The sequence below is a fragment of the Xenopus laevis genome, chromosome 2L (assembly GCF_017654675.1).
Source record: "Xenopus laevis strain J_2021 chromosome 2L, Xenopus_laevis_v10.1, whole genome shotgun sequence".
In the NCBI taxonomy this organism is placed as follows: Eukaryota; Metazoa; Chordata; class Amphibia; order Anura; family Pipidae; genus Xenopus; species Xenopus laevis.
This window is the reverse complement of record NC_054373.1, coordinates 138,929,395-139,217,752: the sequence shown is the minus strand read 5'-3', so window position 1 is coordinate 139,217,752 and position 288,358 is coordinate 138,929,395. Positions and strand designations below refer to the sequence as shown.

General features: G+C 37.7%; 3 protein-coding genes and 1 long non-coding RNA gene across 12 annotated transcripts; 1 reads left to right on the top strand and 3 right to left on the bottom strand.

The window, feature by feature from the left end:
- Nucleotides 1-16,980: 16,980 nt before the first annotated feature.
- On the bottom strand, nucleotides 16,981-27,296 carry tnfsf11.L (TNF superfamily member 11 L homeolog). The gene is made up of 5 exons (XM_041582469.1): nucleotides 27,056-27,296; nucleotides 21,662-21,808; nucleotides 20,836-20,881; nucleotides 20,371-20,454; nucleotides 16,981-18,876 (listed from the first exon to the last, which is right to left on the bottom strand). Exons 1-5 carry the CDS (start codon nucleotides 27,218-27,220, stop codon nucleotides 18,446-18,448), a joined length of 873 nt encoding a protein of 290 aa, XP_041438403.1. The 5' UTR covers nucleotides 27,221-27,296; the 3' UTR covers nucleotides 16,981-18,445.
- A 34,081-nt stretch (nucleotides 27,297-61,377) lies between these two features.
- akap11.L (A-kinase anchoring protein 11 L homeolog) lies at nucleotides 61,378-94,756 on the bottom strand. 2 transcript variants are annotated; one of them, XM_018247309.2, is made up of 12 exons: nucleotides 94,520-94,755; nucleotides 85,644-85,744; nucleotides 78,631-78,741; nucleotides 77,701-77,742; nucleotides 77,235-77,357; nucleotides 74,552-74,810; nucleotides 69,837-74,133; nucleotides 69,304-69,459; nucleotides 66,386-66,469; nucleotides 64,558-64,604; nucleotides 63,570-63,730; nucleotides 61,378-62,189 (listed from the first exon to the last, which is right to left on the bottom strand). In XM_018247309.2, exons 2-12 carry the CDS (start codon nucleotides 85,704-85,706, stop codon nucleotides 62,055-62,057), a joined length of 5,478 nt encoding a protein of 1,825 aa, XP_018102798.1. In that variant the 5' UTR covers nucleotides 85,707-85,744; nucleotides 94,520-94,755; the 3' UTR covers nucleotides 61,378-62,054. The 2 variants fall into 2 exon arrangements, with proteins under 2 accessions (XP_018102798.1, XP_018102799.1); XM_018247310.2 differs by lacking the exon at nucleotides 66,386-66,469 and having other exon boundaries at nucleotides 94,520-94,756.
- Nucleotides 94,757-101,146: 6,390 nt separating this feature from the next.
- LOC108708517 lies at nucleotides 101,147-103,111 on the top strand. Its single transcript, XR_001934483.2, has 2 exons — nucleotides 101,147-101,207; nucleotides 101,635-103,111. It is a non-coding gene; the product is annotated as an uncharacterized LOC108708517 (long non-coding RNA).
- Nucleotides 103,112-116,196: 13,085 nt separating this feature from the next.
- Nucleotides 116,197-274,137, bottom strand: LOC108707541 (diacylglycerol kinase eta). Of its 8 annotated transcripts, none has more exons than XM_041582467.1 (31): nucleotides 273,575-274,137; nucleotides 251,039-251,191; nucleotides 191,352-191,462; nucleotides 178,621-178,701; nucleotides 171,152-171,256; nucleotides 170,263-170,395; nucleotides 165,939-166,045; nucleotides 164,876-165,001; nucleotides 164,213-164,315; nucleotides 162,654-162,816; nucleotides 162,355-162,463; nucleotides 160,852-160,991; nucleotides 159,787-159,874; nucleotides 157,566-157,657; nucleotides 157,269-157,368; nucleotides 155,951-156,230; nucleotides 146,708-146,839; nucleotides 146,301-146,435; nucleotides 145,777-145,894; nucleotides 145,570-145,680; nucleotides 144,981-145,077; nucleotides 144,018-144,125; nucleotides 142,362-142,475; nucleotides 140,163-140,297; nucleotides 135,410-135,576; nucleotides 134,908-135,013; nucleotides 134,657-134,749; nucleotides 132,774-132,890; nucleotides 131,565-131,673; nucleotides 126,201-126,331; nucleotides 116,197-117,299 (listed from the first exon to the last, which is right to left on the bottom strand). In XM_041582467.1, exons 1-31 carry the CDS (start codon nucleotides 273,626-273,628, stop codon nucleotides 117,210-117,212), a joined length of 3,708 nt encoding a protein of 1,235 aa, XP_041438401.1. In that variant the 5' UTR covers nucleotides 273,629-274,137; the 3' UTR covers nucleotides 116,197-117,209. The 8 variants fall into 8 exon arrangements, 6 of the variants coding, with proteins under 6 accessions (XP_041438401.1, XP_041438402.1, XP_041438398.1 ...); XM_041582468.1 differs by having other exon boundaries at nucleotides 251,039-251,188; nucleotides 273,575-274,136; XM_041582464.1 differs by lacking the exon at nucleotides 273,575-274,137 and having other exon boundaries at nucleotides 144,981-145,074; nucleotides 251,039-251,541.
- Nucleotides 274,138-288,358: the final 14,221 nt, after the last annotated feature.

Below are 288,358 nucleotides of genomic sequence, written 5' to 3'. Positions count from 1 at the left end.
TTCTCTCTCAAAACACAGCTTGGAATGATAGTAATACCACACATCTGACTGGATACGTCAACGAAAAATGGCAAATTTAGCCACCTACAATTCTATGACACCATTGTGTCACCATTGGTTGTTCACCTTTGAGTTAACTTTTAGTATGATGCAGAGAGAGAGAGATTCTCAGATAATTTACAATTGGTATTCATTTTGTATTATTAATTTTGGTTTTTGAGTTATTTAGTTTTTTATTCAGCAGCTCTTCAATTAGCATTTTCAGCAATCCGGTAGCTCGGGTACAGATTAACCTAGCAACCATGCACTGATTTTAATAAGAGACTGGAATATGAAAAGGAGAGGCCTGAATAGAAAGATGAGTAATAAAAAGTAGCAATAACTATACATTTGTAGTCTTACAGAGCATTTGTTTTTTAGCAGGGATCAGCAACGCCCATTTGAAAGCTAGAAGAAGTCAGAAGAAAAAGGCCAATAACTATAAAACTATAAAAAAAAATTATGAAAACTAATTGAAAAGTTTGGGTAAATGGCCTGGGGAAACCTTCTGCAGTTGACTGTTAAACAACACCTGGAAAAGATGATTACCATCATCATACAGTGGAACAATAACCTTGACATTGGGGGTGGTAGGGGCATTACTTTAGGTCGTTTTGGTGATAGCTATCCACCCAGTAGCTGCAAGGGATAGGTGCCCCACTATATTTCTTACTTGTTATTTTCTTGCGAGACCATAGAATGGTCAGTCCCTGGAAGCAAATAATGCAAATGTATTTGTACAAATGTGATAGATAGGGGCCAAAGGCTCCATACAGGCAACTTGAACTTAGCTGCAGAAAAAGCTTACTCCATCATAATGTATCTTTCCAAAATTTGGAATTTCATACCTTAAGAAAACTACAAAATCATGTCAAAATTGAATGAACCCAATAGGATTGTTTTTCCTCCAATAAGGATTTGTTATATCTTAGTTTGGATCAAGTACAAGTTAGTGTTTTATTATTACAGACAAAAAGGAAATCATTTTATATACATTTGTAGTATTTGGATAAAATGGAGTCTAAAGGAGATGACCTTTCCATAACTTGGAGCTATCTGGATAACAGATTTCCAGATAACAGACCCCATACCTGTATAAATAGTTAGATTAAAAATATATAAATGCAGTACATCAAGCTCATTTCCATCCAGCAGCTACATTAAAGCTTTTGCAAGTTGATCCAAAGGGAAAAAACAGCAAGCCATCTGTTAGTTTAGCCCAGCCTAGGGAGGATTAGTTTTTCACCCCAAAAATACATGCTACTTAAGTAAAAGCTATATCCAACCAGTTGTTAAACTTAGCAATGTACCACTCATTGGCATATCCTTTAGTAGCAACTCTATAATCAAATTGCTGTAAATAAATTTAAGATGAAAATCCTCTAATTTTATTTAAATATTATTGCATGCAAACATTTTATTATTTGCATGCTGCCATCTGTTCTAGTGATCTCGGTGCATATGTCTTTTTTCACAGATGGGTGCCCAGACATTTACTGCATACTCATTGTGTGGTCTAATCAATGATTTATTTATAGACAGACATATGTTGGTATACTTTGAATAAAATAACATCTTTATGCACAATAATAATAATAATCTGTTGGTTTCTCAAAATATTGTATTGCCCTAAGTGCTACAACAAACCTTATAATTTTCATTTTTCTATTACAGAATCCTCCTCAGAACTCAACAGATGTGTTAAAACACAGATTATCTTAAGCATCAAGGCCTGAATTAAATGGTAGACCTTTAGGTTGTCTTTTCAAGGGACAGGCTCAGGACCTTGATGCATAGTCTAAATTGTCATTGGACATCAAAGGACAGAGGAATTTAAGGAGAGGTTTTGTGCGACAAAAAAAAGTTATTATGATTAAAGTTTTTACAATTGTTCTTTATATTTTGGTAACATAGTAAGTATGGTCCATCAAGTTCAACATTTTATATCTATATATAACCCGCATAAGTGCTAGCTTATTCAGAGGGAGGCAAAACCCCCATCTAAAGCCTCTCCAATTTGCCTCAGAGGGGGAAAAATTCCTTTCTGACTCCAATGTGGTAAAAGGACCAGTCCCTGGATCAACTTGTACTATGAGTTATCTTTCGTAAACCCTGTATTACCTCACGTGCTAAAAAGCCATCCAATCCCTTATTAAAGCTATCTAATGTATTAGCCATCACTGTAAAGAATCCTTTCTGAATATTTACTGACAGAACCTCCTTTTTTCTAACCAGAATGGGTGCCCTTTTGTCAGATGGAAAGACCTACTGGTAAATAAAACGTTAGTGAGATTATTATATGATTCCATTATATATTTATACATAGTTATCATATCACCCCTTAAGCGCCTCTTCTCCTGCGTGAACATCCCCAATTTGGCCAGTCTTTCCTAATTGCTGAGACTTTCCATACCTTTTATTAGCTCAGTTGCCTTCAATTTAGTAATATCCAGATTGAGTGCTGGAGACCAAAACAGTACGGCATATTCTAGATAGGGCCTTTCCAGTGCTCTGTACAGTGGGACAATGACCTCAAATTTATGCCCCTTTTAATACAGCTCAAGACTTTATTTGCTCTTGATGCTGCTGACTGGCATTGCTTGTTGCAGCCAAGTTTATTAAGATGGCCATAGATGCAAAGATCTGATCGTATGAATCGAGGATTCGTACAATTTTTGGACCGTGTGTGGAGAGTCCCAACATTTTTCGTCCGGCAGAGATTGTTCGTTTGGTCGATCGGACAGGTTAAAAGGTTTCTGTCGGCTGCCGATAATATCTCTGCATGTATTGCCGATCATACGATTTTCAGAGGGAGACTGTCACTAGCTTTGGTTGGACATAACTTTAATACGATTGCTGTCAGGGGCAGAACATCGGCTGATCTGTTCTTTTGTACTTTATTTGATCGGAATGTTTATTGGCAGGTCGGGAGAAGGGGAAGCCGATCGTACGTTGATTTGTACGATCCGATCGTGGCCAGCTTTATCTATAAGGACTCCAATGTCCTTTTCCATTATGGATTTACATAGTGCTGTCCCATTAATTTATTTATCAAAGGTTGAGTTTGTGAGGTTTGTGAGTTTTTTTCTACCTCGAATAAACTCACAACTTTGCTTATTTAGAACTCGAATGTAAAAAACTTTAATGCATGCAATCATTGAGAAAAACTGGAATCAAGTTATCGATGAAAAAAAACTTGAGTAGCTCGAATTGAACCAGTTTTCAAGTGCAAACCACTGGAAAAAAAAAATAAAATCATAAAGGCTAAAAACATCTTTAAATGGTTTAAGGGACCTCTGCCATTGACTTCTACATGGCCTCTACAGGTTTTAGCTGGAATATTTTCAGATTCTAGCTTTTTTGCAGCTTCAGGGCATATCATTTTTATCCTGAAATATTAAAGTTTTTACTGAAACTACCCTCTAAAAACTCAATATTTCAGGAAAAACAAAACTAGACCATTGATAAATAACCCCCTATGTATATAATTGCCTTGCATATTTTTACAACCCTGGTATGACTTTTATTGACATTGAATTTCATCTGCCACTTAGCCGCCTTGATTGCCAGTTTGTAAAGTTCCTGCTGCAAGGATGCTACATCATGGATGGAATTAATTGGCTTGTATAGTTTTGTGCAAACACTGATACATTACTTACAATACTCAGCCCTAAGTCAGTGGTGTTTGTATTGCTATACTTTTGGTAGATGTAAAAGTAAAAATAAAATCCCATGCAGGCTTGTAAAGGATGAAAGACCAGAAATAACAACAATATTGCTTTGAAAACTTTAAACAACAGAATCAATAAAAAGTCCTGTTGTATGTGTATATATGTGCACTGGGGTTATTTGAAGGGATTGAACTTAATGGACTTGATATCTTTATCATAGTCATAGTTCGCAAAAAGCACATAAACTGCCAGTCCATGGGGATATTTTAAGTTTTAATCTAAATAATAGTGTTTTAAGTTCTAGGTATCATGGGTGATCCCAGCATATGTGCCCACAGAGGCAAGTGTTGGAGATGTCTGTATGATACAAACAAGTAAATGTAATAGCATTCTGTTGCTTCCATGTTTCATGGCAGGCCACCAATTACTAGATTTGCTAGGTGATTTATTGTCCTTAACTACAGACAGCTCCAGTTTTACTTTATCTGATGTGGTCTTGCTTTGAGAGGATATTCTTTCAAGGTTTTAATGCTTGTACAGGTTACATTGATCCAGGGTCAATTCTATTGTTTTCCTTTGTGTGCTATAAGCTTTAGGCTGAACAGATAAGGGACATAACTGCTGCCAGTTAGAGTATAAGGCTAAGGCCACACTAGGCGATAGCGCCGCGATTTGACTCGCGACGACTTTTCGCCGCGACTTTTAAGCCGCAATCGCTGGGGAAACTTTTGCGCTGGCGTCTATGGGGAATCGCGAAAAATCGCCAGCGTAAAAACACACGCGGCGATCTTTTCTCTACTGTCGCTCGAAATTGCCTCGCTAGGCGATTTCGAGCGACAATAGAAAAAAGATCGCCGCGTGTGTTTTTACGCTGGCGATTTTTCGCGATTCCCCATAGACGCCAGCGCAAAAGTTTCCCCAGCGATTGCGGCTTAAAAGTCGCGGCGAAAAGTCGCCGCGAGTCAAATCGCGGCGCTATCACCTAGTGTGGCCTTAGCCTAAGAACATGGTAGCCCAAGCAGTAGATTCTCATACATTCGCAATGTAAACATTCAACAGTAAACTGCAATAAAACAACAAAATATAATATATTTGATATGGATTATAAGTTCCTCATATGACTTCTTAACATATTTTAGTTGATTCAGTAACATTAACTTATATTTGTATTTTAGTAAACTGCATTAAGACTTTTTTGGCATAGGAATCTGATTCTTTTAAACCAGTGACTTAATGCTTCATCCTGAATATATTATTTTAGCCCTTGGGTTGTATGCTCACAGTGACCCAGGGGAATGTGTGGGAGGTAAGGTTGTGGTTCTTCAATTGCATTCCCTTGTGCTTAAGCCAAAACACCCAAACCTCGAGACTGAAAAAGTACAGTAACTGCGGTCTGGAGGTCTACGTCAGCCAGACATTAATGACTTGGAAATTCATCCTAATCCAGAGACACAACATGCATAATCTGGGAGAAGAAGTAAAGGAGTGAGGATATTAAAAGTCACCTTGGAGTTCCATAATCTGTATAAACGCACCAGTTATTTGGTCTCTTGCCTTTATATGATCATGGAACTCCTCTCTGACTTGAATTTTACAACAGGGAGTGCATTATTCATCATATAATTGATTTCAACTGAGTCTCATTCAAGTCATCTGCTATTCTCCTACTAATCTGGCATTCCGACCACTGCCTGGTTCCTAGGCTAACTAGGACTCCAGATTTTGAATTTCAAACCAGGGAGCCTCCTAATTCTAAAACATAACAGACATGCTTTGAATAGAAAAATGGATTTGCATTGAACGAATTTTAAAAATCTGTTGCTTCCATTTTGGTTGCATATATTATTTCTGTTTAATATATAGTTTATTCTGGCAAAGGATTTATATATGTATAAAAAATTACAAATTGCTGTGCACCTAAAATGCATTTGTTTATTTGTCTGCGATTGGTTATACTAAGAAAACATTGTGTTTCCTGATGTGATGTAACACAGATATTTCTCTATTTCATTATGGTGCAACAATAGCATATAAACCAATGATGGACAACCTTTGGCTCTCTACATGGGGAAAGCTATATAACAAACAATGGGATGGAGAGATGGGGAGGGCCCAAAAAATAAAAATAGGTTGTAAAAAGAAGTGTAAATGGAGAAAAGGGAGGACTATGGACTTGAGATACACTAATAGCCCGGTAAGTAGTTAATTAAAAAAAAATAGTTGATTCAAAAAGTAGTTAATGCATACAGGGAGCGTGGAATAGAGACTGTCCAGTTCCTATACTCATACGACTCAAGTATTGTCAGTCTCAGATATATAAGTAAGAAAACAAATAGCCTTGGTACTGTGAGACCAGGCCATCAAGTGCAGCAAGTTTACTAAACCACAAACATTTGTTTTCTTGGTAATGTCTTCAGTTGACAGATCAATTACTCTGAAGAAGTTTAATTATATTTCATACTGAAAATAACATTTGTGGCACTTTCTTGCAAAGATCATGCCAGCTAGTAATATTTGGACTTCCCCATGGTTTATTATTCAGAGAAACTGAATTCAATGGTTCTAGGATTTTAGGTCACTTGTCCCCACTCTGTTATAAAAACAAAACTCTTCGAAAGGTCTTGTAAATACAGACAAGCAAGAATTCCTGCCAAAGGCTGTAGGAAAAAACTGACTTGCATTGTGCACATTATTAATGTCAGGATTCATATGAATGTAACTTTAGAAACCATTGTTTACAACTTTGTGGTTAAATGTCACTTGTTTTGTGCTTATGGTAGACAAGAAGTTTGTAACGGAGTGCAGAACATTATATTGTTTCATTTTCATTAGAAATGAAAATTACATTGTACAATGTAGTTATCAGCTTTCAAAATATTTACAGTATATTTAAGTTCAGTAAAGCATATACAATATTATTCAAAATAATTGTGGTTTATACAATATTTTCTTATGTTTATGGAACGCAAAGTTCTATACACTACAAAGTTTTTATTGGGGATGGGGGGGGTAAAGATTTAGTGCTCCAGTTGATTCATTGTGGCAGATAAAGGACGAAGTGGCTAATGCTAGCAGCAATTCGCCAGCGTTGCCATAAGCAGGGATATCGCCTATTCACTAACAGATGCAGGCGTCAATTCGTTAGCTAGCATCTGTTCACACTCTATTGCCAGGTGACTTTTCGCTCTGGTAAAAGGTTGTTACTCCACAAATTATTGAATAATTCCACTTACATAACATGATGCTCAATGCCAAACAAATTAAACAAAATATACAGTATATCTCTCATAACATACAGAAATATATCAGAAGTGTTTTTATTGCATGTATAAAAATCCAACTGGAAACCCTATGTCTCCCAAGCAAACCAATACCAATATTTCAGGTATGTGAAAAATATATTAAATAGAGGTTTCTGACTTGTCCAAAAGTCCCGATAATACTGAAATCTCATTGCACTGCATGTGTAAAAGTATGTGTATAAGTATGTGACACTGTATTTATTACATCATCAATACTTGTAATGCTTACAAGTTGACATGGCAACACACAGGCGCATGTTTGGTACGTGCCGCATTTCATTTTTTCACCAATAGCTTGCTACGGAAGTTGACGTGATAGAAGTTTACTCACTTCTGTTTAATTTTACGCCTATAGACAGTCACATTGGTTGACTTGATGTCAGTAGAATTGACGCAGTGAAAGTGACATCACTAAGATCTGGCAGAAATACACAGATATACGTAAGAATCCCCTTGATAAAGAACATAGTTTCAACGTTTTAGTATTTTGCCCAATGTGTCTGCTTTGCTTATTATATATGCTTCTCTTTGTGCAGCACTGAGAGAGGCTATGGCGTGTATATTGTAGTGTTTGAAATAGGTGGTTTTGCACTTTTTTTGCAATAAAATACATGACCCCATCTTTGTACTTTTGTCTCTGGGTTTTGTATTTATCCTTAATTTCGGTTTGTGCTCTTCTAGTCTTTTTTTTTTTTAACCCTGCTATACATATTTAAAATAAACATTGCTTTGAGCTAAAAGTACTGTGAGTGCGCTCCGTTTATATATTTTACTCATATTGTTGCATGGCAAGATTGTGTGGCCAGTCTCTTTTCATTAATGACAATCTACTTGAATTGCAGATTTGGTGTGACCTGACCATTTAGCCTTATCAGCCAACCAGAAATGTAGGTATGAATGATAAGTTCTTATCCAGATGAGTTGCCTATATATCATAGTATATTATTATAATAATATATTATTATACTAATTATTGATTTGGTTCCCCCGAGTTTCCTCCCAAACTCCAGTAACATACAGGCAGGTTAATTGGCTCCTGATGAAATTGACCTTATTGAATTTGAATGTGATAGCGACCTTTTACTGTAAGCTCCCCTAGAGAAGCAACTGATTTGAATGATGTATAGTCTCTGTAAATTGCTAAGGAACAGTTTCATTGCCTAAGGATAGTTTATCAATCCAGTTACAAAGGTATTGTGCTAATGGTCTACCTAACACATGCACAGTGAAACTTTATTCTAAAACTAGTGTCTTGTCGGGATAGTGGGCAGGCAGCTTTTTACCTTAGCTACACTTACAACAGCTATCAGCCTTACCCCAAAAATAAAAGACAGCCAGAATAAACAGATGACTGATACTAAACACCAATGGAGGTTAAACGTTGTCATGTTTAGAGGAAGCATGATCCTTAGAGAGTAAAACATTCACTATCTACAGGTATGGGACCTGTTATCCAGAATGCTTGGGACCTTGGGTTTTTTGGATAAGAAATCTCTGTAAATTGGATCTCCATAACTTAAGTCTACTAAAAAATAATTTAAACATTAAATAAACTCAATAGGATTGCTCTGCCTCTAATACGGATTAATTATATCTTAGCTTATTATAATATAACAGGAACCGGGCAGTTCCTGTTTTAAACTTATTTAATAAACATGAAGGGGCCGATTCACTAAGGGTCGAATATCGAGGGTTAATTAACCCTCGATATTCGACTAGGAATTGAAATCCTTCGACTTCGAATATCGAAGTCGAAGGATTTAGCGCAGATAGTTCGATCGAACGATCGAAGGATTATTCCTTCGATCGAACAATTAAATCCTTTGAATCGTTCGAAGGACCAACCTATATATCCTTCGATCAAAAAAAGTTAGCCAAGCCTATGGGGACCTTCCCCATAGGCTAACATTGACTTCGGTAGCTTTTAGATGGCGAACTAGGGGGGTCAAAGTTTTTTTTAAAGAGACAGTACTTCTACTATCGAATGGTCAAATAGTCGAATGATTTCGTAGTCGAAGTAGCCCATTCGATGGTCGAAGTAGCCCCTATAAAACTTCGAAGTTCGAACCCTTCACTCGAAGTTAGTGAATCGGCCCCGAAGTTTTAATTGAAAAATCCTGGTGTGCACCTTTCTCAATGGAATATGGATAACGCAGCTTTTTTAGGGTAGCACCCAGGTATGTGATCTGTTTTTTTGAATCACTAATGGATGGTGTGCGCTAGGACTTTGAATCTCTCTCTCTCTCCTCTCTCTCTCTCTCTCTCTCTCTCTCTCTCTCTATATATATATATCTATATATATATCTATATACACAGAACATAGAAAAACATAAACATGAAATATTAATAAACTTAGACTTAGAGAAAGTGTTTGACAGGATATACCACACTCACCTTCTCAGATTACTTGAATTCCAACACTTTGGTCATCAATTACTGAAACTTTTCCATAATCTATACACCTCCCCATCAGCCTTTCTCACAGTGAACAATATAAATCAGACAAGTTTCCTATAAGAAAAGGCACCAGACCAGGATGCCCTCTGTCCCCCCTCTTCTTTAACATAGCATTAGATCTGTTATTGCGAGACCTGGCCCAAAATCACACATTCCAAGGCCTCACTATAGGACAAACACAATTCAAAGTAATAGCGTTTGCAGACGACAGTTTGCTTTTCATAAACAAACCAAATCGTGATATCCCCATAATAATGGAAATAGAAATAATGGAAATAGATACATCACTTTCTCAGGTCTAAAAATAAACTACAATAAATCAGGAGCCATTAAATTAAATTAAAACACACCACTCATACAGACTGGACACAAAATATCCCTTTCAAAAAAGTACAAAACCATATCACTTAGCTAGGCGTTAAATTTGCGAACCACTACACAGATACTTATAAATTAAACATAAGCCAAACCATATCCAGTATCCAGAATGACTTAGCGAATTGGAAGGTGATAAGCTTATCATTTCTAGAAGAGCATACTTTATCAAAATGGTATACTTTCCCAAACGCCTATATAAAATCCAGATGTTACCTTACTATCTAAAACAATCGGATCAGAAATTAATAAAAAAAAATTTAAGACATTTCATCTGGGGGGGTAAACAACCTCGGATTGCACAATTTAAACTCCAATATCCATAAATTCCAAATGGAGCCATAAATGTTCCAACCATTTGAGAATACAACAAAGCATCTTTTCTACACCACACTGGAGATTGGCTCTATGACACCAACACCTATCCTATAGCAACACAGAACTAGAATATTGCATCAGGGATATACTTACCAAACATCTAAATGTTATGTCACACTCAGAAGCCTCAGTCAAATTCCCTTCCCTTTGTAATCAACATTTTTAATATCTACAAGCTTCTCACTATGCAAGAGATATTCTTCATAGGATGACAGGACAGTGAGGTTGTGGAATGCACTGCCGGGTGATGTTGTGATGGCTGATTCAGTTAATGCCTTTAAGAATGGCTTGGATGATTTTTTGGACAGACATAATATTAAAGGCTATTGTGATACTAAACTCTATAGTTAGTATAGGTATGGGTATATAGAATTTTAATTAAAAGTAGGGAGGGGTGTGTGTATGGATGCTGGGTTTTCATTTGGAGGGGTTGAACTTGATGGACTTTGTCTTTTTTCAACCCAATTTAACTATGTAACTATGTAACAGATCAGGATATCTCTAATCCTCTAAACCATATATGGAAAGGAGTCAACACTTTACACTCCACATCTCACATTTATAAACTTATTAGGACAACTCCAGACCCATCAACAAATGAAACCCCCTTTGGGAAGTGGTCAGACACCACATTAACTATCACTACACCTGACATTATTAAAATTCATTCCCACTCTATGAAAATAATATCATCCAGTCAATACCAGATCATGGCCTTACAATTGTTACATAAATCATATCTGACCCCTCTAAGGAGATTTAAAATGGGCATACTGCCCACTTCAACATGCTTAAGATGCTCAGAAATGGAAGCCTCACTGTTACATTGTATATGGTCTTGCCCAATCATTAACACATTTTGGCTATAAATATACAAATATTGGCAGTCATTGACCATACAAACATTTGAACCCAATATAGAATGGGCTACATTTAGCAATATTAAAGGGACACAATGAGTATCCAAAGCCAACACAGCATTAGCAGAAAGATTGGCAGCAGCAACCAGAAAAGTCATATTGCTAGAATGGCTCTCCTATCTCACCATCTATAAACCTAGTTAAGAATAAACTGCATTTTTTGTTCCATATGGACTGGTTGGAAGCATCTTTAAATAAAGTTACTTTAAATAAATAAACTCCACATTTTTAAGCCTCCCTTATGATAGACAACTCAGTTTCCACCTTCCGCTAAACCCCATGGTACGACTTAGAATGCCTTCGAGGCACAAACCCATTACTCCTAACCACAACAAACCCAATCTGATGACGACAATAGCTGCCTACCAGAGTCCACCAACATATGGGTTATTATAGATACTCTACATATCTGCTTCCAGGGCAAATAATGGGCTTGTTTAACTTTAATTTTAAGTTAGCTATTTTGTTTGTGTTGTTGTTAAAAAAAAAAAGTAATCTCCAGCACTTATCCTACTCAGGTGTGATGGTGTATATGAAGATACCTGTATTAGTAGGGTTTTAAGCCATCTTTTAAAATACTAGGAAACATTAGCACTGCTTCATTTATCTGTTGCGGCCATGAAATCTAATCCAAGGACTGTAATGTATAAAATATCCACCACTGGCTAAGGCATTGTGACAGTGCTACCTTTCTTATTCTCCATTTGAATCTACTATTTCTTTTGCTCTACTATTATTGCAGCATTGTACCTTTTTTTTTTTTTTTTTACAAAGAGCAGTAGTACAACCTCACAAAAAGAAAAAAACAGGAAAATACACATTTGAATAAATGTTTCCATGGTTTAAAATGATCGAAAACAACAATGCTAGAAGGCGTAGAAGTTACTGGCCTAGAAGTTAAGTGACCAGAATTTGTTGTGACCTTGGACAAGTAACTAAATTTTCCTGGTGTGTCAGCATTCTTAAAGGTATAATGTCATCGGAAAAACATGTTTTTTTTCAAAACACATCAGTTAATAGTGCTACCCCAGCAGAATTCTGCACTAAAATCCATTTCTCAAAAGAGCAAACAGATTTTTTTTTATATTCAATTTTGAAATCTGACATGGGGCTAGACATTTTGTCAATTTCCCAGCTGCCCCCAGTCATGTGACTTGTGCCTGTACTTTAGGAGAGAAATGCTTTCTGGCAGGCTGCTATTTTTCCTTCTCAATGTAACTGAATGTGTCTCAGTGGGACATGGGTTTTTACTATTGAATGCTGTTCTTAGATCTTCCAGGGAGCTGTTATCTTGTGTTAGGGAGCTGTTATCTGGTTACCTTCCCATTGTTCTTTTGTTTGGCTGCTGTGGGGGGGAAGGGAGGGGGGTGATATCACTCCAACTTGCAGTACAGCAGTAAAGAGTGATTGAAGTTTATAAGAACACAAGTCACATGACCTGGGGCAGCTGGGAAATTGACAATATGTCTTGCCCCATGGCACATTTCAAAACTGAATATAAAAAAAAATCTGTTTGCTCTTTTGAGAAATGGATTTTAGTGCAGAATTCTGCTGGGGTAGCACTATTAACTGATGTGTTTTGAAAAAAAAAAAAAACCATGTTTTTCCGATGACATTATACCTTTAAGAATGCTGACACACCAGGAAAATTTAGTTACTTGTCCAAGGTCAAGGTCTGCTGGAGCAGAACTATTAACGGATTCATTTTGAAAATTTTTTTTTCCCAGAACAGTATCTTTAAGTGCACCTATAATGGCTGCCTTTGCTTGCTGTAAAGCACTTTGATCCCAAGGGAGAAAAGTGCAATATAAATTATTAATTTTACTTATTTTTCTTTTGGGTAGTTTGGAGAGCGAGTAAGTACTTTAATTTTGATTTACAGGTAACATGCTATTTTTTAGAATGATAAATTGGAGAAATATTCATAATAATGAAATGTAATAAAATTTGTATGAGCTCCAAAGAAGTTAGTTGATATAAAAAAATCTGCTGTGTATCCATGGGAATGGGTCTATAGAGCACATATTTACATTGTATTCTACACAGCTTATCTGTTATCTGCAATGGTTTTAATTCTGACAAGAAAATAAACATGGGTCAAATGCCATTCGTGGCACTCAAAAGGAACTATGTAATTAGAACCTCTCGAAAAAAAAAAAAAATAGGAAATTTGTTGCCAGGAAATAGTTTATTTTTAGGCACTGGATGAACAGATACCATCGTTGAATGTATAATATACATTTTCACTTTATGATCTAACTGGCAATTTAACAATAGCTTCAGCAATAGCCACAGAAACCATGTCTAGTTTTTTTCTTCTTGTCTTTGTCCCTAGTCTGTGAGGTTTAACATTTGTTCTGTTTCATCTTGATAAACAAAAAAAATGACAATAAGACAAATTAACGAAATATATTATTTTTATTATAAAAAAATTGTATCAGCTGCTAGTACCAAAAATATGTACAAAGTGCACAAAGTTTAAATATCTGTACATGTAAAAAGGAACACAATATACAATATAACGTCATTAAATATTTTATGTGAAATGTTCTTGGCAAAGCCAGTTTTAACATAGTACTGTACATGCATAATATAAAAGAGAAGTTTACTAACCAAAATAAAAAAAGGAAAAAAATCAATAATGGACCAGAATAGTAATTCTCATGGTAATACTAAAGGACTATAGATTTTTTTTTTTTTTTTTTAAATTACAGCACACAAACAACATGTTTTAGTTTCATACAAAAAAAGAGATGCGCCTTACAAAACATGCACATCAAGGGGAAGAATGAATGTTACCAATGAAAGCTTCCAATGCCACCTACAATACCAGTGAATTAACTAGAACATAATTATTGTGTCATATAGGGCAACTGAACAGTTGACAAGCAGATCACCACTATGGGGCAGATTTATCAGTGGTCGAATTTCGAGTTTATGGGAGTTTCTAAAAACTCCCATAAAAATTTGAAATTTGAAAAAAATACAAAACCTATTAAAAAAATCTGAATTTTTTAAATTCGGGTGAATAGGAGTTGATCAAATTCGATTCGAGTTTTTTCCAAAAAAAAAAAAAAATTTGATTCCACCAAAAGACTCCAAATTGATTGTAGGAGGTCCCCCATAGGCTAAAACACCAATTGGGCATTTTTTAGATGGCAAATAGTCGAATTCTTAAAAGGACAGTACATGATAAATTTCAATTTTTTTTTCAACTTGAATCAAATTTGGACTATTCTCTAAGTGAATTACACTAAAATAAACTTGAAATTCTACTTTTTAATTCAACCCTTGCTAAATCTGCCCCTTTATGTGGCTTCAGTAGGCACTTTTACATTTGAAAGCATTAGGAGCGATGACAGGCTGGAGGGCATTGGTGAAAAAAAACATTCTAGGAGCCATAAGCCTTCCAACACTAAATATGCAGTTCGCATACATACAACTTTGTAAGTGTAATGTGCTGAAAAAAATGCATTTATTATATAAAAAAAAAAAAGTATACGAGTCTTCATCTGACATGATATAGCTTATACAAAGAAAATATGTTGAGGTGTAACATTGTAATGATCTGCAAAATGAATAAGCACCAGTAAATTACGGAGCACGACTGGCTTAACGAATGAGAAAAAATATTCCAATTGTCAAGTATAACCAATTTCTCATTTTAAAGGTGGCTATACATGGGCCGATAAAAGCTGGCTACTCAGTCCCTCAAGACTAAGTCTGAAGCTTATTAGCCCATGTATGGGGCCCTCCCAATGGTCTTACCAATAGGATAGAAAATCATTTCAGGTAAGGACTGTATTGGTGCACAGGTGCCGTCTTCTCCTAACAGATCCATCATGGCCAAAACATTGGGCCAAATTGGTATGATCCAATCTTTTGGCCCCCAGGCCAAAGACCATATCGTCCTAATGTGGCACAGTGTGTTGGTGGCCTAATTGGGTAAAGATCACCTCGCCAAATGAGCAGATCATATAGTGTAAGCTTACCTTAAAGGAGAAGGAAACCCCCAGGGCGCTAAACCCCTCCCCCCCTCCCTCCTCCCCCCTGGCCTACCTGTCCCCCTGGGCAAATGCCCCTAACTTTTTACTCACCCCTCTGCGCAGGTCCTGTCCACGGAGTACGCAGTCGCCATCTTCTCCCACGCGCGTCTTCTTCCTGCTCTGATCGGCGTTTTCTGGCGCATGCGCAGTAGGAACAGGTACCGGTACGGCTCTACTGCGCATGCGCCGAATGTCACGAAGTTTTCCGATTTCACTTCGTGACATTCGGCGCATGCGCAGTAGAGCCGTACCGGTACCTGTTCCTACTGCGCATGCGCCAGAAAACGCAGATCAGAGCAGGAAGAAGACGCGCGTGGGAGAAGATGGCGACTGCGTACTCCGTGGACAGGACCTGCGCAGAGGGGTGAGTAAAAAGTTAGGGGCATTTGCCCAGGGGGACAGGTAGGCCAGGGGGAGGAGGGAGGGGGGGCAGCACAGGGGAGGGGGGGAGGGGTTTAGCGCCCTGGGGGTTTCCTTCTCCTTTAAGGAGAGAATAAGATCAATAATAACCACAGATCTATAGGATTGAATTGTTAATAAAATGTACTAAAAAAGGGCTCTTGTGTAAAGGAAAAAGATACATATTGACATATAAATAATGAATAGGTTCTACTGTCACATAGGGACAGATTTATCAAAAATGTGAGCTCAGAGCTTAATAAATACTCACCCATGCTCTATTCATTCCTTTGGGATTTTTATAATTGTATTTATCAATTGGTCGAAAGCTAGAACTCACCATTTGATAAATAAGGTTCTAAAAATCCCTTACGAATAAATAGAGCATGGGTGAGTTTTTATTTATTTAGCTCTAAACCCGCTTTTGATAAATCGGGCCAATATAAATTAAAATTAATTAAGCGAAATGAGCATTTACATGCCTTCCCAGCTCATGTAAATTTGAGGCCAAACTGTTATATTATATTCTTTTAGTCTAACATTAACTGGGATTTTTTTTTTTAGTATACTACAACAATCTGGGGGGGGGGGGGGTTGGCTTTTTGGTGAATTCATAAAGAAAAACGCAAAGATGGAATACAGTTATATATAAATGTAACAGACATTGTGCACCATCTGGGGGAGGGGGAAGGGTGTGCCCATATGCTCCAATAAAGGTGGTTCCTTCTGTGCAAAATTAGAGATTCAACTATTCAACTATATACATATTTATTCAAAATGCAATGTACTGAAATACAAACATAAAATTGTAGACACTTTTTAGGCAACCTTAAAGGAACAGTTCAGTGTTAAAATAAAAATTGGGTAAATAGATAGGCTGCAAAAATAAAAAATGTTTCTAATATAGTTAGTTAACCAAAAATGTAATATATAAAGGCTGGAGTGAACAAATGTCTAATAAAACAGCCAGAATCCAACTTCCTGCTTTTCAGCTCTATAACTCTGAGCTAGTCAGCGACTTGAAGGGGGGCCACATGGGACATATCTGTTCAGTGAGTTTGCAATTGATCCTCAGTATTCAGCTCAGATTCAAAAGCAACATGACCCATGTGCCCCCCCCCCTCAAGTCTCTGATTGGTTACTGCCTGGTAGTCAGGGTAACCAGTCAGTGTAAACCAAGAGAGCTGAAAAGCAGGAAGTAGTGTTCTGACTGACATGTTATACATCAAATCACTCCAGCCTTTATACATTACATTTTTGGCTAACTAACTATATTAGAAACATGTTTTATTTTGCACAGCCTATCTATTTACCCAGTTTTTATTTTTACACTGAACAATTCCTTTAAGAACTCTAGCCCAGCTAATCACCCTGACTTAAGTGCAGACAATGGGCAGGTTAAAAAACAACTGAGGCAGGGTGCCCTTAAAGGACAGCCATTTAGATAGGAAATTCATGCCAGCATGAATAAATAAAGCTTTATATAGAAAATATAAAGAGTAGTACCATTCTGTATTATCTAACAGGGTTCTCGGCACAGAATGTAGAAAATATAAGTGAATTTAAGGAAGCTTTCAGTTGACTCCTAAGTGACTGACCCTTATGCCACTAGATGTAAGTGAATTTACGATTAGAATGACTCCATAAATTCAATATGTATAGAAGCACAGACTGAGTACTTTGGGTGGAAATTCCTATTTCCTATATGAACAATTCTACTATGGAAGTTTCTTTTTTTCATGGAGCAACCACTCTCACAGATCACACAGGGTATGTTATGAATGAAAAATAGAGTGTGGGGCAGAATGATTGCTTCATATAATAAAAAGAAGAAAAGAAAAAAATCCATAGATTCTATACTTAGCTTTGAATTTATAACATGGTGCAGTCATTTTGAATTACAAATACTGTGCTTCCACTTAAATACATATTGCCCTAAGAGGGAGACATATTGCATAAAGGCATCATATATCTTAGGACCAACCTGAATTTGAAGCTGCACAAAGAACGCATAACATTACATAAATAAAGCTGTTAAATAAAATAGTTGTGGCAAAACCACAATTCTTCAAGGCACTTATACTAGCCGTTTTAAAGCCTATATTTTTAAACATTTTAAGCTTAAAATGAAAACAAATATTTCAATGGTTGCTATGGCTAACTGGTGCAAATTTGCACTAGTTTGAATAAGATCCAATTTGATTAAACAATTTCTTCTCATATAGACAGATATGGGATCCGTTATCAGGAAAAACATCATCAAGGAAGCTCTGAATTACGGGAAGGCCATCTCCCATAGACTCCATTGTAAATAATCAAAATAATGACTTTTTAAAAAAATGATTTCCTTTTTCTCTGTAATAATAAAACATTACCTTGTTCTTGATTCCACCTGAGATATAATTATTCCTTATTGGTGGCAAAACAAAACTGTTGGGTTTAATTAATATTAAAATTATTTTTAGTAGACTTAAGGTATGGAGATCCAAATACGGAAAGATCCCTTATCCAGAAAACCCCTGATCAGCATTCTGGATTACAGGTCCCATAACTGTACATGGAAGACGTATGAAATTAAATAAATTGAATAGCTGTACATGCTTCAAATGTAATTCTTTTGTTAATTAAATAAAACAACCAATAAAAAAATTGAATAAAACTATTTGAATTTTTCTCATCTGACCAGAGAGGATAAATTAAAACAACAGTGTTAGCAAACCTTTACAATCAGTAAGGCAAATAATACTATTATACTTTTATCAGTCTGTGACTGTCACTCTTTCAGTAAATGAACTAAGAGGAGAACATCACAGTTTCATTCAGATCCCTTTAGTCCTGCATCAGGAATTTGAAAATAATTAAATGTCCAGGCTAAGGATTTTGAAAGCCCCAAAATATGTAGCTTCTTGTGCTGGGTCCAACAGTTCTAAATAGGAAGCTTGGATGAATATCTGATCACCAGCATGTAACTTAAAAACCCCTCCTTTATATACAGAATAAAAGTGATAGACTGAATTATTTGACCAAATGGCAGTTTTCCCTCCCTTCATTAGCGTTTCATAAGGCCTCCTGTTCTTGTTTGCTTTACAGATGTACATCATAAGCTGCAGAGCCTTGTCTCGGTATTCTTTTCCTTTATGTATATGGTGTCTAAAGCACAGATTTGCATATACAAAGTAATAGCCATCTTGTAAGATTTCCAGCTTTCCGTTATGGTACTTTAGGTTTCTCAGATTTGCCCAACCTTCTCTGATATTCCAGAAAGTAAGGTTCACCTTTGACTGTTCACCTTAATAAAGTAAAAGAGATTGAGTCACAACATGTAGAATATACTTGGTTTGAACTATTATTATTTCAAAGAACAGTATATACATTTATCAGTTACCAAGTACAGCCAACAATGCTGCAATTACATGGGTAAGCAAACAAATATGGCACAAAGTAGCCTGAAGAACCAAGGAAAATGGACCGTTACCCTTGTTTACCCTGAAAAAAATGTAACTGCTGGAAATCCATCAGGATGCCCTTATGTTTCTGACTTACACCAGGGCAAGAATATTGTTGTTTTTAGCAATATTAAGCATGTTGTCACATGCAGGTTCCTTTCCTTCAAAACAAAAAAACTTCTATAGCATTAAAACATCTAAAATAACTAGTTTTGCGCCTTGTAGGAACTATTTTGTGTTTTGTAAAATTCTCATAGAGCTACCTTTTGCTCGAGACCTGAATCGGTTCCTTTGATTTTTATGTAAATCTATTACAGTCACAATACAGTTTCTGAGATTCTGATGGATTTCATGTGCCTTGGAAAACATAACATTCATAAGTTTCTGCTCTTGGTTATTTTCCATCCAAATCAATATTTAAAGCCAAAAATATTTGCAAAGACTTTATAACGTTGCTGCATCTTTACATTTCCATACTTAAAATTGAATTAGCTCAAAACCCAAAGATCTTTCTCTTCCCATATGATATTCCCATCTGCTTGAAGACTTCCCTTGATCCTTACACCATATTTTTAATCCTTAATATTGGTTTCATCTTTAAAAACCCAAATAAAATGTATCCTTCATATTCAAACTGTATAGCACTGTTAGCAAAATACAGAACCATGAGGAGAGTATGGCTAGCAAGAGATATAAGCAGTATAGAAAGTGTTAGAAGGCATTCGAGCAGTATGAATGTGCAGTGTGCATGGTTTTTATCATAGTGCTTGATAGTTTATTTTGTGGAAAATTTTGAAAACAATTTAAAAATACTATTTTCAACTTGAGATTATTATGAACTTAAAGAGTTAAGAGAAGACAAAGAGGAGGAGAAAAAACCCATATGAGAAATGCTTTGACACAGCAAGTGGTTGTGGATTCAATATTTATCTGGGATGGAAAAAGGAATTCAGCATGCAAAAATTACATATTTAAAGAAAAATACAAAAAAGAAACCATGTGTTTCTGGCAAGACATCTTATGGTTTGGTTAAAATCATGTAACAAACTTAAACACGTGATGTTGCTGGGGGCACTTTGTACACGAAAAAACCTTAAAACTGGGTGGTCAACTGATTGCAAGTCAACAAAATCACATTTTCTTTGGAAACAAAGTAAAGCAAATGCAAGGAAACACTTGAGAATAATACTTCAGCTGTGAGAAAGTTTTTAAATACAGTAATTTCTATACTGCATTCAGACTGTACATGCAAAGCTTAGGCACCAGAAGTATTCAGATATATTACATGCCGTGGCATTGCATAAACTTATTAAATCTAGTGATTAATATAAACTTACTGTTACTAGGCGTAATATTCCCAACAGTAAGATGAGCAACTGGCCAGCTGTTGTTCCTCGACCCATACCATGCCTCAGTTCTAGCTGAAAATGAATTAAAATGTCAGTTTAATACCTTTATAATGGTGTTCTATACTGTGTTCATTTATGATTATTACTTACTTTATCCTCCTATACAAGTTCTATATGGTCCCATAAAACCACATGTATCTACATTTTTCGATTTATAAACTGAATCTGATTACGGTATTATTCACTCTGCCAGAGTTCTGGAGTGTTATATTGGTTCTATTAATGCATTACATATTAATTTACATGGCAGCTGTACACAATTGTGTTGGCATTTTACAGATCCTCTGTAAGTCCTACACATAGTAAGTTTAGTTATTGGTAGTTCATTGACAAAAAACACAAGTGAAAAATGTATGTAGCATTTCTTGGTAACACAATTTTCTTCTTACTTACCATTTCCCACTTGGAACTGTTTGCCAGAAAGAAATTCTTGCAGTTCCTATAGTAAAAATGACAGTGATATATTAAACTATAATTATATATATTCAATATAATATAGTTAAAGAAACAGAGAAACATAAAGTACAGGCACCTCTGCCCCCTCCTTGGCCTCCTGCCCGTTTACACATGTAACACAGCTACCAGCCTATCTTCCTCATGACAGGTGGAGAGCAGGGCAGGTCACCTAATAAAATCATGCAGTCTTGTGGTTCTGGCATTTATGAGGACTGCATGTTGTAATAACGAAGATCCGGAGAGAACCATTTCAGCAGTTTTCTTCGTTATGGGATAAAAGTATTGCCTTTTTGCAACTCAATCAATGAACGATATAGACTGAAAGAACGGAACGTTATGACGTAGAACTGCTGACAGAGCTTCTCTTTCACACATGTAACCACAATGACACGGCTTACCACAAAAATCTTGTCATCTCTATGAACCAAATAACCTAGATTTTAGGAGTCATACCTGTGCTATGTAATAGTACAACTATTAACATTAATAAAAGAGGTACCATTCTGATCCAAATGTGGATTTGTTTGTCATGTATTAATGACAGATAATGAACTGGCAACATCCATTTATGGCTATTTGTCAAAAAGAAGCAACAGTGCTCAAATAAATTAACACAAATGATATAAATCTATGGAAGAAATTGTGTTTTGGTATGAGTATGGGAACACAGCTCTCACCAAGACACTCTGTAATGGGCATCAGTTTTATTTGCCTGTTATTTATTATATATTCATATATCGTGTTGTGTAAAAAAAAAGATTACCTTTTCAACTGCTGTGTTGAATGCCTGCTTTATTCCTTCACATAACATGAAGTCATCTTGCGTAGAAGAATCTTTTGCATGTCCATGTTCTCTCTTCTTTGCAATTGCTTTCCAGCAATTGAGTTCAGGCATTCGGCTTAGGTCCCCCTAAAAGTACAAGGTTCAAGACTTTGAAGCGGATTTATCAAACATGGAATTCCTGCTAAAATTCCCTACTGGTCAAACTTTTGTCACATTAAATTTTTTCCCGACATTCTGAAACTAGCAACCAGTCAGTGTTAAAGGAGACCTAAACGCTAAAAATGAATATGGCTAAAAATGCCATATTTTATATAATGACCTTATTGCACCAGCCTAAAGTTTTAGCTTCTCAATAGCAGCAACGATCCAGGATTTCAAACTTGTCACAAGGGGTCACCATCTTGGAAACAGTCTCCTTTAAAGGAGAACTAAAGCCTAACTAAGGAAGTAGGATAGAATATTTTTTTTGGGCTTCTGTACCGGCCCAAACCATTTAGCAGTAAAGATCGGTGTCCCCAAAGATGCCCCAGTAGTTCCGCATCTTCTTTTCTGCCGATTCACTGCACATGCTCTGTGCTGCCGTCAGTTACTGATCTTAGGGACCCACTCACAATTTACAGTACACATAGAATATAAATGTCACAGTATAAGGCTGAGTAATTAATACAGATAATTACTACATGGCAGCACAGAAACCAGTGCAACTAGCATCAGAATTTAATAATCAGTCCTGTAGCATCAGCTTATATTACAGGCCAACCTCATTTTCTGCTTGATAATTTGCGACAACCCCTAAGCTTAGCTTCTCAACAGCTGCTCAGAGCCCACTGAGCATGTGATTTTCAGACACTTTCCAAGATGGTGACCCCCTGTGACAAGTTTGAAGTCCTGAATCATTGCTGCTATTGACAAGCTGAAACTTTAGGCTGGTGCAATAAGTTCACTACAAAATATGGCACTCACTATACATTGTTTTTATTTAAAATACTCACTGCAATTCAAATACATTTATTATATTTTTTTTTTCCAGGTTCATCTAAACTCTGAAACTGCCCAGTGTCAGCTTCTGAGTAAGGTCTGTTCTGTTTTATTTATAGCACATGGTTTACAATTATCATTTTGTCTGTGTTAATATCTTTGCCATTATCACCCAAAATTCCACATACAGCGTAAATATTCCTACTATCACTTCTCCAAATGTTATAATAATAATAAAGGGAGAAATAAAGAAGCAACCAAGCACTATACGGTGCCCAGTGGTTTTTTTTTAACTGTTATTTTTGTGTTTGAAATGAGGAGCATCATTTATCTGCCTTTAAAAATGCAAACTTAATTTACCACTTCCTTCTCATGCACACAGAGGAAACCAGCCTGAAGATGTAAATACAACTTTCCCCTGTGGGAGACTGGCTTGTCTTAAAGATACTCACATTTTAATTCACCCTGCAAAATACGATGGCAATTCATTTGAAACCACTCATTTCAATGGTTTTCTAAAGGTATAACACTAACCACATAATTGTATTTTTACATCAACTATATCAGTTATATATTGGAGTGAGGGAGTCATCCTATTACTCAACTGATTCTGCGTCTGGCTGTTGACTTCTAAACAGGAGTAAACAATGACCACTGCTTAGTAACATTATTCATTTATGCTTTTAAGTAAAGTACCCTTGATTGATACATTTTCTGAAGAAGAGAAGCATTAGCCCCAGGTAGAAGGTAAGCGACTAGAATCACTGAGGGTCAACGAACACCTTGGCACCCTCAGTGATTCTAACGTTGCTTCTTTTTAATGCATAATGAAAAGTTGTCTTTTAACATTTACATATTTGAGATTACCCAACAAGCTAAAAGGCAGTATTATTTTCACTCAGCACACTACAATAGAAAGGACACCCATTTCTAATCAATTTGAAGGTAAACGCAAACAAATCTAAGACTTTTCGCAGTTCCTCAGATCCCAGGGCTGGTTTTCTTGTGGTTTAACATAAACAAGTATAATTGTTGCCAGCAAAATCTTACAAAATGTCACCAATCTTCCAACTTGTTTGTGGTTGTTCAGTGTAGACTTGCTGCTGTAAGAACTGGGAACAACTGTTGCCTCATACCCATATTTGCTGAGAACTTTTCTTACATCACCAAGGTTTTAAGAAAGAGAGGTCAAATGTCCCAATCATAAAGCACTTTATATAGCAACAAATTTAGTAAAGAAAATAGTGTTTAACACATAAAAAGTTTCCATAAATAACTAGCAATTCAGATCAAGCGCAAGTGAACCATGAACCCAGCAGCTCTATACACAAACTTGGTCTATCTCTGGGCTTATGTCAATTAAAAATAGTAAAGTTTCTCTATTAAAGTGATGATTCACCTTTAAGTTAACTTTTAATGTTATAGAATGGCCTATTCTACGCAATTATTTATTTTTAATAGTAATACTTTTTTTAAAATTAATTGCCTTCTTCTGACTCTTTCCAGCTTTCAAATGGGGGTCACTGACCCCATCTAAAAACAAATGTTTTATTACTTATGTTTCTATTCAGGCCTCTCCTTTTCATATTCCAGTCTCTTATTTCAATCAATGTATGGTTGCAAGGGTAATTTGGACTCTAGCAACTACATTTTTTGCATTTTATGAGATGCTCACACCCTGGTCAGTACTTATTTATACTGGAAAAAGTGTAATTTAACCTTGCATTTGATATCATATTTGTAAATCCGGGTACTCCATTCTTATTGTGATAACAGTTGTGTGTATTTACCCACCCACCCTCCATTCCACTCCCTTCTTTCTTTCTGTACCCACTCCTTATTAGACTAAAAATGTTCAATAAAAATCCATGATTCAAGAGAAAATGTAAATTAATACAGAATGAGGATATAGAACAGAAATGTAAATTTAAAAATGAGACACAATCACTCTCCGGTGATATTGGTGATTATAGATTTCTTTGTGTATGCAATTTGCTACTTTACATTATAGCATTGCCACTGTATATCCTTACAAAAAATCCCAGTTATTTTAGTATTTATTTTATTTATCATTTGATTATCAACATAAGAGAGCAATTAGCTTTGATCAGTCTGAGGAGGTAGCAAATCTCTGATTAGATGCCATGAATGACTGCACTGGTACAGATAAAAACAACAAGATATCTTGAAATTATACAGAATATGCGACAGTGCAGACTAACATCACTTAACAGATTACATCTGCTGAGTGTGCACTGGCTTGTCCTGTCCCTGCACTATGCTGTCCTGTCTTGCAGGAGTTGCATGTTTTTGCATTTGCACTTTATGTCTGTTGTCCGGTACTTCTATGTTGTGTGTAGCACCATGGTCCTAGAGGAACATTGTTTTGTTTCAATGTGTACTGTACAAACGTATATGGATGACCTGACTTGCATCCTTTAGATCCTACTCGGACACCTATGGTCCCAGCTTAACTGTAGCTGGATCCAAAAACTTAAAACTTCCTATATTACAGACTGAATGTGTACATGGGGGGGGGGGTGCCAAGTAAATTATAACAGTTTTAGGGCAGAGACACATGGGCAGATTCGGGGAGATTAGTCCCCTGGCGACAAATCTCCTCTTCTTCGGGGTGATCAATCTTCCCCAACTGCCTTCCCGTCGGCTAGAATAAAAATTGCTGGCTGGATGCCACTCTGAGCACTTCGTTTTCCGACGTTGCTCATATTTGCCTCGCTGGGTGACTAATCTCCCCTAATCTGCCTGTGTGTCCCTGCCCTTAGGAGTATGTCACACCATACATAATGTACTTTTTAAATGATATTTGTCAGGGATTCTTAGGGGCCTATTTATCATGCTGTGTAAAACAGTGAAGAAAAACATTACCGGTGATGTTGCCCATAGCAACCAATCAGATATTTGCTTTTGTTTTGTAACGCGTGGATGACTGTTAAATTCTAATTGTTGATTGGTTGCTCTGTGCAACATCATTGGTGCTGTCTTTCTCCAATGAGTAATGTATCTCCATTTAATTCTTGCTGTCTGTCATAGGAAATCTCATGGTAGTAATGGAGATTATGGGAACCCACCCTCAACAGCATCGGAACCATTTTTTGGTCCTAACACATAGGTTAAGACTGATTTTCTTAAATAATTGCCCAATTATGACAGTAATTGTATTTAAACTGCATTCCCTTGCTTCATTACATTTTACAGTACCTCTGTGGGTGTCTTATTTGTTAATACATATAAACAAGGCTACCATTATGCTTTTATCTAGCCATATACCTACCATAATGATGGTAAACACGGCGAAAGTTACCTTTCCCTACTACACAATATGACCGGCACTAGAGCAGACACCACTTTCTCTGTACCACACAGGCTGTGGCTATCTGAGCTTATATCTGAGCATACCAGAAAAAGCAGTGAGCTCCCCCAGTCACGGGAACCCATCACACTGAAAAACATCTGGTTAAGCTGATTTTCTAAAGACTGCAAAAAAGTGGGTGCCAATGTTTTCAACTCACACACACACAGGTATGCACATAGAAAGCAAAGTTGAAAGGAAAGGGCTGATAGAAGAAAGGTGTGTGGTCATGAGCTGAGAAGCCAAATAGGGGTTCAGAGAAAACCTGAGGAAGTAGAAACTTACACACCCTACGGTTACAGGGAGAGCATTGAAATAATTGTGTGGATACATATTTGCAACAACCCTAAGCCAAAGCTAACCACATCTTAAGAGATCCTGAGCAGATCATTCATGTCAAGCAGTGCTAGCAGGCTGGCATCATGCCCTTACAACATGTGGCATAGCCCTGGCATGTGTGCAGCGGAAATACCTCACTGAGGCAATTTTGGGCGACTATTGAAAAGGCATCGCTGCGTGTGCATTAGCGCAGGCGACTTTGCGCTGTAGCCTATGGGGGAAAACACCGAGGCAGTTCGGGGAGATAGTCATGCAAAAGATGAAGCGTTTAGTCGCCAGGCGACAAAATCTCCTGTGTGGCCTTACCCTAAAACCAATAAAAAAATGAAAGTTGCTTGGAATGTCAGTTTCTTCATTTGCCAAAAGGTTATTTTAAGGTTAACGTCTCCTTTAAATGATCATTGAGACTGATCCTCTTTGATTTGTATTATTATTGTTCTTGGCCAATTTTCCTCGGCACAACAGCAATTTTGCATGGTAATATAATACAAGTTAGCTGCATCCCATACAATCACTTGACATTTCTTTGCACTGTTTGCGCTACAAAGTCTAATCGCAGTGTATTTATAGCCAAGCTCTTACACACAGGCATTGCTGAAGGAAGGAAAGCATTATTCAAGCGAGAACATAGAAACAAATAATCAGCCCTTCCCTGTCCCGCTCGAACGCCCGTTGTCCTGACTTACCTGCGCTTTAAAGTACAGGAACAGCCCAAGAGTGCAAACAACTTGCGCCACTGCCAAGGTGAACAGCGCGACCAACACAGACCTTGACACAGGACGGGACCGATCTGCGCTCTCCGGAGTCACCTGTATCTCCGCGGCACCACGCAGGTACCCACCGGGGCTCATCCCCGCACCGGAGCACTGAGAGAGCAGGTGTCCCACGCCGATTGCCAACACTTACAATGGCACCTTGCGCCTCAGTGACAGGCAGCCACTGCTCTGCTGGGACTAATAAAGCCTGCGTGGGGAGGGGCCAGTTCGCTTAACCAATAGGAACGAGGAACAGCTTAAGCCTGTCCCGTAGGCGGGAGAATGTAGAAAACCCGGTGCACCTCAGTCAGAGTGGTCTTTTGTACAATGGCAGAGACAGCCCTCCTCCTATATTCTTCACAGGTAACAACGCAGTGTTGAAAAGTAAATTAATGAAGGCAGTGAATGCAATTTTTGGTTTAGAAGTTCACTGATTAACTCTTTGTAATACAGTAGAAACTCCATTTTAAATCCCCTGATTTTAAGTTTTCTCTCTTTGTTGTTTTGTGGTCCCATCTGTATATTATGCTTAATACATTTACCTGATTTTACATTTTCCTGGATTTTACAGCATTTATTTCTGGCCCCCTAAAAAACATAAAACAGGGGGTTCTACTGTACATGCCATCTACATGTCAGTTAGTGCTCTCCACACAGACATGCAAAACATGCCATCTACATGTAAGTTATACGTGCTCTCCACACAGACATGCAAAACATGCCATCTACATGTAAGTTATACGTGCTCTCCACACAGACATGCAAAATATGCTATCTACATGTAAGTTATACGTGCTCTCCACACAGACATGCAAAACATGCTATCTACATGTAAGTTATACGTGCTCTCCACACAGACATGCAAAACATGCCATCTACATGTAAGTTATACGTGCTCTCCACACAGACATGCAAAATATGCTATCTACATGTAAGTTATACGTGCTCTCCACACAGACATGCAAAACATGCTATCTACATGTAAGTTATACGTGCTCTCCACACAGACATGCAAAACATGCTATCTACATGTAAGTTATACGTGCTCTCCACACAGACATGCAAAACATGGCAGCTACATGTAAGTTATACGTGCTCGCCACACAGACATGCAAAACATGGCAGCTACATGTAAGTTATACGTGCTCTCCACACAGACATGCAAAACATGCCATCTACATGTAAGTTATACGTGCTCTCCACACAGACATGCAAAACATGGCAGCTACATGTAAGTTATACGTGCTCGCCACACAGACATGCAAAACATGGCAGCTACAGAGAGACGATACATACCCGCCGCAGGGAGACTTATTGCTGGCCGAAATGGACAGAACTGAAGAAAAGGCATTTCTAGACTTATCAGTGGACTAACTATGGTTTTAGCAGTGCTGTACATTTTTACAATACAGAACAGCACAGACAGGTTGGGCAAGAAGTATAATAATAAAACAGATAATAAGTGCCACATAGTAACAGACACAGGGGCATATTTACTAAAGGAGGAATGTTGTATTTTGGCGTATTTTTATCAAGAATGCACACTGGCGTAAATTCACATCTATGCTTCAATTTAAGAGCCAGGGTCGGACTGGGGGGGCCCATGGGGGCTGCTGTCTAAGAGGCCCCCCTCCGACCCCCCAGCCCATACTGCAAAGCCCACTCTAGGCCCCCCATCCTTAGCGCACACAAACCCCAGCCCCCCCGTGCGTTTTCACTTTTATCTTGCGCAACCAGGCCAGGAGGAGGAGGTTCCGTGCAGTGGTGAAAGGGAGAGGTTCTGGGTCAGGTCCAGTCCAAGAGCACATTTTTGCCAGGAAAAACTTCTCCAGGTTCAGGCTGGCAACCAGCTATTATAAAGATACAGCATCCAATTTGCATCTCATTTTCTACCTCTCCTCCATGCTAATTTCCAACATACATCATTTGTTTGAACTGTAAATTCTCTAGCAAGTTTTCTACAAATTGTATAACTCAAAAACCATAAATTTGAAAATGAATTGCAGATTGTCTTAGAATATCACTGTCTACATCAGGGGTATCCCATGAGCCACATTTAATTGTAAAAAGAGTTGGGGGCTACACAAGCATAAAGGTTCCTGGAGTGCCAAATAAGGACTCTGATTGGCTATTTGATAGCCCCTATGTAGACTGGCAGTCTAAAAGAGGCTCTGTTTGGCAGTACATCTGGTTGTATGCAACCACAACTTGCCTCTAAGCCAATAATTCAAAAATATGCACCTGCTTTGAGGCAACAGGGAGCAACAACTAAGCATCACGTTGCTTGTAAGCCTCTGGTTGGGGATCACTGGTCTACATTACACTAAACGTTTATTTATCTCTTTAGCAAGGATAGACACACAGGAGGCAAATGCAATGTGATTATAAAAGTGATTAGGGAGATGTAACATGTTTTAATATATAATTTGCCGACTAAAATGACAACTTTTTCAGTTAAAAGTTTCATATACACTCAGGTCTGCCATGAGTGGGTTACAAAGGTAGTCTACTCAGAGACCCTGTGGTAGAGGGGGCCCAAGAGATGGAAAAGTCCAATTTACAGGCCATGAAGTAGAAGGACTGTGGGATGGGAGATGGTTGGACATATTATAGGCTCATTCTAGATTTAGTGGGCTAGAAAAGGGGAGGGCATCAAATGAGTGGGCTGGTTGAGTAGATTTGGGCATGCAGTTTAGTCTGGCCATTTTATAATAGGGCCCTGTAAGAAATGAAAAGATAATGATTATGTGTATATTTCACCAGTATTAGAATTAGTGATTAAATACTTTTCTGTCAAAATTATACCGCTTTACGCAAACTTTTAGAACTGATAGTCTTCAAGTCGATAAAAGTACCTTGAGAATATTTTGCAATCCTGCTAGCATAAACTATGTCTGCCACCCATGTGTTCTTTATTTAATATAGCCACCAAACAACTGTACTAAAAGGTACTTACAGTATTTGGTATATATTTGTCCTCATAACACTTCACGGTACCTTCATGGCAATTCATGTTATTAGGAATTTAAGTATTAATTGACATGTTTGCTTTACAATTATGATAATCCCCTATTAGGACTCATTCTTGTCACCAAAGGGTCTGCACATATAGACTGTAGGGGTCATTTACAAAGTGCAGAGAAGGTGCAAAGTACAAAAAATTTTTGAAAATTGGAAGTAAGATGAAACAAGTAGAGGTAATTAGCAAATAGACTGCATCTAGATTGCTAAAACTAAAAAAAGAGAAACATATTGTCATTAAGCTACCACAATAAAAAGTTAGCAAAGCAGGAAACTGAAGAAATGAGTTCTAAGTAGAGCAAGAAAGAACAAAATAGAGCAAATTCTTTTAATACATGAAAGATGCATCTCACATCAGAAAGTACAGATTTAGCCCACTACAAATTAATTCAGTCAAAACACAACAGGCTAAGGAAACTATTGCCATTTTTCTAAATAAATAAATATATATATCAGTAACTTCAACAAATATTTGTATAATACAAGACAGTACAAACGTGACTAACCCACACTGGTTGGAATACACCCCCTCAAACCAAGTAGATTATTTTGTTCAGATACAGAATGTCAGTACTGTCATGTGATCAATCAAGGGAGTTTTATGTGATGCTATGTTACAGTATTCTGTATCTAGTACAACTGGACTTTCTGAAAAATATTTAACCACTCATCCAAGTGACTTCTTCTTGAACTGAAGTTGTGAAACATTTTTCAAGAAAAAAGCCCAGAAAGTCCAGTTGCTTTAGACTTACTAGATACTGTATATAATGAGCTGGGTGAATGGACATTTTCATAAACCACAGTATTTTATATTTTACTACCATGTGCACCAATACATACGCATTTAACTGTGACTAGCTCTTAAGTTTTGTAGTTGGCAAGTACAATGAAACCTCAATTTTAAGTATCCTGATTTTAAGAAGTTTAAGGTTTTTTTTTGGTCCCACCAATTTTTTTAAAAATGTCTGTTTGTCCTGGATTTAGTTTTTTCTTGTTAGGATATATTATCCAGAATGCTCAGGCCATCTTATTGTAATATCATCTACTTTAAGTCTGCTTAAAAAAATATATATACATTTAAACATTAAATAAACCCAAAAAGATTGCTTTGCCACCAATATAGATCTGTGCAGCTTAGTTACACTCAAGTAAAAGACACTGTTTTATTTATACCATGAAAAAGGAAATCATGGCCTTGTATTGTTGGCATATTTATTTATTCAAATTCTAAAAATAAATATACTGCAAAATGCAGAATAGTTTTACTCAACTTTACTTAATTTTATACCATTGTGTGAGCTCAAGCTACCACAAAATTTTGTTTTTATGTGACTTTAATCAACAGTCCAAATTAATAGTTTAGTATTTTCATGAAAATAGTTAATACAGTTTCTAGATTCAATATATAGTGAATAAAGTACCCCCTCTTGTAAAATATAAGGATATTATAAGTTACAGAGTAGCCGAGTGTTTTTATACAGGTCATGGAACTCCGAGGTGACTTCTAATATCCTCATATTTTGCAACAAGTGGTACTTTATTTATTATAATATACAAATTTCAGTAAGTCGTGACAGAAATGACATTATAACCAATGACATCACTAAGCATAGTTTATATAGTGAATAAAGTACCCCCTCTTGTAAATTATAAGGATATTATAAGTTACCAAGGAGTTTCATGACCATATAAAAGCATGAGGCCGAAGGCCGAGTATTTTTATACAGGTCATGGAACTCAGAGGTAACTTCTAATATCCTCATATTTTGCAACTGGGGGTACTTTATTTATTATAATACACAAATTTCAGTGAGTTATGTGACAGAAATGACATCAGAACTGATGGCATCAGAACTCACCGTTTATAAGGATATAATTTACAAGATAATCATAGCTTTTGTGTATTATAAGGATATCATTTACAGAATATTCATGGCACATGTATTATATAGTGAAAAAAGTACCCCCTCTTGTAAATTATAAGGATATTATAAGTTACCAAGGAGTTTCATGACCATATAAAAGTATGAGGCCGAAGGCTGAGTATTTTTATACAGGTCATGGAACTTCGAGGTATCTTCTACTATCCTCATATTTTGTAATTGGGGGTACTTTATTATAATATACAAATTTCAGTGAGTCATGTGACAGAAATTACATCAGAACTCACCGTTTATAACTGATGACATCAGAACTCACTGTTTATAAGGATATAATTTATAAGATATTCATAGCTTTTGTGTATTATATAGTGAATAAAGTACCCCCTCTTGTAAAATATAAGGATATTATAAGTTACCGAGGAGTTTCATGACCATATAAAAACACGAGGCCGAAGGCCGAGTGTTTTTATACAGGTCATGGAACTCCGAGGTAACTTCTAATATCCTCATATTTTACAACTGGGGGTACTTTATTTATTATAATACACAAATTTCAGTGAGTCATGTGACAGAAATGACATCAGAACTCACCGTTTATAACTGATGACATCAGAACTCACCGATTATAAGGATATAATTTACAGGATATTCATGGCTTTTGTGTATTATATAGTGAATAAAGTACCCCCTCTTGTAAAATATAAGGATATTATAAGTTACCGAGGAGTTTCATGACCATATAAAAACACGAGGCCGAAGGCCGAGTGTTTTTATACAGGTCATGGAACTCCGAGGTAACTTCTAATATCCTCATATTTTACAACTGGGGGTACTTTATTTATTATAATACACAAATTTTAGTGAGTCATGTGACAGAAATGACATCAGAACTCACCGTTTATAACTGATGACATCAGAACTCACCGATTATAAGGATATAATTTACAGGATATTCATGGCTTTTGTGTATTATATAGTGAATAAAGTACCCCCTCTTGTAAAATATAAGGATATTATAAGTTACCGAGGAGTTTCATGACCATATAAAAACACGAGGCCGAAGGCCGAGTGTTTTTATACAGGTCATGGAACTCCGAGGTAACTTCTAATATCCTCATATTTTACAACTGGGGGTACTTTATTTATTATAATACACAAATTTTAGTGAGTCATGTGACAGAAATGACATCACTACTCACCGTTTATAACTGATGACATCACTACTCACCGTTTATAAGGATATAATTTACAGGATATTCATGGCTTTTGTGTATTATAACAAAATAAACGTATTTCTAACTGATTTTCTAATTCAGTAACAGTTTTCCCCTAAGCTACTATGATGTATTTTATAAGGCATTTTTTTCCCTCATCAAATCGATTATGGCTATTTTTGAGGCTTATTACAATTATACTTGAAGTGAACTTTTAATAAGCGTAGTACAATACCCAAATCAAATATTTCATATTCGAATTTCTTTAAATTTACATCATTTTCCCATGTTTGCAGGTATTGTTATAAAATAAACTAATATTTGAACCACAATGGTACACATAATGAACACATTTTTTGAATGGTTCCTTAACATGGAAAAGTTTAATTCTTGTAACCCTGAACAAACTAGGTCAAGTAAACAGAGGCTGTCCCGGCTATAATTACGGATGTCTCATGTAAAAATGTGGCTCACCCTCTTAGGCTGACATGAAAGTAAGATAAAATAAATCTGTCCTTTTCCACTGGTTGACTTCTAAAAGCCTAATTAGGACAGTTAAATGAATGCAGTGAATGCACATCAATCCACATACTTATTGCTGAGATGGATAATTATTTTTGTTTTGGGAAGAAAGGTTACCACATTTTATCTTCTGATATATGCAGTAAATGTTAGGTGCTGGGATCACAAGCTAGATTGTTAAAGGAGAACTAAACCTTAAAAATTGGTATGGCTAGAAATGCTGTTTTTTATATACTGAACTTAGGGCACCTGCCTAAACATTCTACATTTCTATAACAGTTATGATCCAAGTTGTCAAAGGAGCTTACCATCTTTGGAGGCACAGATCTTCAATACCAAAGGGCTGTGGTCACCTTGGGATGGTAGAGAACCCCAAAACTCCCATAATAGTGCTTTATAGAGATGCACTTAAACACAAGTTCAGTTTCTGATTTAGCTGCATCTCAGCCTTAATTTCCTGGTCACATATGTAGAATAAGAAGATATCCATATTGCTTTTGTATCAACTGTCAAATAAACAGAAGGGTACCTGATGCACCTTAATATTATTGGATTGAGCTAAAAAAAGAGAAATTACAGTTGCAATGTAACTAACAGTTATTCGTCTCCATCCAACACGTGTTTCAGTTCTGTTGTTTTCAGATTGTTCACCAGAAATAAAGACTTTTTTAGCTACTTTCTATTTTTATCTGTGGTTGTTTTTCTAATACCAAAGATTAAAGTTTAATTTTTCACCTTAGTTCTTTCTAAAGCAAGTCTGGGAAGGGGGGGGGGGTCACCGACTCTGTAAGCTGTTCTAAATGATACATTAATTGATACATCTATTATCTTTGGCCCTGCTGAGTAGGCTCCCTGAGTTTCATTAAAGGCAGCTATTATAATGGATACAATAGTTGCTAATGTTCCAGAAATGTATCAACTAATGTAGCAAATTTTAACGGTTCAGAATCTGCACTTGAATTCCTGAGCTGCCAGACTGAAACACCAGAGACAGAAACATTACTGTTTAAACTTCTTTTTAGAAAAAAGTCTTTATTTCTGGTGAAAAATCAAAAAACAACTGAACTGAAATAAGTGTTTGGAAGTTAATCCAGCCATAAGATAGAATGGCTATAACAATGGCCCTGGTTGTTTTTTTTTTGGGGGGGGGGGTTGCTGGAAGTTTTTTTAAACTTCTCTTGGGGTATAAAAGATGACTGAGCTCAAAATATATGTCAATATTTGCACCTTTCCCCCTTTCATGTTCATGTTATTAGGTTCTTGTCAATCTGTAAAATGTCTAACTGCCCAGTGTTTGCAATGAAAATGTTCCTTATATTATCCAAAAACAATGTTATGGTATACTTGCATGTAGCCTAACACAGAATTGATTGTACGTTATACAAATATGCACCATTCAAATCTGTTGCAATCTATTCTGAATATATCACAGACAAGACTCCTTTGGACTATGTGTCTGAACATCTTAGGGCTTGTTAAATGAGGTAAACATAATAGCCTCTGATAACCTAGGCAAGGCAACCCCTCTTACTTTCTTCAACTTTGTAAAATGTTTTGTCCACTTCTAACATCAATAAACAAACAAATAACGATGACAATTTTATTTTGTAGGGGACTCATGTTCCTGCCTTGCCATTTTTCACATTCACACATGTTTTTTCACAAGCTTGTTTAGTACTGCATACATTAGAAAGCATGTGTCTAAACACAATTACTGAAACATGGAAGCATATGCCTGCACCACAGCATACAATAAAGGACAGAAGATTGCATGAACCAAATTAGGAGCAAGCACTCACAAAAACCCATTCCACATGTCTTTCAAAAAGCTTAAAGGTATTAATTATACACACATTAACTTGTATTATTTTTCCCCTATGCCTAGAAACTGAGTTTGAACTTGAAGTCAATAAATTATTGGACCTTTCCCACCACCTTACAAACACACAGTGACTGTCCGCCAGAACTGTGCAAAGCAATAATTAAAAAAACGAAAAAGAGTAGCAGCCCGTTGTTGAATGCTTGATATCTAAAGCTAAAGCCTCCCAGAAAACAGAACATTTTGGAAGATACCATGTAAATTGGTGTTTTTATCTGATGATAAGGCACAAATCTAGAAAAAAGCTTTACAGAATCCTGAAAGGCTAGACATCTGGCAGAGCAAAACATTAGGATATAGATCATTTGCTTTGCAAGTAAGAGGAAAGTAGCTTGCCGAATCACAAGAATACAAAGGGGATTGTGGGAGCACTCTAGGACTAAAGTAAAGTATAATAGCACTGCAACTGATCTGAATGAAGTGACTTCAAACAGAAAAACAGAACTTGATCAATTTAATTTCCTTGCAAAGAATACATTTCTGGTATAACATGGAGTCATGTATCATAGAAGCATGAATTATGAATCCCAACCCCTGCAAAAACAAAAAAAGCCTGAAATAGGCAAATAATTCTTTGGAATTACATTACATTACAGGCCTTTCCATGTAGTATATGCTGTTATAACAATCTGGTATATTTCCAAACAAATGAGCCCTTTAAAAAACTGATGATCACCAAGCCCAGATTTGTGGGAAGGCCACAAAGGCCAGGGCCTAGGGCAGCAGCATTTTAGGGATGGCATGCCCCCAGCTGTATCCTCATTGATTAGTGGTGGCAGGAGATTTATAGTTGTTTAAAATTACCACACACCAATCCCCAGTGCTCGTGACCCGACTAAGAAAATTTGCACATGTGTATGTGTGAAAGGGAGTCGACAGGGATGACAAGCGGCAGCATGCCTAGGGGTGCTCGCTATGTAAATCCAGCCCGGATGATCACTAGAAATAATGCTTTTCTATAAATCTAACATATGAATAACTGGCCTGAAGTTATCAGAATAAAGAGAGCCTCTAGTCAACACATAAAATTCAAACATCATATCATCCTAGCTTGACAGTGGTGGTGCTCTTTCCTTGGGCAAGTTGTCCCAAAACCCAAAACTTACCCCAAGTTCTCAGTCATGGCTCACAATTCTACCTATAACAACTGCCTTTCACTACGGGGGGAGCCGTCTGCTATTCGGATGCTGCCAGGTCTTAAAGTGAGAGCACCAAGGGGAGAGTTCTGAGCAGACAAGGGAACTGAACATGTACGGAAAGGACAGAGACCATGGAGATTGGTCAAGTGACAAGATGGGTCGATAACAATCAGGCAGAGCAGTACAAAATCAAGAGTCCGGAACGTAGTCGAGGTCACAGGCCAGGGTCAAAACCAACAGTAGCGCAATACAGAAACAGGATCCAAGAGAATGGTCAATAAATGGGCAGAAGTCAGGACAGGCAGCAAACTAGGGAAGGTTTAGGAACAGGCTAGGTCAGAAACAGATAAGAGAGACTAGAAAACTCACCCAGGAACTATTAGAAATAGACCTACGTTGGGCAACGAACAAATAACTGAATGTTCTCATATTGTTAAGCACAACTGATAACCAAAAAGTTTCTCTTAGTTCTCATCCAAATAAATGCCCCATTAAAAAATGTGTCTGTCTCTGCCTTCATACACGGTTAACTGAACCCGTTTTCACTAGAGCCAGATTAGGTAACAGTTTTTTATTGCTTCTATTTTGGAGGTTTACCATATTAACCCTAATGCAGATTTTTAGCATCAGTCACCGGAGCTTTATTCTTGAGCCTTACCCCGTACGAGTGCTCTGACGTTTATCTCCTATCTTCTCCTGGGACCATGTCTTTCAGCCAGCAGGTATGGGGAGTCCACAGACCCGGCTACAGATCTTGGCCAGCAAAGGTGTCCACAGCAAGGGTTTGGGCAGGTTTCCTTTAGACAAAAACTTTGAAGTCGATGGACATGTATATTTGTTAACTTATTATATTACTAATGTACTATAATAATAAAAGTGTCCTATCAGTATCCCAAAGGGCTGTTCTGGTTTCCATAAGTCTTTGACTCAACCTTCATAGTTAAATTAAAAAATGTATACTTTTCCACCACACCAGAAGTAGAGCCTATGGTGTTGTCCCACTACTGTCATCTTAAATGCTATTTAGGGATACTATTGACATAAGACAATGTGAAAACCTTGCCACCGTTAATGAGATACTGACACCAGAAATTAAACATTTTGAATATACTGTATCATATAATTTGGGTGGACTGGAGAAGTTTTGGCACTGAAGAAAAAACTTTGATACCAATGCTGTACATGCTTCTAACGTTGTCAGTGCTTTCACTCTTTCCTCAGAAAAAACATGAGGGAGCTCTTGATGGGAGCATTTTCAGCACACAGCTGGCTGCTGCAACACCTGCTCTTTGCTATTTGTTGCTATCTGTGCCTCTCAATGCAGCTATACTGAACTGCAGAACAGAGTGAATCCGCTTCTCTCCACTTGCCTAAAAAATGCAAATGGAGAACAGCAGAGCCAACACTCTATGTTACCAGGCCCTTAGTGATTTTACATAGTTACATAGTTATCTATTTTATATACTTAAAGGGATACTGTCATACTGTCCAAACACATCAGTTAATAGTGCTGCTCCATATCTCCAAAGAGCCAACAGTTTTTTTTATATTTATTTTGAAATCTGACAAGGGGCTAGACATATGATCAGTTTCCCGGCTGCCCCCAATCATGTGACTTGATCTCTGATAAACTTCAGTCACTTCTTACTGCAAGCTGGAGTGATATCACCCCCTCCCTTTCCACCCAGCAGCCTAACAACAGAACAATGGGAAGGTAACAAGACAGCAGTTCCCTAACAGCTACCTGATAGATATAAGAACAGCCCTCAATAGTAAAATCAAAGCTCCATTCAGTTACATTGAGTAGGAGAAACAACAGCCTGCCAGAAAGCAGTTCCATCCTAAGGTGCTGGCTCTTTCTGAAAGCACATGACCAGGCAAAATGATCTGAGATGGCTGCCTACAAACCAAAAAAATACAAAAATGCTGGTTCATTAATTAAATTTTATATTATAAATAAAAACTACATTATAAAAATCATGACTGAATCCATTTAAATGATCACCCTTAGTGGTTGTTACAGCCATTACTACTTGACAAAATTTTCCTGTCAGATGTCTTATGTAACCCAAGAAATATTGTTCCAAAACTGTAAGAAAAGAGTTTACTCTATCAAGTGGATGGTTTCTTTTATACAGTATATATGGCCAGGATTATTACTTTTATTGAGTATTGTATACTTACTGGGTAATAGAAAGGATAGGCTAAAATGACAAAATGCATTTGTGCTGAGGTGTGCTTTCATGCTGGCAACAGATCACTTTTACTTGAACATGAAGTAAATTAGGTCACATTAAGCAGAAAGGCATCCGGGGGATTTCCTCAGTTTCAGGTAAATAAACAATACCTTATGGCATATGGCAGGTCTTGAAACAATCTTCCTTTGGTCAAGGGATTCAGGCCATTACCTCACTGGTTTCAGAATCTCATATCTGCGTAAGCATGTGGTTTGGAAATGTTCATTCAGAGTGGAAGTGGGTGGAAGTGGTAAGAACCTACTTTCTGAAAAAAAACATGCACTTTTATCAGAATAATACTGAAGGTTCTGATTTTTTTGGCAGATGTGGTTGAACAATATTAGAGTAAAAAAATTCCTGTATCTTTAGATAAGATGAAAATAAATTATACCTGGATCAATTTCAATTAGTTTAAATTGCAATTGTTTTTGTAACATAAAGGCATTTTTTTAAAATCATTAAGAGTGCAATGGGATTCATTTTGCAGAAACCCATTTTCCAGAAGGCTCTGAAATACAGGAATACTATTATATTGGATTGGTTTTACATGCCCAGTATTAACGTTCCTTTCATAAGTATTATGCATATTCATTGGTCATGACAAATAATGTTTGAGTGTTATGCCCCAGAGAAAGCTTATTGATCTTACTGTCCATTTGTGGGCAACCCTTTACAATGCTATACACTTTTGTTATTTTAGTTTGGGGTATGCAGTGGTTTTCAGGATTATTCAGTTCAAGTACCTGTCTGTGGAAACATTCATATAGGGCCCGTCTTAGCTCAAACATGATGATAGATATAGGAAAACACCACCACAGACAGTTTCAATAATATCTATGACAGCAAATACATGTTCACTATAAATCTTGCTATAATTAGTGAATAAGTACTTCCAGAAGTACAAAGAACAAATAGGCATTCCACCTATATCTGTCACTGACCATTAGGCTGGAGCTTCCCGAGTAAGATTCTGGATAATTATTCCCATTTAGAGAATGTATCCATTCTGTACCAAAACAAATGTAGAAGTAGAGTACCTAGATACTGCTCTCCATTATTAACTCAGGCTTCTGAATACCATTTTTATTAATTTAATGCAATTGGGCTAAGAAGGGTTCTGTATTTTGACTCTCTGGAACTCTTTGCACTGCAAGATATACACCTCCCTAACCTGCCATACTGTAAACCTTGGGGTTTATTTTTCCCAAGCTATGCTTAGCCTGTACTCTAGTACATAAAAGCACATACATCCCCATTGTTTAACTCTCTGTTTCATGTAGTATATTGCTATATAGTCATAACATATTTTATGCTTTTTAAAATCTAATGAATAGAAGAAACCAGTCTATTGTATTACGCTATTAACTCTGTTACCTTGCAGACAGCCAGTTGTGTTTTGCCAATCATCTGTACTGCGCTAAATATACTTAATTATATACTAAGCTATTTAATGACCAATTTACATTGTAGATAAGGTTGGAAAAAGGCATATGTCTGTCAAGTTTAAAATTTTAATAAGCTGCAGATCATGTACTGGCATGAAAACTCCTATCAGCCCCTGAGGTAGACTATATAGAATAAAGAAAGCCCCTTGTTTGCGGTCAGTGGAACATCCAGACTGGAAAACTGCATATAAGAATAAATTGTATTATAGCACTAACAAAGTTAGATTAGAGTTTATATAGAATAAGGAGATGTCCCTGTTCCAGGTCAGAGCAATGGCTAGACTGGTGATCTTCATGTAAGAATACATCTATACATCTGTCCTAGAGGCCTGCAGGCCTCATTTGCCAAGAATGGTAAAGTACTAAGTGCAGAAAATACACACAGTTCATGTTCAGTCCCCCCCCCGACTTTGACTGCAGATGTACCCACTGAAAGCCAATTAAAAACTTTGTGCATGGAACTAGAGACAAATCATGCAACACTAGAGGCACAAAACTCATACCTGCTTGTAAGAGGCATGCAATGTGCATCTATTTTAATTTGGACACAATGCCCTTATTTTGATATTATTTAGTGGGTTCAAAAAAAGGATTGTATGGAGGCATATTGTCTAATGTCCGTACTTACAGCTTGGTCAGTAACAGGAGTAAAATGTAGGACTGCCTTGTGCCTCAGCATGCTTCTCTTAGAGACTCAATATCAAGCATCATTATACAAATTTTAGGTTGTAGACAAGAAGAATAGGTACACAATGAAAAAAATACTAAAAATAGAAATTATCAAAGCAAATTAGCAAAATTCCATACATGTTCTTTTTTTATGTTTGGTGCATTTTTTCTTTAAAGAGTATACAACGAAACTCATAGGTAAGTTGTTTGTGAAGATTCTCATAGGTAAGTTTAAAATGAAATACAAATATGAGTAAGCAACACAAATGACTATGATCTTATAGGAAATGATGGCCATTTGAACAGGTCTTCAGTTTAACCTTGCTGACCTCATGACCACTATGCATTCACTGTAAAACTCAATTTAAAGGAAATTTCATTAAAAAAAAAAAAAAAACCTTTCACATAAAAACAAAGCAATTAACAGCTTGTGGGAGACAGCCATTCTTCTGAAGAGGAAATATCGAAATGTTTGTGGTGATGTGGGCGAACGCTGTGCTATATGTGTGATTAGTTTATCAGTCATCAGATTTGAGTTCTAAGAAGGTTTCTGTTAAACTAGCAGAGTAATGCTGTAAATCGGAAGATTCCCCCGATTCAGAAATGGCAAAGGAAAGGGAAATTTTACTTTCTTCATTTTCTTGTCATTTTCATATTAATAATTTCCAACTAACTAACCCTGTTTATCTCCAGTTTGCCCAACAAAGCATGTAAACACAGCTAGAATAAATGTACCTATGCATAAAATTACATTTTAGAAAAGGTAAAAACATGAGTGACAACTCCACTTCTTTCTGAGGGCTGCATTGGTGGGACTAGCGGTGGGCAGCAGAGGCACCTGCATATGGGGAAATCATTTTTAGGAAATAGGGGTGGTGCAATTCCAGAAAATGTTTATTGTAAGTTACATTCGTACCTTAATAATATTTTAATACTCTATTCTTGGCCTCGAATACCATTACTGCACCTGGACACCCCTTTCTGGGGAGCGAAGCAGTACATTCTTAGAGTGCAGAGGCACTTTTTGTTTGTTGAAAGCAGTTTGTTGGAAGACATCCAATGGCATTTTAGGAAAAAAGAATAAGACCAGTCAAGGCATTTTCTGGTCCCCAGGAATATATCTATACAGCTACAGTATGGTGAAATATATCCAAAATCAGTGGTGTAACTAGATGTTACAGGGCCCCATTGAAAATTCAGTTCATTGGTAAATTGACCTACTCTAACAAAATATATTGAAATTATGTATTACAAATTGTGCACTGCCCAAACCTTTTTTACTTTTTGCCCAACAATTTGTGTCTCTCCATGTTAACCACCCACTATTGTGTCTCATACCACATGACACTTGTGTTTCTATTGTGGTGTTTTGTGTCGTCTAGTAAATACAGATGCTGAAATACATGGCCCACAGTAATGGCAAACATACCTTTCACCAGTTTATTAAAATGAAAATATTAGAGCTCTAGGATAGATGGCTACTTGCAAATATCAAACTAAAAGATGCCCTGACATACCCTTGCAGAGCAACTCATATGTAATATTCCATTTCTGTGAAACTCATGTGTAACTAAATGTAAGGCTTCTCATGCCCAAAAGTGACATTAAAATTGAAGTGATTGTTTTCTCTACATTACAGAACATGGGCATCATGGCTGAAAAGTAGGTTATTTCAGCCAGAGTTGCTGGTGACTCTCTGTCAGACTTCCATGCCAATGTGGATAATGAAATCTATATATATATATATATATATATATATATATATATATATATATATATATATATATATATATATATATATATATATATATGTTGTACCTTGTCCGTCATCCAAACCAAGCTGCATGAATACATATTGGTGGCAAAACAGTCTGGGTTAATTTAATGTTTAAATGATTTTTAGCATACTTCAGGTATGGATATCCAATTTACAAAAAACACCCCTTATCCAGAAAACCTCAGACCCCAAGCTTCCCAAATAATAGATCCTATGTCTGTACTTTAGTTTGGCCTTATCATTTACTGCTTCTGGGGACTAACTAGGCTCACTGGGTATAGCGTTTACTGTACCTACAAACAGTGTTGGACTGGGATGCCAGGGGCCCACCAAAAAGCCTTAGACCTTGGGCCCACCAGAAAACCTTAGACAGTGGACCTTTCCAAACTATTATTTCTACCCTACTCACTCAACCTCTTTATTCTCATAGTCTTTTATATACTTACAATATTCTCCCATTATTAAGCATTTTTCACCATAAAGAAATTGGGAATGACCATGAAATAAGCCAAATGTTTAGAAACAAGAGGGTCCCACTAACACCTGGGCCCACCGGGAGTTTTCCTGGTATCCCGGTGGGCCAGTCTGACACTGCCTACAAATACTAGGACTTGTACTGTTCATTGGCACTATTACACGTGCACATTCTTTGTCATATTTTTGTTTTTTTGCTTATTTTAGCATTACAGAGCTTTGCTAAAAATGTTCAATTAAAAATCAAGTTATAACAATAAATAAATGATAGAAGATGCCACTGGACACATATCTGTCTGTTGGATGAGTGAAGTAGAGCTCTCGGTGCACCATCTCTCTCTGAATGAAGTATTTTGTGCATCTCTGCTGCCTTCTGAAGCCTACTGACTGAAGGGTAAAATGGCAATTGTTTCCTTTGGAAAATACATCTCTCTCACCTACTATTTCATCTTCTTATTAAAGGAGAAGGAAAGGTAAATTACAAATAAAGTTTCTACAAAGTGGAATTGTTGCACTATATGTTTTTCCATGTTTCTGCAATCCCAGATCGTTGTAAACATTTTTGTCAAATACATAGAATAAAAACGCCATTCCTCTCGGTATCTCAATACTCTCTAAAAGTGCTCGCACATGCAAAGTATAAATTTTGTAAGCCCTGCGCATGCGTAACAGAGCCTTTACTTCCCCCATGCGATTAGCACCCGGAGATGCAGCAGAGAGACACGCAGCAGAGAGATGCCTTGTTTGTGCCTTGAGCTGTATGTGTGATGCGATCATGGGGGAGGACTCAATTTAGCGCATTTCCAACAGGGAGACAAAGGACGTGATGTGCACGCTGCCAACATGGCGGCCGCAAAGACTGTAAAGTGGGAAAACTTCAACTCCGTGGTATGAGTGCGGTTCAGGAGGGTGGAGCCCAAGCAACAATTACAAATAGGTTTTGAAAATTACCTTTCCTTCTCCTTTAAGCTGTGATGATGCCCCACTTATATTTAATGCCAGGAAACTACACTTATAAAAGGAAGATGATACTGTTTCCATGCACTATTTTAACCGTTTCAGGAGAGGTGCACTGGGAAATAATAACTTTGTAAATCCAAACAAATATTTGACTATTTTACCTGATTCTATGGTCATTAGAGGACATTGTATAACAGGAGTCTGTGAACGATGTGCTGCTTGCTGTATATGTGAAATCAGTGTCACACAGGGGCAGATTTATCAAGGGTCGAATTTCGAAGTAGAAAATGCTTCGAAATTCGACCATCGAAGTCGAAGTATTTTTATATCGAATTTGGCCATTTGCGGTCGAAGTAAAATCGTTCGATCGAACGATTTTTCTTCGACTTCAAAAAACGTAGAAAAATGCTCTAGAAGGTCCCCATAGGCTAACATAGCACTTCAGCAGGTTTAATTTGGCGAAGTATTGATGTCAAGGTTTTTTAAAGAGACAGTACTTCGATTATCGAATGGTCGAATAGTCAAAGTATTTGAGTCGAAGTCGTAGTAGCCTAGTCGATGGCGAAGTATCCAAAAAAATTACTTTGAATTTACTTCGACCCTTGATAAATCTGCCCCTAAGTGTTCCCTAATGACACTATCTGAAATCAGTGTCATTAGGAAACACTTGATTCCCATTGACTTGTAAATTGTATTATCAGTGGCAGGAAAAGGGTTAAACTACAGATCTGATGAGCAACAACATAGAATCTTTTGTGCAAACATAGCTAGAACATAAAAGCTCCCAAAAGTATTAGGGGGTCACAAGTGGGTTACTTTATGCATATGACTTTCTTGTTATCAGTGTGCTCATTCCTAATTACAGCAATAAACCCACACAGTGGAAACAACAGAGTTGCAGTTTAACATCACATTGGACTTTCCTGATATATATACAGTATAGAGAGAGAATATCTAAAAATTGTTGCACAGTTACAACCTGTTCTTCCTAAAGGGAGCCTATGTTGGTGTGCTTTAAAATTCCATTAAAACCATGTTCCAAAAAAAAGTGTATTTCAGAGTATATTATAGTGATACTTCCCTGTGCCTACAGCGTTTCCTGAAGTAGAAAACTCTTATGAAGCTGCTGCCCCCTTGTGGGTAGTTTGTTTAGTAGAAAAACAGAAGCCAGTTGCTGCGTGTCTAGTTTTTTGCTTGTAGATGAGAACTAGACACACAATGGCACTTCAATGGTGCAAAAAAACAGCTCTCTTTATATGTTCACCTATGTGATTGGCAGGACTTTCCAGATTGTCCCAAATTCATTAAAAGTTAATATTTAAAAAATATTTTAGGTGTAATTTTAATGTGTCTTACAAACTAGATATACGCAGTGAGAGCTTGTTAATATGATGCCAGATCTGACTTTATGGTGTTATTATCACTTAAACATTTTTTTAGAATAGACTTACTGTTTGGGTCATTTCCCCCCAAAGGGTTTGATTTTCTAAACACTCATAAATGTGCTTTTGCTGTGATGCATAACAAATTACAGGAAAAAAACCACAAACTGTTTTCATGATCATGAATGTTGACTGTGATTTTTTAAAAATTAAAAGAAAAAATAAAAGTTACTTCACTGCCGAAACACCATAGAGATTAATGGAGAGTGTACCTTCAGCATTCAAGCACATTTATAACTGAGATTTTATGCTAGTCCCATTTTTGCAGATTGCTAAAGAATGAATATATGAATGAAATATGTGATTTGTGTTTTTTACCACTACAATTCAATTGTAATTATAATTGTGCATATGTGGGGTTTTTTTCAAAATCTTGTTCTTCTAAATTATGTGCAAAATAGGAATACATGGTGGTGGGCAGATGATGGAAGCCAGTGTTGACCACTCCCTGTTTTTAAACCACACCCTTTTTAAGACACATGTTACCCACAAGAACTTTTAAGAACCATCTCCACATTAATGGTGGTAGCACTATTACTATACTAGTAACAAACCCCCAGAACAAACTCTTTTCTGCCTGAGGTCCCACAGGTAGCAAAGGGCAGGCAGAGTGTGGCTCACACAGGGAGAATATAGCAGACAGAGTATGGCACACACAGAGAGCATAGGGCAGGAAGAGTATGACACACACAGGGAGCATAGGGCAGGCAGAGTATGGCACACACAAGGAGCATAGGGCAGGAAGAGTATGGCAAACACAGGGAGCATAGAGCAGGAAGAGTATGGCACACACATGGAGCATAAGGCTGGAAGAGTATGGCACACACAGGGAGCATAGGGCAGGAGGAGTATGGCACACACGAGGAGCATATGGCAGGAAGAGCATGGCACACACAGGGAGCATAGGGCAGGCATAGAGCAGGAAGAGTATGGCACACACAAGGAGCATAGGGCAGGAAGAGTATGGCACACACAGGGAGCATAGGGCAGGAAGAGTATGACACACACAGGGAGCATAGGGCAGGCAGAGTATGGCACACACAAGGAGCATAGGGCAGGAAGAGTATGGCAAACAGAGGGAGCATAGGGCAGGCAGAGTATGGCACACACAAGGAGCATAGGGCAGGAAGAGTATGGCACACACATGGAGCATAAGGCTGGAAGAGTATGGCACACACAGGGAGCATAGGGCAGGAGGAGTATGGCACACACGAGGAGCATAGGGCAGGAAGAGTACGGCACACACAGGGAGCATAGGGCAGGCATAGAGCAGGAAGAGTATGGCACACACAAGGAGCATAGGGCAGGAAGAGTATGGCACACACAGGGAGCATAGGGGCATAGGGGAAGAGTATGGCAAACACAGGGAGCATAGGGCAGGAAGAGTATGGCACACACATGGAGCATAGGGCAGGAAGAGTATGGCACACCCTCTTGCATTGATTACTGTTGAACTCTGGACATCCTACATACAGAGCAGTTTGCAAGTTTTTGCACTCGGAGTGCACACAGTTGTTCATATTGGCGTTATGATTAAATTTAATGGGGCAAAAAGAAAAATGTAAAAACACTTAAAGTAATTCAGAATGTTAAGACCTATTAAAAATATTAACATGGACAATATAAGTTACAAGCACTCTAAGCATCTTTTATAAATTATTCCCAGCTTGTTAAAACAGTATAACTAAGGTAGCAACATTGAATGCATGCCAGGCATCTTGGTGTAATTGTAGGATGAGGGAATCTGACACACCATGGAATTCAGGATAGACCTTGTCCCCTTAGTGTTATGCAAAAACATACAGTATTTTATTAGTCATCATCCAGCTTGCAAATTCACTAATTGTGTAGTCTGTAGACTATATAATACAGGTATGAAATGTGCTATCTAAAAACCCATTTCCAGAAAGCTCTGAATTACAAGTAGGCCATCTACTATAGACTCCATTTTAATCAAATAATTCAGTTTTTTTTTAAAAAAATTATTTCCTTTTTCACTGTAATAATAAAACAGTACCTTGTACTTGATCCAAACTAAGATATAATGAATCCTCACTGGAAGCAAAATCAGGGTTTATTTAATGTTTATATGATTTTCTAGTAGACAAAATGTGTAAAGATCCAAATTACAGAAAGATCCATTATCTGGATCTGGAGCATTCTGGATAATTGGTCCCATACCTATACCAGAAAAAGTCCAAATCTAGGTAAGCAGTGGGAGCACTCACCGATCACTGGCTCAGCTTGTGCTGCACATCCGACCGTGGTCCCATCGGTAAAAGTACAACGTCCAATTCATGCATAGATGGAGCACCAAGATGGCCAAAAATCGATTAAAAACTTTGATTTTTATTTCATCATGTTAAAACAATCAACAGACAGCATGCCCTTGCAATCCCCTGGGCCATGTGCTCAACGCGTTTCGTGACAACCCGTCACTTCCTCAGGAGCTCCTGAGGAAGTGACGGGTTGTCACGAAACGCGTTGAGCACATGGCCCAGGGGATTGCAAGGGCATGCTGTCTGTTGATTGTTTTAACATGATGAAATAAAAATCAAAGTTTTTAATCGATTTTTGGCCATCTTGGTGCTCCATCTATGCATGAATTGGACGCTATACCAGAAAAACAACCACTGAGACATGAGACAAATGCTAGGTCAGGAACAGGCCAAGGTCAGAACCAGAAAATCACAAGAATTCAGGAACCCGGTACCGAGGAACAAGCAAGCTTGACTTACAACGGGGGAAAGTGCAGAGCGAGGGTTTTTATAGCCACACTGATGGAAAACTATGAGCACCTGTGGCCACATTGACCACTGGTGAATTCACAATGCCTGCCTGGAAACCGAAGGTGACCTAAGCATAAACTGCCTGAATGGGCAGTGACAAGTAGGCTGCACAGAAGACAGCAGGTCACCAGTTCAAATCCAGGTAGGATGTGACAACAACTACTTAAGTTTTCAAAGCCAGTATACCAAAGGCGGCAATACATTGACAGATATCAGGCATTATTTTGGTCTCATTTGATCAACCTGTCCTTGTATAGGACCAAAGCAAATCTTTCCTTATCTATATTTGATAGAACCCATTTGATAACTATTGGGCCAGATGGAAAGTATGGTTAGCTTAGAACTGCAGTGGGTCACACCATGCGTATATTCTACTGTCTACGGGTCTATAAACAGCCCTCAGCAGATCTTTCTCACAATTCAAGCACTGGTATTTGATTTTCAGTGGGACAATCATGGTCCAAATAAAGTTGCATTTACAGACCACTTCAGAGCTCCCATATGCATTCTGTCCATATGCAGTTGCACACCAGCAATAGTACTAATCTTAGACAGCAGCCAAAAGTGATTCATAATTTTTACCCCTTCAATAAGGGGTAATGTCATTGAGGCTTGACATTCCTCCTAATTTAAATCCCATATGAAGTATTTATCTTGAATTATAGAAGTTACATCCAATCCATTGAGCTCTGAATATTTGAAGCAAAGAGACAAAAACAAGCTTTCCACTGACAACTTTGATAAGTCACAACTGAAATTGCCTAGTTTTCATTTTCCAGTACAGCCATAATTTGTTTAGTACATGGACTTTTTACAGTTAAATGGTTGTTGTACGCAAAGTAAAAACTGGTAAACATTACGCCACAAGAAAGGTTATATTAAAACGATAAGCTTAGCAAAATTTTAAATTGATATGTCACTTTCCCTACCGGAATTCATAATAGCATGTCATCAAAAAGTTAGCATGAAGTATGGGTATAGTATGTATATGTATTTGTATAACGCTCTTCCGAAAATATTGTGTGGGCTGCTAGTCACTTCAGTACGATGAGTCAGTGAACAGTAATGCCTCACCTCATACACAACTTTCACTGCTTCTTCCTTCTTCAGTAATTTGCTTATCAGCCTATGATGAGAGAATCCTCCACTGAGAATGGATGAGCAGTCTTTTTTATTCATCAATCAGTTTCTGCACATTACATTTCATTTAATCATTGATCATAATGTTGGGGAAATTCAGTTCCCAGAGAACACTTGAGGTGAAAGACAAAGTTGGAGCAAATGTAATAATTTTATTGCATACACTACACAAACTCTAAAATTTGTAATCGCTATCCTACTGTTGTGTGAGGGGTAAAGGGTTCACAAAATATTTGCTACATTTGCGCTAAGGCAACATTTTTGCAATGTAAACATTTATTCATATTGCAACCAATTTTTCCGTTATCAACCTATATTACATTCTCCAAAAGAGTTCTGAGAACCTTAAACAAAGGAATGGAAGTTTTTATAGACTTGTAAAAAGGGAGTTATTGGTGGGAGAGCATAGACATATTGCTCCACAATACATAAAAACAAAGAACTGCTCTTACTGTCAAGCAGGTGATCTGCCCTCAAGGCCAGGGTGTTAGTGACCAAGGCTAGCTTGGGAACACAATCCATCCAAGTTGGGGGGGGGGGCTCCTGTGGGAATCTGAATACACAGAATATTATTCTCTCTTAATAACATACTGGATGTGAGTTTGTACTTCATTAACATGAACATCTGCTACATCTAAAGAAACTGCAACATACAACCACTGGTTTCTATTGGGAATGACTGAAAGCTATGCCCAGCAAAACAAATGTGGGCTTCTTAGCTTTTAAAACACACCAAAATTTCTTTTGCAGAGAGAGATCATGGTGTACAATTCACATTTACTATACAAATGTAACATTTAAACAAGCCAATTAGCAAAAAGACTAAAGGGGTCATTTACCTATGTGAAGGCCTTGTGCAAAGTCGGGTGTATTTTTTGTACACTTTGATACTAATTTTCTCAGACTTGCCATGGGTCTCTGCTCTCCACTTTGGAGTCTGGCAGCGTGGTATTCAAGAGAGGCGGGAGTGGAGAATTTTTTTTTATCCAGTGCTGCCTGAATGAGGCACTAAGGGGTGCGCTCTTGCACCCATTAGTTCTTTTGCATTTCTTTTCCAGGTCTTTGTAAATAGCCTGTTCTTGAGTTGCATCTTGGAAAAAGCAGCAATACTTTGAAAACTTCAATGAAGGTTATTGCCAAGCAACTTCTACCTTTAGTTGGCTAAATGAGTGGGAAGCCTTAATAGTATACATTGTATGGATTTTATTACTAATTTGTTAAATCTATTTTTTGTTTTAATTTGAAAGTGTGTAATACATTCACTACAATACATATTTAAGGGGAAAAAATTAATATGAATATACTACTACTGAGTAACATAGCAGGAAACCTAAGTGGGGAGTGGGTGTTACACAATAACCAACTCACTGCTAAACTAATGGAAACTGATGAATGAGGCATGTTCAATAAAAATATCCCACCAGTTGCAGTAGAATTCCAGTATTTTATTAAGTCTTTAAGATTTGCAACTGGGGAACCTAACCACAGAACTCCTATGACTAATCATAGAAACTATTGCAAAGATCAGTAAAATCCACCCGTTAAATTACACAACTTCCATTTCAATCAATATATTGCCAGCTGGTAACCAACCACAGCAGGTTTAGCATTATGCACAGTCTATGTAAAATAGAATTATTATCCTATTGCACAATCATTTTTCAAAGAAACTACCACCTTAAAGAATATAAATGAGGTTGTGAAGTATATTATAATAATCTGATGTAAGACATGTTTGGAGCTCCACACCTGGAAATGTAAAGCCTTCATATTTCATATGTCTGAAATATTTAGCTTGAGGATTGCCCACCTACATGTATATTTCAGTCATAGTCATTACAACTTCATAAGTATTAAGAGATGGGTGATGATGTCACAGTTAGAAATGGGTATAAATAAACAGTATACAAATAAAGAAGAAGCACTAAAGAGTAGCACTCAGATCTGTAAAAGGAGTAAAGCTGGCCATAGATGTTGAGATTTTTAAAAGATCCGATCATCATTGTGAGACCGCGATTATCTTGGAACGATCGTCCATCAACTAAAAATACCAATTTGCCAGGAAAACAAAGGGGAGCTGCCTGCTTGGCCCTGCAAACATAGACAGATTGCACTGGGACCGACAAAGATTTTTTTTTAACCTGGCCGATCAATTTCCTGACAGATGTCGGGCGAAAAATCGTAAGATGTTCGATCGTTCGAATCCCACTAACCGCACGATAATTTCGAAGGGTTGGTCGGACTTCGCTAAAATTGGTTGTTCGGCAAGAGAAATCTTTGCATCTATGGGGACCTTAAGTGTCGGACTGGGGGCCTACCACAATCCCCCAGCCCCCCGCCACAGACGCAATGCCCCCTCCAGCCCCCCTGCTTGATTAGCAACCATCCTCCGGCTCCCCGTGCCTATCTTCTTTCTCTTGCGACCGTGCCAGGGACAGAGGTCGGAAGCCGCGCCAAAGGCTTCACGCAGGGATCGGGTTTGGGCTGGGTGCCAACTGGGTCCAACCCTGAAAAGAAGAGCCAAACAAATGTTTTGCAGTTGGTGAACACACCATAGCTCACACCCTAACCCCAATAAATAATTGATAGCAGAAGATGCACGTATAACTAAAATCTGGTATGATAACATCATGAGAAGGGGCCATTGGGGATACTGGCCGCAATCATAACAAAGTTCTTTAGTGGATACAATCTTGGTTGGTTAACCCATACAACTGGAAATCACAATACAGGTAATTTACTTATGGAGGAGCAGGGTACAAAGTGCGAATAACAGACACATTGATCTAATACTTGCAGTAGAAACAGAGATAGGTGTTTTTTCTCATATCCCTTGTTACCATTTCTATACACAATTTTTAATTTTGAATCCTAAATATTTTTACGACATGCACTGAATAGCAGCTTTCCTTTTAATGAGTCTATAAGCTTTAAGTACAAAGCATTGCACAGTGTGTGACCCATAGACACATCTGTATGTGACCAGAACAGTACAGTTGGCAGAATGCCCATTCCACAAAGAAACTGGCCTCCAATTCGCCCATCACTACTGGTGTGTACAGGAGAGTTCTAGATAGTTGTCAGGCAACCAGCTTATGTATTTTTTAGGTATTGGTCTTGTTCCCGAGAAAAAATGCTTTTTACTACAACAATAGTAAGGAGAGTTTAACACTTAAATTGGCAGCCATAGGCCAATTTTGGGCCTGATATCGATAGGGAGGACCCATCTGGAGCCCCCAAACATGAGCAGATAAGCTGCCACATATGCGTGATGAGTGATATCCCTGCAGTGTTCTTTTGGTGTGCTACCACCATTAATGTGGTAGCACACATATATTGAAAGTTCTTGTGGTAACATGGGTGTGGCTTAAAACCAGGGAGTGGTCCTCACTGGCTTCCATTACCAGACCTCCACCATGTAGGACAGAAAAATTCTGGCCCTCTGTACCACAGAAGTTGGACAGCACTGCTGTAAATGATTAATGAGAAAATAAACTCTACAAATGATTCCTATTACACTTGTATCTTACAGTCCCATCACTGTATTTCATTACAAGGTAAACTGGTTGAGGCAGGAGAGGAAACCATACTGTGCAAAGTGAAACTAGCTGGCAGTTAGGAATAATTGTCCGTTCTTGGTACTGCTATGTCAGCTTTGCAAATTTTTTCTTGCCCTTTATGCAAATGAAAAGTCATTCAGCATATGGAATCTTGCAAGTCAGTATCTGTTGTGATTATACCAGGAAAAAAGAGCTGCAGACAATAATGATAACATCAAGGTGCGTATCCTGTGCTGTTTCCATTTTGTGGCCAACCAACTTCATCAGCAATGTCTGAAAGGACTCCCTAGCACATTATTACTGTGCAAATAAAGGACTCACAGTCATACACTGAAAGTGAACAATATAAATGTGGGTTGAATCATAGTCATAGTCTTTTTCCTGTCAGAAATAATGAAAGTGAGTCACTCCGAAAGGATGATATATCTGCTCTAAAATCAATGAAACAGTTTTGATTTTTATATAGAAAACAAACAAAAAAACATATTGTTAATGTTTCATAAACAAACCCTTTTGTAACTTAATTCAGTCTATATTCTGTGTTATTATATTCTTCCTTAAAAGGAAACTATAACAAAAAATCTAATTTAAATGTTCTAAAAACAATCAATTAATAATTATGTACTGTTCTGAAAAAATCAAGTTTATCTTCACTATTGCTCCCTCTGCGTCTGTTTCTCTCCATTCTCTCTTCATGCAGGAGTTAGGAGTCTGATTTTTATTGACAGATAGATCTACTATATCTTTGGGGTGGTTCCCATTCCTAGTAGATTTACAGTTAGGTCCATAAATATTTGGACAGTCAACTTTTTTTCTAATTTTGGTTCTGTAAATTACCACAATGAATTCTAAATGAAACAACTCAGATGCAGTTGAACTGTAGACTTTCAGCTTTAATTCAGTTGGTTGAACAAAAAGATTGCATAAAAATGTGAGGAACTAAAGCCTTATTTAACACAATCACAATTTCAGGGGTTCAAAAGTAATTGGACTCAAAGGCTATTTCATGGGCAGATGTGGGCAATTCCTTTGTTATGTCATTATCAATGAAGCAGATAAAAGCCCTGGAGTTGATTTGAGGAGGGGGGTGCTTGTATGTGGAGGATTTTGAAGATTTTTTGTCTGTCCAAATATTTATGGACCTAACTGTATTATATCTAACTCAAATAATTGATTCCAGCTCAAACAGAATCTAACTTGCTTTGGCACAAATTCTACATGTAGAGAAACAGGATTTGTGGAGATTAAAAGAGTGAGCTCTAATACATCTTCTAGGCAAAAAGAGTCCCCCTAATATATTAGAAACAGTGTTGTATATTAGGTATAGTGTCCTGTATAAATCTCAAAGGGAGGACCAGAGCACCATTCTTGATGAAAGAATGCAGGCAACGGATGCTTTGGACAGAGAATCATCTCAGTCAAATCAGAGTTGTACACATCAAAGGGTCCGAGAATGTTCAAGCAGGCAAACTCAGCAGGCAGACAATGAAGCAGTGCAAATGGGAACTCAGTTCTCAAGTTTTTCAGGAGATCAATCAGAAATGGGGAGTTCCATCAATATAAATACAAAAAAGGGGGGGGTTGTGGGTGCACACCTAAGGCTAAATTTTAATACATTTAGATACAATGAAAGTGGGGTTTACCTTGACGTGGTATGGTGGCTTAACAATTTTTTGATCATAATTTTGTAACAAAAAAACCCTGTTTTTAAAATACATGCACTTTCATATTTATTGAATTACTTATACAGGGCATCAGGGAATGTGCATTGATTGACTGGCCGGATCAGTAGCACTTCCATTGTATCTAAATGTATTAAAATTTTGCCTTAGGTGTGCACCCACAACCCCACCTTTTTTGAGTTCCATCAATGGCTTCCAGATCCAACAGGAAAGTCCCGTGGTTTTGTTCTCTAATGAAGTCAGACAATCTGGATTTTGTAGATGCAATGACTGTACCATGGAAGTTTTGTCTCTGTTACATATTCTCTCTTCTTCCCATGATTCCCAGGGTTCTTCAGAAAATCAGGCAATACAAGCCAGTCGTTATTTTAATTTAATTGTCTGATTTTGGCCAAGAATAGCTTTGTTTATCGACCTAATTTTCCTTCTTTTGGAAACTACCCTCAAGACCAGACCTTCCTGTTCAGGGGCACATGCAACACCTGTATTCAACAAAATAATGTCTAGCAGGTTGGAATTGTTGACCTCTTCTGTATTTTAGAAAATCATCTACTGTACCTCTAAAATTTATGGTAGAGTGTTTTCCAACAATGGGCTACGGAAAATAATCTTATAACCCAAGAGGTGTTCAGTGTCTCTCAAATTTTACAGTTCCTACAGGACAGGAATTAGCTTAGTTGTTATAGTTACTGCTGTATATACAGTCATGTGAAACAGTTTGGGAACCCCCTCAACCTGCATAATAATTTACTCCACTTTCAACAAAAAAGAACAGTGGTATGTCTTTCATTTCCCAGGAGTACTAAGGTGGTTTCTGAAACAGTATTCAGTTGTATGAAATTAAATCAAATGTGAAAAACTGGCTGTGCAAAAATTTGGGTACCCTTGTAATTTTGCTAATGTATTTAAGATGGCCAATTGCAAGTTGTGCTTCTGTTTGACTCTCCTCTGAAGAGTTATAGCATGGGATCCTCAAAATAGCTCTCAAAAGATCTGAAAACAAAGTTTGTTCTGTATCATGGTTTAGGGGAAGGCTAAAAAAAAAAAGCTATCTCAGAGGTTTAAACTGTCAGTTTAAACTGTAAGGAATGTAATCAGGAAATGGAAGGCCACAGGCACAGTTGCTGTAAAACCCAGGTCTAGCAGGCCAAGAAAAATACAGGAGTGGCATATGCAGAGGATTGTGAGAATGATTACAGACAACCCAAAAATCACCTCCAAAGACCTGCAAGAGCATCTTGCTGCAGATGGTGTATCTGTATATTGTTCTATAATTCAGCGCAATTTGTACAAAGAACATCTGTATGGCAGGGTGTTGAGAAAGAAGCCCTTTCTGCACTCACGCTACAAACAGAGTCACTTGTTGTATGCAAAAGCTCATTTAGACAAGCCACAGTCATTTTGGAACACAGTGCTTTGGACTTATGAGACAAAAATTGAGTTATTTGGTCATAACAATAAGAAGAACACGGCATTCCAAGAAAAACACCTGCTACCTACTGTCAGATTTGGTGGAGGCTCCATCATGCTGTGGGTCTGTGGGGCTGTGTGGCTAGTTCAGTGACTGGGGCCCTTGTTAAAGTCAAGGGTCGGATGAATTCAACCCAATATCAATAAATTCTTCAGGATAATGTTCAAGCATCAGTCACAAAGTTGAAGTTACGCAGGGGTTGGATATTCCAACAAGACAATGACCCTAAACAGACTTCGAAATCTACAAAGGCATTTATGCAGAGGGAGAAGTACAATATGTTGGAATGGCCGTCACAGTCCCCTGAACTGGAGAGATTTTATATGGACGGATGTTCAAAAATACCACCATCCAGAATCCATTCATCAAATGCGGCGTCTAGAGGCTGTTACATTTGCAAAAGGAGGCTCAACTAAGTATTGATGTAATATCTCTGTTGGGGTGCCCAAATGTATGCACCTGTCTTATTTTGTTATGATGCATATTGCATATTTTCTGTTAATCCAATAAACTTTATGTCACTGCTGAAATACTACTGTTTCGTTAAGGCATGTTATATATTAAAAGGAAGGTGCTACTTTGAAAGTTCAGCCAATGAAAAAACAAAATTCCAAAGAGAGAGAGAGAGGTAGATATATAAATCCATATATGGACAGCACCACCTTCCAGCTTCCCCTGTGCACGGAGAAGCAGTGCATATGTAGAGAAAGAAAACACCAGCACCAGGGGTCTTTTTGCATAAAAAAAGATGTATATTGTGTTGCATGTAAAACCGACGTTTCAGTCTCTCTGAAAATACATACAAAGTAAACCCTTGAATAACCACCTCCCACATAGTGTGAACGTGTCAGTGATATCACATGTGCAATTTTAGCTCGTATGGCTGGAAATCAACCATCTTAAATATTGTTGCCTTTATATGGACAATATAAAAAAAAGTGCCATTTGGACATATAAATATCTTAAGAATGCCCTAATGCAAATTGACAACATGGACAATTTGTTTTTCATATGGCATGGCACGCCAGGAGAACTGGCATTATTTGTTGAGGAGCTTAATGCACTGCCCACCTCTGTGAAATTAACAGTACACCATGACCATGAGATTATTAATTACCTGGATATTACAGTATATAAGGATAGAGCATACAAAAAGTTCCAAACTAAAATTTATCAAAAAGAGACGGATAGGAATACAATACTTCAATACAACAGTAGTCACCCAAAATATCTGGTGAACTCACACAATCACACAATCACAAATGCTTTGAGTGGTTAGGATTACCAGTGATCCGAATGATGGATAAAGCACTGCGTATCTTGACAGCGCTATATAAATAAATGATGATGATGATGGATGATATGTCCACACGATTTGAGGAGAGGGGATATCCCTCGAGTGTAACAAAGCAAGCTAAACAGTGGGCATTGAGCCTGGACAGAAATACAGTATTGCGGGAGAAGCAAGATACAGTTAGTGCAAAGGGCACTTTGCTGAGCTCCTTGAATGGAGTGCAAAGTATTGTGCCTTTCTCTGAATGTCGGGTTGCTGGTGTTCAGCAGTACTGCTTTCAGAGGTCAGCATGTATTTGTCCCCTGTAATGTCTCTTAGTTTTCTTGTCTTTCAGGCACACAGGGTAAGGAGAACAAAGGGGCCCAAGGTAAAGGAGAACCCTGTACTTACTACCCTTCTATGTCAGATGTTAAGTATAATACTACCTTGCACTTAAGCATTGCAGCCTGCACAGATCATTGCCCCAAGTGCAACTATTAAGTGCATGGGATCTAACAGGTGTAATGTTGTGCACTAGCATTAAAAACATGAAAAGGCGGCGGAATAAAATGCAGGTTTATTGCTACAGACTAGCCAATGCTTAAGGGAGCTATTCCCGAAACGTGTCAGGCGTACTAGTCTGCAGCAATAAATTTACAACCCTGCTGCCTTTTCGTGTTTTTAATGCAATTGGTGCAGTGGGGACACTGCTGGCTGAGCAAATACACTAATTAGAAGCCACTTTGGAATGGAATACCAGCGGAGAGGGGGCTTGGAGCGGTCTTTTTGAATCTGCACAGCGAACTAATGTTGTGCACTGCCACCTGGGGCAATGGTAAATCTTAATCCTACAATTTTACAGTCGGGTAAGTAATACATTTCTGTGGAATGTGGGATACATACCTGTTGAAAACTGGAAGGGGAAACCATACCACTAAGGCAGAGGTCCCCAACGATTCTTACCCATGAACAACATTTAGGTCTAAAAAGAGTTGGGGAGCAACGCAAGCATGAAAAATATTCCTTGGTAGTGCAAAATAAGTGCTGACGGGCCATTTGGTAGCCCTTGTGTGAACTGGCAGCCTATATGAGGCTCTGTTTGGCAGTACATCTGATTTTTATGCAAACAAAACTTGCCTCCAAACCAGGAATTTAAAAATAAGCACCTGCTTTGAGGGAACTGGGAGCAACATTTAAGGGGTTGGAGAGCAACATGCCTTACACTGCCTTAGCTGCCATAATCAGTGATCTATAAGAACAGTTTCAGCTGAACTCCATTGTGCTCCACAGAGTTCATACCCTATTTTCGACCAATAAAGTTTACCTATACTCACGGGCAGTCTATCATGCCTTGCAATGTCAAATCTTTGTCAAATCACCCACAATTCTTAATCATCAATACAAAAGCCTGCTGCCATATTGAGGCTGCAGTCATCATTTCCTGCCTATTGCTCCTTTTTTGGCACTTGCCTTTTGACACTTTTAAATAATGAGCAATGAGTGTGAGTAAAAATATAATTTCCTGCAATGATTATACAGGAACTCTGGAAAATGCATTGGAATGCAAAATCCCTGCATCCTGTCTGGCAGGAGAGCAAAGACTTCCACCTGTAACATAAATACATTCCTGTCTGTGTTCAGGGCAGCATATGGGTGCTTTCTTGGAACCCTGAGCTTGTGTGTGATTTATGCCTAGGTAATGTTATATCCTGTCATGCTAACTGTAATGCCATATCTGTAATATACATGCTACTCATCTGCTCAGGTTGCAGTATGTAGGGAAATGTGTGATGAATCGAGTTAAATCTATGGCTAAACCGGGTATTGGCTCTGCTTAACTCTTAGGGTGTATCAAAGGGGCTGTTTACACTTTTTTCAGTTGTTTTCAGATAGTTCATCAGAAATAAAGACATTTTTCAATTAATTTCTATTTGTGACATTTTTCTAATATTGGCATATAAAGTTTAAATTTTCACCTTTTTGTGTCTTTCTGCTCTGGGAGGGGGGTCACCGACTCTGCAACAGTGTAACTGTTTGAAATGACTCATTAGTTGATACATTTCTTATCTTTGATTCAGCCAACCATTCTTTTCAAGGAACTTTTTCGCTTTCTAAGTTAGGAAATTGTGAGATGCTATATGTTTTATGCTATATGTTGTAGTATTCTAAATCATATGTTTGCTTACAGATATGATCAATTACATTGCCTCTATTTGTTGCTTTATATGCCTCCAAAAACAGAAGGAAGTTATAAAAGTGTTCTTGATTGCCATCCATTTAATTCATCTGGTTCTGCATGTTAAGATCTTTAAAGTAATGATTAATCAATAGGTAAAATTTCTATAGCATAATGTGTAGGTTTGAGCTTTAGATATAACTCAACGTGGCTTGTGATATGATCTGATAATACATTACCTATATATATATACACACTTAAGTAATAGCTCTGGGGAAAAGGTTTTCCCAAAGCAAAATCAGCATCAGTTTTGGCATGTTATCATGAACATGCAAAATGAATGTTTATTGTCTCCCTGGTCTGTTTATTTGTCTGTGATTGGTAGGTGCAGTAGTTCCCAATTTTCATTCTTGCACCATAAACCCTCCTATTGTATTATAATTCCCTTACAAGAAAGCACAATGCTCAACAGCTTGGTTATAACACACCGATGAGAGTATCGGTTGCTTATACAGAAGGCCACTCACCTGCGAGTAGTCAAAAATTGCTATAAAAAAAATTCAGTAGCACAGCAATTAGTTGTAAGGTGCAACAGGTGTTTTATTTAGCCCATTTACATATAGTTACATGTTCAACCCCTCCAAATGAAAACCCAGCATCCATACACACACCCCTCCCTACTTTCACATAAATTCTATATACCCATATCTATACTAACTATAGAGTTTAGTGATCCACTTTATGGGTAAAAAGGTCCCCTGCCATTTGTCTATAACGTCCTCTAATGTACTTGTAAAGTGTAATCATGTCCCCTCGCAAGCGACTTTTTTCCAGAGAAAACAACCCCAACCTTGACAGTCTACCCTCATAATTTAAGTCTTCCGTCCCTCTAACCAATTTAGTTGCACGTCTCTGCACTCTCTCCAGCTCATTTATAAGGACTGGAGTCCAAAACTGCACTGCATACTCCAGATGAAGCCACACCAGGGACCTATAAAGAGGCGTAGTATGATGAAAGGCAACATTTTGACCCCCCAGACCAAGAAATTTCCTTACAAGGACCCAGTTTGTGGCATGGCCATTTAAAAGTAGCCAGTTATGACATACCACAACCCCCCTCAAGTTTTCTAATAGTGGATTATGCAGAAAGATCTGAATTATGGAAAGGTCATCTCCCATAGACTCCATTTTATCCAAATAATCCAAATGTTTAAAAATAATTTCCTTTTTCTCTAGAATAATAATAAAACAGTACCTTGTATTTGATCTAATCTAAGATATAGTGAATCCTTATTGGAAGCAAACCAGCCTATTTAATGTTTATTTAATGTTTAAATGATTTTCTAGTAGACTTAAGGTATAAAGATATAAATTATGGAAAGATCCATTATCAGGGAAACCCCAGGTCCCGAGCATCCTGGATAACAGGTCCCATACATAATATATAATACTTACTAGACTATAAAAAGTGTTTTAATGAAAAAAGGGGAGGACGATTAATTAAGATTTCAAATTTACAGTAAATTTTATTAATATGTACATTTTGTAAAAGTACAAGCAAAACTATAGCAAATATAGGTCACTAATTTCATACAATATCAATATTTTACAGACACATTTGGTGCAAAGTACAGTAAGTAGGACAAAGAAAGGGTTTAGAAATCATTTGTAATAACCATGATTTTTTTTCCTTACTTCTTGTAAAATGTAGCGACACTTTCACAAACAACAACACTATTTTCCCCCAAATAAAAAACTACGGTTAGATATGCAAATTAAATAACGTGAATCATAGTCATGAAAGGAATATTGCAATCTATTGGAACAAAGAGCTATGAATGTGGGAGTGCAAAAAAGCTACTGAATGTATGTAAATCTCACCTACAGAGTCTTCTGTTTCTTGATAGTGATATGCATCCTAGAAAACGGTCACTTAGCGGATAAAAGTGCTAGTTTATATTTTTGGTTAATACCAAGAACACACATTTACTTGTATTGTCTTGGTACTCACCACACAGATATGTATTCAAAATAAATACACGGACACAATATTTCACAATGCAAGCTACATTATATTAATTGCCTATTTAAATACTGCGAGTTATAGAGCCATTGGCAGATTTTTTTACTTCACATTTCTTACGTCTTATAAAATCGTATAAAGTGCCTTTTTTTTTTTACGAATGATCCAAAAGCCACCCAAACAAAGGTTTATGAAAACTGGGTAGCTTTTCAGTGATTTCACAATAATGAACAACAGCTTGTAAGAGATCACCAACAGTCCAGGCTTTTTCTGCCAGCCTTCTGGAAACCTAAAAAGAGAAAGCAGTACAGTATTGACCGTCATGAAAATGCCAATCAGATACAGTCTGTAAATTAAGGCATAAACTAAAAACATTTCCTCAGTCCTCATCAACCACTTCATTGCCTTCATTTGAGTTCAGTACAGGACAAAATAAATATTGTATTTTGAGAGTGGAACCCCTGCAATCTCGTGGTTTGTGGTTAAATAAAAAAAGACAAAGTGGCAACAGGAAACTCTGAATGAGGGAATAATACGGTTTGTTACCGCACCCTAATGCCATGCGTAGCAACCAAATTTAAGCTTTATTAATAAGGCAGATTTTTTTTCCTATTGCGGTATCTCAAGTGGTTCTTATGGTTTCAACTCCACCTTTTACAAAAATAGTTTTTTTTCTACCAAACTGCATATTCTAAAATGTCAAAGTAAATTGGGCAATTAAATGTCCTGATGTTTGTGTAAACTATTTTAAGCCACATATTTCCAGATGTGGGAAAATATAAGAAGCTAAAATATTTTTTGTAATCGCCATTGTTTTTGCACAGAGTGTCCCTTATTAGGAACAGTGCTAAACATTTCCATTTTTCTTCTTTATACAGGCATATAGCTATTGCCAATGAATTTAGCACACCCAGCATTAACAAAAGTTACAGGGTTTCATTAAGGCAACCATCTCAGTTCATGTGTTTTCAGAAACAGCCAACACTTTAGGATGGAACTGCTTTCTGGCAGGCTGTTGTTTCTCCTACTCAATGTAACTGAATGTGTCGCACTGGGACCTGGATTTTACTATTGATTGCTGATTGCTTAGATATACCAGGCAGCTGTTATCTTGTGTTAGGGAGCTGTTATCTGGTTACCTCCCTATTGTTCTGTTGTTAGGCTGCTGGGGGGGGGGAAGGGGGCAGTAAAGAGTGATTGAAGTTTATCAGAGCACAAGCCACATGACTGGGGGCAGCTGGAAAATTGACAATATGTCTAGCCCTATGACAGATTTCAAAATTAAATATAAAAAAATCTGTTTGCTCTTTTGAGAAACGGATTCAGTGTAGAATTCTGCTGGAGCAGCACTATTAATGGATGCGTTTTGAAAAAACTTTTTTTCCCATGACAGTATCCCTTTAAACCTGGAAGTTTAGCAACAGAAGGAGCACTTCCAATACAAACGTACCAGAAATACAGCACAGCACTCAGCAGATCAGTCGTATTACAAACAATAAAATTCCAACATCTTGATCACAAACTGTCATCTTCATCAGCTCTAACGTCTCAACCACAGTTTGTGATCGAAATTTTGGTTGAAATCATTTTGATGAGTGCGCTGTTGTGTTTCAAGAAAAATGACACTTGCACACTAACACACACAACCAAAACAACCTTAAGCACTTACAGCCAAAAGTTCTCTTTTGTCACCTTCCACAAAGTACAGCTCAGAGACGCCAACCTCTGAAGCAACAATCCACTGTAATGTTGTCCTCAGCTGCGACTCAATTATATATGGTCCCATATCAACATTTCTAATCAGTAAAGTCTTGCAGAGATGTTCTGGGGCTGGGAAAAAATTAGGAGATCAATAGTTAGTATTTCTCAAATAAGTCTGCATCTGAAATGCCAACGTTGCAAACCAAATACTTCTAATAATAAATAAATTAGCTTCTATTTTAGGCCAAACTGCTAGAAAAGTTACAAAATGTAAGAAATTGAAATCCTCCTCTAAGTTATTCCTCCCTCTATTTTCATAAGCAAAAAGGTATGTTTAGATGTACATGAAAATAATATATTGAATAAAACATAGTAATATACTATTTCAGTAGTATGTGCCATTGGGTAATCATAAATAGAAAATTGTCATTTAAAAAAAAAATAAGGGCCGCCCCCTGGGATCCTATGATTCACGGTGCACACAAACATACCAAACATGTTAGGTCACATGAGCCAATTAACAGACAGAGTTCTGTCTTTTGCTTCCACACTACTTCCTGTTCAGATTGAGTTGTAGTATTTCTGGTCAGGTGATCTCTGAGGCAGCACACAGACCATCACAAAATGGTAGTTCAAGGGAAAAGATGTAAAGGCCGATATTTACTTAAATGTATATACCAATTTGGTAAGAATCTTTAATATGACACTTAATATGATATAAACTCTGTTGCTTAAATATTCATTTTGGGGGTAAAGTTTTCCTTTAACTGTCATGTATGTATCCCAGACTATGATTGCGAGACACTATGGTGCCGATTTCTTTAACAATCAAATGTTAAAATCAGGTCTGTCGTTAAAAAGACAGGAGTTCTCTATCTCTAATGTGTTTTTTTGCATACTTTACTAAAATAAATGATACAGTTCAGCATGGAAGGACAGCATATGGTTGCGGTTACCTTTTGCAGCTGCTTCATGATTTTCATCTTTGTCTTCTGCACCATCACTTTGTTACATATAAATAATTTAAAGGGAAAAAAAGTAATTTAGATTAGACAAAATACCCTTAAAATTAGGGATGCACCGAATCCACTATTGTGGATTCGGCCGAACCCCCGAATGCTTTGTGAAAGATTTGGCTGAATACCGAACCGAATTTGCATATACAAATTAGGGGTGGGAAGGGGAAAACATTTTTTACTTCCTTGTTTAGGGACAAAAATTCACAAGATTTCCCTCCCCGCCCCTAGTTTGCACATGCACATGAAGATTTGCTCAGCCGGGCAGAAGGATTCGGCTGAATCCGATTCCTGCTGAAAAAGGCTGAATCCTGGATTCGGTGAATCCCTACTTAATATTAACTTCTGAAATTGAATTCATGATTTTGAAAGAGATTATCATGCACACCTTTATAAAGAGGAGAAAGCAAACCAGCACTGAATGTGTATAGAGTGCAAAAGGGATTTTGCAGTGGATGACACCATATTAAACTTAATATGCCTCTGATTTTCCCTTGTAGATCTTCTGTTAATATTATGCAAGTCATAATGTAACATCTTTGTAAGACTTGCCATGCAAACATTGCCTTAGCCTCTATTCATTGCTACACATCAACATGAGAAGTTTATTCAGCATCTCATTCAGAAGGACTTTCAGGGAGAATCAGGCCTTTCACCAAAATTCAGTCACATGCCACCAAATACAAAACAAGTCATTGAGCTTTAAAAGTAGGCAGACGTATGTCTTACTGTGGTAACCAATAAATGAATAAATAACGACCTTTATCTCATTAATGCTCCAGGATAGGAAATAAGTATGGTTCTGTACTTTATCTAACAATACATTCACCATCTCGGAACAGTGTGCGTGCTTGATATACAGAAGCTGCAATTCTTTAAAGCCTAAGGAAAATGCCGCCCTTACTCATTATAGCCTTGCCTAATATTTAGTAGCTACAAAGAAATCAGAGCAGCAGTGTGAAATGTATTACAGTGTAGCTTCCTAGGTGGTGAACCTGAGCTATAAAAAGAACTGCTTCACACTTCATTGATATATAAAGAACTGGCAGTTTTCAGTTACTGGTCTTTCTTTATTGCAGAGCTGAGATTTCAAGATTATATTCAGCCCAGTTTTTCTGAAATACAAGCCTGGTTAATACAATACCATATCCAGGTTTCAATATGCAGAAACAGCCCCTTAATTCATATATCATTGCCAATTATGGAGAAATAGGAAATATATACATGCAAATTTGATCAACTATGTGTACTGGTTACAGGAGATAGATCTCTCACCGAGGATTTTGTTTAAAAGCTTTAGTTTGATTCATTTATAATGAATACAGCATGGTTGAAAGGCAGATCAAGCAAGTATAATCAAAGTACAAGAGACACTTGTATACCACAGGCTCTCCAAGGCAGTCTTTAGAACCCAGTAGTAATGCAGGCAAGCAAACGAATTGTTCTGCAATTGACACTAATTAGCAGAGAATGGTGAGGGCAAATCATGGGCACATCTAAAACTGCAATTCCCATGCTTGTGATATTTCAGCTGATAGAAGTATTTGGCTTTGTCACTTAAATACTTCTTGAGGGACACTTAGTTAACAGGTGCAGAGACCTCTATACTAACTTCTCAGCTTTCAGTACAAAGGGTTCTAAAGGGAAACTCAGAGAGCCTATGCCTTCACTATTTTTAAAATAAGAACGATGCATGTTAACAGAAATGCTTACTTTGGCTTGCCATGACTTAGTCGCATGCACTAATAAAATCAGTAGCTAGACCAACCTGTCTGATGGTGGAAAGGAAATATTCTCTTCATACATGTCTCCTTCCAAGCCAAGACTGCTCCAGCTACTGCTGTTACCATTACTACCAGAAAACAATATTGCAAAACAACAGCTGAAATAACACTTTATAATAATACAATTTAACCAGATTTGGTCTAAACCTATTATGACTGTTATTTACCTGTAGCATGTCTATCTTTAGATCAGTGGTCCCCAACCAATGGCTCCAAAACAACATGTTGCTCACCAACACCTTGAATGGTACTCCCAGTGGCTTCAAATCAGGTGCTTATTTTTTAATTCCTGGCCTGGAGGCAAGTTTTTGGTTGCATAAAAACCAGGTTTATGGCCAAACAGAGCTTCTAGTAAGCTGCCAATCCCTTTAGGGCTAACACATTGCCAATCACAGAACACACCAATCGTTAAGGTGGCACACTCTTAGAATCTACTTCAAAGAAATCGCACTTCAAACGTCTCTGAGGAAGTGCAGTGACAAGAAACGCGTCAGACCTCATGGCGCTGTTTTTTCAGTGTATCAAGATGTTTGAATAAAGAGAGTTATTTTACTTACAATTTGAGAAAAAGCGATTCCTTTGAAGTGGATTCTAAGAGTGTGCCGCCTTAATGATTGGTGTGTTCAGCAAAAACGTTCCCCTTAGTGACGGACTCAGGACGGCAGCCAGGGCCGCCATTAGAAATCATGGTGCCTCGTACAACAATATTTTTGGGGCCCCCTGGGCCCCGCCCACCCTGGTGACCAAGCCCTGCCCAGATCACAGTTAAAAGACCACACAGACATCAGCGCTTAAACAGTAACCCCCCCCCCACACAAGTTATAAAAAGCTATTGATGGTGAGGGCACCCTTATCAGTTTAAAAAAAAAAAAAAACATTGGCACCAAGGCCCCCCATAAAAGTTTTTTTTTTTTTTTAAAAAAAGCACTGATGCCAGGGCCCCCCTTACAAGTAAAACAAATTGGGGCCCCAAAAAATATTTTTTTTAAAAAACATTGGTGGCAGGGGCCTATAGAATATTAAAATAATACATTGGTGGCCAGGGGATTAAAAAAAACAAAACACAAATTGGTGTTCAGTAGAATTGAACTCATGGCTTCAGGACTTGTTGCCTTCGGGTCTATTCGCCGCTTCGGGACTTCGGCTGTTTGGCTTTTCGGCACTTCTGCATTTTCGGCTGTTCAGGCTGGCCGCAGATCTTCAGCGCTCGCAAGGGGGGCCCGGCTCTGCACTGCCGGGCCCCCCTTGATGCCCGGGCCCAGGACACTTGTCCCCCCCTAATGGCGGCCCTGGCGGCAGCACCTGGGTCACAGCGAAGTCTGGGTAAGATTTTCTAAGAGATATACATATATATCCTATGTGTGCGGGGAGTTTGAACCGCTCGAGTATATTAGCGAGAGGTCTGGGGCTGGATGCACCCAGGCCATAAAGTTAGAGCGGAAGCATGAAAATGTATATTAATTGACTAAGTATTAGAATAGCTACTACGGACTGGAGATTGTGAAAAAGAACCCCCGGTGTAACGCTGGATACGTGTATAGACATTGCCAATCACAGCCCATATTTGGCATCCCCAGGAACTTTTTTCGTGCTTGTGTTGCTCCCCAACTCTTTTTGTAATTTGAATGTTGCTCTCGGATGAAAAACGTTGGAAATCCCTGCCTTAGACCATATGTTTAAAAGACATTAAAAAAAATAATCAAGATACGGTGATGATTAGGAATGGATAGAAGAGAAAACCTTTCAAAAAGCAAAATACTATCCATATTCAGATGATGTTTGCGTTAAAGGTAAACTATTGTGAAAATGAAAATATAATATAAGCTTCATCATACTGAAATAACAAATTTTCTAAATCTTATCAAAATTCTGACCTGTTTCTGAACTACTCTTCAATATTCCCCTCTCAGCATCTGTCTCACTTCATTCTCTTTTCATGTTGAGAATCTGATTTTGAATGATCTAATACAACCTTTGAGGGACTCATTTTGCCTAAAAGCTCACTCTTTCAAAATCACCAGAAAAAAAAATCTGACACCCAACTCCTGCATGAAGAAAAATCAATACTAAGAGGGGGATAGTGGAAATAAACGTGATTATTTCAGAAACAGTTCAGCATTTTTAATTGGTTCAATTAGAAAAGGTCTTATTTCAGTGTGATCAAGTCAAATTTTTATTTTTGCAATAATTCCTGTTTAACATCATCAGCTGGAACAGAGAGAAACTTTTCAAATGCAATAATGCAGTGACATGCAAGGTAGTTCAAAAGAATGTAATGAAACCATGCTTAACCACAAAGTAAAAAATACATATAAAACGTAGGAAGAGTGTAAGAACCAATCAGTGATGGCATTATGTGGTGGAAGGATGTTAAGACTAATTTAAAGCAAATGCCATACTACCATAGTTTAACAGTAACATTACATGTTTCTGTTTTTGTTAATTTTGGTAATAAGGTCTAATTGGTAATAAGGTTTAATTTAGCCAGCATCTGATTTGTTCTGCAAGCAATAAGAAAATGTTATGCTTGACACTTCCTATAACTATATATAAATATATATATGCGATGTGCAATAAAAGAAGGTAGTCTCTCAAATGTTCTTCCCTGATTAGCATTCTCTAAAAGAGATTTTCTAAAAAACGAAGACCAGTTGCAAATTGTCTCACAATATCACTCTCTAAATCATACTAAAATGAAAGTATATCATTATTAATATAACAGGGTAAGATAGGCTTCAAATTGCATAAATGCCTCAACCATGGGGGCTGTTAGGTTCTTAAGATGTCTATCATTAGAATTTTTTTCACTAAAGTTGTAAGATGCATCAGGCAGAAAGAAATCTTAGTGTTCAGTTTGTAGGTATTCCCTTTGTATAATATATACAATATGATATGATATTACCTGTCACTGAGGTGCAGGAAACTGCTGCTCTCATCTTGATGCTCATCTTCAAAACTCAGATTGGACCAGCTGCCATTACTGTCATCCCCAACACTGACACTTGTCTGCTGGCTAGTAACAGAGTCTGCTGACTGGAAGCCATCTTTGCCATCAGAACTACATTCAATTTGTAATAAAAAAAGAAATAAGTAAGCTCAAAATAATAGATTTACAAACACCTAATAGATTAAAAAGGCATTATCAAGGCTAAAAACAGTCAGGTACATTTAGATTTGAAAAACTTTCAAGTACTTACATACGGAAAGGATTAAATCCACCTTTGCATGTGCAAAGAAATAGGGTTCAGAGCATTACTGGTCATTTAAATAATAGCTTACGGTACTCTATAATTCAGACTTAAATGTCAATGATACATTGTTTGTAGTCATTCTATTTTGTCAGCTGTAATCTCACAGATGTATGGAAGTAAAATACAGCACAAATAAGCAATATAAAAGAAATAATTTCCCAGTAGGTAAAGAGATTTCTCCTACCTTTGGTTAACAACATGTCCGATGTTCTTCATAGCATACATCATTATTTCTGTGGTGAGACTATCTGCAAAGCTGCTCCCATCTTGTCCAATACCACTATCGGCAGCTAAACTTGTGTTGCTCAGCTCACGCTCTGCTTTTTCTATAGCAGCACTAGCAATTTTTTCTGCAAATATTGCCCTCTTATCAAAATCAATGTGAATTTTAGGTATATTATGATGAAAAATTCTTGATTTATGACCATTGTTATGTTTAGACCTTGAACATTGTTTCGTTCTCCTGGAGACATCAGGCCCCAAGAGAAAATGACAAGACAACGGAGTATGTCCTTGTTCTTTTGCACTGCAAACCCTACAAATGGGTCCATATGAATGCATTGGCTTCCCAGTATGTGACACTTTATCATTGTTTTTCCTGTGTTCAAATGTTTGAAGTCTTGCTGTTTCCAAGGTAAATTCTATGGTACTATCAACAACTTTACATGCATATTGCTCAATAGCTTGACGGACACCTACTTTAAGACTTTCATCATTCAGGCTGCCAGTGCTATGATATAATTTATTTGTCTGTGAATATGGAAGGAGACTCTTGGAAACATTTCTTCTGACAAGGTCACCAGTTGCCTCATCAGTTTTTGATTTTGTATACAGACATGAATCAGTCAGTGATTTGGGAAGAGACACGGCTGATATTTTTAGTTTTCTCCTTACATCACAAGTTATTGTATTTGCAAGAGTTTCTGCAAAACGTAGCAGGCCTGTGAACTCTGGTCTACGGGAATCTTTGCCATGTCCAGAAGATTCCTCACCAAAGGAATGATTTGGAATGCTCTTCCTTCTTTGCTTTTCCCGCTCTTGGTGCTGTGTCATGCTTAAAAGCCTGAGAATTTCCTGCATGCTGTTAGCTTCCGAGTTTCTTCTGGGAGCTGGTTTCCTATTGCATTTGAGTTTAATTGTTTTCGAAGCTTGTTGTAAGCCAGACTTAACAGCTCTATAAACTAATCTGCCGGCATACTGATCAATTATTAACTCGTTGTTCCCTCCTTCCATTTTTAGAACGCGTATAATATGGTCGGCATACTCCTCAGTCACACTTTCACAGCTTGGGTATTTGGAGGTCAGACCAGCAGCAATATTGTTATGAGGGAGAGAAAGAGTGGAAGGATCAGATTCTTTAAAATTCATACTTGTACAAATACACCCTTTTTCTTTTGGTCTGCAGTCTCTAGGGTGTTTTCTACAATGACAGCAATCAACATCACAAACTGATTTCACCTTTGTATTCTGTTTCTTGACCACAACTTTCTTTGCATCATTAAGGACTTCTCCAGCTATAATACCTGCGTATTTGCAAAGCATCGCCAGCGTTTCCTCAGAAACATTCCTCATGTATGCTGGGTATCCCCATTTATCACTCAAGTCCGGTAAAAGAGACCTGTTTTTTGCAGAAGATCTGTGAACGGATTTATCATCTAAAACATCTGCAGCCATTTCAGTGGCTACAGATAAGATATTTGTTGACAAATAGTCAGCATACTGAGATGTATCTTCAGAAACCTCAATATCTTCATAAAAGTCTTCAGAATTACCATCACTGCTAGAAGTTTCAACTTCTTCTGAAAGTGACCGCATGACTTTAAGCAGAAAATCTTCTTTCTTCATGCTATCATGTTCAGAATCACTCAAACGGGGTGTAGATGGCGGAGTAGCTGGATAAAACTCTTTTGCCAGTTGCCCTTTAAGTTCCTTACAAAGCTTTTTCATACTCCTTTCTGGGCTTAATTCATAAGAAGCTAAAGGAGTGGGGGGAGGTGTATCAGGTACTGTTGTCATACTGGAATCCCGCTGACTTGTTTTGTCTTCACTAAAATCATCACCACAACTACACATGACTGAGGAGAAATTATTGATGTGAGAAAGACAAGTCTGAAGGCCAAAAATGGAAGAGTATGAAGTATCTCTACTTTGCACATTTCTTTCGGAACTTCTAACTTCTGAAACATCTGAATTCCCCACACATATACTTTTAGAAAATGCACCTTTTTGAGATGCAGATGCATTTTGGGGAAGGTTATACTTCGTAAATAAAAGCTGCTGCTCTGCATTTTTTTGTAGACTTGTACATATTTCAGTGTCCTCCGAAGCATGGCTGTCTTTATCTGCTGAAGCATCAACAAAGTCAGATTTGAGTTTTGGAGGCATACATCTGTCTGAAATTGTGCAACTACTCTCACCTATCGAATGGTGTAAAATACACTTTGCCAGGCCATCTGCAAAATTCAGTTTTGATTGCTCTTTATCGAGAAAGATATTCTGTGAAGGAACAACTTTTTTGGCTGATGATATTACATCATATGCTTCATTTACCATCATATCTACCATTGACACAGAAAAGGCCTTCACATTCTCATTATCTTCCTTTAGCTTCTTAAACGGTAAGTTTTGCTTCTCTTGTTGACTATTGGAAATACTGTAGCCAAAAAGAGGCAGTGTTGTTTTTGTGGTTGGAATTTCATGCCCATATTTTGTGGAAAGACTGTAACAATCTACAGTATTGCTATTCATATCATGATGAACTGACACAGCTGCACAATCCTCATTTGAGATTTTATAGAAAGTTAGTGCTTTGGCAGCAACAGGAACTGGGACTGAACTTATAAGTCCGGATGTAAACAGCAACGCATGTTGTACTGTATAATCACTATCCGTGTCATGCTCTGATTGGATCCTGCTTGGTAAATTAGGGAATGTTCCAGACCTTTGCGTAGATTGCATCATACTTTCTGAGTTTACGTACTTAAGAGTGTCCATGGAAACACTAATAGCTGCTTGGGTGGTGAAGGTCACATTAACCTGGGACAATTCAATAAATGCCTCCTGGATCACAGATTCTGACAGATCTTTTGCATAGGAACTTACAATGGCATTGTCATAATCAAACGTCTGCCAGGGTGCAGCAACAGGAGTTGGAGGATGTGAAAACTGGCAAACTTCCATAATCCCCTCAAAAACAAGCTCCTCTGCAAGATCAGTAGCGAACCGTGTAACTGCATTGGTAACCATTTGTTTCTTTATATAACGAAGCTCTTGTAACGCACTTGTAATAACCTCACTGACCATTAAGTTTGCTAAACTATTAATGGCTTGTTTCTTAATTGAAAATGCTTGCATCCTCCTAATTTCATAGAAAGCCATTTGAAACACATACGACGTTAACCTGGCAGCCAACTGGCAGAGGGCACTTGTGCAAGACGAAACACCCCTTTGCAAATCTTTAAATGCACCTCCTAAGCTTTTTTCAACTAATTCAGAAGCAAATTTCTGAATGCCACCCTTTTTTTGCTTTGACTTCAGTTTACGCTCCGATTCTTTGTTATAGGATTTGCGTTTAAGTCTTGTGCTTTTTTCCACTCCTTTTTTTGATAATTCATCGTTGATAGGAGGTTTAGTATTTAGCACTGAATCAAACAGCTGAAAGCATACACAGTTTGCATAATCACTGTAAACCCTGTCTTTCTCTGAAGCATGCTCATTGCCTTCCAGGGTATATAAGCACTCCGCGTGTGTGGAAATACCGAGTGGGCTAAAAGCAGAAGATCTGATGGGATTAAATAAAGTGGCAGAATCTTCCACAGTTGCTTTCACAGGACGGTGGGAATCTGACACCTTACTTATGTTATTATATGGAGATTCAGGTTTCCTTGGAGTCGGTTTTTTAACATTTGCTGACAAGATAATACTATCAGCCTTAAATTTCTGAGGATTCATAGAAACACATTTTCGTTTTTTAGGTGGACTGGCTAGAGCATTTTTTTGTGCAGGTTTCTCGTTGCTTTCAAGCGATGACTCGGTTTCATCGAATTGATCAAAACTATCAAAAAATTCACTGAGCTCCGAGTCGGAGTCTTCTATGTCATCTTTCACAACAGGAATCTTTGGCAAATTAAGTTTAGCTCTCAGACTTTTCTGATATCCTTCCTCATCTAAAAATATAATAGGACTGGGGCTTGAACACTCCGATTCTGAAGACTCAGCAGAAGGGGGCGTGAACACTGTTTTGTCTTGGACAGAAAAGCTCATTTGCTTCCACGAATCACAGACTGATGATGTGACTGTATTTTTAACAGATGCTGATAAATCTGGAAATCCCATGAGTCCCATTAAAGTTGCCGACTTTAAGGATGATCTTCTGCGCAGGGAGCTAAATATAATTTTTGAACCTCTGATGTCTTTACAATGAGTTGGCTGCGTTTGGGATGCAGCATCACGTTGACTTCTCATTATTTCATGGTCTCTTTCTACAACAAAAGCAAGAGTACAGAATCGGTCACTGAGACATTCATTAAAAAAGTACTGTTTAAAAAAATTCTCTCTCTCAGACACAGAAGAAATAATTGGCTTTGCCTTGGTGCAAACAGGGTTATAAAGACAGCCCAGCATTTTCATCTCTGACTAAAATCTTCTACACTACATTTAAGAAAATCCCAATATGAGCATGCGTTTATGCAGGGTTGGTTATAGAAAATCAGTCAGTTTTTAGTACACAGGTTTCCAGATAACAGGTCCCCTACCTGTGCGCCATAAAATGCAAATCAAAAGCAAACATTATAATGCTTTAAAATAAAATACTTAAGAACACAAGCACAACATTAACGACCAATATCTAGAGATTAAGCCAGTGTTCAGCACCTATATTTTCCAGGTCATTGTGGTTACCTTGGTTTCCACTTGTAACTAAATCCTCTTCATCCAGATGTTCAAAGGCGGTTACAAAATCATCCTCAATTGAAGAAACAGACTGATTTGTATCATCTTCCTCACTGTGCGAAGCTTTTCTGAGCGGGTCACTTAAATGATGATCCACTGTATACTTTATTCCAGTTGTGTATTTGCTCATCAGATTAAATAGGGAATCCCTTTTTAAATACGGGATAGTGGGAGATGACATGACACACATTGTTCCAGAAAAACAACCCTTGAAATTAAAAAAAAAGAAAGGTGAAATTTAGGTTCAGCCTTCCAATGGTAAATGCAGGGTTTAAAAGTTATTTTGATTCCCGGTTATATATTAATTAGAAAGTGTACCTGTAATCTCGGAATCACAGATTGATGACATGACGGTATGTTTAATAGATGCTGATAAATCTGAAAGATTTTTGTACCATTTTTTTTCCTGGTGACAAAGCCCAAATGTCACAGTTTTATTAGAGAAAGGAGTTGCGAAGAGTATAATAATATAGCAGTACTGGGAGGCACTGGAGCAAATATATCTCCCACTAACATTAATGGGGTTGTCCCTGGTCTAAGGTTGTGTAATATAATTATTGTTTATGCCAAAGTATTTGTTTGAAATCAAGGGGATGTCCTAATGGATAGTCAAAACATAACATATTCAGTAAATAGAGAGAACCTTTATAAATAGGCTTTGTTTAAACATCTACCACAAACTTTATTCAAAGCTGCACAACTGTTTGACTACTAAATGCCTGAGAAGCAAAGAGCAGGACATTCCTTGTCTTATGGTTCCAACATGATTATGTGTCGCAGACCTGTAAATATATTTGTACTTAAGTGCTGGGCCTCACATACTGATAAATAAGCCCTGGTGAATGCAATTTGTATTAGAGGGATTACTGTTTACTATTCCTGTGCTGCGACTATATATACAAAAGTCCAAACCACAATTAAGAGAACTATTTTACACTCCAATGGAGTTTGTGACAAAAAAAACATGGATCATTTAGTAAAACTGCAAAAGCTAAGCGAGTTTCTAAGGAACTTTGCTACTGTCTACGTGTGGCTACACCTTCCCTATACCGATTTATAACGGACAATTTTTCACAGTGAATTTGGGGAAATTTTACTTCTGTACAGCTTTTTACACTGGTGTGTGTGTGTGTGTGTGTTTACTGATCTCTGGCTATACCTTAAAGGAACAGTAACACCAAAAAATGAAAGTGTTTTAAAGGAATGACAATATAATGTACTGTTGCCCTGCACTGGTATAACTATTGTCTTTGTTTCAGAAACACTACTATAGTTTATATCAACAAGCTGCTGTGTAGCCATGGGGGCAGCCATTCAAGCACAGTATACACAGTACTCAGCGCATAAGTACTGAATAACCCCATTCTATACTACAGAGCTTATCTGTTATCTGCTGTGTATCCTGTGCCTTTTCTCCTTTTTCAGCTTTGAATGTCTGCCTCCATGGCTACACAGCAGCTTGTTTATGTAAACTATAATAGAGTTTCTGAAGCAAAAACACCAGTTATACCAGTGTAGTGCAACAAGTACATTATATTTGTATTACTTTAAAGGAGAAGGAAAGGTTAAAACTAAGTACGCCTTATCAGAAAGGTCCATCTAAATATACCAGTAAACCCCCAAAGTAGTGCTGCTTGAAGTCCCCTGTCAAAAGAAACACTGCATTTCTTTTTTTTCTATTGTGTACACATGGGCTTCTGTATCAGACTTCCTGCCTTCAGCTTAAACCTCATTGCCCTGGGCAAGAGCATGCTCAGTTTGCTCCTCTCCCCCCCCCCCTTCTCTACTGTAATCTGAGCCCAGAGCAGGGAGAGACTCAGGCAGGAAGTGATGTCACACCACATTAATACTGCAGCTCCTATCCTAAACAAACAGAGAGTTTCTAGAGCTTTTTACTCAGGTCTGGTAAAACATTCTACAGAATAAATATAGCATTCTAGCTTGCACTATTGCAGTTAATCTATTGGCAATAAAATGCCTCTGTAGCTTTCCTTCTCCTTTAATACACTCATTTTTTTGGTGTTACTGTTCCTTTAAGCAGGGGAGGGTGAATATGCAGGAAAGCAGGAGATGCCTGAAATACCTTAATGGCAGTTGGAGACAGGAATCCCTTGCATAAGGGCTTGTAATTGTTAACAGACTAGCTTGTCTAGGAGATTGCGTTGGTGAGATCTAGCTGTTTCTGTGTTATGCCAACTAGGAACAGTTAGTGTGGGGTTAGCAATCCCCAGGCCACATCCACCACATGGAAATTGTATGATCTACTTTGACTCCCAGTGTACCAAGTGAAAAGTTCCATCTTTACCTATATCTGTTAGAAATGTGATTCTCCCAATTAAGAAATACTGTCGCCCAGAATTCTTTTTTTAATCTTAGATGATAGTCTTTCCTTTCCCATTCCCGTGAAGGCCCATGCTAAGGCATAGTTGCATGCATCAGTGCTCTACCTGAAGAGCAGCAAATGTTCAGAGGAATTTCATATGCCCCTCCTTCCAGGGTGTGTCAACCTTTTCTATACACATTCTGGGTTGTGGTAATTCAGATCAGACATACACGGATGCATCATAATACAATAAGCACTTTAATGTTCATAGACAGAACAATGTGTAGAACGACTGTCAGGGATGATTACCTGGGTTGCAGAAGATGTACCTTCTTTGCCATCCTTTAGCAGAATAACTTCACAGTCATTTAAAGTGCAGAGATGAAGTGATCTGAGCAGTTCTGGCAGATCCCAGTGTAATGCTTCAACATCCTACAAGCAAAAACATCACAAGTCTCAGTTGTGGTTTCCGATATCATCTACATTACAGGAACAGCTCGTTTTAGTGGTACTTCTTTTTAGCAGGCAGGTCATTCATACTTCATGCCAATTCATTTTATCAGACTGGCTCCACAGCTTTCTGCTTTCACGGTTCACTAAACCAAACCTTAATATGACATTTGTGCATGTTACATTGGCCCAGAATTTACACCAGTTTCCTAGTCCCATTAAGGCTACCCACATTGTTTTCTTCCAGGATGTTACCCAGAATTTAACATTTAAATTCACTCATTTAAAATGAATGATAAAAAAATGATTAGTTAAAAATTCTTACCCGAAGAGGCTCGGATCCTTCAGAAAGTCCAAGAAATGTAAGCTGGAAAGTATAAATATGTGTAATTAAAGGGCAACTGATGGTGGTTACATTATACAGAACAACAGGAAACCAAGGGTCAAATTAACAAATATTTGAGATCGTATTTTTTTCCTTGATAAAAAAAATGATATTGCAATTATATTATGTGACTGTTTTTCAAACTCAAATACACGTAGGGGCAGATGTATTAAGGGTCGAATATCGAGGGTTAATTAACCCTCGATATTCGACCAGCGAATTAAAATCCTTCGACTTCAAAGGAATATCGACTTCGAAGGATTTTGTGCAATTCGTTCGAATTCGAAGGATTTTAATCCATCGATCGAAGGATTATCCTTTGATCAGAAAAAACTTGGAAAGCCTATGGGGAAGGTCCAACATTTTTTTGGACTACTTTGGTAGCTTTTAGGTGGTGAACTAGGGGGTCGAAGTTTTTTCTTAAAGAGACAGTACTTCGACTATCAAATGGTCGAATGATTTTTAGTTCGAATCGTTCGATTCGAAGTCAAAGATCGTAGTCGAAGGTCGAAGTAGCCAATTCGATGGTCGAAGTAGCCAAAAACAACGTTCGAAAATAGAACTATTTTTCCTCACTCGAACTTAGTGAATGGGCCCCCGTAAAGTATTTAATGCAAAAGTTACCAAAAATTTGAATGAAAGGCTTAGACCACCTAAAACATGTCAACATTCTACTGCCTCGTCAAAATGAAAAATGCCATTTTCAGGTATTTTTATTACATAAACTAGTAATCGCGGTAAAATCTTGCACCAGTTTAGTTGCAGTTTTATTCTGTAATTGTATTTTTTAAAACGCAAACTCAAAAACTGATAAATTGCCCTCTCATAAGGTCAGATGGGAGGAAGGATGAAAAATAATAAACGACAAACCTCCACAACATTTTCTTTCTTGATGCCTTTTAATCCCTCTGTAATTCTGCACAGTTGTTTCTTGCTTTCCAACACCGACTTCAGTGAGATCAGAAAAGCATCACTTATATTCTGTAAATAAAAACAGTTGTAAAAGTCACGCAAAGTTTTCAATTATTAAATACATGCAATGCTACAAAATGTATTAGAATAAAATTCTGATGGGTGTGGTTTTTCCCTATTTCTGGGTTGTTTAGCCATTGGGTTCCAAGTAATAGTGCTGGACCCCTTTGGACCCCATTCTTCCCCCATATGATCATGGGGGAAGAATATAGAAAAAGGACATGAAGTAATGGAACTAAAATACAAGAAATAATTTGCAAGCAGATTCATTCACATTTGTACACAGTGTTTACAAAGGTTTATAGTATGGGGCAAATTTATTAAGGTTCAAATTGGAAATTTGAATTTTCGAGTTGGATTTTTGGTTAAAACTCACAAATTTGAGGTGGGACTAATCCAAACTTGAATTTGAATTCAAGATTCATCATACCTGGACCCTGGGAACAATTCGAATTTGCCACCTAAACCCTGCCGAGTTAATGTAGAAATCAATGGGAGAGGTCCAGTGACCCATTTGAAGATGTTAATAGCCTTCATGACATTCGGGACAAAAAATTTAGTCAAATTCGATTTGACTTTTTGGGTTGGTAATATTCATTCAAGTTTTAGATATTCGAGTTTTTTTTTCTTAAATAAGGTATTATTTGAATTTCGAGGTCATTTGAATTAAAAAAAAAAAAAACCTCTAACATTCGACCTTTGATAAAACTGCCCATTTGGGTGTGTTAAATATACAAAACCCTGAAACAGAAATTCTGTAATTCAATATTTCCATTTGACCAATACAGTGGGGAAAAAGAAGGTGAATCATTTTCCTATTCCTAACGTAGCCCCAAAGATTTAATTATTATTTTAAAATGAATGCTCACTCTTTTTTGGGCTATTTTTCAGATTCCTGTGCAGCCTTGTGAGATTTGTGCCATAGGAAACACTTGAATTAAACTGTACAATGCAGTAGAAAACTTTTTGATGAAAAAGCCACCGAGGGAAAGGGGAAAACTCCTTAATAGAATTCCTGATTGTCAGGAAAAGGTTAGTAAACATGATAAAATTTGAACTGATCAGAAAATGGCAAGAACTTTAAGAAGTCTTCCCTTAGTATTAGCTGTAAATAAGAAAACCTGAGAATATGAGAGAAAGAGAAAATATTCCATTCTAAAAGAATATATAATAATCTAAATGGGTGTTATGGATCTTTCATAAAAGATCTCGGTGTCAATATAATTCTTCATTTGCAAATGGCAAACTGTTTTGACTGCTGCTGAATAGTGGTTCTCACATTACCCTGTCTGCTTGTTACCACTACAAAGACACTAGCACTACTGAATCCCCTGACTAGTTAACAGCACAAGAACATGTCGATGTATATTTTAGATACAATGACCTTTAAGTCCTTATATATATTGCAAAATTAACATATGCCACTAAATATTGAGGGGGAGATTTACTCAAACTTTGGTTTCCTGTTTTTATTTCACAAATCTTATTTCTTCGATAAACATTGTTTTTTTATTTCTCTAAAACTCTAAATATTTGAGATTTTGTAAGTGTAAAAACCGCAAAAGATATAATACAAAAATTCTCCAAGTAAAAGCTGTCGAAGTCCCATCAGAGTCAATAGGATCTGAGCTGATCCTATTGGAATGAATTTTTTGAGGTTTTAGAGAAATTGGCATTTTCTTTTCAGATTGTTCAGCGTTTTTTTTCATTCTGGCTTTTTTATATATCTCTTAACTTTCATGGCATTCATGGTTTTAGAGAAATAAGGGGGGAGGCAATTAAAAATCTCAAGTAATGTTTAAAATGGCATTTTGTGAATGTTTATCGGCGCTCGCAATGTAAAATAATTCACTGGCAAATATTACATCACTAAGCAAAGGTTTAGAGTTTCGATAAATATTTAGTCGCAAAATACACTTTGAGATTGTGAAATTTTATTACATACACGGTGCATGTTCACAAAAGCCATCTTGTCGTAATTGGTCAAAAACGGCGCAAACTTAGTTGCTATTATTCACAATCGTCTTTGCAAATTTTTTTTGCGCTAGCGAAACATATTATATCCCCCCAATGGAGAATAACCATGGTTTAAAGCTCTAATACCACTACAATTCCACTTTTGATAAAATGGGCATCCACGTATCCAACAAATAACAAAAAATAAATATAGTTAAAAATCATCTGGTAATTGTATATACTAATGCACATAGTGTGAGGAAAAACACACATGAACACAACTGTCAGTTCAAAGTGAAGGCCACTTTTCTAATGCACTGGTTCCCAAATTGTGGGGCTGATTCCCCTTGGGTGGTCTTAGAGAATAATATGTTTCAAGACAACAGATTTCATACCTGTACTGCAATTCATGGTCTTACTAATAAAGAATAACCATTTGGATTGAGATCAGAGACAGGCAATATGATTTTCTGCAAGGTTGGGTTCTTGGAAGACTTTCTGACAGTTAATGACTGAAGGGATTGTCCCAGCTAATGGCTTTGTACTGTTTCTGACACAAGTTGTTCTTGAAACAGAGACTAAACTACATGATATCATAATGAATTTAGCACGTGCTTCCCGGAAGGTGGGGGTTTTTGTCAAAGGACATATTATAAAAAGGCAGTTTCTCAGAAATGTGTGCCATACAGAGTCATATCTGTTGAAACTGAGAGAATACCATAAAGTCTAGACAGACAGCAAGATAGTCTGAATTCCAAAATGGGGGCTTCTCCAGTGAATATATGGAGGAAAATCTAGAAGACTTCTTTCCTATTGATGAAGCATCAGAAAGTTGAGTCACACAGCACGATTTACAAGCATTGATGCTGTTTATTAAAGGACCAGTAACATCAAAAAATGAAATTGTTTTAAAGTAATAAAAATATAATTCAGTGTTGCCCTGCACTGGTAAAACTGCTGTGTTTGCTTCATAAACATTACTATTGTTTATATAAATAAGCTGCTGTGTAGCCATGGGGGCAGCTATCCAAAGGAGAAAAGGCTCAAGATACACAGCAGATAGCAGATAAGCTCTGTAGAACATAATGTTATCTGTTATCCATTACTTATCCTGTGCCATATAGCCGTTTTTCAATTTCCGCCATTGCTACTCAGCAGCTTGTTTATATGAACTATAATAGTGTTTCTGAAGCAACCACATCAGTTTTACCAGTGCAGGGCAACACTACATGGTATTTCCATTACTTTAAAACACTTTCAGTTTTTGGTGTTACTGTTCCTTTAACAGTCTGACACTGGCTGCAAAGCTTAATATGAAAATGTTAATTAAAAATGAAAGAGAACATGTCTTTCCTTATCAAATTTGCTTATTAGTTTGAAAATGAATATCCATACTAGGAATACCCAGCTGTGCAAAATGATTCAGATCCCTATATCTATTCATTCACTTTGTGGTGTACACTATTACAGTTTATTCACCTTATACCTATTACTGCTCCCAGGCCAATAATCTGATCAATCTAAATGAACCCAGCATGCAAATGGCCAAATCAGGTACAGATCCTCTCGCATGGCAACCTTGTCAAATGAGCGTACCATAATGGGGCATTTTCCACCTACCGGTATATATACTACTTTTGTCAAGAAACACATCAAAACCATGCTGCCACCAGCACTGGACACCTTACAGTTTGCATACCATCAAAATCGCTCAACAGACGATGCAATAGCCACCACCCTCCATCTGGCCCTCTCTCATCTGGACAAAAAAAGACACCTAAGTTCGAATGCTGTTCATAGACTTCAGTTCAGCATTCAACACTATCATTCTTCAGCATCTGATAGAAAAGCTGAGCCTGCTTGGACTGAACACCTTCCTCTGCAGTTGGATTCTAGACTTCCTGACCGACAGACCTCAGTCAGTCAGGATTGGAAACATCATCTCCAGAACCACCACACTGAGCACCGGAGCCCCTTAAGGCTGGGTGCTTAGTCCTCTACTGTTCACTCTGCTGACGCATGATTGTGCAGCCGCGCACAGCACAAATCACATCATAAAGTTTGCTGATGACACGACCGTGGTGGGTCTCATCAGCAATAATGACGAGTCACCATACAGAGAGGAGGTGCAGTGGTTAACAGACTGGTGCAGGGCCAACAACCTGTCTCTCAATGTGGACAAAACAAAGGAGATGGTTGTTGACTTTAGGAAGACTAGGAGTGACCACCTGTCACTGTACATCGACGGCTCTAATGTGGAGATCGTCAAAAGCACCAAATTCCTTGGTGTCCATCTGGTGGGGAACCTCACCTGGTCCCACAACACCAGCTATTTAGCCAAGAAAGCCCAAAAGCGCCTCTACTTCCTGCGCAAGCTGAGGAAATCCCATCTCCCACCATCCATACAAAAAACCTTCTACAGATGGACTATTGAGAGCAACTGAGCAGCTGTATCACTGTCTGGGCTGGGAACTGCACTGTCATGGAGCACAAGACCCTACAGAGGATAGTGAAGACAGCAGAGAAGATCATAGGTGTCTCTCTTCCTTCCATCACGGACATTCACACAACTCGCTGCATCCATAAAAGCCACCAGCATTGCGGCTGATCCAACACACCCCTCACACTCACTGTTCACACTCCTGCCATCTGGAAAAAGGTACCGAAGCATTAGGGCCCTCACTACCAGACTGTGTAACAGTTTCATCCCCCAAGCCATAAGGCTCCTGAATACTCAGGGACTGGACAGATCTCTCCCACACACACACACTCCATCTGACCTTACTATATACCACAACGTTACACAGCCACTGTATGCCATTGTATAAATAAATAGCCATTGGATACAATTGTTCTCTATGAACACATCTGCACTTTATCATGTTCTTTATAATGTTCTTACTACTATCATATCACAATGATACACCCATCATGTCTGACGTTTAGCATTATTTACTTAACTTATTACATCTGCTGAGTGTGCACTGTATTGTCCTGTCCCTGCACTATGCTGTCCTGTCTTGCAGTTGTATATTTTTGCACTTGCACTTTTGTCTGTTGTCTGGTACATCTATGTTGTGTTGTGTAGCACCATGGTCCTAGAGGAACGTTGTTTCGTTTCACTGTGTACTGTACAAACGTATATGGATGAAATGACAATAAACTCACTCTTGACTCTTGAGCAAAAAATCAAACAATATATACAGATCAATAAATATACATACATATAAATGTGTACTGAATATGTCCTGTTTATTCTTTTAGTTTAAAAAAAATACTTTTACTTCTTTCTAATAATAGTAATCATACTTGCTATGTTATTATTAATTAGCTGAGTTAAACTACTGAAAATGGCCTCTGTATAAACAACCTCTGCCTTTAGCCTTTGTTATGTCTGTTTTTGCTAAAATTTAAGTAGAAGTCCATTTAGTAGGGGGCTTAGCCGTATATTGTGAATCTAATTATCTACTCCCAAGGACAAAACATGGAGGAGCTTCAAGAAATAACAAAAACATAGATTTGTTTTGATTAAAGCAATAGGAAACATATATACAGCATAAGGTCTATTAATTGAACTCATTAATTGTGCTCAGGGTGTATGACCAGCTATAGTTTCGAATCACAGAGCTCTCCGCCAGCTATCAGTACCTGCATAGTGGATTTTACTATTGAATTGGGATTGCAAAAGGTTGTATTTTATTTTTTTACTAATCAGCAACAGCATTGGCCAATAATAATGTATTATAAGAGGCTTTAGAAATATATATCTATTTCCTGAGAAAATTGCTATAGAGATTGTAAAATGCTTTCATGGTGTGTCTAGCCTTTCCAGATAAAGGAATGTATTCACATGTTTAATAATACACAACACTGCTATTTAATGTGGTATAAATCTGTCTCAGACTCCTAAAACTATGTAGCACAAACCAAAACTGGCTTCTACTATACTGTTTCCAGAGTCAGAACCAGGAGTGAGTCCAGATAACAGAAACAGATAAATACTGAAATCAATAGCAATTACATTTACAAATAGCTTTAAACCCATTTAAACATTTTGAGTTCACATTCATATTGGAAAGTTGCTGAAAAATACATTTTCATTCTGCAGAACATATTCTTTTGGGTCACTTTAAGTGATTAGGGAGATGAATGGCTTCTTACAAAACTTAATGGAGTTTGTAGAATGTAGATAATTTGCAGTTGTAAGTAAACCAATCTGGGATACTCCCATAGTGACATTTTCTTTAACTAATCTTGCTTTAACATCTTGCTTTATAAAGAGACTATTAGTGCCAGCTTGGGTGCATACTCTTCAGGGATTCCACTCCAAATTAATTTATCTGCAAGGATTACGCTTGTTTTAGAGTCCTGCAGCAGGTCGCAAAAAAAGCGGGCACCCTGCGGAATGAGGGGAGGATTTTCAGGTGCGGGTATACCTGAGGGTCGAGGGTCTCATCTAAATGTCTTATCTTATGTAATATTGTCTATATTATACTCCTTTTAAAGTTTTACGAAAATAGTTGTGGTCCCTGCCCACTTTTGATGACATCACTTCCGGTTTGCAGCACCGTCAATTCCTGTTTGATGGTGGTCGGCGGGTTGCGGGTCATGGATAAGGCAGTTGCGGGTCGGCTAGCGGATCAAAGTGGCTAAATATGCGAGTTGTGGTTCGGGACGGGGCTGCGGATTCGGGTCTTAGAAATTGGTTCCGCGCAGGACTCTAGCTTGTTTATTAAACCATTTCTCCCTTCCCCCCCACTTGGTTTTAAATAAGAAAGTTTAATTATGTTGTTTCATAAGACTTTGCAAGGCTGAGCAGAATTCTACAAGTGTACCATATATATATCTATTTAAATGTTTTTTTTGTTATTGTCTGATATCTCAGCTTGCATTTGTTCATTTACATCTGATTAGCTCAGAGTACTGAAACTATACTTGCGAGAGAAACAACTTACTTCCTTTCTCACGGATAATTTCGGCTTTGTTTGGCATCCCTGTTTCCTCGTGCAAGTGGCCATTATGAAATGTCTTCAGATATCTGTAAGCATCGGAGGATCTGCAAAAAAAAAAAAAAAAAAGACAAAACATATTACTTTCTATTTCCACTTGTACAAACGGAAGTTTAACTGTATTCCCAAGAAAGCATAATGTTACTTCTGGTTAACATGGACTAATGTTGCCCCAGCACATAAACCCAAAACAGCTAGTCAGAATTGAGACGTTCAGAAGTCAGAAATATCTCTACAAATGTAGTTTCTATTTCTTTAATTAACACGGATGCCAAAATCAAGGCCAAAAGTCATGGTCATGAGACATTTTAACAAAATCCTTCTCCCATTCAAATGGAACAACACGTCCCCAGAGTAGCGTGGGAAAATCGCTTCTGGCAAGATCTGGTTAATAAAGAGTTACAAATCCTGAAGCTCAATTCGGAAGTCAGAGGCACCTAATCCAAGTTGGACCATGTGTGGGCTTCATATAAATCTTACCCTTCTCCTTACTGTGATAGGACACACATACCTCTATGGATTATTCTTGTCAAATTCTGCATTTGTACTGACTCTTAGGGGGTTTGTTACTAAAATACATTTTTTCTATTTTTTTTTAATAACGAATGCTCAACCAAACTCCCATCCATGATTTTAGCTTATTTATTATTAAAATAACTTGAAAAAGTCTGGTCGGGAAAAAACTCGATAAAATCGAGAGAAATACTCAACTGAGTCTGACTTTTCTCTCTAATCGCTCAATTTTTTCGGGTTATTGCTTGAAAACCCCATCTTTTTCGGATTATCCTACTAAACGCAGAGCTGACCACGAGATCTTCAAAGTGGGATAGGGACATCTGCCATTGGCTTATACATGCCGAAGTGACCAACTGCATCTCAGGAAATGTTATTACTTATTGTACGACAATCTCGTGTAAATGATTTAGGCAATGGCTTGCATATAGGGGCAGCACTTGTAACTGGATATATAGGCAGCTATAAAACACCACGTGTTACTGCCCCAGGGCTAGTGCTGTTATAGTTAGATTCCTTAGTTAAGATTGTAAATTAATATGTCCTAATTATGATATCAGTTAAATGCCACTAGTTTTGCCCAGTGTTTCAAGGAGATGGTGCACAGGATCCTTTCCAAGTTCTCCAAATACAAAATGCATGCAGTATAACAAGAGCTACTGACGTTATAAAAAGTAGTAGTAATGACCAACAGATGGCGCTGTGTGATATTGCAGTCACTGTTATTCTATCATATAACCAACAGAGGGCGCACTGTTATTCTTTCATATAACCAACAGAGGGCATTGTGGGATATTGCAGTCTCTCCCCAAGTGAACAGTTGGTATAGGAATGATTAAAAGTGACTGCAATCTCAGCTACTCGGGTCGGGTACCGCTGACCCGTGTATAAGCCGAGGTAGACTTTTTCAGCACATTTTGGATGCTGAAAAACTCGGCTTATACTCGGGTATATATGGTAGTAGAACAGTCACTCCCAACCTTACACAATGTTTTAAAAGTATGATAACCTTATTTCACTTGGGGTCACCTAACATTGAGAAACAGTGAGCCATTTAATATCAGATTTGTTTCCTATAGGAAAACAACTGCCTGCAGATGTCAGGGGCAGATATTACTATGTATCATCATCTCTTGCCAGCTATTCCCTTAAGTGCAAAATAGCACCAGAGCTACTATCGACAACAGATAGTCTGCAGTTAGTTTCCATTAGTGTGCTGCAAAAATAAAAGTATTTGATTGGCCACTAGAATGTTCATAAAAGTTGCAATATTTACAGAAATGGTCCTAGATTCCATTTTTTGCATTTAAATTCTGGATAAAGGGGGATTAGCTTTTTTTTTAGCCATCTACAGACAGGACAATGAAAGTAAACATTCAATTGGTTGCCATCGGTTACTGCCCAGGTGCACCCAGTGTTTATAAATGAGCCCCACGAAGGGGAGAGTAAGTATAGCAAGGCAAAAATTACCGGCACACAGGACACAATGCAAGTGGGGGAAACCCCTGCCTGTTTATTGAATTGTAACGTATAGAATAAGTATAAATCAAGTATAGAACAATGAAGCATGTGGGAAAAAATACAGTGCAAATAACATGTAATTACATGCCAAAATAGGTCGATATTGAATAAAAGTCTCAGATCAGCAGTGATTTTGGGTTGTCTGGATGATACGGATTTCAGTAATCAAACACTTCCTTCTGCATCTCTGATTTTTGTTTCTTAAAGGGGTTGTTCACCTTTGAGATAACTTTTAGTATGTAGAGACTGATGTTCTGAGACAATTTGTAAATGGTTTTCATTTTTTATTATTTGTGGTTTTTGAGTTATTTAGCTTTGTATTCAGCAGCTCTCCAGTTTGCAATTTCAACAAGCTGGTTGCTAGAGTCCAAATAACCATAGCAACCATGCATTGATTTGAATAAGAGACTGGAATATGAATAGGAGAGGCCTGAATAGAAAGACAAGACATACAGAGCATTTGTTTTTAGATGGGGTCAGTGGCCCCCATTTAAAAGCCGGAAAGATTCAGAAGAAAAAGGCAAATTATTCAAAAACTGTAAAAAATTAATAATGAAGATGACTTGAAAAGTTACTTTAAATTAGCCAGTCTATAACTTACTAAAAGTTAACTTAAAGGTGAACCACCCCTTTAAAGGGGGCAAATCACCTTTACTAATAATAATGACTTTTTACAATTGTTCCGGTTTTTTTTCTTCTTTTAATTATAGGTTTAATTATCTGTTTAGAAACTCAGGTCATTAGTTGTGGTGTACTACTGAAAACTACAGGGGTCATTTCCGAATGGTAGATTAGGAGTGCCCAAAAGTGCAGAACTTTGTGCCCCAGAGATAGCACAACGCAGGCAATAAGGAAGCAAGAGCTGCACGTCTTGTCTGATGAAGTGGATAGAAGTTTAAAGGAGAAGGAAAGTTACTGAAGCAGTTTATTGCCAATAGATTAGCTACAATAGTGCAAGCTATAACACTATATTTATTCTACAAATGCTTTACCATACATGTGTAAACAGCTCTAGAAACTCTGTTTGTTTAGCATAGCAGCTGCCATATTAGCTTAGTGTGATATCACTTCCTGCCTATGTCTCTCCCTGCTCACTCATAGCTCTGGGCTCAGATTACAGCAGGGAGGATAGGAGGGAGGGCGAGAGGGAGGGAGGAGCAAACTGAGCATGCTCAAGCCCTGGAGGTTTATGCTGAAAACAGGAAGTCTGATACAGAAGCCCATGTATAAACTATAGAAAACTAGAGAGGGATAAGAACAGCATGTGCATAGTGTAGAGGTTAGAAGGGAGGAAAAAAGAATGGGGCAAAAAAGTAGATGGGAAAATATAAAATGAAGAATGAACAGGGATTGAACAGATTACATGGAAAGTTAAAATAAAAATAAAGACAAGTCGCTGGAGGGGAGAGTTGAGGAGAAGAGAAAATGAAAAGTAATAAAAAAAGACAGAAAGATGATGGAAGAAAAACATGAAGAAAGTGGAATTCAAAGTTTAAATTAAGAAAAATTATGGATATATGTATTGAAAAACAAGAACAACTGCTTCAAAATAATAATTTGGCAAAAATAACTCACCAGCAGATAAATATTTTTAACATGTATTTATAAACATTAACATTATTTATGCCAACTTATTATTTTGAGGCGGTTGTCCTTGTTTTTCTGCTGTGGGTACAATAACCAATAACCTACCCAAAAGAGCTAAAAGATTGTAAAGTGTGTATATTTGTCATATAGTAGAATTTATATGCCACTGTCTACCAATGCATGACAACAATATGGCCTTACTGATTAATATTAATCAATTAAGCACAGCTGAAACCGGCTGAGAACACTGACTGACTAATGTATCTTAGGATCTGCTAAATATAAAATGATTTATTTGTTTCCCCTTTAATATGGACAGCACTGTGCTTAGAGAATGTTATCTAAATAACCGGTTGAACTGCTGTGATACTGAATAATTGTGCACAGAGTTCAGTGCCAAAAACATTCTGGTAAAAACCTGGTGAACTGAATCTAATATGATGCACTGCACTTGCAGTCGAAAATAACCTTTGTGTTTATTAGGAATAGCCACAGAAGGACGTTTCTGGATTTTGGGAACGTGTGTATGTTTGCTTGATAATGTTGTGAGTGTTTGGAACAGTCGTGGAGGCCTATTTATTAAAGGTTCGATTTTAGTGGTTTTAGAGGTTTTTGAAAACATGACTAAATTTACTTTCTCTAAAACTATAAATGTCATGACATTTATTAAAAAATCCAAATTAAAAAAAAAAAGTATGAACGGAAAATTTTGCTGAACAATCAAAAAAAAATACAAATACCTCTAAAAATTCAAATTTTTTGGACAATTCCTAACAAAAAAAATCCAAAAACCTCTGAAAGTCTGAAATGTTTTAAAAAAGTCCAATAGGATCAGCGCAGCTGCCATTGACTATAGGACCTTGACAACTTGCACCTGGCAAAGTTTTGTATTAGAGGTTTTCGGTGTTTTTACATTTAATAAATCTCAAATTTTTAGAGCTTTTTTTTTAAAATTTGAAAAATCATGAATTTTCAGGGATGTGTAGAAAATAAAATCAAAATGCGATTGTTAGTAAATGGGCCCCATAGTGTTTTTTCAAGGGTATGACATGGAATTCAGTATGACTGATGTGCTAGATGAGATTATTTTATGATACCATATCTCATATATTATGAATACAGCAGTGTGCTTAGTAATTCCCATTAGTTCCCTTTTCATGAGATTTGGTATTTTAGCATCTAATAACAAAGCAGAGCTGTCAACCTTCCCTATTTTATCCGGAGTTTCCAGATTTGGGTCTCCGTCATTTTCAAGGGGGTTATTTACTAAACTCTGAATGCAAAAGTCTTTTAGGAAAGGTCTGCGAATGTGTGTGACATCCCTGCCTACAACACTTCCAGGTATGTTCCAGGTATGTAATGTTCACCGTGTTCTGCAGTTTGGTATACAGGTATGGGACCTGCTATCCGGAATGCTCAGGACCTGAAGTTTTACGTTTAAAGGATCTTTCTGTAATTTGGATCTTTATACCCTAAGGGACATATTTATCAAGGGTCAATTTTAGCATTTATGGGAGTTTATAAAAAAACGACCAATCGAAATTTATTAAAAAAAATAAATTTGGGTAAATAGGATCGACCCGCAAACTCAAATTGAATTAGATTCGAGTTTTTTTTTTAAATTTGATTTTCAAAAGTCCACCAAACGACTCCTGAAGGAGGTCCCGCATAGGCTAAAACACCAGTTCAGCAGGTTTTAGATAGCGAATATTTGACTTTAAATTCTTAAAGGGACATGATAAATTTCAAAACTTAAATTAAATTTGGACTATTTCCTAGTCAAATTACATTAAAATAAACTCGAAATTCGAATTTTCAATTCAACCCTTTATAAATCAGCCCCTAAGTCTATTTTAAACATAAAATAGACCCAATAGGCTGGTTTTTCCTCCAATAAGGATTAATTATATCTTAGTTTGGATCAAGTACAAGGTACTGCTTAATTATTACAGAGAAAAAGGAAATCATTTTTTAAAATGTGGATTATTTGGATAAAATGGAATCTATGGGAGATGGCCATCACATAATTCGGAGCTTTCTGGATAATGGGTTTCCAGATAATGGATCCCATTCCTGTAATTACTGTAGTTCTTTTTTGGCTCTGCACTGGGAGTGTAGCCGATTGCATATAAAACTTCATTCACACCTATATATTGTTGTACCCATATGTGAAGAGATTTTTAAAATTCAGAAAGCAATGCTTTAATTCCATTAAAAAAAAATATGACAGGTATGAGATCCCTTATCTGGACACCTGTTAATTTGAAAGCTCTAAATTCTGGGAGGCCATTCTAAGCAAATAATACTAATAATTTCCTTTTTCTCCATAGCTTGTACCTGATGGTAGCTAAGCTGCATGAAGCCATATATATATAACCTATATACCAACCAAAAGGCTGCCATTGTACATGGGTTAAAGCATCACAGGCAGCCAGTATAACATATACAATTACAACATCCAAATATATGAACAATGTTACAATCCCATACGTGTGAATATGAGGAATAAATATTTAATTACAAGCAAAGACAGTACAAAACATCAAAACATATGTGGAGGAGAGTCCCTCCAAGTCAGTCATCTGGTTTTTTGTTTATAATACATGAGATATAGCCTGTAAATGATATCCTTAAAAACGGTGCTTAGTAATGTCATCGTTTATAATTGGAGCTTAGTGATGTGATTTCTGTCACATGACTCACTGACACTTTATTATGTATTATAATAAATAAAGTACCCCCTGTTTGAAAATATGAGGATATTAGAAGTCACCTCGGGTTCCATGACCTGTATAAAGACACTCAGCATTCGGCCTCGTACTTTTACATGGTCATGGAATTAGGGTTGCCACCTTTTAGCCCCGTGGGGGCGGGACTTGGAGGGGCAGGACCATGATGTTGGGGGCGTGGCTATGATTGCAGTGTCAATCGTAGAGAATCCTGCCCAGTTTTCCTAATTTTGACCCGGCAGTGCTTCAAATTACCGGGCTGTCTGGGTCAAAACTGGACAGATGGCAACCCTACATGGAACTCCTCTGTAACTTATAATATCCTTATATTTTACAATAGGGGGTACTTTATTCACTATATAATGTTAATCGCCTCAAAGGTGAATCTGTGTGTGAGGCCTGTAAAATGAATTAAACTTTCATTGTAATCGTCATTGAAAGCTTCAAATAAGTGATGAATGCAGGTCAGCAATTACTAATAGAAGGCAATAAACCACAAACCAGGTACAAGCTTAGCAATATATTTATTTTTCAATCATCACAATTTAATTATTTTTCCTACATTTAAGGGCATATGTAATAATAGATCCTAAGTTTGCCTGGGTACAGAAAGCCATAGCAACCAATCAACAGGTTAAAAACAAACATGTTCTAGGTTGCCAAGTGTTACTGACCCTGGGCAATATTTAATTTTATTAAATATGGAGTTACTAGAGACAAACACCTGCACTCTGCCCTACAGGTCACTTCTCTACAGACTGCACTTTTATTTCTCTGTGCTTGATGCTTCCTTTGGTTTCTCTCCTCGCTCAGCAAACAGCCCAGAGCGAGCAATGACAAGCGAGCCAACTCAAAGCAATGACAAGTCACTAGAAGTCAGTAGGGTAAATGGGCTGGGGAGGGTAAAGGCATCATCTCTGCACTTTTCTGTAATAGTGTCTACATGTCTATTTTGCTCCTAAAAATAAAGCTGGTTGTGGTTTATCAACCAATGGATTTCGGCTACTTCTGAATTACAATCCCCAGAATGCCTAGGGTTAACCATCCAGCCTGGATAGCTAAGAACACGCCTTCCATGGTCACTCCATTAATGTAGGTGACAAAGCCTAAGAGGCCAATTTACTAATACTAGTGACTGCAGTCACGACCCGCTCCGATTATGTCATGGGCCAGCCCCCATTATGTCATGAGCCCCACCCCCATTATGTCATGGCCCCGCCCCCTGCCCAGAATTAGACAGGCCAAAAGGAGCAACTGAAGTGCACCAAAGCTGAGGGCAGTTCCAGTAAGACTACATGTCTGGAGATGTACAAGTAAAAAAGCTTTTAGTATGTTATTTATGTTATATGGCCAATTCTAAGCAACTTTTCAATTGGTCTTCATTATTTTTTTTATATAGTTTTTGAATTATTTGCCTTCTTCGGACTCTTCCCAACTTTCAAATGGGGGTCACTGACCTCTCTGTATGGCAACACATTTGTTGTTGTTGTTGCTACTTTTGTTGTCCTCTTTCTATTCAGGCCCTCTAAAAATATGCAACTATTCAATTGGCCTTCGTTCTTTATATAATTATTAACTTATAATTTTTGCATCATTTTCCTTCCGACTCTTTCCAGCTTTCAAATAGGGGTCAATGACCCCATTAAAAAAAACAAAAACAAATGTTCTTTAAAGGGGTGGTTCACCATTAAAGTCATTTTTATTATGTTATAGAACATCCAATTCTAGGCAACTTTTCAATTGCTTTTCATTATTTATTTTTTTATAGTTTTTATAGTTAGTTGTCTTTTCTTATTCAAATGAATGCATGGTTGCTGGGGTAATTTGGGCCCTGGTTACCAGATTGCTTAAAATGCAAAATAAAGAGGTGCTGAATAAAAAGCTAAATAACTCAAAAACCTTCAATAATAAAAAATGAAAACCAGGTGAAGCACCCCTTGAAGTCTCTGGTGCAGGGTTACCAGATGAGGCTTATAAGAAATCCATGCTGCGGGGCATTTGTATTGAATGGCCGAGCGGCCCTTGTAGCTGCATTTTGCAGACATGTCTGTGGGTTTTTCCCCACTGTGGGAAGTGATCAGATTCATGTAGAGATCATGAAGTTCCCCATTAGAATATGGAGTCGTAGCTGCAAGTGCAGTGACAGAGACTGGAGCTTGTATTCATTGTATGTTTTATCTTCCCCTGTGACACAGCTCAGTAGCATTACATAAACACGCCCACTGGGGGCCACAAGTAAACAGGGGCCACACTGCCTGTGTCTACATACAACTAGCAGGAATGGCAGGATTGTGGATACTAATCACAGCATTGCACATGTCAACATTAACATACTACAACTCCCAGCAGCCTCTGTGTCGAAAGGGGGAGGGAAGGATAGAGAGAATCCAGCCAGAGCAGCAATAGAAAGTCTACAGTGCTGCGATTGGTGTGAGTGACAGGAGAGCAGCTGATGACAGCCATTATCATTACCTGTTATCCGGTCACACGCAGGCCCCCGACACTGCACAGGGCAGAGAAGCGCTGCAGCAGCCGCGGCCCCGTAGATGAGTTATCCCTGCAGCAGTCTCATTGCCATAAACCAAGCGGCAGCATCACTGACAGGATCCGGGCCCCAGACCCCGAGAAGCTTAGCTGGGCAGCGAAGGGAGTGTTGTGCTGCTGACGTGACCTCGTGCGTCATCTGACTGCGCTTCCTTGGCGGCGCGTTGGTTGGCAACACAGGAATGGTTGGCGCAAACGTCAACAGCTGGCGAGTGCGTGTAGCTGAGATTTAAAGCCACAGGGTTTGTTTTATTTGCTGCCTGATGAACAATCCTGATCTGTGGCTCCATGAGCTTTAAAGGACACAATAGACTGAACTGGGAAAATAATACTGCTATGGTTGAAAGAAAATAGGAGCTAATCCCATGTTGTGAAATAGGATATTATAAATCACTGGGGAGTTCCCTGGTCAGATAGAGGGCCCAGTGCTTTTATACAGGTCATGGGCCTCTGTGGTGACTTCTAACATCCTCCTGTTATACAAGGGCAGCGTTATTTCTTATAATACACAATTCTCAGTGAGCACTATTTAGAAGGCAATCATTTACTCGCTATTCATGGCTCCTGTGCAATATATGGTGAATAAAGTAACCCATATTGTAAAATATAAGGATATTATGAGTCACCCAGAATTCCACGACCATATAACACGAGGCTAGGGTTGCCACCCGCCCGGTAAAACACCTGCCAAGGCCGGGGCCGGTATTACAAAGTTACCAGTAATGTAGCTGCCAGTAAATTTTTTAATACTCTTAAAAAGACCCCTCGGCCTGCCCCCAATCCCCTGGAACTTAATTTTTGTTCTGCTTCTTGAAATGTCTGTGGCGCTGCCCCGCCCCCTTTTACATCATGGCCCACCCCTTTTGACGTCACAACCCGCCCCTTTGTGTTCCCGCCACCCACCAGCCGGTAAAAAGTTTACGAATAGGTGGCAACCCTACACGAGGCCAAGGGTCAAATTGTTTTTATAAAGGTCACTGAACTTAGAGGTGATTTCTAAAATCCTAATATTTTATAATACACAAGTTTAAGTGAGTCACATGACAGAAATGACATCGCTATGCCAGACCTCCTAACATTGTGGAAATAAAAAGAGGGATAGAAAAAAAAATATTTGCTGCGCGTAGCGTGGCAATTTTTTTTCACCATGCCCATTTTTGTGGCCACACCTCCTAGTTACCATGTTCATTTGACAAAATTTGGCTGGTTATGAAAGTTTGAACATATTTTTGTAGTTTTTTTCAGTTTTGTTAATGAATGTGAATTACCCTTTAAGGGCAGAAACACATGTGAGGCAACTTCGGGCGACTTCGGAAAAAAAATTGATCCGAGTGCTATCTCGCCGGCCATTTAGATTCTAGCCGGTGGGGAGGCAGTTCGGGGAGATTAGTCGCCTTAAGAAGAAGATTTGTCGCCGGGTAACTAAGGGGAAAATTCACTAACCTGCGGAAATTCGCCAGCAACAGCTTCACTCACATCGCCACACTTCGGCAGCAGAAAATTCACCTGGACATCGCTAATTCACTAAAATGCGACGTTGTGTCCCGGGCGCCAAACGATGGTGAAGTTTCGCTAGCAGTAATTCGGCAAGCAAATCGAAGTTACGCTAGCGTTGGCTAATTTGCATACCGCAGGAAGTTAAATTTCAATGGATGTATATGTTGCAGCAAATACATTACACTACACAAGCCCGGGAAACCTTAATAAATAAAATAGAGTTGTTATATTGGCCTACACATGAGCCCAGTGTATAGTTTATGTTTCATATGTAAGGAAGTGTAGGGGGGGGGGGGAAATTACGCTATTTTGCAGCCTATTATCCTGAAAAAAGGAAAAGTCGCCAGCGTTTTTTGAAACTTTCCAATTTTTTTTGAGGAACTCCTATCTACTCTATTGTACTTCGCCTGGTCTGAGGTGGCAAAGGCAAGTCTGGCGCAAGAAGTAATGTTCAGTAAAATCCACATCTTTATTAATTAAAAATTAGTCTGGCGTTAGAGTGTGAAGTAGTGCTACAATCTATCGCCTCCTCAAGCTAATTTACGCCTGCGCCCGTTAGTAAATCGGCAAAGTCCCGATATGACGTCATGCTGTTGAATTTTCGCTTAATCTCCCCGAATCTTCTTGTGTCTCTGTCCTAAGCTGTGAGTCTAACTTTTCCCAAGGGACCTCCTTATCTAAATTGTTACAATTACTTATTTGCTTATCTCAAAACTGTTACAAAGTATCTTATTTGCACCCGGTGACTGTGCTGGGCTCTCTGCCAAAAGCCAATTAAGTTAAAAGCTTTGTCTCTTTTTCTGGCTGTCCAGTGCAGAGAAAGTCAGGACATTTCAGTACAAACGCAGGACTGCAGGTTAAGCTGTCAAAAGCGGGACTGTCCCACTGAAAAGGGGACAGTTGGGAGGTATGCTATGCACCAAGTATAACAGTATATTCATAAATGCTGAAGATACACTGCCCATTGAATGCTTTTAGGTGTATCATTTGATTCTTTATTTTTGAGGTTTAAAGGGATACTGTCATGGAAAATTTTTTCAAAATGAATCAGTTAATAGTGCTGCTCCAGCAGAATTCTGCACATTTTTTCAAAAGAACAAACAGATTTTTTTATATTCAATTTTGAAATCTGACATGGGGCTAGACATATTTCCCTAATTTTTTTCCATAATTTCCCAGCTGCCCCAAGTCATGTGACTTGTGCTATGATAAACTTCAATCACTCTTTACTGCTGTACTGCAAGTTAGAGTGATATCACCCCCTCCCTTTTCCCCCCCAGCAGCCAAACAAAAGAACAATGGGAAGGTAACCAGATAACAGCTCCCTAACACAAGATAACAGCTGCCTGGTAGATCTAAGAACAACACTCAATAGTAAAAACCCATGTCTTACTGAGACACATTCAGTTACATTGAGAAGGAAAAACAGCAGTCTGCCAGAAAGCATTTCTCTCCTAAAGTGCAGGCACAAGTCACATGACCAGGGGCAGCTGGGAAATTGACAAAATGTCTAGCCCCATGTCAGATTTCAAAATTGAATATAAAAAATCTGTTTGCTCTTTTGAGAAATGGATTTCAGTGCAGAATTAACTTTATTTAGATCTGCTACTATAGCCTCTGTCACATGAGGGGTGGGTGTGTCCTAACGGTCCCTGCCAGAAGCACAGTAAGAGGGGGACAGCCAATCAGAGGCCTGTAGTCACACAAGCAAAGACAGGCTTCAGTTGCACAGCCTGGGAAAGGAGGCAGTGGGAACCCAAACCATGACTCTTTTAGCACGTCTCCTTTAAACCATGTAGTTTAATTAGCCAATGGAGAATGGAGCTATTTTTTTGTGTGGAGGTTACCAATGCCAGACTTTTCATTGTAGAACTGATAATTATATAGGAATATACAGCAGTTGTTTTTTGCAGGGAATCTTTATTATTCCCTGCCTGTGATTTAGCCTTAACCCAAATTAAGCCAGGAGACCAATGAGGCACCTGCTGTGGGTTCAGCGAAGGACAGGGATACACAAATTAATTTAATGTTTAAAGGAGAACTAAATCTCCTTTATGTTTTGGGCATCTGTACCGGCCCAAGGCAACCACAGCCCTTTAGCAGTAAAGATCTGTCTCCATAGATGCCCCAGTAGTTCCCCATCTTCTTTTCTGCTGATTCACTGCACATGCTCTGTGTTGCTGTCACTTACTGAGCTTAGGGACCACTCACAATATACTGTACACATAGGGGCAAATTCACTATGCGTCGAAAATGCGATAGTGTCGACTTCGCCAGGCGTAGTTTCACCAGGGCTGCGCAAATTCACGAAGTTTCGAAGTTGCGGACAGGTTACCGAACGGTTGCGAAGTTGCGCTAGCAATAGTACGATAAGCAGTCCGAAGTTATGCTAGAGATGCCTAATAAGCATACGGCGTGCAGTTAAAAGTACAATGGCCGTATATGCTGCAGCAACTACATTACACTACACAAGGCCAGGAAACCTTAATAAAATAAAATAGAGTTGTTATAATGCCCTACATGTGTGCCCAGTGTATAGTTTAGGTGCCAAATGTAAAGGGGAAGGAAGGTACCCCAAAAAAAATTTACGATCTTTTTCAGCCTATCACCCAGTAAAAAGTAAAAACTGCAGCGTTTTTTGGGACCGATATAAAAATTTTCAAGAAGCTTAGCTTCTCAACAGCTGCTCAGAGCCCACTGAGCATGTGAGTGTCACAGACACTTTCCAAGATGGTGACCCCCTGTGACAAGTTTGAAGTCCTGGATCATGGCTGCTATTGACAAGCTGAAACTTTAGGCTGGTGCAATAAGTTCATTATATAAAATATGAAATTTTTAGCCTAATTAGTTCTCCTTTAAGCATTAGGGGACAGTGATCCTCAGCTTGTTCCTTGGTTATTTGTGGCCTGTGTAGATATCAGTCAATATGTGTGTGAGAATTTACTGAGCCCCAATTAAGTCTTGTATAATCATTCCTCTCCTGTATTACTGCTGGGGTGAAGTGACTATAATGAGAGAGAGAGAGAGAGAAAATCCCTGTATAAAGTAAATAAATCAACATTATTTTAGATCCTACTAAAGAATGGGTTTGGGGGAGCAGACAGGCGCATGTGAATTGGAGTGTCATTGAATGAATTAAAAGGTTTTGTATTCCTGAGATTCTGAGAGTAATAGTTTGAAATATTTTATTTGGTTTTCACAATAAACCATAAAAATCAATATGATAATAAATAGTATGCAGAATAATAAGATTAATACAATGTCATATTATACAGAATGTATAATTTAGAATAATAAAGAATAATAATAGAGTAAATTTACTCAGTATATGATCCTGATTACTTGATGTATTACTTTTCAGATACATTTCTTGTACTGTGAATATTCACGCCCTGTCCTTGAGTATAGAATAGATATATTGGGGAAAATTTGCAAAAGTGGAGGAGTAAAAGTGGTGTTAAAACCGGTATACCTCCAACGTTTGAAAAATAGAAAGAGGGACAAAAAGACCTGGCATGTGTAGTACTGCACGTCTATTTTATGGCCACATCTCCTAATTACCATGTCCACTTTATAATAGTTATCAGGTAATGGAAAGTTTTAGGGTCAGGTTGTATGTGATGTAATTACAGTGTATTATGTAATACAGTTTTGCTGACTAAGATGAATTGCCTTTGAAGCTGCAAGTCCCAGTTTCCCCAAGAGACCGGCTTATCCCAAATCGTTACAATTGTATCTAAGTGCAGCTGCCAAGTGGGCTCTCTGCCAAAAGGCTCTTATTTAATTACATTTCAGAAACTTTGTATCTTTTTCTGGCTGTTCAGTGCAGGAGATCAAAGAGAAACTCGGGACAGTGGGTTGACCTGTCAAAATTGGGACTGTCCCGTGAAAAATGGAACAGTTGGGAGGTATGAACAGGTGTAATACAATCTCCATATTCCCAAACAGAAATCTGCCAAAATACAGACTCAACCACCACTATTCATTTTTTGGTGAAAGACATTTTTGTACACAGTTTTGTGAATATGTTAAAAGTGTCAAAAACAAGAAAATAAAATTTTTAACGATATTTTCAAAATGGAGTAAAGCTCAGTTTAACACTTCCCCCATCTTTTCAGCTTTACGTTGCTTCCTCCAATCTCTATTCACCCCTATTTCAGTGGCAATATAGGGGACTCATTTACAGATTCATGGGGAGATTGACCGCTTTAGGAAGAGCAAAAGGCTAATGTCTGTAAATGTCGTATGAGGCAAACGTTAGCCTTTTGAGGGAATATACTGTATGGATTTTTATTTAAAGGTGAAGTAAAGCCACCCTGGCAAATTTGTTTTTGTACCAGTACTTAGCCCGCTCCCCATCATGCCCTGAACTGCCCAGCACTTTTAGCTGTGTCCCTCCTGTTTCCAGCATCCATCTTGCTGATCAGTGAGCAGGTTTCATACATGCTGGAAGCTATAAATAAGTGTAGTTCATCTATTAGTTACCAAACAGCAGTTATGGCACCTAGTTTGACTCGGGGATAGACCCTATAGATAGCGTTTTGGTATAAATTTGTCTCTATTTTACCATACCTTCTATGTGGTGTTACTGTCCCTTTAAGCTGCTACACAGGAATGAATTGGGAACCAACTGGTTGATATTAAGGGGCATATTTATTATGCTGTGTAAAACAAAATTTGCTGAAGAAATGGTGTAAAAAGCTGTGGAAAACAAATTGTAAGAAATTGCCATCTTGATTTTGTTATTTCATATGAAAGCTGTTGTTCAGGGAACTTACATGAAGCCCTGATTATCATAACAAAGGTTTTCCTGTGACTACTAAGGCCTATGTCTGCTGTGGGGACCATAAAATTGATTTTGTATGCGAGAAAACTTGCTCAACAGGATGCAGGCAAGTTGGGGGTTTATCACAGCATCTTGGCAGTTGGGAGGGTTTCTGTGGGGGCAGGTGAGAACCCAGGATAAAAGAACGCTGGACAAATGTGAGGGAGCTGGGCAGCTGAGAGGAGGCAGCTAGAGAGCTGGAGAAGCCAGAGGAGCCTGGGACAAGACATGTGAGAAATGAAGACCAGAGGGGAAGACAGAGATGAAGCTGAACTCTATTCCCCTGCCTTTTTGGTAACAACAATGTAGACTTGTGTAATGCATAACTGTAAATATTGTAATTATTGTTTAGTCTAAGTGTAATCAGTAATGTAGAACAATCAATTGATTTATTTTACAATATATCCCTTTAATATACGCTCATTGGTGTGGATTCATTGTCTGCTTGCTCAAAAGAACCAAAACCCTAGTAAGTGGGTTGAGGTATATTGATATTATTATTGATGATATAATATACTATAGAAACTTACAAAATGGCGAATTTACCAAGGTTTTATGTTTTATTTTACACCATGCAAACGCCAGATTTAGCCTACGTTATTTTACATTGCTTCTGGCGGAAGTCAAAAATTTGATTCTGTCTTTTAAAAAGCAAAGCCTGGGGGATGTGTGGTGTATTATCCCACCGTTTTTTACACAGCATAATAAATATGGCTCTAAGATTTGTTCCCTACAGTGCACACTCAATAGGCCGTGGGAATAATGAAGAAAGAGGTCCCAGCTGCAGGTCAGATAGTGAACTACCCACACAGCAAGTGGATTTTAGCATTTCAATTCAATCCAGTCAGTTGGCAAGCACAGAGACCAACCCAACTGACCAACCCCATTTCTATGTGTGCAGCCAACTTTCTTTTTTTGTCAAGTGGAGTTCAGCAGGACAGTGAGGCGGAGGGATCCATGAGGAACGTGCAAGAACATCAGCCGGACCTTTATTCATGTTGCTTGGCCTGGTTCTTCCATCTGACTCCACTATTGCTGTGGTTGTCAAAACATTTTCAGTTTTCAAGCCCCCAGTGCAGGTCCAACATTTGTCCAGGGCCCCTCAGCTCATGAAACGGATAAACATAAAGGAATATCTGTAGCCCTAGGGGTTCCAGCCACACAGCTTTGGAAACCACTGCTCTATCATAAGGGAACGGGGGAAAAGGGAGAGAGAAGTGTGCGTCTGGATTTGAAACCACTATTATTAAACAGTATTTGTATGTAATATATATGTTTTCATTATTACTTATCTTTCCTATTCATAGTCTCTTATTGTGTTCTGTCAGTCAGCCTGGTTGTTAGGGTAAATAGGACCCTAGCTACCAGAGAGCGGCTGAGATTCCAAAAGAGGGGGCTTGTGCGCCCACTGGGCATATAGCTCTTTACTATACTATTGATAGGCCACAGTTCATTGCTTTGCAGTGTGTATATTTTGCTAGCCAATACCTCACTACCACTGATTTCAAGTGAGTCATGTGATCATAGGGCAGCCGTTACTTCCTGTCAGAGTGGCAGCCATTTTCTACCTTGTTCAATTGTTCAAAAAGTTAAATTGTTCGAAAAAAATAAAATAACCGAAGACCAACTTCAACTTGTCTCACCATCAGGATCCCATTAAATTAAACTGAAAGATGAACGACCCCTTGAGCTGGATCGGTGAAAGGGAAGCCAATAATATTGCGCTACTTTTACACTTTGCTTTAACCTGTATTAAAGAAAAATGGGGGTCAAATCATTGTTCAGAAGTGAGAACACAAATAAATGAGACTTGTGGGTACAGTGAATGCATTTTGTTTATTTGAGAAGGAAGATCTCAACTGAGTGCCGAAACAAACACAGGCATCTCAATTGTGTACGACAAATTTCCACCGTTGCTCTGAGCAGAATATACAAAAATACACATCTCCGTGACCTCCATACAATAATAAATATGTCATGATGCATCCAACAATAAAAGGCACAGAAAACTGGTCACTTAGTAGTCATAAAAATTACTAAACGGCATTAACAAAGCCACCCAATGTCTGTACAGGGAATTGTAACATCATATTCCAAAATTGAAAACACACAAAACTGTTTTTGTTTTAAAATAGTATGCAATAAATACCGTAAAATTGTATATATTAAAAATAAAAACTGTGCCATTGTAAACATTATGTAAACAAACAAAACTCACGTTATTTTTTTGTTTTATACATTATTTTAGGTTAAGTAAAGCCAAAAAAAAGTTACAACCTCCGTTACTGTTGAATATACAGTATCAATGGCAATGTTTGCCTGGCAGTCGTGTAGATAAAACGTATCCCGAGGCTGAAACCTGGTGTGTGAAATACACGGAGTAACTGTAAAAATACAAAGGTTTTTGAAGCCGCCAAGTATCGTCCCACACAATATTTCATGTGTTAAGGTGACAGAGAGGAAAGAGGTAATACTTGAGGATGACAATAATTGCTATGTACAGCATTTGGGGAGAAAAGAAGTGTGTAACAATCACATGGAGTAAAGGAAAGAAATTGCACATGTTCAGAGAAAATATTTTAGGGCAGCTTTTCCCTATGTTCTACAGCTGCTCCTGGCCTCCTATTACAGGCTAATTGGACACAGCTAATGTAAGATTAATGTAATGTTATCAGTGCAAAAGAAGAATGTCCTCGCCGTAGTATTTCAGCTGTTTTCTTTCAATGACAAAAACCTTGTTTAAAAATTGGACCAGACCAAAGAAAAGAGAGAGAGCGAGAGAGAGAGAGAGAGAGAGAGAGAGAGAGAGAGAGAGAGAGAGAGAGAGAGAGAGAGAGAGAGACACTATAGGCCAAGGGGCTCAATGGGCACAATTCAAAGCACCGGTGACTTTAGTTCTTAAAGGGATTCTGTCATCGAAAAAAAGTTTTCACATTAACTGCATCAGTTAATAGTGCTCCTTTAGCAGAATCCTGAATTGAAATCCATTTTTCAAAAGAGCATACAGTTTTTTTTATATTTCATTTTGAAATCTGACATGGAGCTAGACATGTTGTTAGTATCCCAGGTACCCTCAGCCATGTGACTTGTGCTCTGATAAACTTCAGTCTCTCTTTACTGCTGCACTGCAAATTGCAGTGCTATCACCACCTCCCTCCCCTCCCCAGAAGCATATCAACAGAACAATGGAAAGGTAACAAAATAACAACTCCGACACCTGCATTGCTAAAGATGCTCCCATGCCCCACCTCGTGTCAGATATGAGAACATCAGTAAAAATCCAACTCAGACTAACCCAAGCCATGACTCCTTCAGTTACATTGAGTAGGAGAAACAATAGCCTGTCAGAAAGCAGTTCCGTAGTGCAGCATCTGTCCTTATACATTGTCTGTTACATTTCATGGGAAGCAATTATGATCAGTTTGGGAGGCTTTCCTTGTCAGGGACTGTAGTGTCTGTGAATGAAAACTTATTCTTATAAAATAGATTTACCTATAAGGAAGGTGATATTAGATTTCTTGCATCTTGCTCAGCAACAGAGAAGTCTGGGTGCAATTACATTTAGGAAACGCTATGCTACATTTTGCTTCTTTTTTCTAAAGTGCCAGATGTTTTCTTGCATATATATATATCTCTCGGCATAAAAAATAAATAAAAAAAAGCACCCTAAATATATTCTCCAGGTTTCTGTTGAATCAGCACATTGTTGGCTTTCTTTGTGCTGTGCTGAGTTAGTGGCAGCATGTGAGGCTGAGTGCAGTGGAGGAGGAGGAAGAATATGAATAAAAATAACTATCTGGCTGATTTATGGTTTTAAGTTAAAAAATTCAAAAGGCCGTCTTCTGTATTCAAAACACTAAGTACTGTGCAATCTGAGAGTTTGAAAACAACAGTTGTAGAAGCCGAGATAGCTATAAAGAATAACGCTTGTCCAATGTAAACGTTTTAGTTTAAACAATATATATATTTTCTATATAATTATATATCTTATGTGGCCCAAAGACCTGTATAAGACAAATGAGGCCACAGAGGTTCACACAGGGAATGGGGGCACTAAAAGTAATTTACATGACATATTCCCAAGACTTTGAGGCAGCTCCAGGCTGGCAGTATTCCTTTCAGTATAAGCCCATTACAACAGCGAAACAACTATAAAATAGAAGAGAAACACAATGAGGTTGGTTTTACACCTTAAAGGGAAACTGTACCCCTAAACATTGCCGGTATCTATGCAATTAAATCACAACAGCTTATAGTTAAAACACTGTTTCATGCAAATAAAAGCTTTTCGTGAAAACTATACTTTTCTAGTAGTATGTGCAATTGGATGATCCCAGATTGAAAAACGATTTTGTAATCTATGGACTCCATCCTATGCCTTGTACAAGTCACTGTGCTCTCACACAACCTAAGGACACGCACACATGCTTGGTTACATGAGCCAATGAATGGACAGAGCCATGTCTGCCACACTGATACAGTTATAGCTCCTTTACTTCCTGTCAGGTGACTGAGCACACAGACCAACACCAAATGGTGGCTCATGGGAAAAGATGGAAAAGGGAAATATTCAGTATATTTGCTTTAATGAGAACTAAAGCCTATAAAGAATATGGCTATAAATTAGGGATGCAACTAATCCACTATTTGGGATTCAGCCGAATCCTTGATGAAAGATTCGGCTGAATACTGAACCAAATCCTAATTTACATATGCAAATTAGGGTCAGGAAAGGAAAACAATTATTTTGTGATGAAAAGTCACGTGATTTCCCTACCCGACCCTAATTTACATATGCAAATTAGGATTCAGTTTGGCCAGGCACAAGGATTCGCTCGAACCCGAATCCTGCTGAAAAAGGCAGAATCTTGGCCAAATCCTGGATTTGGTGCACACGGCTTACAACTGTAATGATACAGGCCATCTTATTTGTCAGCAGGAACCTCTGAACTTTTTAGGCCATCTACTGAGTGTCAGCGGCACTGCACATGCTCAGTGGGTTTTGGCTGCTGTTGAGATGCTAAACTTGGGGGTAATCGTTGCCAAACGTTAGCAGAAAATGAGGTTATATTTGTTCCTGAAGCTGATGCTACAATTATTAGTGTTAATAATCAATAATCTAATGCAGAATCAATGTTATTTAACATGAATTTAAATGAAATATAAATCACCAAGAATTGTATTCTAATAATGCACTTATTGTTACTTTTTATTCCAATGACCCCTTGTTTGTTACTACTAATTTATTGTTTTGTTGTACAGTGCTTTGCCCTCAAGGAGCGCTTTACAAATAAAAATATACATACATACATACCATGAAGACCACTCTATATGCTGTGAGGTAGCAGAAAAGATGGGAAGTTAAAATATATATATATATCTAAGCAGTAAGAATGTATGTGCAGCGAGTAGACTTGAGACCTGGTGTTACTGACTTACATTATATCACTTCAATCTTTTTACCTATAGTGGAGGAAATGTCTGTGTTTTTCTATGAAATGTAAAACTGTGCACTGGAGTTTGTAAGCTCTGTGTCTCTTTACACGTGCTATTGTGTATTTATACTCACTTATTGCAGCAATTGTCCTCGTTTGTAATGTTACTGTATTGTGAATATGTAGAGTGCTGCATATACAGTAGTGCTATACACAAACACACACACACATATATATATATATATATATATATATATATATATATATATATATATATATATATATATATATATATATATATATATATATATATATATACATAAATAAATAGGAATAAAAGCTCCATGCCAGAATGATTCAACATTCCACAGCACAGAAAAAGATTTAGAGAATAACCTTTGGAAGTAGAACTTCCTTTGATCACAACTATACAAACAACTGATTGTTAAAACACTATTTATATACTTGCCCATGCCACACTTACTAAGCAAAGACGAGGCAAAATTGTTAATAAAATTATGGGAAACCCCAGCGAGCACAGTACAAAAATGTTAGTGTGCATTTAAATATCTTAAAAGCCCAGTATCATTACAATATTGGGGACTTTGGTGCAAGGAAAGCATGTTTTACATAAACCAGATATCACTGGCACGCCATTGCAAATGAATACATTTTAAGTAGAGACGCACCAAATGCAGTTTTTGGATTCAACCAAATTGTTTACAAAAGATGCAGATGAAAATCCTAATTTGCATATTAAAATTTGAGAACCCCCCCTTCCCAAAAAACATGGCTTCAGTAGTTGCAACACTGATTTATAAAAGTTAAGTTAAAAGTTTTGAATCCGAGTCTTTACTACAATTTGATTTTTTTTTTTGAGCTAAAACTCACAAATTCAAATTCGTTTCCAAAATTCCAATTGTAGATATTCTAAAATGTATTTTAAATATATTATTAAGCACAAAAAAAACCTGATTTGAAAAATTGGGCATCTAAAAGCTTCCACACGACTCTTGATTTAGTTCTGCTCTGTCTGATTGGCATCGACTTGGCCTGTCCATTGACCAAGTTTCTTGTTCCCTGTTCTTCCTGCACATGTTTGGATCCCTTGTTTGCCCAGAACTCTCTCTCTATAAGGGCTGAACTCCACGGCTCCAAGGAGCGATCCTTTGCCATGCGATGACACGTATACAATGTGTTGGATGTCCAGAAGATAAAGTAAATGAATGAGAAATTGCAAGTAAAAACTACATATATCCAACTGTCGGATGAAGATTCTGCACACTGTGTCTTCATCCAATAGTCGGATATATGTAGTTTTTACTTGTGATTTCTTATTATTTTCTGGACATCCGACACGTCACATACATGTCATCGCATGGCGACGTATCGCTCCTTGGAGTCGTGGAGTTCAGCCCTAAGACATGGAGGCATCCGAGTAGCAGAGGGCTCCTCTCTAAGAGAAAGGCCGCTGTTATAGTCAGAAGCATGAGCCAAGACCGGGACCTTGGGGTTTCTAATACCTTACGTGTCACAAACCCCATACGTAACCGTATGTTGAACTATGGCACCAACTGTATATGTTATACTTTCTTTACATGTAAATATCCAGATCACATTTGTATGTAGATGTGTTCTTGGGTAGGGTGACAACACACAATCATACATCGCAACTCAATGCACTTGCAGGCCATGCACAGAAAATAATTGGGTGGATATATATGGAAGTTAGACAGTTTGCTTTACAAGCCCTAAGAGAGTCGCCATACCTTTACCTATCTAGGCACATATATAAATGGGTAGAACCTTGGTTATTAAGGATAAAAATAAAGTTAACCTACCCTAGCCATGGGCCATTTGTCTGTGTCCAGTGCATATATAAATTCAGTTTTATGTGCAAGTTCAAAATGTTTAATATTAAAGCTCTGATTAGAAAATTGGGATTTGCTATTAACAAATTAACAGTAGATATTTTCTATTAACAGTACCCAGCCATTTATCACTATTGATACTGTACAGTGTTAAATAGAGGCTGAAGTGACTGCAAATCACATGCTGGAGAAGCAGACACAGCTGGTACAATTATGCACTTTTTCGTTTACTAACTTATCTATGTTTCTATGCAGATTTACTAGACTTTCATTGTATTTGTTTCATACTCAATTATCTTTGCCAAATGTATTTAAATCTTAACTTTTGATATGAATTCTGACATAACTCTTAAGTTATGCATTTTAAGAAGATTGTTGTTTCTGCCAAAGCTTCTAGAGGAATCATGTAGGGTTAGTGAGGGAGGTTTTACAGGGATTAACTAGTCAAGAAACTATTCAAAGCACAGATTGGATGGATGATTCTGGAAGATGCACTATGAGTTTTCTTTAACTAAATCAAATATTGTACGAAATGTTGGGGGCATAATAGCAAAACAGGCACAGGGGATTCATGTAATATGCCAAAAATCAAAAGGAATCTACCTACATTTGGAATTCCTTGTCAATATTTAGGGGCTGATTCACTAAGGGTCGAATATCGAGGGTTAATTAACCCTCGATATTCGACTAGGAATTAAAATCCTTCGACTTCGAATATCGAAGTCGAAGGATTTAGTGCAGATAGTTTGATCGAACGATCGAAGGAAAATTCCTTCGATCAAAAAAAGTTAGCCAAGCCTATGAGGACCTTCCCTATAGGCTAACATTGACTTTGGTAGCTTTTAAATGGCGAACTAGGGGGTCGAAGTTTTTTTTAAAGAGACAGTACTTCGACTATCGAATGGTCGAATAGTCGAACGATTTTTAGTTTGAATCCTTTGATTCGAAGTCGTAGTCGAAGGTCGAAGTAGCCCAAAAAAAACTTCGAAATTCAAAGTTTTTTACCTTCGAATCCTTCACTCGAAGTTAGTGAATCGGCCCCTTAAAGTATAGTATATTAAAAGTCAGTAGCCCTTTTGTCTAAGTACAGGCTAAATAATATGTCTAATCACAAAACAGAGAGGCTGGATAGGAGTTACCTGCATAGTCTTTTGCTTGAATTTGAGTATTGGGAGAAACTATTTAAATCCAGGCAGCCATTCCAGGACAAGCATGTCATGTTCATCTCAGAGCTGCCATACTTTGTGTACACAGGGCTCCACTCTTCCCTTACTATGTTAAAGGAGTAGATTAAGCCCATCTTGAGAATTGGTAACGGATAACAAATAAAGTACAAACAAAAAAAAAATATTCAGCAGTCCATTTCTTTAAGTGCTTTCAGGTTTAAAGGTTAGTGGAATGGATGATATAATAACTGAAGGACATACTAAAATATGTTTCTTGTTGCTGGTTCTTGGTGTTAAATTGAGGCAGGATGCCAACTGTACTTCTATAAAATAACAAGGAAATGTTATTTGATTCAAATATAGGCTCAGGTAAAATGTTTAAGACAGAGAAGTTGTAGTAGAGGTCAGATCTTGTCTCGGGAACAAGGTGATTCCTAGTCCAATATGGAAATAAGTATAAAAAAATGGGTCAGTTTTTGCGAGAGAGGTGCCGTTAACACAGATTTTGGCTTGAGATTCAGTCAATTAAACAGGAGATGTTCAAATGATACTTTATGAAGCTATCTGTAAGTACTGGTTTGGGGATGCTTAATGAAAAGTCTCTTGATAGACATGTTATTCCATTGTAATTGGACTGGTTTGACCTGGTAGCTGACATATCTTCCTTGATTGGATGGTCATGCAATTTCATGATATTCACTGGGAGACCTTTTCTTGGTGTTTTGTCCAGGGAGTGATGGAATCCATTTGTAATAGTTCCTGAGGAGGTTGCAGAAAATAAACTTTGAGCTGCTCAAAGACAACCTGTTTTACAATATAGAAGGATTCCAGGAATCAGTAGATGTGCACATTCCACCTTGTGGTCTTCGTTCCATGTTTAAATGTCTTATTGGAGATGGACTACTTTTTGTTTGTGACAATCCCTTTCTGATTCATTGCCATCTCTTACAGTAATGGCCTCATTCATTTAACACGCTAAATAATTCATTCTTTGGCCAAGTTCTATTATTTGTTTTTAGTGAGAGCACTTACTTTGTGAAGTTTATCACAGGAGGTAGGAGTCGGAGTCTAGTTGGAGATTCATATGATGGTGGAGTTCTGCAACAACTGAGTTTCTCATAGAGGATGAAGTGATATGTGTAATTAAAAAAAGCATCAATACTAGGGATGCAAAGAATCCAGGATTCAGTTCAGGATTCTAACTTTTTCAGCAGGATTCACCTTCGGTAACATCCAAGTCCCTGGTTGAACTGAATCCTTAAAATCATTTGACTTTTTATCACACGTACAAGGAAGTTGAATTTTTTTAACTGCATGTGCAGCTAGTTCTCTTTAACAGATATTTGCATATGCAAACTAGTCTTCAGATTCCATTCTGGATTTGGCTGAATTCCAAAATAGTGGATTCCTTAATCAGCATAGCCAAGAATAGAGGAAGTCTCTGGTTCCAACAGGGGTTGGCCTTTTCCAGATTTCCCCATTTAGAAAGTAAGGAGTAATATCAGGGAGGGTACAGTGTTTATGTTCTGAGAGTATGTTCACCAATAATGGCAGACAATGCTACGGCCAGTAAAGAACTGGTTCATTCTACCAGTGAGCCATAGATTGTATGTAACTAGCCATAGATAGTAAATAACTAGCACAGAACTAACAGTTTTAGTAAGGCAGTAAATCAGCAGTCACAATGTATAATGTTATGAAGGTCAGGTTGTTACTAATGTTGTGTAAGCTGTAAGGGATAGAATGGTATCCAGATCCTGGACTCACAGATGCAGTGATGACCACTTCATGTGATCCTGTAAAGGTTGGTGGATGCAAAGGGCATGTGGCAAGTTCTGGCAGAATCACTTCTGGAGGTCACTTGAAAAGGCAGGGGATTGAATAGAGACTTTGTGGTTTCCGAGCAGGTGAGTATGTCCCTTGTTTTATTGTGTGGATCCATAGCTTAAGTTACAAGATCAGTGCTCTTTCATGGTGTCAACTCTTCTGAGCGCCGGCGCATGCGTCTCATATATGGAATTTAGGCAAAAACTTGCCGTTAGTGCAAACGCTGCAGTATTATAAATAGGTGGATATCACTTTACAACAAACTTTACACACTTTGTTAGGTATAAACTTAGATACATTTTTATAAACATGGCCCTTAGTTTAAAGGTTGCAAAACCAATTGGCAACAATTAAATAAATACATTTTCTGTTAATAATTGGGTAAGTGGGTAACCAAACATCTATGCAAAACAGTGGGGATAAAATGACGAGGGGGAGTGGTAGATTTTCTTATTAAAGGTTGTATTTACAAATACAAGATATGATTAAGCTTACACAACAAACTATCATTTAGTAGAAAAAGCAATTTTCCATTCATTGCACATGGATGTGCTGAGTAGTCTCTTTACAATGGCTATAATGAATGGTTACAGATAGATTTCAACTAGAATTCAATTGAATTCATCAGTACGGCTGAATTATTGTCACCCCAAACTTTCCTTAAAACCCGCATGTATAAATCGCTGCCCAATGGTTTGTATGAAAAAAAGTTTTTGATTAGTAAAACAAAACTGGCACCATTGCTAAATACAAACTGAAAGACTCAGGGAACTGGACTTTAACAAATATGAGAACATTCTCTTGCAGACCAACTGCTGGGAAATTGTAAGAACTCGTATCCCAAGTGTAATACATTTGAGAAGCTTTAGCTCAAACAACATCCTTCTGTTGCCCTCTGGTGGATAATACATTATTCTAATATACAGTTAGTATAACATCAAGGGGCCTATTAATTATTCTAATATACAGTTAGTATAACATCAAGGGGCCTATTTATCATCCTGTGTAAAAAGTGGAATGAACCATTACTGGTGATGTTGCCCAGAGCAACCAATCAGCAATTTTATTTCAACAGAACAGAAAACAAAGATCTTATTGATCTTTGTTTTCAACATCCCTGGTAATGCTTCACTCCACTATTTCCACAGCATGAAAATAGACTCCCAAATCTTTAAATTCTTGGGTGAAGTCACAGTTGCAACACATTCTCCTCTGCTATATCCTTTATAATGCAAATTGAAATTAAATGATCGGCTACAAATGTCAGAGAGCAGTGCAAAGTGCGGAAAAAAAAAGCCACAAGCCACCATGTTTTTTTTTGTATTGTTACCCTGTCCCCACCACGTGCACCTGCAGATTAAATAAAATACAGTATAGCCTGCACTCAGCAGCACTGTATTTGGGGATGGCTGGGGTACTGTAGATACATGGGGTAGATACATTGGTGTCCCCCATCCCGCCCGCTGTGCAGCCCCTAACTTACACACAATTCATACAATGAAGTAGAGAGAGCAAATGGTGAGAGTGCAAAGGAACCCTGTCCTTACTTAGCAAGGTGCACACTGCATTTTTAACCAACATATATTATGCATGCAAAAATGCTAACTGCCAGTAAAGTAATTGTATGTTTTGCGTGTAATTTGCCTAGCCATGGCATGATTAAAGTCCTTGGTCCAACTTGTTTGAACTAAATAACTGTCCTTATATTTGCTCTGGAGTTCTATATCCCCCACCTTAAACTCTCTGCTCCACATTATGCTTCTTTTTCATTAAAACACTCAAGTGCTCCTTTTCCTACAATATGACCTTTGTTCATGCACCTACTCTGAGTGCATCCCCATCAGCATATGGTCACTGATCAGCAATCACCAATGAATCACAAGAAATATCCTTAGTCCAAAAACAAAACACCCAAAAGAGAGTAATGTAGAGAGCTTGCTGCTTAATATATAAACATCCACTTGCTATTTAACTCTGTGTGAGGAAATGTTTGGACCAAGTTACAGTGAGCTGTATAGTATGGCAAGTTAATAAGACAAAAGCTACGATTTTGATACGATTATGATACGATTATTATACGATTTTGATTGCAGAACATTCTGTGATACTGATTGGATTGTCAGTAACACACATCACACTGACTTCACACATGTCACTATGGGGATGCCACCTAGGATACCATGGACCCCTGTGCAGAACCTTGTAGCAGAGGAATTGAATGTTATTTAACTCTGTATGGGAGGAATTACAAATTTACCTTGTAAGATGCAAAAACAAACAAACAAAAAATCGCCCAAGAGAACAAAACCATCAGTTGAAAAACAAATAGTCCACCTCAAGCAGCTTGCTTGTCAGAAAAAAACTCTACAACAGATTGCATTTTTTGGACACAGTATTATTTGAGAACAATAGCTAAAGAAGAAAGCAATCACCTACTGATACAAAGAGGCTCTTGCTGTATCTACATACGGAACTTTAGAAACAATATTACTTACACAACTAAGATCAAATTTCTATATAAATAAGTGAGGTACAGCTACAACATGATATAGAAAAAACAGGCAGATCAACTGCATCTCATCAGTTCTTATTAGACACAGGCCCGGATTTGTGGAAAGGCCACCAAGACCCGGGCCTAAGGCGGCAGGATTTTAGGGGGGCGGCATGCTGCCCAACCACACCCACATTGGTTCAGAAACACTGGGGATACGCAGGAGATACAATCATTTTTTAAATTCCCATGCGCCAATCCCCATTGCTCCGGTCCAGATGATGACAATTTGCACGAATAAAGGGGAGGGGACAGGGGCGATGAACAGCTGTGGGCCTAGGGGCACCCACTATGTAAATCCAGCCCTGATTAGAAGATACAATATTAAGGTAGTGCACTTGTTCGGCTGTGTGAAAAGATATGCCACAAACGTGTGCTGCTCATTAACACTGTATGCAGATCATACTTCTTAGCATATAAATATTGCACATTGCGCTCTCCTGCTTTACCAGAAAACAGGGAATATCTATTAAGCAACAGGGAACATTCTGTCACATCATTCTATCTCTCTCTCTCGGATGTATACAGATACTAAACTACCTCAGTGCAGTCTTCATTAATGCCAAACAATAATGGCTTCAAGTGGAGAAATACTCTAATGGAAACCTAGACTTAAAGGGGAAAATATGTCATAAGATGCCAACATTCCTTGAACTTTTTCACAGAGCATATTTGCATGGTAGAAAAAGAAAGACGCTAAAATGGCTGAATGCAGAAGGTTATTCATGTTGAACGCAGGGCGGGAGGCTTCAGTGTGGTTATGGGGTCATCATAGAAAGTATTATGTACAAGGCACAGGGTCAGACTGAGCCCCCGCCGGCCCAGATCCGCTCCCCAATCAGCCAGAACTAAATCAAAAATATGTGCAGGGCAGTGCACCCGCCGTTCACACATGCGTGCCGGCTTTTGCGCATGGGGGCCCCCCGAGGTTCGGAAACCCGGTGGGCCCCAAATGCACCAGTCCAACCCTGACAAGGCTCCACTAAAGTTCCTCCAGAATCAATACACAAGCAGGCCAATGACACTGCCAATGAAAACGTAGCTATATACCGAAGCCTAGCTTGCTGCTTAATTACTTCCTGTAATCAGGGGTCTTCCTGGAAGCCTCACACTCTGGGGCGTATTTATTTAACATTAGAGACAAACATCACCGTTGTTGTTGCCCATAGCAGCCAATCAGATCTTTCCTTTCGGTTTCTAACTTGAAGGGGGCTGTTCAAACCATCACTGCTGACTGGTTGCTATGGGTAACTTCATCGGTCAAGTTTGTCTCCAATGTTAATAAATTCACCCCTTTGTAAGTAATGTAGACACAGGTCTATGTGTTCTAAAACATATCCACACTTACACCACCTATAAAGGATTTGTATTTGGCAGGATCTGGATATTTTCTTTTTCTATACAGAGTTCATTTGATTGACTGCAGTCAACATGAAGTGTAAGGGGGGTTATTTACTAAAATCAGACTTTATCTCATTTTTTAAATAAAAGAAAGCTCGACCAAACTCCCACCCACGATTTTACCTTACTTATCATTAAAATAACTCTAATAAATCGGATCACAGAAAGACTCCATAAAATCGAGTGAAAACCTGAATCATACGATTTCTTTGGATTTTTCTCCCGAATCGTTCAATTTTTTGGGGTTATCGCCCCAAAAATCAGTTAGTGGGCTAAACCCACAGCAGACTATATCTTCAAACTGGGATTGGAACATCTGCCATTGATTTATACATGACCTCAACAGATTGGAGATGCTGAGTTTTCGGATTTGGGCTTTTTTCAGCATCAGGTATAATAAATTCCCACAAAAAATTTGAGCTTTTGCTCCAAAATGCCAAACCAGAAAAAAAAAATATCAAGTTTTAGTAAATAACCCCCTAAATGTGGTGAAATACTTGAGAAACATTTGGAAATCATGTCCATTAGATTAACTGCACCTGCAATACTGTTATCCCTGTACAATGTGATAAATTCCCTGGGGGTTTTGTAATGATATGGCAATGGTTGATCCTACATTTTCTGTGGATATGAAGAGATGTGCAATGTTTTAAAAGACCAGCGACAATTTTGAGAACAGTAAACATCGTTCTTAGCATTTCGATAAGCTCTAGCCAATACAGCTTTTGTACTGTTGAGTATTGCACTACTCATTGCACATGTATTGGAAATCAATGAGTTTTTCAAATAAAAAGAAAGCACTTAAAGCACATTAAAGTTACAACACTTTTTAGTGATGTAGAAGATTTGGAAATGTACTATGGTTCAATATGTATCAATACATAGAAAGTATTTTAGCATCTTCTACTGGCCTTTTGATTTACTGTGTCCAACAGAAAGCGAAATAAATATAACAGGTATCTATTATATGATAATATATGATTATATGTCAACAGTCTTTCAAGAACCCCAATGACAGGCTGGGATATAGCCTTTTGTCCCTGTAGAACGTGACCGCTCTGCCTCCCTAACATGGCAGCTTATTAATAATTAAGACTTAAAAACTGTAAAATATCCACAATAAAGACTAACCATAAGGCATTAGGAAGTGTAAAATCCCAATGGAACATTGAGTAGGTATTTTGTGAGGTAACCACCTTTGGAAAATAAAACTTTTTAAGAAGCACTGATCCCAGGTATAGGTGAATAAAAGTCACTAGCTATAATAAATATGTATACATTTCACTCATGGTTTTCTGACTATACATGGCACATCAGTTACATGGTCACACCCACAGACCCCTTGCCACGGAACATATTCATGCAAAATAAAAAATGTACAATAGAAAATAGAAAAGTGCCTTTAAGCAACAGAGCCACTTCAGTAGTAATAAATTAACCTTATTAAAATCGATACAAAAGTTGTTCAAGTGTTCTTTTGTTTCTGCCGATGAGTATATTAGGATATGTCATGCAACTGAAATACGATTTAGCAGGCACTCCATGCAATAAAGACTGCATGGTTTTGTACAAAGCTTGTTTCATACTCCTTGGCCAGTGAGTGAATGGTACCTGAGGCAACATGAACCAAGACCACAATGGAAAGCCTTGATTTTATCAGTATTTTGACCTTCACTCTCTCTAGGCTACAAAGGCCTGGTACTAGCTCCAATCCCTTAACCATGCAATGATATGTTGTCTGGCTGCACTTAAGACTTTTATGCTATTCCAATACCTATTAAGCACCAAATGCTTTCTGCTTAGTCACATACCATTAGAAATATTTCAAGTTAAGCAGATCTAGACCACATCAAACCATTATATAGGTTTTGTTTCCAGCCTAAACCCTGCAAATGCTTAAGGTAAGCTTACGAACATCAGCCTTGTCATCATTCAGCTGCACATCAGTGCTTCCATATAACAGTAAACAAAAGGACAGCAACGTGCCCCAAAGAGCATTGGTATTTGGCAAAGCCTTGAGCTTTGCAGGGATTTCACCAGAACCTTTACATGTCCGATAAAGATGTATTTTTGCTGAGCTCCTTAATTCCCTGCAGAATTCGCTTCATATGACCCACTTTCAATATCCCCAGATCCTGTAAGAAAGAGAGAAGGATTATTTTAAAGAATGATGGCGTTTTTAAACATTACTTCTTTGGGCTTACACACACAAACCAATCACAGAAATGGTATATTAGCTGGAAAAAGCACATCATAAAGAGGTAAGCTGGGTACAAATAAATTCATTTTTAAGACAATTTGGCCCATTAGTTCTCTTTTTAGTGGACATGCCAATCAATCACTGGGGATTATACGGCGGCACAATACAGAGAAGAAAGAAAGACAAATATTAGCAAACTGGGCAGTTGTAAGGAATTGTTCAGTGTAAACACAAAAACGGAGTAAATTTATAGGCTGTACAAAATAAAAAATATTTCCAGCATACAGTTATGAGATCGGTTATCCATAAACCCATAGAAAGCTCCAAACTATGGAAAGGACGTCTCCCATAGACACCATTATAAGTAAATAATTCCAGTTTTTAAAATGTATTTAATTTTTCTCTGTTATAATAAAACAGTACCTCGTTAATTGATCACAATTTGGATACAGTGTAACTCATTTTTATTTGATGCAAAACAATCCGATCGGGTTTACTTATGGTTTTAAAGGAGAAGGAAAGCTTAAAACTAAGTAAGCCTTATCAGAAAGGTCCATCTAAATATACCTGTAAACCTCCAAAGTAATGTTGCTCTGAGTCGCCTGTCAAAAGAAATACTGCATTTCTTTCCTTCTATTGTGTACTCATGGGCTTCTGTATCTGACTTCCTGCCTTCAGCTTAAACCTCATTGCCCTGGGCAAGAGCATGCTCAGTTTGCGCCTCTCCCCCCACCCCTCCCTTCTCTACTGTAATCTGAGCCCAGAGCAGGGAGAGACTCAGGCAGGAAGTGATGTCACACCACATTAATACTGCAGCTCCTATTCTAAACAAACAGAGAGTTTCTAGAGCTTTTTACTCAGGTATGGTAAAACATTCTACAGAATAAATATAGCATTCTAGCTTGCACTATTGCAGCTAATCTATTGGCAATAAAATGCCTCTGTAGCTTTCCTTCTCCTTTAAGAATTTTTAGGAGACCTAACTTCCCTTTTACCCAGGTCCCAAGCATTCTGGATAACAGGTCCCATACCTGTAGTTAGTTAGCCAAAAATGGAAAATATAAAGGCTAGAGTAGACTAGATGTGTAATATAATAACCAGAGCCCAACTTTCTGCTTTGCAATTCTCTGATTGGTAAACAGTCCGTAACCAATCAGTGACTTAAGAGGGGAGGGGGGCATATGGGAATTAACTCTTTAGTTAGTTTGCTATTGAATTTGACCTGCATGCTAAGGATCAAAAGCAAATAAACTGAACCATTAAAGTCCCATGTGGCCTTAGTCGCTGACTAAGAGGTTAGAGAGCTGCAAAGCAGGAAGTAGTGTTCTGGTTATTATGTTACATATCCTGTCACTCCAGCCTTTATACATTACATTTTTGGCTAACTAACTATATCATAAACATTTTTTTTTTCATCTTGCACATCTATTAACCCAGTTTTTACACTGGACTGTTCCTTTAAAGACATGCATGTGTTCTAAAATCTGATCTGGTAGAATAGACTGCAGCATGACAGTCATCTCGTGTTTGGCCAACTTTACATGCAAAAGAATTTTATCCTAAACACTGCATGCTGGCCGACACGGAGTTGCCTTAACAGGTAGTGGGGTTATACTGATTGAAGAGCTTTGGTGCCAGAGTTATGCAGTTCATCAAATAACATTATTTCTACTTAGAAGTAAATACAGGACTACGGCAGTGTTTCTGGATGTGCAATAAATCATATATTTAAAAAACCAATCATGGCACTTACACAAAGCCACTAGACCTGTTATACAACTGCTCAGATAGTGTTGAACTAGACAACGTTTAATTTTAATGCTGTTTTAAATAGCAAGTAATGTTAAGTGTGTAGTGAGCAGGGACTTTTTAATTTTAAAACGTTTTTGATAAAAATGATTATTGCAGCAAACCCCCCTAAAAATCACCTCTCTCGTGGGCCTGAAAACAACTTTTGATCCAGAATAATGGAGATAGCAGAATATAAACCACTTTACATGCAGCAACCCAACATAATCATGAGAAAATGCACAATACAGATTTGATCAGGCAGTTTGGCTGATTTTGGAAATCTTGCCCGACACTTTCTGCTGTTCCACTGGTACGTGTCTTTGCTGGTGCATGGTCACTGTTACTGTGTATGGCTGCCTAAAAAGACTCCCAAGCAACTGAACACCTCCTACATTTAGAAACACAGCTGCTTGTAAATATGATCCAATTTCAGTTGGACCAGATCAGTGTGAAGGAGTGTATCAGCCTAGGAAGGCTAGGAAAAGGACAGGAATAATATGAATAGGATAGAATGTCTAGAAACAGAATAGGAAGTCTAGGAGGAGGAAAGAAAGCAGTGGCGTAACTACAGAAGAACAACTACTAGGTGGATGCCTGGTGCACAAAGGCGGAGGCTCGGCCACCTATATAAAACTTAAAAGTGATCCTACTGCTAAGTTTAAAGATGAAATTAATATTTTGCTTAATGATGCAGTACTTGAGGGGATCATAACTGATGAAATTGCTCAATTTCTTAAGACACAATCTCCAAGGGTACCACACATATATTTTCTTACCAAAATTCATAAAGGCCATGAGAATCCCCGGGGCGCCCAATTGTGTCTAACGTGGGGTCTATTTGGCAGCTATTTATATTGATACCTATTTGCAGGATATTTTACCAAAACTGGGACCATGTTTAACCAATACCACCAAATTTTTGAATAGGTTGGAAGGGATAACAGTACCCGGTGAGGATTTCTTTCTTTGTTTACTGGATGTGAACGACCTCTTCACATTTATACCACATGAGGAGGGCATTGATTGTGTACGGTCTTACTTATCTCAGGGTTACCCACACATATGGTGAATTTTATCTGTACATTGTTGGAATGTGTACTCATTAAGAACTATTTTCAATACAAAAACTATTTACAGTTACAATACAAAAAAACACAAAAAATATTTACAGTTACAGGGTTGTGCCATGGAGGCAAACATGGCTCCTGCGTATGATAACATATTTATGGATTATTTTGAAAAAAAAAAAATTATTTTCAAATGTTGAATTTGCAGACCACATACACTTATTTATGAGATGTGGATGATCCCTTTTTTCTTTGGACTGGCAATTTTGATAAATTACAACATTTTGTAACACATCTAAACAATGTACACAGTACCATTAAATTCACAATCAAAGAACATTCGAGCGAGTTACACTTCCTAGATGTGAACATTAGACGTACAGGAGATGCATTTGTAACATCCCTTTACACTAAACCTACCGATAAGAACAATTTGGTACGACAAACAAACTTTCACCCCCCTGGTTTATTTAAGGGTCTACCTAGGAGTCAGCTACTAAGGGTTAAGTGCACCACTTCAAATGAGGATTTATTTGAACTGGAATCTACAAGTTTTATACAGAAATTTGTAGAAAAAGGGTACAAGTAAAGTGAGCCGTTATCTATTAAAGAGGAGGTCTCAGGAGGCTAGTCAGAAAAGTGACGGCTGGGAAAAAAACCACACGTATACCTTTTGTTTCTACGTTTGATACAAATTCTTAAGTGTGTAAGAAAGTGATTTTGAAATACTGGGGAATACTTCAAGCTGACCCCAAAGTAGGCCACTTATGTCAGCTACCTCCCCTGTTTGCTTATCGGTGGGGTAGAAATATTGGGGATTTAATTAAACTCAGACAATTACCTTAAACTGATCCACATCACGTGGTTAATAAAAAGGGTACTTTTCCTTGTAGAAAATGCGGACACTGTAATGGGATCATAACAGGTGAAGTCGAGATGCACCCAATGGAATAATGTTGGATCAATGATTGGACAATCTACACTGCAAACTTTTACTTTTTTTAAAAGGTAATCAAGCTCTTAATTGAGGGCGTTTCCCCTCTCGAATTTGCACTTCACATTATGACATGTTTAATTGGATTATTATTGGTCTATTTATACGCATTACTTTGTATGTTCTGTATGCTTGACAAAGGGGTCTGCCCCGAAACGTTGCACTGCACTCCCTAATAAACACTTGAAGTGTTTCAGCAGACCAGTGCAACGGATCAGAAGAAATTCACTGGCACACAGGTACTGCTAGCAGGGTAAACCTTTGCTGATTTATTGAACAATTTGCAGCATGCAACATTTCGGGGTAACCCCCTTTATCAAGCATCTCCATAGTTGGGGTGGGGCCCTGGCCGCAGGGTTGGCTTTCTCTTTAGCATTAAAATCCCCCTGGCCGCGAGCATGTGACATGGGTAGATATGCATGCCAAGACCCTTTAAAAATTTTTATTGGGGGGGGGAGTGCGCCCTTGATATGCCACGGAAAGGAAGGCTAGGAACAGGATAGGATGCCTAATGTGTCCTATATAGGTTACGAAGATGGCACTAAAATTGTGCAATTTCTTAGTCTTGAGAAAATGCAAGTGTTGGCTGTATGTGCAAGGATAAATGTCTTTATTTGGATAACTGATGTTTATGAATAGAAGAACAGCAAGATCTATTGTTAACCACAAATTGCTTTGGTTTAGCTTTAAAACTGCCATTTCTGTTTAATAGCCCCTTAACAAAACAGTGCTGGGAGTCTGTGGTCTCCATGTTAAAATGGGGCCCCATGAGAAAGATGTCTCCGAGGGGCAGGGAGTGAGATTCAAAACCACTTCCACCTCCTTCAATTCGGCTCTCCAGTCAAGCAGGGAACTGTTATTGTAACATTATAACTTGATATACTTGGTTCTTCCCATATGACTTAAAGGGGAGGTAAATACTGGTAAGAGTGTGTGCCCCAATAGATAGTAAGCCGTTAGATACATTATACAAAGTTTGCTTTAGCATGATGTTGCACATGACTTGTTATTAAGCAGATACAAGCTGATATCATGATATCACTGTTTAAGTGCAGCTTATTGTTCATAGTTCTTGCAGGAACAGTAACACCAAAAAATTAAGTATTTAAGTAATTAAATGTTAATGTACTGTTGCCCTGCACTGGTAAAACTGGTGTGTTTGCTTCAGAAACTCTACTATAGTTTATATAAACAAGCTGCTGTATAACAATGAGGGCAGCCATTCTGAAGCACATAACTCTAACCAATGCAGGCCAACAGTACTACTTTAAACTGCTTTTTTTTTTAGTTTTAGTTTAAGCCAGGGGTGCCCAAAAGGTAGATCGGGTTCTACCAGTAGACCTTTATTTAGCTGGTGATAAGTAGATTTCAAGACCGTCAACAAACAGCTTGTCTTAATCACCCCCCTATTTCATGATTTTTATGTTAAGGTTACATAAGAAATCGTTGTTTGTTAAATATAGCAATATAAATTCTCTGATCAATCAATATAATATTTTAAGTAATATTTTCCATGGAACAGAATGCTAACAATGCTTTTATGGACGTAGCTCATAATGGGACATCACTAAAAGTAGACGTTGCCTTAGTAAAGTATGGGCACTCCTGGTTTAAGCAAACTGTTGCAATATATGGAGTCTTAATTGTTGCCAGTTTATTATTACCTAGATCTTTACATTTTGAAATATCTTCAGTTTATTTGTGCCAACATTACATAAAAGGAGAGCTCTATTCTACTTTATCATTTTATTGTAAGCTTACATTTCCCATGGTTGGGGTTAGTCACCTTCCAAACACCTTTTTCAGGTCAGTTGGTTTCAGATTATTCAACAGAAATAAAGACTTTTTTCCCAACTACTTTTCATTTTTTACCGTTTTTCCAAAATCGAAATGTAAAGTTGAATGTTTGTGTCTCTGGTGTTTCAGTCTGGCAGCTCAGTAATTCAGGTGCAGACTCTGAACTGTTACAATTTGCTATATTAGTTGATACATTTGTCTGCAGCTAGTGATGGGCGAATTTATTCACCAGGCGTGAATTCGCGTCAAATATCTGCGTTTCGCTGCCGGCGAATAAATCCGCTAAATTGCCGCAAAAGTTTGCAGACGAAAATTCACTGCATCCAAATATCTTACACCGGCAACAATTCTAGGCGCCCATTGACTTTAATGGGCATCAGAATTGTCGCCGGCGTCAAAATTCGCGTTTCACAAATTTTTCGCCATTTCGCGGGAAATTCTCAAATTTTTCGGGGAACCAAAACCGGAGAAATTCGCCCATCACTATCCGCAGCATCTCTGGAGTATTAACAACTATTGTATCAATTCTAACAGTTGCCTGTAATGAAACCCAGAGATTCTGCTCAGCAGGGACAAAGATAAGAAATGTATCAACTAAATGTATCAATTTAGAACGGTTTACAGAGTAGACGACCCCCTCCTCCCAGAGCTGTTTTAGAAAGACAAAACAAGGTGAAAGATGAAACTTTACACTTCAATATTCGAAAAACAAAGAAAATAGAAAGTGATTGGAAAAGGTCTTTATTTCTGGTGATCTGAAACCAACTGAACTGAAAAAAGTGTTGGAAGATGAACAACCCCTTTAACTTTCCCGTAGATTTAAAAACCTAAAGTCTATTAAAAGAGTAAGTGGACACACTGATTGCCAGAATAGTCAGGGTACCTTCTCAAATGATTTGGAACAGTCCGAAAACGGATGCTTGTTTTATTACGTACAGTATAAATCTTTGGCTCTCTTATAACAAAATAATGTATGGAGCAGTTTCCAAAAGCCAACACTTGTTTTTAATGCTAGCTGTTAATATCTTGGGGACAGTGATTAAAAATTTGTAATACGTGATGTCACACATTTGTCTTGCGATTTTATGAAAGATTTCATCAACAGTAAAAGCCTCATAATAGACTTAAGAAACATTAAATGTCTAATGAAGAATATTACATTGCAACGCAAATTTTTATTCTTATGTGTGTGCAAATTTGTTCTCTTTGAGAATTTTATTACATTTCCCCCATTAGTGTTCTAGTTCCCTCAACTTAACATTTTAAAAGGGAAGATGACACAATTTAGGTGTAAAACGCACTACATTTATTACAAAATGGCTGAATGGCACAAATATATGAGATATTCAGACTGTTGCCTAGGGGTAAGTACAGTTACACTTGACCTTTCTTGGCAAATTTATTGTTTTTCCTCCACTACAAATTAGTGTTTTATTTTTTTAAGACTATCACAACATGTTCTGCTTGCTGTAACTATTCAATTGTCTCTGCAGGGGGGCCTGGAGGTATGGGGGCCCCATGAGGCCCTAATTCATATACAATTTCAATAAATATTAATTTTGGGGGGCTTAAAAATAATTTGCTGTGGGGCCCAGTTATATCTAGTTTTGCCACTGAATCAGATACTGACTACATACAGTGCCGGATTAGACCACTGGGGTGCCAAGTAATGATTCCACCATTCAGCTGCAGTCTTTTACATAGCAATGCTCCCTGCCCCCAAAGAAGTCAGACATGGGCAAGTCGGGTATATAAGGAACTGCAGCAACAAAGTCAGGCTGTGTCTGAGCCTGGGGTTGAGGGGGATGTTGTATGTGTACAGTGATTGGTCAGTTGGTGGGGACCCAATCTAATGCTGAACCCTTAACCTCTCAAACTCAACCATAAGCATTATACACATGCATTTTTTACAATTTACATACATTTTCTATTTTTCTATTTTAGATAGATAGAGATATTTGCATTTTTAAACTACCAGTTTGGCACTATTAGCTTGGTATTTTTAATACCAAGCTGTTGGCTTAACTTAGAGTCAGTAACCCTAAGGTTAACTGAATACAGGAAGTGCATAGGCAGCTCGGGTCACTGAAACTCTTGCCTTCAAAGAAAGTCTAAAACTGCTAATATCTCAGAAACAGCTAAAAATAAAACATTGATGTAAATTGTAAAAATGCTCAGCGAAGCACCCTAAAGTTTACATCAGTTAACCCTAAAGTTTATATCAGTTAATTTTTTTTTATTTAGATGCCCCAAACTATAAATAAGTATCTGATGATAGTTTTTTAATTAGATACAATTTACCTAATTAAATCTAAGTATTCACTCTTAAAGGTGATCTCTATCTACAAATACCAATAATACATGCCACACCTTACTTCCGTGCACTAATAAAATTGTAATCGCAACAGTAAGACATAACTAAATAAGTAAACATTACATACTTTATATATATATATGTATATATATATATATATATATATATATGTGTATATATATATATATATATATATATATATATATATATATATATATATATATATATATATATGGCCCGCACTCACATTAGAGCAAAGCCAGAGGTGCACGATCAATTCTTAATCATGTATGGAAAAGCAGGATCAGCACTCTCTGTTATTTGTTACTGTGATTTATTTCACATAAAATGCCATTTTGTGTGAAATAAATAACAGAGAGTGCTGATCCTGCTTTATATATATATATATATATATATATATATATATATATATATATATATATATATATATATATATATATATATATATATATATAAATTTATAAAAAAAAATTATGTATATATTATGAGTTAACAACATTAAACATTTAAGCAGCAACCTTCCACACTGATCCCATTTCTCAGGCTGATGTCATAGAATTTTTATTGTAATATGTCAAAGACACAGGATTTGTATGAATTAGTTAAAGGTTGGTTAACCATACAATTGTATTAAAAGCTGTGTCCCTACTGGAAATATTGCTGATATTGTAGGCTGCAATTGCAGTAAAACACACAAGGAGTGCAGGCCACAGAATAGTGCATATTAGTCTCTGGGAAGTTTGTAATTGAAGCCAAGCTACAAGCACAGAACAAGAAGGGGAAAGGAAAAAGGTTACAATACCACCAAAAGAAAAATTGTAAAGAGAGGAAAAAGTAGCACAAAGGAAATACCTTAAGATCCCGCCTTTCCAGGTGCAATAGCTCTGAGCCACGGATATCATGACGGATGAAGATTTCTCTGTACTCTCCCAAACTGAGAAGATCCAGCCAAACTGCCACTTCATCTGTGCCCCATTTTTGAACTACCAAAGTTAAGAGCAAAACCCCCTTAATTTGTACATGCACAAATGCAGAACAAGCATAGGTTAGGCCAAAGAGAGTGGAAAACAGAGAAATGCAGTGCTAGCAAAGGGAAAAGATAAAGGTGTCAACAGAACAAATCTAATGGTTCGATTGCCTTTGGCATGCAGGTTAAAATCAGCGAGAATTAAAACAAACGGTCTGTACAAGGACAGGGTTCATTGCTTTGCAGCCGTGCTTTCAGCTTCCGCCCAATCTGTTTTTGTATTAAAAAAACAAGCTAGCTATGAAATTCTATGAATTTACATTTCACTTTAGGATCAGTGGTGTAAGGTAATCATGTAGCTTCATGTATCAACAAGAAAAATGTGTCTTGTCCAAAAGAATACCGTGTGTTTAAAACGTTCTTCCACTTTCCTTATAGGTTCAATAATGATGGTTCAGGACTCATTTACACAATACATGAAATATTGTAAATACAGTTATACAGTACTAGTCAGCCAGTATATACTTATTCTGAGAAAATGTTTCTTACATTCACACCTAAATCCTCCATACCTGTAAGTTTGGTCTCTTTGTGCCCTCCTTTCAGTGCCTTGAATCAATCTAGTTACACAAGCTTTATGGGCAATTTTTATCAAACTAATAAGTAGGCAAACATTTTCAAAAATACTCCAAAAATTTTAGCTGTTTAAGGGGTATTTTTGAGACACTATATTCATTAATAAATATGCACCATTGATTCCTGATGGGTTGGAAAAATGCTGTAGGTCATGCAATGCTCACTGTAGGATAACAAATAGGAAATAATGAAGTACATAAATGTTGGTTACCATGAATATGAAGCCCGTGAATTGGACAAGGCCAGTTCAGTAAATGGAATGGAAGAGGCCAGTTCAGTAAATGGAATGGAAGAGGCCAGTTCAGTAAATGGAATGGAAGAGGCCAGTTCAGTAAATGGAATGGAAGAGGCCAGTTCAGTAAATGGAATGGAAGAGGCCAGTTCAGTAAATGGAATGGAAGAGGCCAGTTCAGTAAATGGAATGGAAGTGGCCAGTTCAGTAAATGGAATGGAAGTGGCCAGTTCAGTAAATGGAATGGAAGTGGCCAGTTCAGTAAATGGAATGGAAGTGGCCAGTTCAGTAAATGGAATGGAAGTGGCCAGTTCAGTAAATGGAATGGAAGTGGCCAGTTCAGTAAATGGAATGGAAGAGGCCAGTTCAGTAAATGGAATGGAAGTGGCCAGTTCAGTAAATGGAATGGAAGTGGCCAGTTCAGTAAATGGAATGGAAGTGGCCAGTTCAGTAAATGGAATGGAAGTGGCCAGTTCAGTAAATGGAATGGAAGTGGCCAGTTCAGTAAATGGAATGGAAGTGGCCAGTTCAGTAAATGGAATGGAAGTGGCCAGTTCAGTAAATGGAATGGAAGTGGCCAGTTCAGTAAATGGAATGGAAGTGGCCAGTTCAGTAAATGGAATGGAAGAGGCCAACTCAGTAAATTGAATAGAAGAGGCCAACTCAGTAGATGGAATGGAAGAGGCCAGTTCTGTAAATGTAATGGAAGAGGCCAACTCAGTAAATTGAATGGAAGTGGCCAGACCAGTAAATGGAATGGAAGTGGCCAGTTCAGTAAATGGAATGGAAGTGGCCAGTTCAGTAAATGGAATGGAAGAGGCCAGTTCAGTAAATGGAATGGAAGTGGCCAGTTCAGTAAATGGAATGGAAGAGGCCAGTTCAGTAAATGGAATGGAAGAGGCCAACTCGGTAAATGGAATGGAAGAGGCCAGTTCAGTAAATGGAATGGAAGAGGCCAGTTCAGTCAATGGAATGGAAGAGGCCAGTTCAGTCAATGGAATGGAAGAGGCCAGTTCAGTAAATGGAATGGAAGAGGCCAGTTCAGTAAATGGAATGGAAGAGGCCAGTTCAGTAAATGGAATGGAAGAGGCCAGTTCAGTAAATGGAATGGAAGAGGCCAGTTCAGTAAATGGAATGGAAGAGGCCAGTTCAGTAAATGGAATGGAAAAGGCCAACTCAGTAAATTGAATAGAAGAGGCCAACTCAGTAAATGGAATGGAAGAGGCCCGTTCCGTAAATGGAATGGAAGAGGCCAACTCGGTAAATGGAATGGAAGAGGCCAACTCAGTAAATGGAATGGAAGTGGCCAGTTCAGTAAATGGAATGGAAGTGGCCAGTTCAGTAAATGGAATGGAAGAGGCCAGTTCAGTAAATGGAATGGAAGAGGCCAGTTCAGTAAATGGAATGGAAAAGGCCAGTTCAGTAAATGGAATGGAAGAGGCCAACTCAGTAAATTGAATAGAAGAGGCCAACTCAGTAAATGGAATGGAAGAGGCCAGTACCGTAAATGTAATGGAAGAGGCCAACTCAGTAAATTGAATGGAAGTGGCCAGACCAGTAAATGGAATGGAAGTGGCCAGTTCAGTAAATAGAATGGAAGTGGCCAGTTCAGTAAATGGAATGGAAGAGGCCAGTTCAGTAAATGGAATGGAAGAGGCCAGTTCAGTAAATGGAATGGAAGAGGCCAGTTCAGTAAATGGAATGGAAGAGGCCAGTTCATTAAATGGAATGGAAGAGGCCAACTCGGTAAATGGAATTGAAGAGGCCAACTCAGTAAATGGAATGTGTCAGTTCAGTTAATGGAATGGAAGAGGCCAGTTCAGTAATTGGAATGGAAGAGTCCAATTCAGCCCCTCAGCTACTTCCTGCTGTCTTAAAGGAAAAAAGAAGCCTACAAATGAATACAAAGCCCCCCATTTTCTGGAGCCCTGTAACAGTATTGATTACTTCCAAAGTGTCCACAACAGCTCCCTATACTGGATCTCATTAGGCCATTCTGGAAGTGCCAGTGACACTGCTTATGCTCAGTGTGGTCTAAACTGCTGTTGATCAGCTTTATATTCTCACTTTTATAATAAATATTGTGAGTTGGTCTCTAAGTCTAGTGAACTGACAGCAGCCCAGAACTTGTGCTGTGAAACAGCAGAAACAAATATTGGGAGCCACAAGTACATATCTGGAAGCATATGAGTGTATGTTACATGTATTGCCTCATATGTCAGTAAATTTTAAAATAGATCTTGCCATATAATTATTGCTATATACTGTACAGGAGTTGCTGGACAAAGGCAGCACTGTTACTTCCCATACTCTTACTATGGACTGACCTTGCTTAGTGTTAATGGGGTACTGTTGCCAGAATATAATTGTTTTTTCTTTGAAACAATGTATAACACCGAGTAAAGTTGTGTAGCCTTGGAAAGAAACTGTTTTACTGTACATGGGATAAAGTCACTTTTAACGCTTGCAACGGAGGACTTCAATTGCTGGTAGTTGAGGACACTATTAGAGCAAAATTAAAGTTTACCTTCAAGAAAAACCCTTTTAATATAATAGCAACAGTCAAAGTACGCATTTTCTCCAAATTATGAAAAGGGGCTCCTTAAATTGTACTTTTTAGCACAGTGCATGGTTCAGCAGCCTAAAGTCATGAGAATTGGGAGCAGTGCAGCTTCAAGCATGCCACTGAACGGGATATTTTCTTCCTTGCTTATCTGCATAGTATTAATTGTATTGGCTGCTAATGCATGCAGGATTTAGACAAGCCACGTGCAGTAGAACTTAAAGTCATGTGGCCCCGAGTCCCCCTCACTTATTTTGGCAAGTACTACCATACTGCCCCTACCATAAGCTTCTGCAAAACAAATGCAATAGTTTTGTTCAGCAAAAAGAGCCTACTGTATGTGGTGTGTGATTCTGGTTGTTAAAGGGGAACTCAGCATCTGTTTCTCTTCATTCTGTCTTCATGCAGCAGTTGGGTGTCAAATGAATGATCCAATATTTCTTATAGGGGGGGTGCCTTCCTTTCCTAGCAGATGTATTAGAGCTCACTCAAATAAATGATTCCAGTACAAACAAAATCTTACAAAATAACTGCCTTTTGCACAAATCCTGCATGTAGAGAGACATTATGTCTGGTGATTTTAATAGTGTGAGCTCTTGCCATCTTCTAGGCAAAAGGAGATATATTGGATCATTTATCTGACACCCAACTTCTGCATGAAGACATAATGAAGAGAAACAGATGCTGACAGTGGAATAGTGAAGATAAACGTCATTATTTCAGAAATGGTACAGAATTTTTAATTGTTTGTATTTCTTATTTCAGTATATGAAAGTATATTAAAAGTTACCTATACGTCATGTTGATCATTTTTTGCTGAGAGGTTTGTTTTTGTAAGTAATTGTTAGTTGAAGTTCCTAAACCTGACTGTTTTGCCAACCTGACTGTCCCATCTCAGCCTGTCAGTTAGAGTTTCTAATGCTAACGGACTCCTGCTGCACAAATATGGCAGCCCCCTCATACAGGAACATGGGGCATCAGACAGGTAATGTAAAAGCATTGTGCAAATACTTTATGGCAAATTGCTTTTAAAGGCAATATTATGATAGATGTAAAAAAAAGTTTAATTTCTGGTGTCAGTATCTCTTTAAATTTCAAACTACCACCAATCCTCATAAAATGCAGTCTGTCCGAACTGAAAATCGTTTGACAATTATACATACACAAGAAATGTTGCTGAATCTCAAGCAAAATTAAGGGCATAAAGGTTTGTGGTTTAACAATACAAATTATATTATAAACTCTACAGGTAGAGAAGAAAAATACCTACATTAGCCTGTTAAGGCTTTTCCACTTTCATTAGCCCTAGACTAAATGATTTACTATGTATCCACAGGAGATTTAATTGGAGAACAGTCACTGCTCCAAGCTAAATTTTAATGCCCCTAACCTCTGCCCCTGCAGATATCTCATTAATGGTCGATAAAAAGATGTAATAGTGATGAGCCACAGCTCACTCTCAATTTGATTCAGGTCCTCCCATGAGTAGTGCCTTAGTATCTTTTACTGTAAAAGGTTTATTATCTAAAACTAAAATGTTTCATATTGTTTTTTGTCAAATGAAACACTTTTGTATTTTGAAAACAGTATCCCATTAAACTTATGTACCCCAATACATTTAAAAGCTATATAATATAAAATGGACATATATTCTCAAGTTCTATTATAACGAATAAGAGCTGGGTTGCTTTACACTGACAGGTAATGCATTTAGGCAGTTAATAAGTCATATAATCGGTAACACAAATTTTACCTTCTGTACCATAGACTTTTGTATGTTTTTTTGTATTTATACAGAAGCATAAACCCCACACTTACCAGGCTGAATACTGGGCTTATTCTTTAGGGCCTTCTCCCTTTTAAACTTTGGCACTATTCGGAATACTGTGCTTCTGCTGTTTCTTTTAGCATATTCCAGAGGAGGATCCTGTTTGAAACAATTGGTGAAACTGTGGAAAGCTGTGGAATCAGTGGTGAGAAAGTACTTAGCAAAGAACCATTTCTTAAATAATAAACACTTGGGTTGGTTATTCAAAATGAATTTGATATTATTCTAGAACATCAGTGACTTAACTTTAGGGGGGCAGACTATGAGGGGCCTGGAGGAACAAGGGGAACAGTAAGGACAGGTAGTGGAGCAAATAAAAAAGCAAACAAATGTTATGCCTGAAAAACCAAGGCAGGTGCATCAGATCATTCCCCAGAATCCCAGGGTAGGTGAAAAGTAGGACAAAATGGTGAAAACGAGTTAAGAAGGAAAAGAGGAGTGGTTAAAAAGTACCATGAAATAGATTCTATAGAAGATATAGCGGGAGACAAGATTGCTGGGAGAGAGGTAAAGATACAAAACTGATATATTATAATAGACAAGGAAAAAGGAGGCAAGAGAATCAAAGAGAGAGAAAATGGGAGAGGCAAAAAAGAGAGAATATAAACATGAAAGCAAGAAAATGGGTTGGATTGGGGAGCAGATTAAGTGGATTGTGTAGTACTGTATATTAAGGAAAGAATATGATATTTAAAAAATATTCACATTTGTGGTGTCAGGCAGAGGTGAGTGTTTACAGAATATGCTGGGTTCATACTGTATTATGAAATTGCAGGGACAATATTATATAAATGAAATGCTGTATGTCACACTATGTCGTGAAATGCAGGTTTACTGTTCTTACATTGCTGGGCAATTAGGTCACTATGTCATACCACAGCCATATTCTCAGTCTAACTTTTCCTTTGTTTATTTTTTTACTTTGAAAGTAGGTTCTATTATAGGTGTGTCAGTGGATGAGGAGGCTCAGGGGGCAGGAATTATTTTTTGGCATGCTATGTGAAATGGCAAAAACCATCCCTCCACCTATTTTTTACCCTCTTTAGCCATCGGCTTAAGGTATTTGCAGCTGTTGATATATGTACCATATTCCCTGTTATTAAGAATTCCATAACAAATACAACTATGAAACAGATACCTTGACCGTTATACAGTGATGCAGTGCGGTATAAGGCAATATTTCCCATGACTAAACATACCTCCTCATCTGGCTGTAAGACAAAGTAAAGCCAAGGAATCTCGGCCAGTTTTGTTAGCTCAACCTCAACGTTGTGAAGGGCATTGGACAGGAGCTCTTCATAATGGGCTTCCAACTGCTGCAAAAAAATACATCATTCTAGTAAACAAATGCACACTGTAGCTGTCTTACTGTAAGTAAACCGGTTTCCTAGGTTAGCAACTTGTTTCATATGCCAAGAACACCAGAGAGAAGAAACCAGACATATTTCATGTTATAACAAAAAGAAGAGCTGTTTAATTGGACAAGATGTGAATAATACACCAAGTATATGTTGGTGCATACCAAGAGGCTGATCTCTACCTTCCTTACTAATTAAGTCCAGGGTTATGTCATAACTTGGTTACAGATATATGGGAAACAGTAGTAAAAAATAGCCCCATCCAAATCTGTGATTTTTTTCACTATAAATAAAATAATAAACATTTCAGTCAGTTGTTATTTGAAATTAACTACATATTTAGCATCTTAACTAATTTAGTTGCAGTGTGACTTAATAAATGAACGCTTGTAGTTTATAAAGATTTACTAAAATGTTGCTGCTAGACGTCACCTTGGAATTCTGTTATAAAAGCAAATGGCCTGCATTCTTCCTTGGTGGCTTCTGATGAGCCTTACAAAGTACAGAAGGGGAACCTTATCCTTTGTGTATATTAGTAATACAGGTATGGGATCTGAAAACCCAATATCCAGAAAACAGCAAATTACAGGAAGGCCAATGACTATTTTTCTAAATGATTCCCTTATTCTTTTTTATAATTATAAAACAGTACCTTGTACTTGATGGTAAATAATCTGCACAGATACATATTATTTGCAAAACAAAACCTTGTGTTTGGGTTTATTTCATTTTTAAATGTTTTAGGAAACTTTCAAATCACAGATCACAGTAAAAAAAAAAACAATCCCAAGCATTGTGGATAATAGATCCTATATTTGTATATGGTTTCAACAGGTAGTTGCATCAAATATGTTAATAATGTGATGCAAAATTGGAAAAATAATTACAAAACCTTGGAAGCATTCAGAAATGCATATCTGACCAAACAGACTTTAAATGGCTTGTGAATACTCAAGAGTATATTTGGCAGTGCCCCCTATATTTGTATAATATGAGGTGTTGCAGGGGTCACTTGTAAGATCCACAGGAAATTACAAGAATAGCAGGGCACTCAAATGCTTGACATTTTTTTTTTTATTGGAATTGCATATTGAACCCAGCCCATTTCAACCCTAAATAATCTTGTAAATATTGTCACAAAATATATATTATATATTTATGGTTGTAAATATAATAATGTATAATAATGGTATCTTTATCATAAGGTTTTTTACATTTTTTACCAGTAGGTGGCAGTGCTAGATAATGTTTCATGTGTTGTATTTCTTCACATTATCAGCAGCATTTCAAGGTACAAATCGGTCACAGTGATACTAAAGGTAAGGAAATTTGATATCTGCCAAAGCAATATACTTAATTTTACTGTAAAGAAGATACACTTATTCAATATATATCTAATTTATGTATTATATCCTTGAAAAAAAGGATCATAGTTAGAACTAAAACATTTGTTAGGACAAGAAACTTTGCATCTGCAAGGCTAAAGAGAACTTCACTCTATCAGGGAGGCAAAAGAGAGTGAACTACTCAGAATGGAGCTGCCACTAAAATTGATTAGACCTGAGCACAGGAGAACCCCTAAAAAGACACCTCCGAGCAAAAAAACAACTACTACAGACAGAAACCCCAGAGAAAAATATTTCCATGTTGTAATTTGTTTCTTTTAACTCTCTAATAACAATAACTTTGCTAAAAAGAAAGTAAAAACAAAAGTTGCATCTTACCAAGGGCACTCTTCCAACCAAGAGAGATTCCGTTTCATTGTGCAAAGCTTTTGCAGTTACTGATACTTCAATGGCAGTGTTTCTTGTTAGACTCTAATAAGGGGAAAGTGCCGTTAAAAATCAGGTACAGAGATCATGGAGTAACATGCATGCTATGACAAACTTGGAAATTTTTTAATACATGTACCCAGCAATTATTCATCGCGCCAAGGCAATAATCTATATTACCATGGCCACTTTGGATGACCTACCTCTGGAAAGCGTGGGTTGGCTTTATTTAGTGCATGTGAGCAAGCATTAACAGCATGAGCCAGTTCTTGTTCCAGCAAGCTATGATTTTTTGCAGCTTCACATATTCTGAAAAGAAAGTTTGTATTATTTATGTCCAAGATGCCCTAGTTACATATACTAAAATAAAATGATTATTGCTAAAAGCAAGAACTACAATGTTCAGTTATGGATCTTTATAGGGTAATGTGATTCCATACAGTTTTATCATTTAAAAGAGAAAATGGAAGCTCACTATATAACCCTAGAAGTATCATGCAGTTTAAGACATTCAAAATCCATTAATTCAAAAAATTATAATAATAATAATAATAAAGAAACTAATATTGTTATAGTGTTTACTATATTTAATATTAATAATTAATATGTTTAATAATAATATTGTATAGTATTCAACTCAGGATTTAGGTATTTTGCTTTTCCCCATTAATATAGCATCTAACCACATGCAGTGAGACCACACACCTTGTAATAAGCTCCTCTGCAGCTTTCGAACAAAGATGGATTTGTGTGACCTCTTCCTCTGAAGCCAAATCAACAGCTTGTGCAGAATACAGATGAGGACGAAGGGGAAGCTTACAGGAATCATACTTCTGCTTGTCCTCCCAGGACTTCAGGGTGTTTTCAAAAGCCTGTCCACAAATTTTTTTCACATTAACTAGGGCACACTTGCAGTACCAATTCTCACTTTACACAGCATGAATAACCATAAAACTCAGTATTGGGGCTCATTTATCAATATATATATATATATATATATATATATATATATATATATATATATATATATATATATATATATATATATATATATATATATATATATATATATATATATATATATATATATATATATCTCAGACAAGCCGTATCCCCTGTTACAGGCTGGAGAGCAATCCGATTGGCTCGGAACCCCGGTGCATCCCTGGGAGAAGAGGAGGAACCAAGGAGTGTCTTGCTTTGGAGGCAAATGCACAGGGTTGAATGAGAGCGGATATAGGAGACCCTGCAGCAGCAGTCAGCCAGATCCAGATCCGGGAAGAGTGAGATAGCAGCATGGAAAGTAAGGGAGCTACAGTAACAAGGCTGCGTGTATGTTCAGCTTGGACAAGCTTCGGCATAGAGGGAGAGATTCCCTGCTTCCAGTTTAGCTGTTTGGATACTTGTTGCAATCTTTGTGAGTCCCCGGTGTGAGGACAGGTGTTTCTCTTGAGTCTGTCATGTGGAGCTACAGCCTTATCCTAAAGGAGAAGTACACTGGGGCAGGTAGCGCCACCTGGGGGGTATAAGAGCTCTTGGGGAAGGCAAAAATTGCTTTGAACTGAACTGTATTGTCCACCTGGAGTGAAGTGAGAGACTGTGCTAGGTACTAGACACACCCACGGTTACCCCAGTGCAGGAATATTATTGTGCTTGCACTGTTAACCCACTATTATGTTATCAGTATTTAAAGTTCATCTTGGTTTACTGTGAGTGTGTAAATAAGCACAAATAAGGCAGTACTCGCGATATGCAAAAAAAGGTGTATTGAATGAAAAATTCACATTAAAAACAGGCTACGTTCAGGCATGCAATGTGCCCTTTGTCAAGTCAAAAATACTGTGACATACAAATAAACAAGCTCATAAGTTTTTAAAGGGATTCACAGGAAGTGACATCAGACTTTCATTCATCGTTGAAATCAATACATATCACTATCCACATTATAGTCTATACCTGTTGCCTATACTCTAAAGGAAACAATAGTTATTTCTCTCCATACTTTCATTAGGCTTTTCATACTGTGTGCTTCATATATAAAGAAATCTCCAAACACATCTAATTGTCAAAGGTTATTATGCAAGATAGTTACAAAAAAAGGTACAGGTCCTAGTCCCTAGTCAATCCTTTTGGTTGCAATGAGTTTAATTTGTGTATCCACCATACTTCCCTCTGTTTCAAATGAAGTTCCCAGTCTCCTCCATTTTTATATGGAGGCACCATTTCCAGAACCATAAATCTATGCTGGTTAGCACTATGTCCCTTTTCTATAAAATGCCTATGAATATATATATATATCTCAATATGCTGAGATGCCTGGGTGCAGTTCACAACAAAAATTTACAAAAATGATATAGAAGAAACTTAAGTAATTTTTCAAAGGCACAAACGAACATTAGTTTGTGCCTTTAATAAATTACATAAGATTGCTAAGTCCTGCTTGTGCCGTTTCTTCTACACCACTATATATATACTATATAACTCGAACGACCTCGAAATTCGAACAGTATCTTGTTTAAGAAAAAACTTGAGTATCTAAAACTCAACCCGAAAACTCAAATCAAGTTATTTTCCCCGAAAAGACTCAAATGTCAGGAAGGCTATTAACATCTTCAAATGGGTCACTAGAACTCAGCAGGTTTTAGGTGGTGAATAGTCTAATTCGAATTGTTCACAGGGTCCAGGTATGATCGAATTCTAATTCAAATTCGAGTTTGAATTATTCCCAATTCGAATTTGTGAGTTTTGACCAAAAACCCAACTCAAAAATTCCAATTCGAACCTTAATAAATCTGCCCCTAAATAAATTATTCCTGAATGCTCCTAGATATGTTCTCTTTGAGACTTAGCAACTAGCAACACAATGCCCTTCTGTGCAGCAAATAGGTGTTTCCATTCTTTTGTCCACCACCTGCTCTCTCTGTGCAGCCAGCTTTACTGCATAGATATTCATATTCTATGAATAACTAAGGAAACCCTGTTTCTATGTGTATTAAATATTTCAATTTTGTGTAATTATTATGATGCCTTGTCATTCACAAGCAAGACAAATGGATAATTCCATGAACATACTCAGTAAAAGAACACCCAAGCACGCTCTCCTGTTCAGAAAGGCAGATGCCATCACATCACACATATTTTGACACTTGTCATGGAAATATGGTCTCCTACAGAGCAATATGTAGTTACATATTCAGTGTGAATAATAACAGGCGTTGCAGCAACTGATGACAATTGAAGATATTTAAAGCATAGCTGTAAGCATTGAAGTGAAGCATTATTGAGCTAAAGAATGTTTTTATGGTTAGGCCATTCCATTAAAAGCATAAAGTTGAAAATGTGTACCTGTAAGCAAGATTATGTAAATTGCTGCAGGCGGTATAATTAATTTAGTGTGACACATAGTCACTAAACTGGCAATCACATACCTCCCAACATTTTGGAAATAGAAAGAAGAATAAAAATTTGCTCCACAGAGGGTGGCGAAAAATGTTTGAATAGATAAATAGATAGGCTGTGCAAAATAAAAAATGTTTCTAATATAGTAAGTTAGCCAAAAAAGTAATGTATAAAGGCTGGAGTGAACAGATGTCTAATAAAACAGCCAGAATCCAACTTCCTGCTTTTCTGCTCCATAACTCTGAGTTAGTCAGCGACTTGAAGGGGGGCCACATGGTACATTTCTGTTCAGTGAGTTTGCAATTGATCCTCAGCATTCAGCTCAGATTCAAAAGCAACAGATATGACCCATGTGCCCCCCCCCTCAAGTCTCTGATTGGTTACTGCCTGGTAACCAGGGTGTCCAGTCAGTGTAAACCAAGAGAGCTGAAAAGCAGGAAGTAGTGATCTGACTGACATGTTTTACATCAAATCACTCCAGCCTTTATACATTACATTTTTGGCTAACTAACTATATTAGAAACATGATTTATTTTGCACAGCCTATCTATTTACCCAGTTTTTATTTTTACTCTGAACAATTCCTTTAAGCTGCAAATCAGTTTGCCCAAGAGATCTGCTTATCTTAAATTGTTACAAAAGTATCTATTCTGGGCTCTCTGCCAGAAGCCAATAAAGTTACAAACTTTGGTCTCCTGCACTGAACAGCCAGAAAAAGATACAAAGACAAAGTCGGGACATTTCAGTAACAAACCTGGGACTGTGGGTTGAGCTGTCATAGTCTGGACAAAAATGGGACAGTTGGGAGGTATGCAATCAACTGTTAAATGGGACCCTTTTCCCTAATATTAAACATAAAGTCATTATATGTACAAATTATTTACAAAGATCAAGCATACTTTGGCATAGCTTGCAGATGTATCTGTTTGGGTTGGGTTAGTCCCATTTCACAGTCCTACTTCGGTGAAATGGGGCATCTCTGGGCAGGGATTAGTGCAGATTTATTCATGCCTGTAATGACGGATACTGTTCAGGCAGGCAGTTTTAAAGGACAAGGAAAGTCTAAAATAGAATAAGGCTAGAAATGCTGTATTTTGTATACTAAAAATAAACATGAACTTACTGCACCACAAGCCTAATCAAACAAATGATTTATGCTTTCAAAGTTGGCCACAGGGGGCTGTCATCTTGTAACTTTGTTAAACATCTTTGCCTGACCCTGCACATGCTCAGTGTGGTCTGGGCTGCATAGGGATAGTTATAAACAAAGCTGCTTGAGTTCTGCATGGCTGGCAAGTAAGGCAGGGGCTCCCCCTGCTGTTCATAAGTATGATTGTTTCCCTGCTCAGCAGTTAGGGGCCATCTGACAATTCCTATCCACAGCAGTAAATGAAGGATGAATTTCACTGCATACAGTCAGGTTTTTTATAAAAAATGGTACACATTTTTAATTAAAGTATATTGGAGATAGGTTTCTTTTTCATTAAAGAAAGTAAAAATGGGATTTTATTTTTTTGCCTTTCCTTGTCCTTTAAAAGAGATTACATACAGCTTTCCTTGTATACTGAAAGCAACAGTACACATATCTAGACCAAGTTTTCGAACTTTTTTTCTGCCGGGACACAAATTATATCGTCTTTGAGGCCCAAAATATAGTTGTGAAATTATTCACCTTGTTTTACCTACATCTTATATCATGGAAAGATATCTCACCATATTAAAGAGTAATGTGGACACCCAACCTAAACAGCTGGGGACCCAAATTTGGGAATGGATTTAGAATCTATTATCTAGAGTAAGTATATATACCACTTGTTTCACAGAACTGAGAGAATATTTCTAGGCATCTTTAGTCATCATGTCACAGACAATATACTGTATCTAGCCCATCCAACCCTTCAGCCACATCATTCTATTTAGAGTCTATTTGTGTTACTAATTAAGAAAGCACAATTGTAGCTTTAAAAATGTCAGATAGCTTTCTACAATTTTATAGACTGAATCTGTGAGATAAAGGCACACTTACTCAGATCAACAAAGGTAAACATTGCGGACTTACCCTGTCCCTGGTCAGCATCTGAGCTCTGTTTTTATGTACAATTTTAATAACACCAGGTGGCTGGATCCATGCCTCTCCGTCAACTTGAACAGGAACTCCTTCCTCTCCAATTATGGTGATCTTCACCGACCGGCACTAGGACAGAACACACATTACACAATACCAAACATGCTCACAAATAAAGCTGCTCACATGATTCAGACAGATGTTTCCAATCTGTAAGCCAGGCCTGTAATACCAATAAAAACCCAAACAATCTGTAAATGTGGAAGAGTTATCAACACAAAGCTTCCAAAAATGTTTCTAAAGAGGGGACATGATTACACTTTACATTACATTAGAGGACATTATAGACAAATAGCAGGGGACCTTTTTACCCATAAAGTGGATCACTGTACCAGAGGCCACCCCTTTAGACTAGAAGAAAAGAACTTTCATTTGAAGCAACATAGGGGGTTCTTCACAGTCAGGACAGTGAGGTTGTGGAATGCACTGCCGGGTGATGTTGTGATGGCTGATTCAGTTAATGCCTTTAAGAATGGCTTGGATGATTTCTTGTACAGACATAATATCAAAGGCTATTGTGATACTAAGCTCTATAGTTAGTATAGGTATGAGTATATAGAATTTATGTGAAAGTAGGGAGGGGTGTGTGTATGGATGCTGGGTTTTCATTTGGAGGGGTTGAACTTGATGGACTTTGTCTTTTTTCAACCCAATTTAACTATGTAACTATATGGTCCCCAAATATGAGTTATATGATTAAGCACTGAAAAGCAATGGGTGTGTGCCCCCTCTGTTAAACCTTATTGTAAGCATTTAAAGGGGACCTGTTACCTTAAGAAATAATACAAAATCCTTTTTTATGATGTTAGCCAAGCAAAGTAAACTTCACTTACACTATAAAAAAATTATTTAAAGTTAAGTTTTTTTTAGTCTTGGAATTCACAATCACAGGAAGCAGGCAGGCACCATTTTGTAGACATTGTTATTAAGGCAAGCTTAGCATCATGCCAAAATTCTGTTTATGTGCCAGAATGGGGGACCTGATGTCCAAGTCCATGCACTGGCTTCACATTTAGATGGTGAGGAGGGAGGTGGAAATCTAGGAAATGCAGAATGGAAAGTGAAAGTAATTGCCTGCCCTGTCTCTATGACTGAGGCATAGAGGAGAGGTAGGCAATATATGACAGACAGCTGAGACTTTTAATGGTTTATAACAGGTATAGATATTTTAATAAAAAAAAAGAATTTGGGTTTCATGTTTCACTTAAAAATGTGCTATTACACAGCTTTTTTTATGTTTGGGTGAAGGTTCCTTTTAATGATCACTAGCAGAAAGAAATCAGTGCAACATATGTGGGCAGGAAGGTCTAACAAATGTACACTTTAGCATTAGTCTTCAAACATGTGTATACAGATGAGCTACTGAGAGATATAGTCCACATTCTGGAACATGGACAAGATGAAAGGTGCAATGTGATGTTAAACCATGAAACTGGAATTCAGGTAGCTCTGTAAAAACTAGGGATGCACCGAATCCTTCTGCCCGGCCGAACTGAATCCGAATTTGCATATGCAAATTAGGGGCAGGGAGGGAAATCGTGTGACTTTTTGTCAAATAACAAGGAAGTAAAAAAATGTTTTCCCCTTCCAAACCATAATTTGCATATGCAAATTAGGATTCAGCTGAATCTTTCTCGAAGGATTTGGGGGTTGGGCCGATAGTGGATTCGCCGCATTCTTAGTAAAAATATGTAATTGCCCTATAATAAGCATTCATTTGAATATCAAACGAGACACAGTATTGGAAAATGTTCCCTATAGCTGCTTCATGGCTTACATATAAAATTCTTTTGTGTGCAAAACTGTTGGAGCAGAGGTGTAAGTGGGTCAGGTTAAGAACAAAATGCTTCTTGGGCAACAAGGAATGGACTGATGGATTTGCACATCAGCAGGATTACTGTTGGTCCACCACAAAGTGAAACTACTGCATGCACCTGTACTGAACTCACAGTAAGAGCCAGAATATAAAATCACATCCATGTTTTTAGCATTTTTTTCTGAAACCTAAATCTGCAGAGTTATTTTTTGAAGAATAAAAATGTGGCAATCATAGATGACACTAGTACATGCTGTACTGCTGAAAACATTCATCTGTATAGACCTACAGTATTGAAAATGTTAAAGTTTGTGTACCTGTGCTATTCTGTGATGCTGCAGCTTAATCACCCTAGATACTGCCATCTGCATGCTTCCAAAAACTGCTACCACCTCCAAGATCTTATCATCAAACGATGGTGCACCGAAGATCTGGGCAGAGAGAATTTTAATATCAACATGAGTTCATTTGCACAAAAACTCAGTAATTTGTTTAACCAACACAGCTTAAAGCCGACTGGCTTATTAGAAGAGGCCATTTTTTTACTGGTGTTAGCTAAATTAAAGGAATCATGGAGACCCAACTCTATGCAAAATAGGGACCCATTATTCTGTCCTGAGCAACAAGTATAGAATTCAGTGGACACTGTTGGAGGAAATGTAAACCTAAAAGTAAAATTGTGCCCATTGAAAGAACATTTAAAAGTTATCTGTAAATATAATTGCAACTGAAAGCAGTATTTTTTTTTGCAGTTCTGGTTCTGCAGTGTAGAAGAAGTCATACATGTATGCTTATTCACAAGTCTGAAAATCATTTGTCTTCTACTATTTTCTATAGAATGTTGCTTTTGTCAATTTCCAGTGTCGGACTGGCCCACCGGGATACCAGGAAAACTCCCGGTAGGCCCAGGTGTCAGTGGCCCTCCTACTGCTAAACATTTGGCCTGTTTCATGGTCATTTATTATTTCTATGAGAACAAAAAGGCTAAATAGATGGAATAATAGATTATAGTATGTAAAGAAAAGAGACTAGGAGAACAGAGGTTGAGTGAGGAGAGGAAGAATAATAGTACTGAGAGTGGGCTCCTGGTCTAATGTTTTTGGGTGGGCCCCTGGTGTCCCAGTCCGACACTGTCAATTTCACAACACAAAATAACAGTACATTAAACCATAACATAACATAAAGTAAGCACACACAAATTGATTATCACGGTCATTTATTACGACCGATGAGATAACATTTGTAACTATGAAAATAAATAGAAAACAAAAAAGACTCAAGATATAGAGGCATATTTCTAAGGCATACGTTGACAAAATAGTCCAAAATAGAATTTTCTTATACAGACTTGAGGTTAAAAACTCTGCAAATGGTTACGAGTTTTTTTAACCCCTATATAAATATGGGCCAAAATTCTCAGAAAAAGGGATATGTAAAGGAGACATATAGGATAAATGCAACACCCTAATTTTGTAGACAATAATGTATACTATATGGGGCTGGTTTTACTATTGGCCAAAAATGTATATTTTCTTTAAAAAAGGCCCCTTTATTGGAGCTACCTATAGATCTGCTATGGTTCCTGTAAAAGTTTCAAATGAAGGGTGGGTGTGTCCTAACAGTCCCTGCCAGAAGCACAGTAGGAGGGGTACAAGCCCTGCAGTCACATAAGCAAAGACAGGCTTCATTTCCTCATCAGGTCGGCCTAGCTGCTGATTGGTTCTCCCCTGCACAACTTGGGAAAGGAGGCAGCAGGAAGTGGAACAGGGTGGGACTAGTAGGGTTTTTGCAGAATTTTTCAATAAAGTAACCAGAAACACAACTTTTTAAAGCACATTCCTTCAATTTTTAAAAGAGTTTAATGCACTGCAACATTCTTGTTTATTACATATATGTCTACTTTAAAGATCTTAATCAAAGTAGCCAAAATAGCACTTTATTTCTACAGGACAATTCACTCATGTGCAACTTACATCATCTTCCTTAGTTCCACCCCAGAAATTAGTGCCGCCAGCATAGCTTGGGATGTTCAGCACAGCAATGCCCTGAAGACTGGGAAGAGGGATGTACTGACCATCACACTGCAAAGAGTACAGAAAAAAATTTAAGAAACTGTGTTTGTGACATTTAACTGATACCTAAAAACATAAGTAGTAGGGATCCAACTAATCACTCCAGAATTTAGTCAAATGTCATAACCCTCAATGTGATGTAAATTAAAGGAATTGTTCAGTATAAAATAAAAACTGGGTAAATAAATAGGCTGTGCAAGGCTGGAGTGACTGGATGTCTAATATAATAGTCAGAATACAACTTCCTTCTTTGTAGCACTCTTGGTTTCCACTGATTGGTTACAGGCAGTAACCAATCAGTGACTTAAGGGGAGCCACATGGATCATAAAAAGTAATCTAACCCCTTTCACCAAAATATTGCAAGACGGCAAAAATTCGCAGTTTTGTACTCGACTGTATTCAAATGTGTATATATAAATGATGCTTGTTTGGTATTTGTCCAAATCTTAAATTGGAGATTTAGCCTCTGAATCCAAAAAATTATATACTTGGTAGCCTTTTAATAAGCAATGAGAAATTGCTTCCTGTCTCATTTGGGGTAAAATGTTGTTAAAATGTAGTTTTTCCTTTACTTTTGTTGTTTTTAATTACATATTCTCAAAAAAAGTCTATAAACTGTGAAACAATGAAAAGTGTCGGTTGAGTTGTAATTTTGGCAGATTTCTGTTTGTAAATCTAGAGACTGCATTTACACCAGCTTTAAAGCCACTTTTCCTACAGAAAATGCTTCCTCCACTTGTGAATTCCCCCCTTTGTGTTGCACCAATATAGTTTGTCACATTTGCTATATATATTGCACACATTAATAATGGTAACTTGATCATACACTGGTTATAAGCAGTTGCATGTGGCAGCTCAGTTACCTCAAGCTGGACTTTCTGCTCTAAATTCTTGTATGTTCGCTGCAGGAGTTCCTTGGTGCCAAGAACACCATACCACATCATATTTTTAGTTCGGCTTCTGGAACAATTCATAAACAAGTTTCAATTATTCCCAGCTACATACTAACATTTCTACTTCAGACAGCAATCAACAAAATGCTTTAGAACTAAAGGTATGAAAGTCTGATTAAACAGATATCTGAAAGCAGAAAGCTGCTCATTTGGTTTTTGTACCAGTTAAGTTTAAGAAATATTAGTACCCATAGCTTTGTGCTTATTGTCCTATTATTACTTACTGATACCTCTGATCATTTATTAACAGTTTCGTTATATGAGCCAGTATTTGCAATTGTTAATATGTTGGCACTGCTTGTGTAATATGTTTTTATTACATTGTATTTCCTGCTCCTTTTTCATTCTGTTCCCCCCCCCCTCTTTGTTTTAATTTTTGTTCCTTTCCATATACTGACTTTGTGTGAAAAACTCAATAAACAGAGATTTAAATAAATATTAGAACCCAGGAAACAGCTGCCCATCATTAAATAGGCAGCACTGCTATGTTATGCATTACCTGCATTTTTCTGGGTGTTCTTCTCGCTTGTTGTTAAACTCTAAGGAAATTTTTGCATCCAGGCCGATTCCAAAATAGTTATTCATTACACATTTTTCTGAATAGCCTTCCCTGTAGGAGAATTTTATCAGAGTTACTTTTACTTACCAGTTATTATGGGGGAAATTCTGCATTTTTTATTAGCCTTTGCAAGAGAAAACAACTTACAGTGAATCTGGATCAGGGTCAATAAATGGAGTAGCCCCCAATGGATCTATGTTTGCCAGTAACATTTTGTTGATGATTGAACTCCCAGCGATAGATGCCGCTAACCCTGCCCTCAAACCTAATAAGCGAAGAGACAAAGAAAATTTCAGTAGATTGTATACAGCAGGAAACAATTTAATGATTTATTACAGGTATGGGATCCGGAAACCAGTTTTCCAGGAAGCTCTGAATTATAGAAAGACCGACTGCCATAGACTCCATTTTATCCAAAAAAATCCAAGTTTTAAATTTTTTTTCCCTTTTTCTCTGTAATAATAAAAGAGTACCCTGTACTTGATCCCAACTAAGATGTAATTAATCCTTATTGGAAGCAAAATCAGCCTATTGGGTTTATTTAATAATTACATGATTTTTAATCGCAATAAAAATAATTAAAATTTTTATGTTAAATAGAAGAAAAAAACACAGCGTGTACCTTTAATGCATGAATTTTCTTTATCAGCACATACGATTACATGCATTACCTGGACAGATTATTCTTGTGTTCAACACAGGTAGGTTTTCCTTGCTTGATGCCAAAGGTGGCCCAGAAAACGAGCCTGTGTGAGTGTATGTACTGCGGCTTGTCCGTCTGTCTGGCGACCGCGGGGGAACCTTGCCTGTCAAATAAAAAAAAATGTTGAAAACTTTTCCTATACAATCAACACACATAACAGTTAACCAATAAAATTACTTTCCAATACAAAATCGATGCAACAGAGAATGTTATAAAGTTCCCAATTAGGACATAAAAAGAACTATTATTATTACATTTGTAAAGGTGTTAGTTAAAGTGAAAGAAAATAATGTGCTGTATGACATAGTTTAGACTAAGAGGGTACAAAGGTTGCAGACTGTTTCATGTCTAGATTGATTGACTTGATTTAGTTACCGGATTCCTGAAACTCGGATTCTTTTGTGTCCTCATCTTTTTCCTCCTCTTTAGATTCCTCCAACTCCTTCCTGTATTCCTCAGGAGACTGGTTTTCTTGTTCCTCCGTATGCGCATTCTGCTCATCTACCACTAAGGAGCATTTGCAACAGTAACGTTAGTCACTGTCTATATACGTCAACAATTTTTAAGATTTACATAAAATGCATGTGCATTCAAAGAAACACTATTTTGTTCAGGAACACTTATTTTAGTCACCCTGAGTAATCATCTATAACACTCTATAATAATGCCCTTACTTTCAGTACACATCTCAAACTGCGGCACAGAGTAGGCACCTCATGAAATGTATTTAAAGGGATACTGTCATGGAAAAAAACATTTTTTCAAAATGAATCGGTTAATAGTGCTGCTCCAGCAGAATTCTGCGTTGAAATCCATTTCTCAAAAGAGCAAACAGATTTTTTTATATTCAATTTTGAAATCTGACATGGGGCTAGACATATTGTCAATTTCCGAGCTGTCCCAAGTCATGTGACTTGTGCTCTGATAAACTTCAATCACTCTTTACTGCTGTACTGCAAGTTGGAGTGATATCACCCCCTCCCTTTTCCCCCCCAGCAGCCAAACAAAAGAACAATGGGAAGGTAACCAGATAACAGCTCCCTAACACAAGATAACAGCTGCCTGGTAGATCTAAGAACAACACTCAATAGTAAAAACCCATGTCTCACTGAGACACATTCAGTTACATTGAGAAGGAAAAACAGCAGCCTGCCAGAAAGCATTTCTCTCCTAAAGTGCAGGCACAAGTCACATGACTGGGGGCAGCTGGGAAATTGACAAAATGTCTGCCCCATGTCAGATTTCAAAATTGAATATAAAAAAATCTGGCCAAAACAGAATGCCTGTATGTAATTTGGGCAAGAATTGTAATCCTACCCTTGCAAAACATTCTTTCTTGAAAAACACATACACTGGCAAGAGTAATAGCAATCTTTTTTGTCATTTCAGTATCATTTTCTAAAAGAACAATAACACCAAAAAAATTAAAGGCTTTATATGCATTTAAATAATGTTACACTGAAGAAGTAAAAAATGTGTTTGCTTCAGAAAGATGACTATATATACTATATATTATATAAATAAGCTGCTGCGGGGGCAGCTATTTAAATATAAAAAGGAGAAAAGGCACAGGTTACATAGCAGATAACTTACAAGCTATATTGAACACAATGAGTTTAGTTCTTACACAAGAGGATAAATAGGAGTCACATGTCATTCAAGGTTCTCATTCTGGTTACAGGACTACAAATTGAAAACGTCTTTCATATAAAACAGGGCATTTGTTGCCAAACAAATAGTTTATATGTAGGTGGTGGATGAACAGAACAAAATAAAATATACAGTGTCTAATTTGAGTTTTCAAGGTTATTTTTTGAGTCAAAAATATATTTTTCAATTTAAAAAAAACAAACATTTTTCTAATTTTTTTTAAAAAAACTAGATTTTTTCATTTTTATTATACCCCGACCCTGGAAATAGCTTGAATCCGAAAATACACCATCTAAAACCTGTCGAAGTCATGTAGGAGTCAATGGCAGAGGTCCCTTGAACCATTGTTAAGAGGGTTTTGCTCGAAAACTCGATCACTTCGATCGATTCAAGGTTTTTTTTCACCAAAAAACTTGATCAATTACAGTTTTTGGGTTGTTAACCCCCATAGCTGATTCAAGTTTTTTCTTCAATTAGAAACCATTCGAGTTAATTTGAGGTCTAAAAAAGTTCACATAACTATAAAATTCGACCTTTGATTAATAACCACCTTAGAGTTGTTTTTCTTCTTGAAAACGTTTCACCACTTATCCAAGTGGCTTCTTTATTTCAAATGTGGTGAACGTTTTTAAGGGAAAAAATTACCAGTTGTCTTTGACTTAATTCTACTAGATACTATGGGGCAAATTCACTAACCAGCGCTGACTTTGCGCACATCACAACACTTCTCCAGGCGATCTACGCCTGGACAACGCTAATTCACAAAGATTCAAAGTTGCACACAGGGTACCGGACGCCAGCGTTTTTTGGGACTTAGAGAAATTTTCAACTTTTTTTTGAGGAACTCCTATCTACTCTATTGCACTTCGCCTGGACTGAGGTGGAATGCAAGTCTGGCTATAGAGGTAACGGTCAGTAATATCAAAAACGTAGCGAATTTGTGTAGTAACGCTCTTTCGCCTGACCAAAAATTCGCCTGGTGTTAGAGTGCGAAGTTGCGCCAGAGTCTATCTCCTTGTCGAAATAACCGTGTTAGCCACTTCGCCATTTAGTAAATTTCGCTCTATACTGTATATCGGTGATCCCCAACCAGTAGCTCGTGAGCAACATGTTGCTCCCCAACCACTTAAATGTTGCTCCCAGTGGCCTCAAAGCAGATACTTTTTTTTGAATTCCAGGTTTGGAGGCAATTTTGGTTGCATAATAACTAGGTGTACTGCCAAACAGAGCCTCCTGTAGGCTGCCAATCCACATAGGGGCTACCAATAGCCAATCACAGCCCTTATTTGGCAGTGCACCCCAGGAACTTATGCTTGTTTTGCTCCCCAACTCTTTTTATATCTGAATGTTGCTGACGGCTGAAAACGGTTGGGTACCCCTGCTGTATATCATGACATGGATAAATGAGAATCTTCATAGACAGAAATAAAATATTTTTACTTTTAAATGTTTCTGGTCCTTTAACCCTTTGCCTGCCAAGCACGTACGGCGTACGTGCTGGCAGGCAAATGCTCAGGCTGCCAAGAACGTACATTGTACGTTCTTTAGCAGCTGAGCGCTCTCTCTGCTTCGGCGGCTTTTGCCGCCTCCGCAGAGAGTGGGGAGAGAAGACAGCCCCCTAGGCAACGAGGCTGGGGGGCTGTCAAGTCGGATCTGCGACTCGATTGTCGCAGATCCGACTTCAAAGTAGCAGACGCATCGCATGGAGCGTCTGCTACTACACTCACCTTCTTCCTGCCTGCAGAGCCGCCCACGCACTTCCTGCTGCGCAGCAACTCTGCAGACACGCTGCCAGGACTCCTCCAAAGAAGACAGCGATTCTCCTGCTCCAAAAACGGTAAGTGCACGTTTTTTTACACACTTACCTGCACCTACACATACTTACAGTACATTTATGCATTTTAGTAAAGATTGGAATTTTTTTAAATTTTTTTTTTTTAATTTTAGCACACTTGGTCCCTTTTGTACAGTTATTTACACTTATTTACACTTATTTACATGTATTTGCACACTCAGATAACTTTTATTAGTGCACAAATATGTATACACAAACAGGTGTTTTTTTTTTTTTTTACGAATTCATTATACTGTTATCTTTTGTTTTTTTTGCCTAAAAACGTGTTATTTTGGCAGCGTGACTATTGGATAATCGATTTCGGCCACTAATTACGCTGTCAGAACAATTATTTTGTTATTTCATTGATTTACGCTATTTTTGTGGTTTTATTGCAATTTTATCCCTGCATTATTGTTCCCTATGTATCTTTAGTATCGTTTTGCTGTTTGGTGCTTTGGTATAGAAAGATAGATTTTACTTAGTTTGATCCGCCAAAATATGTGCTTTCCAAAAATATATGGGTTTCTGGGGGTCTTTTTACAGTTTGGGGGTCTTACGGCACATAACGTACAGTTAGGGTTCTCTTTTCTGCAGCTTAGTTGGCTAGCGTGAAAATTCATAGTTACGTTTTTCATTTGGGGTCCATACACAACACATACTTTGGTAAATCTATACATATTGGGCATCAAACTATTTATTAGACCTCTGACGTCCATATTTAGAGAGATTTTTCTTTGTACGTAAAACATTGTGTCCGATAAATGCGGCAAACTGCAACATTTTTAGGCGATTTTCAGAAATGTTGTAAAAACCTATATGTTTAGAAAAGCTTTGCAGTTTGGTAGTTTCGTGTAGAAAGACGTCGTTATCTTTGTTGGAATCGGCAGAATGTGTACTTTCCAAAAATGTATGGTTTTGGGGGGTCATTGCTGTTAGGAGGGTCTTGAGGCAAATAATATGAAGTCAAGGGTCTATGTTCACAGAAGGCGAATGGGCAGCGGAGAAAACTCATATTCACTATTTTTATTTGGGGTCCGCACATGCCAGCTGCCTTGGTATATCTATGCATATTGGGCATCAAACTGTTCAGTAGACCCTTGGCATCAATATTTATGGTGTTTTACAATTGTATGTAAGAAATTGGGTGAGATAAATGCGGCCAATTGCAATATTTTTAGGCGATTTTCAGAAATGTAAAAACAGTTGCTTTTATCGCCAAATTTAGGAAAGGCTTGCGACTTGGTACTTTGGAGTACAAAGACATGCATACCCAATTTGGATTCGCAGGAATGTGTACTTTCCAAAAATATATGGTTTTATGGGGTGAACGCACTTTTTTCTACCTTTGCCCCCCCCAAAACAATGTAAATGTGTTGATTTTGCAGTACCTGAAATGACAGACCATATGGGGGTCTTTGTTTTGGGGCCCCTATACGCCACGTGCTTGGGTACACCTATACATATTGGGCATCAAACTGTTCAGAGGACCCCAGGCTTTCATATTTGGGGTGATTTGTCTTGATACCTAAAAGTATGTGGGTAATACAATGCTGCAGGGTCGAAATTTTGAAGTCATTTTTGGAAATGTCCCCAAAATCACCAAATTTAGGAATGGTTTGCGGCTTGGTACTTTGGAGTACAAAGACATGCATACCCAATTTAGATCCGTGGGAATGTGTACTTTCCGAAAATATATGGTTTTCTGGGGTGAACTTACTTTTTTCTACATTTTCCCCCCTCAAAACAATGTAAATGTGTTGATTTTGCAGTACCTGAAATGACAGACCATATGGGGGTCTTCGTTTTGGGGCCCCTATACGCCACGTGCTTGGGTACACCTATACATATTGGGCATCAAACTGTTCAGAGGACCCCAGGCTTTCATATTTGGGGTGATTTGTCTTGATACCTAAAAGTATGTGGGTAATACGATGCTGCAGGGTCGAAATTTTGAAGTCATTTTTGGAAATGTCCCCAAAATCACCAAATTTAGGAATGGTTTGCGGCTTGGTACTTTGGAGTACAAAGACATGCATACCCAATTTAGATCCGTGGGAATGTGTACTTTCCGAAAATATATGGTTTTCTGGGGTGAACTTACTTTTTTCTACATTTGCCCCCCTCAAAACAATGTAAATGTGTTGATTTTGCAGTACCTGAAATGACAGACCATATGGGGGTCTTCGTTTTGGGGCCCCTATACGCCACGTGCTTGGGTACACCTATACATATTGGGCATCAAACTGTTCAGAGGACCCCAGGCTTTCATATTTGGGGTGATTTGTCTTGATACCTAAAAGTATGTGGGTAATACGATGCTGCAGGGTCGAAATTTTGAAGTCATTTTTGGAAATGTCCCCAAAATCACCAAATTTAGGAATGGTTTGCGGCTTGGTACTTTGTAGTAGAAAGACATGCATACCCAATTTAGATTCGTGGGAATGTGTACTTTCCGAAAATATATGGTTTTCTGGGGTGAACTTACTTTTTGCTACCTTTGCCCCCCCCAAAACGATGTAAATGTGTTGATTTTGCAGTACCTGAAATGACAGAACATACAAGGGGGGGTCTTCCTTTTAGGGCCCCTATATGCCACGTGCTTGGGTACACCTATACATATTGGGCATCAAACTGTTCAGAGGACCCTAGGCTTTCATATTTGGGATGATTTCTCTTGATACCTAAAAGTATGTGGGTAATACGATGCTGCAGAGTAGATATTTTGAGGTGATTTTTGGAAATGTCACCTAAATCACCAAATTTAGGAATGATTTGCGGCTTGGTACTTTGGCGTAGAAAGACATGCATACCCAATTTGGATTCGTTGGAATGTGTACTTTCCGAAAATATATGGTTTTCTGGGGTGAACTTACTGTTTTCTACTTTTGCCCCCCCCAAATCGATGTAAATGTGTTGATTTTGCAGTACCTGAAATGACAGACTATATGGGGGTCTTCATTTTAGGGCCCCTATATGCCACATGCTTGGGTACACCTATACATATTGGGCATCAAACTGTTCAGAGGACCCTAGGCTTTCATATTTGGGGTGATTTGTCTTGATACCTAAAAGTATGTGTGTAATACGATGCTGCAGGGTAGATATTTTGAGGTGATTTTTGGAAATGTCACCTAAATCACCAAATTTAGGAATGATTTGCGGCTTGGTACTTTGGCGTAGAAAGACATGCATACCCAATTTGGATTCGTTGGAATGTGTACTTTCCGAAAATATATGGTTTTCTGGGGTGAACTTACTGTTTTCTACTTTTGCCCCCCCCAAATCGATGTAAATGTGTTGATTTTGCAGTACCTGAAATGACAGACTATATGGGGGTCTTCATTTTAGGGCCCCTATATGCCACATGCTTGGGTGCACCTATACATATTGGGCATCAAACTGTTCAGAGGACCCTAGGCTTTCATATTTGGGGTGATTTGTCTTGATACCTAAAAGTATGTGTGTAATAAGATGCTGCAGGGTAGATATTTTGAGGTGATTTTTGGAAATGTCACCTAAATCACCAAATTTAGGAATGATTTGCGGCTTGGTACTTTGGCGTAGAAAGACATGCATACCCAATTTGGATTCGTTGGAATGTGTACTTTCCGAAAATATATGGTTTTCTGGGGTGAACTTACTGTTTTCTACTTTTGCCCCCCCCAAATCGATGTAAATGTGTTGATTTTGCAGTACCTGAAATGACAGACTATATGGGGGTCTTCCTTTTGGGGCCCCTGTATGCCACGTGCTTGGGTACACCTATACATATCGGGCATCAAACTGTTCAGAGGACCCTAGGCTTTCATATTTGGGGTGATTTGTCTTGATACCTAAAAGTATGTGGGTAATACGATGCTGCAGGGTAGATATTTTGAGGTGATTTTTGGAAATGTCACCTAAAGCACCAAATTTAGGAATGGTTTGCGGCTTGGTACTTTGGCGTAGAAAGACATGCATACCCAATTTGGATTCGTTGGAATGTGTACTTTCCGAAAATATATGGTTTTCTGGGGTGAACTTACTGTTTTCTACTTTTGCCCCCCCCCCTAACGATGTAAATGTGTTGATTTTGCAGTACCTGAAATGACAGACTATATGGGGGTCTTCCTTTTGGGGCCCCTGTATGCCACGTGCTTGGGTACACCTATACATATTGGGCATCAAACTGTTCAGAGGACCCTAGGCTTTCATATTTGGGGTGATTTCTCTTGATACCTAAAAGTATGTGGGTAATACGATGCTGCAGGGTAGATATTTTGAGGTGATTTTTGGAAATGTCACCAAAATCACCAAATTTAGGAATGATTTGCGGCTTGGTACTTTGGCGTAGAAAGACATGCATACCCAATTTGAATTCGTGGGAATGTGTACTTTCCGAAAATATATGGTTTTCTGGGGTGAACTTACTGTTTTCTACTTTTGCCCCCCCAAAACAATGTAAATGTGTTGATTTTGCAGTACCTGAAATGTCAGACTATATGGGGGTCTTCCTTTTAGGGCCCCTATATGCCACATGCTTGGGTACACCTATACATATTGGGCATCAAACTGTTCAGAGGACCCCAGGCTTTCATATTTGGGGTGATTTGTCTTGATACCTAAAAGTATGTGGGTAATACGATGCTGCAGGATCGAAATTTTGAAGTCATTTTTGGAAATGTCCCCAAAATCACCAAATTTAGGAATGGTTTGCGGCTTGGTACTTTGGAGTACAAAGACATGCATACCCAATTTAGATCCGTGGGAATGTGTACTTTCCGAAAATATATGGTTTTCTGGGGTGAACTTACTTTTTTCTACATTTGCCCCCCTCAAAACAATGTAAATGTGTTGATTTTGCAGTACCTGAAATGACAGACCATATGGGGGTCTTCGTTTTGGGGCCCCTATACGCCACGTGCTTGGGTACACCTATACATATTGGGCATCAAACTGTTCAGAGGACCCCAGGCTTTCATATTTGGGGTGATTTGTCTTGATACCTAAAAGTATGTGGGTAATACGATGCTGCAGGGTCGAAATTTTGAAGTCATTTTTGGAAATGTCCCCAAAATCACCAAATTTAGGAATGATTTGCGGCTTGGTACTTTGGCGTAGAAAGACATGCATACCCAATTTAGATTCAGGGGAATGTGTACTTTCCGAAAATATATGGTTTTCTGGGTGAACGTACTGTTTTCTACCTTTGCCGCCCCCCAAAACGATGTAAATGTGTTGATTTTGCAGTATCTGAAATTACAGAACAAACGGGGGGTCTTCCTTTTGGGGCCTCCTATGCCACGTGCTTGGGTACATCTATTCATATTGGGCATCAAACTGTTCAGTGGACCCAGGATTTTATATTTGGGGTGTTTTACATTGATACCTAATGATGTGTGGGAGATATGTTGCTGTAGAGTGGAAGCTTTGAGGTCATTTTTCAAAAAATTCACCAATTTCTATAAAACACTATAACTTTAGGAAACAATTGCAACTTGGTGGTTTGGAGTACAAAGATATTTCTACCCATTTTTGATTCACCAGAATCTGTTCTTTCTAGTAATGGGTAGTTTTCTTGGGTAAACCTACTGTTAGTGGAATGTTTGGCCTTGAAATCAAAAGTATGCCGTTTGGGGAGTGTTGCTTTGGAAATTTGGTTGTGTACTGCTTGTAGATTTTGAGCTATACAAGTGAGAAATCTCCATAAAACTATATATATTTGGTATTGTCGCGTTCAGGAGACATAGACCTTTCTAAATCAGCTGTGTTCTCGTACGTAAAATGAATGATGTTTCTGATATATGTGATTGTTCTTCGTGCAACATGATTTTTTTCATTTTATTTGACACTTAGAATCCAATATTTTTTTAGAGAAGTAGAATTACACCATTCTTGCATATTGTGAAAGTTCAGGTTGTCCTGAAAAAAACAATATATTGTTTTCCTGGGTTAACTAAAAGACCACCCCAGGAAAGGCCCTTAAAGTGAAAGAGTGCAAAATATCTAAAAACTGCTTGGCAGTAGATGTTCGCATCTAGGACAAAACGGCTGGCAGGGAAAGGGTTAACAATGCAACTTTGACAGAAAAGGATTATAACGTGACCAATTGTTTTCTTTTTATAGTACATAGATTAAAAACAGATTCCCACCTTTCTCAGCTTGCTCTATTATCTGCCTGACCGCTTTTTTCAGGCTGTTAGCTCGCAGCATGAGTTGCTCTCTTGGTTTGAAGAGCCTCTGGCTGGAAGACTTTGGTATGCTGTCAGCTAACTGTTCTCTGCTTTCAGACAGGGAGTCTTCACTGGAAAACTCTTCCTCAACTTCTTCTTCCACAATAGGGGGGGTGAAATGTGCCAGCAATGGAGCAGCCTGGGATTCTGCATGTAGAGTTTGAAGCAGCAGGTCCAATTTTTCATTCAGAGTTGAACACTAAAATAAAATAATTCCATCACAGTCTTTTTCCACTAGGAATATACAAAAAAAAAAAAATTTTTTATATATATATATATATTATATATATATATATATATATATATATATATATATATATATATATATATATATATATATATATATATATATATATATATATATATATATATATATATATATATATATATATATATATATATAGTGAATAAAGTACCCCCTCTTGTAAAATATAAGGATATTATAAGTTACCGAGGAGTTTCATGACCATATAAAAACACGAGGCCGAATGTTTTTATACAGGTCATGGAACTCCGAGGTAACTTCTAATATCCTCATATTTTACAACTGGGGGTACTTTATTTATCATAATACACAAGTTTTAGTGAGTCATGTGACAGAAATGACATCAGAACTCACCGTTTATAACTGATGACATCAGAACTCACCGTTTATAAGAATATAATTTACAGGATATTTATGGCTTTTGTGTATTATATATATATATATATATATATATATATATATATATATATATATATATATATATATATATATATATAAATACAGATGATTTCTCTGCTATGTTGCCAGTGTTCTCTTAAGCTTAAGGATCTGCATGTATTTACTTCTATTCTGTTTTTGAAGCTTCTTCTAGCTACCCATATCACTTTGTTGGAGAGTGATTAAGTAAAAAAAATTATCAGTTTATTTCTTATCTAGGTATAATTTTCCAGCAGTGGTTTAACTTTTTGGACCCGGGCCCACTCAACTTTTTTTTTCCATGTGTCAGGGTGGAAACAGGGGGTTGCTTCCCCCACAAACAAAATCACAGGTCATCTGCAATTTTGCATGTACCACTGGTCATGTGCAGGCCCGGATTTCTTATCCATTGTCCCTCGGCCAGAGGGTACTGCGACTACTCCTTGCGCCTGTACATAACGTTTAGTAGCACTACTCAAATTTGTAGGGCTTTAGGTGCCTCTTTTTGATTCGACTTTAGATGTACAGTATACAACAAACAGAATACACACTTACTTTTAAAGCCATGGAGTCAGCTTCCTCTGAGTTTTCCATTGGTTTCTCATAAGCCTTCCCAACTTTAGCAACAAAGTCCTTAACAGTTTCACATAAAACCCTTCAAATAAAAACACAAGGCTGTTATGTAAATAACATTACATTTATAATGTAATTTAGCTTGCGATGATCAGAAAGAAAAAAGGATGAACATGTAGGATTGGTCATGATTGGTATTGTGTGTCCATTTCAGCGAGGGTGCAGCTTTTTTAACAATGCTAACTACATGAAAAATTGGTATGAAAATGAAAGACTCACTTCGCAGAGGAAATCACTACTGAATGTTTGTCCGAATTTAGAATTTTAGCAAGATGAGTAGCCACTGAATCTTCATATGCAGATATCTGAAACTAGAAAAGTAAAGTAAAAATTACAGATTTTAAGAGACTAGACCATAGAAATTGAGGATGAGGAAAATTAAATTCCTTTCTAAGTCCAAATAGGCATACTTATAAAAGAAATACAGTTGCTAGAATAAACTGTTAATTTTGCAAAAAAAAGTGGAATGTTGTGCAAAAGGGTTTTTTTAATTAATGTCTGAAAATGTATCTGTCCTTGTCATTTCTTACATGAAGCAATCAGTTTGCTGGGGGTCATGTACTGAGGATCAGAGCCAGTTACTAATGTGAATTATTTCCCCAAATACCAAGCCACCAATACCTGAAAACCCAGAAAAGAATACACCATTGTGTCATAGAGGAGTGCTGATCCAGGAAAAAAGTTACCAATTTTATTCACTAGGGGGTGCCCAACAAATTGAAGATTTGTAGAATCACAGGGGAAGCACATTTTTTAAAGGAGAAGGAAAGGCATCCTGCACTTGGGGGTGCCAAATGTTAGGAACCCCAAGTGATTTATTGACTTATCTGAAACCCCGGGTCGTGCTCCTATCAGTAGAAAACTGCACCGGCCGGGGTTATACCAGTGAGTACCACAAATCAATCCTCTTCCGGCTTCTTCAAATTTACTGGGGCAAACGCATGCGCAGTTGAACGAAATAGACGACTTTTTAGTTAAAATTCGGCTTTTCGTTCTTCTGCGCAGCCACGTGAAGAAAGCGGAAGATGGAAGAGAAGCAATCCGTGGTGCTCACTGGAATAACCCCAGGGCGATGCAGGTTAGTCAATACACTTGGGGCTGCCTAACATTTGGCACCCCCAAGTGCAGGATGCCTTTCCTTCTCCTTTAAAGGAGAATTCAACCTGTGGGGAAAAAAAACGTACCCCCCACCCCAGGTGGACCTCCCTCCTCCCCCAAGGCTAACTACCCCCCGGGGAAATGCCCCATACTTTGTACTTACCCCTCGGTGCAGATTCTTCCAGCGGAGTTGCACGCATCCATCTTCCGGCTCCTCGGTAAGCTGACTGAGAGATCGGCAATTTCAGTGTAATTCCGCGCATGCGAGGTTATCGACAACGGCAAACTTCTCCAACTGCGCATGCGCAGAAAATACCGATCTTCCAGTTAGCTTACAGAGGAGCCGGAAGATGCATGCATGCAACTCCGCTGGAAGAATCTGCACCGAGGGGTAAGTACAAAGTATGGAGCATTTCCCCGGGGCGGTAGTTAGCCTGGGGGAAGGAGGGAGGTCTACCTGTGGTGAGGGGTACGGGTTTTTTCCCCCACAGGTTGAATTCTCCTTCAAGACTGACATAATAATGATGTGTGCGCCACTGCCCTACTGTGGTCAAATCACTTTAAAACTATGCTTTGCCTAGGCTGAAATATGTATTTATGAAGTACCCCCCTGTAACCTGCTTCTATTGAGCCTGGTTTCCTGGTCTTGACCATTTGCATATTAGCATTCTGAGACTGCCACTGGCCCTGACCGCTGCCTAGTCTTTGATAACATGTTCTTTTTCCTTTGAGGATGAACTTGGATTCTTGGCTTGTTGTCAGTTGTGACCCATGACCTAGAATGATTATTAAACTCTTTGGTCTGGTAGCTTGTCTGGCCTTCAGCATATGTTGCTGCAGAAATCCCCTTAAGGGAGTCAGTGACAACAGTAATCACAGGGTATGCCAACCATACTAAAGAGATCACAAGACAACTGTGGGTTTCGTTTTGTGTAATTATGATTTAATGATTGCACATGCTGGATTTCAACCTTCACAGCATTACTGTCACAAACAAAGGTTGGTAGCTCTTGGGAAATGTCTTTTCCAATAGTATTAAAGGTATTCATGTTTTAGAAAATGTTTGAAGTATGTGTTTGCACACAATCTTTTGTATGCAATTCAGAATTTTCTGAGCACAACTGTTATCTGGCACAATCACAGATGGACTATTGCGCTCATCGTGTAATGATATATATGAATAGGAGGGTTAAGCTATGAGTCTATCTGCATCTACACTGCATACATTCAATGACTACTATACTTTTTACTATATAGAGCAAATTTGCTAGTACAGTCTTACAAACCTGTAAGGTAATGTACTGTAATATTACATTACATTTGAAATGCAAAGGGAACCTACCTGACACTCTTCAGATTCCTCCTCTGGGGATAAAGGAAGTATAGAAGGCTTTGTTGGCAATTTAAGTTCATACGACATAATACTCCATCTAAAATTATAGAAAAGTAAAAATGAAAAACCCTCTAAGTTGCTTGTTTGCCATATTGTGTTCTCAATGCTTTGACACATTGGAGGTTTTGATTGCTATTCAATATGTTAACCTCCCAATATTCAAGGAATATTGGGAGGTATAAACAATGCTCTCTGCACTATTATAAATGGGAAAATGCTGCACAACAACTTTCATTAACTTTACAGATTTGTTACCTAGAAAGCCCCAAAAGCATAACTGCCATCGGCCTGTGTTTATTGTCAAAATAAACATATTTTCTTGTTTGAATTGCTTTTCCTCCAAATACTCCACTATGACCCCAAGTTGAATTGAACGCATAGTGTACTATAATATTTGAACTGAATGTAAAACATCCAGTGGCATTACATGGTAGGTTAATGGCACATAAGCCCAATCACTGGAACTGAAATTGCGGATTGCTTCTCACTATTGTTAGAAAAGACTAAACTGCATGTAACACATAATAATCAGGCGGTCGTTTGGCTTTTACTGGTGTTCTGCACTTAAAATACTGAAAGTAAACCTCTGAAAAGTTGCTAGGGGGTACATTACTAGGACAAACTTTGCATGTGCTATTGCATAACCACCTGTGCCAGTGGCAGTTTCCTATAGAATTATTATTAATCAAGTACTTCCAAAGCACCAACATATTAAATAGTGCTGTACAATAAATGGTGTATACCCTGGACATGAACATGACAGAACACAGTAACCTACAATTTTAAAAGTAGAATGTCTGCATTTCAGGCCTGCAGATAATACAATTTACACTAGCTACCTGTTAAATGCACAAGAAGAACACAGCTGCACAGTGCAATGCCTTGTCTAACTTAATATGCAAAATATGTACAGTGCTGCTAAATATGTTTGCGCAATATAAATGCATGTTAATAATAATATACAATGAACAGGATCTAAGCCACAGTAAGCCACAGTAAGCCACAGTGCCTTACCTATCCAGCATTTTTGTGCTAGCACGTTCCAACTTTTCTAGAATTTGAGGCAGCTGCGTATCATCATCACAAGAAGCACCCCAGCCTAGTACACGAGCCAAGTCGTTTCCAGTACCCAGTGGAAGTACTCCCAGTTGACACTAAAATGCATAATATAACCAACATAATAAAAATAATTTCTCAGAGAAATTTCTAAAAGTATCACACTGAACAACTGCCTAAAAGATTTTAAAGTGGACCTGTCACCCAGACAAAAAAAACTGTATAATAAAAGTCCTTTTCAAATTAAATATGAAATCCAAATTCTTTTCTTTTATTAAAGCATTCATAGCTGTATTAAACTCATTTAAAAATCTCAGCTATCAATAAAATATTGTCTGCCCCTCCTCTATGCCTTAGGCATAGAGGCGGGGCAGGGAATTACTTTCACTTTCCATTCAGCAGTTCCTAGATATGACTGCTCTCCCCACATTCCCCCAGTTCTCTTAACCAGTTAATTGTGTAGCCAGTGCATGGAGATGGACATCAGGTCCCCCATTCTGGTGCACAAACAAGATTCTGAGATGATGCAAGGCTTGTCTTAATAATAGTGTCCACAAAATGGCTCCTGCCTGCTTGCTGTAATTATGAATTCCCAGACTGGAGGAAACAAGAATCAAATAATTTTTATCGTGTAATTAAAGTTCATTTTGCTTGACTAATGTGCTAAAATAGGATTTGGAATAATTTTATTGGGCGACGGGTCCCCTTTAAGTGTAAAGCCGCCCTTACCCCACTACACCAGTAATGAAACAGGATACAAAAGTCCCTGAAACTAAATATTTTCATCATTTAATGGACCCAAACTCTTGATATGACAGTTGTGATCTATTTCCTAAAGACAATGTATGTCTGCTACTGTTTGACACCTCATAAATGACCCTCCTAATTAAAATTTTACAGGGTTTCTCCAAACCCTTAAACCTATTGGGCATATAAAAAAATGCAGGAGAGACTAAGACTCAATCCCAGTCTCTGCCTTAATGATCTTTAGACTAGGCCTTTCGAACCCTTGGATGGATGGTGGGTTTTAGAGAGAAACATTTGTTGATTAGCGCTGATTCAACCTGTGAAGATGCAACTCCTACAGCCTTTATACAACCAGCACAGTTTTTTTTTTAAGTCCCTTAAATCCAATAGGACAACAGTGACATCTGACAGTATCTGGAAAGGAGGTGAATAACTGATGCTCTGTGAGAATGCTTGGTTGACAATTGCTGAGCATGCAGGGCCAAAACTATTTAATTTCATGAAGGCCTTAAAGTAAAAGTGCAAGACGTATTACTTCATATAGGTCATATAGGTCAAAGGATATATATTTACACTGACACCAGTCATGTTTTTAAACTATGTTTAGGGCATTGGTCATCTTTGTACGATAACATACCAGTAATATTAGGTGAAATACGACAAATGTTTATTTAAATCTGAACCTAACAATTCCCTTGCCTTATATAAACTCACCTGTTTATGTAAACTTAGCTTATCAATCTCTGATAAAACCCAACCAACACTTCCATCTCCGCCACAAACCAGAATCCGGAAGTTGTCAAACTTCTGAAACAGACGTAAACTAAAAAAAAAAAAAAAAAAGAAATAAATAAAAAAAAGAATTCCAAATGAATAAAAGGAAGAAAATGGAAATAAGTTTAAATATAGGTTTATGTAAGACAGGTTTTATAGTTATTTATATACAGGGTTTATGTATATGAATCAGGCTAAAAAAAGGCAAAAGAATAGTAAATGAATATGCTAAGCCTTACCCTAGATGGGGTCCTCCATTCATTAAATCAAACACCTGAGCAGGATTAAGCAACTGTTTGAACCGCCTCAGAAACTTGACCCCCTGATTGTCTCCGCTTTTGGAATTGACAAAAACTAGAAGTGGGCTGGCACAGGAAGGTGGGCAAGTTGCTTTCCAGAACCCTGCAAATGCATTCAAAACATATTTACTTAATAAATTGCACATTTACTGATGACATTATTTGCTATCATAAACTAACAAAGAGGTGCCCTTCATGCAAGTGACATGCTGACCCTTGAAATTTCAGCCACATCTTAAAGTGGCCATAGAAGCACTGATAATATTGTATGAGACTAATTTTTGTACGATGTTCAGTGCGTGTATGGCTGGAGATGAGCAGACTGATCAATGACAATTCAGCTCTACACGTGTGTATTGAAACAAACGATCTTTCTTGGAAAGATTTTTTCCAGGAAACCGTAATTGTTCTGTCTATGGCCACCTTAAGGGGCAGATTTATCAAGGGCCGAACTTTGAGGTGATGGAAGTTTTTTTAAACTCCCATCACCTCGAAATTTGAATAAAAAAATACCAAACTAAATTTATTTAAAAAAACAAACAAAAAAAAACAATTTTTTTAACTTCGGGTGAATAGGCTGTATTCAATTGTTTGATTCGAATTCGGATAGTATTCGATCGAATTCGAAGTGAGGTATTTTCCAAAAAGACCTTTGATTTTTCAAAGTCCACCAAATTACTCCAAATAGGTTCTAGGAGGATGCCCCATAGGCTAAAACAGCAATTCGGCAGGTTTTAGATGGCGAATAGTCGAATTTTTAAAGAGACAGTACATGATAAATTCTGATATTCTCATTTTTTTCAAATTCGATTTGAATTTGGACTATTCCCTAGCTGAAGTACACTAAAATTACCTTGAAATTCGAATTTAAAAATTCGAATTTTCACTTCAACCTTTGATAAATATGCCCCTAAGTGTGACAGAAAAAGTAAGAAGATCCACTATTTGCAGGCCGTTAATCGATTTATTTAGCTAAAAAACAAAAGAGTCAATATTTTGGTTGTGGGATAAATACTAATTTGTACGGGTCCCAAAAAAAGGAGGGTTACGCCCCCCGAAAAAACAGTTAGTTGGTTTGGGCAAATACGCAGTTTAACACATACTGTGATATCGTGAGACAACCTCCTTTACCTTCTAAACTTTCAATATTAAGCAAAAAAAAGCCTAAGTGACATCTTTACTAACATTGGAGATAATTGTGACAGATACCATTTAACACTGAGCTGTCAAAGGGCACTTTTGAGGTTTCCTTTGATTCTCAACATATGGAAGTAGAATTATGAGCCAAAATCTGTGCTCTCAGCAGATGAGATTCATACATATGTATATGCAATGAACAACAGCCCTTAATCCCCTTTAATTTTCTTTTATTACTACTACTATTTCTCTTTAAAATTTATGTTTGCGTTTACTAAGCAAGACTTGAAATATCCTTCAATGCAAATGGCTAGCCAAATGTGTAAACAAGAAATTATAGAGCATTATTGTTAAGCACACACCATCAGAGTCTATGCTGTTGAGTGCTGTTGGCGGTATGATGGACACTTTGCACTGGCCAAGTGGACACTTTCGAGGATACTGGTCTTTGCATGCTGTGTGCACCTGTAAATAATAATAATAATAAGTGACCCGTTTTAAAACAGTTATAGCTGAAGGCAACAAAATCAATTTCTTATTACAGAATATATACAAAGCAATAATTTCTTACCACAAACATATCAGCACCAATAACATGGCACATAAAAGAACATACGTTGGGTCCATAAATATTTGTACAGAGACAACTTTTTTCTAATTTTGGTTCTGTACATTACCACAATGAATTTTAACTGAAAACTGCAGACTTTCAGCTTTAATTCAGTGGGTTGAACAAAAAGATTGCATAAAAATGTGAGGAACTAAAGCCTTTTTTTAAGACAATCACTTCATATTTTTTTTAAACTTCAAAAACTCAATTTTTTTGAGGAAAACACAACCCGAAAGCTGTCCCTTATTCTTAATGACACAAGCCTTACAATTACTTTCTGAAAACAGCCAACATCCACTGCACCTACAAAGCTACAATCACATTTAATCCCACATGCTGCAGTGATTGAATTCACACTTCCTAAAAAAACAACTTATTTTGAGAATTTGATATATTTTACAGTTCTTGTTCTCACCATTGCTTTACACCAAAGGCACCTCCAGTCCTGCAGACGTAATACACTACCACATGTTTTGTCACATACAGCACATTTGGCACTAACAGGCAGATTGCCCTCTAGCCACTGGTGAGGCATTGCTATCTGAGAAGGAAACACAGTCAGAATGCAAATATCAGACACAGCCAATCATATTGAAATAGTACTAATCAATTATAAAAATATGTATTGCATTTTATAATAGGGGTAACAAACTACTGTATTATTTGCAACAAATTGTATTTACCCAGGCCCGGATTTGTGGAAAGGCCACCAAGGCCCGGGCCTAGGGCGGCAGGATTTAAGAGGGCGGCATGCTGCCCAACCACATCCACATTGGTTCAAAAACACTGGGGATGCACTGGAGAGACAATCATTTTTTTAATTTCCTGTGCGCCAATCCCCATTGCTCCTGTTCCGATGATGAAAATTTGCACAAATAAAAGGGAGGGGCGATGAACAGCAGTGGTCCTAGGGGCGCCGCTATGTAAATCCGGCCCTGTAAACCAGATTTAGAAAATTGTATATTTCTTTTGGAGTTGCAAACAAAAAATTCATGTAAAAAACAGCTTTGTAGGGAAGTTAAAAAATGTAAGTGAAACTATAATGTCCATGTAAAAGAACTATACGCACTACATCTAATTTCCTGTTGTAATCATTGCCCCTTTCTAAGTGGAATGGATAGACTCAACTTAACCCCCTTGTTTTTCCCTCCACCCCATACATTTTGTACAACTAAAAAGCTCAAAAATAATAATGATATTTTAAAAAAACACTTGAAGGAAATATTTCACAAAAAAACTCCTTGTCACCTTGATTTTTAATAAATGGGATATCCACCTTTAAGAAATATAAAGCAAAATGGCAGCAAGCACGTGTCACTCAGATTCAGCGTTAGGGCAGGATAAACACAGCAATTTATCCGGTCCCCACAAAGGCTAGTGTGAGAGAGTCAAAGTAATGTAAGTTACAGTAGGTCATGCTTTGTCTAGATGTGAATAGGTACATTATTAAAATTGTACAAGAAAGGTTTAACACTCACACCATCCTCGTCCTCAATAATATCTTTGCCGATTGATGCCAGAGTGGTCCACTTGCAGTTGTTTGTTGCTCTAACTGCACATCTTTTATGGGCTTTGAATTTGCAGACTTGAGGGAAACAGAATATTTTATGTTAGACAATTGTCATTTTAACTGCCAAAATAGGCAACTGCAAGTAAATCCTAATTCTCAATAATTGATAGAGGGCCCAAACAACCATCCATTGGTGACATGATCACCATCTTGTAGATTTTCCGACAATTCTATGCAAAATCTATTATATATAAAATAATCATTTTGGCCCTGCAGACATAACAATTTGATTATTCTAGCTCATATGTTTTGCAACATGTGATCACCTCTTCCCATCTTTTACAGATATTGTCAGATGCCTCTGTTGTCCGGCTGCAGTACAACAAGGACATTTTCTCAAGGAAAATAATAAAAGATACAAATAATATCACATGTTGTGACTTCCACTTGCTTATATATATACTTGGGTGTATATATATATATATATATATATATATATATATATATATATATATATATATCTATCTATATATTTACTTGAGTAAAAGAAACATACATTTTACACTTAGAGATTTAAGATTTGCCATAGACAAGGTATATTGCTCGACGGCTAATGTGTCACCTTTGCAAGCAGCCATTGCCTAAGTAATGTACCCAAGGATATGTAGGAGATAAAATGTTGTGCAGGCTTTGAGGCTATTTTCATAAAAACCACAAACTTTGAAATGATTGGAGCTGAAATCTGCGCAAATGTCTACAAAAATAAGGGGATTTTGTTACTCAGTATTAAATCATTTTCTCAGATTTCTGTAGGGGCAGTCACAAAATATGGAGCACTCACCTCCCAGAAAAAATACTGTTGTTGTGTCAGATTTCTGTAGGGGGGCACAGGCATGATGGGGTTAATCCCAACTCTCTCTTTTAGCGGCAGGGCACTAAAAATACAAATCCCTTCCCCTATAGCCTTACCTCCTTTAATTGGTAACAAAACTCAGGACAGAGACAATGACTTAATATAGACAATGATTTAAGATAGAACTGGACACCATGGCCTAGCATAAGTTCCACAAAAGTTTCCCACCAGGAATCCTAGATAAGCATGTAACAATGAGTAAAAAAATTCCATTTCTCCATCTTTCATCGATGTACAGTCACTATGGGGACGTTCTAAAGCCACCTCACAATGGGAGGGAGAAGGGACTGGATCAGCACTTTCTGCAAAATCTAGTATCATGTTACACTGGGACATCAACTCTATATAACTGGGTGAATGTGCTGCTGCCTTACACAAGTGCCCCACTAACACACAGTTTCTAGCACCCACCGGCCCTAGCAAGCTGCGACAACACTTTTAGAGAAGGAGACCTTCCCTGAACACCCCCACAATAGCAGAATGTATCCATCTAGTGATAGAAACCTTAGCTGCACCAAGAGTACAGAATAACCAGTGAGTCCAGAATGACTCTGTGTGCCTTAGGTCTGCCCCATCTTCATAATTGCTTGAAAATCTCTAAATGAAAAAAGCCCATTCCCCTGGATCCAGCTGTCTGCTGCAGCCTTTTTGTTCATTCCTGCAATGTATGCCTCAGAAATTGTGATAATCGCCTAGTGAAAAATCTGGCCCAACTCTTTCATGACTGCTGTGGTATCCTCCCTGATGATTGGTGTATGCACTGTGGTGCTGTCAGACTAAATTGTGACAGTGTATTCCTGCAGTAAAAGGGACAAGCAAGACAGTGCTTGGAATCGGGTAAAATTACTTTTCAGTGTTCAGAATCATGCCAAGAAACTCCATCTGCTGACTACAAATCAGAATGGACTTTTCAAGGACCAGAATCCATTGTAGTAGATGCAACGCAGACATCACTGGTTTCCACTACATTTCTTCTTGGTTCTTAGATGTACCATTTATCACTAGATTGTATGGTAGTACTATGGTGTCTTTAATGCACAGATATGCGGTCACTACTGACATTACCTTTGTGAACACATGTGGAGCAGTTGTAAAACCAAAAGACAGCAGTGCCACAAACTGAAAGTGACTGATAATTGAACAGAGAATATGGTGATGCCTGGACCAGATTCGAATGTGGATCACTACAGTCGTAACATATTCTCTTGATTCAAGAGCCTGAATGGCTGACTGCATGGTCTCAATCATGACACTTTTTTTTTATATTAATGAACGGGTTTAAATAAAAACTGCAAAAATGTTTTGTATTGGAACAATGATCTGGAACAAACACACTTTCTACCATCTGGTGAAATGCTGCCATTGTGTCACCTCCCTGGCAACTTGTGACATAAAAAACCAGTGTGGAGAAGTGTTGAACAATTCTATTAGTTGCAAACTCATCTCAGAGCCCAGGGGTCTCCCATATAGCTGCAAATGCTCTTCAAGGGAAAGGACTTTGTGGGGCAAACAGCACTTTTGGAAGTTTTTCTTGAAAAGGCAGCTTGGACGAGGCTACAGAGTTGGTTAATGAATGAAAGGAACAAAAAGTATAAAAACTGAAGGACAGTCCCCTTCAAGCCTGATCCAGGCACTTTGGTTTGTATGGGGGAGTAGTCAGCAAAGGGAAGAGAGACCAAAATCTACATCCATAGGGTACATCTGGTAGCAAATGAAAAAGATAAAGACCTCACCGCTAATCTAAAAAAAAAATATATATATTTAATTGTAAAATGTAAAAACAAAATCCTATTAACATGAATTTAGGGATTTATGTTTAGTCACTATCAATTACAAGGTACAGGTACTCATTTTTTTACAGTAAAAAATGTAATCAATTGAAAATGAAGAATTGTTTGTTGTAAATACGACTCTATTGGTAATGGCACTGTTGCATTTGTATTGCTTTCTGATTGGGTTTATAGATTACAGACACCATACCTGTAAGATACTTAATGAATACAAAAATTGGAATGAATACATTAATTTTTAGAAGACAACTGCTTTTCAGATTATTGAAGGTTGTTCTAAGAATGGGCAACATTTCTATTTAATGCAGTATGACCAAGTGTAGTTAATTGGTATGTTTGAACATTTATTGTACATTTAAGGTAAACTGTGCCACAGACCAATATTGTTGTTAAGATGCAAGCAAGTTATAGATTATACTACAATCTAACTCACAAAATGTGTGATGGACCAGTCACTGATCAATTTACAACTGAAAACTGTTAGGGATATACAGATATAGGATTTATTATGTATAATGTTTGGGACCGTGGACTTTCTGGATAAGGAATCTTTCAGTACTTTAGATACCATACCTTAAATTTGCTATAAATAATTTTAACATGAAACAAATCCAATAGGATTGTTTTTTCATCCAATATGGATTCATGCAGTTTAGTTACCATCAAGTACAAGTTACTGTTTAATTATTAAAGAGAAATAGCAAATCATTTTTAAAAAATATGGTTTGCTTAAAATGGACTCTATGGAAGATAGCCTTCTATAATTCAGAGCTTTCTGGATAACGGGTTTCCAGATAAGGGGGCAAATTCACTAACCTCTGAAAATTCGCCAGCCATGGCTTCGCTCACAGCGCAACACTTCAACAGGGTAGATTCGCCAGAACAATGCCAATTCACTAAAATTTGAAGTTGCGTCCAGGACGCCGAATGCTGGCGAAGTTATACTAGCGTTACTGCGCCAACTGAACCGAAGTTGCGCTAGCATTGCCTAATTTGCATACAGCGGGAAGTTAAAGTTGAATGGATGTATATGTTGCAGCCATTACACTACACAAGCCCGGGAAACCTTAATAAAATAAAATTGTTATATTGCCCTACACATGAGCCCAGTGTATAGTTTATGTGCCACATGTTAGGAAATGTAGGGGGGAAGCCAGTTACCCCAAACAAATTTTACGCTCTTTTTCAGCCTATCACCCTGAAAAAAGGAAAAGACGCTTGCATTTTTTTTTTCAACAATTTTTTTAGGAAGCCCTATCAACTCTATTGCACTTTGCCTGGTCTGAGGTGGCGAAGGCAAGTCTGGCGCAAGAGGTAACATTCAGTAAAATCCGAATCTTAGTGAATTTGTGCAGTTACGTCCATTCGCAGAGCGTAAACTCGCCAGGCATTAGGGAGCGAAGTACCGAAAGAGTCTATCTTCTTCGCTAGCGAAGTAAAGCCATCGACCGAATTTTCGCCTGCGTTAGTCACTTCGCCCTTTAGTAAATTTGCCCCAAGGAATTCCACACCTGTACAACATTTGGGTACTACTTTGTTTCACACAAACATAAATTACAGCTTTAAGAATACAAAAATTAAACACATACCTTCACAAGACAGGCCATGGGAGGTGACCCCAGAAAGGCTTTCTCTGCACACATTACAGAAGGTAGGTCGGGCGTGGGAGCAAGCATACCAGTTATGCATCCCTGAGAAGTGTTCCACATTAAATTGTGCGGTCTAACAAGGGAAAGGTTGAGACAAAATGTGGCAGTCCTGCTTACACTAAAATTGCATACAACTTATTAACCACACTAAAACATGAAGGCTAGGCATAATATATCTTATAAAGACCGACTTAAAATGAGAGAATTGGACAATATCAATGCTGAATACAACTAAAATTACAAATGAATAAAAATAAATTAAGTAAAAAAAAGTTTTACGATGGAAATCTGACTACCGTTTTACATAGGGGTGTGTGGGCTGCAATGGAGATTAATACAATCTGTAAAAATTATTATAACTTTACAAAGCTTAAGGTGTGGAGTAAACATATATTTTATGTGTACGATATTAAAAATATCTGAACTACATTGCAGTAATAAAACGCATCACAGTCTCAATTGCCGTTTATATGTTCCGGCATTATTCCAGCACATTTCTAAATATAGAACTAACGACCTGTACATACATTAATGCACATTATCATATAGGAAACGCACTAAACCCACAGTAACTGCAAGGCATCCGTTTCCCATGCATTGCTAAAGCTTACATTTAGAAGCAGAGACAAATAGATCTGCAATGTTTCTACCCAAGACTAAAGAATAAGGGGAGAAAAGTGGAAGACCATGAAAACTGAAGATTCCCTAAAATTTGTGAGGGACAACAATGCTACTCCTCAAGTGCTTGTAATGAACTGGAAATATTGCTTAGTACAATCTTGCTTGTTTTTATCCATATAATGAGTTATTCAGAGAAGTATTTGCCTACCTCATAATGCTCTCTTGACTGGACAGACTTTAGTGAACTGATCCAATCCTCCATTTCTTTTCTGTTTTCAGCACACAGTATAAGCCTTCTGAAAGGAGTGATTATCTGAGGGAAGAAAAGAAAAACCCCTGTGATGCTTAGGAGGGAGCAAACAGAGTGGCACTAAGAGGGAGTAAAGGCGACATGGATATCCAGGGAGTGTTCTCCATTCACACTGATGAGATGCTCTCTAATGCTGCGTAATCGTTTAAGCTCTGCAGACTGACTTGATGGAAAAAAAATATGAGAGGGGGGGGGGGGGAGAGAAAAAGTACACTTTCATCTCCCATCTCACTTTCTCTACCCAGCAGATGTTTTCTGCATAAAGTGGAAAACCGTTCCATATTCTTTAACCCAGTTTCCACACAATCTGGCCATTTCAGGGACATCTGCAGTCAATGTCTACGAACAGAGAATGACATCCAGCCAAAACCTCATATGGAGTGTGCTATACAACTTCATGAAGAAATATCAACTCTCTAACCTACCAATTAACAATTACAATAGATGCCCTATAGCGTCTTCATTTATTAATGTCTCAGTATATCACATCTATCATACTTAAAAATCATTTCAAAACCACACCAAATGGCAGTGTTATCCCTCTGTCCACACAAAACTTGTCAGCCACTCCCTCCTGACGCATTTCGCACCATTACGTGCTTCATTAGAGGAGGTAAAGTCAACTCACATACATTTGTCAGAAGTCACCCTATTTTGCACCCTACTTACCCAGTCACTCACATTAAGGGGGTTACTTATCAAAGGTAGAATGCTAGAGGTTTTAACTCACACCTTTAATGGTATCTTATTTAAAAGAAATTTGATTCAGCGAGTTCGAGTTGCGAAATCCATAAACTCAAATTGATGGAGTTTTCCGCAGGAAAAAACTCAAAATCGATCAAATCATTCGGGCAAAACCCTCCGAATAAACCTTGAACATCATGAAGGCTATTAACATCTTTACATGGTTCAAGGGACCTCTTCCGTTGACTCCTGCATGACCTCGATAGGTTTTAGATGTTGTCTTTTCGGATTCGAGCTATTTCCAGGGTCTGGGTATAATAAATCTTGAAAAAAAATTTTGAAAAAATTTAGTTTTTTTTAACCTGAAAATTTGAGTTTTGACCAAAAAATCAACTCGAAAACTTGAATTTTTGTGGAGAACACAACTCGAACCTTAATAACAACCTAACAGCCTGGTCTCCCTCTTCCTGTACTTTGAACCTGAATAAATGTTAACCTCCACTAATGAAAAGCATTAAAACACACCCTGAAATCCTGAACAACAGGCAACATTGGGCAGAACAGGGAGCACGACTAGAGGACACGTGGCCCAGACATGAAATATAAAATGTCTGGGTTGGAGTCTCTGATGTTATTAAGATGCTATTGGAACTCACAATATTGCAGTCAGTAATAAATATATTCAAGCGTAATATTGTTTTCAGTATTACCCTGGATACAGAAAATATTTACATATATATGTGTATATGTTGTGTGTGTGTGTATATATATATATATATATATATATACACATATTTATATATATATTATATATATATATATATATATATATATATATATGTTCAGTTCATATATCTTGAAAAGCAATTTATATTATAATGATGCTCCATATTTAAATATGCTAGTTATTTTTGTGATCAGTTATCTTAGAACCTCTTTGATTTTAAGGCTCGCACAATCTGGCAAAAAAAGGATAAAAGGATAAAAATAGACTCAGTATACAGTCACTGACAGAACGGCTTGCCTTATGATTATAATAACGTGTTAGCAATTGAAAAAAAATATTGAATCTAAAATTTAGAAGAAAATAAAGACTTTTTTTTAGTTACTAGCCACATTTCGAGTACAGGTATAGGATCCATTGTCCGGAAACCAGATATCCAGAAAGTTTTGAATTACAGAATGGAACCAGATATCCAGAAAGTTTTGAATTACAGAATGGCGATGCATAGACTCCATTTTAATGAATTAAAAATGTTAAAAGTTATTTCTCTGTAATAATTAACCAGTATCTTCTATTTGATCTTAACTAAGAGTCTCACTGAAGACAAAGGGTTTAATTAATGTTTAAAGGATTCTGTAGTATTTAGTATTCTGGATAAAAGGTCTCATACCAGTATATGTGCATTTACAAGCAGGCAGAGACAACTACAGGTATAGGATCTCTCCATAATTTAGATCACCATACCATAATTCTGCTTAGAATCATTTAAACATTAAATGAACCCAATTTTGGCATCAATATGGATTTATGCAGGTTAGTTAGGATCAAAGTGCAACATACTGTTTTATTATTAATAATAATTCAGAGCTTTCTGTATAGTGAGTTTCCGGATAAGAGATATTATACTGGTCTTGAAATAATGTACTTCTGACATGCTGTATATGGTTGGTATGAGTGGTACAGTCTGCAATACAGAGTTCTACTATAGAATAATTTCACTAGGGATACACCAAATCCACTATTTGGGATTCGTCCACATCTCCAAATCCTTCATGAAAGATTTGGCTGAATACCGAACTGAATCCTGATTTGCATAGTATGCAAATACATATGCAAATTAAAGGCGGCAAAGGAAAACGTCACGAGATTTCCCTTCCCACTCCTTATTTACATATGCAAATTCGGAATAGAGTCAGCCAGGCAAATGGATTTGGCCAAATCCGAATCCTGCTGGAAAAGGCAGAATCCTGGATTCGGTGCTTCCCTAAATTTAAAAGCATCTTCCAATAGATAATGCAGGGTTGCCAAAGACAATTTTTGCAACAATGCAGAAAAGGGTAGGAAGCAGGCAGTTTTAAAGGTGGTTAAAAAATTAACAGGTAATATAACAATTTACCAAATATCAAAATACAAAACAAAGGTACATTAGATATTGAAATGACAAAACAAAGTAAGTCAGAAGGGAGATATTTCTTTTGAGGTTAGCTTTTGCTCTATACATGGCGGTTACTAAATTTAAAAAAAAAAATCCATCACAATACCTTAAGTCTCCCTGTTAGTTACATGCCAAAGAGAGGATCTGCTTCCTACTTCAGGACTTTGGCCCTCACAGTTCAGTGCGTTAACAGAAAATGTGTGGGAGAGCTTTGACAGCACAAAGTTAGCTAAGCAAAAAGAACATGTTTTCCACCTTCTGTCAAATGGAAATAGCAAAGGGGTGAAACAGAAAGAATTCTTCTTCATAAGCCTCTAAATTGGTTTGCAATAATAGTGTTTGCCTGGTGGCTCCTTCCTAGAGTGACTGGCTGATACGCATCAGTAAATCTGCACTGAGAGCTCTGCTTCAATCTATGAGACAAGCATCTCTGCACAAGCACCGCTAGGGATATGAACAGGCACAAACCTCTTGGGCTTTTTCATTTAACTGACAAATATATTCAAAGGGCAGAAACAGTGGCTGCAAATGTCTGTAGGACAGGTTTCTTTGAGTGTGCCCGCCTTTACTTTTATTCCTGTTATCTATTTCCCCATCTTTCTAGCTTATCAGTTACACTGCTCTTTTCATCATTTCTCTCCATCACACGCAGTACCCGCAACAAGCAACGCCAACTGTTTTATATATATATATATATATATCTCTATCTATCTATCTATCTATCTATCTATATATATATATATATATATATATATATAATGTCCATATACGTGAACGCACTCTTACCGGATTTAATTGAAGTGGGTGCGTCGGTCAAAAGCTTAATGATACATCATGATAAATGGACCCGCACTCCAAAGTTTTTCGTAAAAATCGTGATATATTTTATTCACAAATGCATATCCAACGTTTCGGTCCCCATTGGGACCTTTCTCGGGTCCCAATGGGGACCGAAACATTGGATATGCATTTGTGAATAAATATACCACGATTTTCACGAAAAACTTTGGAGTGCGGGTCCATTTATCATGACATATATATATATATATATATATATATATATATATATATATATAATATATATATATATATATATATATATATATATATATATATATATATATGCCAAAAATGTCCATTTTAATTTATTGTATAATCCTGTATTCAAATAACACCAGATTTTAATGTATTGCTGAAAATGTGTAACCATCAACTGCATCAGAAACCAATTAACCTAAAACCACTAGGCTATGCAATACATATAAGGGTAGGACTACACTGCCGTTTTGGGCGCGATCCGACGCACTGCGACAAAACGCATGCAAAAAAAATAAGGTAAGTGAATGCATTGTCGGATGAAGTCGCAGCGCGTCGGATCGCAACGAAAACGTCTATGTAGTCCTACCCTTAAAGTAGATGCTAAAAACAAATTCCTTGTACTCCTTGCGCCTCACCCAAACGTTCAACCCTCTACTCAACATACCTGGATAAACGAGTGGGAATCACTATTGGACTCAAGAAATACTTCCCACATTTCAGTAACAATCCAGGATCGTGGGTTGAGCTGTCAAATTCAGGACTGTACAATGAAAATCGGTACACTTGGTAGGTATGGTAAGAGTGTGTGATAGTGACATGGTCGCTGAATGTACCTTTTCCTTATATAAATCAGACTTGGTGAAGAAATGTGAATCTATCTAATGTCAAAAGGAGTAAAGTATATTATGCAAACACAGAAAAAAAATGTTCTTTTAGTTTGATCTTCTCCTTTGCTATTTCTACTTCTACTAACAATTAAAACTATAAGATTATTTAAAAATAATTTAATGCCAGGACTGTTGAGGCAGCAGGAAAGTAAAACAAAGTCTAGGAGAATCCATTTACCAAAGATAAATACTAAAAACTAAGGCACCACCCGCACAGCATTTAAGATCAGGGGCCTGATGCAGGTCTCAGTGTTCTTTTATGAGAATTTCAGCCATAAAGTATACAGAATAGTAAGAGAAAAGGAGAGAAGGAGACTTAAATTTTACTACAGGTATGGGATCTGTTACCTGGAAACTCGTTATGAATTCGGATGAATCCAAATTTTAAAAAAATTACTTCCTTTTTCTCTGTAATAATAAAACAGTACCTTGTACTTGATCCAAACTAAGATATAACTAATCCTTATTGGAAGCAAAACCAGCCTGTTGGGTTTAATTAATGTTTACATGGTTTTCTAGAAGACAATGCAGATCTAAATTACAGAAAGATCTGTTATCTGGAAAACGCCAGGTCCCGAGCATTCTGGATAACAGGTCCAATACCTGTACACTACTCAATGTCATAAGTAACCAATGTGTTCAAAATGCAATTCAACAAATGTTTTCCCTATAACTACTCTAATGAGTAAACATTACCCATGGCTTTCAACCACAAATTCACATGCTAGTGTATGACAGCATACATAAACATGTTTCTTATACTGCTAAACAATTGGTACACAAAATACGTAACTTCAAGTCACCTTTAAACTTTAGTTATATTTGGAAATGGTATATAACAACACATAAACGGTCAGAGATTTATGCAAATGGTAAATCGACATCAAACAGCCTAAGAAGCAAGAACATAGTTATTTAATGGTTTGGACTATACACCAAATACTTCATATGCCTGGCTACAAGCTTTATATCTATGTGCTGAAGATTCACATTGTGCCTAATGGACCCATCGTTACTACAGTTTTACTGCGTTTGAAAGGCAAAACAAAAGAGAACTGAATTATGGTCAAAGGAAAAATAATTATACACGACCTGTCACAAAACTGGGACATTTCAAATACATACGGACTGCGAATTTATAGGGGTTTACATGCCACAATGTATGTAAAACCTGGGTATTTTATGACTACACAAATGTACACAGCCTAACTATACATGTGTTTTCACCATCATTTCTTGTCTGGGGGAGCAGATGCATATATATTGAAGGAGATTACATCCTGGACATTTTCTCTTTAGCTTTTAAGCTTTTTTTATACGTACTTAACACATGATAAAACTATTTTAAGCAGATACATTTACAAGAAGCCTAAAGATTCAATGATCAAACGATTGAAGTCTGTGCTCTGTATATGTATTTCTATTAGACTTTAGAAAAATACATAAATCCTTTGGAATGGACACTAGTGCAAACAGCAAGAAAATAACTAAACATGCATTAGCCGAGATCATAGGGCTCAGATGCTTTTTACTCAAGGAATTATTTGGATATAAGCTTCTCTGAAAATTGCATGCATCAGGGATCTGAAACTGTACGGCCCTAGCTGTTGCTGAACTACAGCTAACTCCAATGGCCACAGAAGGGTGTTTCAGATGAACAGGGGGCAATATGGAGGTTTTTGACACCGTAAAAATGCTCCAGTAACAAAATGCTTAAAATCACTCATTCTGTCATTACCCTTACAGTTTAACATTTTGGTGAAAACCCTTGGCAAAAAATGTGATCAAGTACAGATGTATAAAGAATCAAAAATAACCAAAGCGATTATTGACCTGTCACCAGCAGAATTCTTAAATAATATCATAATTAAAACAGGTGCCCACATTTATAGGTATGGTATGATAAATACTGTACTATCCTGACAGCTTGAGCCTTAGCCTGGAAGTAGTGACTAGGGCAGCTAGCGATGTGTATATATGCACTGGCTGAAACTGTTGGCTTCCAAAAAACATTTTTTTAACCATTCTAAGCTGTTGTCTTAAAGTCTGCATTTCTTATCCAATCTGCTCTGTGTTAAAAATATCTGATCCACCATCACAACATGCATATCTGTATCACTAAATTGGCAGGGAGGGAGTTGTTTACACAATCCATCTGCTTTCCAACCCACCCTTGACTTTTGCCAACATAATTAAGTCTCAAAAGAAAACAGGATCTATATTTAAATAATGATGCTTAAGTAATGCTGTATAATATCAGAATATCGGAATAGACTACCAGTAGACTGGCAGCTTATTACCATCATTTACAATCAGCACTGTAAAACAAACATGATTTGGCTCATGACGTCAGCAAAACACCAAAGTCTTCACAAACCTGAACCAGCTATCTATCCTGAGACTCAACTGTCCCAGGAAAAATCCCAACCAGCAGATACATGAAAATGGAAGTGTCTGCTGCTTGGTCATGCAACCTCCTGGGGTTTTGAATGTAACACACGTACACACAAACATTTATCAGCACACATTTTTACCAAATTTCACTTTCTTAAGTCTTGCACACATATCCACCGAGGGAGATCCTTAAGAGTTTCAAGGTTGTGAAAATATCTAGTTTAACTATACATACATAAAATGTAGCAGACAGCACCATCCAGGAATACAATTAAAAAGCCTTTATTTGTAACTTCGTGGCTTCAAAGTCTGGACAGATGGTTTAACTAAATAGTTTAAAAAGTTACTCAGAAACAATTAGCAATTTATTTCCTTAGTTACTCCTATTAATCAAATGTTGCAGCCCCTCTCAGAAGCACCTTACCGTGAAGCTGTTGTTGACATTTTTTGTGCTTGATTCAGCTACACTGGCATCGGACAGGTCAACTTCATCGAATATTAGAGACTTAAAGAGTGAAAAAAAGAGAAAAATATATCAGTTGAATATTCAATTCTACAAATATGAACATTCTTGGTACGTGTCTTTCTAGATTGCTAACACACCCTGCTCTATCTAAACAATTCAGGTGTTTTTATTCTAGCACCCTATAAATAAAAAACTATAACCTGCAATACGTGGTAGTAATATGTATTCATTTTTAACGTCCAATGATCAGAAATGCATATTATAATTGTTTAGCCAAGCATACAGATGGATTTTTTGTTTCTTCAAGTTCCACGATGCTTCAGTTCTCACTCAGCCATTGGCAATTTAAAGAAACTGAAAAATACTGTACTAGCAAATGACAATGTTTTTAGCTTTTAAAATTAACAGTATAATCTCACAACACAGCAAGAGGTGGTATTTCTACCATTAGGAATCAGAGCTACAGCAATTAAGAAGAAAGACATTTAGTAAAGAAAAAAAGGGAAAAGGGAAATCAGTGAAGTGTAAGGGCAGTCAAGGTAGTGCTACGAGATTACAAGACATTCTAAAATGTTAAATATACCATTGGTCCATCTATAGTTGCTGTTGGAGGGTCAGCAGAGCAGGCCTTAAAATGAGGAGTGCAGCTAATCATAAGCCCCATATACTGCAAAATATAATTGGCCTTCCTCTAGCTAATTACATAAAATGTGTATAGAAACGGAGAGAAGATCATCTATTCCAGTAATTCCCAGATGTGCAATACAGGGAAAGAGGCAAAGGAAGCGTCCGTTACTTTAGAAACATGGCGGCTGCGTGAATGCAAATGAGAGCAGAACATGAGGATGGATTTTAGGCTATTGGATTCACATAGATGAGCTACAACTATAGCGATTTAGGAGATCTTCACGAGTATTTTAGAGGGAGATAGGTCATGAATTTTGCCATTCCTTCACAGAAGAGACATATCTATGCTGTAAGCAGCATACTGGAAATAGATCCCACTACAAAGCTGAAAGCAGCAAAATACTGTGCGGTGGGAAGCAGAAATGGGTACTGAAATTTTCAGCTGAACAGAAGGGTCCATTCTATCATATATCACCCAACTGTTTAAATCCTGTATTTGTCCAGTAAATTATATAATCTAAGCCAGTTGCCCCTTTCCAGTGGCTCATGAACAACATATTGCTCACCAATCTATTGGATGCGGCTCCCAATAGCCTCAAAGCAGGGGCTTTTTTTTCGAATTCCACGCTAAAGGCTTTAAGGTCTCTGGCAAACTTGCATCATGTAGCTTGGACAGGGATTGAGTGGTTTAACTTCCACACATTCAAGTTCTCAGATGCAAGCAATATAATCTCCTCCACCACTAAATATGTCTGGTTTCTCTGCACTACTTGGACCCAAAGAACAACCCCCTCACAGAAAGAGGCTTAATAACTTATTCGGATCTCAAGAAGCACAAAGCACAGTATGAAATGCACTTGGCAAAGTATGTATTTTAATGGAGTCCTAATAAATTATTAATAAAGACTTTGTAAAGGCTTGCAGTCTGATTATGAGCTGGAGTAGTGGGGAAAAACCGTATTCACTGGTGGAGGAAATAACAAAGGACAGATAGTGGGAATCAGAACAACAATTTTCGAGGATAGTTATCTGAAACATCTGAAATGACACGACAAGTACCTGTAATTTGAATCTTGCCACTATCACTAGTAAGGGTAGACTGCAATATTACAAATTTTTTAAAGGAAAACTATACCTCCAAAATGAATACTTGAGAAACAGATAGTTTATATCAATTTAAGTGGCATATTAAATAATCTTAAACTATTATTTATATATTTAAGTAACTATTGCCCACTATTTTGTGATGGTCTGTGTGCGGCCTCAGAGATCACCTGACCAGAAATACTACAACTCAAACTGAACAGGAAGTAGTGTGGAGGCAAAAGACAGAACTCTGTCTGTTAATTGGCTCATGAGTATGGTTTGTTTGTGTGCACCGTGAATCCTACATGCTGCCCTTATTTTTTAAAATGGCACTTTTCTATTTATGATTACCCAATGGCACATGCTACTAAAAAAGTATATTATGAAAATGGTTTATTTACATGGAGCAGGGTTTTACATACTGTATGAGCTGTTTTATGCAATATATTTTTATAGAGACCTACACTGTTTGAGGGGTATAGTTTTCCTTTAAGGCACCTCCACCCAGCCCAACATACTTATGACACTACAAGCACTATGCAGAAAGAGTAGTGTGGATCAGTCATGCTAGGAGCATTGTGATCCACAAAGGTAAACAATACTCAAGTCTACAAAAGGATTGTGCTGCCATCAGTGACACCAAATTTAATCTAGCTGTGCATTCCTCACCCGTAACACTGGCACTCTCCCATAAATTATTTGAATGAATTACTTCAATTTACAGACTCAGGCAGAGAAAGATACGATTTTTTATTATCTTATTTCAATATTATTAGATTTTTGGATGAGGTTGCACACTTTATGCAATTACAGTGCTGGTTTTATTTTAAATTCTTATAAATTCAAGGTTGATTGCATTCTGTACATATGATGTGCTTAAGTCAAGTACGGTTTCTGGTCATTGAGGTTATCACAGGCAGAATTGCCTTGCTGCTACACCATTATTGAAGCTCAATATACACAAAATGCTCTCTTTCTATGCTAAGCATTTTTTATTTAACATGAAATTGTTTATGGCAACCAAAATAGGGAAACAAGTTCACATCAAAATTCATGGCTTGTTCACAAAGAATTATCATACAGCTCAGCATTAGATGTTTGTAGGGATTATACAACATCAAAATCCCAAACTGCTTCAACATCCCTATTTAGTTTAGTGGTAAAAAGCTGGAATGTAAAATTTAGCTCTGCACAGTCCTGACGTCAATCAGCATGAATAAAAATAGCGTGGATTTTTGCCTGAAATAAAATCGCTGTGCCCCTTGTGCCGAGTGTTGCGAATGTATGACTGTCCTGCCAAAATAGCATTTCTCATAAAAGTCTCCAAATATAAGTAATGCAAACGATGTAAGGCTTTTCCATGCATCATGGGTATGACACAGTTCTAAATTGAAAAAAGTGTAAGCAATACTGAAAGGAGAAAGCCTATGTGGTCTTTTTATTTATAGTTCATACAATGTAAAAAAAAAAAAAGTTGCGTCAAACTTAAAGCAATCCAAAAATAATTGTATTAAATTAAGACGCTCTTCTTGTAAACATTACGCCTCAAAGCATGGCAAGGGTTACAAACTCTATAGCTACAGAGCCTTCCTTTCTCTATAGTTACTTGAACCATAACGCCGCTTTAAAAATGCTAGGGGCTTTTGTCAAAAGGTTTCTATTACAATGGGTGAGGTTCCTTTTACAGTGCCTTTTCCAGCCTGGTAGGAAGAAAAAATAGCCTAAGTCTGCCCCCAACCTTCCTGCTGTAAAAGAAAATCCTAGGTGCTTTTGTCAAAAGGATTCTACTACAACTGGTGAGGTTCAGGTGCTGGCAAACCTCCAAAAACTACTGATGGGGTGGGAGACTATTGATAAATAATAGAACCCCACATAATAAATCAATACTGACTTGATTCCTACAACAACAAGCAGGAACTAGAACTGACTTTAGAGAAAGAAAGAAAGAAAGAAAGAAAGAAAGAAAGAAAGAAAGAAAGAAAGAAAGAAAGAAAGAAAGAAAGAAAGAAAGAAAGAAAGAAAGAAAGAAAGAAAGAAAGAAAGAAAGAAAGAAAGAAAGAAAGAAAGAAAGAAAGACAGGTAAGCACATTTCCCATTTATATGAAATGCTTCTCTGTACTGTAACTTGACTCATACTCCTTAGCTGAGTGCTCTATGAAATTTGATTTTGACATCTATGATCATCGTCTACTTGCCAGGTCTTTTCGGTTTACTGCAGCACAAGGAATCAATCATGAGAATTAATGATGGAATATGTGCTGAAAGAAGAGATATCAAAAGTAGAGGATGGAAAATATTGTCTGTAACGACATGAGGGTCTAGTACAAGGATTTACCAGTCTGATGCAGGGCATAGCAGGGCACTGCAGAACAGCCATCATAACACTGTCAGTATTGTTCCATGGTATTGTGCCCATGTTAACAATGATAAATCATAAACAAGTCAAGCTCATTATTAGTAAAAGTATAATTGACATACCATTCACAAAACGTTTCCGCAGCTGGAGCTTGGGGTGACACAGATCACTGTCTTGGGGGGGGGGAACCATTTTGTGGGAGATAGTGCCATTTAACACATCTGGAATATGCCTTCTTGCTTACCTGAATGCTGCTAGTGTCATCATTTCTTTTCTGTCTGCTTGTTGATTTTCAGATATACTCTTGCTAAGCTCCAGTGGCGGAAGCATTTTGTAGAAGGTATGTTACTGATACTGTTACTAAAATGAGTTTAACATAATACTGATTAATTGCAGTGTTCTTTTGGTTCCTCTGGAAATAGAAATTGAATAAAGGCACAATAGAATGAAACCTCTGATAAAAAAGTGAACAGTAATAAAGGTTAAAAGGTGTTGTTAACCTTCCAACACTTTTTTTCAGTTCTGTTCGTTTCAGATAAAATAAAGACTTTTTCCAAAATACTTATATATTTTTTATTTGTGATGGTTTTTCTAATATTGAAGTGGAAAGTTACTTTTTTCACCTTCTTATGTCTTTCTAAAGCAGTTCTGGTGCTGGAGTTGATACGTTTCTAATCTTTGGCCCTGCTGAGCAGAATCCCTGAATTTCATTAAAGGCAACTGTTAGAATTGATACAATACTTAATCCCACAGATGCTGCTGATAAATGAGAATGAAATCAGTTAAATGTACCAAATTGTAACAGTTGAGAATCTGCACCTGCATTACTAAACTGCCAGACTGAAACACCATAGACATGTGCATTAAACAGTAGAAAAGAAAAGATGGAAAGTAATTGAAAAGAAGCCTTTATTTCTGGTGAATCTGAAAACAACTCAACTAAAAAAGGTGGAAGAAGAACAACCCCTTTAACAACAGAACTTAATTTTTTTAATTACAGGCAGGATCCCATATCTGTAAACCCATTATCCAGAAAGCTCCAGAAGGCCTTCTCTCATACATATCACATCATATAAACAGGGGGCTCAGAGTAGTGATGTGCGGGCAGACCCGATACACGCGGGTGTCGTGTTTGGGTCGACTTCTGCATACAATTGTCCGGTCGCGGGTTGCGCTCTTCCTTCTGTGCTCCCTGCCCGCTCCTGCCTCCCGTGAGTGTTTTTTTGTAAGATACATGGCGCATGGCCGAGCCCCTTCCGCAACATCACTGCTGTGCAGGTCTATAAATTTGGAGGCGCGCTGGGTTAGCGTCAGGTGTGGGTGGTGGTGGAGTGGATTAGAGTCGGGTATGGGTCGAATTTTTCCTGACCCGCACATCACTAGTTCAGAGCAAAACAGTCCAATTCCTGTTCTTTCAACCAGTTTAACAAGAACAAAATCCTCCCTTCCGCCACAGGCTTCCTCCAACGGTCTCCCTCCTGATAAGGTTGCCCTTATTATATTTACACATATCATATCTAATACATAGTTAAATCTTACATAGTTAAATTGGGTTGAAAAAAGACAAAGTCCATTAAGTCCAACCCCTCGAAATGAAAACCCAGCATCCATACACACACCCCTCCCTAATTTCACACAAATTATATATACCCATACGAACTATAGAGTTTAGTATCACAATAGCCTTTGATATTATGTCTGTCCAAAAAATCATACAAGCCATTCTTAAAGACATTAACTGAATACATGGTTGTATATCACTGTAAGCTAGATCTTTCTTTCTTAGCAGAAACCATAATTATATATTTTAGGAAAGTACCAAAAAGCTTTAACAAACATAACATGTTAAATTATGCCTCTGTTCAAGGATGGTCTCATTATACAGAACTAGGTGAACGCTCAATCAATACCTACTGTTATTGAAACTGAATACTCTCTTCTAATTGGTTCTTGTGGGAAACCACCCTAATCCACCTTAAAGCATAATCATTAACTGATTCTGTAAGTTGTTGGTCCATATATAAAGGATCTGTTCATCTATATGGTAGAACAGAACAAATAGACAGAACAAAGACTCCTGGTCTGAGTCTGTTCCCTTGCATGCAATCTTCCTGCAGTTGAAACCCCTTCCTGTACTTATAGACGACCCTAACACTCCTCACACCATTAGTTAATTTGTAAAGTGTCTCTTAGTGCACTACTGTGTAGCAGGGTTGGCAGGTACCATCTCACACCACTTTAGGGCAAATTTACTAAAGAGCGAAGTGTCTAACGCTAGCGAAAATTCGCCAGCCTGACGTCATTTCATTACTTCGCTGATTTACTAACGGGTGCTGGCGTAAATTCGCTAGCAAAGTGGACCTACTCTAGCGCTACTTCGTACCCTGTAGCCAGGCGAAGTTGTGCTATGGCGAAGGGACGTAACTACGCTAATTCACTAACTTGCAGATTTTACTGAACGTTACCTCTTGTGCCAGACTTGCCTTCGCCACCTCAGACCAGGCAAAGTGCATTAGAGTAGATTGGGCTTGCTTCAAAAAAAGTCCCAGTCCCAAAAAAAGCTGGTGTCTTTTACTTTTTAAGGGTACTAGGCTGAAAAAGATTGTAAATTTTTTTGGGGGTACACTCCTTCCCCCCTACATTTCCTAACATATGGCACCTAAACTTACAGTGGGCACATGTATAGGGCAAAATAACAACTCTTTTATTTTATGAAGCTTTCCCAGGCTTGTGTAGTGTAAGTATTTGCTGCTACATATACGTCCATTGTACTTTAACCTGGCGCCGTATGCAAATTAGGTTACGCTAGACGCTAGAGTAACTTCACTTTTCTTAAGGAATTAACGCTAGCGCAAATTCGCTACCTTTCACCTCCCTGAGCGCAACTTTGGATTTTAGTGAATTAGCGGCGCCCTGTCGAAACTTCGCCTGGCGAAGTGTGGTGAAGCCAATGCTGCCGCAACTTCGAAGGTTAGGAAATTTGCCCCTTTGAGTCCTCCATTGTTTAATCGGCAACATGGAGAACATGCAGTTAAAGCCAGGTCTGGATCATTTTGAACTGCACATGCTCCAGCGGTGATCTTCAACAGAAAAAGAGCCAAAGTGGTGTGAGATGGCATCTGCCCACCCCCACTACATACAGTGGGTAATATGCCCCTTCTGCAATGTGCTCATGTAAAGGAACAGTAACAATTCTTGGGTATTTTATTAGTAATAGAGCTCATGTTTCTATTTTGGAAAACAGAAATGAACACTTTGTTTCCTGGGTAAGCATACTGCTATGTAAAGCTTATTCCAGTAAAGTGGGAAGTCATCTAAAATGCTTTATTCCTTGTAATGTTATCACTGGAATTTGCATTATGGATGGTGTGGTCTCACTGGGAGGAAGGCTGCTAATGCAGCTGTAAGAGCCATGCAGGCAGTGGTGATCCCATGCATCACTTAATATTTTGTGTTCCCAGGTGAGCAATTTAGAAGTGGCATGTATATAAATACTAATATGATTTAAGACAGCAAACTATCAGACTGAAAACTATCTTGCTGAAAAAAAAAGAAAAAATTTTGCTGTTAACATTAATCACTGCCATACAAACTCAGATTACAAATCCCAAAATGCTGTGAATTTTAAAGACAGCAGAATGCAACAAATACACGCAAACATGTATCGTGTCATGTAACTACATAGGTTATAAGAAGGATTATATTGTACAGATTTCATAGTGGAGGTCTTTCTGGCTCATTTTATCCCTCTGTCCGTGACGTGTGGGTTGACCCGAAATCCTCAGTATTGGAGGTTATGGTTGGGTGTGAGTCAGACTGGAGTACACGCCTCCTCTGCTCCCTTGGAACCAGAGGTACACACAGAAGTAGCACACAGAGCAAAAAGATGCAGGTACAGGTTGGGTGTGGGTCTTACAGTGGCAACATTTTGCAGTTTAGGGTCGGGTGCAAATTTCGTTTTTCCTGACCCACATATCACAACTCTTCACCCTAACATCTCTGGTTTCTCTCCAAACCATACCAATATCTTGCATTTTGTTATTTCGTTGAAATAGTCTGCTTGGGTTTATGGTCTCCGTTTGCTTGTGTGGGTCTCCTCCCTTACAGGGCAATGGACTCACTTAATGGATAAGGACCTCAGACTGAAAGTACCTCTAAGGCAGAGGCTGATGTGAATGATGTGCAATGTTCATACCTTCAGAATGAATAATTAATACCGTATATACTCAAGTATAAGCCTGAGTTTTTCAGCCCCCAAAATATGCTGAAAAACCTCTACATCGGCTTATACTCTGGTCAAGCGCAAAAACCGTCGCCGGCGTCCAAGAATAGTCGCCGGCGTCCAAGAATAGTCTCCAAGAATATTCGCTGGCGTCCAAGAATGGTCGCCAGCATCCAAAAACGAGACGCCGGCACCTCCAATGGGAGCAGAAACCCTCAATTTTTTGATTGAAACTTACCAGAAGCTGCTGCATTTCTCACCCTCGGCTTATACTCAAGTCAATAAGCTTTCCCAGTTTTTGGAGGTAAAATTAGGTACCTCGGCTTATACTCGGGACGGCTTATACTCAAGTATATACAGTAAAAGGAACATTTAAATCTTAAGTGACCTATCGCAGAATCTTAGAAGTGACCTATCAAAGAATCTTACCAAATTATATAGATCAGTAAGTATTGCCCTTTAACATAATTTCCCTTTAGCCACCATTTTGTGATGGTCTTTTTGTCACTCCCTGATCACCTGACAGGAACTAATGCAGCTCTAACTGTTAAAGGAACAGTTCAGTGTAAAAATAAAACCTGGGTAACTAGATAGGCTGTGCACAATAAAAAAAAATTCTAATATAGCTAGTTAGCCAAAAATGTAATGTATAAAGGCTGGAGTAACTGGATGTCTAAGATAACAGAACAGCCCACTACTTCCTGCTTTTCAGGTCTCGAACGATGAGTTAGTCAGCGACTTGAAGGGGGGCCATGTGGGACATAACTGTTCAGTGAGTTTGCAATTGATCCTAAGCATGCAGCTCAGATTCAAAAGCAACAGTTATGGCCCATGTACCCCCCTCCCTCAAGTCACTGACTGGTTACTGCCTGGTAACCAATCAGTGGAAACAAAGAGAGCTGCAAAGCAGGAAGTAGTGTTCTGGCTATTATGTGAGACATCCAGTCACTCCAGCCTTTTTCATTACATTTTTATATAGTTTACATATATACTAAATATATTGGAAACATTTTTTATTTTGCACAGCCTATTTACATAGTTTTTATTTTTATACTGAACAATTCCTTTAACAGATAGAAGTGTGGGAGTAAAAGATAAAGCTCTGTTTATTCATTAGCTGATGTAATCTAGCATGTAGGTGTGCCCGTTGTTTGTATGTAAGCACAGTGAACCATTCAGCCCTTACTACTTAAAATGGCAGTTTTCTATTTAAGATTATCTAATGGCACATACTACAATAAAAGTATATTTTTTATGACAACAGTTTATTAGTTATATATTTACTGTTATATATATTAAGACACCTGTATTGTTCAGATATAGCTTCCCTTTAAGTAAACATTAAATCATATTTTGATTTTAAGAGAATGCTATTTACGTAGCATAGGGCATGTGAATATCTTCTGTCATAACATGGCTTTTGCTGTATCAACAGATCAGTTACTAATCCTGTTAGACTACCCTGCCACCTATTGGAAACCAACAAATTATGAGAGCTGCCTGCACTTCGTGAATTACTGGCTGTGAGATAACTGACAATAAATTGACTGAAAAAAGTATCAAAGAAATCTAAAGCAATACAGTGCATCCTCAGCACGCCATTTCATTGTATTATATAGAGAGAATAGTAACAGAAGTTGTTAAACTAATTAACATTTATTTTTATAACATCTGCATTACATTTTAATTCATTTCACTACACAATGAATTCCACATAATTAAAATGGCACATTTTCAGATTATTTCTGATACAAGAGTTCCCAAATTCTTAAAGACTATAATTTCAAAATTAATACTTAACCAACAAATAATTTAAAATGTGACCTATTAAAGGGGTTGTTCACCTATGAATTAACTTTTAGTACAATGTAGAGAGTGGTATTCTGAGACAATTTGTAATTGGTTTTCATTTTTTATTATTCGTGTTTTTTTAATTATTTCGCTTTTTATTCAGCTGCTCTCTAGTTTGCAATTTCAGCCATCTGGTTGCTAGTGTCCAACTTACCCTAGCAAACATGCATTGATTTGAACAAGAGACTGGTATATGAATAGGAGAGGCCCAAATAGAAAGATGAGTAAAAAAAAAAAAAAAGTGCAATAACAATACATTTATAGCTTTGCTGAGCATTTGTTTTTTTTTAGATGGGGTCAGTAATCCCAATTTTAAAGCTGGAAAGAATCAGAAGGCAAATAATTAAAAAGCTATAAAAAAAAAATACTGTAGACCAATTGAAAGGTTGCGTAGAATTGGCCATTCTATATCATACTAAAAGTTAACTGAAAGATGAACCACCCCTTTAAAAAGTCTTACCATATTAGAATATATATAATAATTCCCTTTTACATCTTTTTCCCTTGAGCCTCCATTTTGAGATGGTCTGTGTGCTCCCTCAGAGATCACCTGACAGGAAATAACGCAGCTCTAACTTTGACAGGAAGAAATGTGGGAGCAAAAGGGTAAAAAGATTGCAGTCAATTCACTGGCTATTGTACCCTAGCATGTATGTGTGCCCTTGGTTTGTTTGCATGCCCTGTGAATTGTACAAGCCAGGGGACGGCCCTTAGCACTCAAGGTGGCAATTTTTTGTTTAGGATTATACAATAGCACAGTTTCTTATATATAGCTGATGATACACTAGCTATATTAAAACCAAAGGCTAATTGATAAACATAAATTATTTAGGCCTAGGTTTGTGCAAAATAGGCAGATATTGGATTTCTTTCAACTCTGATAAGTTAATTTGCTTGCAGCAGAACATTTCCTGCTAACAGCAAGTGAAAATACCTGGAGGTCTAGTGGAGCGGCAGGGACACCCACCGCACTCCCTGCGCATGCACATATGCATGTTCTTTCATTTTCGGGCGTCATGGGTGATGTCATCGTTGCCGCAAAATTTAATTATTTATAGGGGCCATGGTCTGATTACGGTGTTTTGACCCCTGCCTGTCCCTGACTACTGACTGTACATTAAGTTTTGAGTTTCCGTACCAGACCAAGGCAACCATTTAGTAGTAAAGATCTGTGTCTCCAAAGATGTCCCAGTAGCTTCTCATCTTCTTTTCTGCTGATTCACTGCACATGCTCTGTGCTGCTGTCACTTACGGAGCTTAGGGACCCACTCACAATATACAGTACACATAAAATAGAAATGTCACAATATAAGGCTAATTAGTAATTAATACAGATACTTACTACATGGCAGCACAAAAACCAGTGCAAACAGCATCAGGATTTAATAATCAGCCCTGTGGCATCATCTTATATTACAGGACAACCTCATTTTCTGCTGGATAATTTGTGACAACCCCTAAGCTTAGCTTCTCAACAGCTGCTCAGAGCCCACTGAACATGTGAGTGTTCATTGATACTTTCTAAGATGGTGAAGTCCTGGATCATTGCTGCTATTGAGATGCTGAAAATTTAGGTTGGTGCAAAAGTTCAGTAGAGGTAAAATGTGATTTAAACCAATTTTTTTGTTTGACTGTCCATTTAAAGAAGGAGTAATATAATAATAAGCAATAAGGCTGGCACACTTGGGGGAATTCTCAAAAGTAGAGGAAGCATTTATTGAAGTAGAAGTAGTTTTAAAACTGGGGTAAATACAATCTCAATATTTGCAATATCTGCCACAATTCTCAACCGACACTTTTTAATTTTTTGGTTAAGTTTACAGGCACTTTTGTGAATATGTTGGTAAAAAAAAGGACATTTTCTCCTGGACATTTTCAAAATGGAGTAAAGCTCAGTGTAACTCCATGTCCTTAGCTCTGAATTGCTTCCTCCAAGCTGTGGCACTATAGGGGAGTACTTTACATATACTATATATGGATATTAGCATTCTATTGGCAGACACATACACAAACATTTTCAGGAGGTTTTACTTCCCCATAACAGGAGACTGGAGATGAGAAATGACATGAAATGGTAGGTGATAAAGCAAGTGTTCTCACATATTGGCCTTTAAAGAGGCAGGGAATCACTTTTCTGAAAGGCACAATTATTAGTACAAGGTACAGCTACAGCTAAGAGTCACCTGATGACATTCTGACAAGTTTAGGAAGAGCTAAAGACAAATTCACAAAAATGTTGCTAAGATATCATTTAAAATCCTGTACAAAAGACTAATGGTGATAGAGGTTTGTGAATATGGTGGGAAATTACACTAAACAACACAAAAAAACATTCCTGCATGTTAAAAAAAATTATATATATATAGCACGTTCAGCATGCATTTTAATAGATGCTGATGTGTAACGGCCCTGTTACAGGATCCACTGTTCTAGGACCTATATATAAATTACATAGTACAAATCTCTGATGTGCAAGTAAAATAACATCTGGACAATTTATTCAATATATATCTGATTTATTCAAAATCAACAATGAAATGTTCTTACCTTTGAATCCTTGGCATAATAGAGGGTTCTGCCACGCAGCTTAAAATAGCGTTTTTTCCATCTCTGAAATGAACTGGTCTGCTTCAATAATAATCCCTCTTTGATACTTGTCTGGAAAGTAAACAAAAAATACAGGATTGTCAAAATGGAACGAGCACATTCATCTTTTTCCTGAGCCACACGCATGAATACCAACAAGATGACAAAAGAGAGGGGGGCCTTCTTCAAGTTATTTGCAAAATACACAGCCATCCTGAAAGAGTGTATTAAATATTTAGGGGGTTATTTATCAAAGGTTGAATTTTAGTCTTTTATATACCTCGAATGAACTCTAATGAACTCACAGCTCAAATGATTTCTAATTTAAGAAAAAACGAGGATGGAAAATCGTAAATTTCTAAAAATTCTAGTTTTTTTAAAAAAAAAAACTTGAAAACTCTGGGGGGGTTTTTTAACCAGAAAAAGTGAGTTTTGACAAAAAAAAATCAACAAGAATTTTCATGGACAACACAAAGTCAGGAATTCACAAAAGCGGTGATACAGAGACAAAATAAAAGGAGACAGATTTGTTGAATTTCCAACCATATTTACAAAACCTTGATCTACATTTTTGTGAAGGTGTCATTTAAAGGAATTGTTCAGTATCAAAATAAAAACTGGGTAAATAGATATGCTGTTCTAAATAAAAAATGTTTTTTATATAGTAAGCTAGCCAAAAATGTAACTGCCTGTATTCCTTTCATTATGATCCAATCATTGGGCCCTAGGGCCCACGATCGGATCAGCCCAATATTATCCGCTTGTTTGGCTGCATCGCCCAATGAGCAGATCTCTAAGGGGCATATTTATCAAGGGTCGAATTTCGAATTGAAAGAACTTCGAAATTCGAATTCAAAAAGACCAGCCAAAATTAAGTCAAAGTTTTTTTAATGGTCGAATAGGTCAGTTTTCGGCCGAATTAGAATCGTACAAATAGAAGGAATAACGAATTTCGATTCAACGTTTTTCCCAAAAAAATCAAAGTCCACCAATTGACTCCGAATAGGTTCTAGGTCCCCCATAGGCTTAAACAGCAATTCGGCAGGTTTTAGAAGTCGAATTTTAAAGAGACAGTACATGATAAATTTCAATATTCGAATTTTCGAATTTTTTTCAAATTCAAATCTAATTTGAACTATTCCCTAGTCGGAGTACACAAAAAATAGCTCAAAATTCTAATTTTTTTAATTTGAAAATTCACCTCAACCGTTGATAAATCTGCCCCTATGTGTTTGGTCACCTTTACTCAGAGTTAGAGAGCTGATAAGCAGGAAGCAGTGTTCTGTTAGACATCCAGTCATTCCAGCCTTCATAAATTAAATTTTTGGCTAGTTATTTTAGAAACATTTCTTTATTTTGCACAGCCTATTTACCCAGTTTTTATTTTTACATTGACCTGTTCCTTGACAGTTTCCAGATTTCGTCTCTCACACAACATTTTTCTGAAATTTGTCTTTCTAAACCCGTCAGTCATCAGCTTTCTCTCAGATCTTTGCCTTTTACTACTGATTGTGTGCTTCAGATAACTCGCAAGATAATGCAAACAATATGTGGTAAAATGGTTTTGCCCCTATTTTATGTTGGCAAGAAGCTACTTCTGTATATAAAATGGCATACAATATACTTTTGCTTGTTTATAAAAATGCTGATTACGTTGTTAAAATCATTTTTTTATCCCTCTGTTTTTGTCATTTTAATGACATATTCACAAATGTGTCTGTAAACAGCCAGATTCAGAATTTTGGCAGATGTCAATATGGAAACTGTATTTAAACCATGCTCACTAAAAAAAAATGCTCTCTCATTTTTGTGAATTCCCTCCAAAATCATACAAAACGTTTCTATAAAAGAGGGCAAGTTGATATGACGTTACCATTCACTCTTTAGGGATATAATGTCCTCCATTTCAGATGAGCAGTCAGAAAATAAGCTACTCTGGTTTACTTAGTCCGCCAAAAGCAGTTCTCCATATATGATAGTAGGTGGGTACAAATTTTGCAAACCATTGGACATTTTCAACTTAGCAATAAAAAAAACTGACCGTGCAGCTTATTTATACAGTGGTTATACAATTAGCATTTGCAAGGATTCTTGTAAAACATAACAAATGAGCTTCCCATTGTATTAATGGTATACAAAATTGTCAGCCTCGGTTTCTTCCCAGTGCTTTATACTCGAGTGAACAGCATAAATGTTATGACACACTTCTGTTTAAGCTAATTATAAGCACTGCTGTCTGTTCTGTTTTTATTCAAGATGAATAATAAAATTGCTCTGTTTGTGACAATGTTAACAGTTAACTATCTGGTGAGAGCTGCTTGCAATCTTCTGTATGGTGCGGAATTCTGCTCCTGAAATAATGCTGTGAGCAAATATGTAATTTCTGTCAGTCCTGATTTAAAAGTGAATAGTTATTAAGAGATACAATTATTGTTGTGATAACCCGTGTTTCCTGAACACTTCAAGTGTCCATACAATAAAGGACTTATTTATGAAAATTAATTATATATTCTTTCACCAAATTAAAAACAATATTTAGGTGGAGATTCTCTTTAATAAAAAATAAACCCTTTCTGTTGTCCAGAGCTTTAATGGCCCATGATTTTAGGGTACAACTACACGTACGATTTTTGGACGATTGTGCCGGATCCGATGCTCTGCTCCAAAATGCAGGCGTCAAGTCAGATGCAACAGAAAACAAGGTAAGAAATACAAATGTCGGATGGTGTCTCAAAGTTCATCTGACTCTACACCATCCGGCTTTGCTGTTGCCATGTAGTTGTACCCTTAAAGGGGTTGTTCACCTTCAAACTACTAGTTGGTTTCAGATAGATCACCAGAAATAACGATTTTTTCCAATGACTTTCTATTTTCTATGTGTGACGGTTTTTCTAATATTGAAGTGTAAAGTGTCATTTCTCTCCTTCTGAAGCAACTCTAAAAGGGGGGTCGCCGATCCTGTAAACTGTTCTAAATTGATACATTTAGTCGATACATTTCTTATCTTTGTCCCTGCTGAGCAGAATCTCTAAGTTTCATTACAGGCAGTTGCTAGAATTGATACAATAGTTGCTAATACTCCAGAGATGCTGCTAAGAAATTGATTAACTCAATGTTGCAAAATTGTAACAGTTTAGAGTCTGCGCCTAAATTACTGAGCTGTCAGACTCAAACACCAGAGACACGAACATTCACCTTTACACTTAGATTTTAAAAAATAAATAATGGAAAGTAATTGAAAAAAGTATTTATTTCTGGAGAACAATCTAAAATTGAATTGAAAAAAGTGTTTGGAAGGTGAACAACCCCCTTTAAGGATTCAGATTCAGATGAACACTAATATTACTACAGAATCATGCAAAAACAGCTGAGATTTAGTCAAATCCTGGAGGCAGGAATGAATAAAACATGAGTGAGTTTTTATTTATCAAGCTCTAAACTAATATTTTGATAAATCTGCCCCATAATGTGCTGTCCTCTTAGTAACTGCTGGTTAATAGCATTACAATTCGTAGCTAAATTCTAAGGTAAAATAGTCAGGTTTAGGAACGTCAAGTGACAATTACTTACAAAAACAGACCTCTCAGCAAAAAACAATCAGCATGACCTATAGGTAACTTTTAATGCACATTAATATTTAAAAAGTTTTTTAGTGTCAGTATCACTTTTAGGCAATGCTATGTTGCTGAAAATATGCAAATTTATTCTGTTTTAGAAGGCTTTCACAGAACTTTTGGGTTCTTATCAATCTATATAATATATCCCCGATTTTACGGTTTCCTAGAATTAATGTTTTTCTTTCTCTCTTTCCCATACAGGCAAGTGGCGTCTTTTTATTTCCTGGATTTTATACGGTTTTGCCACAGTCCACTGGGAGATGTAAAATCAGGGTTCTACTCTATCTCTCATATACTGATTGTTAGATAGATGTATTTATACATTTAGATATAACTATATATATTCAGTTCTCAAGTTGATTTTTCCATCATTAACTTATGCTACAGGCTTTTTATAGATAGTGAAAATGAAAAAAAGCATCATCAGCTGGACTTTCATCATTGACTTCTGAATGGAATAGTTAAGTGGTCTCAGGTGCACAAACAAAACAAAAAGAATTTGCAACCCACACAACCCATGTTGTTCAAGAGGCTGAAATAGATATGTTCGGATATAGCAAAATGAAAAAGTATTACATCTTCACTGCAGAGAGCCTTCCTTTCAGTGTTTTCATTTTTTCCCCTCATACAGTTTTAATAAAACCGTTTACGGACTTAATCGTAAAAAAATCTCTCGTTACCATGCAAGTGTTAAGGAACAAGTAACACCGAAAATTATGTCCAAGCGGACAGTATGCCCTGTGTGCCCTAAAAATATTAAAACCCAACGGCCCCTACTGATGCTTCTTGGCTGTGGACAGCACTTGCCTACATATTTTCACGATTACACAGTTCACCTCATCTCCAAGCACCAAAAATTTACAACACAAGCACGCCACATAAACAGTAATCACTTCAGTGTGCAGGCCACCGCATTTATATATACACACACACACACTGCAAAGACACTTACAGCAACACATCTCATCTTACCCACACCAAGGGCTGCCCAACAGCAAAAGGAGGACAGACATTCTAGGGCACCCAAGCAATTCAATTTCAATCAGCCCTCCATAGTAGATAACATCCATTATTGCAAGGCATTTAAAGGGGTGGTTCACCTTTTAAGTTAAATTGAAGTATGTTTCCATCTCTCCAATTCATATTCCGGTCTCTTATTCAAATCAATTGCTGCGGTAATTTGGACCCTAGCAACCAGATTACTGAAATTGCAAACTGGAGAACTGAATAAAAAGCTACACAAATAATAAATGAAAACCAATTGCAAATTGTCTCAGATTATCATACCCTACATCATAATCAAAGTTAATTTAAAGGTGGCCATCCCCTTTAATTGAAGCTGCTCAATATCAGCAATCAAGCAGCTGATACAGCAATGTTTAGCATTATATACATTCTCCAAGGTGACACAGAAAGGACCCTGTGTGAAATTACCCTCAAAAGGTTACCATCCTCCAGGATATTAACTCTCTGCATACCAGTGTATTTTTATTCACACCGGGGTTTGTGCAGTTTGCTGTTCAAGGGTCATTATACTAACAAATTAATTGGGTAAGATTCAATGTATAGCCGTGTTTGCCAGATCATAATTTTATATGCCCATTTATCATAGGTCGAATTTCGAATTCATGTGAATTTTTTTTTAACTCTAATACATTCGAATATACTCTAAATTCGATTGGGAGGTTATTTAATAAAAAAAAAATAGAATTTCTAAAATTCTAACTAATATTACCGACCCAAAAACTCGAATAAAATTTGAATCAAATTCGACTAAATGGGTATACTTTAAATGGGTCACTGGACCTCTCCCATTGACTTATACATAAACTCAGCAGGTTTCAGATGGCGAATAATCGAATTCGAATTGTTCCAAGGGTCAAGGTTTGATAAATCTCAATTTTCGAATTTGAATTAAAATTCAAATCAAGTTTGAATTATTTACAATTCGAATTTGAGAGTTTTGACCAAAAAAAAATAAATGTAATTCAAATTTACAATTCAACCCTTAGTAAATCTGCCCCTTCAGGATACTAGGCCACACCACCTTCTACCTTTTTGTTAGAAAAAGCTATATAAGGTTATAAGGAAGGCTGCAATAAGGCAGTCTAAAACACAGTGGCAGCTTAGGCAAGACTGAGAAGTAACATGAAACAATATAAGAACATAGTACCTTACTCAGGTCATGGAAAAAGTTAATTCATTTTTAACAATCCAATTTTTCAGGTTACAAACAGTTACCTCCCTCAGGGTGAACACTTCTCCTTGAGGAAGGTCACTGTTTGTGACTGAAACATTGGATTACATTTCTTTACAGTAAATTAACATTTTGCAAGATCTGATGAGTGCAGTATTATATCCATTGATCACTGATACTTTACCAGTTCCCAGGCTTTTTGAATTAAGGATGTGCTTTATCTTGTATTATATACAGAAAACTCCCAGCGCTTACTGTACACAAGGAGAAGTGACTCACAGCGGTTAACAGGTGCTTTCAAAACTGCTGCCAAAACTGCCCCTGTCCTATAGCCCTAAAACTGCAAATTAAGCCAGTATCACTTTCAAAGTAGCTTTGGCGCAGGACCACAATTATTATGTGTTATTTATATAGCACCAACACATTTACACAACACATTCACATCAATTTCTGCACAATAGGATCTTAAAAGAGAAACAAACCCTTAAAAAAAACCCTACCCCCCTATCCTACATAGACCCCCCCTCCTTCATCCCCCCCCAGCCTAGCTGCACCCTCCCCCCAGCAAATGCCCATAACTTTTTCTGTGCAGATTCTGTCCAGCAGAGTTCACCGCAGCCATCTTCTTCTCTTCGGTAATCTTCAGAATGAGACCGGCGAAGCGGCACATGCGCAGTTGGAGCAATTTTCTGTTGTGCGGCAACTGTGCATGTGGCGAAACTCACGAAAATTGACAAAGCGCCAGTCTCATTCTCAAGATTACCGAAGAGGCTGAACATGGCTGCCATGAACTACGCTGGACAGTCTAAGCAGGGTCCATTTTTATGAGATGTCGGTTTATGCTTTTGAAATGTATAGGAGGAAAGTGCAACTGGAGGTCCCCCATACAGACAAGGGAAATGGACAACATTCACTCGAGCATATCTTCAATTGCCAAAAAGCTAAGCTAAAACACGCAGTGTTAGTGGCACATTTAGGGGCAGATTTATCAAGGGTCGATGTGAATTCGAGGGAATTTTCAAAGTAAAAAAAATTTGAAATTCAAAGTAATTTTTTTGGATACTTCAAATATCGAATAGGATACTACGACTTCGAATTTGATTCGAAGTAAAATAGTTTGAATATTCGACCATTCGATAATCGAAGTACTGTCTCTTTAAAAAAAACTTTGACTTCAATACTTCGCCAAATTAAACCTGCCGAAGTGCTATGTTAGCCTATGGGGACCTTCTAGAGCAGTTTTCTACGTTTTTTAAAGTAGAAGAAAAATCGTTCGATCGATCACTGAAATCCTTTGAATCGAACGATTTTACTTCGACCGCAAATGGCCAAATTCGATGGAAAAAAAAATTTGACTTCGATATTCGAAGTCGAAGTAATTCAATTCGATGTTTCGAATTTCTAAGTATTTTCAGCTTCGAAATTCAACCCTTGATAAATCTGCCCCTTAGATTACTCTAGTCATGAATTGTTAACTTAAGAAAAAGATGTATATAGTAGATTTTCTATCCATGATATCTTATAGGAGGATAATATAATCTCAGTCACCCAGGCTGCTTTTTTTTTTTGAGAAAATATTTTATTGCTTGTTTAACCAACATTTTGCTACTTTTGCAAACATTAATGTGGTGACAGTATTGTTATCAACATTCTTCTCAGTTAAAAATTAAGTAATGTACTGTTTACAAACTTGCAGTGTGTATACTAAACTGCCACCTTTCTTTTACAGAGTATAAAACTTGTATATGCGCAAGTAACAAATGCTTTCCTGGTCTGACTGCTCTATGTTTGCTTAAGATCAATCAAATAAATATAAATAAAACCTTTAAAAAAAACTGCCATCTTTCAGCAAAGGAAATACAAACACATAAAAAAAATAAAAAAACAACTTTTTTTTTTTTTTTTTTGCTTTATGTCCCCTTGACTTATTTTTAAAGAGTAACAAAACGTGATTTACTTTCTATATCTGTAAATTCTTACGGTTATTAAATGTACACAATTACCAGGGAAACCCACTAACATAGGACCTCAGCTACTGTCTGCTAATGAAAGAACTTTATTATTATTGCTTTTGGCATTAAAGCATTAAACCACCCAACAACAACAACAAATAAAAACCTTACCTCCTACTCACAAAACAACATCTCCAACCCAGCCATCTAACAAGGAAGTAAAATACATATAGACAAATACAAGATTCCTCTGCACTCAACCCATTATCAATATATTTAAGACAGAGACATTTCGTGCATCCTGCTACTGAAAAATGCCTTACCCTTTAAACAAAACAGGGATTGTTTGTCCATATATTGCAATATATTTAAGCTGGCCAACTACGTCAAAGTCATCCCATATCTGGCCAGTCCTATGCTCAATTTTCATTTGATTCATTAAGAATTCTATGGTTTCATTATACATTTTATAAAAGGGACGAATACGTTTTACCTGCAACTTACTAGCTGCTTTCAAAGTAAAACTCCCAAACTTGGCTGCCCTTTTATTAGACACCAGTGGGATCACCTGACTATAGTTGGAGGGGGTGGGAGCTACAACATAGAGCTGGTCACTGCTCTTGTAGAACTATAACAAACAAGGGAAAGTTGTGCTCACCACTAGTTTTTAAAATCATTAGGCGGGGGTGCAATGAGGGTGTGACCACAAAATACATATAGACAAATACAAGATTCCTCTGCACTCAACCCATTATCAATATATTTAAGACAGAGACATTTCGTGCATCCTGCTACTGAAAAATGCCTTACCCTTTAAACAAAACAGGGATTGTTTGTCCATATATTGCAATATATTTAATCTGGCCAACTACGTCAAAGTCATCCCATATCTGGCCAGTCCTATGCTCAATTTTCATTTGATTCATTAAGAATTCTATGGTTTCATTATACATTTTATAAAAGGGACGAATACGTTTTACCTGCAACTTACTAGCTGCTTTCAAAGTAAAACTCCCAAACTTGGCTGCCCTTTTATTAGACACCAGTGGGATCACCTGACTATAGTTGGAGGGGGTGGGAGCTACAACATAGAGCTGGTCACTGCTCTTGTAGAACTATAACAAACAAGGGAAAGTTGTGCTCACCACTAGTTTTTAAAATCATTAGGCGGGGGTGCAATGAGGGTGTGACCACAAAATACATATAGACAAATACAAGATTCCTCTGCACTCAACCCATTATCAATATATTTAAGACAGAGACATTTCGTGCATCCTGCTACTGAAAAATGCCTTACCCTTTAAACAAAACAGGGATTGTTTGTCCATATATTGCAATATATTTAAGCTGGCCAACTACGTCAAAGTCATCCCATATCTGGCCAGTCCTATGCTCAATTTTCATTTGATTCATTAAGAATTCTATGGTTTCATTATACATTTTATAAAAGGGACGAATACGTTTTACCTGCAACTTAAAGTAAAATACCTCAAAAATAAGTGGGTATAAAAAAAAAAAGAATACACACAAATATCTGTTTGTATAGGAAATGTATAGGACATATAGAATTATACACAAATCAAAAGCAATAGCGCACTGCTCCTTTTTTCAAATGTATGTATTGAAAATGGACTGTGTCCCCTTTATTCGATTCTTTGTGAATGTTTGATTATATATATATTAATATATATATATATATATATTAAGAGCAGTGACCAGCTCCATGTTGTAGCTCCCACCCCCTCCAACTATAGTCAGGTGATCCCACTGGTGTCTAATAAAAAGGCAGCCAAGTTTGGGAGTTTTACTTTGAAAGCAGCTAGTAAGTTGCAGGTAAAACGCATTCGTCCCTTTTATAAAATGTATAATGAAACCATAGAATTCTTAATGAATCAAATGAAAATTGAGCATAGGACTGGCCAGATATGGGATGACTTTGACGTAGTTGGCCAGCTTAAATATATTGCAATATATGGACAAACAATCCCTGTTTTGTTTAAAGGGTAAGGCATTTTTCAGTAGCAGTATGCACAAAATGTCTGTCTTAAATATATTGATAATGGGTTGAGTGCAGAGGAATCTTGTATTTGTCTATATATATATATATATATATATATATATATATATATATATATATATATATATATATATATATATATATATATATAATTATTGATTTACACTCTATTAAAGAGAAACATGTCTCTGTCTATTATAGCAATAAAATGCAAAAATGCACAAAACATGCCAAATCACCAACAATGGGAAGATGAATAAAATATTTAATTACCCTTACATAAATGAATTTGATCATTTCTGGAGTACACTACACTGTAAATACTTGGTTGGAAAAAAAGCTTTGGCTGACAAATCAAGAAGTTCCAGTGTTTTCAGCAATAGCAGGGGCTGAACTACTATGTAGGTAGCCCTCTCTAGAAACAAGAGTTGTACAAGCCGTGTAAGTTCTCTTTTAAAGATAAAAGGGATGTTTTCTGTTTCTGGATTTATAAATGTTTCATTTTAATCAAATAATATTAACTTAAAATGTCAACAGCTAGAGAAGTGTCTTGGCAGAGAGTTCTAAGAATCCATGAATCTAATAATGAGACACTATTTTAATAGGATGTTTAAAGAAACACTTCATTAGATAGACTTCTTAAGCTTTTACAATCAGATTATGTATACCATTCATGGGCCCTCAACTGCCATATCCTGGGTAACGTTTATGTTTGAAAAAATATACTTGATGCTTGCTGTTTAAAGGGGTCGATCACCTTTTTAAAAGTGCGTTCCATCTATCAACAATAAATAAATTTTCAATGTATACTTATTTTCTATTGTTTGCAAGATAAAAAAAATAAAAAGGTTTTGTGAAGTTTTTTAGCCATGACTTCCCATGCGCTCTGCACATCTGTCCCTTTGGACAACATTTGCATAAGTACAGTATATTCATATTCTCTGAACAGTTTCAGTGGTAAATCAAAGACCTGCACCTTTGCTACCAAATGCTTATCAGCAGTGCTAGCTTATTTGTTGCTTCAGCCATCGGCCAGCAGTATCGTGAACATAGTACTAAATGTAAAGTCTTATTTCTACTCTAAAAGCAACTTTTAGTCAGTGAAGGAGTCAAAAGGGTACCTAATGGGCATGCTTATTGTCTGTGCTCCAATGGGAATCCAAAGTGTAGGTTTACCAGTACAAACCAAATGTTTTACTAAATGAGGAGGACTTATTTCACAGGCACAAGACCACATGTTGTAGAGCCTGCTCAGCTATGTCTAATTAAATCTTATTCATGCATATGTATTGCTGCTACGGAATTAGCAAGGATCTTTTTAGTATTATTTCGGCGTAATTTGCATCCTGCTTCCTCCAATCGTCCTTCTCCTTTTTTAGGTACAACCTGTCCAACAGAAGAGAAGCCAGAAATTCTAGGGTAAAACAAAACCAGAACAGAATGTCAAATCAACCAACTTATTGAGATCTTTAACTGTTCCACATAAACGAATGAGTTCAACAATAAATATCAGTGTTCAGAGCTTACAATAGCTATGAAAGAAACAAATGTAAGATGTTTGTGTAATATCCAGTCTCAATAATATTTAAGAAGGGATGCACTGAATCGAGAATTGATTTTGGCTCTAACTATAAAGGTCTGGACAACTGAATGAAACTAATTCTGTTCACAGATTATGCAATAGATTTTATTGTGAAATATGAATATGCAATATTTATCAGCTTTAAGCAAGATAAATTTAGCCTCCTTTCAAAGACTTGACATAATGTTACCTCATTTCAGGTTTATAGCTACTTCGCTCCCTCATGGACAGTCTGCTTCAAATCATTCCATATATTTTCAATGATATTCAAGTTGGGGGACTGTGACGGCCATTCCAGAATATTGTACTTCTCCCTCTGCATAAATGCCTTTGTAGATTTCCAAGTGTGTTTAGGGTCATTGTCTTGTTGGAATATCCAACCCCTGTGTAACTTCAGCTTTGTGACTGATGCTTGAACATTATCCAGAAGAATCTGTTGATATTGGGTTGAATTCATCTGGCCCGCAACTTTAACAGGGGCCCCAGTCCCTGAACTAGCCACACAGCCCCACAGCATGATGGAACCTCCAGCAAATTTGACAGTAGGTAGCAGGTGTTTTTCTTGGAATGCGGCGGTTCTTCTTCCACCATGCAAAGCACTTTTTGTTATGACAAAATAACTACATTTTTTGTCTCATCAGTCCAAAGCACTGTGTTCCTAAATGAGCTTTTGCATACAACAAGGGACCCTGTTTGTGGCGTGAGTGCAGAAAGGGCTTCTTTCTTATCACCCTGCCATACAGATGTTCTTTATGCAAATTGCGCTGAATTGTAGAATGATGTACAGACACACCATCTGCAGCAAGATATTCTTGCAGGTCTTTGGTGGTGATCTTTGGGTTGTCTGTAACCACTCACAATCCTCCGCATATGCCGCTCCTGTATTTTTCTTGGCCTGCCAGACCTGGGTTTTACAGCAACTGTGCCTGTGGCCTTCTATTTCCTTATTACATTCCTTACAGTTAAAACTGACAATTTAAATCTCCGAGATAGCTTTTTGTAGCCTTCCCTAAACCATGATACTGAACAATCTTTGTTTTCAGATCTTTTGAGAGTTGCTTTGAGGATCCCATGCTGTGACTCTTCAGGAGAGTCAAACAGAAGCACAACTTGCAATTGGCCACCTTAATACCTTTTCTTATGATTGGACACACCTGCCCGCCTCTTAATCCAACCAATTTGGTGTTGCCAGTATTGAGCAGTTACATGCATTCAAATTAGCAAAATTACAAGGGTACCCCAAATTTTTGCACAGGCAGTTTTTCACATTCGATTTAATTTCATACAACTAAATACTGCTTCAATAAAAATCTTTGTTCAGAAAACACCCCAGTACTCAGATGTTCCTGGGAAATGAAAGACATACCACTGTAATCTTTTTTTTAAAAGTGGAGTAATTTATTATACAGGCTGAGAGGGGTTCCCAAACTTTTTCATATGACTGTATGACATTCAGTAAGGTGAGGAAAAAGGCCTACTGGTATAAAAACTGCACAGTTCATGGTGCCTATACCTTTCAAAAGTGATTAAGGTGCAACAAACAACTCATTTAATGAAGCTCTGCAATTTAACAATAAATGTAAAGATCGTGTATATGAGAATTGAATTTTATTGTAAAGAATATTAAAAAAGTACAGTGTGTGGAATGTGTTGCGATAGTTATAAAAAAATAATGTTGATTAAATTGTGTGTAAAGTTTGTTATAGAGAGAGATCTAATGCATTATAGAATTAAAGGGAACAGGTAATACTGAAAGCCAAGTGCATGCCAGTTTCCCACACAGAGGTCTCATCTTCACAAAAGCACTAAAAAAAGAACAACCTTATTGCAAGGATGGTTTACACATGAATAATTACTTATAGCAACCTATAGCTTGAATGACATACTGTAGGTGACTGATTTAAATGAGGATTAGGCCTTCTTAATGTAATAGATCATGAATGATGCATGTACGTTCTGCGGTCCGTTTTACAAAAAGCATTATAATAATGCAGGGGAGGAGTCCAAGCAGCTGCTTTCATTACTTGCATTACCGTGTAATGGACCAATATATATGTTTGTAAAGAAAATATTGATGGTTACACCCAGATTAGCAGGAAAACTTTGAATCAAATATGGTGCAAAATTAGATGAAGCAAGCTATTATTAACATATCTATGTTATTAAAGCAAATGCAGAGATTCTTTGGGTAAAATTCCATGGTGGAGAAAAGAAAATCATTCTTGAGAGAAAAGTAGACTAGCATATATTCTAAAAACAGCAGCATGTCATACCTGACGAGCGACGGCACAGAAAATAAATCACAATAGCATTAAGTATAACAGGTCTGTCATGCAACAGGACTGTATAATAATGAGAGCAAGAGACTATATTTGGAGGTAGCACCGAAGAGATTCTATAACCACTATGCCTTGAGTATTAAAAAAACAAAAATACACTTTATGGCAATAGAAAGTACCTTGCTTAATACGTTTTTTAATGCCTGAGATGATAAAGAAACCTGAGTTATGTATAAAACATGCTTACAATATTTTTAAGTATATCAGAGACTCCAAATAATATTAAAATACTACAACCAGGATATGTAAAAAAATCGAGGTCCCTATCTATTACTAGGGTGCGTTGCTTTGCCGATGATGAATCTGCCATAACTCTGACTATAGAGCTCATTTACAATGGGTAGACAAGGTGAAAAGGTTAAAAAAAAAAAAAAAAATAAATCACACAGAGCCCTATGTTTTATCCCCACAATGCACCTTAACACCCTCGAATAGGAAACGTTAGAACAGAATCACAGAATATTCGTCATATTTAAAAAGCCTTTATTATTGCTTTAGGGCATCTCAGCTAACACCCTCGATTCACATCTACCGTTCACAGACACAGGTCTTTGTATTCAAGAGTGGAGTGATCTGGATAGCAATTACGTTCAGGGCCCCCCTTGTTCTGAACAATAGATACAAGTGTTTTGTATACTGCATGCTAACAAATGCAGTTTTAAGGCTTGTACGGTATGGGATCTGTTACCCAGAAATGTGCTATCCAGAAATGGAAGGAAGATGACCCGAAGATTACAGAAATGCAGGAAGATGGTGCCCAGTGAGCGCTGCTGCGTTCACTCTGCATTTGCGGTCAGTAATCCTGCAGGGAACACAATTCTGGGGTAAGGGGGGAGGCAGGAAGGGGGGGCCAGCAGATGGGGGGACCAGTGGCAACTTATCACCGTGGGGGGTTTAGTTTTCCTTTAAGTCTAGTGTGATTAAATTGGTACACTGACACTTGCATCTAATGACATCTGCTGAAGAGAGTCCTATGTGTGTATCAAGAGGAGATCTTGCATAGCCAGTTGCACCAAAGTAGCAGAATTTGCACCCATATTCATTTAAAATTAAACATTTTGCAACCCTTCAGCAATGTGCCTCATTGTTGTATTTATTACCAGTTACCCAGGTCAACTTATCACCAAGCTTAGAACAGTCTAAAATCCATATAATTATCATAGCTGGTTCTATGGAAATTTTTAACCCAGACTTATAAATATAACAATAACTTGAATAACTGAATCTCTTCTGGTTTGTAAGTTATAGGATTTCTTGCAGGTACTCCAGTTATCCACACTCCAAAAAAACAACTCAATTGGCTCCTGATAAAACTGACCTTATTGTGCGAATGTGATCAAGACCTTAGACTATTAGATCCACTGGAGCAGGAACACTGTAAAGTACTGTTAAGTATGTCAGTGCTACATAAACAAAGAAATAAAAATTATAATTCATAACAATTCATATACCAGACTTTCCTAGATGGGCAGAGAGACCTATTAAAAATAATCATATTTTTTCACTTTTTGTAGTTTAGATTCCTAAATAAAAATGTTTGCTTTCCCTGGAGTAAAGGCTCATAGGAATGTAAGCTAGCTGTCTCATGTTACATCGCAAGTTTTGCTCCTTGCTTCCTGAGACCACTGTGACTTCAGTTGTAAAGTGGGGATGTTTTATCATCCTGTCATATCCCTATGCATCTGGCAGACCTCCAACAATGAAAACATTTCTTCTAAAAATAGCCCTCGCTGGAGTTTGTTTCCCCTGCTGAGATGACAGCGTCAGCGAGGTCATGCCAAACTGTCAGTCTCTGAAATGTTTCTATTCACATTCTCCTAATTAGTATGAACCAGAGCATGGAAAACCCCACTGAGAGGTAGTAGGATGCCAGTCTATTGTTATTATCTTATTTTACTGTAGAATGTTAAAATGTTAATGCAAATGCCTGTATATACGCCGTGAAAGTGTTACAGCAGCTTAAAAAAGGGCTTGCCAATTCATTCATACATGTATACACAACCATCAACAAGTCTTACCAATTAGGTAAGCTGAAAATAACTACATGGGCCTCTTGTGATTTTTAACAGCCATTTCAGGGGTAACAGAGAAAGGCCACCTACAGTATATGTTTACTTAGGATTCCTTTTACATACTTCGTGCCATTCCTGAGAAGCTGGTGACATTTATGTTCTCCATGTTTTCTTTCTGACTGGTGTTGACATGTGGCCCAAGCTGTTTACTGCCCCAGACAGCAATGTGCTTTGTCTGCCAACCACATCATTTGTTCCTGTTGTGATGATGTCAGTTTCTCTAAAAACTGCTATACAGAAATAAAGAGTCCTTTATTTTTTTGTACTGTATATAATATACCTCTACTACACATGTTATCCCAGATGCTTGGTTTGCAAGAGGGAGGACTTTCACATCAGTTCCTGCATTTGTAATTTTACAATCTAAGGTCCTTATTCTATTTTAACATACCGTACCACAATCTAAAGTCAGTTTTATAAGGAGATAATTAACCTCCCAGTGTGTTTATGGAGTTTGGGAAGAGCACAAGAGAACATATAGTAGAAACTCTATGCAGATAATGCCCTGGTTGGAATTGCAGAACATACTGCAGTTTTTAAGGACAGCAATGCGAACAACTGAACCACCATACTGCTACACAACTACTCACACAACCATTTCTCACTAGCTATACATAAAATTGACTGATGGTACTCAATCTCTGTGATGGATATTTAATAATCTCATTCTTTGATGGTAAATAAATTCTCTTTAGTTCACTTATCGCAAAAATGAAAATTTAATAATAATAATCTTCAGCATAGTGAAATGAGAAACATTGTGAATACAATTAATGAAATATTCTGCATTGTTCCTGAAATCAAGTTGATGTTCACTGTCGCTCTCACAGCATCTGTTTCTTTTCATTCTGTCTTCTTGCAGCAGCTGGGTGTTAGATATTCATTGATAGTTAGATTCTATAGGGGCTTCCTTTCCTAGCAGATGAATTAGAGCTAACTGATTCCAGTACGAACAAAATCTAACAAAATAACTGCCTTTTGCACAAAGTCTGCATGTAGAGAGACAGGATTTCTGGTGATTTTAATAGAGTGAGCTCTGATATATTTTCTAGGCAAAAGGAGCACCCCCATAAGATATATTGAATCTAACTGTCAATGATTATCTGACATCCAACTCCTGCAGAATCCGGAGAAATAGATCCTGAGAGAGGGATAGTGAAAATGAACTTAATTATTTCAGAAATGGTACAGAATTTGATTGTATTTAGAAAGTTTCTTATTTCAGTATGCTGAAGCTAATATACAATTTTCATTTTTGCGATAGTTCCCCTTTAAGACCAGCATAGTAGGATGATCTAATCCAGAACTGTCCAACTGCAATTCCACAAGATGGATATGGGTCTCCAAGAGATATCGGTGACCCCACTCAAGACTTCACAACTAATCTCTTTAAATGGCATCCTAATGTTATAATAATTTGGACCTAAAACATGTACCATAGTGAATAAATAGCCCACTTTATGAAAACAATTTGATTGCACTGATCTTCAGACTTATGTAATATTGCCAGAAGCAACCAAACAGCAATTGACACAGTCTACAAGTTGAAAATGAAAGCCTCTATCTTCTCAGAGTAAAAATGCAAGTTTCTAATGAAAAAAACAGTACAGAGAAGGAAGGTTGCTTTTTTAGTTTATGAAGCTTTTTAATCTAAAAATAAATTAAATGTAACTCAAAACATCTGGATTTTTGTGTGTGTGTGTCTTGTGATTTCAAATTCCTTTTTTTAAAGCAACTACACTTAAGGAGTATTTCTCTTTCACAAACCATAATGTTTTCAAACATTATACCACAAATAACGTTTCTTTCAAATGCTTTCAGTTTTGTTCTTTATTGTTTTAAAAAAATTTTTTAAAACTGCCTCATCATGGATTCTCTGAACATACACAAGCGACACATTTGGTGCTGTTGGTTCACAGCAACAAAACTGAAATGTCAGCAACTGATGCATCAGATTGTAACATTTGCTCTGCAATAATCATTAGTGGATGCAAACAGAAAAACAGTTACTAATAAATGTTAAAATAAAGTAGAAAATTATATTAAATATAAAGTATATATATATATATATATATATATATAGTTTCCTTCTTTTAACTCTGCCATACATATCTGTAGAATAATGTACAAACTGTTGAGCCAAAACTTGTTGAGCCAAACAGTGCAGCGCAAGCACACTTTATTTGTGGCTTGGGAAAGGCTGGCTTGAAGTGTGGTGGTGGAATGCAGAAGTTGAAAGGGAAGAATTAAGGGGAAAAAGAAGGCGTAAACATGGAAAGTCAAAATAAAGTGGAAATTAGAAAAGCAGAAGATGTTAATAAAAGGAAATAGAAAATAAAAACGCCCATACTATACTGTGTGTCTGCTGCATTTTGGATTTTTAAAAAATGGGGGGGGTTAAGTTCAAAAGAACTGATGTACTACAGATACTTTGCTTGGTATTTTGAATAACCCCCCAGACACTGTGAAATAAAGCAATATATGGATTCTATACAAACTGATCTTTAACAACTAATATCGTTGGATAGACACTCTGACCAAAGCGGCATCTAAGTGAAAATAGTTTGTACATTCAAGTTACAAATTTGACACTGCTCCTTCCCCGAAATCAGTAGGCTTGAACATTTTACGAGCACCTTATTCAACAAAACTATACATAAGCCACTTTGAATTTGAATCCCCTGAATGGATTGTATCAGGATCACAGAGCACTATTTAACTTGTATACTTTAAAATAAAACTTGAGTATGCCTTGTCAACAAATCCTGTCCCATTTTCATGAAGTAATAGAGGAAAAAGCTTTTAAAGTTCTATAACACAGAACGGCATGACCAAATTACTCCTTGCTTTTAGTCACCTAAATCAAATTTCCCTCATATATCTAGAATCCCTTATGTAAACTGTATGTGGGTTTGTTGAAGCTGAAAAAAAATATATAATCCAATGGATGTGCGAATGAAGCATTGATACATCCCAAACTCAGGCAAGAACGAAAAGCTTTTCTAAAGACTGTTCACCCTTGAAGAACATATCTGTGCAATTAGATCTTGCAATTGTTAAATATAACCCCTTCTTGACAACCAGTTATTTTTGCACTTCAAAACTGAACGCAGATACATTATTAGGAATCAGGATTTCTTTTACCAAAGCATTCGCTTTCATGTAGGAAAGGAAATGTATATTTGGCTTTGAAAGGAGAAAAAAATGCATGGAACAATATGGTGCTATTTTTTGCACCATGATAATTATTTCTGAAATATCTGTTACATTTGTCCAAGGAAATATCATTATTTTTAAATCGCAGTTATACTCTGCCTTTTCAAGAGGTATTGGTTAATTCTGTACTAAGCTGACTTTACAATGACACACACGGTTACTTTAGGCATTTTAAATACTGTATTTTTAGTAGCCTGAAAATGTAGTGCCAAAGTGTGTGAAACAGCCCCCTACAGACTGTAAACTGCCTGACAAGGGCTTGTGTCAGTAGCCTGGAAAAATCTAGTGATGACTTAAACACTGACACAAGGACTTGTCAGGCGATTAAATTAAAGTCTATTGGGGGTGTTGCCTCAGGCACTTACTCTGGCGATGCTTTTTTTGGGCTACTAGAAAAATGCAGCCATTAAAGTGCCCCACGTGCAATTGCCCTAAAGATTTTTGGAGAAACAAAATTAGAAACCAACTTGGACTGATTGATTTTCAAAAAGTTGATGAGGAATATACCAACACTATATAAATAACAACAACACTGTATGTCCAGTAATTATACTAAAATGCAAAGGCAAAATAATATCCATATACTGTACTATTTATTTCACTTACCAAATTCTAGTGAACAACTGCATTAACCTTAATGGGAAAGCAGAAAAGGAACTAATTAATATAGATAATTTCAATTAAGGATAGCTGTTCTATATAACTGCCCAACTGTTTTTTAAAGTTCAAGAATCACAAGTAAAAGCTGCCTAATTAAAAAAAAAAAAATGGGACAGTGAATTCCTCAAAATCACTGAATGACTAAATTATCCTAAAGATGGCTATAGACGTAACAATTACGGTCTTTCTTGGAAAAGATCTTTCCAAGAAAGATTGTTCGTTTCAATACACACATGTAGAGCTGAATCGTCAGATATACAGGTAGATTACAGGTACAAACAATAGAATTTTACTTGTATCTGACGATTCAGCAATAACAATGGGCAATGTTTGGGTGCCTTCAAAGGCACCCGATCAAAATTTTCTGTCCAACCCGATCGACGAACCGACCGATATCCAAGTCTTCTGCTAATATCGGTCGGCTCTTTTTCCATACACACACCGAATATCGGACGAAAATTCGTTTTGTACGATATTATCTGTGCGTCTATGGTCACCTTAAGCCTGGTGTGTTACTTTTAATAGCTCAGACAGATAATGATCCTGTAGGGTGCTATTCTAAATTATTTTTAAACAAAGGACTCCATCATTAAAGTCGATCTGCCTATATGTCTCTGTAGCATTTATATAGCCAAAATCCTGGGATAAATCTGGATAAAATAATTGGGGAACTGATTGCTCAAAACATGCACACCCAAAGTTGACATTTCATAATTTGTTTTCACCTATTGTTTTTGTGATATAAAAGTTTTATTAGAGTGCTTCCTGAACCCAACTTTTTACCCCCTACTGAACACAATGCAACCAAATCTGTCAGCAGCTCACAGAATAAATGTTTTGTTTGCAGCTTGAAAAACTCAATAGTTAAAAACATATACAGTATATAGTATGGTTAAGTAGCTATGCAGTTTTATACAGAGATTCATATTTACCATGGAAATGTATTTAAGAAGAACTACAAGAAAATTTTGCTCTTTAACCTTCCCAGTGTCAGGAAGGACCCAAACAAATTGCTTGGGATTGCAATGCTGATGTAAAAATCACAAATCTTACAAAGAAAATCAATGCAGTAATTGTAAAGTTGCCCTGCGGTGTTTCCAAGATGTATTATGGCCATATGGGAATGAAGGAGTTAATATCTGCTCTGCTGTAAAAAAAGGATTGATTCCGCAGGCTTTCAGTGTTATACGAAGAACATTGGTGCATTCTCTACTGGATAATATCCTTTCTTGAACCCCTTTCCACTTGAATGCACCTGGAATTCGTTTCTATAAATAGCAACTTAGGGTCCATATCGTGGCTAAACCAAACTGTCTGTTTATTGTAACATTGAGTCCTCTCAGCTAGGCACTGACACAAATAAATATAACTTTTTCATCCTTGTTCCAAGCCATAAAAAGCTGTGGTACCAATAATGGTCTCCAGCTTTCCTTTTCTGCAAACAAAATCATTGTCTGTGTGAATAATTCACTGTGTGGTCTTGCTGAAAAAAAAAACAAAAACAACAATGGCAATATTTTCCTGGGATTTTAGAGCTACTGAGTAAGGCCCTCTTTTAAAATCCTATTTCATCACATTAGCCAAGCAAAATTAACTTTAATTACACTATATAAAACATATATGGCAGAGAGGAGGGGCAGACAATATAGATTGGCAGCTGAGATTTTCAAATGAGTTTACAACAGCTATGAATGTTTTTATAAAAAATAGAAAATGGATTTCATGTATTAGGACTTTTTTTTATACAGATTTGTGTGTCTGGGTGACAGGTCCACTTTTAACAGAGAAAAGATAGCAATTTAGATCTTGTATACCACTTTGCATAACGTGCAAAACATTTACCAATCTATAACAAATCAGGGAATAAGGTGGTTTTAATCTTACTAGAAGTGTTATCACCATATTTAATATTTTACTAGCATAATGGCTGAGGCTTTGCCTATAATAAAGTAGATTGAGGGTAGGATGGAAATGATGGCCTTCAAACAAATACTGCCGCCCTTGGTTCTGGCAATAAAATGAAAATCAACACTTCAGATGGGTTGGTTATTCAGTTTGCAGCCCAACAGTGTCCACACAGTAGTACTACTTCAAAGATGCCCCCCATATATTTATGCATGATTTAGCATCCAGGTGACACGCATAAAAAAAAAAAACAAGTGTTCTGGCTGTAAATAACTAGTTATACATGTGCCTCAGCAAAGCCACGCATGATTAGGCACTTATTTTGGACCTCCGCAATACTTGATGAGAGGGGTGCACCTTTGTAGAAATACTTTTTCTCCTATCTGGACCACAGGAAAACACATTTCTAGCAAAAGGTGGCCTTTAAATGATCCTGTCCAATCATACACTTAAAATTAAATGGCTACAGATATCACTGGACATAAGAAACATAGGTTTACATTGGGCAGTTGTGTTTGTTGGTACAGATAGTTTCAAGATATATTTGCATTTTAGAGGTTTCTCACTCAGAGCATGAACATTTGCATTTTGGTGTGAGCATTAGCCAACTCATCCAATGTTACATATCATAAACCAGATGCATTTTACATCTCTTTGGTAATAACTCTTTTCATCAGTAATATCTTCTTGATCAATGCAACTTCTATCATCACAGCTTAAAGGGGTTGTTCACCTTTGAGATAACTTTTAGTATGATGTAGAGAGTGATATTCTGAGATAATTTGCAATTGGTTTCCATTTATTATTATTTTAGGTTTTTGAGATAGTTAACTTTTTATTCAGCAGCTCATCAATATGCATTTTAGCAATCTGATAACTAGGGTCCAAATTACCCTAGCAACCATGCATTGATTTGAATAAGAGACTGGAATATAAATAGGAGAGGCCTGAATAGAAAGATGAGCAATAAAAATTAGCAATAACAATACATTTGTAGCCTTACAGAGCATTTGCTTTTTAGAACGACTCAGCAACGTCCATTTAAAAGCTTCCAAGAGAAGAAAAAGGCAAATAATTATAAAACTATAAAAAATAAATAATGAAAACCAATTAAAAAGTTGCTTAGAATTGGCTATTCTAGAACATACTAAAAGTTATCTTATAGGTGACCAACCCCTTTAAGAGGTGGTGACTGAGTTTAGCCCTGGGAACCAGGTGATGAGCATTAAAGTGCCAATTGCAATATCTGTGTGATTTTTCTTGCACTTAAATTATATGGGAAACAGCAGGCTCTGATCTCGTGGTTTGGATCATATGGGCGCTGCAGAAGCCACTCTGGAACTTGTCAATCATAAAATCTGGTTTCCACCGCAACATTTCTTGGTGGGTTTGGCAACAGAGTTTTCCAGTTTAGCCTCTTTTTGCTTAATTTTGGTTTAACGGGCTTTTCCACAGGCATGTTCTGGCATGTTATGTGCATCCTAAGTTCCATGCCCCGAACATTATCTTCATAATTAAAAGGGCAACAGACATAGTCCATGACTGCAGCTTGCTAATTCGATAGCTCGCCACACACGAACACCTTCGACTCCTACTCACTATTCCTTCAAATTGCTGAATTTCTAATACTTAGTTTCTTCTGATGTTAACAATAAATTACCTTTAATTCATAGTCGGTCTTAAATGCGAATACAAATAATTTGCTAGCACGCTGTTAATATATTATATACAGTAATATTGATATTATAAGTTTATTTACGAAGAATATCAGTCATGCTCTTAAAGGGGATGTCACCCAGACATAAAATGCTTTATAATAAAAATTATTTTAAAATTAAACATAAAACCCAAATTCTTTTTCTTGGTAGACATCCATACCTGTTATGAAAGGTATTTAAAAATCTCAGCTGTCAATCATATTTAGCCAGCTAAAGGCATAGAGGCAGAGCAGGCAATTGCTTTCACTTTCCATTCTGCACTTCCTAGATATTACTGTCCTCCTCTCATTCTCACCACCTAATTGTGTAGCCAGTGTGTGGTCTTGGGCATCGGGTCGTCAATTTGGGAAATAAGCAAGATTTTGGCATGATGTAAAGCTTGTCTTAATAACAGTGTTCACAAAATGACGCCCAATAGCTTGTTGTGATTGTGAAGTCTACAAATTTTAACAATTATTTAAATAGTTTATATAGTATAAGTGATGTATATTTTGCCTGCCTAGTACAACAGAAAAGAATTTGGAATTATTTATTGGGGTGACAGGTCTCCTTTAATGTGCAGCACTGAGGAATATATAGGCATTTTATAAATAACTGATAATTAGAATAGATGAAAAATCATACTGGTTGCTAAGGTATAGGTGGGGGTCTTTCTTGAGAGCAGACTTCAATCTCTTCTCTACCAATATGTTCTACAAACAGATTGTGCAGTTGTGCAACTGTTTATGCCTGCTGACAAAAAAAAAAAAAAAAAGTATGTGGCTGTTCCCACTCATATGCAAAAATGCAAATATGCAGAGGAAAGAATGTCCTTTGCAACCATGGAGACTATAGTTGTTTATTTCACTTATATGAAAATCCCTTTTTTTTTTAAGGCAGCTAATTAAAGCAGCCTCTACAAGTGAGAGGACATCCTTTGCCAGTATACCTGCAGAGTATGGGCAGTTTGAGGAAGTACATATTCAAAGGTTCACTACATAAATGAATTCTCATATTATTCACCTAAATTCATGGTAATTTAATCACTGGGGTGGCATAGGTCCTTTAAAGGAGAAGGAAAGGCTAAAATTTTGTAAGCTTTTATCAGAAAGGTCTATATAAATACACCAGTATACCCTCAAAGTAATGCTGTTTTGAGTCCTCTGTCAAAAAGAAACACCACATTTCTTTCCTTTTATGGTGTACACATGGGCTTCTGTATCAGACTTCCTGTTTTCAGCTTAAACCTCCAGGGCAGGGCTTGAGCATGCTCAGTTTGCTCCTCTCCCCCTCCCTCCTCCCATCCCTGCTGTAAGTGAGCAGGGAGAGACTCAGGCAGGAAGTGATGTCACACCAAGCTTATATAGCAGCTTCTATCCTAAACAAACAGAGACAGTGTCTAAAGCTGTTTACTCAGGTATGGTAAAGCATTCTGCAGAATAAATATAGCATTCTAGCTTGCACTGTTGTGGCTAATCTGTTGGTAATAAACTGTCTTGGAGCTTTCCTTCTCCTTTAACTCAAAAGCAAAAGTGATGCAGGTATGGGACCTGTTATCAAAAAATGCTTTGGACCTGGAGTTTTCTGGATAAAGGATCTTTCTGTACATTGGATGTCCATACCTTAAGTCTACTATCAGTAACAACGTACCGACTGGTCCCCCTGTAAAAAAAACAAAAAAACCTTTGGAGGGGCCCAGCACACTAGGGCCGGTCCAATCCCGCCGGAACGCCCTAGGCAACCCAGGCAGCTTTGTCGCTCTCCCCTCCACTGCGTTATCATAAAACCAGTTATCCAGAAAGCTCTGAATTACGGGATGACCATCTCCAATAGAATCCAATTTTTAAAAAAGGATTTCCTTTTTCTCGGTTATTATAAAACAGCAGTTGCTCTATGTTTACTTCTACTAGATATACCTAGACCTGGATTAATAAAAACCTTCATAAACATGGTATAGTTAGTTTGCTATTTAAGTTTTTTGTATTTTGCTGGGTCTCGATGGATCAGAACCCCTAAAGAACCAATGGTCTAAGCTATCCCTTAGTAAGCTTGATAATTCACTCAATATTGATATTGACTGACATTGATCAGTATGTACCATGGACGATGATCTGAATTAGATCTGTTCGGAACAATTCATTCTGAATTTAATTCTGAATCAATGTAATATGTTATTCCAGATGGCAGATAACAAAATTGTTATGGATCTAGGGTAATAAGTTGATCCATAATGAGATTTAGTGAATCTGGCCAATAATGTAAATTGCCAAGCTGAAAAGAAGTAAAATTACAGTAATTCATTCCCTTTGTATCTAGTTAAATATATCATAAAGTGTGCTAAATGTTAAAATGCATGTCACACAACTGCTTGGATTCCTCCACCCATGCAAGCAGGGAATAAATCAAACTACAGCATCCACTGTCTGCTGTAGGGACCATTTGACAGTCATTTCTTTACTACGCTGTCTGACTAGCTTTACATGTTCCTTGGATTGTTAAAATACTTGGTCATATATACACAATGTAGAAGACGGAAACTGTTATTATGGAAGATAAAAGTAAGCATTCTTCTGGTTGGTAGGCAAGCAGGACAAAGTTGCAAGGTTTCTGCTGCTTTCATTTCATAATAGCTGCTAAATATAACTGCTAAGCTAACACTGGCATGCCTTGCCTGACTCCTGTTCTCTGGAAAATTGCACACGGGAATTGTAAATTACTACTATACATAGCTTTTAAAAAATGTATAGTGACCCTGAAATAAAATTATTAGTTAACAAACAAGTGATGTGCTATAGATAGCATACTTACAGGCCTGACCTAAGCAGCAATGGGGCCCGGAGAGAAATTGTTCTGTGTGAGACCCCATTACTTATGACACGGTTGAACTGCAACTTTGTGTTTCCTTGGCAGGATGTTGGCAGTTATAGTTCAGTTTCCCCGAGCGCAAGTGCTCCAGACATCATGTTGCCTTAAACTGCTGCACAGTTACAGCTCCTTCCACTGCCATTCTCATGCCTACCTACACACATTATGCCACGCTTTTCCATTAAGAGAATTCCATGTCAGTAGACTTTTATTAGTTTGCTACACTAGTGTACAAGCACACAGGTAAAGGGACATTATACTAACCAATGAAAGTCTTAGAAAACAATATAAAGGTTTTTTTGGGGGAGTTCAAACTAGAGAATTACCATTTACATTTTTTGGAACCTGTGCCCGCAACCTGCAATCCACATTACCTGCTTGGACTCATTACCCGACCCGCAGGTATTTTATTTGCAACCCGGACCCGCTGACAATCAAGAATCAGGAAGTGCTGTCATTATAAACCGGAAGTGGCATCATCGGAAGTCGGCGTGATCACAAAAAAAAGGAGTAAAATAGGAAGTGCTGTCATTGTGAACCGGAAGTGACATCACCGGAAGTAGACGTGATCAGAAAAAAGGAGTAAAAATCGCTAAGACTGAGAAGACCCGCAAACCTGCAGAACCGTCGAACCGCGTCTCTACCCGCACCCCGAACTTCAACCCGCAGGGTACCACAGGTTTTTGCGGGTAAACCGTGGGTACCCGACCTGCTGCAGGACTCTACTATGTAGTAAAGTATTCCACTACATAGCTGATGATTGCTGATGATCTGACCACTTATGGGCAACTTTTCATCAGATTCTTTGATGTGGATACCTCCTGAAAATAACTGTGGTTGCTTCCAGCAATGTATACATATTCAGATAAAGTACTTATCAAAATGCTTTGCTAAATATTTAAAGTGTAAACCCAATTTCTATGAAAAATTGATACCTATAAATGTATTAAATAGCATACACTTATTACAGTGATACTAGTCTAAGGAAACAGTTAAGTTCATTAAAACAAATACAGCAAAATGAAGTGTTTATTTTTGCTTGAAAGCAATGTGCATGGTCTAGTGAAAAGGAGTTGTGTTAGGATTGTAGTTTATAGACTGCAGATGGGAAGGATTGTTGCATGGTTTGTTGAAACTCCTCTTCCAATGTGACATCCATTGCTGCAGTAAGGTAATGGGGTTGAAATAAGCCAAACAACTCTAATCAAAGGTCTACCTTAATGTATATTGCTTAACAGTAGAGACACAACACACCCACACAAAATAACTTGCACCTGCTGACACCTTCACTTGAGCAGTAAGTCATTGGTGGACATTGCTTTACTCAGGGGCAAACAGGATGAAAAAAGTGACATAACTATACGAATATTAAACCTCTAAAGGAATGATTCCCAAGAGGAATACGACCAATCATAAACAAGATGTAATTCGCAAATAAAAATCAACACAAGCAAAAACAGCCCTAAAATGTGTGGAATTTCCATAATCAAACGATTCGAAGGAATTTAATTAAGCGGAAAAAACCTTCAACTTCAACTATCGTACTACACCTATTCGATGGTCGAATTGCAAAGTTTTTTCACTTTGAAATTCGACCCTTGATAAATCTGCCCCTTAGTCAATACATTTCTCAGCAGCATTTGAGTATTAGCAACTATTGTATCAATTGTTACAGAGTCGATGACCCCCCCCCCCCCCCCGAAGCTGCTTTAGAAAGACAAAAGAAAGTGAAAAATTAACTTTACACATCAATATTAGAAAATGGTCACAAATAGAATGATATTGGAAAACTTCTTTATTTCTGGTGAACTATCTGAAACCAACTGAACTGAAAAAAGTATCATACTCTTAAGTAATTTAACGTCACACTCTAACCACACATTTTCCATAGAAATACTTGTAATGAGAGCACTTGCACCATCCCATCTCTGTACAGCAAGCAGCTTTATCTCTAAAAAGGGAAGAGGATATCTGGTAATAGTAATACTTATACCTTCCTTCCAGTTTCCCTAAAAGGAGAAGATCAAGGAGAATAACAGGAAAGTATAGGGCTGGATGAGGGGTAAATCTTGGAGCCGGTATACAAAAAGTTCTGTTTTTCCTTTCACAGAGTGAGAAGGGAGTCTCAGAAGTGAAGAGCAGAAAGGCAAGAATTCTGTCACAGGCAAGAATTCTGTCAGAGGCAAAAATATCATTTACGGATGCTGCTATGAAATACTAATAAAGTTTTGATAACAACAAGTAACAACAAGTCCAAGGGTAAAAATAAGCAGCAGGTCAGTAAATATTTTTAAGGTGTAAGACATCAAAAATGTTTAGCATTGGCAGGAGGAGAGAAGCTTCTTCTTCAACAGAAATTAGGTTGAAGACGGCTGTTAGCAAGCTGAGTGATTGCAGAGCTGTCCACTTTGGATGCCGGGATTTTGTACGGAGCCAAAAAGTCCCATATATGTGCAAATTTCTTGTCTGAAGAGACAGATCTCTACCTGCGCATCCACACTTTCTCTAAAAGACATCCAGGATACTTAGAGGCACATTTATCAAGGGTCACATATTGAATTCATGTGAGTTTTTAAAACTCCTATAAACTCTCATAAATTTGAAATTCGAACAATCGAAACTTATTACCAAAATCAATTTTTTTTTTATACACTGATGAATTGAAATGACCCGAAAACGCGAATCGAATGCAATCAATCTCGATTCGAGTTTTTTCTCTGAAAATGCCAGAAAGGCTGCAAACATCTCCAAATTCAACCCTGGCCCTCTCCCATTTACTTAAACAGCAATTTGGTAGGTTTTAGGTGGCGAATAGTCAAATTCAAATTCTTAAAGGGTCAGAGCATGATAAATCTCGAAACCCAAATTAGATATTTTTTAAAAACTCTGATCATATTTGGATAACTCCCTAGTCGGATTTGACAGTTTTTACCATAACAAAAATTTGAATTCGAATTTTCAATTTGACCCTTGATAAATCTGCCCCCTAATGTGCATGCACAGCCAAATTTTAAAGAGAGCGTGCAGAAAGAAAATAGGGAGAATCCTTAAAATTTGGGTGAAAGCGGCAGGATGATTGGAGACTGGAGGAGAGTGCCAAATTCAGCTAACTCCTGGAAAAATAGCAGGGGTTGACAGCTTTGTCATTGGCAGATGCAGGGGATGTCAGACTTACTGCCAAATTCAGTGACAGAGCACTATATGGGCAGCATCAGATGACAGCAGTTGCTCTAGGGAACAAGCTGTGATTGAGTTGAAGTGAAGTCAGAGAGAGAAGCAGAACTTTCAGGAGTGGGTCTTATAGGAGGGAACTGGGCAAGAGCAAGTTACGTTGAAGTAGGTCTGGAGCAACTAAAATGTTAGGAAAAACAATTAAAATCAGTCTGAAGTCTGACTAATGGGCAAGGAGAAGAGTAACCAAGGGACAGGGGAAGTCAGAAACTTGATTTTTTAGGAAGACTGGAAAGTTGGGCTTAGCATAGGGAGTGCAATATGCAGGGGCATATATATATATATATATATATATATATCATACAATATAAAAAAAAATAATGCCAGAAAAAAAGTAAAAAAAAGTTGTGGAAAATAAATGGCAAATTTATTAAGGTGTGTATTTTATTCTAAGATGGCATAAGGCCGGATTTGACAATGTTATTATACGACTTCAGACCTTATGTAATCCATTAAAGACAATGGAAACATTTTAAATGGCAACAAGTAAGTTCCAGCTGAAATATAAAAAAAAGCGGAAAAAATTGCAACAGATGAACGCTATATTTTTCCATTGCAACAGCCACTTCCATCTTGCACAGAGGTACACAATATCTGAACATCAATACACAGCTTCATAAAAACTGTTTTTTTACACAGTGATGCCCGGTGATGTGTGGTGCATTTTGTTTGCGTTCTTTTTTTTAGTTTTTTTAACACAGCATGATAAATAGGCCCTAGGTGTAGGAATGTCCTTCAAGTGGTTGTAATAATGGCTGACTTTAGATTGATGTCAAAGATGTAAAGGAGATGACTAACATTACTGTATTATTAGATACAGTTACAGTTCAAATAGAGGCAGGCCCGGATTTGTGGAAAGGCCACCAAGGCCTGGGCCTAGGGCGGCAGGATTTTAAGGGGTGGCATGCTGCCCAACCACACCCACATTGGTTCAGAAATACTGGGGATGTGCAGGAGATATGACAGTTTTTTAAACTTCCTGTGCGCCAATCCCCATTGCTTCGGAAGTTTGCGTGAATAAAGGGGAGGGGTTGGGGGCGACGAATGACAGCAAGCCTAGGAGTGCCCGCTATGTATATCCAGCCCTGAATATAGGTATACTGTTACAATTCTGCCTTTTTATGGAATGTATACATTTTAAAATAAATAGACAATGTTTTTCATTCTACTTCTGTGGTATGGGCATTCACTCATATGTCAAACTTGGTAATAAGTTAATAATGTTGAACTATAAATCCCAGTATCTGCACCAATCTGAGCTACTTGGAGTTTAGCGTAACTTCTGCTTGAAGCCCACAATGTATTATAAAGCCCTACTAGAAGGCTGTTCTGCAGAGTCCCATTTTTAAAAGCCACAGTTTGCTCTTAATACAAAAACACACAGATTCACGAATTACATTTGTATCAAACTACATTTTCTTCTATTGGAGGAAAAAAAATAAAAAAAAGCATTAGACTAGAATGTTTTCCCATTGAAATGAAAGCCTAAAGGAAGTTTTTAGCATCAGCTTTATTTGAAGGAAACTGTTTTAGCCACTACTATTTTTAGTCGTTTTCCATTACTTTACCATTTACTTCCTTAAATAGAAATCTGGATTTTAATCAGCAGACCAGCTGAAACCCAAAGTTTCATGGTTAAAAATGAAATAACCCACATATAATGGTGTTACTGTAAGGTTAAACTCTGTGAATGCAATGTCTTCTGTTCAACAATCTAGAGACATCTGCATTGCCATGGACGTATTGCTATTCCCCAACTGATAAAGAAATATGTCTGCATATGTATTCAATGGATATTTTTACATTGGTATTTTATTATGGATTACTGTTCAGTTAAAAGATAAAATGTTGCCCAGGCCTCTGTTTGCAGCAGAGTGAGTGACAGCTCCAAACATATTCTCCTGTATTCTGCATTGTGTCTGCTTGTGTATTTTTTGATGTGCAATTTTTAACAACAAAAATTCAGTTGTCATTCCTCTGGGGGGTTATTTATCAAATGTAGAATGTTAGAGTTTTTAATATCTCGAATGAACTCACAACTCGAATGGTATCTTGGTTAAGAAAAACTCGAATGAAAAAAATTTGATTCTGAAAGTTTAAGTCGTGAAACCCAAAAACTCAAATTAAAAGGGTTGTTCACCTTTGAGTTAACTTTTAGGGAGCGATATTCTGAGACAATTTGCAATTGGTTTTTATTTTTTATTATTTGTGGTTTATGAGTTATTTAGCTTTTTATTCAGCAGTTCTCCAGTTTTCAGTGTCAGCAATCTGGTTCAAATTATCCTAGCATCCATGCATTGATTTGAATGTGAATATGGAATATTTATAGGGGAGGGTTGAAACAGAAAGATGAGTAATAATAAGAAGCAATAACAATAAATGTGTAGCTTTAGAGGGGATTTGTTTTTAGAGGGGTCAGTGACCCCTTTTTGAAAGCTAAAAAGAGTCAGGAGAAGAAAGCAGATAATTCATAAACTAAAACAAAATCAATAATGAAGACCAATTGAAAAGTTGCTTAGAATGGGCCAAATATATAACACTAAAAGTTAACCTGAAGGTAAAAACCCACTTTAATCAAGTAATTCTAGAAAAACCTAGAATTACTCCAATTATTCGAGTTTTCAGGAAAAACCCTGTACTACAAGTAGTCCACAAAGAATAACAGTGGGACATAACTTCTTATGAGAATAATGCATCAACTAAGCTCTATTGGTTTCACTGCTCATATTCTTTGACACTTAAAGTTACTGCACAGAACAAAAATGATGCCGGTATTAATAAAGGCTTGGTCTACTGTCATACTGGGCTGATTCTCAGCCTGCAGATAAATGCAGGCCAAAGCTCAGCCCCTACACTCAAATTATTGCTCTCCTGTGATTGCAGTTACACAGAGCAGATTTTGACTCCAAAATGCATAGTCACACCTTTTAGCGTCCAAATTCACTCCATGTACCTGCACCAATGCAGTAGTTTCAGGTGAAGGCACAGAAGAGCACAGATTCAAGTGTGGGGGCAGATTCTCAGCTTGGTTTTATCTGCAAGCTGAGAATCTACCCAATGCGACCGTATAAAAAGAGTTTTATTTAACATAATAGGGATGTATAATTTTAGTTAAAAGTGGCATTTGTACAGAGGAATCTTATAATCTACTCCTGAAAAACCAATTAACATATAAGAATATGTCCCCTACCAAGAAATATAATTTTATATGCACAGACCGCCAAAAACACACCATAATAAAGATAAAAGGCAAGAGACATGGGATTGTGTCTCCACATCTGACAGTATTTTCATTGTGCTTGCAATAATCTGGTGCGGTCTTGACAGGTCAGGACAGACAGAATTTTCAAAAAACGTTTGCTGTATTGGATTATGTAGTGTTCCCTTTCACCCAGCACTAGAAAACTTAACATTGCAGGACTCCAGAAGACCATAGAAGACCATAGAGAGAACACCTTTCCTACAATAAACTGGAATTTGGCAAATATTTAAACATAAATCATTTAAATACAAGAGAGGGCTACACTTTTTATTCCATTTTGTATTGAATTCAGCACTGGCCCTTTGTACCTGCCATCATTATTTAGCTTTGAGATGAATAAAGGAAATGTTGCTCAAAAACCTAATCATATTGGCACTAACCCTTTAGTGTTTAGAGCCCAGTTCATATCTTGAGTAGACCAGCTATAAATCTATACTATTTGCACTTTAAAATACTTTGCTTTTTTATTTAAAGCTACTTATTCATCAATAATTTTTAACTAACCGACATCAACTACTAAAATCTTCATGTCCAGGTTTCCATCTTCCTAGCTCATATCCACTAAAGATATACACATATCCTCAGCCTTCTGCCATTTGTTTGTTTTACAGGATATTTCCAAATTGAGCAACGTAGAAAAAATAAAGAGCAAAAGCTATTTTAATGTGTCACATTTCATCTAGAAAGAGGAGTACAACAGATCCTGTTTACATTTACATTCATTTTCAGTAGTGCTTTATTCCTTATAAACAGCTTATTTAAAAGTTTTTGAAAAGTAATTTCAGCTTCACTAGAGTATAAAACGGTGACAAATGGAATTACTCTCAACCCAAAATAACGAACGATGTAAAAATACTTACCTCAAGGCAAACATTTACAGTCTGTGAGGAGGAATTCCAGAAAAGGATAGCTTGCTCCCACATTTACATATGCCCCAAGTCCGGAGCTCTAAGGAACATCAAACACCCTAGTGTTTTATAGAGCAGGCAAGAGAAACAGCCAGCTTCTGCATGCCGAGAATTACTGGCAAAGGACCAAAACAGGGAGGCTCTTCTGTTAGAAAGCAAATCGGGAGAACAAATCAGGCTTACCAGCTACTATATTCTATACTATATACTTAAAGTTTGTAATCTTCATCAAGATAAATTATGTTGATGGTAAACTGACATTGGAACATGGTTTCTGCACGCTTGATGTACAGAGTTAATATAATTTGTCAATTTAGTTTGTCCCTGAGCTTATGTCCATTAGAAGAACTGAGAAGCTATTGCAATATCTCAAGTTCAAAGAAAACAAACCAAAAGGAAAAAAAAGTAAACGGCAAGAGAATTAGAATTATCATTTCTAACTGAATAAAGTCAAAACAGCTTGTTAACGGAGATCTTTATCTACATCTGTAGATCCAACTGCAAATGCAGAGATAATCACTGATGAGGAAACAGCCATACCCATAAGGAACAACGTGCAAATTCATAATTGTTTGTATTAAACACACTGCCTTAAAAAATACCTGTTCTACAGCATATTCTCATATACATATGTCATGTGTATTTGAGCTGAATTTGACTGTTAGCAGATCACATAAAAAAGCTCTTTTCAGTTTGATCCTCTGATTCTATTTTTACTCTGTAACCCATGTTTGTTAAATGATTATAAGGTCTTAGTTTCTTATAAATTAATGTAAAGCAATGTGTTACTTGATGGCATAATATAAATAAATGATGAAGATAAAAAGAGGGTGCTTCTTTACATACAGTTGCCACACTCCCCTTTGAAAACAGAAATGTTAAATTGCCATTCTTCATGCGTAACAATTAATTTAGGTTATGATCATTCAGCTCATCCCAGGAATATTCACCTCCAGTCAGATACCTACATAGAGGTACACTAATACAAACTAGAATACTTCTGCACTTAACACCATGTACCTGTGTCTGACACCAAAAACAAAACCAAAAATCGTATTCTAGTAATGAATCTAAGAGGGTCACAAATTTTGCTAGTAAGACAAAGAAACCTATCAGCAGGTAGAATTTACACGTTATTTGTGTGAAAACAAACATCTGAGTGGTTTCCATGGGTTACTAGAAGTGAGCAAACATAAAACTTAATTGCATTCTAGAAGAAATGCTAATCATACAAGACCCATGGTAATCTCCTGGTATCTTAGCATACTTAGTGCAAAGTGCTTTGAGTCCTACGGGAGAAAAGTGATATATAAATAATTTCCCTTCCGGCATGTCTTTGACTTATGTCACACAAGTGGAAAGTAAAATCCTTGGCAGTACATAAGAAGGATATTAATGAGCTGGAAAGAGTCCAGAGATTTGAAACCTTACTGGTAAAACAAATGGAACTATACCTTTACAGTCAAAAGACTGTCAAAGTTGGGTTTCTCTACGATGGAGAAAGGTTCTTGAATAGGGAAATGGTCACTCTTTTTAAATACATTTAAGGATATTATGGACAGAGAGCAAGGAATCTAAAGGCAAAATGACAAGAAACCACTTCTTTAGACTGGAAAAATGGAAACTTTTATCTGAAGCATATGAACAAAAGGAGTATGATATGCCCTGTCAGGGCTTGGATGTCTTCTCGGACAGATAAACTCACCAGGGCTACAGTAAGTTGTGTATGGTTGAAAAAGTTTGCATTTATAAATAAATGTCAATAAATTAGTAAACACACAAGAGTCAGCCGTAGTCCTAATCAATATCAAAAGTTGCAGTATCTAGTAAAGTGTATTCAATCAATAAGATCCACATGTACATTTAAAAGCACTGTTTGGGGTTATCAATACCGTTTATTTAACATTGGCCCATCCCAGACTTAAAACAAAATAATCTAACTTTCCAAGCAGACTCAAAAAATATCAGTACTACGCTGTATAAACAGCCCCCCCCAGATTTTGCCCTGTTTGGTGTAATAAATAACAAAATCCTTAGTATTTCATAATTAAAATAATTAGCAAAAGGTTTGTTTAGCACAAGCTAAACTAATGTGGCCCCCCTGTGGTGTACTAAAAAAAACCTAAAGTGCACTGCACATGCGCCTTCTTCCAGTTAACTTGCATATCAGTGATCAGATAGGCTGAAATCTTCCAGCCAATCGGAATGAGAATTCATAGAAATTTGACAGTATTACTAAAAAGTTATGGCATGAAAATCTGTATAGGGGAAAAGTCCCCCAAAGCCACCCCCAGTCTAGTTTTACCTGTTTGAAATGACAGGGACAAAGAGCAGAGGCAGCTGCATGGTTTTCCTATGTCACTCTAGACTGGAGAACTGTGGAAGGAATGTGCTGCTTTCAGTCCAGAGTGATGAGAACAATCGTAGGATCCTTTTGCTGTGTCGGAGTGTCTCTTAGATAAGTACAACTGGGCCAGGGTTGCTTTGGGGGACTTTTGGCTAGCTAGGTTTTCATGGGGCAACTTTTTAGTGAAACTGACATGTTCCTATGTGTCAGGAACTTGTCAGTATTCCTATTCCTGTATGAATCCCTTTAAAAGAGCTGGAAAGGATCAGTAAACTTTATCAGAAAGGTCTATATAAATACACCAATAAACCCTCAAAGTAATGCAGTGCTGTGTCCTTGGTCAAAAGAACCACCACATTTCTTTCCTTCTATTGTTTTTATCAGACTTCCTGTTTTAAGCTTAAACGTCCAGGACTAGGGCTTGAGCATGCTCAGTTTGCTCCTCTCTCCCTCCTCCCCTCCCTGATGTAATCTGACCCCAGAGCTATGAGTGAGAAGGAAGAGACTCAGGAAATTATGTCACACCAAGCTTCTACAGCTGTTTACTCGGGTATGGTAAAGCATTCTGCATAATAAATATAGTGTTATCGCTTGCACTATTGTGGTTAATCTATTGCCAAAAAACTGCTTCGGTAGCTTTCCTCCTCCTTTAAATACATTTTACAAAAATTGAGGTGTTAGTACTATATTTTAGCCAAAATATGTAAGATTGCATGCCATTTCAAGGCCTCTCATTTAATTTGAGTCCTGCACTGCCAACTGTGTTCTAAATATTGAATTGTTTTTAAAAACTTTTTAAGACATTAAAGCCCTAGCAACAATGTGCATTATATGTGACGGAATAGTTGAACGGTGTTCACGGACCCCTTTTATATATACACACACGTGTGGTTACTTTTGATAACACCTGACAATGGTCAGAACAAAAGGTTAAAAAAATGTGCCATGTAATTTTTTGATCTTCATTTTGTCATCCGATATTATTTTTCAATTTAAAAAAAAATCCAATACAGAGCTGTTCAGCATTAATTATTTTATAATGAAATCCACTAGCTGCGGTGAATCCCAATGCAGTGCCTTCTAAAAACACGCCATTTGATAAAAATGCCCTGCGCGATTTTTATAGGATATCAAAACAGGAGTAAGGTATTTTAGCACAGCAGTCCTGCAAAGGCGGTGGGAATCAGACAGTAAGTATGAATGTGATTATTATATTTGCAGCTCACCAAGGTGCAAACTGAATGGGTCCAACAGAGACTGGTGCCAAAAAAGCCCAACAGCCCTCCTTTAATGTTTAGTCTCAGTAAGCAGAGTTCCAAACTGTTCCATGCTGTGTGTGTGACAGTTATTATTTTTAGAGCAATTTAAATGTATTTCTCACTTCCCGCTGTACCCTAGAAAGTAAATAGCTACCTGGCAAAGAAGAGAGGAATGCAAAAGGAAATTGCTTTTACGTCCTTTCAAAACTGAGGCATAATCAAGTTTAGTTTGCAGCAGGACACTAAAACATTTTGTTACTGCAGATTGGCTGAAGCAACCTGAAATATCACACTTAGGGGGTTATTTATCAAAGGTCGAGTTTTAGAGGGTTGCAAGGTTTTTTTATATACCTTGAATGAACTCACAACTCAAATGTTTTCTAATTTAAGAAAACACTCGAACGGAAAAAACTTGAATCAGTGAATTCAGGGTTAAAAACCCCAAAAACTTGAATTAATAGAGTTTTCCGTGGGTAAAAACTAGAAATGCTCGAATTAAGTTTTCGAGCGAAACCCACCAAAAACAGAACATCATGAAGGCTACCTTCATGAAGGGACAAGGGACCTCTGCCATTGACTTCTACATGACCTTGACAGGTTTTGCTGGAGTATTTTCCAATTCAAGCTATTTCGAGCTTCGGGATATAATAAATCTTGAAAATAAATAAATTTTTTTTTTTTCTTTTAAACCCCCAATAATGTGAGGTTTTTTTAACCCAAAAATGTGAGTTTTTGACTGAAAACTACCTGTAATGCTAGTTAACAGGAACCCAAGAAGACCTCTAGGGAGCACCTTTCTGTGAACAAGGTCACCCCTGATGACCCTGATCTTCACCAACGACCTTTTGGGGCCCACAAACTTTTCTGCTGCAGAATCAACAGATTTGTTATAATAAAAGGGGTAATAAGGGGGGGGGGTAAGGGGAAAGTGTCCAGTATTGTAAACTCGTGACGGTACACTTACCAATATTACCAGGGGGTCCAAGCCCCAGACCTTCAGCTTGGGGAGGTAATGTCATACATTTGCGATTCAATGGTAGGCTGGCACAAAACCAGACTTCACTCCAAAATATGATGCAAATAAAAAGTAATTTATTAAACAAAAAGGAACATCTCAAGGGGCGGCATTACGCATTGCATGCCTTGTGGGCACAGTCATAGGCTAAAGATATTCTGTACAACCAATGATAATCAAATGGGAATACACCAATCAGAAAAGTGCTTTGGACAGCCAATCAGAAAGGTTAATACATATATGATTAGATTATCCAGGAAAAACTTAGTGCACATAGAATCAACATGTTAAAAACTTGTTAACATGTTAAAAACTACAAAAAAATATATATATTATTTTACACCATAGAAAGATTCTTTTTACGAAATAATTGAAAATGTTATGGTTTAACGACTAAGGTGACAATTTTAGTATTTTTCAGATTACATTAAATTCAAGAGATTAGAGGTATTTTTCAGGCAAAATTTCAAACACTTTTAGACAAAGCAGGATACATTGTAATCTAAAATCATTCCTGAGGGTTGTCTTGTTCCTAAAAAGAAAATCCATTTTGCTTCTTGTTTTAGAAGTCGGTCCACAGTATTTCCACCTCGAATGTGTGATGAAAGTTGTCCTGTACCTATTACTGAGAAACAGGCGAGGAACCTATTTGCACAGTTAGCAAAATGTCGGGCCACTGTAGTTGAACTGTTCTCATTTTTAAAGACAAGAATATGTTCTCTTATTCTTTCTCTTAAGGGTTTGACTAGTTTGGCCGACATACTGCTGAAGGCATTTTTTACACTTGATCAAATACACCACATTTTTAGAATTGCAATTAATATATTGTCTTATATTATAGATTTTTCCTGAGACAGAGGAAGAAAAGGTAGTCGCCTTATTAACAGTTACATGTAATGCATGTAGGTGTAACTACAATGGGCGCCTAAGGTGCTTCCGTCCGAACCCACTGGTCAACGCATCTGAAAGGTAGGATTAGACGGCGGACCGGCTGGGCAGGTTACACTACACTTGAAAAACTTGAATTTTTCGGGGAAAACACAACTTGACCTTTGATAAATAACTAGCCTGCTTAAAACCTATACACATACTGAAAAATTAAAATGATATTTATAACACTGCCATCTACAGTTAGGACTGCGATCAAACCAAGCATATACAAGGTTACATTACATATGACTCCAGAAATCATTTTGGCTTTAATTAATTAAGCAAATGTTTGCTAAATACATGGAAATGTTCCTGGTCTTATACTATATATATACTGTAGCCTGCTTTACTGTATCCTACATACTTTGACGTAATTGGTGGGGGTTAAGCGTTTAAGAACCCTTAAAAAGAGATGTCGTAAATGGTACAGATGCTCAACATGCATCTGCTTAAAGTCTTTTCTAAAGAATAATGCTAAGTAACCAATTTACATTAAGTCATGCTTGGGATAATTAGGATTATATGCAAGCAACGTGACAATAATCCCATTTTTTAACCATGAGTGACCAGCAAGCCTTAACCCTTAAATTAGATGTTCAAGAATGTTGGGAGTTTCAGGGCAGTAAGCTTTAAACAGAGAGTAATTTCTACTTACTACACAGGAAAAGAGTAATATTTAATAAGAGTAGTATTTTGCTAATTCACAACTCATATTTGTTTTTGCCCACTAGACTCATCATTGATCACACTACATTTACATGGCTATTATACACACAACATTATCCAGTAACTGCAGCACTCTGATAATTATTCCATATTATAATTTTATTGGCTCATTAGCTCATGTAGACAAAAAATGGCAACATTTCGGGCATCACAGGGCCCTTTATCAAGCCGCTTGATAAAGGGCCCTGTGAGGCCCGAAACTTTGCCATTTTTTGTCTACATGAGCTTATGAGCCAATAAAATTATAATATGGAATAATTATCAGACTGCTGCAGTTACTGGATAATGCATAGTATTCCCTTGACCCAAGGCAGGTTGGGCTAATCACTGCTGAGCACCTGATCCAAAAGGATTGTGCACAAGGTTTGAGCACTCCATTTCTGTGTGGTATTATACACACAACAGACATACTGTATGCTTAGAAAAAATGACCTCTGAAGTGGGACGTTATAATATTACTTTAAAGATTCTTACCAATATGTTTTAACCAAGTATGGAGCTACACATACTTACACACCCAATCTTACACTCCCAGATTTGTTACCCCTCCCCCCCTTTTTTTTCCAAAATGAATTTTACATTTCAGTGACTTTATATTTTCTCCACTTCATTGTTATTCTGGTTGCTTTAGAAACATAAAAAATATAAGCATAATTCTCAACTGCATGTCAAATGAATGAATTGATGCTACAGAAAAATAAAACCATGAAAATGTGTGGCTGTTAAAGGGGTTGTTCACATTCCAAACACTTTTTTCAATTTAGTTGTTTTTAGATTGTTCCCAAGAAATAAAGATTTTTTCCAATTACTTTTCATTATTTTAAAGTTTAAAGTTGAATGTTCCAGTGTCTGGTGTTTCAGTCTGGCAGCTCAGTAATTCAGGTGCAGACTCTAACTGTTACAATTTTGCAACATTTAGTTGATACATTTATCAGCAGTATTTCTAGAGTATAAGCAACTATTGTATCAATTCTAACAGCTGCCTGTAATGACCAGGGATTCTGCTCAGCAGGGACAAAGATAAGAAATGTATCAACTAAATGTATCAATTTAGAACAGTGTACAGGATCGGCGACACCCCCCCCCCCCCCGGGCTGCTGCAGAAGGTGAAAAATGACCCTTTACACTTAAATATTAGAAAAACGGTCACATATGGAAAATAGAAAGTCATTGGAAAAAGTCATTATTTTTCTATCTGAAAACAACTAGTTGTTTGAAGGTGATCTACTCCTTTGAGTAAACCAGGGTTCATTTACTTTACCAGAGCAAGAAATGAAAGAGCTCTCCCCTTAGTGCTCATACAGAAAGGGTTTTTATTTCCCTGGGTCTGTTTATGTTCTGCAGCAAGCCAATGGGAAGCCCTGTCCTTATAGAGAAGATAGTAAGTACAGGGCCCTGTTGTGGCCTTTGTCTGCCACCGCACCCCAACGTGCACTTCATTCAGATGCAAGGGAGTGGCAGCAGAGATGTATAGCATTTATACAAAGTTGAAAAATAGTATATAAAAAAAAGCAAATGTCTTCTGTTTCTTTTGCCTTCCTCTTTGTGAATGACCCCTTTTAGCTGTTTTTTAGTGAAATGAATGACCACTCGCCAACATTACAGAAGATGTTACACAAGCACTTGACTTGCAGATATTTACTGCTCAGCTGCCCATGATATACAGTTCTGTTCAGTCTCATAACATCTGTACACCTAAGGGGTTATTTATTAAAGTCTGAAAGCCAAAAACTTTAACAAAAATTCAAGCTTTTTAAACTATACAATCCAAATTTTTAGTGGGAAAAAAAAAACCTTAAATTTTATGTCATTTATTATGGGGGTTTCCCGAAAATTTTGAGCGTTTAGGCTTAAAACTCCAAAAAAACGATATAGAGTTTTTTTTCAATGATAAATAAGGTCAAATCGTGGATTCTAATTTGGTCTGACTTTAAAAATCAGAAATAATTTGGATTTTGATAAATAACCCCCCCCCCAGACTGCTTCATATTGCTTTTTCAGTTGTTTCTTTGTGCGCAAAAGTGCAGAAATAAATGTTCACATTAAACCTGACAGAGAAAGAAAAACTGTTGCTATGGATATGTGGCTGTAGGGAAATGGGAAAGCAGGAAGACTGTCACAAATAACATAAGGTCACAATCTGGTACAGGTAAGGGACCTGGTATCCAGAATGCTTGGGACCTTGGGGTTTTCCAGATAAAGACCATAAGGATTAATTATATCTTAGTTTGGATCAAGTACATGGTACTGGTTTTATTATTATAGAGAAAAAGGAAATCATTTTTAAAAATGTGGATTATTTGGATAAATTAGAGTTTATGGGAGATGGCCTTCCCATATTTTGGAGCTTTCTGGATAATGGGTTTCAAGATAACAATCCCAAACCTGTATCATCATCATCATTCTTAAATGGAGAGGATTCTTCCATTTACTGTGCCTGCTTATATAGAAGGTACAATATTCACTTATGCACTTTACTATTATATAAATAAATTATTATTAAAAGCTCCACTGGGTCAGTGACCTGTTATCTAGAATGCTTGGGAAGTGGGGTTTTCCGGATGATGGATCGTTCTGTAATTTGGATCTTCGTACCTTAAGTCTACTAGAAAATCATGTACACATTAAATAAACCCAATAGGCTGGCTTTGGTTCTAGTAAGGATTAATTATATTTTAGTTTAGATCAAATAATAGCTACTTTTTTATTATTACAGAGAAAAAAAAAGGAGATTTTTGTTAAAAATATGGATTATTTGAATCAAATTGGGTCTATGGGGACAGCTTTTCTGTAATTCTGAGCTTTCTGGATGACAGGGTTCCGGATAACGGATCCCATACCTGTATAAGTGCTATGGGTATTAGCACAGGAGAGTTGCCTGAGATAAATTCCACTGGCATTGATGTCAATCGCCGGTGGGAAAACACACATGTTGCTTCATTTTCATGAAGTTGCCTCGCAAGGAAACTTGTGCGACTTTGGAAAAACAAAGTGCTGCATCTGTTTTACCGCCAGTGATTGACATTGCTGGTTGGAAAGCATTCGCAAGAGATTAACCGCCTGTGGTAGCGAATATTTATCGTGGACAACTAATCTCTTCATGTGCCAGTGCCCTAAAAGAATTTGACACTTTCACATAGTAAGAATGTGTACTTTAGCAAGTTTAGCTTTCAGAACTATTTACAGCAATGGGCTATGCAAAATCTAAAATAGCTGTGCCACTGTTTTCACCATTGATCAAAGGAAGATGCACTATTTTATCTTTCAGTATCATTTACAGGAAAAGGGCTTTTCGGAATCAGAAATAGCTGTGCCACTGTTTTGAATGAAGAAAAAAAAAAAAAAAAAAAAAGCATTATATAATATGCCTAGACAGTAAGCACTAACATGGCTCTCACAAAGGTTTACACATTATGCACCAATGTACACAAGTCTGTGGTTCCAGAGCGGTTACAGTCAGTAACAAATATATAGCAAAACCATAAATCTACAGGAGCTGAAGCCCAGTCACTGAAGTATGATTTCTATGGGAGTAATTTATTCATTAAAAAAAAAAAAAAAAAAACTATGCTTGTGGGTTTTGGAGAAAAGTTGTTTTTTAAAAATAATGGGGCCCATTAGTTAAGCCACGATTTTTTTCTGGTCAAGGTTTTTAGGGGAATGACTCAAATTTTCTGTGGGGAAAAAAAAATATAAATTCTTTTACAGATTTATCATACTCCAAAGTTGCTAAAAATCTGAAAATGCACCATATCAAACCTGTCGAGGTCATGTATAAGTCAATGGTGGATGTTCCTGAAGCTGTTTCTAGACATCGTGATCTGTGCTGGATAAAAAGTCGGGGTTTTAATCAGATAATCTGAAAAAGTTAGGTTTCCGAGAAAATATTCAATAAAATAGCGTTTTATGAGCATCAATCGTATGACATGAATTACTGCTTGATTTTGTTGTGACGTTTTGTCTCTCCAATTTTTTTGGATTTAAATTATTGAAAATTGGGTTCAATTAGTCAACTTTTTATTTTCAGGTTTTTTTTGAGGTTTTAGTAAATCAGCCTCTAATTCTCTAAAAACAAATATAGTATTTCATGAACACAAATTAAATTTTTGTGTCAGAACGGAGAAAAAACCCCCAAACACTTCTACACTTAACAGGTCATGTTTTGCTGTTGCCCCCTAGGCTTAACTGCATGATATAAGAAGCAACTATCCAGCTAGCAGTGCAATTTAACCAGGTTACTGGAGTGAGCTCAAGTGTATTGCCTGTTGTAAAACCAAATGAACGTGAACGATTTGTAAGAGGAGCATGTTCTTTGCTTTTCCAGTTGTTTAATATATCAGCTTACTATGACACAAAAGCAAATACACAGCAGCTAAAATTAAAGCGGAGTGAATTATTTATCAGATTTATTACCTCTAAGAAACTGATACGACTTGTAACTAAAGTAGAGAAGAATGTTTGTTCTCGTTTTCATCAGTACAATTTTAATGAAAGTGATCTGTGTTTGGTGATCTTTATCTAAGTATCAGTAGTCCAATTTACAAGGTGATAGTTTGTTTCATGTGAATGCTTGCAAAGTCAAAATATACCTTGTATTACAGTCTGTGTAGAACAAATTTTTGAAACCTGGACCCACTACCAGCATTTTTGCTGCTTGGACTAGCTACCCGACCCGCAATTGCCTTATCTGCAACCCAATACACAACCTGTTGACCAGTATTAAACAGGATGTGCTGATGCTGCAAACCGGAAGTGAAATCATCAGAAGTGGATGGGGCAAAAAAAAAAAAAGAAGATAATATAATATAAGATTTAAAATAAAGATAAGACCTGCTACACTCAGATCTAAAACTTGCAGGGTTTTTAAATAGATTTTTGGCCGTCTTGGTGCTCCATCTATGCATGAATTGGACTAAAACTTGCAGGGTACCCGCTTTTTTCATGGGTTAACCAACCCGCTGCAGAACTCTACCCTTTATGCAGACAGACTTTATACCCTTAAATTAGGAAAATGCAAATGCATAGAAAGTGATTAACCTGTTACATGCAAGGTAGCACAGAGTATATGCCAATTCTGTAGATACTATATTTCTGGCTTTCCCTTTGATCTATTACATGCCACATGTTGTCAGTACCCAGAAAGGATTTAATCCACGCCAAGGTCATAAATCAATGGTATAAAACCGTGGGTAAAGTGCTCCCAAGCTTACCCATTGTGATCCACAAATAAACTACTTACTGACGTAAGTATGCGCTCAAAAACATTTTTTAATACATTGGAAGATGTTCTTTCAGTGAAAACCATAAAAAAGTGTTATTTTCTGAATTTAAAGGGAGTTTGGTTGTTGCTTCATGTTTGAGGTATTTGGTAAATGCTATTCAAATCACAAACCTTTAAAGTCAGCCTGAATTATGGAGAATTATTCAGATTACTTTTGGTACCTGACACTTTAATACTCTGTCTCATTACTTGTGCTTTCAAGTGCTGACTAAACTTGTAAGTACATTCTGCTGTCTTAAAGTTGCTATTTAAATACAACAATTTAAAACTTAAGAAGTCATATCTGCATTATTTGCTGGTGTCAAAAGTGAAAGCAACACAAAGTAAGTTTCTGAAGATTCTCTGTACAAGTACTGCCAACCTATTCATACATTACCACTAGAGCAGGAGTGCCCATACTTTACTAATGTGAGGTCTACTTTTAGTGATGTTGTTCCATTATGATCTATATCCATAAAAGCATTGTTAGCATTCTGTTCCATGAAAAAATGTTACTTACCGTAAATATTGATTTATGATAAAATAGCTATATTTAACAAACCTATTTCTAATGTAACCTTAACATAATAAATATCTGAATGAAAAGCATGAAATAGGAGGGTGATTAAGAGAAGTTGTTTGTTGACTGTCTTGAAATCTACTGATCACCAGCTAAATAAAGGTCTACTGGTAGATCCCGATCTACCTTTTGGGTACCCCTGCACTAGAGACTAATTCATTACTTATTTACTGTTTAAAACAAGCTGAGAAGATCACTAATGCAGAAGCAGTATTTAATTATTATAGAAGTAATAGCCGAGTAGGTATCTCGGATTCAGCTATAATCTCAAAACAATGAACGATAATTTTATCTGAGGCTCAGGATTTCCATTGTTTACATTACATTAAGGCAAGAACCACAGTTTTGACTATGTACTGTATATGTAAGGCTTTCAACTAATTTTAAGTTCCTAACATGTGATCACATTGTGTCTTGGTACATCATTTTCTGCAGATCGACAACAAATTTCAGTGAATTCATGTCAGTTATTTCCTACAGATGAAATAAGAATTGCTATGAGCATAGAAATGCAACTGATCACAATTTCTCATATTAGATTTTATTTTCTACAAAATATATCTAGAATGAGTAATATTACAAATAATTGTAAGAAAAACTAACCAGACACAATTTCACCCCAGCTAGAAAAAGTTCAGAAGGCTACACACGACAATAGAAAATGTTATTACTGTGCTTAAATCTCTCTCCCTCTCTCTTTTATTTCATTTCTGCTCCACATGAATCTGTCTCAATTCAGTATAACTACACAGCAGTTTGATCACATAAAATAATATATTTTGTACATATTACTATATCCAGCATGTCTATGTGGCCTTTTAAACACACCACAGTTAAAGGAAAACTATACCCCCAAAATGAACACTTAAGCAACAGATAGTTCATATCATATTAAGTGACATATTAAAGAATCTTACCAAACTGGAATATATATTTAAGTAAATCTTGCCCTTTTACATCTCTTGCCTTGAGCCACCATTTTGTGATGGTCTGTGTGCTGCCTCAGAGATCACCTGACCAGAAATACTTCAACTCTAACTGTAACAGGAAGAAGTGTGGAAGAAAAAGACACAACTCTGTCTGTTAATTGGCTCATGTGACCTAACATGTATGGTTTGTTGGTATGTTTGTGAGAACAGTGAATCCTACGATCCCAGGCGGCCCTTATTTTTTAAAATGGCAATTTTCTATTTATGATTACCCAATGGCACATACTACTAGAAAAGTATATTATTATGAAAATGGTTTATTTACATGAAGCAGGGTTTTACATATGAGCTGTTTTATGCAATATCTTTTTATAGAGACCTACATTGTTTGGGGGGTATAGTTTTCCTTTAAAGATAACAATGGAATCGGAGAGACAAAGTAGAAGGAATCAGAGAGACAAAGCAGAATGAGATGGGCGGTAAAATTGAACAAAAAGAATCAGGAAGTTTGTTGGCTGTTTTAATGTAATTTACTTCCTTGGCTCCTTATGCCAAAGGATGTGCATCCTTGTAAGATATGCACCCAATACATCACAATTCTAAAAAGATTATTGTACATGGACTATTGTATTGTTTATTTCATATAAAATATGATAGGATAAAACAACCAATACATTCCTAGAGCATGGGTATATTTATTTGCTGTGTTTATCACTACATCTCAAAAGATAAATAAGCACAAGTCTTCAATTGCATTTGTGAGCCTGGCTGCTAAGAAGGAAATTACATATAGAGGATTGTATATGCACAGGAATATGGTCAAACATATTCAGCTGAGTTCCCCATGGGTGCCATCAGTTTATCTACAGCTCATAAGCTTCTTAGCTGTCAGAAAAAGTATCCTAAAAAAAAAAAAATACATACATACACTATATGGCCAAAAGTATCTGGACGCCTGCCAGTATTATGAAGTTGCATCGCTCTTTGCTTATTTTTTAACAGACTCTGCCCCTCTGGAATGGTTTTCATAAAATTTTGGAACATTGCTTCGGTTCAAATACAAAAGCATTCTTAAAGGGGTGGTTCACCTTTAAGTTTACTTTTAGTATGTTATAGAATGGCAAATTCAATTGACCTTCATTTTTTTAATAGCTTTTGAATGGTCTGCCTTTTTCTTCTCACTCTTTTCAGCATTCAAATGGGGGTCACCGACCCCATCTAAAAACAAGAGCTCTGTAAGGCTACAAATATATTGTTATTACTACTTTTTATTCAGGCCCTCTCCTATTCATATTCCAGTCTCTTATTCAAATCAATGCATGGATGCTTGGTTGGAGAGCTGCAGAATAAAAAGCTAAATAACTCAAAACAAATAATGAAAAATGACACCCAATTGCAAATATCACTCTATACATCATACGAAAAGTTAAAGATGAACAACCCTTTCAGGTTGGACACTAATATTGCACATCAGGCCAGGCTCACAGTCTGCATTCTAATTCAACCCAGGGTGTTTTGTTGGGTTGAGGTCGGGGCTCTGTGCAATATTTCCACTGCCATCTCAGAAAAACTATGTGGAAACAGGAAAGATCCTCCCCCAGTCTATTGCCAGAGAGTAGGGAAATAGAATTGACAAGTTATTTCAATGTTCTCTAGAGCCTGAAAGCTTGCTTTCAATGGAACCAGAGACCCTTGCCCAAACAGCCCTAGACCATTTATCCTCCCAGGCAGTATTTTCCTGGCATCTGCCAAAACCACACTTTTCCATCAGATTGTAAAATGCCATGTTTAAGTCTGATGTGGTCCAATAGTGCTGGCCACTAAACAGCATAGCATTGCACATGGTAATGTTATGTTTGTTTGCCTCTGAAAAAGATAACCCATAAAAACACTCTCTATCAACAGTTCTTGTGCGGACATTGTTTCCATAGATGGTATACAACTCCACAGTGAGGATGTAATTTTAGACAGATTATCTAAATGTTTTTGCTTAAATTGTGACTGGATACTTTTTGCAGTCTAGTATAAATAAACACACTCATATATATGTGTGTATATACACATATATATATATATATATATATATATATGTGTATATACACACATTATGGGCAAACTCACACTTGTAATTCTGACCATTTAATCGGTCAGTCGATTAGCAGCCCAGTGGGTCAGAGACAATAACACTCCAGATTGTGCCTAATGTGGCACGCAAGAATGTATAGATGCAGCTTCTTGTCAGGCCATTTATACTCATTTATACTCAAACCACAGTCTGCCACATTCAAGGCTTCAACTCAGGAAAAGAGCAAAAACTAAAAATATCTAAATATATAATCATTTATTTAAATAGCATCAGCAAATTTTGTAGCAGTATACACTGTAAGAATTTAAAAGATTTTTAAAAATAAGTGCAAATACTTTAACCAGAATCAACATCAGCAGACTAAGCATTTGCAACCTCAAACAAGAATTCTTTAATTTCATCTCATTGGGATCTGTATGCAACTGAAGAAACCAGAAAGCAATTAACAGGTTAAACTATACAAGAACAAAAACTCAAAGCCCTGCTAGCAGCTATGAGTGCAGTCAAACAAGTATGTCAAGACTGAACAACAGAGAAGTTTATGTTTTAGCTGTCTTGTCAAAAATAGTGTAAAACATTCCAGGCATTCATGTGTATCAGAAGAACTCCACATAACAGGTGCCCATGTATTGAAGGAAATCCATGATTGCAGGTGTTATATATTAATTCAATGCAAAGCAATGTTTTGTTACACCATTCTTTCTCAAGGTACAAAAAAAATCCCCAAAACATAACTCAATTAACCCTTTAAGTGCCAGCAGAATTTCACATTTTGGTTACGCGAAATGCCAGCCGTTTTTGAAACATTTTGTGCTCTCTCAGTTTAGGGGCATTTTCTGAGGGGAAACCTATAGTTTACCTAGGAAAACTATACATTGTTTTTTTCGGTAGAAACTGAGCTTTCTAAATCTGCCTGAGTTTTCATGTATTTCCACCTGTGCAAAAAAATTTATAGTGCTAAATACCAAAAAAAAATGAAAAATTACCATTTTTCATCGTATATCAATTTATACCAGAAAAATATTTCATTTTACGGATGAAAATCCAACTGATTTGGAAAGCCTTATGTCTCTCGAACGTGCCAATACCAGATATGTATAGTTTTAGGGAGATTTAGGATTTCTGTACAGCAAAAACTCCCGGCAGTATATTACCGAATTTTGAAAGCACTAAGGCAGAAAACGGCATGCTTTAGATTCCAAGGCAAAAAATCCTGAAACCGCAGGTTTACCCCAGAAAACCATACATTTTTGAAAAGTACACATTCTGCCGATTACAAAATGGGTAACTATGTCTCTCTACTCCCAACTACCAAACATAAAAGCTTGTCTGAACATAGCGGTTTTTCAACAAAAAATTCAAAATTCTGAAAAATCATTTCAAAGGTTTTATTTTGCTGCTCCGCATATCCCAAACTATATTAGGTACCAAGAAAAAACACCTGAAATATGATTGCCAGGGGTCCACTGAACAGTTTGATACCCATTATGCATAGGTTTACCAAAGTATCTGGCATTTAGAGACACCAATATGTAATTAGCACATCCAAATTGGACTTTACTTCAGCTACTGAGAAATCAACACATTGACTGCATTTTTTGTGGGGTAAAAACACAGAAATATATGTTTACCCCCCAAACCCATATATTTTTGGAAAGTACACATTCTACTGAATCTAAAATGGGTACCCATGCCTTTCTGCTCCAAACTACTGAGTCGCAAGGCTTTCCCAAAAATGTCGGTTTTGGTGAAATATCTGAAAATTTCCTCAAACCTTCAACTTCCCAGCACCATATCGCCCATTTATCATTACGTTCTAAGAAAAAGCACCCTAAATATGATTGCCAGGGTTCCTCTGAACATTTTGGTGGTCATTGTTCATAAGTTTACCAAAGTATCTGGCATTTAGAGGCCCCAAAATGAAGTTAGCGCATACAAACAGTCCCGTGGGTAACTTCAGCTAATGAAAGATCAACACATTGACTGCATTTTTGTGGGGTAAAAACACAGAAATATATGTTTACCCCCCAAAACCCATATATTTTTGGAAAGTACACATTCTACCGAATCTAAAATGGGTACCCATGCCTTTCTGCTCCAAACTACTGAGTCGCAAGGCTTTGCCAAATTTGGCGGTTTTGGTGAAATATCTGGAAATTGCCTCAAAGCTTCAACTTTCCAGCATCGTATTGTCCATGTATCATTACCAGCATAAAGCATCCTAAATATAAACATATGGGTCTACTAAACAGTTTGATGCCCAATGTGCATAGATATACGCGCAAGGCTTTCCCAAAGTTGTCGGTTTTGGTGAAATATCTGAAAATTGCCTCAAAGCTTCAACTTTCCAGCACCATATCACCCATGTGTCATTACGTACTAAGAAAAAGCACCCTAAATATGATTGCCAGGGTTCCTCTGAACATTTTGGTGGCCATTGTTCATAAGTTTACCAAAGTATATGGCATTTATAGGCCCCAAAATGAAGTTAGCACATACAAATTGTCCTGTGGGTAACTTCAGCTAATGAAAAATCAACACATTGACTGCATTTTTGTGGGGTAAAAACACAGAAATATATGTTTACCCCCCAAACCCATATATTTTTGGAAAGTACACATTCTACAGAATCTAAAATGGGTACCCATGCCTTTCTGCTACAAACTACTGAGTCGCAAGGCTTTGCCAAATTTGGCGGTTTTGGTGAAATATCTGGAAATTGCCTCAAAGCTTCAACTTTCCAGCATCGTATTGTCCATGTATCATTACCAGCATAAAGCATCCTAAATATAAACATATGGGTCTACTAAACAGTTTGATGCCCAATGTGCATAGATATACCAAACTATGTGGCGCACAGAGACCCCCAAATGACAATAGTGTATATACATTTTCACGGCTGACGCGCTGGCTGCTGCAATATGAGCACCTGGTGTGTGTATTATGCGACATTAGACCCCCCCTAACAGTACAGAGATCCCAGAAAACCATATATTTTCAGAAAGTACACATTCTGACGAATCCAATATGGGTAAATAAGAGTTTCTACTGCAAACTGCCAAACTGCAAAGCAATGCTGAACGTAACGGTTTTTATCAAATTTCTGAAAATCGTCACAAAGCTTGAATTCTACCCCATTATATGCCCCACATTTCGTAACTTATCAGCATAAAACATCCTAAATATGAACGCCAGGGGTCTACTGAACACTTTGATGCCCAATATGCATAGATATACCAAACTATGTGGCGCACAGAGACCCCCAAATGACAATAGTGTATATACATTTTCACGGCTGACGCGCTGGCTGCTGCAATATGAGCACCTGGTGTGTGTATTATGCGACATTAGACCCCCCTAACAGTACAGAGATCCCAGAAAACCATATATTTTCAGAAAGTACACATTCTGACGAATCCAATATGGGTAAATAAGAGTTTCTACTGCAAACTGCCAAACTGCAAAGCAATGCTGAACGTAACGGTTTTTATCAAATTTTTGAAAATCGTCACAAAGCTTGAATTCTACCCCATTATATGCCCCACATTTCGTAACTTATCAGCATAAAACATCCTAAATATGAACGCCAGGGGTCTACTGAACACTTTGATGCCCAATGTGCATAGATATACCAAAGTATGTGGCGCACAGAGACCCCCAAATGACAATAGTGTATATACAATTTCACAGCTGACGCGCTGGCTGCTGCAATATAAGCACCCAGTGTGTGTATTATGCGACATTAGACCCCCCTAACAGTACAGTGACCCCAGAAAACCATATATTTTCAGAAAGTACACATTCTGACGAATCCAATATGGGTAAATAAGTGTTTCTACTGCAAACTGCCAAACTGCAAAGCAATGCTGAACATAACGGTTTTTATCAAATTTCTGAAAATCGTCACAAAGCTTGAATTCTACCCCATTATATGCCCCACATTTCGTAACTTATCAGCATAAAACATCCTACCGTAAATATGAACGCCAGGGGTCTACTGAACACTTTGATGCCCAATATGCATAGATATACCAAACTATGTGGCGCACAGAGACCCCCAAATGGATATATAGTAGATAAAATTTACAAGGCAAAACAAAATAAGGCAGTAAAGAGTGAAATGCAAAAAAATCCAATAAAACCACAAAAAACAAGGTTTTTTTTTCCAGACTAGTGTTATCGGCCGTCAGAATCACAATTTGAATATTTTAGCTGGGCCAAACAGGTTATACGGCTAGAAACAAGTGAACACAACATACGCAGAGCTGAAAATGCAATAAAATGGCTAAAAAGTCAATAAAATGGCTAAAAATGCACCAAAATACCCAAAATTGCAATATAATCACCGAAATAACATACAAAAGATATTGCACAGTACGGTTAGCGAATACGCTATTCGTAATGGCAATAAAACATTTTTTTCAACCAAAAAAAGAGACGATGCGATAAGAAAAAAAAAAAAAAGCCACAATGCCATGTATGTGCGTGTGCGTGTGTACAAATGGTAAATTACATGTTATGTGCGCGTGTGTGCACGTGTGTGTAAGTGCAGTGAGTGTAAGTGACCCCCCCAATCCCCAAAAATGTATGTGTAAGTGTGTGTAAGTGTGAATCTAAGTGTGTATTACTGTAATAAGTGTGTGTTGGTGTGTTTGTGTGTGTAATTGTTGCACTAACCTGAAAAAGTCGCTGGAGACTGTTGCAGACGATCAGGAAGAGCCCCTGGAAGAGATCTGCGACGCCATCTGTGTCCCTGTGCTGTGGGGGCGGAGATCTACGGTGCGGTGTAGGCTGCAGCAGCAGGACACGTAAGTAACACGTGCCTGCTGCTGCTTTTGTGCCCCTGGGCGATCGCGCCCCAGGGGCCACTCGAGCCCCTGCTCTGCTCGTTGCCTAGGGGCAGGGGATCGAAGCGGAACGAGCGGCTCTAACAGCCGCTCCTCTGCTCCAGAACCCGGAAGTGCTGCAGAACGTAGAATCTACGTTCTGTGGTATTTCAAGTTTCTTTTCCACAGAACGTAGATTCTACGTTCTGTGGCACTTAAAGGGTTAACCATAGATATAAATGGAAAAAAATCTGTGTGACATACTGTATCCATGACACACAGTATGTGAAGTAAACACAAAAAAGTGCAACAGATATTTTATATAGATAGGGTGAAATAAACGACTCAGTAATACAACTGGTGATAACAATACTGACAACAACTTTCCATGAATCTAATCTGCTTATCTAGATATGACTATAGCTATATAGGTCTCAACAATGTCAACAATGTGCTATCACAAAATAAAACAAAATTGACAAACCAGGAATAATTATTCTGAAACTAGACAATCCCATAGCCCAAGTGCAACAATATAAACATGTTAATCACACAAAAATCCAAAACATTCTTTATATGCAAAACTGCTTAATTGTGGAGCACTTTGTATCACTCAGCAGGCTGCAAAAAAAGTAATTAAACACACTAGTTTCTAGTCCTACTAGTAGGGGAATCAATGGCTTCTAGTTACGTGCTGCCACCAATTTAGTGGCAACACAGTTCTACCAAAGACAGTTCCTGTCTCAAAGTTCATTGAAGCTAAATGCAGAAACAGTTTGTGAAGAGCACAATTGCCCAATACACAGGTATGGGACCTGTTATCTAGAATTCTCGGGACCTGGGGCTTTCTGGATAATGGATCTTTTAGTAATTTGGTTCTTTATACCTTTCTACTAGACATTAAATAAACCCATGGGGCTGGTTTTGCTTCCAACAAGGATTAATTATACCTTAGGTGGGATCATGTACAAGCTACTGTTTTATTATTAGAGAGAATTTTTTTTTTTAGATTATTCCGTAATTTGGATAATTCTGGATAATGGATCCCATACTTGTACTGTAGTGGGCTAACAGAATGGAATAAAGCAGCAGCTATTATGAGATGTCAAATACATAGGGGCAGATTTATCAAGGGTCGAATTTCAAAATAAAAAAAAACTTCAAAAATTCGAATTCAAAAAGACCAACCGAAATTGAGTCGAAGTTTTTACCCGGTCGAATAGGTCCGTATTCGGCCGAATTTCAAGGAATAGCACATTCAATCAAATTTGGTTCTAGGAGGTCCCCCATAGGCTAAAACAGCAATTCAGCAGGTTTTAGATGGCGAATAGTCTAATTTGAATTTTTAAAGAGACAGTACACGATAAATTTCTATTCGAATTTTCGATCTTTTTGCAAATTCGAATCGAATTTGGACTATTCCCTAGTTGAAGTACACAAAAATAGCTCAAAATTAGAATGTTTTCAATTCGAAAATTTACCTCGACCTTTGATAAATCCATAGTGTGCATATTATACATCATAAAATGGTATGGTAAAATGTTATCACAACATCACATTATCCTTCCTCTGGAAGGAAGGGGCTGGTGGTCAATGACTATACAACTCAAATTTATGTTTATGCAATTATAAAAATTAGCAGAGTGTGGTTTCAGCACTAAGATGGTGTATCTGTGTTTTGCAATCCAATCTCCTAGGGTGGTGTAAGTCTTGGACTATGCACAGGAGTTCACAAGGGGACTTGATGAAATAAATTAAACATCTTGATGTGCACATCAGACTATGGCTGATCTGTATTGCTCTACCTGTATGCGGATTATTAATAGTTGGGCCCCTGATCGTCTGTTCTGTGTATGTCAGCCCTTGGTGTATTTTGGCAGCAGTGTTTAAGTTCTGCCTTACAAGGATGTCCCTTAAAGGGAAAACGTTTTTTTGTTTTTTTTTCTAAATGCATCAGTTAATAGTGCTGCTCCAGCAGACTACTGCGCTGAAATCCATTTTCCAAAGGAGCAAACAGATTTTTTATATATTTATTTTAAAATCTGACATGGGGCTGGACAAATTATCAGTTACACAGGAGCCCCCAGTCATGTGACTTGTGCTCTGATAAACTTCAGTAACTCTTTGCTGCTGTATACTGCATATGTAAGCAGTAAAGTGGATCTTTCATGAATTCCATGATATGGGAAAGCAGCAGTAAACACAGTGAAGTCTAAGTTAGACTGTACTGTAGTGCAGGCACTCTCTTACCTTTTGTACTCAAAGACCCACTATAAACACAAGGGTATCTAACAGCATTTGTATATATTACTATGCTTACAAGCATTATGTGCCACTTTTGTAATTCTTGCAAGTAGAAACATGCAGCCAGGCATCATAGTACATTTCACATCACTGATACTTACTATAGTTAAGGTCTAGCACACATTTTATAAACACATACTAACACATTTCCTATTCTTGCATAACCTGAGATTCATGGTCTAAACAACAATGCTTTATAAATAAAACATCATTAGTGAATGTCATGTGTACCTAACAGCAATGCTGGCTATATACTTAAAGGGAATGTCAACCCAAAAATATTTAAAATTTTTAATACATGCATATTGGAAAGTTGCTTAGATGTTTGTAACAGTAATGAAACAATTGGGCTTCGAGAAGAGATGCAAGCTTAGCTGTATTTTTGTTGCAGATAAAATCAATAGATCAAATATATTCCATTGTGATTTTATGCATTGCCCAACCATGTTTCAAATTATTCAGTGTTTCAAAAACTTAAAGGAATACTGTCATGGGAAAACATGTTTTTTTCAAAACGCATCAGTTAATAGTTCTGCACTGAAATCCATTTTAAGAGCAAACAGATTTCGTTATATTCAATTTTGAAATCTGACATGGGGCTAGACATATTGTCAGTTTCCCAGCTGCCCCCAGTCATGTGACTTGTGCTCTGATAAACTTCAATCACTCTTTACTGCTGTACTGCAAGTTGGAGTGATATCACCCCCAGCCCCCCCCCAGCAGCCTAACAAAAGAACAATGGGAAGGTAACGAGATAGCAGCTCCCTAACACAAGATAACAGCTGCCTGGTAGATCTAAGAACAGCACTCAATAGTAAAATCCAGGTCCCACTGTGACCCATTCAGTTACATTAAGTAGGAGAAATAACAGCCTGCCAGAAAGCAGTTCCATCCTAAAGTGCAGGCACAAGTCACATGACTGGGGCAGCTGGGAAACTGACAATATGTCTAGCCCCATTTCAGATTTCAAAATTGAATATAAAAAAATCTGTTTGCTCTTTTGAGAAATGGATTTCAGTGCAGAAATCTGCTGGAGCAGCAATATTAACTGATGCGTTTTGGGGAAAAAAAAAACATGTTTTCCCATGACAGTATACCTTTAAGGTACAGAGGACATTGTGATTACTACCATCATCTGAAGGAAAAGCGTGGCAACTAAAACACCTGTTCCCTCTGACTGCATCTTCCCATTCATTTGAATAAAAAATGTACTGTACAGCACAAACTTCAACCAATAGGCTGGTATCACTTTAAATGCACAAGTCAGAGTTCCTCAGCATAAAACAACTACAAAGAGGCATTTGCCATAATATGGGCATTTCCACAAAAATTAGAATCATGTTGACTGAATGTTACCGCTCTACCTTAATGTAAACTCTGCATATACTGCTGTACTATAAAATGGCATGTAAAGCTAAATATTGCAGTCCAATGCTTTTCTGGAAACAAACAAGCTAAAGTTTTAAACACTGGGTTTACACACAACAAACCCTGGCATTGTAAATTGTAGTGTAATTGTAGTGCATTGGCAAGATTAGTTTTTCAACTGCAAGTGAAGCCCAATGTTAATACTGGCTGGTATATTCAGAACTTACAGTGTAGGGCTGCTAAGCATATTCACTTAAAAAGCACCCCAATGCCTTAAAATGTAAATTTCCCATAGTGTTAAATGCAAAAAAGTAATGGCACCCCTGGCCTACATTAGAAGGGTTAAAGAAACCAAAAATGTGAGTAAAAATTTACGAAACTGACAAGAGTTGTAGTATCGAAAACACTGGGCATTTACTAATGAAGACTGACATAGCCATCCTATTATTAATTAACCAACTTTGTAATTACTTATGGCTTTAAGTGTCCTTATAGAATAATAATGAAGGGCATTGTTCTGCACATCTCCGGTTCTGGTCTAAATTAAACCACTGTTAAATGGTCACACTGTGTTTTATTTAGACAACCATAACTAGACATTGATACTACACAAGTATTTCCTAGCAGATGATAAATGTGGTGTACTCACTTCTTTAAACAATATACACACATACATCCATTTTACACGCCTGTGTGGAGCACTGACCAGCAATTAGATTAAGGGATCGTGGATCTGTATGGGAAGTGCACTGTACACATGGAGATTCTGTAAAATGTCAGATGGATCATAAATGATGCCTGCTCTTGTGGTAGCTCCTTGTCTCACAAAAGTGTGTGGGACATGGCTACTTTCTTATTTGCATTTAGATCTCTTTGCCCCCAAGTGTACATGCCTTAAAATAGAACTTATAAATGTCCAGAGGCAAAGCCAGTGGCTGGTCCCTTCCCTGTAACCTTTTGTAGACTGCATGTGCAAATCATATTCTTCCTCGTATGCTTTTAAAGGGGTGGTTCACCTTTAAGTTAACTTTTAGTATGTTATAGAATGACCAATTCTAAGTAACTTTTCAATTGCTGGTCATTATTTATTTTTTTATAGTTTTTAATTATTTGTCTTCCTCTTCTAACTCTTTCCAGTTTTTACATGGGGGGTCACTGACCCCGTCTAAAAACAAATGCTCTGTAAGGCTACACATTTGTTATTATTGCTACTTTTTATTAGTCATCTTTCTACTCAGGTCCTCTCCTATTCATATTCCAGTCTCTTATTCAAATCAGTGCATGGTTGCTAAGGTAATTTGGACCCTAGCGACCAGAGCTGCTGAATAAAAATGTAAACAACACAAAAAGCACAAACAAGAAAAAATTAAAAACAAATACAATTTGTCTCAGAATATCACTCTATACATCATACTAAAAGTAAATTTAAAGGGGAACAACCCCTTTAAAAATCCATGGGATAATGCACTAAATGCTCTAAAATGTATCGGTCTAGTAACTCATAGTAACCAGTCAGCAGGTAGCATTTAATGGTCTGCATTCTCTAGACATGGGGAAACTTATGACATTTCATTACATTAGCCCACATATGTATGCAGGGAAGTTGGTGGAATCAGGGAAGTGCAGAATGATGTCAGTAGATGAAGAAACATGTGTACACTAGAATTGTCTGTACAGGAGTGCAGTGTTTAAAGGGAACACTGGCCGTAGCACAGGCACCTATAGTCAAAGCCAGCAGCGGACACCTATAAGCATTCCCAGAAATCCCACTTTGAGCATGTGAGTATTGCAGACACTTTCCAAGATGGTGACCCCCTGCGACAAGTTTAAAGTCCTGGATCATTGCTGCTATTGACAAGCTGAAACTTTAGGCTGGTGCAATAAGTTCAGTATATAAAATATGGCATTTTAAGCCATATTAATTTTTAGGGTTTAGTTCTCCTTTAACAGCACACAAAGTAAATGACAGTTGCAGCCAGTACACAAAGGAGCTTAGCATAGCAACTGGCAGTGAACTACAGCATCTCTAGAAGGGTAAAAGTACCTATTCCAGAGGTGTAAATGACAGGAGCGGACAATACAATCCCTGATGGCACCCTCTAACAGCACCCAGATGGAGGCCAGCTCCAAAACCTGCCAATATAAATCTGCACCCAGCATTTCACATTGAATGGAGCTAGGCAATTAAGGAGTCAGCAGTCCATGTGCCTCTTGAATATGACAACAACACCAGTGGCTGGCAACACTCTGTGTATCCAACAACTTCATGAGCTGCCAATGCAAATTGGAACTAATGTGCGCCCAAGGCCAGAGCCCATTTGTAAGAGGAAAAGCAACAGGCAATGATAGTAGCAAAAGCCAATGATAGTAGCAACAGGCAATGCTAGTAGGAGCAGCACAGCAGCACACCGGTTGTCAGCAGCCCTGGAAGGCAAAAGTGCTTGCGGGCACAGGAATTGTAAAGTATACAGCAGGGCATTGTGAGTGACATGTCTTACCTTGCTGCGGAGTTGCCCCGAGGTGGACACTTTGCGGATGAGTTTCTGCGGCCCCTCATGCTCCCCCTCGCTGTCAGAGGACTCGTCTCCCGTAGGGACTCCAGGGGCCACCGCAGGCTCCCTCATTGAGCTTGACATCTTGTCGCACTCCTGCTGGGAAAAAACAAAGCAGTCCGTGTCAGCCAGGTTCACTGCTCCCCTTTTACCGGCCAGGGGCACAGCGAAGCGCCTGGCCGCCATCTTCGACCGACACCGCCCCCATTCCATCTCCCCCGCCCTTAACTCAACCCACTTACCGAATTCTGTCCGAACTGGTACCGCCCCTTTAGACACAAGCACAACCCACCGCTCCCACGGCCACCGCCCATATACCGCCCCCGCAACCTCAGCTGAGCACAAGTACCACGCCTGCCCCGCCCACATCCTGCCTCTCGACCCTTAGCCCAGCCCACTGACCACAACCTCCCAATCTCCCCGTCTCGCCTCACATGGCCCGCCCTTAGCCCAATAATATCAACCGCGCCCTGAGAGCACAACAAGCCAAAATGTGGGCTATAATCCTCTACAGAGGGGGAATGTCCTATTCAATTTCAGGCCCCTGAAATCCGCTCTGTCACCTCCCAAGGAACCGGCTCCCCGCCTCCCACCCCTCCCATCACATATCAACAGGCTCCTGTCAGCGCTAGGAAATTATCATCGCCCCCTCCCTATCTCGGGCATCTGAGGAAATGATGTGCGGCTCTAAGCTTCCCTCACGGCCAATGAAATTGCAGCACCAGAGCCACCAGTGCGCCCTTTCCTCTCATTCCGCTAACCGCACACTGAGCTTTCCCTAGAGGTGCTCACTTAACCCACATATCACGTTTAAAGAAGCATGCGCGCAAGCGATTGAGTTTCTGCTCGTGGACAGAGACAAAATGTTCAATACAGTCCCGTGGGGAAGGCTGTGTCACCACTGGCTATTCACCGCTGGAGCTCAGCAGCAACGCATTCGCTTGTTACATCTATATTATATATAGGGTTACAAATCGGTTTTAGAGATCATTATGCACTTTGACTTCCTGCTACACCTGCCTAGATCCGTTTCCCATTCAAATAAAGACAATTACAAAGGAAGTGAAAATGCTGGGAACATGGACGTAGTAAAAATAAGATTTAAAGTACAAGTAAATCCCGCAAAAACTAAAGGGTCAAAGTGAATTCGAGGGAAATTTTCGAAGTAAAAAAATTCGAAATTCAAAGTAATTTCTTGGAGACTTCGAATTTACTTTGACTTAGTTTCGAAATAAAAATCGTTCGAATATTCGACCATTCGATAATCAAAGTACTGTCTCTTTAAAAAAAACTTAGACTTCAATACTTCGCCAAATTAAACCTGCCGAAGTGCTATGTTAGCCTATGGGGACCTTCTACAACCATTTTCTAAGTCTTTAGAGGTTGAAGGAAAATCCTTCGATCGATCGCTAAAATCGTTGGATGCAAATCGTTTGATGTTAACTATTTTTATTCGACCGCAGGATTGCCAAATTTGTTGAAAAACGTAAACTTCAAATTCGATATTCGAATTCGAAGTTTTTTAATTCGATTGTCGAATTTCGAAGTTTTTTGTACTTCGAAATTCGACCCTTGATAAATCTAAAAGAATTTTTAGTGAAAACACAAACGTTTGTATTAATTCTGACCAGAGCACAGTTTTTTAAAAACTGTGCACAAAAGTTTAAAATCTGCGCACAAAATCACACATAGCTGAGAAGGAATTAGAGGGAACATTGCTAGAGACCATGGGGCATGTTTATTATGCTGTGTAAAAAAAAAAACAGTGGGATAATACAACACACATCCCCAGGCTTCACCTTGACTTCTGTCGGAAGCAATGTAAAATAATGTTGGACAAATCCGGCCTTCGCATGGCGTAAAATTACACACACCTTGATAAATTCGCCATTTATTTTACACAGCTTTTCTGTGAATTTAGTTTTACACAGCATAATAAATATGCCCCAAGTGTGTTTCAAGTCAAAATAAAAACTCTTCAAGATACCCATATTATTAGAATGATTCCCGATGCCCATGATCTTCTGTTATGGATGGCAAGTTCTATTCTACAACAAGCTCTATTTTGCTATCCACTGGAAGTCCATGCAAGATCCCATATAATTAAAAAAAAAAATAATTTAAAGGAAAACTATACCCCCCAAACAATGCAAGTCTTTATATACTGTAAAAAGATATTGCATAAAACAGCTCATATGTAAAACCCTGCTTCATGTAAATAAACCATTTTCATAATAATATACTTTTCTGGTAGTATGTGCCATTGGGTAATCATAAATAGAAAATTGCCATTTTAAAAAAATAAGGGCCGCCCCCTGGGATCATACGATTCACTGTGAACACAAACATACCAATAAACCATACTTGTTAGGTCACATGAGCCAATTAACAGACAGAGTTCTTTCTTTTGCTTCCACACTTCTTCCTGTTACCATTAGAGCTGTAGTATTTCTGGTCAGGTGATCTCTGAAGCAGGACACAGACCATCACAAAATGGTGGTTCAAGGCAAGAGATGTAAAAGGGCAAGATTTTCTTAAATATATAGACCAGTTTGGTAAGATTCTTTAATATGCCACTTAACATGATGTAAACTATCTGTTGCTTAAGTGTTCATTTTGCAGGTAAAGTCTTCCTTTAATTGAAGAGTGTAGCCTAGGCATGAATTGCTTTCATCAACTGACATTTTCCCAATCTTAAAAACAGTGACGGTGAAATGGGTTTTGATCAAATCTAAAATTTCTAGCTTTATTTATGCTGAACCAGCTGATTTTTTTTTTTTCATTCCTAGTACGTGTGCCTGTGTGTGACATGGCAAATGTTTGGGAATGCAGTCCAAACAAGACTGGTTAAGTGGAGAGACAAATGGAGGGGGCAGGAGAAGTCAGACTGAAATGAGAAAAGTCTAGATATCTTGCTAAGTTCATGGCCTAGGAGCCTGTATTACTAGTGTGAGTAGGAGTGCCTAGTGGTTCATTAAAGCCCATATTTTGCCATTTAATTATTTATGCCTTTATCTTTCTTACAGACCTATCACCAACAACGCACAAAATATCTGTGTTGTGCTAGAAATTGTTATATTGGCTTCATCTCTTAAAAGGGTGGTTCACCGTTAAATTCACTTTTAGTATAATACAAACATACATATTCTAAAGCTATTTGCAATTGGTTTTTATTTTGTGTTATTTTAATTATTTAGCTTCAGATGCTCTCCAGTATGTAGGCCCAGTTTACCTTAGCAAAAAGGCAGAGGTTTGAATGAGAGACTGGAAGGTGAATAGGAGAGGTCCCAAACAAAAAAAAGTAATTCAAAAAATAAAATTGTAGCCTCACAAAGAAATAGTATTTTAGTTGTCGGGGTCAGTGACCCCCATTTGAAAGCTGGAAAGAGGCAGAATAAGAAGGCAAACAATAAAAAAAAAAACTATGAAAAATGAAGTATCATTTAAATGTTGCTAAGAATGGGACACTATGATACACTAAAGCAAACAACCCATTAAAGCCAAAATCTCTGTAGACAACCACAACACAGCAGGGTTTTGAGATCCAGCCTTCAGATTTACAGAGCAAAAGGTTTGTGCCATTAAGCACCTGGATTATATAAACTAGAAGTATCACTGCACATCAGTTGGAACTGTCTGTCTGCAAAGATGGAGCATACATTAATATACATGCACCCAACAATGTGTGTATCATGCAACAGTTTTCAGACCTCGCCCGCCACTCCCTTATTGCTCATGCCTCCTCTGTACTATGTAAGCCCCCAATGTCATCTCCAAAATCCTAGGTTAGGGTTAGAGATACAATTATAATTTGTTTTTAGGGTCAGGACGAGTGAGATCAGTGAAATTGGGTCGAGAAACGAAGGAAGGTGGAGGTAGGAGGGAGGACTACTAAGAAGTAATAAACAACCCATGAAAAGTTGCGTATAGGGCACGCAGGAAACTTCTGCCACAACTTCAGTACCAACAATCTGATACACACAAGGAGGGAATATACTTGGTACTGTACTTCCTAAAATGTACTCTATTCCCTATATTATTTAAAGTAAATAGAAATACAACTATACATGGTTACCAGTTTTAGTCCCAACGAACTAATATATGAAACTCACACTTCACATTAATAAATACACTCATATTCCATTAAAACAATGGCATAATAAATACTGTTTGTCGTGCACGAACACCATATGCAAGGATGACAAAACATATCAAGTAAGAGATTACCCTAAATTGGGACTGCCAATTCTAGAACGGAGGGTGTGCCCCTATGTATTTTGGCCCCATTTAATTTCAATCTGATAAATTTCTCAATCTGAAAAACCTTCATGGGTACCCTAGTCCCAGGCACCTAATCCTGTGGTCCTGCATACACCAAGTGGAAATAGAGCTATGAGTGCAAATGTAATCAACTTCCAGAAAGTACCCCAAACTACTTATTTTATAGATAAGTATAATACTTGTCTAAAACATTTACAGAATATGGCATTACACAAAAAGACTTTCATTCAGTCCCAGCACAAAAGTGTTTAATCCTATATACCAACTTTATCAACACAATGTTATTTTTAATGTCCACTCCCTACAAATGTACTTGTGCTTGCCTCGTTGCTTAACATTTTGGGTTTTAATTCACATGAAAAATATTTATTGACACCCCTGTTTTTTTAAAGCGGTTTGCTGGGCTGGAAAAAAAATTAATAGATTGCACAATGTTGTATTTATAAAGTCATTTTAGCTAATCTGGAATTGTATTGTTTACTTTTCTTATATTATTTTATCATCAACAACGCTTGTGTAGATGTGTAAGGTAGAGCCAAAAGAACAAATTACTGTGGCTCCTTCCTCATGATCATCAACAACAGTGATTTCACCACATTTATTCTAATATAGGCGATTACAGAGGTAGTGTGTTGTATGTGACAAAACAGCAATCACCTTCATGTTGACATGGGGGGCATTGATCAACATTCTGATTTTAGTGGTTTCTACAAATGCCAAGATTTGAATGTAAATAAAACAAATTAATAAATATACGGAACTAATCAGAATACTAATACAGGTATGGGACCTGTTATCCGGAATGCTCGGGGCCTGGGTTTTTTTTTTCCATAATATGGTTCTTCATACCTTTTTTTTTTTTTTGTATAAAAATACAATTCATGGGAAAGAATAAAATATGAATGTCAGTAAATGGGCCCCTTAGTACAATATAGTCATCCTCAAATGTTGGTTGTCCTGCGGGGTATCCTGTGTCAATCGCCGATAAAGTCAATCAGAAGAAATTTCGAAGTGCAGGACAAATCCACAGCAGTAGTCTTAGACTGCAATTAATTTTATTGGTAACGTCAAGAACACAACATGTTTCGGCCTAGGCCTAGCCCGAAACATGTTGTGTTCTTCACGTTCCCAATAAAATTAATTGCAGTCTAAGACTACTGCTGTGGATTTGTCCTGAACTTTGAATTTTCTTCTGATTGATGCAGAATAGTAAACTGCAAAATTGAGAATTTCATTAAAAAAATGTACGTTTCTTAACTCATATACTCACAACAATTAAAATAAAAGGTCTTACAGAAGAAGTGTGGGATAGGAAATGATTACTGATACTGCAGCATTACCCCATGCAAGGGAAGGGTCCTTAGTTGGCTGTGATTGGCTGTTTGCTAGCATGCTACATTTGATGGCACAGAACCAAAACGGTGAAGGGTAGCATAGCACCTTATTAGGGAAGCCTCCTCCATACTTTTAACCCTTCAAGAGCAGTGTCACAAGAGAGAGCGCTTTGTTCTGCCTTTTACAGGAGTTTCCCCCACCTCCCTCAACCTTTCTATGTATTTTATTAGGTTTGTTTGGGGCACTGACTGTGATTACATAGTTTCTGCTTGTTACCACTGTCATATTTTCCATCCATTTGTTTAAATAAAAGAACACTGCAATTCTACTCTTACCATCCTTATTTTGACCAAAACCCATTTCCTCTTATCAGTAATGTAAGCAGTGTTGTCCTACACAACCATTCCTTGCTCCTGAGTTATTATATAGCATGTGGCCATAAAAATATACACCATATATGTTTGCTCACAGTGCTTTAAGGATGAGAACATTAACCAGACCTGCCTCTTCCTTTCAAGGCATACCTCTTGCTTACCTGCATATTAAAGAAGATACGTGAAATATGACCAGGGCATTTTAATAATCTGTCATATTTATTAACTCAGTAATAAAAATGCTGCTGTGTCACTTGTCATGACTACTTTACTTCCTAAAGAAACAAATTAGGCAAGGAAGTAGAAAAATAAAAAAACATTTTAATCCAATCCTTTCAACTAGAGAAGGGAACTAGGGGTGTGCATCCTGCTATGTGTTTGGTGTAATTCCACTTCATATGGAAATATTTTCTGAGGTCAATAATCTGTCCATTTATATTCATATGCTGATTGCACTGGCAATGTATATGCCTGATACTGTAAGGCTAAGGCCACACTAGGCGATAGCGCCGCGATTTGACTCGCGGCGACTTTTCGCCGCGACTTTTAATCCGCAATCGCTGGGGAAACTTTTGCGCTGGCGTCTATGGGGAATCCAGCGTAAAAACACACGCGGCGATCTTTTTTCTATTGTCGCTCGAAATCGCCTAGCGAGGCAATTTCGAGCGACAGTAGAAAAAAGATCGCCGCGTGTGTTTTTACGCTGGCGATTTTTCGCGATTCCCCATAGACGCCAGCGCAAAAGTTTCCCCAGCGATTGCGGCTTAAAAGTCGCCAAAAAGTCGTCAAATCGCGGCGCTATCGCCTAGTGTGGCCTTAGCCTAAAGAGGCAATATAAAATAGCTTCCATTTTTTCCAGTGATCAGGGACACAGCCAAACCATAACAGAATGCCAGGTAGGCTTTATTGATCAATACCCTGAAGCAAAGTATATTCTAAGAACTTTTTAGCTTACTGATTTTAAAGACCTTTAAAGTCAAGTGGATCCAGTTATGTGAACCTGTAACACACACCATACATGCATTTCCCAATAGCAATCAGTTTGTTTTAAAGAGTCTACTTCAACTTAAATGGAAGCATTATCAACTGCGCTTGTGCAATTTAATACCCATATAATTGAATCAATGTGATTTGCTTGAACTCAGTGACTTCAAAATCCATAATTGGGTATAAGTGCTTATGACAACTCAATGTTATTGAAGTTTAGTGACATTGATGACAATGTGGTTGCAGTCTGCTTAAAAAACCCTATGACTTGGGACACCTATTCTTAACCGGGCACTGCTAGGCAGAATAGAGATGTGCCTAGTGCCCCCTCATGTGCATCATAGGCAAATGTATTTTCTGCCTACCCTAGTTCCATCCCTGAGCTGCAACTACATTTATAGGGATTCTGTCATGATTTTTATAGATTCAGCAATTGTACTATGGAGCACACAGGTGGTTGTGGAAAAATCAAGTCTTCTTTATTGAAAAAATGGTTTTAAAAACATCAGATCAATGTACATGTGGATATGACATCCCCCACACTTGACGCGTTTCGTGGCATCTCGCCACTTCCTCAGAAGCATAGGGAAACCCACCCCCAACACCGTTAATAAAACCCCAAGACCCAACCCCTAAAAACATTAAACCAATCAGGTCATTAATTATATAATAATGATCGACATTCTTGATCAGAAAACACAGATTTCTCTGTTTATGCCACCTACTGGTCAGGTCAGGCTAATCTGGGAAATAGAACTTTGTCACAATCTATATTAACAATGTTGCAAAAAGCTTATAAAAGACTTTTAGAAATATAACACTTAAATAGCAACATCTTATGAGTAGTCAAATGGTATAAGATATCCTGTTCTGTCACAGACTAATATAGGTCATAACGTGGGGATGAATATAGGAAAACACCAAAAAACAGTAAACTAAATATTAATCAATATTATATATATTAACGTAAAAAAATAATGATAAGTATATTATACACAATCAATACTATAAATAATATAGAAACAAAACTAAATTTTAGGAAGTACATCAATTACAAAAGCAAGAAAGCTCCCATTCTCTATTAAGCCCCCCAAAAGGCTCGGTAGTTTTTAGATAAAAGATCCAATAGGCTTCCAGCCTCAATAATTTCTGATCCAAATCACCTTTTCTTATATTTCTGGGGGGTCTATCTATAATTTGAAAAGACATACAAACGGGCCCCTGAGTATATGTTTGGCTATTGCAGATTTGGTGTCCAATCGGTCAGTTGCTGAAATATGTTCCAAAATGCGAGTGCCCACTCTTCTAATGGTTTTACCCACATATTGGGCCCCACACTTACATGTCGCCAAATAGATCACACCTTTCGACATACAGTTAAAATATTCCTTGATATCATATACAGTACCCACCACTGAACTCTGGAACTGTTTAGATATATTAATCCATGAACATGATTTACATCTTGTGCGGCCACATTTGTAGGTCCCCTTAAACTTTAGCCAAGGTTTATCCTCACTTTGTCCCTTAGACGTATATAGACTTCTAGATATATAGGATGCCAGATTCTTCCCTCTTTTATACACAAAGGAGGGTGTTTTATCTAAAAATTTAGCCAAAACAGGGTCCTGTAAAAGTATCCCCCCAATATTTATTCACACTCCTCCTGATCGAGTAAGTGTCTCGACTATAGGTGGTACAGAATCGAACAACAGGTTGTCCTCTCTGGACACGACACACACCAGAACCTCCCTCAGACTTGGACTTAGGACGCAATAATTGCTCTCTATCTGCTAATACCGCCTTATCATACGCTGTTTTGATCATATCTTCACTGTAGCCCCTTTCCGCAAAACGATCCCACAAGCGCATAGCTTGTGCATGGAAACTATCCCAAGAAGAGCAGACTCTGCGTAACCGCAAAAATTGCCCAACTGGGATGCCCCTCAAACACGCCTCTGGATGGCTGCTCTCTGCATGGAGAAGAGTATTACGAGTAATAGCCTTGCGGAAAAGGTCTGTAGAGATCTTCCCCTCATGGCTATTAAAAACTACATCCAGAAACGGTATCTCTGTCTCATTGATTTCATAGGTGAACTGTATCCCTCTAACTGTATGATTACAATACGTAACAAAGGCCGCAAAGGAGGCATCATCCCCTTCCCAAATACCAATGCAATCATCGATATATCTATAGAAGCGTATAATTTGATGTCTGTAGGGATTCTGGTCTCCAAAAATGAAGATCCTTTCCCACCAGCCCATAACCAAATTCGCATAGGTAGGAGAGAACGATGCCCCCATTGCGGCCCCACGTAACTGTAAATAAAATTGTCCATCAAAAAGAAAGTAATTAGCATTTAGTAGAAATTCAATAGCCTCCATTATTACTTCATTTTGTACCGGTGGAAAGGCTTCTGTCAGTGCCAACCAAAAACCTATAGCTTGTAAACCCATTTCGTGATCTATAGATGAGTAAAGAGAGACTACATCCATAGAAAACCATCTATAGCCCGGTTTCCATGTCACACTAGCCATCTTATTCAGACACATGGTTGTATCTCTCAAATATGTCTGTAATTTAAACACCAATGGTAATAATAGTCTATCCACATATTTCGACAAGTTCTCTGTGAGAGAGCCTATACTGGCCACTATGGGACGACCCTTCACATCCTCCAGCGATTTATGCACTTTAGGCAAAACGTGGAATATTGGAATGATCGGATCCTTGCAATGGATGAATTCAAATTCAGCCTGTCCGATCACTCCCATACTCCGTGCAAATGACAAAAGTGTTAATAATTTATGTTGGAACATACTTGTTGGATCTGAATCCAAACGTCTATACGTCTCTGTATCACCTAGTTGTCTCAAGATTTCTGATTCATAAGTGGTGGAATCCAAAACAACTACTGACCCGCCTTTGTCAGCACTTTTCACCACTATGTTAGCATTTTTACTCAAGGTTTTCAATGCTTTGTATTCCCCTCTACTTAAATTCCTTGGTTTAAGCGGAGGATTCACACCCACTTTCATCCCAATCCTTTCAATATCTCGTTGTACTAATTTATGAAAGGTATCTATATAGTTACTTTTTGATTGCATGGGGTAAAAGCTAGATGGCCTTTTCAAATTAGAGTATACCACTGGGGGATCATCAACCTGTAAGGAAACATTCTCATGGGACAAATCATCTAGATTAATCAGGGCACATTCATCTTTAAAGTCAAAAGTAATAATGGGATCTACCCAAACATCATTATTATTGCCCCCAAAACCCACGTGACTTAAATTCTGACTTCCTGGAGATCCTACATCTTCATCGATATGATTTGCACGTTAATATATATAATATTGATTAATATTTAGTTTACTGTTTTTTGGTGTTTTCCTATATTCATCCCCACGTTATGACCTATATTAGTCTGTGACAGAACAGGATATCTTATACCATTTGACTACTCATAATATGTTGCTATTTAAGTGTTATATTTCTAAAAGTCTTTTATAAGCTTTTTGCAACATTGTTAATATAGATTGTGACAAAGTTCTATTTCCCAGATTAGCCTGACCTGACCAGTAGGTGGCATAAACAGAGAAATCTGTGTTTTCTGATCAAGAATGTCGATCATTATTATATAATTAATGACCTGATTGGTTTAATGTTTTTAGGGGTTGGGTCTTGGGGTTTTATTAACGGTGTTGGGGGTGGGTTTCCCTATGCTTCTGAGGAAGTGGCGAGATGCCACGAAACGCGTCAAGTGTGGGGGATGTCATATCCACATGTACATTGATCTGATGTTTTTAAAACCATTTTTTCAATAAAGAAGACTTGATTTTTCCACAACCACCTGTGTGCTCCATAGTACAATTGCTGAATCTATATTAATTCGTCTGGATCCGGGGACGCTCACTATGTTGTAGCACGGTGGATTAGTACCCGTGGATCTAAGAGGGTGAGTGCACGCAACTTGTTAATCCACTATCCATGTCATGATTTTTATGGTTTAGTTTTTAATTCTAAATTACACGGTCTACATTGCAAATAATTCATGCTACTATTTACATTTTTTTCAAACTTGTTTTTTATTAAAGGATCTTCACATAATAGTTACATAGATATGATCAAAAATAGAAAGTATATGTCAGTTTCGTAACATTATGTTCATATAATAGACATGTTGTAATAAGAGTAGCAATAACAAATTAAACTAAACAAACAGCTCAGACAAAGTACTTTGATAATCAGAGAGAGTCCCTATATAGGATTCCGTGAATAAGAGCCTAATACACCTGTTGGTGAGATGGCTCCCGGGGGGCGCTTGACTGGTGCGTAGTTGGTCTAGTTGTTGATCACTAAGATACTGGGACGATTCCATGACCCTTGGATGTTCCGTAAGTAGCGCTGTATCGTACCAGGTTGTGTAACGAAATGTGTTTACTGTAAGGTGCCTAAGTAACATAGGTAAAGATTCTATATATGTCGACCATGTCATAAAAAATTTTTCAGTGTTCAGTTCCTTTTTAATCGTAGTTTCTAACCAGTCCATGTGAAAAATGAAATGTAATTTTTGTTTTACTACTACTACCATGGAGGGGGAATCGTTATTAAGCCACTGTTGCAGAATCGTTTTACGGGCCGCCGCAGCCAGTTTCCCCATGAAATCTTTGTCAGATTTCGAAAAACGTGCCAAAGTAGTAACGTCACTAAATAGTGCCCATTCTAATTGCGCATTAACTGGTTTACCAGTCATCTGAGCACCATAGTTAGCAACCTCCTTCCAGAAGGTCTGTAAGAAAGGGCAAGACCACAGATTATGTAATAAATCCGCGTTGGGGGAATGGCATCGGAGGCAGTTAGCAGAGGGCAGATATCCCATTTTGTGTCTTCTGATTGGAGTTAAATATGAATTATGCAATATTTGCAGAGACATTTCCTGGTACCTACTGACTGGAAGTAACTTCATAATTTTTGCATGTTGTTGGAAAATAGCGGAAGTTGTGTAATTTGGAATATCTAGGGTCCAGGCAAAACCTGGTCTTTGTATATCATCTAAGTTTATCAGTGTTCTGATCGTTTGGTACAGTTGTGACGTTGTCCGGTTCACCCGTCTATTATTCCAAAGTGAATTAAGCGGGTTAGTTTTATCAATGTCTGACATTTTCGTAATCACAGTCGTTGCGAAGTGAAGAAGTTGCAAAGTTAGGAAGACATGATGTGCTGTAAATGGAAATTTGTCCAGCAATTTAGCCTGGGAAAGGACAGTGTGATCAGTATCCATTATGTCGTGTAAATTTTGTAGCCCTTTATCTTTCCATTGCGATAAAATAGGATTTCGGACTCCTATAGGGAAATTTTCATTATCCAACCATGACAGGTAGGGAGAAACAGTCAGACAACTTTTGTTTATTCCTGACCGCCCACCAAGCCTTGTATGTGTCAATAAACATAGAATTATCACGTAATGAGATAGGGATTTTGTGAAGTGGCAAATGTAGGGCATAATTGAGGGAGTGATTATACGCTGTGTAGGAATCTAGAGATGTTGTGGTATAAAGATCCCTGTTTAGAACCCAATCTCCAGCATAACGGAGGAGTGCTGCTTCATTATACTCCCTGATATTCGGGAGGTTAGTTCCACCTAAATGTTTAGGCTGCTGTAGTTTAAAGAGACTAATCCTTGAGCGCTTTTTATTCCAAATGAACAGTCGAAATGCTTGATGCAGTTTTTTTAGATCTGCATTCTTTATGTGATAAGGTAACATCTGCAGCGGATATAGCAATTTGGGAAAAAGGATCATTTTGATAAAGTGTATCTTACCTAGAAACGTCAGGTTAGTATGTTTCCATTGATTTATCTCCCGCAGAATGGTATCTATTATCGACCATATATTCAAGGCATAGGTATCTTTATGATGTGATGGCAATCTAATACCGAGATATTTGATACTATGCGTGGTTTTCTTAAAAGGGAAGTGAGAGAGCCAATCCGCCAGGTCCGAATGACACAGCTGCAAAGCTTCGGTTTTATCTAAATTAATCTGAAAACCTGCAACGGTACCAAACCTTTCGATTAGTTGCAAGATTATTGGGATATCCGTTTTAGGCTGTCCAAGGAACAGTAGGATATCGTCAGCAAATGCCGTGACCTGCAATCTTGAATGGCCTATTACGACACCATGCAGGTCTTGGTGTCGCAACAAGTGCCTTAGTAATGGGTCAAGTGCCACATTAAAGAGGAGAGGCGATAACGGACAGCCTTGGCGTGTACCCCTATGAATTTGGAATCTGTCCGAATTGACATTGTTCACAGTCACAAATGTAGTAGGTGTCAAATATAAATTTTAAACAGGTTAAGCATATGTATGCCAAAATACTATTTACATTTTTATTATTGAACCAACAATTGTTTTTAAGCTACAATATTGGTGTGGAGGCAGCCATCTCAGTACATTGTGCCTGATCCTGAGCTTTGAGAAGGAGCCAGCACTTAGAGGGGTGGTTCACCTTCAAACAACTAGTTGGTTTCAGATAGATCACCAGAAATAACAACTTTTCCCATTGACTTTCCATTTTCTATGTGTGACTGTTTTTCTAATATTGTAAAGTAGTGTAAAGTCATTTTTCACCTTCTGAAGCAGCTCTGGGGGGGGGGGGTTACCGACCCTGTCAACTGTTCTAAATGGATACATTTAGTTGATAAATTTTTTATCCGTGTCCCTGCTAAGCAGAATCTCTGAGTTTCATTACAGGCAGTTGTTAGAATTGATACAGTCTGCGCCTGAATTACTGAGCTGCCAGACTCAAACACCAGAGACAGGGACATTCAACTTTAAACTTAGATTTTGGAAAAACAGTAAAAACAAATAATGGAAGGTAATTGAAAAAAGTCTTTATTTCCGGGGAACAATCTAAAAACAACTGAATTGAAAAAAAGTGTTTTGAAGGTGAACATCCCCTTGAAGAATGGAACTGCTTTGATACAGCTATTGTTTCTCCCCTTCCCATTGTATTATACCACGACATGGGTCGTGTTTGCAGTGCTAAAAGCGATAAACACGAGAATAGCCCCAAGCAGGAAAAAAGCAGGGGTTTTCCTGCTTTGGTGCTATTCTTATATCTAACCACTAGGTGAGGAATTTTAGCAATGCAAACCAATATTTCAGCATTGGTGTCGCATAACTCCTATCTGGTTAGCTGCCCATTGTTCTGTTGATAGGCTGCTGATGGGCTGCTGTGTTGGGAAGAGAGGGGGTTTATAATCAGCACAACTTGAAGTGTAGCAGTAAAGAGTGACTGAATTTTTTGAGAGCGCAATCACATGACCTGAATGCTCCTGGGAAACTGACAATATGTCTAGCCCCATGCCATATTTCAAAATTAAATTTAAAAAAAATCTGTTTGCTCTTTTAAAAAATGGATTTCAGTGCAGTTCAGAGCAGCACTTTTAACTGGTGCATTTTGAAAAAAAAAAAAAATCATGTTTTCCCACTTCTGCGTAGACCTACTCAGGCCAAAGGAACAATGTTATTTGGACATTTCTTTCATGATGCAAAATTTTATATATCTGAAAATGAAAGTCACACAAAAAAAAACATATTTCAGTGTTCTCCCCTGAAAAATTGTTTGATAGGTAGGAAAAAATAAAATAGCCAGTAAAGGAAATATAATAATAATAATAATAATAATAATAATAATAATAATAGTGCTAAAAATATATTATAATCTAATTAACTCCTTTCAGCAAGCATTAAAAAGAGAAAGTATGCTGAATTTATGGATTAAAAAAATAAAGGTTTTGAACCTACGTTTAAACAGTAGACACATAAGTGCTGAAATCATTAAAGGAACAATTCAGTGTAAAAATAAAACCTGGGTAACTAGATAGGCTGTGCACAATAAACAAAATGTTTCTAATATAGTTAGTTAGCCAAAAATGTAAGGCTGCAGTGACTGGATGTCTAATATTATAACAGAACAGAACCCAACTTTTAAGCTCTTTAGTGAGCAACTTGAAGGGAGTCCCAGGGGACATAACTGTTCAGGGAGTTTTCTTTTGATCCTAGGCATTCAGCTCAGATTCAAAAGAAAATGGTTATGACCCATATGCCCCCCTTATGGCACTGATTGGTTACTGCCTGGTAACCAATCAGTGGAAACCAAGAGACCTGCAAAGCAGAAAGTAGTTTTCTGGCTATTATGTTACACATCCAGTCACTCCAGCTTTTATACGTTACATTTTTGGCTAACTAACTTTATTAGAAACATTTTTTATTTTACACAGCCTATCTATTTATCCAGTTTTTATTTTTACACTGAGCAATTCCTTTAAGTGAATAAGAATACACATCAAGATCAGTAATAGCCAGGTATCAAGAGAAACAGGCAGAAAACATTTGGTCGTTGTTACAGAGCTTGAACACAAACCTCTAATAAGGGCAAGAAACTCAATAGTGCATCAGCCAGTAGACCTGGTTAAGTGCTTAGCTAGCTGTATTGACTCTTAACATTCCTATTACCAACAGAATTCAGTTCATAATCATCAATTTTTCAGTTGTATGGCTTTCACCAAAATTGTTATCAGACATATTGTGAATATACTGGCACAGGCTACCAATGTAGACAATCCTTCATATACAAGAATCTGGTTTTGGACAATGTTTGGCCACTTTAACTCTGCTAATTTGTAGGCAAACACAACTGCTGCTATACAAATAGCAAAAAGGTATGTTATAAGTAAGATTTGTCATGCAGGTATATGCCATTTCTTTCTCAGAGGAAAGAACCAAGCTTTTGACAAACCCTGTTGGTTATATGGCACTATGTCACTTGAGCCCTGGCAATAAGAGGGCCACATACATAAAACAAGGTAGTGTTTTACAGTCATACAAAAAAGCCTATTGTTCATTAGCAGGAATCAAAAATAAGCAATTAAGTAGATGAGCCACAAGAAATATACTTCCTCATTACAGCTTCTCAGAAAATCCCTATGCAAAATACCTTCTGAACAAATTTGAATTGACTTAACTCTAATTGTTTTCATCGTGCCCAGTTCTGAATTAACAGGAGGTGGAGTTTCCCAAATACCCAAGTTAATTTTGTTGGCTACAGTGACATTCTGGAAAGTTATTAGTCTAAATTATGCTGCTGTGATGAGGCATAAAAGAGCCAAAATCACACACAAGTCCTGAAAGTCCCCTGAAAGTGCTACAAAAGTGCTTGCACAATGGCTAGTTAGCATTTCATTTAGAAGCTTACCGTGAAGCTGCACTCATGGTTTCTCTGCAGTATGTACCTTAATTGCAAATTAGTATGTGGAAAATATATGGTTCATGCCCTAAAAGAGTAAGATAAGAACTATAAAAGATAACAAAATGTTTCAAAATTAGTTCAGAAAACATATATCATATTGAATATTAAGATCATAAGATACCAAAATGTGGCTTCCCTATTTATTCCTAGCACAGCCTCTTTTTTCACTCCTTGAAACCAACACAACAAATTGTAGAACCGGCACTCTCACTCTCTAGAACAAAAGATGTGGCAGTGAAGGTTGCACTGTGGCATCAAATAAGGTCAAATATTACTCTAAATTGTAATAAATTAATGAAGTACACATTGTCCTTTTGAGCTTTTTATTACTGCTTTTGCTTTTCCAACACTTTACCCCTTCACAGCTAAAAATAAATAAATAAATGTAATTAAACCCTTTTTTAGTTTTTTTGCTTTAGATAGAAATGACCCCCAAAGGCTTTGGTGGCAATGTAAAAATATGTCCTTATTTATAATAGATCTAGCAACCAATTTGTACATAGCATTTATCGGTGAACTATCTGAAACCCTTGGGTAAACTCTGCACTTTTTAATTACTATATCCTATAACTAAAGTGTTCAGGAGCACCTCCATTTAAGAAGCAGATACACATCCGCCAAAAAAGAGGCTGCTCATTTTATCAGTTCCACACTTTCTATTGCTAGTAAGAGCTAGAACATAATCTATTTTCAGTTGGAATAAAACTACAAGGCAAACAACAATTAATCTTCTCAGGGCTCAACAGTTCTACTTCAATAGCCAACGTTTGCTATACATGGTTAGATTTGTTTGGGAAGCCAACACCTTTGCATAATTCTGTTCGTACATGTCACTCAGACTGCTGAGTATGCAAGGAATTTCTGTTCTGCTTCCGGAATAACAGAAAAGTGATGGGATGAGGCCAATTGCACATATTATCATATATATTTTATCCGTTTCTCAGCAAAATTCTGTGCAATGGAAACAGTTGGCAGATCTCCTCAACAGTCTCTAGGTGACTTCTGCTCCACAATCCATCCCTAAGGGTAAAACTACAGGAGATTGTGATCAGATTTTGTGGGTCAGATTTTATCTGATCATGCGACAGCACCAGATGTGTAAAGGTGGCCATACAAGGGCAGATTAAAGCTGCAGATATTGGAAAAATCGGATCCTCCTATAGCTAGAATGTAAAGTCGGATCAGATCAAGTTGGTGTCGTTTGTTCATGCATCTACAACATTGTATTTCAACGGGAAGAAATTCAGTCAGACACCATCAGATTTTATCTTGTCAGATGAAGACGACATTGATGTGCAGGCCGGCCGCACATCAATAAACAAAAAATTTTCTTCCACGATTTTAAAGCTATTTTGTATTTTCTGCACTGCTGGGGCCGACTACACATACCAACGACACAATGTAGCTGCAGCTGTCACAGGACTTCTCCAGTCATTGCTCCTATTCCCACAATGCCTTGCATATTCTGTGATTAACAGACCTCAGATGAGGATGAATCACTGAAGCAAGCAAAGTATTGTGGGAACTGGAGTCTTGGATGGAGGAGAGATGACTATTTTTTACACAGCTGCACGGTTTCATGTAGTCAGGATGAGAAAAAGAAGAACAAGAATAAGGGACAAGAATAAGTCTGCTTTTAACAGCAGTTACATTTACAAATAATTTTTAATGAAGGCTTCTTCAAATTACAATTCATTTCATTAGGCTGCATACATAGGTAGCACTAAACTAAAAATACACATATACATGGATTCAATTTGTTTTAAATGTTTGTAGTATTTGGGTAGAGTTTCCCTTTAAATGGGTTATCTTGTGGCAACACGTGCATTTTTACATGGTTTCAAAAATCTAATTTTCCGGCCATTTGAAATTCTTGGAAATGATTATTACAGTATTATTTTGCTTAATCCCTTTGGGTTCAAGTAGTCTTACTGCATGATGGATGTTTCATCCAGAAAATTATCCTTTTAATGGGAAAAATTATTGCATTTTAACAATTTAAATTTAAACAGTAGTGAAAGAGCCAACTCTTAATCCCAGAAATGTTTTGCCACTGACAGCAAATGGAGTCACTAAACTGTGTATTTATAGCTTTCCAGCTGGAATGTTAGTTTCAGGGATTACTGCAGTGGTGGCTAGGCCCATACTCACAATAATCAAACTGGCTCTTTGCACACTGCACCACAGCTTCACTGATCTACTCACTACAGACAGCAAACCAACGATAACCAATATTACATGATATTTGAGGTTTATCTGTGGAAAGGAACCCAGTATTCATGTAGTTTGCTACGGTCAGCCGTCTAGAAAAGAAAACAAGCAAGCACATATGGGTTCAATGGAAACCAATCACTTGATCTGAGGAACGGTGACATATACACAGTTACAGGGCAGGTTACAGGGTATTTGCTTTGGAACGTTATCTTTCCAGAATATAGCGCCATTCCTTGAAAAAAATACTCTTCAAAATATTAATGTTCATTAAGGGGGTTATTTAATAAACCTCAAATGTATCTGGTCTGACTTTTTGGGATAAAAACTTGAATTTTTCATTAAAAAATAAAAAACTTTTTTTATTATACCCGATGCTGCAAAAAGCGAGGTCCTGTATAAGTCAATGATAGAGGCACTTATCCCAATTTGAAGACATAGTGGTTTGCGCTGGGTTGAGCCTGCTAATCCAAACAAATTTGGGGTTTTAGAGAAAAACCACAAAAAAAAATTGAGTGATTCTTGGGGAAAAAGTAAAAAAAAATAGGACGATTCGGTTTTCCTTTGATTTTAATTTGGTTTTCAGGTTTTTTAATTAATAAATAAGGTCAAATCCGTTGGTTGTGGGGTTTTTTTATAATAAAATAATGACATAAATTCTGAGTTTAGTAAATAATGCACTAAAAGTTCTCTATGGGTCATGTTAATCATTTTTTGCTCATGGGTCTGCTTTTTTTAAGTATTTGTTAAATGAAGATCCTAAACCTGACTGTCCCTTCTCAACCTGTCAATTAGTTTCTAATGCTTATTGATGACTGTTGCAAAATATGGCAGCCCCTTCATATTGGAACAAGGGGGATCAGATGTTAAATGTAACGTTAAAGCATCAGGCAAATACTTTTATGGCAAAATTATAAATTGCATGCAAAGACAATGTTATGATATATGGTAATAAAATAAAAGTTTGATTTCTGGTGCCAGTATTTCTTTAAAGCCAACCAAAAAATATTTAACATAAAAAACCCAAAATATTGTGGAATTTTGCCAGTTTAGCTACAATCAAGTACAAAGTTCTACAGTCGTATTAGTAAAGTAATAAAAGCAATTAAAGAAAAAAAACTGAAAATGTGTCTATTTAATTAGGACTGGAGCTGTCTTGGTAGCGGATTTATGAATAATACATGCTACAACTGTATAAAGGACACAGTGATGGAGAAGGTGACAATTTTCTCTTATCAAGAAAAAAAAAAAAAATTATATATATATATATATATATATATATATATATATATATATATATACACACACACACACACACACACACACACACACACACACACACACACACAGGGGGTAGGTGCCAGGACTATCGGTCTCTCTAAAGGTTGAATATAAGGAATATAACGAGGTGATAAGAGTTCCATTAAACAGCTAAATATTATGATTAAAGGGTTTTCGGTGTGCCAAACATAGCATTAGCAGAGTATGTGTGCTGAATGTAAGCAATGGGTGTAGGTGAGAATATTTCCTATGCTGGACTTGAGAAAATTAGAAAGTGGGTAATAGGAATAGGCTGCAACTGTTTTACTCACTACTAGTCATCTGAGTGATAGACTAGCTGTCTATGGCTGACTGGGGCAGGGGTATTTTTTTTCACTTGGAACCATGCCTAAATAGGATAACTGAACAGAGTAAATATGGTATAAACATGGTTTTGCTATGCCTGGTATATTTACTCCACTTATTTTGTGCCCACTTCTTGTTACAGCTCTCTCCTCAGTGGAATACCTTCTTGGCAGCCACTCTCCCAAGTCCCAACTCTTGTAGCAAACTGCTGCTGACATGCAAATTGCATGTGTCTTGATCCTACATGCTAAAGTTAGTACAGTAAAACATGCAAAGGACTAGTGATGATGTATTCTGTTCATTTCATCAGCAGGCGACCCATAGAAATTCCTAAAACACTGAATGGGTATCCAATTGCACAAGGATTCACCAGGAAACATTCTGCTACTCCAAAATCTTTCTTTCAAAATAGTATATAAACTGCTATAAGTATGATAGATAGATGTAAGGGAAACAAGTTTGGTAATGATTTTCTAAATGTTAAATACTAGGTACGCAGTTAGCAGTTGGTGCTGTTCTATCAGTTCGTAGGGGAAACGTATCTGAAGGCTAAGGGTGGGTGACAACAGACTCCTAAATTCTACATATAAGGGACACAGTGAAATTTGATGCTTTCTGAAAGGGACAGGGGATTATTTGAACTTAAATCAGGGGATGTCAGACACAAGGTTACCATTGTAAAAATCTTTACATTGCATCATCTTAAATAATAGATACAGTTGAAGGGTTTGTGCTTTATATAAGTGATACAGTAAAGGAGCAGGTAACACAATATGAATGCTGAATAAATAGGATACACTAAGTATGATGGCAATGCACTGGCTGCCTCTTCCTTCCAAATGCTGAATAATAGAGATAAAGCCATGTATGCAATGGATATAGTTAGAGAACAAGTGGAAATGTGATATGAAGGACATATAAGTGATACAATAATAATAGGTTGTACAATACTGTCTTCGCTTTAAAGAGATACAAGTCTGTTCTTTTCTCTCTGAATTCAGTGATCTAGACGCCAGGTGAGACCACTGTCTTGCCTCTGAATGGTTGATAAGAGGATACCGAAGGGAAAAAAAAAAAAAAGACTATTCTCCTGAATGCTCTGCATTTTTCTAAATTCTAAGCACACAGATATACAGTCAGAACTTTGGTAAGAATGGTCTCTCTAAAAATTCTGTATAGGTATTCAAGAACAAAGGAAATAGGCAAGACCCTTCTCCTTGAATGCTCAGTAAAAGGAAAGAGATAACAGGTGTTAATGTTGTTATTTCTGTACACTCTTTACATGAATATTGTCAGAGGGCATGTAAAGATAAAGACTGTTCCTGAATGCAATACATACAGGCACAAAAGGCGGGAAGGATGTTTCTTGCTAAATACTTTGCACACATACTGTATTTAGTCAGAGGGCAGGTAAGACCATCTTTATGCCCTACATATGGGTACAATCAGAAAGAAGGAAGGCTGTTCTTGCTGAATTCTCTGCACATGAACTTTATATAGTCAGAGTGCAGGTAAGGGAGTCTGAATGCCCTACATATGGGTACAATCAGAAGGAAGGTAGGTCATGCTGAATCTCTGCACCCATATTGTATATAGTCAGAGTGTAGGTAAGACCACCTGAATGCCCTACATATGGGTACAATCAGAAGAAAGGAAGGCTGTACCTGCTGAATTCTCTGCACACATGAGATCAGGTAAGACAGTGTGAATGTCCTACATGAGTACAATCAGAAGGAAGGAAGGCTGTAACTGCTGAATTCTCTACACATATTTGTATATAGTCAGAGGGCAGAGAGACTATCTCAATGCCCTACATATGGGTACAATAAGAAGGAAGGAAGGAAGGCTGTACCTGATGAATACTCTGCACACATATTATATGTAGAGATGTATAGACAGTGCAAATGTCTTACATATGAGTACAACCAGAAGGAAGGCTGTTCTTGCTGAATTCTCTGCACATATACATATATAGTCAGAAGGCAGAATCTAAATGCCCTACATATGGGTACAATCAGAAGGAAGGAAGAAAGGCTGTACCTGCTGAATACTCTGCAAACATACTGTATATAGTCAGAGGGAGAGAGTAAGATTATTTGGAGAAGGATCCCTGTGAACACTCCATATAGAAGACAAGTGTTTGTGCTGGAGATGAGCTGCTTCTTGACATTACTACCTTATTCCCCAGGTGTCGCGCACAGTCTGGGATTGGCGAGGAAGTTTCTGCTGATTATTGGCCGGATATTTACAGGGGCCTCTGAGCGACACGGCAGGAGCTACAGTTGCCAAAATCCCCGCCGCCCCGCGCAATGAGCACAGTCACACGTACACCCGGGAGCCCCGTGCACTTACCAGCTCTTCCCAAACTGGGCTCCGGCGGCTGTAGGGGTAGATATTCTCCATCATTCCCAGGCAGCTCGGCACCGATCACACGGGCAATTCCTAGCAAATTGCGGCTGGTTAGCGAGGAGAGGGCTCCCTTCCGCTACTGTATCTCTTCACTAGCACCGGCTCCTCTGTGTCTCTGTCATTGTGAAAGTAACTCTTCTCCTCTCTCCTTCTTTACACGTGTCCCCTCCTCCTCCTGTGTCTTCCCGCCTCCTCTCCTTCTCCCCTGCCCCTGTCTGGGCGCATCCCATCGGCTCCCTCCCTCCTATTGACTGGGACGCAACCACTGTCCTGGCACCCCCGCAGTACAAGATAGCTTCACTTCAGTGCAGCGTCTTCCCGGGGTTCTTAGGGTCACAGCAGGGGCAGCTTGAGGGCTGTGTATGTTACAGTACAAAGGATATCTTGTATAAGAATCGTCAGGTATCTGTAGTATGTGTCAGGGAGGTGCAACGTGCAGCCCCCCCAACTCTTGTTGCACTGCGCTTGTAAGGTTACCTGATTGGAAAAATAAGCCATTGCATCTAATTAATACATATCAACTAAGTGCAGCCCATCCAGCTGGATTTACTAGTAGTGTTACACATGTGCTGGGAACTTTATAGTAATTACCAGCATCCCTCAGGCAGCTGAATTAAGCCAACTATATTTATACCCAATCACTTGATAATCTGCCCCCTGTGCCAGTCAGTTGGAGCAGTACATTCTGATCATCCTGGCTTGCAGGACTGTGCTGCCCACACTGTTCTCATGCACTACAAATAGCAGCATTATCCATCCACAATGGAAGTTGGTACATTTTTTTCTATGAAAAGGAGCACAGTCCTGAGGGCAGTGACCTAAACCAACAGACATTTGCATTTATGACACTAAAATGCCCATATGTACTGACAGATGTTACCTGCCATCATGACCCTACTGAAGCAAGTTGGCATCATAGCTGCCTCTTTCTGAGTGGACCCTCCTGCTCCTAATTGTTTGGTGCATTTCATGGTTATTCTCTATTTATATACGGGGAGGGTTGCCACCTTTTCTGGAAAAAAATACCTTCCTTCCTATATATTTATCTTTTTTCTAGGGATACAACTAATCCAGGATTCGGTTCGGGATTCGGCCTTTTTCAGCAGGATTCAGATTCGGCCGAATCCTTGTCCTGGGCCGAACCAAATCGGAATCCTAATTTGCATATGTAAATTATGGGCGGGTAGGGAAATGACGTGACTTTTCGTAACAAAAGAAGAATTTTTTCCACTTTTTCCTGTCCCTAATTTGCATATGCATATGCAAATTAGGATTCGGATTCGGCCAAATCCCAAATAGTGGATTCAGTGCATCCCTACTTTTTTCCCTATTCATAACCTTGGGATCAGCCATAATTTTTACTGGCCAGGCCGGTAAAATACCGGCCAGGTGGCAACCCTATATACAGGAACAAAGAGGGGAGCAATAGATGAAGGATAAATTATAGTATGTAAAGAAAATAGACTATCAGAATAAAGACATTGCATGAGGAGATTAGTAAAACTAAGTCTGACAGTGGGCCTATGATTGAAGGCAGGGGTCCCCAACCTTTTTTACCCACGAGCCACATTCAGATGTAAAAAGTTGGAGAGCAACATAAGCATGCTAAAAGTCCACGGGGTGCCAATTATGGGTTGTGATTGGCTATTGGTAGCCTCTAGGGATGCACGGAATCTAGGATTGCGCCTTTTTCAGCAGGATTCGGATTTGGCTGAATCCAGTGTCTGGCCAAACCAAATCCTAATTTGCATATGTAAATTAGGGACAGAAAGGGAAATCACAGAACTTTTTTGTCACAAAACAAAGAAAAAATATTTTTATCCACTTTTTCCTTTCCTGTTCCTAATTTGCATATGCAAATTTGTGTTCCCTTCTGTATTTGGCCGAATCTTTAATGAAGGATTAGGGGATTCAGCCAAATCCCAAATAGTGGATTAATCCCTAGTAGCCTCTATGTAGACTGGCAGCCTACAGGAAGCTCTGTTTGGCAGTCAGGCCCGGATTCAGGGGCGCTTCACCAATGAGACGAGTTGAGGCTCTCGCCAGCGCCCCACTAGGTACCAGTACCGCTCGTGGTACTTTAAGCAGGACCGCCATCAGAAATCGCAGGGCCCTGTACGACAAAATTTCCTGGGCCCCCTGGGCTGTGCCCACCGCAAGCCCCATCTACAGGTCCACCCTCCCCACCACAGTAAAAAAACAAAAAAAAATATTGATGGCTATGGTTCCCACATGTTAATAAAAAATAAAAAGATATTGGTGGTCAGGGCCCCCCATAAAAAAAAATTGGTGGCCAAGCCCCCCCCCCACATTATAAGAAAATTGGTGGCTAGGGCCCCTTAAACGTCCATGCCTTCCCGAAGTCAGCAGCTCTCAGAAAGATGGGGGGCCCGGCTAATCAAGTAAGTGTTGCGTGACCGGGGCCCCCTTACCCTCGGGGCCCCCTACAACTCTCCCCTCTGTCCCCCCTGATGGCTGCCCTGACTTTAAGAACTGAATTTCCGGTTTTCAAACCGGCAATTCGGCTCTTCTAGCACAGAGAGCGCAGTTAGGCTCTCTGCACTAGTGTCCTGGCCCTCTCTGCCGCCTCGCGGACCTCCCTGGACCCCCTCAGGCGCAAAAAGGTAAGCTCACGGGGGAGGGGGGATGGGGCGGATGGACCAGGAACACCCCTGCCCAAATTTACATAGCAGGGGCCCCTAGGCCCGCTGCTGTTCATCAGCCCCATCCCTTCCCCTTTCTTTGTGCACATACTCAAATTTTCAGCATCAGAGTACTGGGGATTGGTGCACAGGAAATTTTGATAACTATTGTATCGCCTGGAAATCCCCACTGCTTCCTAACCAATGCAGGTGTGGTTGGACGGCATACCCCCCCCCCCCCCTAAAATTCTGCCGCTTGGGTCTTTGTGGCCTTTCTAAAAATTTGGGCCTGTTGGTATTACACCTGCTTTTTATGCAACCATGCCTCCAAGCCAGGAATTCAAAAATAAGCACCTGCCTTGAGGCCACTGCCAGCAGCATCCAAAGGGTCGGTGAGCAACATGCCGCTCATGAGTCACTGGTTGGGGACTGTTGACTGTTGGATGAGCTTAGTCTGGCCCAACACTTGATAAGCAGAATCAGACAAAGATCTGCTCAATAGATGACCTGTATCTGCCAGATGGGTAAATTATCTGCCTGATTGGCCCATGGGCCAAATGGACAGAGAGAGTATCAGGGGATACACAGTATAACTTCCTTCCTATTGTTCCAGCAAAATGCAGGAAAGTTTAGAACATTAGGAAATAAAGGGTAGTTGCTTCTCCACCTCACTTCCATATCTAAAAGTGCACCATGATCTGGCAGATAAAATGCACTTACCTGTCCGATTTCTGAACCTACTGATGTTGACTAATATAAAGCTTGCTGCCATCCATCTGTGAACTACCCTTTCCACATTTCCCTGAAGACAAAGTGATTTTTTTTAACACCACAGATGTCCAATTTGTGGCTGCCAGGTTCTGTAATAGTACCCCAGACTGTGAGACAGACTATGTATAACTGTAATTCCCATCATCTCCTGACATTACACTATATTTAACATCTCTGGCTTATCATGATGTTACCCATATGATATCAGATGATGCCAAGGACTGTCATAGGCTCAGGGAGTAATAGTTGTGAAATACTGTTCTAAGTTAGTGGTCAGCTAATACTGCGGAGCAATGGAGGATTGAAAGTCATTATAGATTGTTTTCAGTTGCAGGCTAATAGTTACCCTTTTGCTTTCTGGGCATCTACACTTCATATTTTAACATGGGGCCCCTCGAAAAGTCAGAGAGAATATACATATCAGGCATGTGTAATCATGATGCAAAAGCAAAATTCAGTTCAAATTCTGTATCCTTCCACGCCAGTAAATCCACAGAGTATGCAGCCACTCCTCCATAGGCAAGACACATCCCTTCTAAAGTCTTTAAATAGAACTGCATATCTCAGACTTCCTTGCTTTGTTTCCTGCATTAGGAGGACCAGAAAGCCCTGTTTCTCACTCACGTATTTCCTTGTATGCATATGCCCTCTTTAACTTTACATGTGACTTCTTGTCTGTTATTAATTATCTGGTTAGGAATTTGGCTAGGAGGTGTTATCCAAGAACTTGAGCACTCTGTACACAACATTATGGGGCTGATTTACTAACATATGTGCTAAATTGCACCAGTGCAGTTAACAGTCAAACCAGATTCTGTAATATAGTTCTCACTCCATGTGCATGTGCAGTGCAGAAATCTCAGAATATGTTCTTTGGTATGCATGAACTCGCCCATGTAGTGTGGCAGTCAGCAAAAAAGCACTGGGGGTTCCTAACAACTTGGCACCTGTAAATGATTTTACCTTTTGTTTTCTTTTAAAGTGGACCTCTCACCGAGACACAAAGAGCTGTATAATAAAAGTCCTTTTCAAATTAAACATGAAATCCAATTTTTATTTTTTATTAAAGCATTCATAGCTGTTGTAAGTTCATTTAAACATCTCAGCTGTCAATCAAATATTGTCTGCCCCTCCTCTATGCCCTGGGCATAGAGGCGGGGCAGACAATTACTTTCACTTTCCATTCATCTCTCCACACATTCTCCTGTTCTCTTCACTGTTTAATTGTGTAGCCAGGGCATGGGAATGGACATCAGGTCCCCCATTCTGGTGCACAAACAAGATTCTGAGCTGATGCAAGGCTTGCCTTAATAACAGTGTCCACAAAATGGCTCCTGCCTGCTTGCTGTAATTATGAATTCCCAGACTGGAGGAAACAAGATTCAAATAATTTATATAGTGTAATTAAAGTTAATTTTGCTTGACTGATGTGATAAAATAGGATTATGAACAATTTTTTTGGGTGAAGAATCTCCTTTAAGATTTTTCACCTGTTAAGTTGTAAAAATGTATATTTAAATCTTGAATAAAGCTGGCTAAACATTGGCTGCTATCAGAATGGGAATGCCATGTGACATTCCCTACAGTAGGGGCACTGACATTTCGGTAGGAAATTAAATCAGTTCCATTAAAAACTTTTTTGGAAGTAATACAGTATAAATAGTGTGTGACATGCCAGGTGACAGTCAGCATATGGGATTCCCAGTACAGGTATGGGACCTTTTATCTAGAGTGCTCAGTACCTGGGGTTTTCTTAATTTGGATCTCCCAAATAGAAAGTTGCCATTTTAAGATTTTGGCCCGCCCCCTGGAACCAAAAGATTCCTGGTGCACACTAACAAACCAAGGGTACAAATAAATGAGCCAATGAAGGGACAAAGTTCTGTCTTATACTCCACACTTCTTCCTGTTACAGTTAGAGCTGTGTTATCTCTTGTCAAGTGATCTCTGAAGGAGCACACAGACCATCACAAAGTGACATCTCAAGGTAAAAGATGTAAAAGGGCAGTATTTACTGATATCTATATTATACTGTAGTTTGGGAAGATTCTTTAATAGGTAAATTATTATCTGTTGGTTAAGTTTTCAATCTGGGGATGCAGCTGTCCTTTAAGTCTACTAAAAAAAATATTTAAAAATTAAATAAACCGGATTGTTTTGCCATATTTGTGCAGCAGGAGCCTGTTTGCATTAGAAACTTTAACTGACAGGCTGAGATGGGACAGTCAGGTTAGCAAAACTGACATCCCACTAATATAATCATTCAGTTATGAAGGTTGGGAAACACACACAGAAGCAGAATAACTGCTAATTAATTATTGTGTGTCCACACAACATGTTCCAGGCATCTAGGAGAAAAAAAAAGCAAAATCTAATTTTCCTAAATTAGCCCCTTAATGTTAAAGAGACAATGGTAAGAAGGTCCCTGGGCTGTAAATTTTTCGATCGAAAACGGCCCTATTCGACCAAAAAAAACCCTGCAACTTCATTTCAGTTGGTCTTTTTTAATTTGAATTTCAAAGTTTTTTTCAATTTGAAATTCGACCCTTGATAAATATGCCCCTAAGTGATCACAGCTTTTTATATAACAGGCACTTATGCTTAGCTATCCAACCACTTTGCCTGTGAATTGGACTGCCATTTTAATGCCAGGTGGCTAACACTCCATGGGGCAATCTAATAAAATGTGCAAAGTTTGCTATAAGGTTTTGTATCCCACAGTATTTACTGTTGACCTGTTTGAAAGGAAGGATCTGATTGTCTGCAATACCCAGTCAAACTTTGCAATTTTTATTACATTACATACAATTTTTCTTTCCAGTTTGTAATAATACATAAAGATTATTTATTCTATTATAAATAATGGAAGCTAAAGGAGCATATACCACGGCAGTTGAATCCCAGGTAAGCAACCTGGAGGATTCATATAGTGGCCTTCCTGGTCAATACGGAGCTGTTAAAAAGATGATAACAGATGCATAGTAACATAGTAAATTAGGGTGAGAAAAGTCACATGTTTGTGTTCAGCTTTTAAAATCTATATTAAAGCTACCTAACTGCTAGCCAATCTGGAAAATAGACTGTGCTGTGGCACAGAGATTTGCTGGATTTCCTGAACATGCAGAGGACAATAAATCTGAAAACTTTTTTGAAAACTTTGTATCCTGCATTTTCACCAAATTTGGCCACTGAGAGAGCTCTGGGTTCCCACAAGCTTAACCCATGTGCCCCACCCACTTTATATTGTTAAATTACTTAACGCCCAGACCTAGACAAAATACAGGAAAAAAATTATTTATAGGCTAATATCATCTACAACCAAAAAAAAAAGTGAAGTGCTTTACCTAGGCCATAAGGCTGCTACACATGGAGCCCTGCACAAAGGTAATGCACTCTGACCTCGATCCCACCTACTCATCCTAGTCTAACATCCTGCCACCCATTGTCAGCATGACACTTATCCAAGGTATGGCCCTTAATGTGGTACAGGGTCCATTTTCGTCTCTTCTAACTTCAGTTGGGTACCATTAAAGTGTTTTTAACAGCGACTTTTCTCCAGAGATACGTGTTAGTAGTTGCTTTAAATCAGGTATTTTTGCAAAGCAAATAGGAAATATACAGATGAATCTCTGATGACTTTGAGGTAAGAATAATATGAAACCACAAAAGCTTTTAGTGCTCGTAATCCTTAACAATGTAGATCACTGGAAGTTTCTTATACTGAGTCAACAACATTGTAAAAACATATTGATCCATGCCAGACTGTATGCTCCTCCAAGGAAAGGAATTAGGAAAGTTTTTGTCAAGGTCCTGCTGTAAAAATTTAGTCAACAGATAATGATTTCATTCTACTAAAATCAATGCATTGCAATGGGTTGTTTACTTTCTAAGTGTCATTATTCTAATTAGTGGGAAGTTACTAATAATCTTTACCATAATAACACACACATGCACATATTTCAGTCACAGTTTATCTGGACATCTAAAATAGTTATTTAATTTTAATTCATTAAAGAAAGTAAATGCAAAAAATTGTTAAATGTTTTCTAAAATGCTGAGTTGCATAGATGGGCAGCAGGGTATGAAGTTTGGAGGGTAAAGACAATCTATATAAAAAAAAAGACTTACTAATGATTGATCATATTATGTACCATGGAAAGGTTTGGGTAATGTGTGTATAATACTTCATCTCTCATCTACATGACCACTAGCTTTGATAAACTGATGCATAATCTGAAAGCACATTTACAGTACCTATTTGTAAATTTCACTGTAAAATATTTACTGAAAGCGTTCATTTATTATTAATGGTTGTTGAGACTAGCCATTATGAGTCTATTGCTTACATTCATTCAGCAGGCCAAGTTGTTTTGGCAAAATTAGGTTCCCTCTTAACATGTTCATATTTTAGTACTGTTGGGTCTTCTTCATCTCCAGAACTACTCCTGTGAATATGTCAAGTTTAGGGTCAAACAATCATATCAAACAAATCAACAAACTGCTTGTCTGATTTAAATAGACAAAATAATGTACTTCGCTTGGGAAACGATGTGCAATTTCAAAGGACCTGCAAAACATCTGCTCCTGTCACTGTATTTACCTGGATCCTTTGGCACAAGAGGCGTGTTGAGTATGTAAGCAAGAAGCCTTGGCATGTTACTACTCTTCTGTTAAAGGGATGGTTCACTTAAAGTTAACTTTTAGTATGTTATAGAATGGACAATTTTAAGCAACTTTTCTATTATTTGTCTTTTTTTATAATTTTTAATTATTTGTCATCTTCCTCTGACTCTTTCCAACTTTCAAATAGGGGTCATTGACCCTAGCTAAAAAATAACTGCTCTGTAAGGGTAAGCCCACACAGGGCGTTTTGGGGAGATTTGGACGCCTGGCAACTAATCGCCTCGTTTTTGCGGCAACCAATCTCCCCAAACGCCTTCCTTGAATATTACCGGCTAAAATGAAAAAACATCAGCGCTAATCACATGCGGTGGTTCGTTTTCCGAAGTTGCCCAAAGTTGCCTCACAAGTAAACTTCGGGCGACTTGGAAAAACTAATCGCCGACGTTTTTTTCATTTTTAGTTGGCGCATATTCAGGGAAGGCGTTTGGGGAGATTGGCCGCCGCAAAAATGAGGCGATTAGTCGCCAGGCGACCAGGGGCGATCCTGGCCCCTCTGTCGCCTGAGGCAGCAGCAGTTGCTGCTGCCCCCCCTCTCCTGGAAATTCGCTCTTAAAGTACCAGGAGCAGCATTTTTGCTGCCATTGGTACCTAGTAGGGCGCTGCCGCCTGAGGCGACAGCCTCAACTCGCCTCATTGGCGAAGCACCCCTGCAGGCGACCAAATCTCCCCAAAACACCCTGTGTGGCCTGACCCTAAAGCTACACATTTAAGAGTTATTTACTTAACTTGAATTTATGAAAGATGTACCTATACCAATTTGAAGATATCATGGTTTGTGCTGGGTTTAGCCCCATAATCCCATTAATTCTTGGTTTTCAGACAAAAAAAAAACAGAAAAAAACTAGCGATTCGGGAAAGAAGTTTGAAAAAATACATATAATTCAGGTTCTCGTTTGATTTTATTGGGTTTATTCCTGATCCAATTTATTCAAGTTTTTTTAGTAAAAAATAAGGGAAAATCGGGCATGGGAGTTTGGTCGAGCTTAAATTAAAATAATAATTTTATAAAATAACCCCCTTGGTGTTATTGCTACTTTTCAGGGCCTCTCCTATTCATATTCCAATTTGCAAAAATTACTCTCTACATCATACTAAACTCAAAGGTGAACAACCCCTTTAGCAATATAAATAAAGAATTGCAGAGACAAATACGTGCAGTTCAGCTCTACTGTCCCTAAAGAAAAGCAGTGACCCTATTGAATGCCAGCAATCCAATATTCTGATTTTAAAAAACCTAGGGTCATATTTATTAACATTGGAGGCAAACATGGTGATGTCACCAATAGCAAGCAATCAGCAATTAGATCTGAACAGTAACCTACAAGTTAAAAAACAGAAGCAACGATCTGATTGGTTGCTATGGGCAAAATCACTGGTGATGTTTGTCTCCAATGTTAATGAATGTGCCCCCTAGTATACTAATAGGTCTTCGCAATTACATTTGTTATTAAACCATCACAAAGATATCTGTGCCACTATGACATAAAAAAATGTGCCATGCTGAAATTGTGCAATATGTTACCACAATAATATTTATTCAGTTTTAACCTTAAATTTATATCTGTGGCACTATGACTTTACATTGACAAGATAAGAGGCTTTCAGTCTAATTAGTGGAATAAAGGAAAATCTGCACATTCTGCATGACTGATGCGGAGCAGTGGTTTGCAGGCTTGTACCCAGTCTGTGTTTTTTAGATGCCAACTGAACTGATAATAAATGAAGGCTAGTCTTTCAGTTTGTTCATAAAAATTATATTAATTTAAGTAACATTTCAAGTATGATGAACTGCACATTAATATTATTAATGTTCACCTTCAGTGATATTCATCAAATAGAATGAATAATGTTCAGATATGAAAAATGAGCTTTCTCCTTTCGTATTTATAAAGCTCTTTCTAAAAGTAGATTATCACTATTATTGAGATCTCACATGACACTAAGGACAGACAAATACAGGCTAAATATATACTGCAAGTGAAATCATCCTTCAATTAAGGTTCTCCTAAATCATTAATAGGATGTCTTTTACTAATGGAGCAAAGTGTATTTTCCACAAAGCAGTATTTTTTCCATAATTACAGCCAAACTGCAGTCACAGCAAACCAAAAGCAATTGGTTACGGCTATAAATGAAGCACAAGTTATTGTGTGAACCATGTGACTGGGCCATGGTCATATACTTATTTGCCCCTCTTTTGACCCCAGTTTTTGTTGGCACAAAAATATAGCAAACATAGGCACAATAACAAATGGAGCCCAGTACTCTAGGCCTGATCAATGGCAGGTTTAACACATGCTGATAAGTGACATACAAAGCCTGGCTGCTGATAAATTAGGCAAACCCGGTAATCCTGCAAATTAATTGCACAGTACCTTCACCTAATGTTTTGCAATAAGCCTCAAGGAGTCTCAGTAGGAATTAAAACAATAATACAAGGATATAGCAACAGCACTTGTGTAAAAGAAAAATGCAACAGGCAAGCTTGTGCTACCTTTCCATAGTACAGAAACTCTCCCTGGGCAGTGCCAGTTGCTTTAATGTTAGCAAGTGCAAGCATAAGAGCTGTCCTCACACAGGGCCACATTTCTAATTGATACAATATACTCTAAATGGCTGGTTACTCTCTGTTTTGCTCATGGTCAGGTTTACTGGAGACCACAGGTAGCTATATAGCAACAACTGTCTCAACAATGGCATCAATTGTCTTGTGGTTTGGCTGGCAGTGAATTGGTATTCTGGACAGTCTCTGTTGGGTGTGGCTGCAGGGAGTCCTTTATTGTCTCTGGTGTTACAACCTTTCCTTGGCTGCCAAATCCTGACATCACCTTTCTTCACCAACATCTCTTGGGGTCCCCAGTATCCATTAGACAGTTGTCCCACCCAAGCAATGAAATATTTCCCAGGCACCATACCACCATGTTATCTGTGGACAGGGCCAAAGCACAGGGGTCTCAAAGAAATGACCAGAGGGTCACCAGAAACCTGGGTATATACCATTTTAACACTTCATTAGCTGCAACAGCACTGTTTTGTTTAAGAAAGCTTTTACTCCATAGGTGTAATGAATGACATCTTGGGGTTAATTTACTAACATGGGTGCTAATTTGCTTCAATGCAGTTACCAATCAGATATTTGCATTCATATTTCTCCAAAATGTATTGCTGATACACCCTATGGTTGCAGGACCCCTGATAAAAGCTCCCTAATAATGGAATGAATAATAACATGTCCAGTTTCTTAATAAATTACTATAAATAGAATAAGTTCAAAAATATTAAAATGAGGCATTTAGGAAAAAAACCTTTGACATGTGCACAGTCTTTTTATTGATAATGTAAAGTAAAATTTGCTTTTTATAGGTGGTGCTTTTAAGTACATATCTCCTACACTCCAAGGGGCCGATTCACTAACTTCGAGTGAAGGATTCGAAGGTAAAAAACTTCCAATTTCGAAGGTTTTTTGGGGCTACTTTGACTATCGAATGGGCTACTTCGACCTTCGACTACGACTTTGAATTGAAGGATTCGAAGTAAAAATCGTTCGACTATTCGACCATTCGATAGTCGAAGTACTGTCTCTTTAAAAAAAACTTTGACCCCCTAGTTCGCCATCTAAAAGCTACCGAAGTCAATGCTAGCCTATGGGGAAGGTCCCCATAGGCTTGGCTAACATTTTTTGATCGAAGGATATTCCTTCGATTGTTGGATTAAAATCCTTCGAATCGTTCGATTCGAAGGATTTTATCGTTCGATCAAAGGAATTATCCTTCGATCGTTCGATCGAACTATCTGCGCTAAATCCTTCGACTTCCGATATTCGAAGTCGAAGGATTTTAATTCCTAGTCGAATATCGAGGGTTAATTAACCCTCGATATTCGACCCATAGTGAATCGGCCCCCAAATGTCATAAAACTATGGTGAAAGGATGGAAGACTGCAGACCCTCATAGAAGGCATCAGGATTCACAAAAGACATAACATTACATTGTTTATTATTATTACCAATGCTAAAACACGTGGAATAGGCAAATTTGAATGAGGATTAGATTATCATGCCAGAACATTGGTACTGTCGCCTAGATAATCATGGGAGTTAAAGATCCTCAGCAGGAATAAAGGTTACATTTGATAGCACATTACATTTTAATCTTTAATACTTCCAGTGTAATTTAAAAAAAATACCCAGCCTATATTGTTTCCTTTTAACTGATGATATGGTGTGTGTGTTGTCTTGCACTTTCAATTACCGCTCGTCAAAGCATCATGTATACCGTCACCTGTAGAGTAAAGATACCCTAGCACCATTTTGCTTAAAACTCACTCCTGAATATGATGTCAGTTTTGTATGTGTAATATAACACTTATCCATGAGATCATAGGTATATCAGTAAACTAGAAAACCAGGGTATAGAGTCAATGGGAATTGTGGAACTAACAAGCTATTGTGGGCTTCTGGTCTGTATCGAGTCACTTGTTTACTTTTAAATAACAGGAAGAATGGGAAAATTTGATGGGAAAATCAAACTGACTATTTGCATGGTAATACAATTGAGATTAAATTGCGTTTTGCAGTAATGTAAAAGCTGGCTTTATGCCATTGGCCTGAAAGAATTTACAGCACTTTGTGAAATAGCTTCTTTAAAACTGATATTCCCTAAACATCACCAGAAATGCTTTCAGCGCCTAGGATAACTGCAGTGTTATAAGATAGTTCGTTCATATTCTCCTGTTGTGGAAAAAGCAAAGCTTTATGGGCTGAGATGCTGGAACAACTTTTTCAATCTACCTCTCCCATGGGTCTCTGGTCAAAAGTAGTATAAAACCTTAATAAAAACAATCTAGAATCTGGCCAGAATCAGAGTCTTAATTGACTCTTTGATTCTGAGAATGTTTTCTAAAACCAATATATATATATATATAATGTGCCCATTGTATAATCATTGAAGAACTTGCATGTGTTTTTTTTAAATAAAACTGGGCCAAAAAAGTTCATTATGCGACTATAGCTTGGCCTCTAATAATGTTTTTTTGCCTGCCATGACCATTCACTCCTGCTTGATTTGAAGCTGGCTTAACCTGCTCCTTCTTCAACAAAGATCCATTTGCTGAATGTAAAGGTCCTTACACTGGATCCTTGCTGGATCAGATTTGTCACTATAGAAAAATGTCAAGGAGCACAAAGGCCCTCTGGAGTATGCAACAGTGACCCAGTAACTTACATCAGCAACTAAACCTTCTTGTTCCAATACAAAAAAATCATTGTTAAAGTTCTCTGCATTTTTATCTCCCGACCTGCTTGGCTAATATGTCCTCACATAGCAACCCTCCTAAAGCTCAACACTCCAGAGAAAGGCAACACAAGTTTAAATGCATTCCTTCCTGATCCCAAAATGGTGAACAAATGAAGAAATTAGCTATAAAATATTTTTTTTTTAACTTGCCTCTCTATGCGGCAAATTCACTAAGCGCCGAAGTGCCTAACGCTAGCGTTAATTCGCTAGCGTTGGGCATTTTCGTTACTTCGCAAATTCACTAACGAACGCTGGCGTAACTTCGCTAGCGTTACTTCGTACCCTTACGCCTGGCGAATTTGCGCAACGGACGTAACGACGCAAATTCACTAACGCGCGCATTGTACTGAACGCTACCTTTTACGCTAGACTTCCTTCGCCACCTCAGACCAGGCGAAGCGCAATAGAGTAGATAGGGATTGCTTCAAAAAAAGTTCACATTTTTTCTAAGTCCCAAAAAACGCTGGCGTTTTTTCTATATTATGGGTGATAGGCTGAAAAAGATCAAAAAAATTTTTGGGGCTCCCCTCCTTCCCCCCTACATTTCCTAACTCATGGCACCTTAACTATACAGTGGGCACATGTGTAGGGCAAAAAAAAAATTTTATTTGACGTTTTGAAGGTTTCCTAGGCATTTGTAGTGATTGTACGTATTCCTCCATTGAAATTTGAATTTGGCGCCGTATGCAAATTAACCATCGCTAGCATAACTTCGCTTAGCGAATCAACGCTAGCGCAACTTTGCAACCTTACGCTACCCCTGAGCGCTAGTTTGGATTTTAGTGAATTTGCGGAGCGCTGGCGAAACTACGCCTGGCAAAGTGTGGCGAAGTGCGGCGAAGTTACGACTGGCGCAACTACGAATCTTAGTGAATTTGCCACTATGGTTCCCCAAGAAGAAAAGAAAGATGCTTCAACAGCAAGAGGTTTCAAAATGAATGAGCACACAAAATTGATCGCCAGTTTCCTTTCTCTTTGAGGTGCTGCAAATACCTTAAGATTCACATAGCTCACATATACATAAATTATGATAAAGGGCAACACTACTAAGGAAAATGTAAAGGATGTATGCATGTGGTCATTTTGAGGCAACAAGCTAAAATGTAAAAACACCCCAAGCCTACTATTCAAAAACCGTGGGCTCAACTAAGCTAAAGCTAACTGATGCCTACAAAGCAGGGTATAAAAACATTGCAAAATGCTTTCAGCTCTCAATTTCCTGTCTATAAAGTCATCAAGAATTGGTAGTGGAATGCTAGACATCAAGGCAAGAGAAGTCATTGACTAGGGAACCCTGGAGCTACTGCCACCTTTTGATCAGGCAGTAGTTCCAGCGT

Bases quoted from the DNA above. Each gene is read 5' to 3' on its own strand.
- tnfsf11.L (XM_041582469.1), bottom strand. From the start codon at position 27,220: ATGAGCCCCGGTGGGTACCTGCGTGGTGCCGCGGAGATACAGGTGACT. The intron at 20,882-21,661 runs GTAATCTTTTTT...TTTTTACTATAG, and splicing joins TCAACACAGCAGTTGAAAAG to GAACTGCAAGAATTTCTTTC. The intron at 20,455-20,835 runs GTAAGTAAGAAG...ATTCATTTTCAG, and splicing joins ACAGTTCCAAGTGGGAAATG to CTAGAACTGAGGCATGGTAT.
- akap11.L (XM_018247309.2), bottom strand. From the start codon at position 85,706: ATGGCCACTTGCACGAGGAAACAGGGATGCCAAACAAAGCCGAAATTA. The intron at 74,134-74,551 runs GTAACCACAATG...CTTTTGTTGTAG, and splicing joins AGTTACAAGTGGAAACCAAG to AAAGAGACCATGAAATAATG. The intron at 69,460-69,836 runs GTAGGAGAAATC...AATTGAATGTAG, and splicing joins GGACATGTTGTTAACCAAAG to TTCTGATGGCAAAGATGGCT.
- LOC108707541 (XM_041582463.1), bottom strand. From the start codon at position 251,461: ATGTGGGCGGGGCAGGCGTGGTACTTGTGCTCAGCTGAGGTTGCGGGG. The intron at 156,231-157,268 runs GTAAGTGTGTAT...ATTTTATTTTAG, and splicing joins CTGACTCCATGGCTTTAAAA to TGTTCAACTCTGAATGAAAA. The intron at 140,298-142,361 runs GTACACAAACTT...GTTCTGTCCTAG, and splicing joins AGCATCACAGAATAGCACAG to TGCCGGTCGGTGAAGATCAC.